At 45.1% G+C, this 260919-nt stretch overlaps 3 protein-coding genes across 6 annotated transcripts; 2 read left to right on the top strand and 1 right to left on the bottom strand.

The window, feature by feature from the left end:
• Positions 1–5340: 5340 nt before the first annotated feature.
• On the bottom strand, positions 5341–15958 carry IFT22 (intraflagellar transport 22). 4 transcript variants are annotated; one of them, XM_062506969.1, is made up of 5 exons: positions 15932–15958; positions 8278–8357; positions 8114–8203; positions 7256–7458; positions 5341–6336 (listed from the first exon to the last, which is right to left on the bottom strand). In XM_062506969.1, exons 1-5 carry the CDS (start codon positions 15956–15958, stop codon positions 6188–6190), a joined length of 549 nt encoding a protein of 182 aa, XP_062362953.1. In that variant the 3' UTR covers positions 5341–6187. The 4 variants fall into 4 exon arrangements, with proteins under 4 accessions (XP_062362953.1, XP_062362952.1, XP_062362954.1 ...); XM_062506968.1 differs by lacking the exon at positions 15932–15958 and adding an exon at positions 8557–8615; XM_062506970.1 differs by lacking the exons at positions 8114–8203; positions 15932–15958 and adding an exon at positions 8557–8615.
• Positions 15959–24535: 8577 nt separating this feature from the next.
• On the top strand, positions 24536–185526 carry COL26A1 (collagen type XXVI alpha 1 chain). Its single transcript, XM_062507127.1, has 17 exons — positions 24536–24687; positions 48886–49008; positions 59255–59358; positions 133754–133795; positions 148607–148668; positions 158804–158957; positions 161336–161380; positions 164410–164526; positions 165724–165876; positions 171396–171488; positions 172885–172946; positions 175264–175326; positions 178950–178994; positions 180316–180360; positions 180983–181067; positions 184236–184404; positions 185478–185526. Exons 1-17 carry the CDS (start codon positions 24536–24538, stop codon positions 185524–185526), a joined length of 1563 nt encoding a protein of 520 aa, XP_062363111.1.
• A 6740-nt stretch (positions 185527–192266) lies between these two features.
• Positions 192267–205616, top strand: LOC134052655 (3 beta-hydroxysteroid dehydrogenase type 7-like). The gene is made up of 6 exons (XM_062507207.1): positions 192267–192414; positions 196116–196271; positions 199053–199161; positions 203100–203199; positions 204092–204254; positions 205183–205616. Exons 1-6 carry the CDS (start codon positions 192267–192269, stop codon positions 205614–205616), a joined length of 1110 nt encoding a protein of 369 aa, XP_062363191.1.
• Positions 205617–260919: the final 55303 nt, after the last annotated feature.

Genomic DNA, 260919 nt, shown 5'->3' with positions numbered 1-260919 from the left:
CTGTTAGCATGTGACAGTGTCAGCCCTGTGTGCTGCAAAGCTTCATGGAGCCTTAGAGAATAAAAAAGAAAAAAGCCAAGTGTATGTTCAATGGAAAACAGATGGAGTTTTCATTAGATATTACTTTTAATGATCTGCTTTGAAAGTAAAGATACACCATTCTGAGCAGAAGGGCCTCATAATAGCTGTGTTTGGGTCCCAGGCTCATTAACTTAGCTACAGATAAGCAAGACTGCAAGATCTTTGTATCATTAGAGGTTCCAGTCAAGCTTGCCTACCATTATTAGAATTCCAAACACAGCAGAACTATTTTGGAGCCTTAACAATAATTTATCCTGAAGATGTATCTTTATTTAATGATTCAGAGTTGTTATTATGGGCCTGGCAGTCAGTTGCTCAGTTTCTGGAGTATTACCATTTAACCTAGGTCAGGATAAAAATCCTGGAAAATTCATTGCAGGGCAGACCTGAGGGGCTGTTCTTTACAGTCCAGTCGGGTGTGACTCTCCCAAATGGTGTCACTGGCTGTGAGAGGTGACCCCAGCAGTCTAGAAAACCTGAAGATCCCTCCAAAAAAGAGGAATCCTGCAATCTGTGCCTGTGGGTGCTAAATCAACTTTTGACTTGTAAAGAACAATGCAATCCCAGGGTTTTAGGAGTAGATGCTTGCTGCCAAACCACAAGAAATGCTTTTGTCTGGAACTCACGGAGCAGTAACATAGCAGTGGAGGGTGTACCCTTGTCTGTTATTCCCTCTGAGCAATTTCTCAGAGGCTTGTTACCAAGATTTGGATAGATTTCATGGAACTAGGAGAGAAATAGGCTTTAATTTCCTTACAAAAGGAGGGACAGACAATAGAACTCAGCAAAACATTTGGAATTTTTTTGTTTCTGTCTGAGAGTTATGCAAGAAAAACATAGTGCCCATCTTCAGGCAGTACTCTCTAAAGTGAGACTCACGTGAGAAAATTTGTGTTATCTTTCTTTTGGTGTGAGTTGATAAAACTGCTTTATTTCCTCTGCATATATGTAAATACAACCTATGTCTTCAGCTGATTTCTGGGTAGTACAAATCAGAATTCAGGTTTCTCAAAGTTCAAGGAAACTTGGAGTTGATGTTCTGGTTCACTGTCACCTCTGCAGAAAAATACCTGCATGAAAAAAAGAAATAAGCTTCTTGTTTTCATAAGAGACAGACTAGAAGGATCAAGTCCAGTGACAATCTATCACAAACTGCTAATTAAACACTGTTATGGCACCAGGTTTTTCCTGGTCTGTTAGAAACCTTCTTCAACTTCCAGACTAGAGTTATTGGTTGACTAATTTGTTCACATTTAGTATTGTGCCAAAGCTGCCTTTTAGTTTAGATTATTACACACAAACAGAATGTATTAGATTTCCCCTGCTTTTTGTGTCTTTCAGAAACGAACAAAAGTTATGTTCAAGGTCAAATTATTTCCACATACAATTTAAGGGCAGGGGGACAATAAGCAAAAGGAGCAGATGGTGAGTGTTTAGTTAGGTTTGTGTACCTTAGTTACAATGGTCCAACCCTTTTTCCGAGAACATATCTGCTCTTCTGATTGGTCCTGTTACCTTATGTCCAAGTAATTGCAGTCGATTTTCTTGCTTTGTGATTTATGTTGTTTTCTTGCTTTGTGATTTATTTACAGACATCAAGAATATCCCCTTGGTATGTTGCTAGAGTGAAAAAAACCCAACACTTCTTATACAATTGTTTCTTTCTTCTTTAGCCCTTCAGTGGCCTTTTCCTGATTCAGTGTGTCTTTCTGAGCAAGGGTGGCCAAACCTGAATGCCACTTGAACAAGCCAGTCCCATCACACTGGTGATTCCAGCACGGGGTGAGAGGTTCCCACCATAGTTTGTGAAGAATTTTCACAGGATGACTTATCAGCAAATTCTAAGCAGTTGCCTTTTCAAGGTATCTAGTTATGCAAAGTTCAGTCATCCAAAGGAAAACTTGTCCTAAGTAAATAACCCGTATGGATCAATGCAAAAATGCACACCTGAAGTGACTAAAGGCTTGCTTTGTACATGGGAAATAACCCCTGGACTGCTCAGAGTAGCAGCACATAGTGTCTGGTACTCCTTGGTGCCACGGTGTCCATGTGTGCAGGCAGGGCACTGACTGAAGTGTGGGAATTACTGCTGCAGTGTTTCCAGTGTCCATGGTGTCCATGTGTGCAGGCAGGGCACTGACTGAAGTGTGGGAATTACTGCTGCAGTGTTTCCAGTGTCTTGGGCAAGGCAACTTCTCAACAGAGTCAATTGGTAGTCAATTGGTATTTTGGCAGATCTTTGCTGCACCAAGTATTCCACCAGTGGAGAATTCTGAAGTGATGAGAGGAAATACAAGTGACCTCCAGAGCAGGGTAGTCCTGTTAAAAAGTTGAGTTGTTTAAGATGTGATTTTTAAGAGGTCCTGGATACCTTCTAGAAGTTGCTTCCTAAAGCATGTCAGCACCCTACATATTTTAAACTGTGCATGCAAAACCCCAGCATGGATGGGCACTCTCCAATGTGGGGGCCTGTGTGACTCCCTTTAGTCACTTGGCAGCACAATAATAGAAGTAGGAACGTGGGATTTCTTATGTCTATTGTGTCCATTAGAACAATACTGCTGAGAGCAACTGAGACCAAAGGCCTCGCCTTCAAAATATATGACTTGAAAAGAAAGCTACATTTTTTTGGTAAGGTCCAAATGTATTTCATTCAGCTTTGCTGCTACTCCCCAAATTTAGTTGTAAACAAGTCACACATCTGGGTAGCACTGTCTGTAACTGTCTTCATCCTCACCAGGAATTACTGGCTTTACAATGTTCTGTGTGTGCAGAAAACAGCTTGTAAGAGGTAACCTGAACAAACTCTTATAACTGAAGAGCTTAAATATCTTCAATGTAGCCACAAAAGTAGCCACAAAGTAGCTAGTCATTAACTTTATGGATATAACCCTGAAGTCTTGAAATTCTGCATTTTAGCCTGCAGAGTTCCTCTGATTCTCACTGCTCCCTATCAAATTTCCATGCTGACTCTTTGTCCAGACAGGTCAGCTGTCCAGAGTGATGATGTACTAACTGCTTTCATGAGTGTGAACTTGAGTAGAACTCACGTACAGCTATAAAGGGTTTTGTAGTTCTACAGCAATAAAACTTTGAAAACCATTTCTGTAACATCATAAATAAAATAAAGTAAGCTTTCGGGATTATCATTACTCAGTGCCAAGGGACAAAATAATGTTGCACCTGAAGAACTTCTGTTGAAGTGACAGGTTGTTTCCTCACTGCACAGTTGGCATATCCAGGAGACTTTGGATTCTGCACTGTGCAGGCTGAATTTATTTATAAATTAATATTTAAAATGTTCTATGCTTCTGATTCCAGCCTCAGTTCCCAAAACCACGACAGAAAAAATACCTACTGAATTCCAGTATGGACAGGGATCTACAGAAAGGGATAGGGAACTTGGAGGCTCCCAATTTGTGCCCAGCTGATACAAAACCAGGGGTTGGGGTTTGTGGCTGCTGACAGGATGAGAAGGGAACACGACCTGTTCACGCTAAGAGACTGAGGACACCTGGAGAAGGCTATATTTTGGAGGAGGTGACAGACTTCACTGGTTATCTGACTTTCTCTTCTTGGAACAGCCATTCCAAAAAGCCTTTACAAACTTCCCAGCATGGCGATGAGGTTGTCACCTTGGAAGAAGGAAATAAGAGCACTCTTGCTGCAAAGCTGCTGTTCTCCTGTGCTCCCAGACTGCTCGGACTCCCAGTCAAACCCACAGCTTGCCAGCTGATTTGTGGCTGATTGCCACGTGCTCCCAGTTTCCTTTACACTTGCCTGGCACTTCCTTGGCCTCCCAAGCAGGACAGAGCACACAACAGCCCCTTAGGAAGCACCTGGCTTCAGGCACAGAGACACAGGTGCTCCCCACAGTGAGTAACTCCAGCATGTGGCATGTCCTGGGGCTCTGCAGGCTCTAAGAGCTCAGAAAGGCACAGAGACCCAAGGTGTGTTCCTTGGCATTCCCACACCTCTCTCTCAGCTGGGTGTCCCTGACAGCCTCCTTCATAAATCATTAATGAAAGATACTTCTGAATAAATACTTTCTCTGTTATCTTCCCCAGTAGTAAAGATTAATTTTGCATGAGGCTATGCCTTTACTGTTCTTCAGCAGTGACAGAAGTTGATTTCTTGGCCAGATTTTATGAATGATATTCCATATTTATTGTGTATATGACCTTTTTGGATGATACAAAGTCAAGTCTAAGCATCTGTCTTTGGTTCTAACACTATTTTTCTTCTCTGATGAAGAGTGTGTTGCAGTCTATAGATACCTATAATTTACAACCTTTTTTTGAAAGATTATGATTAACATTTTATATGAAACAAGGTGATGAACAGGACAGTTCACTGACTTTTCAACCCTGGAATCACCCAAACAGTTTTACATTCCAAATAAAATATTTGTTAGGTTTCACACCAGTCTTTACCAGTGAATATCACAATGTTGCTGTTGGGAAAAACTGAATTTATTAAGGCAGTATATTTTAAAAATTGGCTCCAGCACCACACAGCTGGCAACAAGGATAAAGCAATCTAAGGCAGCATGTAAAAAACTGTTCTCTAGTTACACTGTGTATTTTTAATAACTGCCTCCAAAAGACCACCCTATGACAGTGATTGCAAGCACAGAAAGCCTGATTGTTCAAATGTCATCTAAATAAAACGTAGATGTTGAAATGCCAACCTCCCACTATTCACCTCCAATCTATTCTTTTCATGTTTTTCTGCTTATTTTGTTTCTTTCACTGTTTGCTTTCAGTACCACCCTCTTTGCCTCCAGAACCAACTGTAGCTTTTAGCTTTAATGGCAGAATAAGAACTGTTCAGAGATCTTATGAACTTTCACCTCACGTGCCACTTACACAAGGACAGGTCACTCACTACTCAAGAGAACTATGAAAATAGGAAAAATAGGAGATAAATTAAGTAGATAAATTAATGAGTATCACTGAAAAACCCAATAATCTCTTACTCCTGTTGTCTTGCACTAAAATACATGAAGTACTTCCTGGCTTCTAACATACTTTCTCTAAAGGATGTTCACTAAAAGACAGTGTTAATGTGGTGTCATTTCTTTGGCTCCTTGGGTCCAAGTTTTTGTAAATGTCTCTTCTTGTAGGCTGAAATGTATTACAACTTTATCACTCTTTTCCTTGCTAGAAATGAAACAAGTTGCTAAGAGTTCCATGAACCCATAATTAACTTTCCCTTTGAGAACAAAGAGGATGCATTTTTTGAATGTTTTTATTGCCTTAGTAATGTGTATTACAAAAAAAAAATCTTCTGCAGAAAAACACACAAAGAACAGGAATGAATGCAAAGCAAACAAATCAGAAAGTAAATTATCTATGAAACCACTTATTTCAATGCAACAGGGAACACTAAAGTTTTGAAACAGCTTTTCCTGCCCTGGAGAATGCAGAACTTATTTGAGCTCCTGACATAAGTCAAAATATTGCACTAAACCAAGATTTCAATTTCTTCCTCCCAGAGAGACCTACACATTGTCCTCACAACATGTTTATTTTGTTGGAATAGAAGAAAAACTTAGTCCTGACAAAGACTGCAACCTGCTCTGTGCTGCCAAGGCAATGGCTGAGCAATGTGCTCTCTTCAAGGGAAAGACAAGGACAATTTGGAAAATAAGAAAGTGGGTTCTAGACCATGACTTCTTCTCAGATCTCTATTCCAATCAATTTCTACCGACTTCCAAAGACAAGACTTCTCCAGCTAACATGAGAACTTGGCCCAGATGCTTCAGCAGTACTCCAGTGTCTTATGTTCTGTCAGGCTTTCTTCTCCAAGCACCTCTGCACAAAGGAATTCTGAAAACATGACCCATACCTTTATATTTTGGGCCACACTAACATAGTAACACCTTCCTGTGCCTCTGATACCAAAGTGCAGCTACAACGTTACTCAAAATCCTGGGTGTGCAGCCATCTCCTTGGCACCACAGTTCACTTGATGTCAGCACTTGTTCACAGACTAAAGTATTTGTAGCCTGGCAAATTCTCCTTGGGAGGTCTGTTCATAGGCTAGTATAGCTTACAAAGGGAAAATAGTACTTTCTCTTCCTTGTTCAGTACTTTTATTTATATTATGAGATAATTGACATTTCTTCCCTCTCTCTGCTCTCATTTATTATGGTGATAATGCTTTTGAAGTACTTGATAAATTCCATCCGAACATCTTCGGGATCTTCCTCTAAGTTGGAATGTATCAGTTTTAGCTTGTTCAGTGGATAGGCTTTGAAAAGAAATAACAAGAATTAGGTATATTCTTCTTATAAAAGAAATAGTCACAATCAAGGTCATGAGACATCTCATGCTGAAGTCAGCTGGAATTCAGTGGTATACAATGTTTGACACCCCAGATAACAGAGCAGGGCAAGGAGAAATGCAGCAGAGTTTGTCAGTATTGCAAACAAATACCAGCTTATTGCCAGATTAAGTTTTTCAAAGTTTACTATTACTGAAGTGTAAAGTCTGGTCTTGGTCTCACATTCAGTTAAGCAGAATTAAACTGAGCACTGAAGTGAAATTTTACTATTGAAGTGACATGATACTCTTTGATTACGTCAAAATTATGGAATGATATTCTTGTATTAAATATGTATTAATATACTAATACTATAACAAACACGTGCTTGTTTGAACACTGGAACAGGTTGCCCAGAAGGGAGTGTGTGTTTTCACAGCCATAAACAACCACAAATAATCTAAGGTACCTATTACTAATTTTAAGATGCAGCTCATTAGCCTTTTATTTCAAAGGGCTCCTGTTCTTTTGACTGGCAAAATACTGACTTAAATGCCCTCCAAAGTGTTTTTGTTACCAAAAAAACATACAATATAAGAACCAAACTACTACTGATGAGGAAGTATGGCAGGAGGTCAAATTTCTGGCTCAGCTGCATACACACTTGGAGAAGCCACTCAAACCTTGCCTTGCCTTCCCATTCCCATTGCATTTTTGCAAAACAGGAATATTCCTCACCTTCCAGATGATCTTTGAAATCCATTATTTCTGTTTTTGCAAAGCACTTTGGTGTTATTTAATCAACACATTTAAATGAAAAATGCAAGCCATAAGATATTAACAACTTTAAAGACACAAAGATCAATGAAAAACTCTGAGCTACAAAAGGAGTTTTCCATCTCCTTACCCAAGGACAGGTTTTCCATGTCCCCTGCACTGCCTGGCTTGTGATGTGCCACCAAGAGACACTGACTGTCAAGCAGTGGCTGCTGCTGCACAAAGCACGAGTACCACATCTCGATTTCCTTCAGGTGGCTGGGCAGCTCAGGGTTGAAGATTATTATTACACCATGAGAGTCCTTCATCAGAGCTGGCCAGCATGTTTCAAACCTTGAAAAAACACAGAAAATTGAAAGACTGACAGCTGTAGATAAGAAACATGCTCTGAAACTTCCTGAAGTTTTTTCCCCTTCTCAAGAACACATTAAGTAATTTTTAAACTATAACATAAGTAACCTTGCCAGTTATATCATATTCAAAGTATTTTGGCTTATCTATTATGATAGTTGATCCCATGGTTTTCTAAGTTGATGATTTGCTGACAACATAGAATTTGGTCAAATGCTCATATAAACTTAATTAAACATTGCCCTAAGAATGGATCGTTCTCAATTCCATCTTTTAGAAATTAAGGCCTCAATCATATGCATACATTGCTTGAAGTCCACTCACATACTTTAACAGAGATGAAGGCAATTACAGAGTGGACCTCTGTGTCCTGTATCTATCTGTAACTTCATTCCAGGAGTTGTGACTTTACTGTTTTAGCCAGTCCTTATCCAAAACAGAGTTCAGCTGTGATCATAGCAGAGAGGACCTAGTGTTGGATACTTTACAGCAGAAACTATAAAAATATATTGGGGTAAAGAGTCAGGAATACTCCTCACGTCAAGCAGATCATTGGGCTAAGCCTTAAGTATGAATATCTTGTAAACAGAGCTATCAGGAGTTCAGTAACCTGGAGGAAATAACAATGCTGGCTTACTTTTGATCACCGCTGCAATCCCACAGCTCGAATCGACACCCAGCTCCCTTGTTGTTCCCGCTGAGGTTTGGCCTCTCGTACTCCAGGATCCTGCGGAAATGATGGATACACGATGGGATACGATCCCGCACGGCACAGCGCGGGGCTCTCGGGGCTGTCCTCACCTGACCCCCTGAGTCGGGCTGTAGCTGCAGATCCCTTCCGTACTCTCGGACACGAAGTTTGCCAACACCGACTTTCCAGACTAGCAGAACGCGGAGGTGAAAGACACGCGAAGGAATTTAATGCACCAAAGCCACAACGTCGGAGCTCACCCAAGGCCCCCGCACCATCCTCCCCGTTCAGCCCCGGTGCGTGCAGGCCTGATCCCGCTCCCTCCCTCCCTCCCTCCCTCCCTCCCGCAGCAGTGCCCGCGGGGTTGCGGGGCCCCGGCCCGCGCTCACCTCACAGGGCCCCACCAGCAGCACCTTGGCCCTCAGCATGGCGGGCGGGCACGGCGCCCCCCCGCGGCCGCTGCCCGGCAACGCGCGGCGGGGGCGCGCAGCCATTGGTTGTGCCGCCGTCACGTGATGGGAGGGGCGGGGCGCGGCGTGAGGCGACGGCTCCGGCGGCCGGGGCTGTACCCTGTGCCCTCTGCCCTCTCCCCGTCCTAGCTGTGTCCGCTTCGTGTCTCCGCTCTGTTACTGCTCTTTTCTTTACTGCTCTGTCCCCTTCATGTCGCAGCTCCGTCCTCTCAGTGTCCCCGCTCCGTCCTCGTGTCCATCCGCTGTGCCCTCACTCCGTCCCGCTGTGTCCCCTTCGTGTCCTCAGCGTCCCTGCTGTTGCCTCTCTGTGTCCCTGCTCTGTCCCCGCAGTGTCCTTGCTTGACAGAATGAGAGGCCCACAGTCTTAAGCTGCGCCAAGGGAAATTTAATTTGGATGCTAGGAAAAAGTTTTTTTAGTGAAAGAATGATCAAGTATTGAAATGGTCTGCCTTGGAAATGGTGGAGTCACCATCCCTGGCTGTGTTTAAAAAAGATTGGATGTGGCACTTGGTGCCATGGTTTCCTTGAGGTGTTAGGGCATGGCTTGGACTTGATCTTAAAGTTCTTTTCCAGACTGGTGATTCTGTATGTGAATTTGTGTGCTTCGTCCTTGCTGTCCCCTCACTGTTCCCCTGCTCCGTCCCTGCTCTGCTTGCTGGCCTGCTGGAGCAAGTCTGCTGTCACAGCAAAAGGGCAAATGGATCCTTCCCAGTGTATGTGCTGGTGTGGCCCAGGGCAGCTTCGGGAAGGGGGAGATCCTCCTGGCACTTCCCAGCTGCTGCTTTCAGCAGGGAGCAGGATTTCAGCCACTGAGCTGTGTGACCCCTGAGCACTGACCAGAGTGGAAAGTCCCTCTCAGACCATTTTTCCACCCACAGATACCAATCTTTGAGCCATGAGAACATTAAGCCCACGACTCCTGTGCAACCTTTCACGGTGCAGAAGTCAATGAAAGATGGAACAGAGACCACCAAGCCCACTGCTGCACCCGTTGCTGGCCACATCCATGGAATGCTGGTCCTGCATTGGCCCCAGTGCCCTCCAGGCAGTCCTGGAGGGATGAAGCACACAGAGGTCAGTGCCCTCTTCCAGACCCCTCTGCCAAAGTGGTCTTCACACAATTCTGCACTGCTCTGGTGTCCCTCACTAGCTCGAGCAGTGTTCTCCTTCCTTGTTTCATTGTAATTTTAACTGCAGATTCTCCTTGGAAGGATGATGAAGCCAAACTCTTGAAGATTCTTTTTAAGGCTTGTTAGGGGAGGCAAGAGGTTTTTTGAAATGGCAGCTTCTAAGAAAATAAAACATCTGGCCGACAGATGTGCTGCTTCAGAGCTGTTTAGTGCCCAGGTACAATAGCACTTCTAGACAAGCTTTCAAATAGGGCCTCTAGGCGCTACCACAATGTAAATGTTTATTGCCAGTACTGCTAATAAATGTGAACCAGAAATGCTCTGCTCTCACTGAGGGGGTACAGTCTTCTCTGTCACACTGTAGACTCATTTGTTATTCACTCCTTGTGTAGGGATAGTTTACAGTGGTTCAGTGTGGCAGTGGCATCCTGATGTTCACACAGTACTTGAAACTTCAGAAAACCCTTTCTTTTCAGGTTCATACGACTAAGACAATGAAAAAGCAGCAGCTGCAACTACCCATGAATTTGATTTTGCTGTAGCAGACTGGATGTGTGCTTTCTGCTTGTGAAGATTTATGTGTGATTCAGGACCAAATTCACAATGAGCTGGGATAACTCATAGTTAATTCTTTCCTCAGCTTTGTTGTTTTCCACTTTTCAGACTGGTGGGTTCCAAAGGAAAGACAGAAAGGGTGGCCCAGAGAGAAGAACCAGGACAGCCTCAGCTGGCAAATGGTATTAGCTGACCCTAGCATATGAAGAGAAATGTGTTATAAAGGGTCCTATTGTGGACACCAGCACAGAAGAAGGGGAAATAAAGCATAAGAGGTAACTGAAACTGGGTAAAACTGGCTGTTTGTGCAGCTGCCCAGAAAGCAATTAGGATTAATTTTTAGATGGAGTGTCAGATAGGGTACTTTTGTTTATATTAGCCACTGAAGAGTAAGGTGAGCACAGCTGACTAAGGGTGCAATTTTTGGATTTATCCATGTGATTTAGGGATTGAAGTCACTTTAGAAAGTGGGAATTAAGCTTTCAAGGCACTCAGGGCGACTGTTTTCAAAGGCATCTAAGTCAAATACATTTGATGTTATCAGCATCTGCCTTAAGCATATAGGTAAAGCTATGTTAGTTCCTGGTGTTTTGTTCGCTGAGATCACAAGTGTGTGAATAATTTTCCTTCACTGATTTAAAACTCTTGGTCAGACTGCAGGTCTGATAATATTTTGGTAGCAATAATATTGCTATCAAAATATTTTGGTAGCAAGCAAAAATTATCAACTTCAGGTGGTTTTCCTTGTAAAAATCCTACTCCTTCTTTCAAAAGCCAAAAGCCATTGCAAGGTATCAATAATATTTCAATAAAGCTGTTCTTCACTCTAGAATTGCCAGTGAAAACTCGAGTGAAAGATGCAGTGATTGCTGTGTGAGGGCAAGTGATGCTTTTTGCCTGAATTGCAGATCAGAGAATATTGCCTCCAAGGTAGAGACCCACTGGTTTTACTGGAAGCAGCAGTAAAATGTAATGGCAGTCAGCTTTCAGATAGTACTTGAGAACTTGCAAACCGTTCAGTCTTTCAGTATTTTAAGTTTGCATTGTATTTTGTTTAATGTGGCACATAAAAGTTTTCCTATGAAAACAACCACAAAAAAAAAATTTCATAAGCTTTTGTGGCTTGGTATTGGTGCTTTGTTTAATGTACTGTAGCAATGCTTCCAAACTTTGGGAAACATGCCCTGGAGCACTCCAGTTGTGTGCGAGAATGCTGCCTGGGTTAGAAGTACAACCACATGGCACAGCTCACCATGAAGGGAAGGCTCAGCCTGGTTCCTGTGTGTTGCATGACATTTATCATGTGTGTGCAGAAACAGCTCTACAGCGGGTGCAGACAGGGACCTGCATTACATCGTCCATTTATTTATACTGGTTCACCTGGGGGCAATCTGAGAGGAAGGAACACCTCTTTTTGAGCACTGTAGCCCATTATTAAAAATTAAGGAGAAAATCAGTATTGTAATCTCAAGGCTTGTTGGTTAAGAAGCTCAGGGCAGGGATGTGTCTCTGGGGCTCAAAGCGTAGTTGATTCAGTAAATGATGGTTTGGATGAGGTGTGGCTGCTCTCTGGAAAAATCTTTGGGTGGAGCTATGGCAAGAGAGCAAAGGGGAACAGGACATTAAGGTGGATTGACAGGGGTGCAGTGCAGTCCTGCTCTTTGTCACAGATCTGCAGGGTAACACAGTCCAGTCTCTCTCAGGAAACCTATTCTGGAATCAACAGGAAAAACTCATGCAAAACCTTATTGCTTTGTTCATGCCAACAGATTGTCAAGTACTTCAACTCTTATTGATCTGTGGCCTCAAAGTCCTTCCCAGGGGAGATGAGGGTCTTTATTTCCATTTTATAGATGGAGAAACAAAGCAGAGATGTAAAAACAAACCCAAGGAACATCAGTCTGCGTCTATGGAAGCCCCAAGAAAAGACACCAAAGTGTTCTGATTTTTGAGTAGCAGTAGTGAATCCAGAAGTAGGAGTTTGTTTCTCTGGTTTAAATCTTCAGGTCCAGCTGCAGGTGATGCCTCTGTTAGAGTTTTTCCTTATTCTAAAGTCCGTGGAGCAACAGTAACACCTAGTGGCTGAATGTGCCAGTCTGTTCCTACTTTCTTTTCTTCCTTTCAAGAAGTAGAGTCAGAGGGCGCACAGTGTGATTGACAGCTTTGATTTGCAAGGCCAACACTTAGGATCTCCAGGGATTTGCCATTTTCCTTTCAACCTCCCACCACATTCTGTTTTCTATTAAAAGTGGTAGATGAAATATGAAACTCTTCCTCCCACCTCCCAACCCCCTTCACTTTTCTGGCTTATGGAGGAGGTTGTTCTAGTCCATCTTGATCAGTAGGTGGGTGGGCTGTGAGTGACCAAGCCTACTGCTTCCAGCTTGGAGCACTCAGATTTCTGTAAGGAATCCAAGCTTTTTAATTTTCTTGTTTTTGGCCTGAAAAGGATCAACCAGATCATCTGGTGGAGGTTGGTGACCTCAGTCCATTTGATAATGTGGTGTTAACTTGCTTGCATTAAGACAGACCAAACCAATCAGTTCCAAGAAGTACCATTTCCTAAAATGTGGTGTGTGGGATTGTTTGCCGAAGCCTACTGGGACTGCTAATTCATCAGAGAGGGACCCCTAGAAAAACAGCATTAGGGAGGAATGAACCCACAGATGTTTATTGTGTTAGCAGGAGAGCCTTTCAGAGGGTCTTCACTGCCCCTCACATGGAAAGGTTTCAATTTTTCCATGGAAAAAAAAAACATTAAGCAGAAGTATTTCTGCTTAAGCCCGGATCATTTGCATTTGTAAATAGAATTTCGGCTCTGTGGGAATTACAGTACTGAGACATTATGGGTTTGTCATGTTCATGCTGTTTAATTTTAGGCTTCTGGTTTAGGTATTCTGAATTACCATTGGAAGCATCTGTTTAGGAAAGTCTTCGCTGCCTGTTGACAGAGCTTGAACTCTAATTTACACTGTGGATATGTGCTCTTTTACATATGACATTAACTTGTATCACCATTCAAAGAATAGTATTTGCCTCCCTTCACATCTCCAGTTCTGCTTCCAGTTTCCTCCTAATTACCTGCTTTGATGAAGCAGATTAAATTGAAAACTAGCCTGATGCCTCTGAGATAAAAAAATAAAATAAAATAATCAGCTCCATGAACACATTTACTGCAAAACTGTACAAAAGCCTGGTGCTAACAGAAGGGAGGTGAGGAGGACCAGTGGGGACCTGGCCAAGTGAGACAAGGATGGGACCTTTTGGCTGCTGTAGAGATGTACATGGAATTAAAGCAAGCATGTATACATACCATTAGTCAGACCTGCTAAATCTGCTGTTCCCAATACCTGTTTATGAGGGAAGGCAAAGAGAAACACAGCCTGATGGTGAGAAATGAGGAATATTTGCTGGGATGTGTTGGGCAACCTTTACTCTTAGAAGAAGGAATGTGGAAGCCTTGTTGGGCTGGGTGAAAAATCTTCCTTAATGCTTGGTAAAAATGCTGTTAGAGGTGACAGACCTGAAAGTACTGAAAGAAGACAATCACAGGGTAATTGTTATTTGTGATTCACAAGGGCTCTTGGATCCTTTTCTATTAGACCCGTATGCTTTCTGGTTTGAATACAGAATTTCAAAGTCAGCTTTGTCTCTCAGTGGCAGCTGTGGTGTTTGCCACCCGTGTTGGTCTGGGAAGAGACAGCATTTATTAACGTTGTCTGATCTGGTTATTCACTCAGGGCCAGACCCTCAATGACTCCATAGAAAGGAAGCAAAGCAGTGTGTAGTGTCTTTAGAGGAATTGCCATGTACCCTGTAGGAGAGGAGAGCCTACTGACAGGAAGATTTTGTTTTCTCTCAATTTCCTTCTCTGGTTTGACTTATGTGTTACTTTGCAGTTTATGGCCAAACACGGGAGTTCCTTAACCCCACCATCCTTCCAGGCATTAGGTTTCTGCTAACAACCTGGGTCAAATCAGCTGTCTTTTCACATGTCTCACATTAATTTCCATTTAAGGCTCAATTACCTCTTGGCAATATGCCACTAGTGACAACATATTTATACCAGTAATTAGTATGTTTTGAGAAGTCAGGAATAAAATCTTTGCTCCTTTGCTTAGGTACTTGGATGCAGTGATGAATTCTAAACTCTACACCCAAAACTTTAAGAGATTTATTCTTGATAATTTTGCCTCAGTTCCCTTTAAAACCTAGTAAAAGTAGTGCATTAGTTTCCAATGCTTGGCTCACTTGCAAACTCCTAATTTGAAATTCCCTCCTTAATATCTCTGGGCTACAAAAACCGTGTGTGGGACTGGCCCTCTGAACGGGGACTGCCACTGCAGACCTGCTGCAACTGAACCTCCTTCCACTGCTGCAAGTAGGGTTTGAAGCACTGTGCTGTTCTCTGTATTTTAAACACCACGAGGAATGTCTTGGAAATCTAAAAAGCAAAGTAGACTGGGCACTGTAAAAGAGTTCATATTTAATACAGATTGCTGATCATTTAGTATTAAGTGGTTCATTATTTTATTGTCCTTCAATAATTTGAGAACTTAAATCTTCTACTTTTGGCTTGGCTAGTGATGCTGTCTTGAGCTGGGTTATAAAAATACTGTGCTTCACCTAAATGCAGATTGTTACAGTTTTCATCTTAATTAGCAAGCTGCAGATTTAGATGGATTAATACAATCACTCTTTCTTTCTTTTGCCATAGAAGTTCAGAAGTATAATCTGTCACTTGTGAGAACATAAAGAATTGGACTGGAAGCATTCCAAACTCTTTACTGTAAGTGTTCAAAGATTTAATGGAGTCCTCAGTCATAAAATCTTAAATTTGAACTAGACCTTTATATTCTCCATTCTTAAATTCACTATTTTTATGTCCAGGGGATTTCCTGTTATCCAAGTATGTATGGAGGCCCTTTATTTCCCTCTGTGTGTGTTTTTTAATTCAAATCAAATGTGTATGTCAGTGGCTGATTGCACTTAACCTCCTTAGGTTCATATTTCTTACTTAATTACATTACATTTTAAGGTTTAAGGCTATATATTTACTGCAGTTAATAGCACACCATAGTTTAATGAAGCTGTTATCTTCTGCAAATATATACAGAACAATGGAGATTGATTGTATGGGACCTTTTGAAGAAATTGTATCTCAAAGCCATTTAAAACGAATAAACACAGTGGAGGGTTTTTGTTAATGTAGTTCTTTACCTAACACAGCTTCAGAACTAAGGAAATTAGTGGCTGGGTTATCAGGGCTTTTGTTTTCCTGATCCCCAGCCAAGGGCTGCACCTCTGTAGCTCCCAGTCACAGCTGGAGTGTCCCAGTCCCAACAAACTGTAGTTGTTCCCAGAAGTGCTCCAGAACTGCAGCACCAAAGTCCACTCAGCTGCCATGTACCCTGGCCAGGATCCCCCTCTGCCCACCCTACAGCTCAGCTGTAAATCTACTGTCAGTTCATTCAGGGAAGGCTCAGTATATGAACAATTATCTGATTTTACTGAAACATCTGAAAACAAAAGCAAATATTAGCTAGAGATCATGTCCAGAAAATCTGGGACAAATCTCCTGTGCTTCACTAGAATGCAGCCAACTGAACACCTGTTTTCAATGCAGAACAGGGCATCACCCTACACTGGGACACTGCACCGGGTTTGTCACAACAATCTGAGAGTTAAACACTCCGAATTGAGCTAAAAAATGCTGGGAAACACTTCTTTCCAGGCACACAGCAAGGCTGATAGCATTGTCCTACGATTCCATCACATACCAAAAATCTCCTTAGTCTGGTCAAAAGCTTTTATTTCTTTTTTTGGGCAACAATCAGTTTAAACATTTCATAGTATCTTGCAGACTTTATAATTTCCTTTCTGCCAAAGAACAATTTATATCTCTCTTTAGATTACATCTCATCTTGCTTCTTTTATTTTTATTTCTCTTCTTTCATTGTTGTTACTATTTATACCATATCATTTTTATTCCACTCCTATTACCCTTACAATAGCCACGATACATAACAGAGCACTGAACCCTGTATTACAAAGGGAGGCACTAAGAGATTTCCTGATGGCTCTGGTAGGTCAGGGAGTTCAACCAGATTCTTTCTGGGTGTAGACTGACAGCCCATGTATCCTTCCTGCCTGAGACCCTGTGGCAAGAGGGGCTGTGAGCCAGTGTAATCCCCAGAGGATTATTTGGGGATTGGTTTTGCATTTGTAGAGAGATTGATCTCCCTTAGGCAGAAGATGGGATGAAGAGCATTTCTTGTAAAAGAGATTTGTGTTCTGTGTGTGGAGCTGGATATCTGTAAAGTACAATTTAGTAGCTTCAGCTTGGGTCATTTAAAAATGGAAGTGAGGCCCTGGAAGAGGGATGGATTTTGGAAACCAAACCCATTAGGTATGGAATCCATTGCTGACAACGGAGTAGACTGTGAGCACCTAAGCTAGCATTAGTGTACATGTGCTTAGCCAAGAAATACTTGGAATCTGTTGCTTTGCAGTGACTTTATCCTTTAATGCCTGCAATTTTTCGTATTTAGCACCTTAGCTGCCTTTTCATTGCTTCCATGGAGGAATCTGTTAGGTTCAAGAGAGGAGATTGGGTAGAGAGCCAGCTAAAGAGCAAGACAGTGCCACTGGACAGTGCTGAAGTTTGCTTGGATGATTGCTCCCCTTGGAATGAGGAGACCAAAATGTTCATAAAGGTAAATTGATAAATCTGTAAAATATTCTCATAATAATTCCTAGAGCTCCCAGCCTAGGGATTTTCTACACAACTGTAGAAAAAAAAAAAAAGACCCCACCAACTGAACAGGATGTTGGGCTGCATTACAGTAAGAACAGAATATATATCAAAAAGGTGTTATTGTTATTACCTAAACCACTGGTGAGTTCTTGTTGAGAGTGCTCTTTTCAGTACTGCTCACTCTACCTAAGGAGGATGTGATTAGGGATAAAGCAAGGAAAATGAAAGTAATACTGTGCCTTTCAGCTCTGAGTTGCAAAGCAAGACTGAAGAGCTTTAGTATTATCTTGTTTAAAAAGAGATCTTGCAGTTATTTAAAATGATTTTTAAATAATGAAGGAGATTAATCACGTTGGAACAGACAAAGTCTATGAAAACAAGAAGAGTTAAATTGGAAAACAGGATCTCAGGAAAAGAATGAAAACAGAGAAGGGAGAGGTTCATGTGAATGCTCCAATAAATATGTAATGTCAGTTATCAGAGGGGTCCTGTGAATCTGGATGTGCAGGGTAAAGTGAAGATAGAACTGTAAGGAAAATAGGAGAGTGACAGTGGCATTGTGACTGTTGGCCAGTAACACACCAGCAGTGGAAGCCATGCTGGAGCAGGCTCTGGGAAACACCTGCAGCAAGGAGGAGAAGGAAGGTCCTGCAGCCTGTGTGGTAGATGTAACATGGGCAAGGATGGTGCAGGGAGGCAAAAACAGAGGCTGACAGGTAAGCAGCTTGTGAAACAAGGCAGGGGAGAGAAGAGGGAGAAAGCACATGGCTGCTGTTAATCCACCTGAACTGCAGATACCTAAGGTGAAAATACTGGAAGCAATTTAGCTCTTGACTGGGCAGGATCCTGCTGTGGATGTGGAGGTCCATATACAATGGGACCAAGTGCAGTAAGTTTCAGCTTGCAGCCCACAAATTTTTGAAGGACCAAAGCCAACTTCTAGGGGCCCTGTGAAAGTCAGCTAAGAAAAGCAGACTATTGTGGTTAGTCCTTGTTGTCATGGCCCACAGAGAAAGTTCCTAGAAGATTAAATAAAAATCAACAAAAGCTGTAAAAATATGGCTAGAACATTCAGATTTGCTGGGTGGATAAAAGGGAACATGAGTCTCCCCACTTGCATCCTCACTGGTTGTTCTCCTTTGTTCCACAGGGCAGGTGGCAGTGCCTTGGGTGTGCAGGAGCTGGGATGAGGGTGCTTGTTTCCATAACTCCTTAGGTATGTGTTTTGTGTGCATCTACTCATGTGTTTTGTGAGGAAGGGAGTGAGCCCACTCTCTCTCATGTGACTTGCATAATACAGAAGGGGAATTGACTCCCACTCATACTGGGTTCCTCAAGTCAAGCAACCTGTGTCCATGGGGAAATTAAGAGAAGTAGGAGGATTTAAGGGCCAGACTACAAAACAGAGACATTCTTTGGTCGTGAAAGTCCTTCCTTCTCTGAGATTCAGACTCCATGACTCAGGACAGGTTTTCAAATTAGCTAAGCCTTGGGAAACCACCGAATCTGGATATCCTATAGTCAATGACTTCAATAAAAATTGAAGCTTAGTCTCTGGTAGCTGCTCCCACTGCATGGTATGAAGTACTTTATTTTATTGTAGAAGTTCAAGATTCTCCGTGGTCTGGAGAATTTATGATATCAGTGTTTATGTCCTGTACAACATCAAGCAAGCAGGCAGCCCTCAGTGACTGAATGATGTTTAATGAACAGTTAATGAACAGGATCATGGTTTGGGGATACAGACATGGAGACAGACCTCCCAATGTTTTCTTTAGTGACCTCAGCAATAGAAGAGAGAGCATTCTTGTTAAATCTGTAGATGAGGCAAAGCTGGAACTGAATGCAAGAGTACTGGAAGGCAGGATTAAAATTTCAAGTGATCTTGACAAATTGGTGATATAATCTGAATAAAATTAGATGAAACTCATTAAGGACAACTGCAGGGCACTATGCTTTGGCAGGAATAATTTTAACTAGCAAGCACAAGATGAGGGAAGGTCAGGCTAGCAGTCCTGTGGGAAAGGTAAAGAATCCCAAACTTAATATGAATTAACAATGATGTACAGATATCAAAAAGGCAAATCATCAGCAGTGATATTCCACAGAAATATAAATCATGGGTACCATAAAATAGATGTAGACCAGTTGAAAAAACCAAAGGAAAATACCAAAAAGAAGCAGAACTTTCTAACATGACCTGAAGAAACTGCTGTTTTTTCACTTCTAGAAGACAAAGAATGTTATTAAAACATTTATTAAAGTATGTTGAGGAATTAAAAGTCTCTTCAATGAGAGGAAGAATAGTTTTCTACATCCATGATGAAAAAAGTAAGCCATTAAGAGCTTAAATTGCAGTAAACAGGAATGAGGTTGGATGCTAAGAAAAACTACCAGAACAGAGCATAAACATTGACATTTGCTTTCAGATGACCATGGAGACTTTCTATCTTGAGGTCTTCCAGAGCAAGACAGAAAAATTTGTGTCAACATTAATCTGTGTATAACAGATCTTTCCTTCTCACTGGGAGAAGGAAGAAGGATTAGGTAACTCTCACAGTCCTTTCTGACTATTTCTGGATGTGTTTCTACTCTGGCAGGTCTGAGTGCAATAGCCTTGGTGCTATTTCTGCCTTGTCTTTATCACACCTGTGTGCACCCCTGCTCTGCTGCATTCCTGATGATTCTGATGGATCACGGGTGTGTCCTCAAACTCCCTGTGCCTGTGCAGATCAGTGCCCAACATCAAAGGTGACATAAATCATTTTTCCCAGGACACAATAATGCTCAGAGTATGCATAATTCCACCGGACATAGGCATTGTCTTGCTGATCAGTTGAGTCATCACATTTTCCATCAGCTGAATTATGCTTCAATCTGAGTTATTTTATCCCTTGTATTACTTTATAATACCCACACAAGTGCTTCACTCAGGCAAAGTTGTCATCTACGGTCAATGAATTTTGCCATTCATGACTTCTGACTCATTTCTCATGCTTTACAAAATAACACTGTCTATCATGTTTGCTGTATGCTAAACTACTTGTGCAAGTGAGACTTTTAAAAATTCTATTCCGTTTTTAGTTGTGATTGATTTATTCCTGGTCAAATGTAAGAAATGTCCAGACAATAGCTATCTACTAGCTTAAAAGAAAAACCTCCACAGTCCCATAAAATTTTCAGTCTGGCTCAGGTTTGGTTTGACTCCCCACTAATAGACGTGTTACAATAACCTTAGTAATCTTATAATTTAATTTATAATAGAGGTCTTGAACTCTTACTGTTACTAACCTCTTATCCATCTCTTCCAATTTTCCAAGGTTTCTTGAATGCTTTGTATATCACAATGATCTAGGCGTTTTGGGAAGCTAGAAGGGATTTATCTAAGTTATTTTTGGGTTTAGATGATCTTATCAATGACTTTGTTCCAGCTTCAAAAGGACACTTCATAATTCTAAAGCTCCTCAAGGTTTTATCAACCAGAACAAAGCTGCTTTTCCTTTGGTCTCTTCTTAGTATCCACATGAAAAAGTGCACTTGAAAAATCCAAGGGACTGGCCTTTCAAAATTTGTTTGCCATGATTCTAATAACATTGGGACTCTTCTTTTTCATCTAATGATTGACTTTTGTAATACTCTTAAGTGGTGCTGAAGAGTTGAGATGGCATTTTGGTTGTGGAGCTGCAGTCTGCTTACAGATATGACAGTGCTTTTCTACCTTTTCGTGCCACAGTTCCCTCTTTTTGCTGTATCATTCCAGTTTTTCCCTTTCAACTGAACAAAAATCAGACTGAACTTCGATTATTCCATTTAATGTCTGTATTTTCCACAACTTCATTTATTGGTTGGCTTGCAGGGTGTGATTGGATAAAGAAATTAGAGATATTTTTTCAGAACAGTTTCTGATGTCTGAAGTCTCAGGTTTGCCCAATGGACTGGAAAGCTGAAACACACTCCATGTGGCCACATGATTTATGTCCAATGGATTATCCTTCTGACATGACAGTGTAAGGCTGGCATTTGCATAGCAGGTGAGCAGAGTGCAGGAGGACAGCCCTCCAAGGATTTCTTCTTTATGACAGCAGAGTTCACAGAGTTGGTACATGAAAACCTGCCCTTTACCCCTTTACTTATTTCCCCCAGTGCTGCCCTGCACTGTGGCTTTCCAGTGTGCATCTACCCCTTCTATCTTGAACTGAATTGGTGAAATGCATCCAAATAATTTTTTAGCCCTGCTTGCTTGGGCAATTTTTTAATTAGCAGGCATACGAAGTGTAGCTTTCTATTTTAAATATATTATGTCTGGTTTATAAGAATAAGACTGTTCAGATTTCAAGGGTTTTCTTCTCAAAGCCAGTCTCTCTGATAAATTGAAGGGATTATGTTTTTGTTGGCTGTCTTCGTTACCTCCATCACTGTGTTTCCAATTTATCAACATAGTTTTGAGAAATTTTTAGAATATGTTGCACTGGTAAGCACCATGGGGAGAAAAAATATTCATTTATTACTGCTATTGTGTTTGATTATACTACGCATATCCAAAGGACTAAAATGAAATGTCATCTTTAATTCTCCCCTTACAGTAGACAATATCACCCTTTTCTCTTTCCAGAAACAGCTTGGAAGTCAATTCTTCATTTTCATTTTCAATCGGCCATACAGAATAGAAGCAAGTGTGCATTAGGGACATGGCAGAAGTAATGGAGGTCTGGAGATCTGAGCTCTGTTTCTGGCTCTGCCTTTAGCTCTTTGCAGTCTTGACCAAAGTCATTTGACCTCTGGTCTCCACTCTTTCAGTTCGTGAAATAGGAAGACCATTTGCTTCCTACAGATGTCTCTAATAATTTGCCAGAATCATGTCTTGTCTAATCACCTGTGTTTAATATCTCCTAGGGTCTTGCAAAATCAGTGAAGGCTGAAGCAGCGAATTTTCCATGCAGCTGAAAATAAAATGCTTTTGGAAAGTTAAGACTTGAAGACTATGAAGAGCTTCTGAAGGGTCTAACTCAGACCAGGAGAATGGGTCAGAAAGTCACTGGTGCTGTTCAGTGTTGTTAATTGTTGATAAATGATCTGAGCCAGTCAGGAGAGGGAGGTGTGATTGGGACAAAAGGCTGAACCCTGCCCTCAACACTCAATCTAGTGCTGCAACAAACTGCTGGGCTGGAGGTCCAGCTGCACCCACTTTGTGCACACGGATCTGAAGAAGAGCACCCAGATTGAGGGGAAGGGGCTTCTTAGAGAACTGCTCAGTGTTTTGCTGTTCCTGACTCCTTTCCCAGGTGAAGGCTGAATTTGGAGTGGTTTGTAGTCCATCTTAGAGGGAAGAGTAGAGAGTCTCTTGTTGCCCCATCAGGCTAAGTAGAGGTTTCCTGAGGACTGACTCTGAGCAGCATGCCTGAAAGTCTGAACATCCTAGGGTGAATTTCTGGGACCTGTGTACTTTCTTGGGGGTGAGAGAAGGCAAGGGAAAATGTTCCCCTTGCTGGAGGTGAGGGAAGTATAAAGGGAGGAGTGCCCAGACTGCCCTGAACCAGGGCTGGGGACAGAGGGCCCTCTTATGTCCCAGCTTAAGGCACGGAGGCCTTCTTGTAAATAAAAATGTCTGTTTCTAGTGGGCTTGGCAGCCCAGTGTTGCTGGAACAGAACTTTTAGGTCCTTTTGGGGTCAGAGAGTGCTGGTCCACTGCCTGCTCCAGCTCTGGGGCAGCCGGGGAGGCTGGGCTGAGCTGCAGTGCAAACTGCATCTCTGCCTCCTTGTGTGATTTGCTTCAGTGATTAATGACAGCTGGCTGTTTAAAAACCTGGTGCCTCATTTGCAGTCTAAACTTGTCTGGTTACAGGCTCCAGCCAGGGGCTATTTATCTCTGTGTGCAGGCTCTGGAGGTGGGCACTGTGGGGGAAGGGGTAGCTGCTCACCTGTGGCTGGGGGCAAATGCCAGATACAAGATACTGGATTTTCCCAGTGTCTTGTAGGAAACATTTTTCAGCTGCAGCATCTTGTGGGGATAGTATTGCCCTCGAGGGAAGAGGATCTCTGCCTTTGCAAAGCCCCACGGGGAGGCCCTGGGTCCCTAGAATACGCCAGCCAGAGATCTGCTTTCAGTGGTACATCAGGGCTATCTTTGGCTGACTGCACAAACAATGAAGGAGCAGAGGGGGTGTCGAGAGCTTGCAGCATCTGAGGGTAAAAAATTTAGAGTGACAATTGTGTCATCTTAAAAATTAAATCCCTCCTTGAGGTGTTTGGTGCAGAGAAGTTGCCTGCCCAGTCAGTGAGCTGCAACAGCCCAGGTTCCTCTGGAGCTGGGAAGGGGACGCTGAGTGAACAAATGGGGTCATGACACTGTTGCCAAATGGGGGACGTACAAAGGTTTTTAAGACAGACTCAGCTGCTGTACAGAGAGCAAACCTTGCTGCTGCCTTCCTTCTTGGGGTGTTACCATTGTGAAACATCCTTCTACAATCACAAAGATGTTCCTCCCACCTGGGGTTGATTGTGTAATTCTACAAGCTCAGGGCCATCCTGGTTGATAAACTAAGGGGATCTGTGGGAATTGGTGGCAAAGGGAGTGCTTCCGTGTGAATCACAAGATCACAAAGCTTGGAAAAGATCTCTAAGATCATCGAGTCCCACAGTCAACCACACACTGTCAAGTTCACCACTAACCCATGTCCCCATCTGAGTGATGCTGGAATGAGTGCACATGGTGAAAGCAGAGATCACTTCCTCACTGCTTACCTTGTGAATGAAGTGTCTTAAATTATTTATTTCCTATTTTATCTGTGTAACTTCTGCAGCAGAAGTTATCTGTGAACGTGCAGCAGGCGCCAGTTTTGGGGTATTTGGGCTGCACTGCTGAGCGGTTCTCCTTGACCTGGCCCTCGGTTCACTGGGGAGACAGACGGACTTCTGCTGCGTGTCGGTGGTGCCTTGGCTTGGGTGGGCACTGGGGCTCCCCGGGCGCTCCCTGCCCGCGGGGCGCTGTGCCCGGGCACGGCTCGGCCCCGCGCGTTCCGTGTCTGCCCCGGGCCGGGCGCCTGCCCCGCCGGAACCCCTCCGCAGCGGGGTCTGCCGCCAGGCCTGGCAAGGGTTAACGCCGAAGCCCCACGCCCCCTTTGACGGAGTCGGGCCAACCTCGCCAAATTTGAAAAGGCATCCGGGGCTGAGTGTGCGCCCTGGGAGCATCGAGCCGCGCTGGCCCCGGACCCCCTGCGCGGGCAGCAGCCGCCGCCGGGGCTCGGCTTGCCGAGGGTCGGGGCTCCCTTTTGGCAGCCGGAGCAGCCATCCCCGTGTGCCCGGCACTCCTGCCCTGTGCTCCGCGCTCCCGTGGCTCCTCCGTGCCGCGGGATCCCGCCGTGACCCCGGCCGGGGGAGCGCGGTGTGGCCCCGCGCCTGCCGTGCGGTGTAAGAGGGAAAGGGGGAGGCGGTAGGAAGAATCCCCGTTCTTGCAAAAATGCGGCTCGCTCTTTTCTTGTCCTGGTGCTGCTGCCTGCATGGATGCGCGCTGGGCACTGGCTTCCTCTATCAATTCCCAGCATCAACCCTACAGCACAACTACCCAGAGCAGAGCTCCGGCTCGCCGGGCAGCGGCTTCGCTAGTCGCCGGTGAGTAAGAGCGGGTCCGCCTCCGGGAGGAGCTGCGCCCCGCCGCTGGCTCCGCGGGGACAAAAGGGCACGGCAAAGCCGCGGGCAGCGGTCCCTCGGAGGGTGCAGGGCCGTGCTGGGCTGCTGCCCCTCGGCGAGCCGGGCTGGGTTGCCCGCATCCTCAGTGGGGTGCGGGACGCTCCCTACCTGCCCGCAGCAGTGTCCGCCTCCTAGGGCAGGGAGCGGCTGGGGAATCGAGGAGCTGAGCTTGGGTTAATGACACCCGCAAAGCCTCCCCTTGCCGCGCCCAGCCCGTCGGGGAGGGGAAGGCGCTTTGCCGGGGCTGCGCGTCCCTGCGCGGTGCGCGGCCGGAGGAGGAAAACCTCCAGAGCCGGGACACTGGGGATGCCGGCAGAGGGAACTGTTACAGCCCTCGGCTGCGAGGAGAAACTTGTTCAGCTCAACAAAGGAAAGCCCTTAATTACAGCTCTCTCTTCAAGAACTGCAGCTTCCAAGTCCCTGTTTAAAACTAAACCTCCCACTCTTCTTTCCCCCATCCCAACCCAATTTCTTATAAACTTAATGTAAATCAGGTTTGATTTACTGTATCTTACTGCTTCAGTAGAGCAAACAATTTAGGCTTCTCCCCCTCCCCTCTGTTTTCTCTGGGTATTTCTCTAGAGGTGAAACAGCTGTTCAGATGAATGAGCTGCACTGTATAAAGCGAGAGTGCGGCTTAACCTGATTCCAGTTGTTCTCAGTTGTTCTTGAATTTCACTTTTTTCCTTTTTTTTTTTTCCCCCCCCGTCATTCCCTTAAATGCGGACTTGAGATTTAACATTCGGGGCTCGTCCATCCTGTCTCTACCTCTTGTCCTCTTCCCTTGCTAATACCTACTCTGCGTGAGTTGTCCTGCTGTGGAGGGTGGCTTCTCTTAGCACTACTTCTTTGGGCTGGGGACTGGGAGCAGGCACGGACACCGTGGATTTCCGTGTCGGAGGTGCAGGGGCGGGCACCAGCCCTGTGCCTTGCACCGGGCTCGCGTATGGTGCGGATTTCCCCCTGGGGGGATGTGGCTTTGTCCGCTTCGCAGGACAGGCCTGGGGCTGCAGGGGGTGTGATGTTAAACTACAGCAACTGTCAAAGGGTTTGAAACGGCAGAAAATTACAGAAGAGTAATGGGATAAACCTATCCCAGCTGGATCTCTTCCAAGGTACCCCCTTCCCAAAGCATGTGCTGCAATGAGAACCACATGTCATTTGTCTTACATATCTATTACCTTGCAGATCTTTGTTCAGAGCTACCACGCTTACATGAGTGTGGACTCTGCTTACCAAAGACCTTCCCCAGTTCATACTCTTGCACAGTTTTCCCATGCCTCAGTGGTTTGGACAGCTGATGCTTTGTCAGGGGAACGTGTCTCTTTCCAAGTCTATAAAGTGTTGTGAAAAACCACATAAACCTGATTTAAACAATGATGTTGGGGAAAGCTGGTAGATTTTTAAAATTTATTTTTTTTTACGTACAATGGAACTTTGCCCTGGGAGAATCTCCCGTTCTAGTTTAATGCGGGGGGAAGTAAAAAATTGAAGGGAGGAAAAAATCACCAGTGGGTGTTGTGCAAGAAAAATTCAAGTGCTCAATCAAATATCACACGTTGAAGCAATTTATGTATATTTTAATTTCCCCTTGAGTGGTGAAGTTTTGTTGTTGGCAAGTGTCTAACAGCTTCACTTTCTGATGGGAAAATCTGTGTGGGAAAACTTTCCCCAGCCACAGTGTTGGACTTCTGAGGGAAGTCTCCTGCCAGGTGCAGCTTCAGGTTGGGATAGCTGGACTTTCCTGGATTTAATATGGTCCATGATAGGAGTGAGGCTTTTTGCTCCGAGTCTGACGTTGATCTATATGGGTGCAGAGCCTTTTTTCAAGGGCTGAATCAGACTGTTTTTATGTTGTTCAATGTCCCTTTTGCCATTGGAACAGGGAATCTTGGTAGCACCTGAATTATGTGAAGCAACAGCATCTCCATCACAGCAAAGCTTTCTGGCCTCTGCCCTGGAAAGGCTGTGGAGGAGACAAGATGGTGAGAAGGTGATTGCTATTAATGGCACTATATGGCCATTCTCACTTTCTCTTCTTCAACTTTACCAGTATGTGCTTGGTCCAGTGACTTCTGGCACTTTTCTGAGTCAAAAATAAGCAGGGACAGAGCCTTGGAAGTTCCTGCTGCAGCTCCAGGTATTGGTACATTGCAGCACATACTGATGTGATGCTGTACAGTTGATAGATTTCCTTGATACAGGACACAGCATATTTCTGCAGTTGTCTTTTCCTGTCCTTGTTCAAAAAGTGATTGAGCTGTTTGTGAATCTGCTATCGATTTTGTAAAAATTAACTTGTCATAAGAGTTGTATTTTTCCAAGGGGAGAAGTTTCTGGAGTCCTTTGTGCTGATACAGCCCTTGGTATCTAGGTTGCAGGCTGGCTCAGAGATGGGCTCCTGAGGCTCTGAGGATTGCTGACCATGTTTCCTGCCAGAAGAATAAGGCCCTGAGCACTGTAAAAAGCTTGGGGTGGTGGTGAAGGGAATTTTGGACGAAAAATGTGGTTATTCACATTCTTCAAAGTAAAGCCATGGAATACTTGTTCTGGAGGAATGATGTATTCTTGGTTTAATTTTTTATTTTTTTCAAATGAGTATTCTAGCTTCTGGTTGGCTTCAATTGACAGGTCTTGGTTACTAGACCAAAGACACTTGCAGTCTCTCTTTGCACGTGCTTGAATTGAACTTCTGATGTGCAAAGTGCTTGTGACTGAAGTCCAGGCAGCAGTGTCTGTTGGCATTGTATAGATTGCAACAGCCTCACAATTTAACTTGAAATTCCCATTCGGTGCGTGCTTTTTGAACTTGCTGCTCTGTTAAGGCAGTGAATGGGAAATGGGCCTTACTGGAAGCATAAGAATGGAGGGGCTGCCTGCCAAGGAGAAATGGTCCTCCAAGTTGTGAGAAGCTTTGCTAACTGAGTTAAAGGAAGTTTGTTCCCATGCTAGAAGTAGCTCAGTTGTCAAGGAATGCCTGCCTCTGTGTTAGTTGTCTTTGGGGTTGGTGTTCTCCCAGCTCATTCTATTTTCCTGTACTTTCTACTTAGTCATGCAGTGAGTCCTTGAGAACTTAATTGTGGGAGTCAGAAACTTCTGAGAGTAGATGCAGGGCTTAGACTGGAAACCTGTTTGGATGAGAAGTGGAGGTGGCTGATAGAAAATCCCAAAACATGAACCCAAAAAGCAATATAGGATGATAATTTTTTTTACTGGGATCATTACAGTACCATAACAAAAGCCCTCTGGGGTGGATGCAAGTCCAGCTGGGGCAGTTAGGTCTTCAAAACACTCTTCAGCCTAAAAAGTTCTTCCTGGTAATGAACATTAGAACCATGATGTTACAAATAACAGGACTGAATAAGTAGGCATTCTTATCCACATTCTACTGGTAACTGTGCATTTGGTCACAGTAATTCCCAGTGTTTCCTACAGCAGTGATGGTTCTTGAGGATGGATATGGAGAGGAAAGTAATATCTGACAGCTGTAAATGCAATATTTGGTTGCCAGAGGGGAGAGGCTTTGACATGGAAGGTCAGGTGGCCTTTAGCCATTTCTTGTTGTGACTCTGAGCACAGCCTAGGAGAGTAAGACCTGGGTTCCAGTTGCTCCTCTACCAATGGTTTACTCCATATCAGTGGGCAAATCACTTTGCCATGGAATAATTAAACCTGCTCTGTGAGCTGCTTTGACGTGGGAATAATACTAAACAGACACCAGATTTTCAGTACTGCAACTTGTCTTGCTTCCCTGAGAAACCCAAAGTGTTGGTGCTTGAAATATATTTTCAATTATTCCTTGAGACAACCAGTTTCCTAACAGGTCACTTGAATGTCTGGCACTCAAGATCAAGATGTCTGTGTGGATCTCTTGTAGGTAGATGTGTTCTGTCCAGAATAACTGCCCGTGTTGTGCCTGGCCCTACAGTTGCATCTGTGCTGGGCTGGAAATGACCCTCCCCAGCACAACTGCACTGTAATGTAACAACCTCCAGCCTCTTAGGTGAGGTTTTTGCTCCCTTAAGTAACTGTGGGTCTCTTTATTGTGATAGAAGCCTGTTCTTATTATTAAAAGGTCATCTATGAATAAGTATCCCTATTTATGCAGTCTGTCAAAATGCTTTCAGAATGTGTATCTGGAGTATTCCTGATGGATTTTTATTAATTCTCTCTCACTAGAGAAAGATATCTTGAACCTTATTTCAGCCTCCAGCTCTGAACCTCTCATGACTCTTAAGTGGGTGTGGAATATAAAACTATACATATTGGCCAAATGTGGTTCTTTCTCCTTTTAGTGACAGCATCTTGTTCTCTGAGTCATTCTCTCCATCACCTAATTGTCTGCTCATTGCCTGAGGTCCCTGGTTTGCTGTGGACTGTGAGGATGTCAAGCAAACAAGCTGGGATTTGTGTCATGCTGAGTCCTCTGATCTAATTCTGCTTTGAAGTGCCCGACCCAGGTAACCAAGAGGTCAGAAGGTCTTGAGCTCATCACCAGACCCTGGAACTATCTGGTGTTTGTTCCCTGGACTCTGCAGCCATATGATCTTCATCTGACTCGTGGGGTTCAGGCTGTAACTTTGCAATGCAATTAGCAGTGGAGCCAATGGTAGTCTAAGGGTCTGGTGACACTGGAATGGCTTTGAAATACCAGATGCTATTGTAGCTTTTGCAGTAAATTGTATTCCTGTAGGAAATCTATTGTCCTGCCTTTCCAGCTGCTGGTGAGAATAATTTCATCCTAGGTGGGTTTCATTTGCCAGTTTGAGGGGAAAATCAAAGGGAGCAGAACGGCAAAACAGTTGGTGCCAGTGAACTTGTGCTCCACTTGGACAAATTAACAGACGTTTCTTTCAATAATCTTTGTTTTTTAGTTTTCTCAAAGTTGAGCTTGTTTGGGTGCTAAAGTGCTGGTGGAAACAGGTCAGGTTGGAAGTGTCAAAGCTTTGCCTGGGGAGTGGTTCTGTGACAGTGGGATCATAGAATATTTACTCATCTCTGTTTTGTTGGGCTGTGTTTTGATAAAGGGGGAAAAAAGAAGAATGACTTTCAGATAACGTTTAAGAACTGAAAGCATAGAGCACTTTAGGTCTTCTACGTCAGGGTAATGTACCCTTCCCTGCATCAGACCTCCACTATGTCTGGAAATGTTACTGATTTTTAAATCATAGATGCCTTTCCTGTAGGATAATACAAAAATTCATCCAAATGCATTTCTGAAATAAGCACAAAGCTCTTGACTCACTTTTAATTAGGCAGATCTAGACAGTACTTAAATCTATTTCCACTGAGGCATAATGTTTATTTTGAATCTTTAAGCATACAGCCAGCCTGTGCCAACTTAGGTTCTGTTGAGGATAATAGCTGCAAATTAGAAAAAAAGGCCAATGCTACTAATTTGATTACTGTCCTACATTTTTCATCTTTTTTTACATAGCTGAATAATACACTATCTCTTGCCTAATATAAATATGCACAGTGTAGCACTCATCTGAATTAGAGTCCTTAATGCTGCAGAAGCCAACAAGAGTAGGAACTGTGGCATTGTTCCTTGTTGGTTTTGTTCATTACCTCCCCTTTTTTTTTTTTTTTTTTTTTTTTTTGAGAAATGGTTGGTTGTTGATGTGTAATTTATTACAATTTAGGTGCTTTGGCTGGTTTTAACAAGTAATGTTTTCCTCCTTTTGGAATTGAACAGATGTGTAAGTGAAGAGTATGTTTGGGTGGAAGTATTGCCTGTAATGTTTAGGCCTTGCTGTTTGAAAGTAGCTCAATCTTTTGGGGGGACCAACAAATAGGAAGCTATTTCAGATTTCAGACTTCTTTTCTGCTTCTAAAGCTGGGCAATCATATTTCTGGCACAGAAAGAAGCCTCTTTTCTCTGTCTAGAAATGGCTTTCACCCAGAGGCTCACACAGTGGATGCCTTTGAGACAAAAGCTAAAGGCAGCTTCACAATGTTTCATGTTTGGAACAAATCATCTCCTCTTCCATATTGATGTCGTTTGTCTGGAAAAGGGAATCTGCAACTCAAAATCGTAATAGTTGATTTTGAAACTGAGAAGAGACAATATCTCCGAGATGGTCTTATTTAGGATTCTTCCCTTTACCTCTGTGGTTTACTTTGTGTCTCCTGTCCATCCTCCCAGAGCTGAGTAAGGCTGTTCTTATCCAACCACCTGCCTTTGTGCTGAGCAAACAAACCATCTGTCAAAACATTAAAGCTAAAGTGAGGTACCACTGCATAGAAGGGACCAATTCATGTCCAATATTGACATCAGGTTATGTAGTCAGATGTCTTTTTAATCAATTCCACTTTTTCTGCCCCTAGGAACTGGGTGGAAGTGATATTCTTTGCAGCATTTGTGCTGCGTACAGGCATGTGTTTGCTCAGAGCATCTCAGAAATGCCAGTGCAGTGAAATCATGAGGCAGGGGAGTATTCCCTGGATGTGGTTGTGTAACCAAGTTATACAGAGTCTGTAGAGTTAAGAACAGGTCCAGTTGTTTCTCCTGGATGTCCCTTCCCCTTCTGTGTGTGTATGTGTGTTATGGAGAGGACATGTGTTTGTCTCTGTAGATGGACAAGACTCTTGATTCCTGATTTCCACTCTTTAATGGAATAGAAAGACCAAAGACATGGAAAGAGTGTGCCTTATAAAGGTAGCATAGGACAAAGTGTTTCATGAAAGATGCCTGTTTCATGCAAAGACAGTTTTGGGGGGGGACTGTGAGGAAGGGGACACAGCAAATTCGGTTGCAGGACCTGAATACTAACGTTCTTGGTCTTCTGTGTGAGAAAATGGGAACAGGATGCTCCTTACCCTGTGCATGTTGGATGTTAGAGCTGTTTAGGATTAAGAAAAGGCAGCTTCATAGGTGCTAAATGAGCTAAATGCTCCTTTTGCCCTGTTGGGATGACTTTGTGAGATGGAGCTGCTCAGTTAAGACACTACTCAAAAACTTCCCTTCTTGCCCTTGGCTTGTTTTGTGTCTGGGGTCAATCAACATCTGCTTTTTCCCTACAGGACTTTGCTTAGTTGTTCAGGAGTGTGGTGCTGGGAGCTCTCAGCTTGGTTTGAGCTGCTGTTCCTGGGGAAGGGCTGGGGGCAGATGGGCTGCTGGATGGATGACATAATGTCTCTGTGCTGGGCTCCTGTTGGCCCGGGGTGGCGGTGCTTGCTGGGGTGTGGTAGCCCTGAACGGAAGGGCAGACATTTCTTTTTTGCTGTGTGCTGCTTAGTCCTTATTAAACTCAGATGTTTCTAACCCCTTCCTCCGGGCTCTCATTATTGCTGTAAACACAGCAGAGCACAGGGAGCTTTTTCAAATCTTCATTTGAGGCAGCAATGGGTGACAGCTCTCCCCACATGAATTTAACACTTCAACCCAAGGGAGGTTCTGCCTGTTTTCCCTAAAGAAAGACTTTTTCATCAGATGCCACTTCTCTTGTTCCTGCCTCAGGTTGCTTGATTTCCTGGCTTTCATCTTGCCTGATTCTGTCTTGTGCTTCCCCAGAACCTGATTGGTTTCTTGTCTCATCACTGTATCTTGTTCAAATGTTGAGTTGTTTGCATTTTCAGTGGCAATGAAAGCAATACCAGCTAAAATAAGGTTTCTGTTGCTGTGCTACATGAGTCAAAAAGGCTCTCCTAGAAGAAGCACTTAGATCTGCCTGTCAGCAGGTCTGTATCTCAGCTGTACCTGTTCCAGATTTACTGTGTGCCTCTGACAGAAAATGATATTTCAGCTTTCCGTGGAGGGAAAAAGAGAGGGAGAGACTGCCATGGTAACTGGCTCTTAGGTACTTCCTACCTATGAACCACAACTTTACCCTGCATGAGCTACTGTACCCCTGCGGGGGAACTTAGGAATCCTTGGTATCTCTGAATATAACCCGCTACCTTTGAGGTAAACCCAGGCTATTTATAACCTCCGTGTATGCAGTTCTCCAAGGACTATATCCATTGCAAATCTACTTAGGAGTCTCAAATATCTGTCCATTTAATATAATTCTTCTTTGAGCTGAGAAATTCTTGGCCCACTTGAGGTATCAGAGCTGCTTTGTGCATAGCATAGCATAGCATTGGCTTAATAAAAGCTGTGTTCCTGCAAGATCTCTGAGGGTCTCAGTCAGATCATCTGTATGACTTGTTCTTGTGACGTGTCTTGCTTTGGTCTTGTGTTGTCCCTTGTTGTAAATTGAGCTAAAGAGCTCTTGACAGGGAGCTAGACAGAACCAGGCTATGGCAGATGTTAGGAATCATTGCCATTCTGATGCTGTATTTAGTCACTGGGGATGCTAAGTTTCCTTTTGGAAATTTAGCCTATCCTACAGCACTTAAAGATGAGCTACCTTGTTGCAAAGTTCTCAAAATCTGGTCCCTGGAGTCTCTGCCTTGGTTTAAATTGCCCTTCATAAGTTTCTGGCATTGTGAGGAGGTACAGAGCTTAGTTGTGATTCTACATCTCCAAGAAAACACTGATATAATTAGTGGTCACTGCAGATTTGAGGTGAGCTTTTTGTGCAGCTTTTAATAAACTTAGAGCTTAAAATGGCAGCACCCCTGAGAACCGAGCTGTCAGCTTGTGTCTGTCACTGGCACCAGCAGTACAGGACAGAGAAAATCTGATATGCTTAAGCTTCAGTATTTCAACATGGCAAACCCTGCTAACCTAAACACTGAGGGGGGAGCTGCATTCTTTGCTATGCCTAATCTCTGTATTTTGTTAAACATGCATTCCTGCCAGAACTTTATTGGACAGAACAATAGTGACCAGCTGGGCAAGTGACCCTGGCTTTTCTGGTCGGCAGAGGAATTCAGCATCTGAGAAGTTCAGATTCTCATGTGCAGCTTAAAGTGATCTGGATTTAGTTGCTTTTAATTATTAGCTGGCTGATTCATAAGGCTTTGTTTTCCACCCTCTTTCCGAAGACAAAGACTGTTTCCTTAAATGCTCAATATATATGCTATAGAGGTACACAGAGTCTGGGAACTGAGACTTGCAAGTTTTCTCTCTCTTTTCTTTCCCCTAAATAAAATGGGAATAGTAATATTTCCCTTCATGTAAAGGAAGGCTCTGGGGAGTATTTCACGAGGGTGTGGTTATATCTTAGAGGGAAAGCTACAAAATCCAAAATATTGTATATGAATTTATGCCGAAGTTTATAATAAATCTATGAATGATAATACTTGGCTCTTGTATAAACTTCCACTCTTACAGAATAGAGGTCATTGTGCTCCCTGTTTACTGCACCTCTCCGACTCTGAATGACTGGAATTGCTCTTTGGGAGCAAGTCTTTACCTGAGCTCTGCAGAGAAGGATCAGTTTGAAGGGGATGCTGAGGTGTAGGAGAGGGAGGTGCTGAGCAGGGCAGACTGGACTGACCAGTAGCAGAGGTTTGGGTGATGGCACAGGCTGAGGGGGTTTCCTGTCCCCAGGGTGGTTTTTGGGAGCATGGATGTGGGACATACCTTTAGAAGTAGCACTGACTGCTGCTTTGTGCTCAGGGCACAAATGCCTGGGGCAACGGGTATGACTCAAGAGCACCAGCCTTGGAGCAAAGGCAGCTCTGGGCTGTGATGCTGCAAACTTCTCCTGTTCCCATCTGAAGTACAGCAGAGAGCAAAAAGGCAAATTGGCTCTGTAGGATGTTACAGTGCTTGGCTTAATGCTGCTGTAAATCAGCATAACCTGCAGCAAAAGCTATAGCCTCCCTGCAGTGTATTTCAGGATACAGCACTGAGCCAAAGAGTTTAAACTATCACACAGTAAAATGCTGTCTCTGGGGCAGCTGTTACTGGAAGTCACTAATGTATATCACAAATGATACAAAAATTTTGGATTACAGAGTGGTAGGAATTCTTAGGCTGTCGGCCTGTGGATAAGCTTTGAATGAGTGTGCATTGCAAGCAGAAATAATAGGATCTCATATTGCCAAGCACTAGAAAAATACTTGAGGCCTGATACTGTAATTAAAACTCTGCTAAAACCCTTGCAAGACTGCTGCAATCAAACCCATTGTAAATTTATTTCAAGAACCGCAGCAACATACTAATTTTCTTGGGTAATGTCCTTTGAAACAATCAAGCTCTCTAATTATGTCTGTCAGGCCTTGCCAAGTGGTTCTTGGCATCTGAACTAGAAGGTTTTCAAAGTAGCTTCTGCAAATGACTGTGTAATTTTGCTGGAGGTAAACTTTCAGCTCCCAGGTACCATTTGGAGAAGTTGCTGCATAACTTTTAGGAAGGTTTGGATGAAGCTACACAGCTTCATCCACATCTGTACAGTGGCATGGAAGGAGGAGAAAAGTGGGAATGTGGAAATTATAGGAATCATCCCAGCGTGTCTCTTGAATTGAATGCAGTTAGAAACGGGGTTGATTTGTGTCAGACATTTGAGCTGGTGTCCTGGTTGAGCCTGGCAATCATCTTGTGTCTGCCTGTGTCTGGGTGATGGATTGGATTTCAACATCCCTGTGGAAGCAAGGTTGGCTTTGCAGGGCACCTCCAGGAGCTCTGATGTGTGGGGGTGGTTTAGGATTTGTTTTGTTGTTGTTGTTTGGTTAAATTTTTTTAACCAACCAGCCAAAAAACACCACTGCAAAGACCAACACCAAACCCCATACAAGCATTTGAGTGGAATCACACACACTTCCCATACGCATGTGGCTCAAATGTTGCCAGTAACAGCTGGATAGGTGAACAGGCTGTTCCCATGGACATACCTCCAGCAAGGAACAAGCAAGTTCAAGAGTTGTTCTGTCACTCCGTGCTCTGAGATTCTACCAAACTTTTTGTTTTGTGAATGAGAGTGGTTTCAAGTGAAACTCAAACCATTTTTTTCCTGCTGCGATGTGAGCCTGTCACAGCCGTTTAATGTGATGTTCAGCACTGCAGTGTTCATATATCCCTGTATACCTCCTTAGTAATGGCTCAAGTGAGTGCTGTGGCAATAGCAGCTGCTGGCTTTGCCTCCAGGGTGGCTCAATCTGGCACTGTTCTCTGCTGAGACAATGCATAGAAAAAATTCTCAAAACTGTAGTGAAAGTTGTACAGGAAAATTCTCATGTATGTTTGTATGAGGGGGGAAAAGCCATCACCAGGTTTGAGCTGCTGTGTATGAAGGCTGTTTGTGTACATACTTAGTGCAATAATAAACACAGTTTGTTGCTGTGTGTCATTCACAGGTCTGCTACCCTCAGCCAGTAAAGCAATAATAAGCTGTTTTTCCTAAACTATGGAAAAGGTACCAGAAATAGAGAATAACTGTCACCCATTGTTAAATTTCAGGTCATAATTGCTTATTTTAGTAAAACTTTTATCTTGCATGCTATTTGTGTTGCTCTTCATTCTCTGGTGCAAATGTGTATAAATAAAAGAAGAGGGGAAAAAAGTTAATCTCTCTTTAATGGTTTTGTCTTGATTTTGCCCCAAGCTTTTGTTAGTATTGTGTGTTTAATGTATTTACTGTCACCCACTCCTTTGCACACAAAGACTGATACCCTCTCACCAGTAACTCCAGACATTCCCATTCCCAGCAGAATGATGAGGGATGCCTGTGAAGCATTTGCTTTAGGAGTTTGATTCACCTGTGGGCATTAGTTGGCACTCTCACCAATTTGTGGTTAAAATGCTTTATGTTTTGGAGTTTTGCACTTTGCCGTGGTGGAGCAGTTAGGTTCCCCTGTCCTTTTGGATTGACAGGCAACTTTTAACTTAAACTACCACCAAAGAAACTCTGCAAACCCTCATCTAGTACAATTGCTGTACAATTCTGCACAGAACGGGGCAGGAATTTTTCTGACCAAATGCCTGTATCTCTCCTTCAGACCTCCTGCTGTCCCCTCTCTTGCTCAGTGCTGTTTTCTCCCCATCCGGTTTCCCACGTGTGTTCTCGGGAATGTTTCAAGGCAGTGTTATCATTCCTAAGGAATCTACTGTGCATGCACAGGCTATGGAGGGGTTTTTTTTTTCAGCTCTTATTACTTGGCCAAATCAAACCCATTTTCCACCTGGATACTGAAATGTAGATCTCCTCCCTTCCAAACAGAGGCTTCCAAAGCACTGAGGCACTGAAGCAGTTTTGTAGATTGCTCAAGAATTTTTTAATAATAGTGAAAGGTGTTAGTGTTTCCGTTCACAAGAGAAAGGCTTTCTTTTTTTAAGCTCTTTTTATTTCTAATGAACAAACTGGGTTTCAGCAGGGTTTAAAAGGAGAATACAAATAATTGTTCTTGGCTAGAAATGAGGTATGGTGACTGCTTCCAGAACCAGTGAAAGCTTAGGAAGTTGTGTTAAAAGCAGAGCAAACCTTTTACATTGAAAATAGTTAGGTACTTAGTTTGTTGCTGTCTCTTTACAGTCTGTCTGTAGACAGATATCAAAGTGCAGTGAGTTCTGTGTGATTAAAATACACCATCTGCTGAAGAGTGAGTTTAAAGCTTGGTGAGGCAACACCAGGTGTTCCCTAGCAGGGGTTTGGGACTACTGTGTGCAGAGAGCTACAGCAAACACTGTGGAGTTATTTTTTATGGCATTGGACAGGTGCAGTCAGGGGATTATAAGAGTTGGAGTGTGGAGAAAGGTGAAAAGGAGGCTGCCGGTACAGCAGATTGTTGTGCTGGAACTGCCTCATCCAAGCCATGCTGTTGTTGCAGGGAGGTTTCAATGAGGCCACTACTTAGTGCAGAGGAGGCTTTTTGGAAGGGCTGGTGATTGGCAACCAGGAAATGTTTTAGAGCAATTCATTGACATGGACACTGGGAAGGACTGGCTTGAGAGAGGCAAGGAAGAGAAAGATGTGATAAACTGACCACCCATGCATGTGGACGTTTGTAAAGGCTAGGGCTAGTTTGCTACACTAATGGTGATTCTGAAGAGTTTTAGCCTGTGCAAGTTGGAATTTATTAACTTTAAAGCTATTGATGCATCCTCCTGACTTAGCTCAGCTTCTGATCTTGCTCTCAATATGCCCTTGGATCAAAACTGGCTGTTGTAAAGGGCAAAATCAGCTCTCTGATGACAGAAGAGATCTCAGTTCTGATGTTCCTACTTCCCTACACATGAAACTCCCATGGGTGTGACTGGAACAATAGGATTATTTTCCAAATTATTTTTTATTGTAGTAACGCCCAGGACAGCCTTGTGCCAGACATGGCAGACATGGAATAAAAAGTTTTCAATTTAAATAGCAAATTAACACACAGGCTTTGGGGTTTGATTTTCAGGCTGATTAACACTTTGAATACCCAGGCAGAAAGGTTTTCCAAGGCTTTGTTTTCACTGCACTGGGTCCTATGTGGCTCATCCTGGGAACCTCTGAGGGTAACATCCTCATTTATCTACTGCACATAACACAGCCTGGTGTTCAGATGACCTGGCACATTGGCAGAGCAGTTACTGGAGGAAAGTGCTTTGCCCTTGAGGTGCTGACATGTTAGTGGGGTACAGCTGTCCCTGGAAGAATCTCCCTGGAGCACCAGCAGGAGTCTTGTCTAAGGCCTGGTGTAAATGCTGGGCTCATGAGTACCTGGGCTTCAGCTGCCTCACTGAACACATGTGGCTAATCTGAGAAATCTAAAAGGAGAAAGAGAAATCATTCATCTTGAAGTAAAATACGAAGATGGATTTGTCTAGACTGGCCTGTTGTTTCTAATGACCTCCTCCAGCACAGGAAACATTAGAAAATGGTAGGGTTTTCTTGCACTTGAGGAAGGGCTGTTTCCTTGGTGGTTTCAGTGGGGTTGTCACGTCTGGCTCTTTGGCATCACCTGAACCAGGAGAGATGTGCAGTACAGCTGAGCTTGCACAGCTGCTACAGCTTCACTCTGGGGAGAAGTGCTTTTGGATCATGAAATCCTGTTCCCAACAGTGATGGCAGCCACTTAGAAATGGCTGCTGTGTAGTTGCTTGTACAGCAGAGCCCATAAATTGCTTTACAAATTGCTGACCAAATTGAAGACCTAGACTGAAAAAATTGTAATGTGCCACAGGAAAAGTGGGCAGGTGGAAGAAGTGTTTCTGGAAAAATTGTGGACTCAGTTTACCTGACACAGCTGTTCGTACAGGTATTTCCAGTTGCATCCTAAGACCTGTGAATCTGAAGCTGATATTTAATCTGATACCTTTTTAATCTGATACCTTTTTTGGTTTTTGATGGCTTTTGAGGCTTGCTGCTCTGACGATTGAAAAACATAAGGAAAACACATCTGTATTGGACTAAAGGTAAAGCAATGTGCTGTCTGTGGGTTCTCTTTCAATACATTTTTTTTTTCTTTCTAGCTGTTAAAAGTATGTACCTATCTCCAGTGGTAGCAGTATCCCAACTGTTCAACTCCAAGAAAAACCCAAAACATGCACGTTATGTGAGCAGATTAACATCATGCAATAATAGGAAGCTTGATCGTGCCATCCTATTTATTTTTTTTTTATACACTCAACATTGTCCTTTTGACATTGCCTTTTGTTCTTGCTGTAGTTTGTGGTTTTTGGTGCCAGTATAATATTAATGAAAAACACTGCTTCTTTTAGGCCAAGTGCCTGTGTTCCTGTCATGCATGTGGCATTCATTGCTGCTGGTAAGTGCTGGGAGTTTGGCACCAGAGGGCTGAATGGGAGGCACAAAGATGCTCTGTTGTCTGTACAGAGCTCTATAAGCAAAAAAAAAGAAATAAATTTGGGAGCAGGCCCTGTCCAATCCCTGCAGATTGGCTGGTGCTGCAGATACAGGCTCTGTAGGGCAAAGGGTGGGAATTAAGGAGATGCTGAAACCAGCAGGAGCCTGATTTGTCCTTTTTGGAGGACTGAATTGTGCAAAATGTTTTGTTACAAGGGGAATTAAAGACAGCAATGGGCACTGCCTTTGGATGTTGGAGGAGCAGCTGTAGCCACAACAGGAGCAGTAGTAAAGCACAGGATGCTCTGACAGGGTCAGTGACTCCTTATACTGCTTTTCTTAATGTTTTCCTTTCTGCAAAGGTTTTGAGGACAAACACGTGTGTGTCAGTGCCCTGTTCTTCTACTTAAAATTCACACTCTATGTCTTGCTAAATAAAATTTAGAGTTTAATTTGGGATGCATTTTTGTAAACTCAGATACTGACTTTTATCAAAATTAGTCCAGTGCCATTAAATGGGGATCAGGGTCACTGTCCTCAGTGTAACCCATTCCAGATTAGACCATCAGAGGAGGACAAAGACAAGTGCCAAATGTAGACTTTGACCACAGGGATCTGTTTCAGACAAATAGTTAGTGTGCCAAATCCCAGCTCTCTACTTTCACTCAAGGTCTTAAGGATTTCTTTTTTTTTTTTTTCCTGTGATCCCATCCCTCTTTTCAAGTTCAGGCTCTTTAGGAATGAACAAACCAGTTCTATGGATGTATTCACAGTATGGAGGTGTTAGACCTATCTACAACCACACTATCCAGCTGTGCAAAAATGTTTAGACTCAGGTTCTTCTTTTGAAAGGCTCTAATTCAAGCAGCTTTTAATGTTGCAAAAATTACATACTCAGTTGTAATTGTGCATGATTTCCACGCTGCATGGATATCAAATGCCAAATTCTATCAAGTCATTCTAATTCAACAAAGACAGATTCCATGGATATTTTTTGTACATTTCCTCTTTCTTCCCTCTGTGAACACTGGAAACTACTGTCTTCTCCCTGACTGTGATAAGCTCATGGGAAGGAGCAGCAAAACGTTTCAGTGTGCAAAAGAATGTCTGTAAAAGCAAAGAACTTCAAAGGGGTGAAGCCCCCTTTTATTTCTGAACGTTCGGTCATGGACTAACTTCTTTCTTTTCCATGCTGAAGGTAATTAAGGTTCAGGTCAGCCATATTTATGGTTTGATTCAGTTGGAACATGTCACTGGCAAACTGAGAGGAGATGGATACTGGGTATAAATCAGAGGGATTTTATGCTGGAGGAATAGTCCTGTGTCTTCCTAGTCTTCCTCTGCCTTACACACACATGAAGAGTATGCAGGCACAGAGGGGCACATTTTGAATGTGATCAATCTGTTTGTGATACTACCTGCCTGGTCAGTGCTTAATCTTCATCTGCCTCTGTTCCATCCTTCATTAATATCAGGGCTGATGGTCTGCAGGTGGAACAAAAATGTGTAGTAGGTGAGTGTTCTTATCATCAGAGCCACTGCTGCAGTAGCTGCAGCAGCTGGCAGGTGCCTAGTGAATGAGTTTGAAAATTAGAGGAGGAATGTTCTCATGGCTGAAGCAGCTGAATGTGGCTCTGAGGAGCTGGATCCCCTCCTTGTCTCTGAAGAAGAGTTGTACGCATGTTCCATAACATTTAACTATGCTGCTTCTAGGTGTTTAATAATTCCTATAGGGAGAGGTTTTCCCTTAGCCCCTGTAACTTCAGTGGCTGCAGGAGGACAAGGTAAGCTGTTGTACGGTTTCCTACAAATTGAAGAAAGCTCAGCCCTCGAGGTAGTGCTTCTTGGAGGGTCATCCCTGCATAAAACAGAGCAAGGCAAGCACAGTTAAATGGGCTTGGCTGCAGAACTTGCTGGAGATTGAAGCTGTTGTGCAGACTGAACTGTGTTTTCCTCCTAAGGTAAAGATTCCTCTAGGACTAAACTCCTCCCAGCAGGCTCTGATAATCCATATTGTGTGGGAAGACTTAAGGCTGTTATTGGCAAGTGAGTATTTGAAGTGCACTAAGCACAGAACATATTGCCCCCCTGGGGAAGGGTTAAGCTATTGGGAGGTTCCTAGATAAATTGTCCCATCTTACTTTGCTAGCCAGAACTTATTTTTATGGCCACTTTGTTCAGACTCTTATTGTGGGGGTGGAGTGGTGATGTATGCAGAGAGATTGGAGTTCCTTCCAATCTTTGTCTGACCAACGTAGCGGAGTGGGAGACCTGGAACTTGTCTTATTCTTGTTCGTGCCTCTGGCTCTCTGCTGCTTCAAATGGCTGCTGCTGTCTGGCTTCAGAAACACCAGCAGCCTTCCAGTTTTATTCCTTTCCTAAAATGAATGGGCTGTTACAGAGGTTTTTCTCCCTTTTTTGCAAGAGTCAGGGTAACCTCCATTAGTGACTATGAAGTGCTCAGTGGGAGTAAGGCATGCGTAAAACATCAGTATTGACAACAAGATTACTGTGGCTTGTCATGGCTTCTGACTTGCTGGACTCTTAAAACTTTGTAATGGAGGAGCAGAATCTACTTTGAACTGAACCCTGCCATCATAAGCTTGTGTACAGCCAGCCCCTTGCCCCTGCCAGGTGGTCTTTCATGGATTCCTTAGCAATGGTCCATCTATCTCCAGGCAATCCTGAATCAATCCAACACAGAACATTCCAGTATTGTGGAGACTGTTGGTTACAATTGAATTTTGTAGCTGGCTCTTTGCTGAACAACGAGCTGGATGACAGCCTTGATCCTAAAACCTGGTTACCTGGGGAGAGCATGAATACAGCTAAGAACAGGGGAAGCATAAGCCCAGCTTGGCTTTTATCTGAGCTTTCCAGTAATATGTGATGGGATTGTTTCCTCTTTAGCCAGGTCACAGCAGTTAAGAGTAATCTGGTCACAGCCAACTGGATTAGCTGGTAAACTTGATCCTGATGAGAGTCAAAGCACATTCACAGAGGTGTGTATTTGTGAATAAGAAAGGAATAATGCAATTCTATAGAACTGGATGGTTCAGGAAGAGATACCCCAGAGCACCTGACAGCCTTTGATTCTGGATTTCTTGGCATGCAGGGGGTGAATTCTGCTCCTGGCCTCAAGGGAATATATAAATAACTAACCCCTCCTAATGCTGGGCTCCAGCACACAGTGTATGGATTGCTGTTCTGTTAGAGCAAATGGGATGCTGTACTATTTACACAGAGAAAAGGGCACAGTTTGCTTTCATTGAGTCAGAACGGCAACTTTTTCCCAGTGAAAGTCAGTGACCTTCTGATTTTATTGGAATTCCTTGCTAGGATTGCAGGGAAGTTGATAGCTCCAGTGAAAAATGTTATGAGGAAACTTGGGGAAATCTACCTAGCTATCAAAACACTCCTACTGTTTTCTGTGCCCTAAATGTTGATCTCTGCTAAGTATAACACACAGTGTGTTATCCTTATGGAAACAAAGAGATAATTCAGTGCAGTTGTTTACACAGGACAAAGCTTTAGGGCAAATCACAAGCATCAGAAATACCAACCTTACTGAGATACTTCTGTGATATTTATTGAGAGTGGGAAGGGTCAGTTTATGCCCAAACACATGGAACCGGTGCTGATGAAACTATCCTGCATGTTTAGTGTTCTCCAACTCTCAGAAAGAATTCTCTTCCTTCTGGCTTGTCCAGTTAACTCTACCAAACCCACACCAGATCTCCATTTTACTCAGCTCTACAATAGCACAAATGGCTTTGTGCAGAGCCCAGCTGGGAAGATTGTTGCTGTTGGGAGCATGGTGTGCTTGGAGGCCACGGATTTTGGGAGCTGGAGCCACATCCTTCAGTCCAGTGAGAGCATCAGCCCGCAGGTCCTGTGTGGGAAGTGATGCCTGCTGTCCATCTGTCCCTAGCAGCCCTGGGTTTGTGTGTGGTGCTGAACTGTCACCCCTCTGAAAGAGGTGATTAGGCAGGAATGCAGCCACCTTCATTTGTGAGCTGCACAATCCTGATTCACCCTGATCAGTTCAGCCTGGTGGTTCTGACACTGCTCAGTTTATGATCCCTTCTCCAGTGAAATGGAGCCAGCTAACAGCCTGGTGGCTTTTCTCTTGTGAACCACCTGGAACGTCCTCCAGGGACCCCCAGGATACAAAGGAGCTTGGAAAAAGGGAGCAGTTTGGACTGGAAAGAAGCAAACACTGCTTCTGGGGTTGGCTCTTTGTGTTGTGGTGTGAGTGTTTCTAAGCATTCACATGGATGGATGGATGGATGGATGATATGGATGGAGAGATCCCTTATGCACCCTGTGGGCTTAGGGAACAGTACTGTGCCAATCCCACTGGTGAGAAGGGAGGGAAGGTGGAGTTTCCTGTCAGTGCCTTTCCATCCATGAAATGATTGCTCTAACTATGCTGTCCAGGAATTAAGCTTTGATATGAGTGTGTGGCTCTTCTGGAACCTACAGTGTTTTAGCTTGGTTGTATGTTACCTTACACTTCTCCACCCTCTGCAGTCCCTTTTATCTCTCTCTCTGTTGGATTACAGGCTGTAAAAATGTCCAGAATCTCCAGGAGTGAACTGTGAGTCCAAATAAGCTTCTGTAAAGGTGCAGGAGGTTCAGAAAGTCAGTGGGATGCAGGCATGGCTTTGTCTCTGGTGCTTGCCTACAGAAGCAAACTGTACCTCCAGCTTTCTATGTAAGCCTGGGTGTCCTGTGAGATCCTCTCAGGCTGTTCCCCATGTGCTCTGGAAGGGGAGGATTTCTTGTGTCCTCCAGTGTCCAGATGCCTGAAGCCATCACTGCTTTTGCTGAGTCAGCAGAGAGCAGGAACCTCAGCATCTGCTGAGGGAGGGCTCTGCTTAACTTCCAAGTGGGAGTTTGGAGAATATCTCCAAATGGAAGATTTTGTTATTCCATTTAGCCTGAAGGGTCCACAGTAACGTCCTGAACCTACACAGTGAATATGATCAGATATCTGCTGGCATCAACACCCCCATTCCCTCTGGAAAAACACATTGTCAGCTGTGATCAAGACTGAGATCTCAAGTCTGTAGCCCCAGAAGGAGACTGTCTAAATCAGCAGCTTGCAGGCCATGATCTGCAGATCCTCTGTTGTCTGTGAAAGTCTTCCAAGGATTAAATAGGGTGTGAGAGGAGGGGGGTGTTTCTTTGGAAACAGCTGGAGGAAATGGACTAAGTGAAACTCCTCTCTCTGAGCAAGGACTAGTTCCATGGATGCTGCAGAACGTCATGTTAAATATGCTGGTGATGAGCATACATGAGATCCTAAAGGAGCTGCTGTTTGGATCATTCTGTTTGCTTGGTTGGAATATTCTTTTTGAATAAGTAACAATATATTCTCTGCCATCCTGGATGTGTGCCAGTTAAAGTCCTAAACCTTCCTTCCTAGCATCTGTATATAATATAAAGGGTCATTTATAATCTCAGTAAGCCATGATGGGGCCTTTCATCACGTTGTCTGAAGCCTGCTTGCATTCTGGAGGCTGTTCTTGCTGACTTTTGGCTTGCAAAGAGAAGTCTTGGGATGGTTTTGTCTGCCTTCTTTCTGTTGTAATCACTGTGCTATTTTATCTGCACTCAGTTCCAAGCTGTATGTCCTAATGCATCCTTGACTAGCTGTGTTCCTGTTTTTGTCTCACCTGCCTGCGTGCCACAGTAAAAAACCCTAAAAGTTGAATTTGTAGAAAAATTATGCTATTTATGGGAAGCCAAGTGTGTGATGTACCTTTCACTCCTGGCTGCAGGTACCTTTGTAACCAAACTCTTCTGTTGGTAAAGAGGGAAGTTAGAGAAATCTGTGTTTACATTTGATTAGCTGAGTATCTTTAGGGTCTGCCTTTTTTTTTTTTTTTCTTTTTTATGCTCACACTGGTGGGTTCTGCTTTAGAGATGAGAAGTGTGGTTCTTTACCACTGTCACTGTTCTCTCTGTGCTCCTGCTCGGGAAGCTGAAAGGTTGTCCCTGGATTTGTGTGAAGGATTTGTTACCCTGCCATGAGCAGTCAGTCCTGTTCAGCCTGGCAAACCTAGATGATGGCTTCAGGCAAGGAAAGCAATGCATGAAGAGCCTCGGAGAAGCTTCTCACTTCCTGTAGTGATTGATTCCTTTTATAACAGGTCCCTGAGCAGGTCATGTGAAGAAATGAACCTGGGAAGGTGTTGGGTTTGTCCCCACCCCAGTGTGCTGTAGAATGGGAGCAGCCTTTATTTTCAGCTGCTGCCCAAGGTGCTGTCAGGAGGTTGTAACAAGTTCTGTTCAGCACCTCTCTCCTCCATGAAAGGCTGTTCCCAGGCAGAAATTACAACCTGATTGCCAAATTCCTTGGACTTGCAAGGGGATGTGTGTGCCTGCTCTGCTTGGTCTTTAGAATAAGTTGTTAAAAATGTGAGATACTCACTGCTATTCAGATAACAGCAGTGTGGGGCTTGTTTGGAAAGAAAATCTATGCATTGCATTGAATAGGAGCCCTGGCAGATTCAGCCTTGTGTGTAGCTTAGAATAATCAACCTTTCTTGCAGTTTGATGTAGGCAGCCTGCACAATATTGCTTCCAGAGCCACACATGAAGTGCCAGGCTCCTAAACTGGTTGAAAATAATCCTTGAAGGAACAAGATGACGTTAAATTTGTGTCTATGCAAGGGAAGTCTAAAGAAGCTAATGATTGGTTTCCATTCTCTCCTTAGGAGTTGCAATTTTGAGATGCCATTGTCCATTAACCTGAGCAGATTGTCTGCCAGATTCCCTCTGGCAAGTCCAGAGTCTGCTCCTATCGCCTGCCTTTTTCTTCTGGGGTGTGTGGTGGTGTTTGCCTTCATTCACCTCATTTCCCTTCAGGAATATGAAGCTGTCTAATTTCAGCATCAGATATGAATGGTTGTGAGTGCAGTTGATGGGTTTTTTCCCATCTGACACACAAGTACCTTGTGTGTACCCAAGAAAGTGGGATGAGTTGTTTCCTAAGCCCAGAAAAATCAATAGTAGTGTGAAATGGTCAGTGTAGGATAATCCATGTACCCTGTAAACAGCACTTCTTCCCAGCTGCCTCTGGAAGAAGGCCAGAGGGACACACACACAAGCTATATAACATGTACAATTAAATATTTATTTGAATTTCTTTGACAAGCCAGAAAAAGTGATCTTAACATGAGGGGAGGCACACAAGTCCTTGATAATTATACTGTGATTTAAAATGTTCAGTAACTGTTCTGAATTTGTTTCCAGTATTTGTGCCCCTTTCGTACTCTGTTACATGTTGCTAGTGTGGATACTGCTGCTTCCTCCCTCCCCCGAACAATTCCTTCATTCCTCACATCTTAATGAGAAGTTTTGGTTTTCATGATTTCAGGACACATTATTCTGCTATTATGTTGGTAGGTTCTGTGCATGTGCAGGTTGTTTTACCTGACATGAAATACTTTTGTTCTGAGGCTCATGCACAACTGCTGTCCTTCCTATGGCTGGAAGTACTGGGCTAAAAGCATGTTCAGGATAAGTAAGGCAGGGCTGTGATTTTCCCAACCCTTCTCGTCCTCACCCTTTCTCCTGGCTGCTTTTCCTTCTGTGCTCAACTGGCAGTTCCCATGGCATGAGGAGATATTAGTCCTGTCTGCACAAACCCCATGACTAAGGCTTGGAGAGACCAAATGGCTGATTGCACCAAGTGCTCAAGTGAAATGTGAAGGAAAACTTTTCTTTGAATAATCACATTTTCAGCCTTTAGCTCCTGTTGTTTCTTCTGGTCTTGCTCCCTAAACTTCTTGTGGAAGTTGTGTTGAGCCTGTTAAAGGATCTGATGTCGTCATGTGATCTGAAACTTAATTAACTTTATATTTCCCCCCTTGTTTTGATGCTGCAAATGTCAGTAGAGACATTTGGGTCCTTGAGTGCCTGATCCCTATTTATAGAGCACAGATCCCTGACAAATCTGAGATACGTGGTTCTGTAAGAACTCCCTGCCCACCTGGGCTCACCTCAGGTGTACCCCCAGTCCACGCTCCCTGATGAGGAATCACAGGGGGGTTATGGCGAGCAGGAGCAGCAGTGTCTCAGGGAAAGCTGCACTGCTGATCCTTGTCACTGCTGCTGGGCTCGTGGCACTGGGCACAGAGCCACCCCTCCCTGGGTGTCCCAGCGTTCCCGGCCGGCTCTAGCCCAAGGGTCAGCGAGCAGCCCTCTGGCCCCGTGTGGTCCTGGCATGTGTGCCTCCTATTCATGGAAATGGGAGCTATCCAGAGAGCAGGCATTCCTGTGGAGATGGGAGGGGAATGCAAAAAGGGGGAAAAACCAACTAATGCTGTAAAATGGCATGTTCTGGGGAAATCAAAGTGACATAGAGGAGCTGGTTTAAGGAAAGAGAAGGAGATGTGCGGGTGCATTTCCACTTTGAGTTTTGATGTGCAAGGTTGAGGAGTCACTGTGGTGCTTGAAGGGATCAGCTCCATTGAGGGCTCTTGCATTAAGATAGATGAGGAGCTGGGACTCTGGCTCTGGTTCAGCAAGCAATGCTTACACAAGCACTGGGTGTGTTTTGGAGCACAAGCTGGTGTTTCCACGTCCCACAGTGACCCCAGTTCTGATCCCCAGTCAGTAGGAAAGTGACTCTCAAACCTGTTAACTACACTGATGTACAAAAAAGCATCACAAAACATTCCACACCAAAATATTCACAAAAATGTGAACCAGTATTTGGCAAAGATGAGCAGTGCTTGCAAGGGGAAATGAAAGTATCCTTTTTTGTACCCCCCTCAGGTGTACCAGTGGAACTTAAAACTTTTTTTTCAGAGAAGGTCCCTGAATGGTCTCTAGGTCCAAATTCCCTGTGCTGACACTGAAGTTCCTTCTGTCTCATACACCTTGAAGTGAGGGGTCTGTCTCTTTCTCTCTTGCCAGTGTGAGACACTTGTCCCTCCCACCCCTGCATTTTCCTTTGCCCATTTTTAGTCAGTAACTTCAGCAGGACAACAACAGGACTTGTTCAGCACCCATCTTGTTTGAGCCCTGCTGACAGAGAACTCTGCCACACCAAAAGGCAGAATTTTCCAACTCTGCTGTCGTTCAGAATGGTGGGAGGCTGGGGAATGATACCATAACAAGCAGGATGGAATTAAGACCAGTACAATGGGAGCTGACTATCAGGAGATTTGGAATACTTATTTTTATTTTTTCTCAAGTCCCATTGTTTCTGATAAGGCACAGAACTAAATTATGCACTGTAAAACTCTGGCCTCTGACAACCAAGCAAGAGGCATTGCTGGAGCTGTGGTACAGGTTGGCAGGAGCTGGGAATCTTTCTGCAGCTCTTGGAAGGAGAGGGTGGGGTGAGAAGTGAAGACTGCAAGTTAGCCTGGCCATGGCTGGCAGAAGAAACCACTCCACCCCCAGATTCTTGTTTTTTCTGCAGTCTGGTGTGTGTTGGCTCACTGGTTGTGGCTCTCTAATGTGTGTCCTTTCCTCTCTGCAGGCACTGGTGTCACTACACGGTCACAAGGACGGTCTCCTGCCAGGTGCAGAACGGGTCAGAAACGGTGATCCAGAGAGTTTATCAGAGCTGCCGCTGGCCAGGACCTTGTGCCAACTTAGTGAGGTAAAAATCTTCATGTGTCATGTTGCCCAAATCTTCCTGCCCTTCCCCTTTGGTTGGTTGGCTGGTGAGGGCTGCAGAGAGGGCTGAGATCAGAGGGTCAGGTGGGATGTCCTGCCTTGGGGTGCTGTGACTGAAGAGGACTGGTGATAACTGCATGATAATGACAGGTGAAGGTAAGTGTAGCATTGCTTCCAATTTTAGGAGCTCTCTAAACACAGACAGGGTCTAATTTAGAAAGGAGATTTTTCCATTGTTTATTCAACGCAAGGTGAAGGTTCCCACAAATCAAGCACACCGAGGGGTAAAATATTACATTTTTTATACAGGAAAGTTTACATGAACCCACTTGTCTAATATACAATCTCCAGCTACCTAATGCCTATTTATTTGGATGATTTAATCTTACACAAGATGCTTGAAACATAAAGTTCTTTTTTCATTAAGCAACTTCTAGTGTAGAAGTTATGTGACGACATCAGTTACATTTACAAAAGGGGAGAGAATTCAGCCTGGGGACAAATAGTTCAATTTAAAGACATCAGTATTAGGACAAGTTATGTGAAACAGTTTAGCTCAGGCTGTAGTGCCAGTTTGTGCTTCTCTACACAGGAGGTTGCTGCTGGTCAGGCATTAAAGCAGATAAATGTTCAGTGTGACTGGACAGAGTGAGCAGGGTTGCTGGATCAATGGTTCTGTGTGACTTGTTGGTATCAAGTCCCTGTATTCAAGGCTGTAGTGGTAATACTGATCACACACTGGAAAGTTGTGATCAAGTCTCTTATAGGCAATGAGGGACAAAGGTAATGTGCCCTGTATCTTTCAGGGTGGAATTCCTTTAGACTTCCTGGATTTCAGTACCCTTTAAAGACACATCAAAACAGAATGTCCTCTCCTCAGACAAGAAACAAAGCTTAAAGACAGCTAGGTGTCAAAATCTTGCCCTGAGCCTGCTTTGCCTTTCAGTCATTTATAGTCTTGGAACCTACATATAAGAAGGAAAAGAAAGTGTGAAATAGCTGTCCCCAGCTACCACCTTTCAGTAAAATGTCTTTGCGTTGCAAACTTTGCCTTCTCTGGAAGGCATTCTCAGAGCAAAATAGTATTACCATCCATCTGGGAATTGGGGCAAAAAAAGCCATTGTGCTCTAAATTTGCACCTAGCTTCTAAAACAATTTCCTAAGTAGACAAGCCATAACTTAGCTCACAGAGCTCAGTCATTTTGTTACCAATTCACCCACAGGGCACTGGCTGTGGTCCTCCTGTAGTTGATAACCTGGCCAGAAGGTGACTGCAGGCTGAGACCCACCTCCCTGTTCTTGTGACACTTCATCTAGAATTCACATCTTGCATGGGGCTGTTCCCATTGTTGGGTCTCCAGTTTCCACTTGGCCAGTGGTCAGTCTCAGTTTTTTCACTTGTAATACATCTGCTTTGGTGTCTCTTTGGTCTTTATGCAAGGCTGTGGTTGAAACACTTCATATTTTACACTGTCATGGCCAAACTTCTGTTGAAGCTTTTTAATTTCCCAGGCTTTTTAGGCACATAATTGTCATTAGAAACTTGTGAGCTTTCACCTTGTCTCCTAAACTTGCCAAAAATCTTACTTATTTTTCATTGTTAACATAACTGGAATTTCATAAGAACCAAACATTTGATCATGTTATTATTAAAATTCTTTTTGTGGGCCCCTGCAGTTGATTGATGCCATTGATTCTTACATTAACCCAGAGACTTTAGGAGCAGTGTGTGCTGTTGTGACATTGTTCATGGAACATTTTCAGTTTCAAATGTAGTTTTGTTTGTTTGCCCGATGAGTCCAGTTGTTTGGAGACAATGCAGAACAGCTGCAGACATCTCAATTTTTCTTTCTGTGTGCAAATATCATGGAAAGAAGCTGGGGTTATTAAATATTCAAGATCTCAGCTGGTGAAAGCTCAGCTAACAGGAGCTGCGTTTTTGGAAGATGATCACTATGGAGAAACCTTCCCGAAGAGATGGAAGGACATCAATGCTCTGTTCCCTTTGAGCTGGGAGGAAATGCAGGACAAGAGGATGGAACCCTTCCAGGGAGATGTTTATAATGTCTGCCTTCTAGCCACACATTGTATGACATTGTTGCATAAAGTAGAGAAAGACCCTGCACCCCTTTCCCAAGGACCTCTCAAGAAGCTGCTGACAAAATGCTGGAACTCATCCACTTATCAGTGGCAAAACAAGTCCTTGATAATTTCCTCTACTGCCACCAACTCAAATTTACCCCAAGAAAGAGTAACTACAAAGGTGGATCGTCTGAGGTCCTGAGAGCTAAATGGGCTGTTGGATAAATTATCCCCAGCCAAGACATCTTTTATTAGTGGTTGTTTGTTTTCAGCAATGCACCTGACTTTGATAAGAGAATGAAAAACAGCTGCTGAAAACAGTGGATCTTGTGGTATGTGACTGCTGTGGACAATGTTTGGTACCCCAAGCCAGGCTGTGTGGTTGAGGTGGTGTTTTCTGAGCACACAGCAGCCTAGCACTATTTTGTTGCCAGCCCATAGGGATGCTTGAAGTGGCTTTCTTTTTAATTGGAGTCTGGTTGAAGTTCTAAAACAACTTTCTTTAAAAAATACTTTGTCCTCCTCTCTCACCAAAATGAGCGTGGTCTTTTCAGGAAACACCAATCTCTGTCCTAATTCAGGTAAATACCATCTTGTGTTTTCAGATGAAAACTCCTTGTGTATAAAGGATAGAAATAAGAAAACCAGTTCCCAAAGTCAGGAGGCAGTGTAGTGCCTTTCCTGTTAAGAAATTGGCTTCAAAGGGGCTTATAAGTGTTTATCAGCCATCAAGCTGTACAACTTTCTTTGACAGGTCTCTGAAAATCCCTGCAGAAGATGAACCTTGTCTGTACCAGCCTCTCTTTTTGGGATTTCTGGAATAGGCTAGGTCAGGCTTGTTCCAGGTCTGGTAGTGGCTAAAAGTGTTCTTGGTCTCTATATCCCTGCAGTTGTTTAAGTAATATAAATATATATGCTTTTCTTTTGCTAAAAAAAAAGTAAATTTAAAGTGTCTTTTGGCCCTCTCCCATTCTCTAGAGAGATTTGTGTTGCCTGAGCTTGAATCGAAGGGCACATGGTGTTCTGTGTTACTGTAAGCAATGCAAAATGTCAGAAAGCCATTGGCACCATTTTGGCTTTATAGTGTTGCTCCCAGCTGTGATTTGAAACAAACTGTTTTCATCTCCTTGTTTACAGGGAGTCAGCCATATCTGGGAGAGCTTTCATTCTGCCAGCACCCGTTATCAGGCTGCTCACTAGCAAAAGGGATGTCAGCCAAGGAAAAAGGCATCTCTCAGACTCGTGGTGACAGCTGAGAGGGGCTCTCTGCTACAGAGACTCCGCTTACGAGCAGACATCGGTGGGGCCAGACGAGGATTTAATCCCTTTCCTGTCTCCCATTCACTCGTGTTGGGTTTCTTTCCCTTACTGCACAAATTGCAGCTCAGGGTCAAGCCTTTGCCAGAGGAGGATCTGTGAGATCCCAGCCTTGCAGCCCTGGCTATGATATGTCCTTGCTGTCCATTCACTTGCTCCTGGGAAGCTGCAGCAGAGCTGCTTTAGCAGGAATGTCATCATCTTGGCTGGGCTGGGATGAGCTGCTCCGGTCTTGCCCTCCACCCCAGGCTCTTTATTTAACTTGGGTGCTGAGTTACTCTGGAGCAGTCTTGGCTGGAGGATTTCCCTCAGCAGATCTGTTCTTGAACTCTCTTCATTTGCGCAGTGAGGCTTCGGCTCCTGTGTGTCACAGCTGTGCCTTTGCTGTGTCGTGCTCCGGGGAGCACAGGCAGCTCTCCAGCAGCCTGGCTGAAGCTTCTGGGCTACCTCAAACTCACGTGCCATTTGTCTGTCTGAAGGAAAGCACAAAGTCCCTACCTCAGGTTTCAATGGAAACCTAATCTCTGGTTCTTTACTGCCTGCATGGTTGTCCGCAGCTCCCAGTAAACCCAGGCATCCAAATTATAGCCCTTCTCCTCAGTCATCTTTTTGCTGCAGCAGCTGCAGGGTGATGCCCAGTCCTGCCCTGCTTGGGACACTGCACTCCTCAAGGCCCACTGAGAAGGGGGTCTTGAAGGCCACGCAAGGATTTGAGACCTACTTTCAGTTCTGGAGCTTTTGTGACATCCTGTGCCTTCAGACCAGCAATGCTACCTCATCTGTAAGAAGAGGACAGTGATGCTTTTATGACACAATAGGGCAGCTTCTTGCTATTCTTTAGTTGGCCAAAACCAGCCTACTTTTGATTAGAATACTTGTGTATGATTGTTATGGTCAGTTAAGTAGTGTCTTGGGAGGTAAATGGATGGGATGAATGACCTTGGCAGATCATGTGCTATTACAGCCTTCAGAAGACAGATACTTTCTGCTTCAAACTGTTGTTGCTGTGAAAATCGCCAGCTCATCTCTGGAAATGTTATTCATTTGTGGCAGGATATTCCAGCTTCTCTCCTGCTTTGTCCCATCCTTGAAAATGAATGTTCCCAGCAAGGCTGTGTGTGTTTTTATCCTGCTATGCTTTGCTGTACTCCATGGTCACAGAGCTGTCTCACTTCAGCTTTTGAGTCTCCTGTCTCTGCAACATTTTTTGCCTTCAGAGACTTTGAAGGTTTTCCAGGAAACCTGCAGCTGGGCTTGTCCATATACAGGGATGGTTTTACCTGGTCTCTTACTTTGATAAGAGTCATTGAAACTCCAAACATTAAGTTATTCATCTGTTGGCTTTAAACTTCACTCAGAGGTGGGAGAGATGGAAGGAAGAGTGTTCTTGCAACACAGCAAATCTGGGCTGTGATGCCCTTTCCAGGTGCCTGTCACTGCCTGTTTTATTTTTTTATTTTTTTATTTCAGTATTGTAGCTGGTTTGGCTTATCACAAATGCTCTGTGCATTTAATGTATGCAGGCTACACGTCTTGCATGGATCATTCTTGTTTGGTGTTCTTGAATGCTGTGTTTTCTTTTTTCTTGTTCTTTTCGTTTAAATTGAACACGTTACTGCTCCCAGAGGGATTTTACAAGCTAGTTTGTAGAATAACAAAGAAGGAATTCTGCAGGCTCATCCAGTTTGGTTTTCTGTGCTTTTGAAAACTCTGTTGCTACAGGGTCAGTAGGAGAAGTTGGGGATCTGTCACCCAGGAGATTGGCCTGTAGATGATGTTTCCCCTCAGTTTCAGAACTAGTAATGCCACAGGGAAATCCTTCTCTTTTTCTTGCTTTCCAGTCAATTGAATAATAAATCCCAGAGTTTATTCCAGTGCATTAGGATTGCTATTTGAAGTCCTGTTACACATAAACTCTTTTATGTGTTTAATTCCCTTACGACTCTGCATCTTGGAGGAAAATGTGCTTGGAAAAAGGCATCTGCTCTCCAAAGCACACATGGGATATAAATGCAGGATGAACAGTGCTCCTACAAGCAGGACAGACAGAGGCTCTGGGTGTCTAGGATTAGAGCTGCAGCACAAAGGGGCATTCTCAGCTTTGAACAATGGCTACGTGGTGCTGGCTGGGCACAGGTGGAGGATCACCTGTTTCAGGGGTTGTGCTCAGGCTGCTGATTGAAGCCTTTTGATCTTGCCCAGCTATTCTCTGAGCACTCCTCCCTGCTGCAGTGCTGCTCTGCAATAGCACTGACATCTGATTGTTAATAAAGACAGGAGCTGATGATTGCTCTGTGGTGGCATAGAAACATCTGTCTCTGTGTCCTTGGCCTTTTTTCTTTGGACTGAAACACTGTCAAGTATTGCTGTGGACATGCAGGGCATGGCAGGTTGATAAGTTTGTTTTCTGGGTTGAATCTTTGCTAAGTTGTTTTAACCAGATGTACTCAGAGCTAAACCAGAGTCTTCTTCCTCCCCATTGGCAAAGGCAGGAGACACAATAAGCTCCAACACTCCTGCTGCAGCAGGTTGGTTGTTTTTTAAAATCTGGTGATTGCAGGAGTATATTTGAAACTCCTCTGGTTATGTTGTTCCCTGGGGAGCTACTGTGTTTGTGGTAGGGAAGCTGGAAGAGCTGGGGCTGCAGAAAAAAAGAGCACAGGTCTGATTCCCAGTGATGATCTCTGCCATGCCTGTGAGTGAAAATATGATGGCAAAGGTGTTTCTTGTCCCTGCATCAGCTGTGGCACTGGTTTGAGGTGAAGTTGTCATGTCTGTGTCACACAGAGGAGCTGCCTGGCATAATCAGGTAGGCTTTGAGGGGATGGTTATGATGGTCTGTGTGGGTGTAGTGGTGTTGGGAAACAAATATATATTTGATAGCTTCTTGGATCTCTTAAACTTCCTTCTTTCCAAGTGCTTTGAGATATAGTTACCAAACCTGGCAGATTTGAAATCTGATTTCAGAACACTCTGATTTTCTGTGGGGAGTTGCAGGGATTTTGCATGTCTGTGAATCAGGGTGTTGGTACCAAGAGTTAGAGGAACTATCAAAAGATTTATTCTGAGTGCCTTTTGATGCACTTGTAATGAAGATGAGGTCCCTGGAAGACAAAATGGCAGTTATATGTATGGGGTTGGACCCACTGGGTTGCTGCCTGGCTTCAGTGCCATGAGAGAAGTAGGCAAAATGGAGCTTGCATTCCTTGGTTTCTGGATTGCCAGTCAAAAAGGCAAGTTCATTCATCTTGTGATCCTGAAACCCATCAGTAAGTGATGGTGAAACTTTCAACCTGGGGCTTGGATAAAAATGAATAGAAGCCTCTGGGGGTCACTGAGGTCTCCTTGGGCACAAACTGCAACAGCTGAATGAATCAAAGTAACAAAACCTTCTCTTGTGATGTGGAAACGAGTTTCACGCCTTCCCTCTCATGTGATCTTTGTGCACAAACAGCTTTGTTTGTGAGTGTCAAAGGGCAGGGAAAATACAGAAAGGGTGAAGGTATTTCCTGTGAGTGACAGGCTGTCCTGCTTGGGTCATTGCAGAGATCACTCCTGTCTCTTTTGACCTGATTTTTGAGGCTTTGATAGAGAAATGTCACACTCTTCCCCTTTCTTGTGTCATGTCTGCCTGTTGTGTTCAGTGACACTTCCTTGAAAGCAAGGGGGACACGTTCTTGTGTGCTGAGGAGTGAGACTTGGCTGCCACCCCTTGCCGTGTCCTGACCTCTCTAGTACTTATAGCTTTGTACCTCCAAATAGCTTTGTACCCCCAAACCAGTTCACCGGTCAGCTCATGCTCCTTCCCCAAGTTACCACTTCCTTAGCAGTCACTTAGAGCCACAAGCAAGGGATGCTATTTCCCAAATGATAGTTGTGTGTGGACAAACTCGTGTAGCTCATCCTGCAGGGATCAGGCAGCTCCAAGAACAGCCATGTGTTGGCTCTGGTCTAGGAACAGCACTGGCTGCTGGTTGAGCTTTCTTGGCTCTTCCCTGGGAGTTGCCCCACTCCCTGGAATATTGTTGTGAAGACTCAGCAAAATCCCTGGAAATTACTCCTGACTCTTGCAGTGGAGTGGCAGATCCTGGTGGTTTGCTTCTCCATTAAGTGCTTGGGGTTCTCCTGCTGAAGGGAGCTGTGTGTGCTGAGCACATCCTTTGGCTCCCTGGGGAGCAGAGCAGTGCAAGGCTGTGCCTCCTCCAAACCTCTTCCACACTGCCTTGGCAGATATTTGTGCCAGTGTTTGTGGCTTGAGTGCCATCCGAGGGAAAGCCTTCCCTATTCCTTTTTGCTGCCTCTTGTGCTCTCCACACGTTTTCATTCAGGAACTTCTGATCTTTAACAGGTATCATCCTTCCCTCTCCTTTTCCATATATTTTTTTCCATCTCCTTCAGTTGCAACACTGCAAGCGTCAGATGGTGGTGATGCTTTGCTAAAGGTGCTTTCTTTGCTCCCCTCCTGGAATAGCAGTCAGAGATCTGCATGATGTGATGCCATAGGTCACAGCAGACGTTGCCATGTCACAAAATTGAGGAAAAATGATGCTATGAAGAATGGGATAACTTTGAAACAAATTGGACTTGCAAGCTGGGCCCACTTAAGATACCTGAGTGCATGACGCTGAACAGAGCTGCACATGTCAGGACTCCTCCAGGGAATTCAGGGTGGGTGGTAGACTGTGACAGCTGAGCTCCATGCTTGTCATGCCCTGAGAAGTCCTCCCTCATTTGAGGATTAAACTAGAGCTACTTCCCTGACACAGAACTGCTGCCAAGATTCCAGTCTGGCTCAAGCCACTCTCCACACTTCATAATGAAGTTTGAAAGAGTTTTAACATCTTGGTGTTGGCAGAAACATGGTTTTAAAATCACGGTGTGGTTGGAGACACGCTGGCTCTGGACACTGGTAACAAGGCTGGAGACTTTCATCTGAGGGTCAAATCCAGCTGCTGTGTTAGTGACAAAGTCATGAACTTCTGACTGACGGTTCAGGGCTTACGTGTGGAAATGTGTCTGGAGTCCAACACCAGGGCTGGGAGCTGGGAGACCTGGCTTCAGTTCCTGGGCTTTGCCAGAGCTATTCTGAGAGACCCTCAGCAAGACACTTAAACTCTTTGTGCCTTAGGTCTTTTTTTTTTTGTGAAAAAGCACTGAAGGTCCACCTACATCAGCGTGCTCCAAGTCCTCAGACTCACGCGTGACTGTGGACTCCTGGACACCTCTGGATGCAGAAGAGCAAAGGAATAGGTGGGATGAGCTGGCTCTGTCCAGCCCATACCAGACAAGTGCCTGGATAACAGCTGTGGGTATTAGCAGTGACTGGTGAGCTTTTTGGCAGTTCCAAGGGCGAGGACATCATGTTCTCAGGAGACAGTGCTGCTCTGCTGTCTCTGGCTGAGGCTGTTCCCAGGGCAGGCAGCCCCGTGCTCAGGATCAAGCTTATGCAGCCCCACCTCTCCAGTGGCTATAGGAGAACTTAGTTTCTGTGTTTGGCAGCTGGCACAAGTCATCAACAAACAATTTCCTGAGAAACTCACTTCCCAAAGACTCTGCTAACCACAGATGAGCTGTGCCCTTATTTCCAAGACACCGTGGGTAGCTTCTCCTGACAATCTTTTGTTACTTCTCTTTGCAGTAGCTACCAGTCACTGCAGTGCTGTCCTGGGTGTACACCTGCCTCCCCTTGGAGTGGTCCTGGATGATATTCATGCAATCTCCACCTGTTTTCCCCCTGTGCCCAGCTGATCCCGGGGCAGTGTTCTGTCTCCTGCTGGCTCTCGGCAGGAGGAGCCTCTTCCCCAGGGACAGGGTGCTCAGGGCTTGTGTCTGCCTGCCTTGGAGAGACAAGCATAAACTGCAGCCTGCAACACTGTAATCCCACAGCTTCAGACTCTCCCTGTGTGTGCCAAATTCTTTTGGCTGTTAAACAAGGGTAGGAATTTCGAGGGGAGCTTGTAGAGTACAAACTTCTGTGTTTGCTTTTAAAAAGCTTCATGAGTAGCAGCAGTGACTTGTTTGGCTGTATACTGGGAAAACTCTGAGTTGCCAGCTTTGACGTGCTGCTGTTTTAAAGGAAAAGTCCCTTATGCAACTGTCTGTTTTGTGTTGACTTCAGAATCACTGAGGCCTTGCACAGCCCTGCTGTGTCTGCAGGTCATCCTCCAGTTCCCAGAGGGGCATGGCAGTGCTCGTGCTGTAACTGGGACCCTGGGGATGCTGTGCTGCTCATGGAGCTCACAAACCTGTCCTGCAGAACCTTGCCTGTGGTCCAGAAGAGTGTGACCCTATTTCAGATGAGAGGAGAATTGAGACACAGGTCAGACAGCTGGGAAAAAAGGCTCCATGACGGTCACTGATGTTGTCATGTTGATGTGTTGGTACATCCCAGGTCTGAATGGTGGGGAAAGGGAAGGCACCTGGGAGATGGGAAACTATTACTGCGGAGTGAGGAAAGGCTATTGCCAGCCTCTGTTCAATGTCACAGAAGTCGACATGAAGGGAGAGTGTGGGAAACAAGTCATCATCTCTGCTACATGCAGGACTTGGTAGTGGTGAGATCTCCACAAAGCTGCTGGTGGTGCCTGTGGGAGGAGAGGTGTGGGGAAGAGCCAGTAGAGCATGAGGGCTTAAGGAGGAAAATAAAAGCTGTTGAATCAGATCCATGCTCTAATAAATCCTTGCTGATATTTTGTGTGACTCTTTTTTCTGTAGCTGGGGTTGGCTGGGTGCTCCGGGGTATGTCCAGGTGGGAAGATGTGCTATGAATTAGTAACAGCACTGTCCTCGAGCAGGTGGCTGTATTGTGCTGACTCCTTGTTTGTGTTAGTTACAGGACTCTCATCAGGCCCACCTACAAAATGTCCTACAGAACTGTGACCACGCTGGAGTGGAGGTGCTGTCCTGGCTTCACGGGGAGCAACTGTGAGGAGGGTGAGTTTTCCAGCAATGCCTCTATCCTTATGGAACAGCAAGGATGGACTGGCTGCCTTGAGCTTGGGTTTGTTCCTTGATATGTCCTACACCTCCTAAACATAGGAACAAATCACCTGTTCCCTTCATTCCCCGTTGTTATCTGAATGTCACACGCAAGCTCTGAAAGCTGGTTTTGATAAATGGATAATTTTAAATGCCTGCAAACAGGCCTGAACAGGGAGGGGCAAAGAAATAAAGAAAAGGGAATCAGACATGGACTGTTTAGAGATGTGCTCATGCTTGGCATCCCTGTCGTGTTCAGAAAATGTGCTTTCTCCTTTTCATGTGTTATCTTCTCTCTGTCCCTGTTATCACTATCAGTTGCTGTGTCCAATAAAAGCTGGTCCCTGGATGGCTGCTTCTGAACATTTAATGGCCATAACATATGCACATAAATAATGTGTGCTCCCAGGGAGCTTTGAATCAATACCTTTGGTTCCCCTTTCTACCTGCTCCTTGACTTATTGGTGCAACATTCATGTTGCACAGTGCACGTGAAAGCACAGTTCTCTCCACACAGAGGAAAACACAGGGCTCCTTCCAGAGCAGGATGAAAAAGTATTTTACTTTTTAAATCACAATAATGAACATGTTTTACATTTTCTTTTCTAACACTTTCTACTTTAACTGTCACTTCTGGGGGTTTGAAACAAACAAACTGCTTCTTCACCAAGTTTCAGGTTTAGGCATTAAGGCATCTGCTGAACCTGACTTGAGAGTTCACAGCTTATGAATGGGAGAAGCTAAGCCTGGAGTTTTCTATTCATTTGCATCAGGTCAACACAGCCTGTCTCTGGCTGCTGAAGGGTCACTGGGGGTGGCCAACATCTCTGAGTCTGCTGTTTGTATTCGTTTTCTTTGTGCTGTGATATCTTAATACCAATCACACAATTCAGGCAAATCTCTGACTAGGAAATTGTCTTGTTACAGTCCCAAAGAGTGATGGCTGCAGACAGCAGCTGGCTCCAGGCTGCTGAGGAAACAATAGCTTCCCAGAGGCTCCAGAAAAGCCTTACAAAGTGGCAAAGCTACCCAAAGTTGCAGTCTGCAGGACAGAGCTTTACATTTTAACATAATGCTAAAAGAAATGAGCCTGAGAGAAGCTGCTGCGTGCAGCTTGAGTTTTCACCTGTCCCTGCAAGGAAAGGGGAGCTGAGGGTGGTGGCAGAGCTGTTGTTCCCAGTGTAGCTGGGTGAGGATGTGCCTGCTGACCTGAGGAGCCCGTGTGCAGCCTGTTCGTGCCTGTAGGTTTGGGCAGGTGTGAGTTACTGCAGCTCAGTGGTGCTGCTGGTGCAAAGGAGAGATTCCAGCTCCCTCCCGCAGTGCCAGATCTGTCTCAGCAGAGTTCAGTGGAAATAAAAAGCCAACATAAGCTTGAGAAAGCCGGCAGCGATCTCGCAGGAGCAGGTCTGTGGAACGAGGTGACAATTTTATACAGTTACTTTTGAAGGTGGAACTGTTCTTTTGGGCTTGGATATGGTCTGTGGAGTGTGAGAAGAAAGCCAGTAGTAAGCCCTTACTTTCATGTGTGAGATTCTTTTTACCTTTTTTCCTCTCCTTAAAACATCTGGTGCTACTGACAGTCCCATATCCTTGAATGAAAGAGGGAAATAAAGAAAGATTCCTTTCTAGTGCAGTAGGGTTATGCCACTTAGTTTTTAGTGTAAATACTGGTGCTAGCAGTCTGCATGCCCTTCAAGCTGCCAATTTAAAAATGGAAATATTTACTTACTCCTTATGTTAACTCTTAATGTTAGCATCACTTGGAAATGAAAGTAAAAAGGCTAAGAAGAGGGGTTTTTAGGGCTTTTGGCAACCCATTATAAGGCCTTTTGTACTCTTTCCTTTCTGTGCTCTCCCCTATTGCAAGTCTGGTTCCTCTAAGAGGGTGGGAAGCTTATCTGTGTGAGTTCTTCCTGGAAACAGCAGACAAAAGGAAACAGAAAACTAAACTGAAGCAAAACAAAAACAGTGCAGTGATGAAGCCACAGTGAATTAGCAGGGCAGAACCTCAAAATACTTTAATCTCTCATTGTTAGTTAGGCTGCTCCTCAATATTTCATTTCACTTGTATGTGCAGCTGTGCTTTAGAAGTTGATGTGAGGTAGGTATGACTAGAGGCAGCCTGGACCTGCACTATTTTTAATTTGCTTTCTTGCTGTGTTGCAAATCCTCCCATTCTCTGACAGCCACTGTTGCCAAAGGAATGGCAGCTGCAGTGGCTCTGAGCTTCCACTGCAACATCTCCTGGTTCCAGAGACTGAAGGGAAACTTCTTTTCCCAATGGGTCTTGGAACAGTAAGGTTGTGTTTCCCTCGGCAGGATGGATTAAGCCTGCAGATAATGGATTGATTAGGCACACAGAAGAGTTCTGGGAGCTGTGTGTGCATGGGCATGGCTGATGGTGGTCTTTGCATCCTGATGATATAAATCTGTCTGTAAGATCTCTTGGTTCCTTCTTTAACCCCAAGTGAGGAGAGTTAATATTTGCTCCTTTTTTGTGCTGTTCTGGAACAGTGTATTTGGGGGAAGAACTGTAGCATATCTGGAGGGTAGATTATTTTTATTAGCTGCCCTTATATCAAGCCTTCCTTGCCCTTTTAAAATTTATTTCTTTTAGCATTTTATGAGGGAAGACAGGACAGGGAGATAGGAACCAAGGAAAGAAGTCAAAGGATTTGAAGCCATTCAGAGGCTGCAGCTGTTTCTGATATCATAACTTGTTGTGATCTCCCAAATGGCAGGTTAGCTTTTCTTTTGCAAAAGCAGCAGTTCAGTGTGAGTGTCTAGCCCCAAAGTATGACAGACTTGTGATGAGACTGGCTTGCTGTAACACACCTTCAATGGGAAAACTCCCCTCTGCTAGAGCAAGCTGTTAAATGCAATTCAGTCATTGAAGTGTCTCCATCCTCAGCTGATAAGTTTAGCTTGAGACAGGAACCAATTAACTGTCACCAGCTGACAGGCACCTACATTAATGCTGAAAGCTGCATATTTTTAGATTTAAATTATCCTGGGCCTCTAAATTCTGCATTGAAGCTGATAAAGAGCAGCATTGTCTGGAGGAAGCCCAGCTCTAGAGGTGGATGGAGATTTTGCTCTCAGTGGGCCATTAATTTACTGAGGTAAATTAACCTGTTTCCATCCTGTTTCCCTTTTCAAGCTGACATTGCCTGAGGCTCTCTCCCCTTCCTTTCCTTGCTTTCTACTCAGTCCAAGGTACATCAGTATATGAAAGATGTCCAGTTCCTTTTCTGGTTTTGTAGAACTGTGACCTGCTCATTGAGTTGATAGTCAATGATCCAAGGTATAACAGTATTTGAAAGATGTCCAATTCCTTTACTGGTTTTGTAGAACTGTGACCTGCTCATTGACTTGATAGTCAAAAATCACCAGTTGTACCAGGTCTTCCCAAAGGGTTTCTTACCACTTCCTTGGATGGAGAAAACGACTTGATGCAAACCAGTCTGGTGAATATAACTGTCACTAGATACTTGCTTTTATTTTCCAGTTTCAGGGGGTTTTTGTTTTGTTTAAAGTGGAGCCTGAGCCTAGGACAGGAAATGAATGCAGTGAGCCACCCAGTCTGCTGACTGCTGATATAAAGAACATATGGATGAGGGCAGTGCAGGGGTGAAGTGGTTTAGCCGTTGCAATCATGCATCAAGCTGATTGATTTGAATCCAAGATGATGCTGATGTTTCAACTCGGCCTTTTTTTTTTTTTCTGTATGGCTGAAAGTTCAAAGGCAAGTGCAACCTCTTGGGAGAGGAAAAGTGTCCCCAGCAGGTTCAGGGGCTCAGTGCTGCCCTGGAGCTCTCCAGCCAGGCGAGGTCTTATTTTGCTTTACAAATATAGCATAGCTTTCTTCCTTGTTTGTTTGTACTGCTTGAGTTTGGGACAGTAGCCAGTATCTTACTTACCCCAGAAGCAGATTGATGGTAGACATCTTAGCTGTTTGGGCAAGAAGCAGCTCCCAGAGTAACCTCAGCACCTCTAAAGTGATGCTATTGTGATTCCAAGCTTACTTTTTTTTTTTCTTTCCTAAGAAAGCAAGTAAGATATGAAATTTGAGGAGCCTTGTTCAAGTAATGGCTTAATTGGAGAAATTTTTTTTTTTTTTTTTTTTTTTTACATCTCCCCCTCCTCATTTCAGTTCTTGGACTAATATCTTTCTTGTCATCCTGATATTTTTCAAACCCTTTATTTTCCCATATGTTTACAGCTTTTAAGGCAGCATAAGAAAATGAGGACTTTCCTCTTGGTATGATAGAATGCAAAAACCCTTTTCATTTTTACTGCTGATTTACAAAATTTCTTGGTCCCAGGAGGAGAGGTGCAGAACAACACTTCCAGGAAAATCTTAAATGAGCAAATGCAATTATGAGACAAAATTTGATGAAACTGTGAGAAAGGACATCAAAACAAGAGACCTGAAAGTTTGAAAACATATTGAAGTGCTCTGGAGGGAAGGGAATTCAAAGTGGTGTTAATGGGACCTCACTTCTCCAAGCCTTGTCCTTCTTCCCCATGAACCACTAAAACAAGAACTGTCCATGACGTAAAAATGCAACACAGACTGTGAAATAACATTTCCTGTAGTATCACAGCAGTTCTCTCCAGGAGCTGAGCTTGTGTGTTCTCCTTTTCTCAAGTCCCTGAGTTCCTTTCTCAGCAGAGCTTTTTGCTGCCACTGAGCTTTTTCATCTTCCCTTAGAAACTGAGGAAGTGTAAGAGAAAACAGTGGGAGTCAGAGCCATTGTGGTGCCTGCTCCTGTTCCTGCTGAATCCTGGTTCAGTGATGTTTGCCCACTGCAGCTCAGTCTAGCTCCTGTCACAAAACAAAAGCTTGCATGTGAACAGTGAAATTCTCCCCAAGGTGGTTTCTTCAGTGCCCTGAAAACTGCCCTGGGCAGTTCTGTGCTGCAAACATGGCACACTGAGGTTCTTTTAAGTCTTCATTTAACAGGGATGTAGTTCTCTACTAGAAACTGGTTCAGTAATTCCTTTAGGGAAATGTGACTTAGCTCTCATTTCAGAGAGAGCTAAAAAAAAACCAAGTACAACATTTGATTCCACGCAGCAATTTTTTTTTCTAAAAAGATCTCATTCCAAAGTTTGTTTGTTAGATACAGTAAATGAATTATGTGAATACCTGTTATAGACTATTAAGTGCAATGTGAATTTACTAATAGTTTTCCAGTTAGTAAGTAGTTGGTAAAATGTGGTAACTATCTATGTAAATCTACCTTCAAAAATATTTTATGAACAAATACCAAAACATGTGAATCACCTGTGATGGAATTGCTGACATGTGGAAGTGGCTTCCTGAGTAGTGATGTTTGTGGTGCAGGTCACTAGTGTTGCACAATACTTACCCCAATATTTTCTTCCATAGCATTCACCTCCTGCTTGTGCTTCTGGTGGCCTCTTCCATATAAGATCCACCAGAAATTGCCCGAACTTATGATGTGTCACCCACTTGTTGTCTGCTCCCATCGCTGTGCTGACCACTCAGCAACCTCTCCCTTCCTGATGTGTGTCAGCCCTAATCAAACTGATCACATTTTCTGAGGAGTTCCTGGAGTGTGTGGTCACTGCTGGAAGTATCCACAGCCTTGTGACTACTTGAACAATTTCTAAATGTTCATCTTCCTTTTCAATACATAGTAAAAATGAAAAAAAAAAAAATCCCTGTAGATTTCCAAATATTTTGACACTGCATTCCAGCATCTGAGTAGTTTCATTTTTTGGACATTTCTAATCTGAACAGTGAGAATTTTATTGAGCACCTAATGTCAAAATATCTGAAGTGCTAAATATATGCAGATGTTATCTTAACATTAGTGGGAAAGCTGTATTCTGTACCATTACACTATCCCAATTCTTTTTTCTCCCATCACATTATTGTGGTATGTAGAGAATCTTTTGTATTTTCATAAACTGTTGGCTTTCCCAAACACATTGGATGCTTTCTACTGTGTATGTCTTAATTCACAAGTGAAGGACCCACCTGTTTATAGTGAATGACTTTCCAATGAATTTGTGTTACTTCTAATCAGGAGTGAGCATAATCTTCCCTTGGGTAGGGCTGGACAGGGCTTGGAGCAGCCTGGGCTGGTGGAGGATGTCCCTGTCCATGGCAGGGGTGGAATGAGATGAACTTTAAGGTCTTTTCATATCCTACCCATTCTGTGCTTGTTTTAGCCTTGTATAAGCTCAGAGACATCTCTAATGGTTGATTAGTTAGATATTGAAAGTTTTGCACCCAAGGAAGCTCCTGAGTTACTTTAGAATAGAACTTGGGAGATGTGAGTTCTGAAGATCCCATCCAACCTTTCATAATCCTTACTGCCTCCTTCAGTCCTGAGTTTTAACATGCTGCTTCTCATGTAGCTGTTCCTGCAGAGCTCCTGTTTCCCCCCAAATTATCATTTGTTTCCCATTCATCCTCACAATGATGAAGTTTTATTTGCTTGAGGCTCTTAGAAGGGAGTTGTATTTTTTTCTCTGTGTGAGTCTCACATTGTTAGAGCCTTTGGGAGTTGCTGACAGTGTAGTGTCCTCTGGAAAAAAGGACATGTGACATGTTGTGCTGTGAATCCTCCAAATGTAGTTTGTTTTTCCTAACTTTGGTACTTTCTCCCAAAAAATTACACCCTATCTCTCTTCCATGCACATTCCTTTGGAGGTGGTGGGGAAAGGGTGGAGCTCTGTTTATACCAGAAATTAGTGCTTCGTGGAGTGTACACTTCCATTTGCATAGGGAAGAGCTAAATGAGAATTTCTAATTGGTGTCCACTGATCAGTTTGATGCCTTTCAAATGAATTACAGATAATAATGGAAAAAGAATTAAACCCACCTGCTGATATTGTTTCCAAGTTTCCGTGCTGTTGCACTGACTATTTTTTATAATCAGGAATAGAAAATGATGCTTAGGCCTTTGATATGAAATGCCTACAGTTAGAAGGGATGGCAATGAGGAGTCTCTTTCTTTCACTCACTTTGCAAGGCTATTACTCACTTTACCAGCTGGTTTGTGTTTAATTTTTGAGCACTTACGAAATTACAGCTCCCTCCCCATTGCTTTTCAAGGGCTTAGTTATGAAATATGTGGATTTAATGTTGCTGTCAAACAGTGCTGAATGGGATGGTTCCTTGAGGAAGAACTTACTGAATTTCTTGCTGGAGAATACTTGAGTGGCCTGGTTTGCAAAGTGCTGTTTCCTTTTAGTGCAGTAATTTATTTACCTGTAGTTATCCTTGATATCTGACTCTAGAAGCAGTGGAGACTTGTGCTATGTTAGTGAGGATAAGGGAAAGATGAGGGACAAGGTTCCAGGTTATCAGGACTTTCACCTCTAGGTGTGACTCTGTGTTCAGAATCCTGCTGCCACCTCTTATTTCTGTCTTGTCAAATACTGGGGGAGAGACAAGAACATACTTTATACCACACAAGTTCCAAGAGACCTGTGCAAGACTGATCTAATAATGAGTTGTCACTTTGAGTGAGTGATGGAGAACTATCTTGTACTCCTGAGATTTAAAGACATGAGAATAAAGGAATATTCTTAAGATGGGAGACTTCATCACCAGCTTTCCACAGAGAGAAGATGGACAGGCCAAGGTACTCTTGCAAAGAGTTTTTTAATCAGTTTAAGCCAAGCTATTGACAGTGCAAGCTTTTTGCACATGTGAGGGGATATGAGATGAAGGGGAGAGGTTGAAGGAGGCCACAGAGTACATGGTACAGTTGATAGCAAGCTGAACTGGAGCTGAGATTTGGGGGTGAAGCAGATGCACGCATTCCTATTTATACCTTAGGGACTCTTGCCTTTCCCCCCTTTTTTAAAGTAGGTTTTTCATTAAACAAGTTAACGTAATTGGTGCAGCAAACACTTGTGTTTTCTGTGGCAGCTAATTCCAGTTGTGGGCTGCTCAAAAACATCAACACAAGGAGGGTTTATGCAGGGGCAGGATGTGAGCAGAGTAAGCCTCATCCACACAAGTTTTCTTCAGGAAGAAGAGATTTGCTAGGTATTTAAATACCCTGGGATGCTTTGTCATCTGGAAAGGGGGCTGCAAGGAATTGTTGGGATCCAGGTAGCACTGGGACTGCAAGCCCAGGAGCAGGAAAAAAAGGTGGATTTTCCAGAGAAGTTTGGTTTCATGTTTTGTACACTTCAAGGTGAAAGCAAGAGGTAAGCATTGAATTCCCATGTTGCTGAATTCTAGACTTTGTTCTTACTCCATTCCTTGTTATTAAATGGGAAACTATAAGTGTTCCTTCAAATAATAATTTCTGGTGGACTTTAGTTTCAATTTAACATGAAGTGCTAGGTAAAAGACAACAATTTCAATGTTCTCTTCTCTATGTGAGTTTGTTAGAAGGATAAAGGCAGCAAAGTTAGTACAGCTCCATTTGGGAAGCTACAGAAACATAGCAGTTCCCTCAAAAGAAACTCTGCTGTCATTAGTGAGGGTTCAGACTGTGCCTATTTGGGCAGAGGTGGCACATGGAGTTGTACCAGCGACTGTGCTCAGCACAGCATGGCTTTTATTCCATTTCCAAGTTAGTGTAAGGAGTGGAGAGCCCTCCCTAATCACATCTGTGTGTGTCAGAGGCTGAGCAGTACTGGGAATATGTGGTAGACTAGGATTAAAATGCTGTTAAATTTTGATTGAATTGTAGAGTTGGGCAAGAATCCATGAAGTGAGATTCAATCAAGGACAGGCAGGAATAATTAAATGAACAGATTTAAATAAGAGATTCTGAAGGTAGTGGGATTCAAGGGGTAGGAATGGAGTTTGTGGAAGATGTCAGAATTAAGTATTGCTCTAAAGTCAGAAGAAATGCCATGTTGGTGTTTGTTGCTACAGATACTCTGACCAGATTACTGCTAAATTTACTACTAAATAATCCATGGCACTGCCTGACACACAAGTAAAACTTTCATGGACTATGGTACCTGCATGTATTTGTGTTGGTGGTTCTCAGAGAGGTCAAATTTCAGCATTTATTGAAACTTCAGCCTTTTAAGTGCTAAAATCATGTAGAAGCCAGTCCTAATTGTGCTGCACATCTGAGCTCCAGGACCTTAAATAATGTAAAGGGATGTGTTGCATCTGTGAAGGAAAGTGTTTGGCTCAGAAAGGAATGTGCCTTTCATGGTAGATGGTGTACGAGTATGTTGTACAATTAAATAAATAGACTGCTTATCTTTGGAGGAGACAGAAGGTGTGTGTTATACACAGCTGAAAATAGCATCATCACAAACAAGCTGTTCTAAATATACCATGACTGGTGGTCATTTAGGCTAACTCATGTTTTTCAGAAATGGGACAAGAAGTAGGTATAGACTCATTCTAATGTTGACATACACATGGTTACAGAAAGTCCAGGAACTGATTAAATGTTTCCTGTGAGTGTAGCACTGCAAGATATCCTGACTGTCACTGCAGTGTCAAGAAATCTTGTTGGATGGTTCTTTAGCAACTTTACCATTCCTAAGTAAATGAAGGCTGGGAAAAACTTACTGGAGAAATAAGCTTTTTATATGCCATTAGATTTCGAAGAACATTTAATAAAAGACTTCATCAACATGAGTCAGTGAAACATCACCCTTTAACCAAGTGGTACTAGGTCCCTCAACCACCAAAGCAAGAAAGACACGAGGAATGGCTCTGTGAAAATCCCCTATCACAAAGTTCATTAAGGACTGATAAACTTTTTTCTGGACTCATAACATATGCTTCTTACTCGGGCTCCTGATTTGTCTTTCCTTGGATAGTGCATCCAAATCCACAAGTAACATGCAAGTTTGCATTTCATTTTGAGCCCAGCAGGCATACAGCAGTGAGGTTACAAGACCTTTCCAAGTGAGCCTGGAGGGACTTGTTGGCTAGAGTTTGGATCTCTGGCAAGCAGCTCCCTCCAACTCTCTTCTGTAATAAAGTCAGGGTTCAGTCCCCGGCCTCGCACAGATACCGAGCTCTGTTGCGTGTCTCTGGGTAATCAGTCACTGGGAAGGCACAGATGTTTCAAGATGCACAGCAATGGGTGCAGCATAAAAGAGAGGCAACAGCGGGGTCATGCTACAGATGCAACCACATCTCACATGTGTTCGTTCTTGACAGGAGAATTCTTGTAGCATTTGCGGTTTTCTGGTTGCTAATCCCATCAAACAAGGACTCAAAGGCTAATAATGCTCAGACTTCTATTGCTGCTCCTCTAGCCATGCAATGCCAGGTATGGCTGATGCCTCCACTGCAGGCAAATCCAAGAGAAGAGCATTAAAGTAACAGAGAGGGATGCAGGATTGCCCCAGGCAGTAGCTGAAATTAATTTGGGCAGTAATTCTAATAAAGTCAGAAGCATTAAAGAAATCTGGGGCTAGAAGATGTCCTAGCCTGTACCTGATGGTGGAGGTAAGAGATGAAAAAACTCCTGCATTTGTTTTTTCTTTTTCTATAAATGAAATGCACTCAAGCCTAAAAGAGAGGAAGCCAGACCAAGTCAGGATTCAGTCTGATGTTTCATTTGTGTGTACAAAATGACTTTTGTAGCAGTAATGCTAAAGAAGTTTTGGCGTGCATCCACTGTGGGAAGTACAGGGCCTGTGCTCATTGTTAGGTGGTCCTTCATTCTAAAAACCTTGAGGGACACCCATGGCAGATGGACTTTAATTAGACTGAGTCCTGCTGCCAGTGACTGTCAAATGTGACTCCCCAGATCAAGCACTAGAGCTTTTTGTTGAAAGTGTCAGGTCTTGCTCTCAAGTCAAGGGAGTTTCCTGCAGCATGAGCTGTAGAAAGTGCTGCAGGTACCCCTGGGACACCTAAGGAAACTGTGAAGTATCTTGGTTAATTAGTTCTTCAGTGGCCAATTTGGATGGAGATACAAACCTGTAGCTGTTGTCAGCCAGTGTTTTAGCCTCAATGGCAGAGGCCTGTGCTAAGTAACAAAGGTTCTGGTTTTCTCTTTACTGGTGTGGAGTCTTGTTAAACCCATATGGCTCAGAGTACTTGTGTAGGGATGGCTCTGCTGTGTAGCTGCAGGGCTCTGCTCTGTAAAAAGTTACAGCCCATTCAAGGAGGGGAACAAGCTACTCTTAAACTTGGCTTGTTTGATCTTTTCTAACTTAGCCTCAAGTGATTAAGCAAACAGTGTCTTTTCAAGCATTCTCCAGTTGTGTGACCTGCTAAACACATCTCACAGTCTGATCTGCCAGAGATGCCTTAAAGACTGTCCTTGTGCTGTGCATTCAGTGGTCCTTGTGGGAACATAAATAAGCAGTTATTTCTATTGCATCTGGTCTGTCTGGGTGGGATGCAGAGGATGGATATGGTTTATGTTTAGGTTAAACTTGAAAAATCTTGCTTTTGTCTTGATATTAGCACTCACAGCAAGGAGGCAGCTCTTTATTAGCTACCCAGGAAAACAGTCCATTCTCCTTCCAATGAGCTCCTCCATCTGCAGTGTGATGTGTCTGTACAAAGGGGTCATTCTTGCCCTGCCCTTGTTTTAGGGAAGTAGAACATCTACCAGCCATAAAACTGTAAGCTCCTTACAGACCTGTGTAACCAGATCCTTCACACCCTTCATGGAGAAAGTGAATGAGCATTTACATGGCTCCATTAATGCCTAGTGGGCACTTTTTTTTTTCCTGCAGTGGCTGTCCTTTGACACTCAGCTCTGGTCTCCTATACCTGCACAAACGTGAATGTTGCACACACTGGAATATTAATCTTCACCCTGGAATCTGTATTCTGCTACAGGTTCAGCTGTTAAACTTTGGTCTTTTTTTGCTGATTGATGCAGAAGAGACAGTAAATTTGATGCCTCAAATACAATTGAAGTGGTCAGGAATAAGAGAGGATGGTTTTCCTGAAGTATATCAAAAGCTGTTTGAGTCTTTTCTCCTTGAAATTGTGATGATTCCAGAGTAAATGGGTATCCTTTTTCCTATGCACATAGTTTTGTACCTTATTTGTATCTCGAATCAGCAGAAACTCTGATCTTCACCTGGCTTTTTATGGCAGCTTGTCAAACTGTAAATGTGAATATGCTGTGACAGCAAATCCTAAATCAACCCTTGGTCACTGCAAGCTGGAACGATTTGAAAACCTGTGTAACCTTTTGACCAAACCTGGGCTGATGTTCAACATCTTTAACAAGAACTGAAGCCAGAACAGCCCTGATGATTCAGACTTTCATTATGAGCCAGCTAATGTACACCCAGGTTGGGACAGAGGATGTAGTGGGTCAGCTGCACCATTTGAGCAGCAATGTGCTTCCTCCCAGGGGATCCATTGAGAAATGCTGTTCTCAGGGCTGCTTTTAGCTTTGGCACTGAAAAGCAGTGGGTACTTCTCCTTTTCACCACTGCTCCTGGGCACCAGCCATCTTGGGGCAGTCCTTGCCAGCATCTGTCATGGTTTTCCTTTGCTCTCCAGCTCTCCCCATGGCCCTGAACAGTCACACTGAGCAGCTCCCTGGGACCCATCCTGTGGCTCTGCACAAACCCTGCACTACTGCAGTGTGCCAGGTTTGCTGGTCCAGGTGTGCAGCTGATTTGAAATGTGTGTTAAATCCCTTGTTCTGGCACAGATCCCTGTGCAGCTTGATGTTCCATCCATGTGGATTGGAGCAGGCAGGGTTGAGCTAGCTCTGGGTCTGCATTAACCAGCTGAATAGAAGCTAACTTCAGTTTGGGTACACTAATCAGCCTCTGCTGGTGCAGTATTATGGGCTCTCTCCCATTTGCTGTTAGCTGAAATGGTTCCCCGTTTTTGAGAGAGTGTTGGAAGAGCTAAGAAGTAATCATCAAGATTTTTCTGATTTACTACAGATGACAGAGGAGAATTGGACCACTGATGTTTATGTAACAAAACTCTGTGGAACCTGTATAGAAAGGGAAGGTGATTTTATTTCAAAACACATCAATATGTTGATTCTATCCACTCGCATTCTAGTAACTGCGAGCACTTGTGTGGTCTGGATTGGATCACTTGGGACATGGACAAAAAGGGACAGTGGTTGTCATATACTGTCTTTTGAGTCTTTCCAGGCTGTTGCAGAAAGATGGATTTTGGAGAGTCTTTCGTGCCTTCTAGATGTCAACAATAGTTATGATGTTACCTTTTGACTTAGGAGTTTGCTTACTTCACTGTCAGTAAGTACTACTTAGGGCTCCTGCCTGTTGTCTCTGACCTTAATTTGGCTGCTGTTTGTCTGCCCATTGAGGTAAGAGGAAGGAGCACAGTGTGTGTAACCTGCATGTGTGTTTCCTTCTCAGCAACATTAATGTTCCTGTCAAAAAAAGCAGTTGGCACTTGGACTAGGTGATTGTTGTAGACCCCTTCCAACAGGGGTATTCTAGAAAACAATTTCCCTGTGAGTGACATACCTGTGCCTTTTGAGATGCATGCTGTGGGCCGAGTTCCATCCAATGCACCTGTAGATCCATGTTTCTAGATCCAGGTTTCTCTCTGGGATCTTGGAAGTGCTTTGGATCTGACAGCATGGGGACTTCTGTGGATTTGCTGCCATAAAGACAATTTTGATGTGCCCTGAAGCATCTTCCTGAGTGCTCTGCTCCCAGCTGCTGCTCCTGGGGTATCCAGCCTACCTGTGCAAACAGACCCCAAACCCCCCAAACATAATTTAGTGTTCAAATTGTGCAGCCTTCTCCCTCACTCCAGTGACTAAATTCCACTTCATTGATGAAATAGGATGCTTCAGGCCATGTTCTCCAGGGCAGTGATTGCAACTCCTTATGTGATTAAAGTCACTTGGCCAGCAGCCCTTATCATGGTAGGCTTCATTCCTCCAGTAAGAATGGCTGGTGTGCATTAACTACACTGGGGTTCCAGATTTCATAGCCTTGGGACTTCTGCCTTAATAGTGAGAATATGCTGGGATTTGTTGTGATCCTACCTGAGCCCCACAGGATATTTGGATAATGGGTATACAGCAGGATCTGGGTGCCTGTAGCCATCAATCTCCATAGGCACAGTAGATGTTTTTATTGCCCTTGCTTATCTGGCTGTCCCTCACTCTTTTCATATGAACTATACCAAATAAAGCTGACTGAAGATGGAAGATTATCTGTGGTATTCATCACTTGTGGGAAGGGGAGCTGGTTCAGTGTTGGCTTTTAGCATTTGCTAGGCCTTGTCTCCTTGACAGAAAACAACAGACTAAAGTGATTACCAAGAACAGCTGCTTAGAAGGGGCTTGGAATATTTTTTCCGCCTTTGCTGACCTGAACCACAGCAATTATAAGTTCTGGTTATTGTAAACTTACCACAGAACACAAGGCATACCTTAAAATGATGTCATGTCTAGACACACAATTCAGGTATAAATTATGGAGAGAAAGTAGCTTGTTCAGTGGTTAAACTGTAAAAATTTAACAAGATATTTCTGTGTCTCTAGCCTTCACTCTTGCATACGTATTTCTTTACCTCTTACCAGGAGAATTCTGTGACTGCCTCTTAATTTTTTTGTGTTGGGAGATGGAATTTCCTCCCTGTTCTACATTTCATTTCCTATTTCTGCCTCACTGGGTCTCAAGGGAAGTAGTGTAGCCATCTACTCAGAGTCTAGAGCTGGAGAAGAAGACTCTTGGGTCCAGTCATGACTCAGGCAAGGTCACACAAGGGGTGATGTATGGCAACCTTTCCAAAATTTGGCTTGCTATTTTGGGTAGCTTTGTTTTATGGAGTGGTAGGGGAAAGAGAACTCTGCTGTAGTGCCCAGATGCCTGATTTTCCAAATACTCAGAATCTGGAGTCTCACCAACATCCCAGTGAGGGTGCGTGGGCCTTACATTTCAGGGGAAGTTGGAGCATTTAGAGCAGGCTCATCTCTGTGGTTGTGTGAGCTGGATTTCTGTCTGGAGTCACTGTAGCAGCCTGCAGGGGGATGGTGGGCACAGCTGATGGGAAGTCTCACCTGGGGGCTTGAGTCTTGCAGGCTCAGAGGAGGGGTGGCTGCCACAGGTGCTGGGAAGAGCAAGTGCAGATCAGTGAGCAGCATGTGCAAATTGGTGTCCTGCCCACCACCAGGGATGTGGGAAGAACTGCACTGCTGCATGGGGAGGGTTCCTCTGCTGACAGGGCCTGGCTACTCTGACTTGTGTCAAAATACAGCTCCCCACACCTGGCCTGGGCTGAATTTCACCATGAGGTCGGAATGGTTGGCTTACCACCTGGTGTAATCTATACCTCCAGGTAGCTGCAACAAAATACAGACTTTGGAGATGGAGGAGTTCTGTTGGGTTAGCAAGCCAGTGCAGGGCTGTTCTCCATAGTGTATTCTGTTGTGCTTTTCCTGGCCTAATTACACAGTCCTCAAGTGAAGGAATTTGGCAAGAACATTCTTCCGTTTTTACTGGTGCTTGGTCTCAATTTCTCTTAGTAAGCTTTTTCTCAGTCATCTCCATTAGAGCAAACTGCCATCTAGAATTTCTCTGTGTAGAAGCCTATTGTGGATTTTGCTGCCAGTTCCAAATGCGGCACCTCTTCTTACCTGAGAAGCACCTTGCTGTCCCCAGATACCTGGTCTGCCATCTGTGTGTCCCCTTGAGAGCAAGGATCTAACTCTTGTCATTTCTGGGCATCCCATGGTCTTTTTAAACCTATAATCACATCAGTTGGTTTCCTGGAAGCTGTCTACAGGTCTCTGGAGACAGCTATTACTGCTCGGCAAGCAGAGATGGCAATTGATTCTAGAGAAGTTGTTCTGCTCTTGTTGCCATGGGGACAGTTTTGGAATACACTGAAGAACAGTTTCACTCTATTTTCAGCATATGCAGCAATGTTCTCAATTCCAAAGGGGCACATGTTTCTGCACTCTCATGAACTTGAAGAGTCCACACTGGCAACTGGTGTGGAAGACTTTTCTTTGGTATCCATGAACTTATGGAGAGAAACCCTAAGCCTTGGTTCACTCTCAGCACTTGTTTTTTGGTAGAACAGCAATCAGGTCAACTCTACCTGTGCCATATAGGTGTCAGATCTGTTCTGGAACTGTGACTTTCTTATCCTGACCAAGTGTTTGTACAAAGGTCCCCAGCTCCTTTTTGTTGTCCTGCTTTTCAGGGTCACAGCACGACCCATTTACATTTGGATGCATTTTTATCCATTGTTTCTCCTGGCCTCTTTGTCCCCTGTCAACCAGGAATGACCGTTTTGCTGCCTTGTTTCTCTGCTCTGCTGCTCTCTGCAGTGTGTAGAAGGTGAACATTGTGCATCCTGTCAGGTGCCCAGTGTCCTCTGAGGGATTAATGCTCTGTGTAGGGGGCGCAAACCTTGAGGTATTTATGAAGGCACCACAAATTGCTATAACATCTACAGAGATCCACAAATAAAGTGATTGTTGAAGCAAGGCCACGGAGTAGATACTGCCACTGGAATTCTTTGTTGTTTTAAGAACACTGAAGAAATTAAAACTCCCACTTCACCCTTCCAATGTCTTGCACAAGCTGAGGTGGCCTTAGGGCCCCTTTTCAGCTTTTGATTGAGTGATTGTTTTTGTACATGGATATTTTTTTTTTCTTTAATGGGTATTAAACATAGGAGGAGAGTGTTATTACAGCTCTAAGCACTGTCAGCCAAAGTTTGTCCTCACTTCTGCTTCTAGGATATCCACTTGCAGTTGTCCCAGTTTTCCCTATTCATGGCTTTTAAGAGGTTCTTTTTCTTTCATGAGACTCTTGATCAGCTCAAGTACAAACAGATGGAAAGCAGCAGAGATCCAGCTCCATAGCAGCACCCAGGCCAGGGTCTTAACTCATCTGAAGTGTTTGGTGCTCAGGGACAGGGCTACAGCCAGGAATTGAATAACCTGGGGCAGGATGCTGTAGGTTCCTGCATGTGTTGTCCTTCACTGTTCTTCCATCTTTACCTCTCCCTCACTTGCCCTTTCATCATGTTTTTCCAAGGCTCTTGTTTGCCCAGGTGGAGCTGGCTTCCTTTCCCAGAATACTGAGGTGTCCCTCTCCTGGCCAAGTCCAAGGACAGGAAGGTACAGGCTCAGCTGGCACCTGTCCCCTCCCTGAGCACAGGGGGACAGGGACTGATGGCTGATGGTCTGTGGGAGCTGAAAGTGGTGGAGAAGCAATTGGTGTTTCATGGAAGACTTGTCTTGGCACCCTGTTCTGTTTTATGGTGTTTAGGAAGTGCTCTGGAATGGAGGAACAGTTTCTTTGGGTAAAGGATTCTGGTCCTGCTGCTGAGTGTGTGTTGTGAATGCCAGCTTCTGCTGTTCCTGGAGCCTTTACTTCAAATGCCCACAAAACAGAAGCCCTAGTTAGCAAAGAAATTGTCACTAATGGGCCACCTTGCCTCGGGGTGCGTGTGTGTGGTGTGTGTGTGTGGTTTTGATCCCCTGGTCACTGCATTACCTCAGTTGTAAGGAGGCTTGGCCATGTCCTGACTTTGTGCCAGCAAAGGGAATTCTCCAGTGGACCACTGTGTGTGTTTCATCCTGTGAGTGATCACCATGTAACTTTGCCAGGGTCAATGTGAGCCATCTTTCAAACAAATGTCATATGGAAGTTTGCAAATCCTATTGTCCCAGGAAAAATTAACTTTCTCTAAAGTGTTGAAGTGTTGCAGGAAGCAAAACTTCAGACTCTACTGGAATATTGAACTACATGGAAGTTGGAGAATTTTCCCACTTCCATGTGGAGTAACTTAGCTTTTTCAGCACCTTAAGGGCATTGACATATATCCAGAGAAGGGAAAGGAGCAGAAATGCAAGAAATGAAAATGTGAACCAGAGCTGCTTAGGCAGAAACCATGGCCTGGATATGAGATTCCCTTTTGCTTCAGATTTTATAGGATTTTTATGGGAAAGGGAAGAGAGATGATCTCTGGGAAGAACACACCTGTTCTGCAGCTTTCTACTCAGACATGGCCTTTAGCAAGTGTGTGTGGATAGATAAGCTCTTAATATGAAGCAGAGCTTTTTTAAGTTCTTAACAACATCTCTCTAAGTATCACCACTAGGAACTGCCAGGAGAGGTTTTGTTTAATTTTAATAGAAATTTTTAATTTTAATAGGAATTTTAACTAGTAGGAAGTTAAATTTTGGTTAACAGTGGGATTAGCTTTTCATACATTGTAGTTGGGTCAATGCTGTTGGGAACTGAACGTGCCTGTTGGAAGTGAAGCAGTGGATGGAATGTAGTGTGAAACCTACTGTGATGCTGATTCTGAATAGATACGTTGTTTAGCACAAAATAATAATTATTTCCCTTTCTATAAGTTCTAAATATACATAGAAAAAAATGTATGTGGCATCTGTGGATATGCTGAAAAGAAGCATCTTTGCTCACAGATTTCCATGCTCCTCTGGCTGGCAACTCACTCTGGCATTTTGTGTCATGTAATTGCAGGACTCTCAGTCTATCCATTTTCCAAGCAGTACTCTTGGCCACACCAGTAAGCCAGGCTGTGAACATTGTGAGGACAGACTCTATCACATTTTTCTATAATCTCAGCTAGATCCTGAAGTGGAGCTTTGAGTGACTGGTGACAGATCTACTCTAAGTTTGGAAGCAAATGCAAATTATTTCAGAGAAAATCTTTTTCACAGAGCAAGCCTCTGCTGGCTGGGGAGGAAGGATCAGATATATTCACCTAGGCTTTCTCATCTAGCCAGCTTCACATTCCTTTCCCTCCTCCTCCCAGGCTTCTGTTTCTTTTGTTTCCCCCCAAGACCCATTGTTCTTGTTCTTTTCCAGTGGTTAAGGCACAGCTGGAGTCAGGAACAGGCAGAGAGCAGTTTTGGGGTGTTGGGCTGAGGTGGGCTCTTGATTCCCAGCCCCAGCTGCTCTTCTGTGCCAGTCCTTGGTGGTTCACAGCAGCTCCCACCAGTGCCATCATCCGCAACTTCTGCTGGGTCCACAGGGCCAGGTATTCCAAATTCCTCTGCTTGTACTCTACAAGTGCAAGCCCCCTTCTTCTGCACTGTTACTGGGGAAAAATCACATCAGTCCCTAGTGAAGCTACGGGTGTGGGAAAAGGAACAGGAGGCAATTGTTTCCTCATGTTGTGGACAGGAATTTGTTCTGTGTGTACCATAGGAGTGCAGCAGTGCCTGGGGAAGCCTCTCTGCAACTGGTACTAAGCTGAATTTCACTCTTGGGCCAAGAGGGTTGGTAAAGGATTGTCTCCACCTTGTCTCCACCTTCACCTTGTCTCCACCTTGCTGTGGTTTTCAGAAATTCAGAAATTTCACGTTTCAGGCTGCTCTCCTGTGCTTGGCTCCTCAGGTGGAAGAAGGTGAGTGAAATGTCATAGCTCTCAAACTGGGACTGCACAGGGATATGGAGGCCCTGCCTCTAACTCATCTACAGCTGCTCCTTGTGGAAAGGAACCAGAGGGTGAATCCAGCAGGACCTTCTCTCCTATTCCTCAGCTACCTGGGGAAGGTATCTCCTGTGCCTGCTTTCTGCAACTGCCTTCCCTGGAGGGCTTGATGTAAATGCAGGAGGCCTGTTGGCTTGTGAGAAGGAAAGTGATACTTTGGAAATTGCCAGGCTCCAGGATTTAACTCTTTAGTCTCTGGAGTTCCCAAGCACGGACTGCTTCAATGTGCTGGGTCAGCCCCTACTTCCCAAGTGCCCTGCAACTGAGTTGAGCCTTCTGGGATGTGCAAGGCAGCCTGTTTTCTTCTCTGCATCCATAGGATCCCAGCAGTGCAGGCAAGAAATCACCAGGGAACAACCCAGCAAGAAAAGGAGGTGAGAGCAAATGCCTGAACTCTGAAAAGCAAAACTCTGGGAGTGGCTCACCTCCCTCCCCACCTTTCCTAAAGCTCAGCAGCACTCATGGAGCTGGAATAGGGGCTGCATTTATCAAATTCCTGTCTGCAACAGCAATGCAGTTGTTTTAGATTAGTGTACAAATAGACATTAGTGTAATACATCTGTTGTTAATCCACATCTTGGTAGAAAAGAGATGCCAACACATCATTTATTAGCCACATCGATCCTATAATGTCCTTTCTTTTGTCTTTTGAGTATGTAATGGGTTCCAGGATGTCTTTTATTTCATTGTATACCACATTTCCTCTTGTCTAACATAGCAGGACATAATGTGTTCCAGGATATAATTTATGCCATTTTGGAACTGGACACCACACAATGTATCCTGAACTTTTCTGAAAACCTTCAGTGTGTTGTGTTCTGCTCACAGGTCTTTGCACAACTGATGGGTAGAAAGAGCTGGAAAACCAGTAGGAAGGAAAGCAATTTATTCTTAGTCCAAGGAGAGCTGAAGGACCATGAGGAACTCTGGATGCTGGCATGGCAGGCTATCAATTTTACACCCTTGATTTGTTTAGCAAGTTGGAAACAGCAGTGGTAGTCCAGCTTAAAAGCCTACCCATGAGTGCTTGTGGAAGATCCTCATAGTTTCAGTGGGACTCCACCAGTTAAAGGGTAGCTGTTTATCTCCTTTTTTTGTGAAAACTGAGAGCTAGTGTTTACCTGACTATATAAAAACACTGTGCCAACCATAGGTGAAAAAATGAAAAGCACGTCGCTGTCTTTTTCCCTGTTTGGTGATGTTAATGGCATTTGAGAAGCAGATGACATTCACAGGTGATGAGGGAAGCAGGGACTCAAGACCTGCTGAAAGTTGGGGAGTTTGGTGGTAATTTACTTGTGGAATGACCATCTGGGGAGGAATTGACAGTGGCCACTTGCCTGATAGCTTCTGCAGGAGTCTGTTCCTTTTGCTTGTCTTTGTCATGAATTAAAATCCCACCCAGAATGATGAAATCCCAGTTCTGCCTCCCTTCCCCACTGCAATATCCCACTGTCAGCTTTGGCCTGTGCCAGATGTTCACTTTGTGGTGGAGTTGGACACTGGAGCAAGAGACTGATCCAAAGGGACAGCACAGGATTTCAAATTGGCTTCTGCACAGAGGCAGGATCATCATGACCAGAACCTTTGAATTTTAGGTCAGACCAAAAGTTGTTGTCAACTTGTGGAAAGGTTTTAAAATATAAAATATTTTGGTGTGATAAAATAGATTCTTCTTTTTTGGTTGCTTATTTGTTTTTGTTTTGTTTGTTAGTTTGTTTTATTGTTTGCTTTCTTTCATCAAAGGATCTCAGAGGAGACAATTTGTCCTGCACTATCCCAGTTTCCCTGCTGTGGACCCCATTCTGTCTGTGTGTGTCTGCCCTCTGATGCCTCAGTCCTGAGGCTGGTGGGCTGGAAGGTACTAATGGCCCTGCTAACTGCAGCACTGACTTCTTGTTCTCTCAGACCCTTTTTCTTTATTTTCTGCTGCTTTTAAGCACAGGGATAGTACAGGGAGTTTGGGGAAGGGTTGCTAGGGTAACAGAGACGTAAGACCAGAGGGAATAATGTTAATAAAATAAATTGCTGACTCGGAGCAGTCTGATAACTCAGACGGGTGAGTTCTCAGGTTTGACATCATGTTTTTCTCCTTTCCTCCCTCTCTGCCCTGCATCAGCTGCCTCTCACTTGCAGTCACTGTCATTCACAGGCCTGGAGTTTAGCTAAATCCAGTACGGTGTCATGCCTTTAGCACACTGGGCTCCTGTGCCAGGATCTCATTTCCAGGTCTCCAGAGAACCAAATGTTCAATCTTTTTAAAAGGCAAACTGTTGTAGAAATAGGAAACTCTTATTCCTCCCCACATGGCTCATCCCCATTCCTGTGAAAGGGGAGGTAGGACAGAATATGAAATAACAAACAGCACAGACAGCAGTCAAGTGATTAGTTCTCCTGCCAAGGCATAAGAATACCAGAGGATAGGAAAGAGTGGAGAAGGTGGTGTTATTTATGTTGTGAATAACAGCTGTAGGTCTGTTTTGTGGTATAAACACTGAAAAGAGTCTCAAACTGAAAGCTCTTCCTGTCTACACTGTCTGCTTTAGTTAAAAGATCACAAAATTAAGGCAGTTGTGAAATTGTGTGTTTTCATATGAATGGTCTCCAAATCTCAGTGTCACAGGACATGAACACAGCTGAAATTTCTGTGTGGTTCAGAACTTTTTACTGCTTTTGAGATCTCTTCTGGTTTTGTCAAGACAGATAAACCTCCCAGAGCACAGTCCCGCTAGAAAATTGTGGTTCTTGAGAAGAACTTTAAGGAAGAATAAGTTTTTCTGTTAACTGTCTGATGTATGGTCCTTTATGCTTTCCTTGATGCCAGCCCTTTTCATAAACTTGTTCTTCCTGGCACTTCCTATTGGCATTTACCTTGTTGGTACCTCAGGCAGGTAGCTGCTGTTGAGGCCCTAGATGGCATTATGTCCTACCACCATGAGTTTAAGAGCTCCTTAGGAGGAATGGTGCTTGCTTGTACACACAGGAGGAACTAACAGCACACACAGGTGCTGTGCAGGCTGGGGCACTGAAGGAAACCTCCAGTGACTTTCCCGTGGTTAACCAACAGCGCTCTGTAGATGTTGGTGCTTCTCAGCTCTGTGCCTCAATCCAGTTTGCATTTCCTCTCCCTGGAACAGAAATGACAGATATTTAAGCTGCCTTGATCATGTAAAATTCTGCCCCTTTTTCTCCTAGACCAAGGCCACTTCATGTAGCACTGCTGAGAGTCTGGTGAAACCCCCCTGTTCTGCACCTGACCCCCAATATGGGCTCTTGGAGGATGTGGTGCCCCAAACACTTGACCTATGAGAAAATTTGCTTTCCTGGGGTCCAGGTAAAACGGACTTGTGGTTCTCATCCAGTCCTTGGTCCATTAGCTACTCTAAAATCATCTTTACAGACACACTCTGGTTTAGTGGCTTATAATGGCCAAGGGAGCCACTCCCAGGCCATGTGTGCTCCTGCCTGAGACCTGCAGCCAGAAGGTTGCAATTATTTCCTTGCTCTTTTAGACTTCATTATGTTGCTCCACATGCCTTCATATGGTAAAGGACACTGCAGTTCTAACAAGCTTGGCTGGAATAATCATTCATTCTTGGCAAATACATCCCCTGGCTTGAAGCTGTGCAGTGAGACCAAGGAATCTTCTTTATCTTTGGCAGTGGGGTGGTGATGCTGCTCACTCAGCCCTGTCCCTGCTGAGGCAGGTGTCCATTCCTGTGGGAAAGGGAAGGAAGTATTTCTATCCTGGCTCTTGAGCCAGTGTCTGCAGTTCACCAAGCACTAGGAATGTGCTGTTGCTGTGGTGATGCAGGCTGGTCAGTGCCATGTGCTGCTGACTTGACTTCCCAGACCACTGGGGGAATGGGTTAAGAAACGTGTGCCCAATTGAGCACAACAAGCACCAGCCTCCAGAGCTGTACAGGCAAATGTGCAATGAGGGATGAGGGTGGCTCTGTGGGAACTGTAGGCAAAGCAACACTGAGGATGCTTAAAATACCTTGGAGGTGGTTGATTTTCCTCATGCACTTTCAGGTACTCTTTTACTTGCATAACACGTGGTCCAGCAGGTTAAATTTGATTCCTTCCTGTCCCTGAAAGCCCTGGAACTGCTCTAAATTTACCCCAGCAGAGCTGAGGTTGGGATTAAAGCAGATGGGAAACTTGGCGAGCAGTGCAGGCAGGATGGCCTTTGCAGGGGCCAGGCATGAGTGCACATCTATGTGCTTCTGCCATTCTGTGAATCTATGAGAGAGGGGGCTTAAAGGGGGTCAGAAAAAAAGGAGAAATTATGGTGTGATGCAGTGCTTTGGCACGACTGGGTTATTTTGCTTAATAGTTTGGAGATGATTTAATCTTTGAGATAATTAAATTGAAGGTGTCATTTCGAAAGATAACAATGTCTGTATGAGTTCTGTTAGGTTTGGCATAAGTTTCAGCTTGTTTTGTGGGGATTGAGGGGTTTTCTTGAGTGGAACATGGGGGAGGAAAGTGGAACATAAGGGAGGAAAGGCAAGGTTAGTTTGACGATATTTATTTCCACCCTTTCTTGCTATAAAATAATCTGACATAATGCAGAGCAAGAAAGCAGGCCCTGTGACTTCAAGGGGGTGAGAGCAAAATACTCCCCGGGACTGCACTGTAGCTTCTGACAAAGAAACATCTTAGATCAATCCCATCTTCATGTGTCTGCTCCCTTGACCTGCTCGGGGAGAGAAGCTGGTCTGTGAAACAGTGCTGGGGTCAGGAAGCACTGTGAGCTCTGCAGGGACCCTTCTTAGGGGTGGGAGGTCCCAGGGTCCTTCTGGGCTCCCAAAATGCCACTCTCTTCTCCACTGTCACTTATTTCATCTGGAAAGACCCTGTATGTGTAGCTGACGTGGTTTGTGACCTGCTCTGTGCCTTTCTTGCAGGACACCTGTGCCTGGCAGCCACCTCTCCTTCAACCCCAGCAGGGGAAGTTCTCTGCCCTGTGCTGGGCATGACTCAGTTTGTGGTCCCTACGGGGACATGCTAATCCTTATACTTTGGGTACAGGTCTCCTCCAGAGCTGTATGTGGTGTGGCGGGACTTACCCAGCCAAAATTTAACATTTAGCCTTCTGCTATGTGACCTACAGGTGACTGGAACACGTGTTCCAGAACTGAGGTGCCAGCCTGCTCCTGTAGACCCTCTTGCATGGTTGGATGGAGCCAGCCTGCAGTTTTCCCAGCCAGAATGCCTGTGAGTTGGCAGGGAGCCCTGAGTCCCACGTGTCCGTGCTCTGCCCCATCCCTGCCGTGCCCCGGGCCCTGCCTGTGACACAGGGGTGACCAGGGCAGCTGGGCTGCTGGGGAGCAGCTCCCTCCCTGCTCGGGACACCTGCTTTGGTGAGCTCTCCCCTGGCTGTCCTTACAGATGCTCTTTCAGCCCAGCCCTACTCAGCAATGGTTTTGTGCAGCAAGAGGTTGGTAGCAGTTTTCCTTCTCTTTGAGCACTGCATTTTTAGTGATATTTTGCCTTGTTCCTAAATGCTGCATTTATTTCTCTGGGTCTCAGAGCTCTGCTGCCACCAGTTTAACACCAGCTGTGTGACCCTCAGAGAAGAAAGGCTCTATGTGATAATGTTTGTGTGTCTGTATTTTTTTTTCACTTTAGCTCTGATGTGAAAAGCCCTGTCTGGTGTGGTTTGTGATATACACCAATTTATGTAGAGGTTGGCAGGGTGTTTTTCCTTGCCAGCAGGAGAAGGAAGGGGACCTGGGACCTCCTTCTGGTGAATTACTTAGAAAAATAGCCAACATTTAAAATTACAGGTTTGGAATTGAACTATAAATTCCAGTGAAGTAAAAGATCCATGAATAATATGTCATTAGGCTGAAATATAATTTGTTTGTATGTTTTAAGCAGTAGAAAGGAAACAGGATATAATTCCTACTAGCAACATATATATTTTCCCCAAGCAAGAACCAGCTGCCTGATGGAAAGTTTATGTTTGCTCCAAAAATGTTTTTAACTGTTTGGTTGTATTGGTTTCTTTTTCCAGTGGTACCCAGAGCTTTAATCTCTCCTGGTTCAGCTAGGTTGATGTGCTGCTCTCAGTCTGGGATTGCGTGCCCTCTGTTCAGTGTGAGCATGTCATGGGTTGCCACAGATTTAATACAAGATCCAGAAATCGAGAGTAAGTTTGTCTGTCTGCTCTGATGGGCATCTTGAGAATTACAAGTCAGACTCACAGAAGATCTTCTCACATCTTTGCTCAGATCTGACCAACTCTTCTGTGATCTGGAAGATTCTGGTGAAAGGGGAAGAGATATTTTTACAAGGGATTTTTTGCATTTCTCACATAATGTTGGACCCAGTGTAATCGTAGAGCACTTTTGGTGTTTTTATTGGGGACCATGTGATTTTGTTTATGCCACTAGATGTCTGGGTGAACTGAATCAAAGCTGTTGGATTTGCTTCTGTTTGAGACAGAAATTGCCAGATTCTTCCACAAAAAGGTTTTAAGGCACTCGTGGTGCCCTTCAGTGTTTGCCATTTCAGTGAGCAGAGGTGCATGCCAGCTGAAGACTCTGGGGCTGGTCTCATTTTCCTTTATCATTCTGTGTCTGTTCACTGGGATGATGGTGACATTGTGGCTGTACCTGGCGGTAGCTGTGGGAGGCAGAGGCTTACAGAAAACTATTTTTGTTCTTTTAGTGATTCCAGTTTAACATTTTTGGGTCCCATCTTGTGTTTAAAATCATTTTGGGTTTAGGTTGAGAGGCTGGAGTATGGAACTTGGTTTGGAAAGTTATGCTGGCTCCAAAGTGGTGCATCCCAGGGGTGCATTTGGGCTCACAAAGTGCTTTTGGGTGGGTTCTGAAAAGGTTCTGAGCTTCCTGCAAATCTGAATGACCCTGATAAAGGCTTGCTGTGAATTCGGCTTCGGAGAGATTGAGAAATAAAAAGAGGACAAATTGTTCAAACATGCTCTATGTTGACACCTGGCCCTGCAGGAGGCTGAAGGGCAGTATCTGCCCAGCAGCACTTGGGTACAGTAAATGTGTAACTCTGGAGGTCCTGGGCCATTCTTACTGCTTGGAATTGAAAACAACTCAGCCAAAGGCAGTGGAAGAGCATTTCGATGAGGATGCCATAACCATGTGATAATTGATAAAAGATTCGTGTTAATCATAAAAGTATTGGGGTTTGTATAAACCAGAATACTTAGGTCTGAAGTGAAGCATGGACACTAGATAGAGGAAAATATATTATTAAATCATTCTATTTTAAATCCCCCTGTTATGAATATTGTGTTTTTTAAATAGGTTGTATCTACCACCAGTTTGCAAAATCAGACTTTCCCATAGTCTGATAGATTTTGCAAAATCAGACTTCCTGCCTTTGTTTGATCAATGCTGCCTATCTACAAAGACCAGACTTCCCGATTTTTGCCGGTTTTTATCTACCAAGACCAGATGGTTATCTATGAGACTGACTGTCACCCAGAGACTTTATGGATGTTTATTTGACCACCACTGCTTACCTGGCAAAGTTAAAAATTACAACAAGAGACCATGGTATAGGAAGAGGCTTCAAACCAAGGTTTGATGGAGCGTGGAGTGGGCACTGACCCCTCACGTTGCCCAGCACTGCTTGCTCCATCCATATCAAATAAAGCAATCTAAATTTTGCTGAATATTGAGACTTTTTGTTTCTCATTTATAACACTCCAGAAATATGGTAGAGACCTGTCACACCCCTGTGAATCCCTGAGGCAGAAAAATTTAAAGAGCTCCTGTCCAGGGAGTAATGGCAGGAGCTGCCCTTTGGTGCTGACAGACAGGGAGTCACTTGCTGCCTGCAGCTCCTATCAATTTCCACTCCGTTGTCAGCAGGTTGTAAATAAAACCTCAGCTGGGCTGCTCTTTGTGCTGGCTCTGGGACTGTGGCTGCCTGCGGGCGAGCTCTGGTGGATGTGGAGCCTTCTGGACGTGCAGGAACCTCTGGCCATGGCTCGGGGCAGGGACACAGCCCAGCACCCCCACATCCTGCTGGCATTCCTAGGCAGCAGCAGGCCTGGGGCACTGCGTGTTTCTGAGGGTTCACCCCAAGGAAATAAACTGCTGTCTGATGTGAACTGGGCTTGATTTTTTTGGCAGCTTCGAGAGAGAGAAATAGGATTAAAAGTAAATGGAGGAATTCCTCTTTTCAAAAAGAAAAATGGAAGAGGAGGGAAAGGGTCCAGCTTGAAATCGAGCTTAATGTTGCTGCTCACTCTTGGAGCTGCTCACTCGGCATCCAAGAACTGACTTGTGTGTTTTTGGAAGCACCCTGGCCCAGCACGGCGAGCTGTGAAACAGGGGCCCCGAGCTGTGCTTTGCGGCTCCACAACTCCTGCGTGTGATGGGGACCAAAGTACCCAGGCCAGCTTTTCAGAGGCAGTCAATAATTTTTGGGCTGTCTGGTTTGGGAGTTTCCAAATCCAAGCAGCTTCCACTGGCTTCTCTTGGTGGTTCTGGGTAGGCAGAGCCTTAAACAAACAAACAGCCACCACCCCCTGCTGCTGCTGCTCAGACATCTCATCTTAGGACACCCAAAGTCTCCAGTTCCCAAGTCCTCTTTCCACACCAGAAATTGTTGACTTTCATCTTCATCTGTTGCTTCATCTGTAGAACAACAATTTTACAACCAATTGCTTATACCTGATAGTTGATGTAAGGATAAAAAAAAAAAAAAAAAGGTTAAGCTTACTCAAAGGAAACAGTTGTGAAGCAAACTTTATAAATGTGGTGCCAAGGCTTTCATGACGGCCCTGTCTCTATGGGAGGCTCAGATGCTGCGTAACTCTGTTTTGAACTAATTTAGAGCATTTCTTTTCAGGCTCCTGCAAGTCTTGTCCTTTCTGAACATGGGTGTTCCCATTCTCCAGTTTGTTTTTCACATCCATGTGGTCATCTGGAACAGCCCATTCCCAAGGCAGGCTGTATGGAGAGCATTGGATTTGAGCAGGATGCTGTTCGTCCCCAGAAAATGGTGATTTGAGATCACTCCAAAGTAACAGTCCCAGGAGGACACTGGCAAAGCTGCAGCTTTGGGGGTTTGGATGGTGGCTGTGGGCCCCAGGTCTCTGAAATGAGGCTGAAAGCTTTTAGATTCTATTAAATGGGCATTTTTATTTGCATTTGCTGCTGTGGCAAAGGCAGGGGCTGTTCGTGTCTCCTCCTGCCCGAGGGCAGTGTTTGGTGCTGTAATTTTAGCTGTTCAGCATCTGCTCTGTTACACCCCTGCTCGAGAAGGGGACTCAGCATTAAACTTTCCAGGTCTGTCTGAAGTTGATCTGCTTCAGCCCTACTGGCATTTTTGATGGGAATTTTATGACTTCTTTCTTGCAAGTTTGGTACACATTTTGTTTTCTTTGGAGCCAGTATTGGCTCCTTGTGCCTTTCTTTTGGAAGCTCCAGTGATCAATGCCTTTGGTTGTGGGAACTCTTGCAGAGAAGAGTTCTGTCATCGTTTATGGGGGTACGGGAAAAACAGATGAAGAAGTGTAATATATGCCAAATATTATCCTCAGAACTGCTCTTATCTGATATCTACAGCTGTACTTGTTTAATGTTAATATTATTTTGCTTAGTTGGACCTTTCTGTAGAGAATTTTTTGTTAAAACAGTGGAGTTCTCTAAAATCAGACATCTTTGTTCAGCAACTGGACTTATCTGTGTTGCTATCTATGTGTATGATTCACTATTACTGCACAGGGATTGGTTTCTAATACTCTGTTTTCTAAGGTCACATTCTGGTGGAAGCCATCAGCAGGAAAGGAGCTGTTGTGGTTTCAGAAGTTGGATGCTCTCCACTGGTTGGCTGGATAAGATACAACACCTTATTTTTAATCTGGCACTGCTCTGCCACACAGATTGGCACCTTGGGTACGTTCTTAAAAAAAATAGGAATTCTTGGGTAGCACAGGCCAACAGGACAGATTCTCCACTTGTGTCATTGTCACATATGATGTTTGTGCTGCCTTATGGTCACCATCTGCTCCTGAGCCTGTTAAGTCATCTGAGCAATTAGTCCAAGGCTCATTCATCAACCATGGACTATTCATGCTTATTTTTGGATCTCCTTCATCACATGCCTGGACCTAATGAAGGGAGTGTGATACAGATGCCAAGGCAGGTAAATGAAGTAAGTAAAACTAAAAGTTCTCGTATCCCCCCAGTAACTTTTGTAACCAAACAAACTGGTTTTGGAGACAGAGCACTTGGCCTTTTAAGGGAAATCTGTTGTTCAGTCTGTTAATTCAGACTAACACCTAATCTTTAACTCCTGCATCACTGTTATGACCCAAGGCAAGGCATCCATTCCTTTTGCAAAAGAAATGTATTCCAAGCCCTGACCATTCAGGACAGTGATGATAAAACAGGAGCTATTAAAGCACTCACTGCATGAAGCCAACAGTTAGAACAACATTTTTAATAGGTGTAAAAGTGCCTAAAAATATTACCTGCCTACACAAATAAGTTTAAATCGGAATAAGAAGTAGAGTCTCTTAAACACATCAGCCTAAGATTGAAAAAACTTTTTTTTTTTTAAGTGAAAAGCTTAAATAATTTCCCCAGAAAGCCAGTTTGTAACTTAAGCCTTCCCAGGGAATGATCCAACGTCCAGTCTAATCGTTTTATGTGACTATTTAATCTACTGTTTAACAAACAAAAATACTTGCAGTACCATAGCAACTACTGCACAGACTGGTACCCTTGGGACAGAGATCAGCTTCCTGATCCAAAGCAAACCTGCCTACTCTGTACTCTAAGATATACTTTAGGGCAACCTTGTGGAATCATAAGGAAGACTTTCAAATGCAGGCTAAAATGGACTAATTTTTTGGATGTGGATGTTTCATTTACTTGCCCAGAGATGCATAAATATGCTCCTTGCTTTGGGATAAATATGCAGCCATATTCTGTGAGGCTTCAAGGCCATGAAGATGTCCAGCCTTTTTCCTGTATGTTGGCATTTTAGCTAGAAATCACTTGATTATTTGTGAATAGAACCTGTGTGTCTTGAGTTTCAGAGGAATGCCCAGCTAATGGTTTTATATCTAAGGTAACAAAGAACCTCTCCTACTCTTGACTGTGGCTGGAAAGCTTTAGAAAACTTTGCAGAAGCACTGATTTTGATAAAAAGCTCTGTTGTGGGTTTACACCCCAATACTCCTGATTCCTTTCCTCTTGACTGGATGTTTATTCCACAACTTCACTGCTGCAGCTGAGGGTTTTCTGTCCCAGCCTTTCATATGCTTTGCTCTGATGCTGTTGGATTTGCAGCATATTGAGGAAACTACCCCGGACCACAGCACAGCTCAAAAATACAAATTAATTGTGATCCTATTTCAATCAACTATGGTTGTGTCCCATGATGAGCATGCCCTGGACCTATGGCTGTCCTGGCACAAAACAACTGGGCTTTATTTTGGGCAGCATGGATTTATCCTTAGGCCAGAAATACTTCCAAGCCTTCCATAATTTGTGCTGCATCTGGAGCTGGTCAGGATTTGCCCAATAGAACTGATTTGTGTCAGAAAACACTTCCTCTTTGAGATCTTGTTGTTGTGAGAGGGGTGTCAAAACTGCTGGCAGGGCCCAGAGAGGCAGCCAGGAGTGATGCTGGTGCCAGCTCCAGGTCTCCTGGTGGGCTCTGTGGCTGCCTGGGAAGGGTGGGAAGGGACCAAACCAGTGGGAGCTGGGACACTGGAAGGTGCTCATCACCTGAATGCTCCCCTCATCAGCTGCCCCCAGGCTGGAGGACGTGCCAGTGGATGCATCCTTGTCTTGGAAATTTTGCAGAGTGGTGTTTCCTTTTCTCCTCTTACACAGCCAGCCAAATATTGGCAATTTGGAACTGCCTTTAAAGCACAAATCCCTCTCTGGTCTTGTTTGCAAGGGAGGTCTGACTGGGACAGAAGAGCTAGTTACTGTCCCTGTGTGGCAAGGACACCTTCCACTAGCCCAGGGTGCCTCAGGTACCTCTAAATATTCTCTTTTTTCATTTCCCATCCAGACCCTCAGTCAATTCTTGGCCAGAATTGCAATGGGGGCATATACAGAGTCTGCATCCTCACTGTCCACGCACCTGCTTTAAATTTTGGTGAGTACCAACGTTTTTAGAGATAATCCCAGCACTGACATAGCTGGATGCTGCCCTGCTGGAAAGGTGCCCGTGGGATTTGGCAGTGACATCTGGAAAAAAAGCTGCGTGTTCTGCCCTTGCAGCACCATGAAGAAAAAGCTCTGCAGGGGTGGTGTTGCAGTGATGCAGTTTTGTGCTTTCCAGGTGAATCAATCGTGGAAACACTAAAAGCAGTCTCATTTTTAAAATAGTTTGCTGGCATAGGCCCTTGTTACTGGGAGTTATCCTGTACCTTGACATGGGGTAGCATTTTCTTAATTGTTCTTGGCGTGGTGCAGGACAGATACAGCCTTTCAGGCTTTGGGTGGGAGGAGTGAGAACCTCTGGGAAGCACAGGGGTGTTTTTCTGTTGTCTGGCTGCTTGGTTAAATTGCTGGGAGTTCAGCTGCCTGAGCAGCTGAGTTTTAGTGCATGATTTGTGTTCTGAGGGTTGTCAGGAGGCCTTGAACCAGCATGCTTTTTGCTTTTTTCTTTTTCATCTCAATTTTGAATGAATAAAATTAAATTATGGTGATAATTCCTGGAATTTTATTGCTCTCAAAGCTTCTCCAAACACTGGGCCTGCTCAGATCCCAGGCAGCCAGGTAAGGAACATCTGTCTATCACATAACATCTGTCCATGAGTAAGATAAATTAAGAGGCTTTCTTATTGGTCTGCCAAAGTTATTGGTCTTAGAGTTGGGAATGGAAACTGAGACCTTTGCTGTGCTCCTCAGACCACCCTTCCAACCACATGCTTATGTTTCAGGGCTCAGGCTCCTCTCAAACACGTGCAGTTAGTGATCTGTGCTGGTCATGCTATCAGGCATCTCCATTAAATTTATTATCCTGTAAAAGATCTAAGCTTTTGCAGAGTTATACCCTGGCTTTGTTCCTTTGTGAATTATTTACGGTAGTATTTTTGGTCTTCAGTCATCCAGTTTTGGCTAAAACTCTTCTTCCTCCAGTTTCCTGCCATTTATCCTTCATGCTTGAAGCCAAACTTTTAGATTGTGTGATTACTGCATTTCAGGTGTTGTTGTTCACCTCTACCTTAGAAGGAGCAGCTTTATCCAGCAGACATTACTGAAGCTGTAGGTAGCAGATGAACACTTTTTTCTTCTTGAGAGATGGTGTCAGAAGCTTTGTATTGAAAACAGGGAATTAGAAGTCTCTGCTTTTAATAAGTCAAGGTTATTTTGTAACATAGGGAGGGGTCTTGGTTTTTAACAATTGTGTTTTCTCCATCAATTTTGTTTGCTGCCATTTGAGTTTCTCAGCTGGACAATGAAAAATATTTCTATTTTAGCCAGATCTTACAGTAAGCACTGCTTTTCCCTTCCAATGAGAGAAGTTACATGTGGGAAGGCTACAAGAAATCATATATTTTCTTTGTTTATGTTGTTTTTCTTTCACTTTTTATGCTCCAGGAGAGTCCTGTGATCTTTGCTTTGTCAAGCAAATATTGCTGACTTTTTTAAACCCAGCCTAATGTGTCACCTGAAGTTACAGCTTTGGAATTTCAGAACAACAGTAAAAGCTCACCTGTGGAAAAGTTGTGATTGAAGACAGACTTTACTGTCTTCCCTCTAATTATAACAGTGACTGCAAAGGTGCTGGAGACATAAGAGATTAATGCATTATCTGTAGTGGCTTTATAGCCAATGTAACTGCAGAAAATAACCTGGTTTCTTACTGAAGGTGAAGAGGGAGAAAATTAACTCTTCTGATACCTCAGAGATGCCATGTGAGTGTGAAAGCTGGTCCTTGCTAATGGAGATTTTCTCAGTATGTTTTACTTTAAATGTAGATGTTATGTAGGCAGGATAAGAGTAAGTGGGTGATGTGTTTCAGTAAGAAAAAAGGAATTACTCTGAGGGTCTGTGGCAGAAGGGCAGCAGCAGAAAATATCCATGTGTATCTGGGTGCCTGTGTCTCCCTTCACTCTTGCCCAGTCGCATACAAATAAAACCTATTTAATCTTCCTTGCTCCATTTTACAAGCTGTGCACATATTAACCCTAGTTTGTCTTAGCTGTAACAGCACTGCAGATGATGGATGGACTGTCGTGCATGTCCTTGTTCATTTAATGGAGATGGGAACATTCTTCCTGCAGGCAGGTTCTCATTTCTCTTTTTGCTTTCTCCATTGCTGTCTGGTTGACAAGAAGATCTTTGTTCTGTAGTTTATCTGCTCCTGCTGTTTGTTCTGCACCTGGAGTCAAGATACTGATTGTGGCATTTTGGAATCCCATCCTTAGCAACCCACTGGGACAGCTTGAGCCACGTGGGGATGCTCCAAGTGGGAAGGACACAAAAGGGGGAGGATCTCTGAAAACTGGAGAATCCTCTCCTGCAAATATCCTGCAAAACAGAAATGTCAGGACAGGCCCATGGCATCAGTCCTGTGGGTTTGAGTCCTGAGATTTTCTTCAGCAGTGCCTATAATAATAGTAAAGGGTCTGTTCTGGGAGAAGTTTTGACAATCTCTAAATGCCCAGTGTGGTTTAGAGTTTCTCTTTGAAGCATGGCTTTGCCTTGAGCTATCTTTTTGGGGATAGCCCTCCTTCCCCTCCCCACCTGCTTATCTCCTTATCTCTTTCATGCTAAACTGTAGGTTAAAATAACAGTGGAGTTTTTAGGGGAACCAGAACAACTACAACAACAAAATCTCTTCAGTGAAGTGACTACAGGTCCTTAATTGTTTCCATCCCATTTTGTCTTGGGGCTGTTATTTTTGCTTTCTTGAGTTAGATGCTTTTATGGATATTAGCATCCCCTTTTCATCTTGAAGACTTGAATATTTTGGTACCAAATTGTGCTAAACTTGCCTTCATATGAAAAGAAATTTTGCTAGGCCAATGACCAAGGAAATCTGGCTCAGTTGTCTTTTGTAATATTTGCTGATTAACTTCTAGTTTGCTTTATCTTCCTCAGTTTTATTGCTGTAGGTGTCAGCAGCAAACTTGTTCATGGTTGAGTTTATGCCAATGATACAATCAAAAAAGGAAGAGGCTTTTTCAACCTTGACCTGCAATATTCCAGCTAACTAAATGTGTGGAGAGGAGTTCAACCCTTAAAACACTCAAAGCTTTCAAGATTAGAGGAATAAAAACTATTGTGCATTTTTTGCTGCTTTAGCAGAAACAGCTCTGTGGACCTCTAGTGGTCTAAGGATCAGACTTTTAGCCACAGCTTTTATCTGGAACGCAACTTTAACACATTTCAGTAGTTGTTCTAAGTTTGTAAACCTGGTCTCTATATGTCGAACTGCTTTACTGAAGAAATGCTGGATTCTTGGGCACTTGAATGTCAAAAACTGAGCAACATTTGAAAATCTAACTAAAAAAGCCCTTGCCCAGCAAAAGGGAGAAAATAGTCCACCCAGTCAAAAGAAAATGCAGACATAAAGGAAGAATCTAAGGTCAGATTTTACCCCAAATTTAGGGCCTGTGTTCTCAAAAAAACCATCATGAACATTCCCCTCAGACTGGGACTTCACAGAACATTTTTTTTCTCTGATAAATGTTCTAGCAAGAGAAATGTTTTTCCTCCACCACCATGTGTGTGTGTAATACAGAACGTGGTATCCTTTCCATCCCCTGCACTCCCTTGTTTTCCCAGCACATCAAGAACCAGTTCAGTGAGACAGGCTGGGAGCTGTCACCCAGAACCCACGAGGGAAGCAGGTTCTGAAACCATACAGTGTGAAAAACGTGCAAAGAGGAAAGTTTCTCAAATTCCTCATTTCAATAATGTGAGCGGATCCAAATCATTGCTTGAAGTGCTGATTTCAGTTGTCAAACTGATGTTCTCTCTGCTGGGAGGCAGTTTGTGTGCCCTGCTGTGATGTGCAGGAAGCAGAGGCTGCACATCCAACCTGGCCCCCTGCTCTAATACAGCCCTGATGCTGTGGAGACACCAGGGGAAAGGGGAACCAATCCCAGTTTATGGTGCACTGTCCCAGGCAGTTCATAAAACAGTGCTGTTTTCTTTCAATTGCAAGTTAGTCCTCACCAAAAGAGCACTGCATGGCCACTCAGTTGTATGCATTCTGCCCTGCATTTGATTATCTGCTTCTCTAAAATGAGATTTTATTGCAGCAGTGACTACAGAATACTCAGAGCATCAGAAATTAGATACTTGAAAGGACAGTTCTGGGGTTTTCATATGTGATTAGGCTGTGACAATCTGGTGGGCACAACAAAATGGAAGGGGGAAAATTCAGGTCATCCTGTGCTTATCCAGCTGCAGCAGATAGAGAAAATGCAGTAGAAAGACAGACTGGCTGCCCCATCCCTAATGTGCAGTCATGGCAGAGGAGAGGACTGTGAAACTGGTCCGAGACCATCATTTCATTTGGGAATGTGTTCATAATAGTTACTGTAATTCTCATGGATCCGATCACAAATTTTCCAGCAGTTCTCTACAATGAAGCTGCTGTTGGAAATACAGATGCAAGTTGTTCAGTGTCAAGTCCTGCTTCAGAGGATTTGGAAGCAGCAGTTTTATTCAGCTTGCCAGTGTTGTTTCTTACGGGTAGCAGTCACTTCACAGGAAATCTTAGTTGAATGGAAATCGGCTAGCAAGGCTAAAGGCACAGCATCAGGTTTTCTTGCACCTTTGTTAACATTGTAGAAGTGTTAGTGGGTGGTTTGTTTTCCTTTCTAATTTCAAATTTTCTGCTGGAATGGACAGGTTACTTTTTTTAATCACTTGGAGTTGATGGGAGGTGTTTGAAACAAAGATGATGAACCAGGTTCCCTGGTGTCCATGGCATGGCTGTGTGTGCAGTTCTTACCTTGCAGAGCTCTTTGGGCTCAGCTCTTGGGATGAGGGCAGTGAAGCAAAGTGATGCTGCCTGAGGAGCATTTCAAGCAATCACAGAGCCCCAGATTTCAGATTTCTCTGATGTTTATTATCATTTGTCTTGCTCTTGAAAGTTGCACTGCCATTAGAAGAGTTCACCTTCACCTTTAGAGGCATTGGCCTGGTTCTTTTCATCCTGAAGTGGCTGAGTTCCCTGTGTAGCCATGGTCACTGCTTTTGGAGATGGAGTTTGGATCTTGGCCCATTTCTGCTGGCTAATTCAGTGTTTGTGATGTGAGGAGGCCACAATTAGATGAGAGATTGATGTTGGCACATAGAAGATGAGAGAAGGCAGTGGAAGGATAGGATGCCCCTCAACAATGTCTGAAATGGAAGACAAAGATCTGGTGTGCAAGTTGGGGTCCCTTCCAGCAGGAAAGTGGGCCTTTGTCTTGTGGGACAATGTTAGGGCACAAAGCCATCCTACATGCTCAGAGTGGGGAGCTTAACAAATGAGCTCATTCCTACTGAAACTCTAGCACTCTGAGCATATTACTGCTATGGATTAATGCAATTTATTTCTGTCACTGACTGATTCATAGGGTGTTCTCCTGCAATTTGCAAAAGCACCTCGTGAATCATTTAAGTAGGAATTATAAAATTAAATGCTTCTTTCCTCTTCTGACGCTAGTCCTTGGAGCCAGGCTATCTGGGGGAGGTGTGAGGGAAGGGTGTGTGGCTGTGCACAAAGAGTCATGTCAGCAGTTTCTCCTGTGCTTCTCTCAGATCAGAGCTTGGAGGACATTAAAATGTCAGGGAATCCTCTTGCTCTGCTTCACATGCTCACCTTGGAGAGAGGGTTGGCTCTCCACAGCTTTGCATGGGTTTGGTGGATCAAGTACTGCATCCATTTATGTGACCACCTCTGTTTTGTGTTTAAGACCCACTTACACTGCTCTCCTGGCAGATTTCAGGCTGCCTGCAGCCAAATTTCCCAGACAGGCACCAGTTTTGTGCTCTGGGTTTGGGTGTCTGGCTTTAGCAGATAACCCTGAGCACAACCACCTCCTTTGGCAGACCATGGACACAGGCTGTGGCCATCTCAGCCTGCCCAGAGCACCCAACCTGCAGATGGACAGGTGTTACCTGCTCCTCCTGTGTACCTCCCAACATCACACTGTGCTGATAAGATCAGCTAACTGCTCCTCCAGGAGCTGTTCTCCTTCCTTCACCTCTGGAGTCAGTATTTTAGGAATTACTGGCTTATTCTTCCTTCCTACCCCTCCATCCTGCCTACTCTTGATTCTGTCTGTGCCCCAAAGTACTTCAGTCATTTGATGTTTTTCCCTTTGTTACCACCTTGACGCTTTGGAGTGGGGTTCTGGGGCTGGGTTCGGTGATTTTTGGAGTATTTCCCACTCCTGTTGGGATCATCTCAACCCTAATGGGCACTTCTACACTCTGTGTATACAAAAAGCAATGAGTTGGATATTTAATTGAATAAACTGAGACCTAAAAGGGTGGCACTTTCTAGCAGGTGGACCAGTGAACATTGCAAACTGTGGGAGAGCCAGAATACTTCTACAATAAGATGTCAAAAATAGTGTCTGAGATAATTTGATTCATTAGCCAGAAACACTGAATCTGTTTTACCTATAGTGTACCTTTTCCAAAGGGGCTTAGCAAGTGAAAAGATCAGGTGTTGTTTCATTAGAGTATTCCTCAATTTGCAGCATTTTCTCTTTTTTTTTTTTTTATTTTAATGACTATGCTGTAGCTTTAAACCCCCAGAATATTGTAAACATATTGCAAGCATATGCTTTCCATGCAGAAAACCACAAAACAATAAACCTAATGTTGAAAACCACATTAAAACAAGGGAAAATCACTTCACTAATGTTTTGTTTCATACAATTTTTTAAGACTTGGAATGGCATTTGAGTCCATTCTCTTGGCTGCTAATCAAAGAGTCAGCATGCTTCACATACGAAAAATGTAAACTTTAGAGGGCCAAGGATTTTACTTTCAATGCCCCTTTCAGACAGTGGTTTTTATGGGTTAACACATGTTAGCCAATACTTCTCTGACAGAGACAATCAGTACTTGGGTATCTGAGAGTAGCTGAGTTCCCACTGGGGGACCTGGAATCACTTAATTCTTCTTAGCCCAGTGATTAGAGTTGTTGAGTTTTCAGTGTGTCACCATTTTTGTAACCTGTTAAGGAAATAAGCAATATTTACAAAGGGAAATAAATTAATGTGGATTCCTCAGTTAATTGCATTCATGTCTTCCTAAATTGAGATGCTTTATTTGAATTTGCTGGAGGGCTACAATTCTTGTCAAAGGCTGATTGATTTGGACTTTTCTGAGCCTTCATCTGGATCTGATTCCCTCTTGTACAGTCGACTAACAACAGAAACATCTGATAAAAGGGCTTTTCACTTGGAGCCCTTTACAACTGTAATTGCAAATTATCAGCCTGAATTAAGATAGGGGAAAATTATTAGTAAAAAGGTATTTGGCTCAGTGAATTCCATACATCGTAATTTTAGCTAAGAGTCTTCTGGCTGCTTTCACATCACATCCCCTGATTATTCAGAAGCATGCCTGTTAGTCTCAAACTCAATTAGATGATCTTTGTCCACGAGATCACCTCTGGTTGTAGCACTTATAAAATTTTTTGGATATTTAGAGGATTTGATGAGGGCAGGGTGCAGTGCCAGCCACAGGGGCCATGCACTGCTCTGCCTTCCCTGGCTGGACCGTGTGCCCTGGGGAGAACTCAGGTGGTAGCACAGGGACTTGGAAAGGCCACAGGGGAGCTTTGCACTCCTTAGTGCAATAGGAGGATATCACAAATGGGAGCAAAGCAGTGCTCTTTGGCATTTCTCAGTGCCTGAGGGAGAATGGTTTGGGAATCCAGAAATGAGGGAATGTGGAGGTTCAGAGTATTGGGTGCAGTCACTAATCAGGAGGCCACTTCCCTCTTGCCTGGGAGTAGAATAAGAAAATCAAAGCAAGTCAGGGCCACTCCTGCCACTGAAACTGCTACTGAAGGGTGCTCTGGTGCCACGGATGAGTGCAGTGTGAGGGCAGAGGCTGGTTTAGCTCTTTAGTGTTTCCTTTAAGAGTTTTCATGGGGGTGAGGCACCTGATTCTCCCTGCACTGCTGGATTTCTGTATCAAACATCCTTCCTTGAAGGTGTCAAGTGATTTGCTCTGTATGGGGTGTGATCCAGAGCCTGTGAGAACCTTGAACTGAGCAGTCAGTAGATGTCAGTAGAAACTGAGCCATTTCTCACCCTGTGGGGCTGGGCTCTCCCCTCAGTCCACCACAGCTGGAAGGGTCTTGGTTGTGTTTCAGTTCTTGGTCATTCTTCTCCTGGTCACTGCTCTCTGTCCACACTCCCAAGCAAACCATGTAAGCACAGATTCTTCATTTCCTTGGGTTTATTTCCCAGGCACCAAACTTCTGCCTGGCCCTGCAGCTGATCTCTGCCTCTGTTGCTGACTGGCTTCCCTTGTAGAAATGTTAAGGTTGGAAAAGACCTCTGAGATCAAGGATCCAACCAAACAGACCCTCCAGAGGCTCTGCTGCTGCAGGACCAGTGTTCAGTGCTCAGGGCTGGAGTTTTGTTCTTGGCTATTGCCTTCCTTCCCTCAGAACTCCCATTTGCTCCTGTGATAAGCCTGGCTGTCGATACCTTCAGTAAGGTGGACATGTGTAATTTGTACAAACATGCACTGTTCCTCTGCATCCATTTAGTCTGGTGGAGTTCTGCCATCATTTTGACTCCTAAACCTGCCTGGCTTTCAGTTTTAATTGCTCTAGCTGTTCCTTAAGTATGTCCCCTTTTTTTTTGGTGATTAATTTCCAAGACATGCTATAGAGTCCTCACTGATGTTCTCCAGGCTATTTTCAATCTACTGCTCAAAGGGAGAAAAGTTTGTACATTCCTTTCTCGAGCCCTTAAGATCTCCTCCAGAGCTCCTCAGATCTGCTGATAAGATCAGAATGCTCCTAAACATCTGATGGATGTAATTATGGCCAGCATGATTCTGAATTGTGAAGATTAGGAACACCACAGTGCTCAACAGTGTTGGCTGCTCAGCAAATCACACTGGGGAGTTCTTCCCCTCCTGACACATTTTCACCCCTGCCTTGCTGTGCCTTAGTGTCATCTCAACCAGTGTCTGAGTCATTGGAATTTTGGAGTGATTGGACTCCTGGCTTCTGCCTCAGGGTTTGGTTTTTTCCCTTTTTTTAAAAGATGTGTAGCAACATCCCTAATCCATAGCCCAAATTTAGTATCCTGAATCTCTGCCCAAAAAAAAAAAAAAATCGGCAGATGAAAAGTTTTAAAGCTGTTTCCTTTCCTCTCTGGGTTCTGTTTTCCCATCTGTCTTTCCAGCAAGAGCCATTTGCTCTCCTTCCTCCTCCAGGGAGTCTCTGCAATGCTAAGGTGGGACTGAGGAGGGAATGCTGCCTTGTTGCCACCTCTTTACAGGATGGGGACTGGCGCCTGGCAGGGCAGTGCTTCTCATCTGACATCTCAGGCTGCAAACATTTCTTTTTTGTTAAAAATTCCACAAGACATTTAGTTGCTTTGATTGAAAGTGCTGTCAAGGAGTGAATGAAGTGTAACCAGTGCAGAAGAATGCTCTTGTCTCTGCAGGGAACTGGGAGCAGGTGCTTGGGTGGGAGGACAGGCTGCTCTGTGCTGCTGAGCACAGTCCAGGGAAGCTGCTGAACCACAAACCACTGGAGTCTGGGAGGGTTTCCAGGTCAAGTATTGCTTTGTGCTTGTCCTGTACACTTCCACACACAGCAGCTATTTGCTGCTATGGAAGTTGGGATCCCAGGGACCTTGGGACATGAGTCTGAATTCTTAAAGTGGCATTTTATGTGTTAAGCTCTTTGTGTGGAAGAGAGAAGAGGTTCTGTTATTTACTGTGACTGGCATCTCGTGTAGCAGGTGACAGCCTGAGCTGTCACCTCTTCCCTCCCATCCTCTCAGTCCATCTAAGCAGCCTTAGCACAGTTCCTGGGCTTTGTCTGAACCCCTGCTTCTTCCTTCATGAGGTAAACCAGACCAATCTAAGGGGGGTGCTGGCCCTCAGTGCCTTCCCCAGTACAGATTTTAAAAACTTTACAGGCAGGACTTCTTTGTGTGTGATACTTTGACAGTGTTTGCCTCCTCTATCACATTTTAACTCTTTCTCTTCCCTGTGAACCGGTTCCTTTAGCGTGTTACAACAAGATTGTAATATTTTTATGCAGAAGGAAATTTGTGTAACCTTAGGTAACCCAAAGTCCTACATTTTGGGCCTTACCAAGTGTTACTTACATATTTTTGAGCAAAACAGTGCTGGCTTAGGTGTTGTATGACAAAAAGGAGCAACTGTGTGCTGGGGGAGCCAATGGGTGGCAGCTGCTTGATGGAAATGTCACAATTCATTGAGTGTCCTCATTGTGATTTGAGGCAGACCCAGATCAAGTACTTTTACTTTGAGTCACAAGGATATTCAAAGCTTAATCCAGGAGATGTAGTTCAGGTATATGTTGTGCACCAGACATAGAGCAGGGTGGATTTTTTCCATGCCATGATTTTCCATTCCTATCACACTGGATTGGACTGGTGGCCCTTTTTTTTGAGCGCTTTTGTTTTCAATCTGTCCTTGCTTGCCCTGTGTCTAAATGTACATCCCACAAGCCCACATGCCTGAAGCAAATACAGCCCATGTGGAAGCTGGTCAGGAGGGCTGTTCTGCCACTTCCCTCTGCTTGCCCAAGGACAAAGAAATCAAGTGCAAGTCTGGCCCTTCTATCACTCCTTTCTCTTATTCCACTTTGACTCAGCAGGTTTCAGAAGAAGCTTAGATTTTCATCTGGCATGGAAGGAAAAACAGTTACCTTCCCATCACAGCTCTCTGTAGAAAAGCTCTAAATTACCATCACAGCTGTGTGTAATGTCTGCAGAAGAACAGGATCCATCCTGCCCCGTGCCAGCTGCCCTCATTCCAGTGCAGATGGATCGGAAGCCAGCTGGGAAGTGACAGCCTGGTGAGCAGCTGGAAGTGCAGCACACCATGGAACTGCCTTGCATGGAACAACAACCATCACTTATTCCCTCCTGGATCATCTGCCTGGGTCTCTCTTGGATGTGCAGTTCCTCTTTTATCTGAGACTTGGCAGGCAGTGCTTTCCTGCTTCATTGAGCTCTTTTTCAGAGAGAGACAAAGATTTTACTTTTTTTTTTTTCTTTAAGGGGTTGTGGAGGAGAAGTAATTTGTAATCCATAATTTGGTCCCAAATTGAGAGCAGCAAAACTTTCCAGGAAAGGATGAGTCCCCCTTTGGCATGAAATTCAGTGGTTTTCGTTGTTTCTGGTTCATTGCCTGACTTTTCAGAGATTGCTGAGCATATGCAGCTCTGCCCAAATTCACTGGATACGGAGATGGAGGACTCCTGGAAGTCACACCTTCCTTGTTTAACTTAAGCTCATCTTACTGGATCACTGGAGGAACTAAACTTTAATAAGTGGCAGATTTATGTCATCCTTTAAATGACTTGCACCTCACACTGCATTTTCTTTTGATTAATATCAGGCAATGATTTAATCAACACTTTTAGTTACAAGCACATTTCATTCCTGGCTGGAAGTTATAAATCAGCAAACTCTACGAAAGGATGTAAATAGAAACCTACAGAAATCATTTGTCAGCCAAGAAGTTCTAGTTTGTCACAACTGTTACTCTTACCATGAGAACGTGTTTTTGCAATTAGAAAGAAATGTTCACTTCAAATGGTATATTGCATTAAATAGAAAAAATATGCTGTCAGATTGGAACTCGAGCTGGGGTTATGGTGGAAGCAACTGAGTAAACCAATGAGGAGAAATTGAAATAGGATTTTTCTCTGTAAACCCGTTCAGTGAGTTACCCAAAATATACTGAGTGTGTAATTGAATATAATCCAAATACAAGGTAAACCAAATTAAAGCAAAACAAAACTGTAATCAAGGTGGTAAGGAATAACACTAAAGAAAATTGCCAAATATATTGAGAATTTGGGGGAAAAAAACCCCAACTGGTGAAAAGTACTTTCCACAGGGTGTTTAGAACTTCTGACATGGTGGGTCTGGAAGTGCTTCCCATTATTCCAGTTGCTGTGTTTGTTTTAATGATATCCTCTGTATGTTTTGACAAAATACATGAAACAACAAAAATTATAAGCTTCAAAGGAAATAGATTGAATTTGATTACACTTTGACAGAAGGAAAGAGTTTCAGTTAGATAGAAACAGCAGCTAATAATAAATAACTGGGAGAAAAATGGCTAAACCCATATACTAGTGTAGCTCTCTGTAAAGAAATGAGAGCTTTAGCAGCTCCAGCCTGAGGTGGGATGGTCCAGAATCAACAAGGCTGTCTGGAGATGGAAATGGAGAGGTGCTGATCCACAGGGACTGAACCACAGCGATCAAAAGAAAACTGCAAGAAGTAAAGGGAGTCATTGCCTTGTCAGTGATCTGATTGATAACTGGGAATCCTGGAAAACCAACTGATGAACCATGCAGATAAAGGAATTACATGTTGAAGGAACTGGTTCAATGGATGTATGAATCCCAGTGCAAAGCAAGCAGATGGAATATTCTCAAGATCCCAGCTCAAACTGCAGGCTGTAATTTATGTTCCTAGTGTGGTAAAAATGTGAACATTTCTGTGGAATGAGATAAAACCTTCAGGGAAGGTTGGTACTCCCCTAAATGTGGCGGTCCCCGATGCCGTAGCCTCCTCAGCAGAGGGGAAATTGCTGTGTAATTATGGCTTTGGATGCTTAAACCTCTGAATGGCTTCTAATCACTAACCTAAAGGTGCTTTCCATAACTCTGTGTATCTGCCTGCTCTGCAAACTTCTCAGGGTGCTTGGACTCCTTGGTTTGCAGCAGTGGGTGCAAGTGCTTGTGCATTCCTGGGACGTGCTGGGAATGCTGCTGGGACAGCGGCGTAGGGATGGGCACTCGTGGCCATGTGCTCTCCAATCTTTCCACATAAGCATGCATGTTTCAAATGGTTTTTTTTGGACATAAGTGAGCAAAATTAAATGTAGCATTCAATTTGAGATGAGCCGCTGATTTATATAAAACACACACAAGATTGCTTGAAGTGGTTGTGGAGCCTCCAGTGTTGGAAATCTTTAAGAACCACTTAGGCAAACATGTCAGGAATGATAAGAGCTGAGCTGATCCTGCTTTGGGATGAGAGGCTGGGCAGATGGCCTCCCGAGGTCTTGGCCCCACGGCTGGAGGTCAGAGAAGCATTTCAGAACGAAATAAAGAACAAAAATCAGACCTCTGCAGGTCAGCTCTGGCCAAGAAACACGCCCATTGTTAGCAAGTACAAAAGGAGAATTTGAGCCACTTGCACTTCATGAGCCTTTAAAAAAAACCCCTCCTGAAATAGCATCCAGTTGTTTAAGTGACTCAGATTTTTTTGCTTTGACAGCGTGCTTGGTAAGCTACATTGTTTTGAATGATTTGCTGCTCAGTTCTGTGACATTTATTGCTTTTTGGATGAAAAGGAGAAAACTCCCCTAGGCCTGTTTAGAATTTGTTCATCTGTAATTTCCACGTATGTTTCCTTATTTAGCGGTTGGAGTTGGAAGTGTGTGTTGGCATTCCCTCCCTTCAAATTTATTGAGTTACACTCAGAAGAGCCTCTATTCCTCTCTGTTGGGCAATGTGTACAGAACAGCTTATTCAGCAGTTGCTAAATAGGTGATAGGTATGTGTGGTTTCTTTCCCTTTACTCCTCTGCCTTGTTCCCAGCCTTGCCTACAGTCACATTTTGGGTTGGGAGTGGGGAGCTTGCTCTGAGAGCTGCCCCAGCAGGATGTGTCTGGTGCCCAGGTGCAGTCCACTCGTGTTGTCCCAGCCACACGTGTCCCAAATGTGTCCCAAACGTGTCCCAAATGCGGTGGCAGTGGCTGGTGGGGCTGTGGGACTGGCAGTGGGGTGTGCTGGGAGGGAGCTGCTGGCCAGCCCAGCTCCCAGTTCCAGCTGCAGGGAACGGGGCCAGCAGGGGCTGGGGAAGAAGTTGATGTCATTGTGTTGACCTGGGAGCCACCCACACACGTGCCCAGCCCCACCATGGACACGAGGGAGATGACTGTCGTGTCCCACTGAGCACCCTGGAGCACCTCCTCCCTTCTGCTCTCACTGGGGCTGTGGCTGCTGACCTGCTGCTTCCAGCCATGGGAAGGGGCTGGGATGGGGTATGTAGCTTCAGGAAGGTCACTGTCTTCTGGTGGAGTGATCCCAGACTGTTACTCTTTTTCCTCAGTATTTTTTTGTCTAGACAGTCATTCTTCTCTCTAGCATTTGTCTCATATGTGTCCCATGGCACCTGGACTGCAGGTAGGACAAACTGCACTTCTGGTCTGGATGCTGGGAGTGTTGGGAGTGACCTCCTTTGCTGTAGGGCTGTGCTGCAGGTATTTTCAGTCCATCCTGAGTTATAGCTCTGGCTATGGACACCCTGCACTGCTGTTATGCTGCAAAAGGGAGGCTACATGTGGCTTCTCAGACATGGAGGTTGAATATACTTCTTAATAGAAAATATTTTTTTCTTCCTACCTAAAAACCCTTGAAGAGTTCAGAAGTCAGATCAACATTAGCACAGGAGGGAAGCTGGTTAGACCTTAGTTCAGTGTTGCTGAAGTGCCTGTCCTATTGATAAGGAATGAGAGCAGCGGGAGCTGTACAAATCTCTCTAACGTGACTTGCTCTTGCAGAGAGAGAAAATTAGGCAAATATTTCACCAGTAAGGTAAAGTCACTTCAGATTAAGAGTGTGGGTGGATGTGCCCACCTTCCAGCTGGCTTGCTGACTGAGGAAACGTCACACGACAGAAGCAATAAGCTCCAGATAGAGCCCATGGGCTCCAGAAACATCTACCAGAATCATGAACAGAGGTAGACAAGTGCCAACATTCAAGTAATTCTTTCCAAAAGGCTGCCGGAAATGATTTAATAATGTTCCACTCCTAGCAGTTCTTCCCCATTGCCTTTCATTTGTGGAGGAAGTCCTAGTGGCACTTTCTGGACTAGACGTACCCCGATTGAGATCAGGCTTGAATTTCATCTCTTCCCCCGTGTTGTTCCAGTCTGTTGTGAATCCTCATTCCCCACCCTCTGCAGGCTCATGAAAATTTCCGTTGTGGCCACAGTGGTGTGAGTAACCTGGGGGTTGGTTACTCATTTAAGCTCTTTTAATTTCCTCTGACCACTGTCTGGCAGAGCTGAAGGCTGCAGCACAGACTGTGGCCCTTTATCCATGCTATATGCAGTGTTTTTTCTCCTAGGTGAGGCCACTGAATGGGTCAGCCATGAGAATTCAGTATTGCTGGAGGTTGTGTGAGATTTTAAGCTGTGGGTTTGTAGTGCTTGTTTGTAGGTCATCACTTCTGACTCTACAGAGGTCGCTTGAACAAATCCGCTGTATGGTTCAACCTTTTGGGTTAAGCTGTTAGATAGTGACTCAGGAGGGCCAGTGGTTGGTCTCAGACTGTGCCTTGTTCCTCCTAAAAGATCCTCTGCAACATTTGCTGGTCTGTGATGATGAAGATGGGAGAGATCCCTCATCTCACATTGTTGTGGGAAATCTCTGCTCTGTTTAGACACACAGCTCCCAGTTGTGTGTCTGACTTTATTTAGCCATTTTCACATGGCAAGGTTAGAACCAGCAGTTGAGTGAGCGGCAGACACAATAACGTAGCAGAAAAATAAGTAAGTAAAAAAACATACTTGATGCATGGGAGTTCAGTTTCTCTGCCATGGTTTGAAGACACTAATTCAATTATCCTTGAGATCCTCCACAGATCATGGTAGGCTACCTGCAAGCTTTGGAAGAGAAGTTTGTTCCAGTATTTGTGTTTGGGGACAATCCCAGTGTTTACACGTAGGTTTAGGTTCCTCACTTTCCTTTTAGGGTAGCTGATAAAAAGAGAGAAACAGTGGTTTTACTTTACAGGAATTCACACCCTAAAAACCTACTGCAAACAAGAAAGAAATGCTTTGAATTCCCAATGTGAAGTTCACAGGATGTTGTAGGAGATCCAGGAATGATCGTTGTCTGCGGGTTAACAGCAGGGATCTGTGTTTTCAGGGGAGTGTTGCCCTTGTGGAAGGATCAAGGGGCTCAGATCTGAGCAGTCTCTGGTGCTGAACCCTAGAAAAGATGGATGTTGGTGCTGAGCAAGCACTGCCATTGCCACTGCTGTGGCAGTGATTGCCACCTTGGAGCTGCCCTTGCTGCCCCTCTGGGCTCCTCAGACTGGAGAGGGAGCTCAGACCCCAGCAGCTCGAACTCTTGTATGTCACTGCTGCCCTGTGGAAGCTGTGGGGTGGCTGCCCCAGCTTTTCATCCTCTGCAGGGGCACTCCTGACCCCTGTCCCCAGGATTCCTGAGAGCCCAGCCTTGTCTAGCAAGGCTCCCCTTCTAATCAGAGCTGGAGGAAAGGAGTCCTCAAGGGTCTGTTCAGAACAGGAGCTGATAAAGATCCAGAAGGTGATTTCACTCCTCTGTCCATTGATCACAGGCAACCCAGGGAGACCAGACCAAACACAGACATGTCGGCTGTGTCCCAAGGTTATGTGATACAAATGCTCTTGCTTGAGAGGTGGGGTTTTTTAAACTCCTTGATTATGTGGTCAGTGTGTTTAATTCCTTTCTCTGCTACATTATGAAGTGGGATAAAATCTCAGTCTCTCTTGCTTTCAAGAGTATTTCCTGCATCTCCCTTCCTCCCAAATGCCCATTTCTTCCTGCATAATGGCTGGAATCTGTTGGAATAGGATGGGGGCAGTGTGTGAAACCACTAATACACAGCAGCCTTTAGGAGGATCAGGGATCCGTGGTCCTGAATGCAAATACATGCTTTAAAAGCGTTCCACTGAGCAGGAAAGGAGGGAGGATTAAAGTTTCACTTCCTTTTCATTTTTATGGGCTGAAGTTATTTGTCAGTTGGAAACATGATAAATTAGGCAAACATTATCCTTTCCCTCCTCCAGGTTGGATATTCTGCTTTGCATTTCACAGTGCAATGAATAACTAAGCTTCATTATCACCAGGCTGTCAGCACTGAAAAGCTATTGCAGAGCTCTTTGCCTTTAATTGAATAGAGTGTGCTGTGCATTTGTCATTCAGAGTGTGAATGGCAACTAAAGATGACTTTGATTGGAGCATTGCTGCTGCCTGGTGTTCACAGACCACTTTTCAAAACTCCACCAGCATCAGGTATTTGCATTGTGCAGTCACAATAATGGTATCATGAAATAAGTACAGCAGGGACCATTTTATCATTTCAATTATGTGATTGAAAGATGTGGGGAGCTGCAAAGCCACTGAGGTTAAGAATGCCATGATGTATAAATAGCCTTGGATAAGTGTAAGCATCAAATTGGATGCAGATGGGTTTGTGGACTTTGCAAGTAGCTTGGTTAAGAATGTCTGCACCACACACCCAACCATGCATCCATCATGGTAAAAGTGCAGTCTTTGTCAGCAGGTCTGAATTATGCGAAAAAATACCTCATTTGTACCTAACATTTCGTGTGAAGTGCTTTACTGCAAAGGATGTCCTTGTTCTTCCTGTCCTGTATTTACAAAAATGGTGGCACAGAAGGCCCTGGTGTTGGAGCAGGGAGATGGGAGCTGTGGAGAGGACCTGCTTTTGAGGCAGCCCTGTTCCTGTGCTTGGGCAGGAAGGATGGTGTTCAGGAGAAAATGTAGAGTGGAGCTTTCCTTGTGGAGCTTCTTCCTACAGCAGCCAGCACTAGAAAGTGAGCTTTGAACAGAAGCAGTGAGACCTGCTCAAGGACTTTCCTCTTCTTGGGCACTGATGAAAGGTCCTTTCCCACTCTGAAGTGGCATTCCTGCACTGGACAGCACTGGGTTCTCTGGGATTTGGCTCTGCCAGTGAGAGATTTGGGTCTGAAGGCACAGCAGAACCTGGGCCCCTGCCTAGCACATGCAGCATTCCCAGCCCCATGACAGGGAAATGTTCCTGTCAGCCACACCAGGCATGGAGACAACTTCTCCTCCTGTGTCTGGATCACTGACTGGTGCCGTGCAGAGGTTTCATTTCTCACCTCAAGGTTAAATCTCAGATTTAATCTTTATTTTTGCAGTGACTTAGTCTTCCCAGTGCTTTTGGCAAAATGGTCAGGCTTTGAAGTTGGTCTTAGCCAGACTCTCTCATGACATGAAATGCTGCCCATCCCAGAATTCCCCCACAGTTCCATTTAGCAAAGGAATTTTTGACAAGGGTCTTTGAGTTGGCACTTTCAAGTGCTGAGTGCAACCCTGAATTTATAAAGCTTTTAAGTTGCCACCAGTCACAAGTTCTTTTTGTGTGTGACCTCCTGTTCCCAGTCTGGAGACACAAAACAGGGCAGGATGGAGCCCGAATTTGAAATCTTTATAAAAAGGCCATGGCCACCTCCAGCTTAGATTTGGGAGAGGGTCAGAGCTGTAGAGGGGTGGGTTTGGGTTAGACTGTACTGAGAGATGACACTTTGAGACTAAATCCTGCTAAGATGTTTTCTTTCTGCAGTCTTGTTTTCAAAGATGTTGTGGCAGCACAGCAAGAGGAAGGTCTTTTCACAAGGCTTAACCATCTGACCAGCATCAAAATTGCTCTTGCTGGGGTTTTAATTTGGCTTGTGAAGAAAGGGATGTTCTCCAGCAGCTGATGTCGAATATGGAAGCAGCTGGATTTTAGGGTTGCCACTTTGAAGTAATAGTTTTGATGCTTCTCTCAAATGTGCTATTTTTAAGTGTCAGTACAGAGAAATGATCTGTGCAAAAGGAACTTGGTGATGTACAGGCAGTACAGGCTGCAGAGCCAGGACATGTTACGTGAAAGGTGAGTGGGGGAGAAATAAAATTGAAAAAAGGAATTATAGGGAACCAGTATAGGAGCACTTGGTGAGCAGGTCTTTAATAATTTAGGGAAGGTTATACCTGGCCTAACTCAGCATTAAAATAAAAACCATGGGGTAAGATTTGAGCTGTAACATTCCCCTGTGGTTAGTAGCAAAGTTTATTCCAACAAGCTAATGGGTTTTTTTAGAGTTATCTTTGGTCTCCTAAAGTCAAACTTGTGGCTAGTTCAAAGTTTTTATGGCTGTCTGAGGTACCAATTTTCATTTTCTGTATGTTTCCATACTGTGCAGTTTTTATGGCTACGCTAGAATTACTGATGTTTGTGCATACTTACGAAGTTATTTAAATATCCTGGTGACTCTTAGCCCAAAACACACACTCAGGCTCTCCAGGGAAATTCCTGCTACTCTGCACAGTTGACTCATGTGGTATACATTGCTGAACAGATTTGAAGTACAAGCTGAGAACAGAGGCCCTATGCTGAGTGACTAAGATAAATTACAAAAATTGTGTTATTTTCAGCCTACATGCAGGAAACTCTGAAGTCAATGAACCTTAGGAAAGATCAACAAATGCAAGATGCTCTTTGTAATTTTTTTGGGTATTGTCCTCAGTATTTTGTTTATTTATTTCTTACAGTTTTGGCTTTTCTGCTTTGTGTCCTCACTCTGTCCTCACCCCAGGCCACTGCTGAGCTACCTTGGTGAGGGGCAGTGGGAGAAGATAAAAGCTTAGGACACTTCTTTTCCTTCATCTTTGTCTCAGTGTTTGGGTGCAGGAGAGCTCCCTCTAAACCCAGTGAAGAGCCACCTATGATGGAGGAGGAAGAGTGAAACTGTCAGCCGTGGACATCACAGTAGGATGTAAGGGAGAAGCTTTTCCACTTGGAAATGGGCTGCAGGTGTGGGACATGGGTGTCCCACAGAGCCAGCTCTCAACTGGAGAGCTGGGATGGGGCTCTGGATCCAGGGATGGGGCTGTGGATCCTCCTGCAAAGAGAGGCTTCCTGAGATGATTGCTGAGCTCCAGGTCTGGAGTACTGATGGGTATTTAAGTGTTTCTGTCAAATAGATCATAACAGTGTGTGTGGCATGGGAATCCTTGTTCTATGGATTGTCATGTTAAAATCACCCATAACTCCAAATTAGTCTGTCTTGCAATGCTAATTCAAAACCAGGATAAATTTGCATGCTGGCTTTCATGAAAAAAAAAAAAAGTGTCTCCTGTACAAATTTCTCAATCTGGAGCTTTCCAAAAAAATACAGCTATTAATATCTCAAAGAAATGAGCTGAGGTCTAACTAATGATCTTTCAATGCTGCTGGGAACATGGTTTATATTTTTAATTTTATATGATGTCAGCAACCACTTCTGGGGGCTGGCACGTACTGTGGGCGAGTCCAGAACATTTCAGAGACCAGCCAGGATTTTCAAAGCAGCTGTAAGAGTTTTGACTCCTGGGCACTAAGGAAAAAAATGTTCTTCATGAGCTAAGCCCATCCACAGTGCTTGTTTCCCAGGCTCCCTCGTTTATTCAATAATTTGAGACAGTGTTGGATTAAATTTCATCTTCCAAGCCCTGTCTGCTGAAGCTGCTCACCAGCTCTGTCATTTATCAAGGACACTACATGCAATCCTTGATTTGATTGCTGCTTCTCTGGAAACCACTAACAGAGGGGAAGAGCATAAAGAAACAGAAAGGAAGGGAAAAAAAAATCTGCATTTCTTGGAGGCAAGGAGTCCCTGGCTAATCTGCTGAGCCCTGCAGTCCCCAGAAGCCAGCTCCTAAACCAGAGTCCTGTCAAAAATGAGTTCTTCCCTAATGTAATACTGAAGGAAGAGTAAATTTACAGCTTGCTCAGGGAGGACAAGAAGCCTTTCTGAGACGTCTGTGCTGGACTCACCCTATCTGGTTCTGATTTTTTTGTTTTGAATGCATCTCCAAACAATCACTGAAGATAAACAACACGAGTAGGGAAGCCTAGCCAAGTGGCTGAAATTACTGAACCTTTGAAGACTAAACACATGCAGGCTCAATCTTCCCTGTAGCCTTTCCTACTGGAACTGGATCATTTATTACTGCTACACGAAAATTTGCCTGGAAATCCCACAAGGCCTCCCAGAAAGACTGGTAATCCCTTACCTGCAGCAAACTCTAATGTGTTTTCTCTCCAACAAACTTTCAAGCCTTCCTTGCTGGGCTGCATTTCTTTTTCTTACCAGTTTAGGAAAGAGTATGGATTAGCCTAATAACCCATGGGGTCATCCAGAAGTTGTTAAAGCTACTGATGTCTTTGAAAGCCTTGTTCTCTGTAGCAGCCAGAGCTTGTGCTTGGCTTAAGGTTGGCTCCACTGTTACTACCCATAACTTTAGTAATTGAACAAGGAACCTTCCTGTAGTGACCTTCATCTGCATTTGCCCAGATCATTTTCAAATTCATAAAGAGACTGTTTTTAACCAGGTCACAGAGATTTTTGCCAGTGTGTGTGTGTGCAGATTTGGGCAGTGCTGCTGCTGTACAATGTAGTTACAGTGCTGGCATGGGGAGAGCTGAGCGTTTGTTTCCAGTGCTGGCTTTGTACAGAGGAATTGCTGCCATGCTCTGCAGTGTCTCCTGAGATACCATTCAGTCAAACTCCTCAATCAATGTGTCACTAAAGACTGGAACCCAGCTGAGCTGGATGCTGCTACTGCCTGCTGAGAGCAGAGCTGGAGCAGGGAAAACAGACCTGGGAGGTGGGAGCAGCGAGCGTGAGCAACCTGTGTCAGATCCTTCCGCTTCACTTTCCCTCGTGGCCTGTTCGAAGTGGAAGGTGCTACCAGTGTCCAAAATAATCATGATTGCAACTGCTGTCAGCAGTCCTTGGCCGTGTCTCATTGGCAATGCTGAGATGCATTCAGTTTCCTTTCCTGAGGCAATCTGGGAAGCAGCAAGGCTCCACAGCAGTGCTGTGGTGCATCCCAGGAACTGCCAGAGGCTTGTTAGTGGTGTGTTCCTTTAAGTGCCACATGTGTTCAAACTCATATTAAAAACCATACTTACATATTAAGTGAACCAATATGTCTTGGTTCATCCCAGTTCTGGAGTTGGTGATGTACCCCTTCTGTATTAGGAGTTATTGCAGCAGTTGTATATTTATTTTTGGGCACTTTTGCCATCTACAAACTGTTTCATCCAGCTGATCTGCAGTTTCCTTACACAGCACTGCTTAGAATTACAGTGCCTGAGCCTGACTCTGTGCAGCAGCTAAAAGATTCTAGCAGCAGTGTCTGACCTACACTGCTCAGACAGGGCTTGGTCTGACTTTTCTCCCTGCAGCTGTCCTCCCTTTGCTCAGGAGAAACTGTCCTTGTTCACTGAGTGCAACCATCACCTCTCCAGGCACCGTTCTTCCTTCAGAAACTCATGTCTGCAGTGATTCCACATTTCCTTCCTGAGCAGGTTCATCCCTCAATCTTAAAGCAAGTTTTGTTGGTTTATTTTTTTCTGGATGCTAAACCCTGGGAGTCTCCCCCTCAACTGCAGGATGTGTGTATAAATTCTGGGATTGGGTCACTTTGTGCATAGGCAGAGAGATGTCTGCTCCAGCATCATCTGCTGTCTAGAAAGCACTGTCTAAACACATCAAAGGGAGCACTGTGATGTTAAAGGCTTGGCCACAGTCCCTCACCCTTATGGTCTTCAAGCCCATCCTCCTGGAGCAGCTGCTTGTGGAGCTTCCACCAGGTGCCTACAATGAGGATTTGACATGGTGCCACTTGGCACTCAGCCCCCAGCATTAGGGACTAGAAAAAGCAGCAGAGGCTTAGTCTTGCTAGAGCAGACACTTTCCAGGTACTCTTGTCTTAATCCCCCTGTCTGTCTTCTTTATCCCAAAGAGCTGGGAAAATCATAATAGAATTAAAATGGGATTTTCTTGCTGCAAAATCCTGAGCAGCTGTCACCTCAAAAGCTGCATATTTTGGCAACTCTTCTGTGATGGTCCAAGAGGTTGGTGGTGAGATGCAAATGTTCCTTTTGGTAAGGACCCATCATATCTATCTCTCTTTGTGCTGTCAACTTCCAGGCTCCGATTTCCATAAGAGAGAATCCTAGGTGGGTTAAACAAAAACCATGTCAAAGATTTCTGTTCTTCAGAAGTTTGAGACATAGAGCAGAAATTCCTTATCAGCTACCCTTATCTTCAAAGCTAAGGAAAGCAGATGGAGAATGAAGGCACAGGAATCATATTGGTCACATTGGATCAGATCAAATATCCATCTAGTCCTTGGTCTTGTCTCTGTCAGTGGCCAGGAGCTGATGGCTGTGGAAATGTGTGAGTAAAAAGGCAAGTGTGTAGTAATACTTCTGACTACTCTGCAGGCCTGAATCCAGCAAGCTATGGCTTAGGCATGTCCTTAGCTGTGAGCTGATTTTATTCCTCTTTTTAACCCTCAGTGGATTTTTCTGAAGCTTGCTCCAGTCCTTTTGTGAAGCTGTGAAAAATTTGGTCAAGGGCAATGTCCTTGGGATGACGTTACAGTGCAGTGTTTGTGGCAAACACTTATACAGCTTCACTGCCTATAGTGTGGAAGAGCAATTTTCTGCCACAAATTCTGTGATCCTTTGTTTCCCTCTATGTAAAATGAGGTTATATGTATTCCTGTTTCACAGGGAATTGGGAGGATAATATTTAGAGGTTGTTCAGATACTAGGGCTAAATGATTTATGGAAACAAACATATTAAATTAGGCAATTTGGTATTAATCTGATTCCTTTCTGACTTCTAACAGCCCAAGCCATAAAACCAGGCTGCCTTTCTTTTAATTCCTTTTAATTTGGTTTCTCTCTGTCTTAAAGAAAAAAAAAAAAACACAAGCATATCTCTGCTGTTTTTATTATGCCTAATATTTGTGCTGGGTTTATGTGGGTTTCCAGTGTTCAACTCCAAGATACAGGATGCTATTGTACCTTGACTGGGATGTCATTAAAAAGCACTGCAAAGTTAAAGATTTCCCAGGTTCAGCAGGAATTCACAGTCCTTGTTACATTCAAACATGAGACTCCTCCATGGCAGAGTTTAAGAGGAGTCTGGTGTTTTCCTGATTAAAGAGTCTGAACGTCTCCTTGCTGTGGCTGGCTCAGGCTGAAATGCTTGTCTCCAGAAAGGAGGGAAGAAAGAGGAGAGGAATAAATTCCCCTTGGTGTCAGGTCTGTCCTGGGAGGTGGAATGCTCTTCAGGGTGGGTGACACCTGTGAAATGGTTGAATTGAGTGTGTTTCATGCTATGAAACATGAAACTGTTGCCTTGTCTGCTCTATTCATGCAGAGCAGAAACTCTGAAAAGGCGGATTTATCCATGTCTTCTGTTCTCTAAAAATGAGAAATCATTCCTGCACCTTTTCATTTGTAACTTCATGGAACTCCATGTGTGACAGAAATTAGATCACCTAATTGATTTATAGTCATTCAGTGACTGTAAAGCCCTTGCATTCCTCATGAGCAATTTATAGAGGTCTGAAAGTTCACCTCCTGAGCTGCAGTGGAGGCTTTAGCCTGGCTGCAATATGGGTTTAGAACTGTTAAAAATCCCTGGACTTGCGATCCTCTAGTGTTTGAGATTGCTTTAGAAGGTGTTGGCTCTACGGTGGGAAAGGGGGTGATGAGAGAACAGGAGTGAGTGCCTGCAGCCTGTGAGCTCCAGCCTGCAGAGCTCTGACACTGCAGGGCATGGAGCAGCTCTGGCCAGGGCTGGAGCTGCAGCACGGGGGGCATCACTCTGTAAGGGACAGGAAGGCTTCAGTTCATCTCTGGGTTCATCTAGCCCAAACTACTGCCCCAGCAGGATGGGGAGGTTCCTTCCTTCCTTCCAACAGGAGCCCACCCTGGCTCTTGCTCCTGTTTCAGATGAGGATTTGGGAATACGGAAACAAAGGTGATGTGGATCGTCTGTGTTTTTCTTTATTGCTGTTAGTGCATATCATTGTATTATTGGAAGCTTTTGCTATTGCTTCAGTTTTGATCACTTAAACAATTAACTTTTCATGTAGAATCGGGAGTAGTCTCTGCATCTTCCCAGATCTGCTGTTGGAAAATACTGGAAGAAGCAGTTACACCCCCAACCCCCAAACAACCTCAAAATCATCTATTTCTGGAAAAAGAAACAGAGAAAAGGAATATCTATATACACGGGTGTAGCAGCAAGGATCAGTTTTGGCTCCAGCCACACAGACGGGTTTGGTTGCTTGGTGTTCATCCCCTGTTGCCAATTATATCTTGTGAATTTCCCGTTATCATCATCCACACACAAAACCCCACCACCCTTAGTTATTAATTCCCCCTTCCCACTGACTTGGCTCTCCATAAATCTTAGGCCTGGAATCTTTCTTCCTTTCTTCTCCTCCTGCTCCCACCTCTTTCCCTCTTTTTTCTCTTTTAAATTAAACACATTCCAGAGAAAGGCTGGGAGCTGTTAGGAAGCTCTGCATTGATGGAGTTTCCTTTGGGATGTGCAAGCTGGTGAGATTCCTGCCCTGTTTCTCCAGCTTGCAGCAATAAGTAAGGGGAGGCATCAGCCTGTGGCATCCAGCACTCCCTGTTCTGCTCCAGAACCACTTTGGCATTCTGAGTTCACCAGGAGAAAGGCACTAAAAAATAAGAATAAACCTATACCAAAATCAAGATATGTGCAAACTACTACTTTCCTCAAAGGGCCTGGTATTTCATCACAGAAGGAAATTAGATTAGTTTGGCATTATTTGTTCTGGACTGATGTGTGTTGACTGTAAAGTGATTTGATTGTTATCTTCCAGGTGCTTATAAATAGTCTGGTTTATTTACTGCTTCATTTTTTCTGGGTATTTATGTAAAAGCGGCTGCCTTCTGTTCTCCATTTTTAATGATAGGCATCATTCTGCCCTTCTACCTAGAGGATCACAGGATGGCCTCCAGAAATTCTTGAACATGTTCACCAGTCACTCACCAGAACACTCTCTAAGTGCTCTCAAGATGCTGTGGCTCACATAATCAGAAACTTCAGAATTGCCTTGATAAATCAATAACTCAATAATTAGCAAGACTTTTTTCTTTGGATGCTATATTTATGAGAGACACATTGTAAAACTTTTCATTTTTAAACTCTGTGCACTACCTTGGTCATGCCCAGAAACTCAACATCCCAACTGGGTGAGTCTGAATGTGGATTCCCCCCACACCCAGAGAAGAAAGTATAAAAGAAGCTGGGAAACTGGAAAAAGGATCTTAAGGACTGATTGAAGTCAACCCAAGTATGGCAAGAGAAAGCCCTGGGGTTTTATGTAGTGCAGGCCCAACTGAGAAATAAAGCAGGGAAGCAGCGGATATCCCACCTATTAATTTTGCACTTTGTGTTTGAGTTTACCAGATTCTTTTAGCTGCAGTGCTTTAACACAATAAGTGGTGTAAAATGCTTTAACTTTCTCAAAGAAGCCCAAATACTTTTAGCAGATGACTTGATCTCTGGTGCCAGTGAGTGTGTGCTTCAGTCTCTGTGCAATTTCCCTTTGACAGAGTGCCCAGTCCAGGAGAGCAGCTGAAGGCACAAAGTAATTTGATCGAAATTTTAAGACATCTTGAGGGTTCTAAGGTTTGTCCCATCAAGAAGAACCACTTTTCACCTTTCCCTCACTTCTGCCTCTTAAAAATCCATAAGGAAGAAGAAAAAAAAATTCCCCAACCCTTAATTTATATTTAGAAGCTGACTGTTTTCCTTGAATCCCTTTCTGGCTCAGCCAAACTCAGAGCCCAGGCTGACAGCTGTGAGTTTGTACCATCAATTTCCATGTACATGTTCCTCAGATAATTACCTGAGGGAGCAGGTTTCAAACCACAGCGTGTGGCCCACGGCCAAGGCGATAGGGATCTGGCACTGTGTGGGAAGAAGGGTCAGTGCAAATCAAATATGAGCCCCATTCCCACATGAAAAGGAAATAAAAGCTCCACGTGCAGGCATGTGGAGAAGCTTCTCCTTAGTCCCTCAACTTAAATATAACCAGGCAGGAAAAATAATGCTGGCAAGGAAATACAACTGTGTTTATTGGCCATTCGGTGCCCAGCAGGTCTCAAACTCTTCCGTGCTGGTTTTTCATTAAACCTGCACTGGAAACCCCAGCTGCCTGCTTGTTTTAGGAGCTGAAAATCTTCTGTATGCTGGAGGTGGGAATAAAAGTTTGCAGCAAAGAACATGAAAGGGAAAAGATGACGTGGATGTGAGCAACTTGGGTGGAAAGCTGAATGCTCCCCACTCAGACAGTGCAGAAACAGGCTCCTCCAGGCTGCATGAACTGTCTTGGAGGTTGTCTTGGATGTGAGTCACCCACCCTTTGCCTCTGAGCACGAAGAGAGGGCGGGGTGACCACCTTGGGCTTCAAGCTCTCTGTTTCAGGTGCCTAGATTAGGGCAGGTAAATCCCACCCTTGCAGGGTGGGCAGGGAGCACTACCTTGCAGGTAGTGCTGCTTCAGGGGGAGCAGGTCAGGCTGAGGGATGGGTGGCAGGGTATGCCATCATGTCCTGCCGTGCTGGTGAAACTCAGACTGTCAGGGATGGACCTGACAGTCCAGGGCATGGACCCCATTGTCTGGTTCCTCTTCTACAAACAAGAACAACCCAGCTTCCATGACCAAATTGTTTCAGTAGCTTGTTCAACAAGCAGCTCTCATGCTGTAACCATCCCCAGTGTCACTCTGCCAGTAATTGCTGGATTTTCATGTGTGTGGGATGGCCCTGTGCTAGCAGGGGGACCTGCAGGTGTGGTCATCAAGGTGTCCTTGTGTCCCATGGGCTGCAGGACAGAGGAGCTCAAGCAGCACAGTCACCTGAGCCAGCTGCTGGGTTTGTTCCCCACGCTGTGTCACTTGTCCCACCCTGCAAAGTCACAGACCCCAGCCTTGCTGAGGTGGCCTGTGAGTCAGCTGTGGATGCTCTTGGGAAGTCAGGAATTCTTCCCATGCAAAAAATTCCAGGGGGTGTAATCCAAATGGCTATATTTAGGCATTTGAACCACAACTCACTGAGTGCCCCCAGTGCAACAGAGCAGAAGGAGTGTGAGGAAGTAGCAAAGTATTTGTCCCACATAAAGACTAAATATCCATTATCAACAGTCTCTTTGGCCTGCTGCTCTGTTGTTTCTTTCCCTCTGGAGATTTGGCAATTGGATTGATTTGCTGCCTGACTCACTGTCTTAGATTGAGATACTGAGAATTGCTGACAGTATTAATAAAATTAGCATTAGGGAGGATGTTTGAACATTTGCCTTTGACGTTTTTAGGGGAGAGAGCTGACATTTAGTCTAAGTTAAAAAGTTACTTAATTACCTTTGTTTTTTCCCCTGACCAAAGTCTTTGTAGTTTTCATACAAAAACTTAGTGCAGAACTAAGAATTTCAGATTGCAGGTTTTGGTCTTTCTTTTTGCTGAGAACCCCTGATTAGTTAAGAAAACACAAGATATTTAACAGTGTTCTTGGGGGAAATAGTTTCATAAACCATAAAATACATGTGCAAGTATCTCCTCCAGTATTGTTTTATGATAGTGAGGATTATTTTGTTCTATCTTAGGTGACATAAAGGGCAAACTGAAATAATAGTTTTAATGTCAAAATCTAAGGACAGGCAAATAATTTTCAAGAACCGTTTGCATCATTACTTTTAAATGCAGTTGCCTGGTCCTTAGGATTTGTGGTTAACTTTTGCTCCCTGTGGGAAATGACTGAATTGAGGAGACATTTGTTTCATGTCATAACTGCTCTTTATCTACACACTCTGCACTGTTTTCACGTGGTACAGTTAATCCCCAGGCAGCAGCAGCAGGCTGAGCTTGGGTTTGCTCTGGTCAGCAAAATGATCATTTTCCAACAGTCATTATAGGAAATTATCAGTAGCCCCTAAAGGTTTTAATTGGGGTGGTTGTTATTTTGTGCTCTTTGCCTGACAAGTGGAGCTGCCTGATGTCACTGAGAGTCTTCTTCAATATTCCCTTTCCATAACCCTTGGAGCAGTGTCGGAGCTGCTGCCACTGATCAGTGTCAATGAACAGTGTGAAAGATCTTCCAGGTGTTAACACTCATTTGTAGGTAGGATCCTTTTAGAGGATGGTGCAAATAACTGCAGTTGAAGAAAGTTCAGCTCTGCTGCAGAGTCAGGGTGCTGCTGGTCACCTCCCTGCCCTGTCTGTCTCCTGCTGGCCTCATCCCTTGGCTGGTGGGAATACAAGTTTTTGGGGCTGGAACTGGCATTACTTTGTGCCTGTGTCATTTTGAGGCCATACATGCTGACTGTGTGCTGCTATCAGCAGAACCACTTTCTCTTCAGGGGAGTTTTCTGTGGGGGAATCCAGCAGAAAGCCTGTGCCAGTCACAGCTGTACATGTGTGCGGTCGAATTCCCACTGCCTTTACTGAACAGCAAGTGCCAGAATCTAAAACAACTTTTCCTGCTCTCCTATAGACAGCATTGCTTGTTCCATCCCACAAAAAGTTGCTATTCTCTTATCCATTTTTCCCTTTCTCTGACTGCAAAAACTATAAATTATTTTAGTGCAAAAATTTTGGAAGGTTTTCTCCCTCTTCCCCATTTCCTGAAAAGCTTGCATACAGAGTGAGACACTCATAAGCTTTTCCGAGATAAGAATTTAATTTATTTATGCTTCATTCTTCCAGGCATGGCTACAGACTGGTTTGGAAATTTGCTCTTCCAACTTTAACAGGTCACTGCATGGAAAGGAGCAGCTGGATTTTCCTCCAGAGCAGCCGTCAGCTGTTGGAAATCTCTTGATACTTCCCTGGCTTCTCCAGATTCAGCATTAAGTTCTCCTTCCTGTAACAGGAATTATGCTACGTGCTGTAGACTCTTTAGCTAGAAAAAGGAAGAAAGCACAGGAGGGGAATACAGCAGATGCTGGTGGGGCTGGCAGAGGCCACACCATTGCTCTGACTCCTTTTCACCTTCATAAGGTCAAAGTGTAGGAGAAAAGCCCTGTTTAAATCCAGCTTGTCACAATCTGTTTGAAGTAACTCCTATAGCTCAAGTAACTTCTGTAGCTCAGGCAAGTGGACAATGAGTCCAAACTCCAGAAATGTGAACTACTCCATGCTTTTACACTGCTTTTCCCTCTCACCTCTTCCCCTCTTAGGAAGTGCCTCCTCCATGACTTATTTCAGTGTTCCAGGACAGCTGAGGGATGGAGGCAGCAGCCCCATTTCTCATCCCACATGGCTGCATGGCAGCAGAATTCTGCTGACTCCGCTGAAGTTGGTCCCGAATTGTGCAGATAGAATGACCCAGATGTGAAATCTGTGTGATGACATCTGCAGGAGATGTAATGCAGCCAAGTAACTTTGCCATGAGAACAATTTCAGTGTTGCTTGACTTTCTTTTAGAATACAATGATGAAAACATCATATTGCATTAAGTAGTACTTAATTAATGCAAGCCATGAGAGAGAAATTCAAGCAACTTGCTCCTTTGAGCTAGATGTTTTACTGAGAACTGAGCCAGAGTGACATAACTGGTGACTTTTTTCAGAAGTTGAGCTGTTGGTTGCCTCTTGTCTCAACTTCACTGAAATTTGTCCTTCATCACCAGCTAAAAAAAATTGAGAGCAGCTTGATCTTTCCCATTCTTTGTATCGGAGCCCTCATCAGAGTGCTCCTTGCTCTGAACTTAGTGCTGTAATTTGTCAGTCCTGAATGTCTCAAAAGGTTGTGGGCAAAGCTGTGGGACAGAAACTGCACATGCAGGAGTGTCCCAGGGCAAACAGAGCTGCAGGCACTGGGGCAGCTTACGGTATTTAACCTCTGCAGGGAGTTGACTGATGGACATTTTACATACAATCACAATCAATAGAACTTTTTCATGTAATTAAAAGTGATTATGGGAAGAGAATAAAGTGAGAAGGGGAAAGAACAGGGGAAAATGCCACACAGTTGCCACTGCTGGTTATCAGAACTTGTAATTTATGTCCTGTGAAAAACACAGGGAAATAACTGAAAGTCAGAAGGGAAGAGTTACTGGCCATGGCATCATTAACTCAGTTAATATAAAACATTGTATGCTCACAGTGGGAGACTTGTTTGTTGAGCTGCTGGTAAAAGGAGTGGATTCTGCATAGTATAAAATGACATGGCTCCACTTTGATATGCCAAAACATTCACTGGCCTTTAGTGTGGTTTCATCCAGACCAGGAGATCCTCAGTTCTCTGAGATTAGTGTGACCTTTTCCCCTTAGCCTTTCTGGTTAAGATACAAGAGAGAGGATGTAAATTTGCTTGTGGGATGCAAGGAGCCTGAAAACACTCAAGATGAAGTTTCCAGATCCTTTTGATGCACTGTTGGCCATTTTCAGGCACTTTTTCTCTTCCCTACGTTCTGAACTCTGAGCTATTCTTTAAAAGGGAAGAAAGAAAAAGCAGTTCCCTCTAGCTGAGGCACTTAATCATGTTTGGAAGATCCACAGATGCAGCCCCTGAATGGCTGTGGAGTCTGAGGCTGGCCTCTCTCTGGAGGATATTAGCTGCTCATCGTTCACACATCAAGCTTCCGTAATGACAGTGGGATTATCAGAGAAAATCCCCCTGTGCTCCAAATCTGAACTCGTGGCTCTCTTGCCTATGCAGTTAGACTCCAATTCACAAAATAAAACAGCTGGATTAGCACAGGCAAGGCCAAGTTATCTGGGGGAGGTACATCACGTCCTGTGAGCAGAGAAGGCATGGCCCGAGCAGCATTGCGGGGTTTGTCTGACTCTTGGTTTGTGTGGCAGAAGGTTTTCACAAAAACCTCCTGAATAATGGCTGTTTCTAGAGTTCCTGTCAACAGTCTGGTATGACTTGTGACTTTATGGTAGGACTCTCCTTCTGAAATTCGATATGCTCGCAACCACCCGTGTGCTGGCCAGTGTTAATCATAATCACTCGTTAATTGGAAAATGGTGAGGGAAATTGGTAACCTGCGCTATAGAATGAAATATTCCATGGACATCTGGAGTTAGATGCATATATCCAAGGGGTGTGAAATAAGAAAGCAGTTGTCTGTGTCCCCAGGGAGCTGTAACCTGTCAGTAATATTATTTTTTGTCCAGACAATGCAGCAGGAAGGATGCCTTCTCCTTGGAAAAGAATGGACAGCGTTGGTATTGAGGTAAAGGATCCTTCTACCTGCCCCGTGAGGGGGTGAGAGCCAAGGACACAGAGTCTTCCTCAAGGCTGATGTGAGTGGAGCCCATCAAACGTGGGCAGGTATTTCACTACCTGAAATATCAACCAAACTTCAGAGTTTAAAAACATATCATCTACCCTCCACAATGAGAATTCCAGATGCATTTCCATCCCATGATTTTCAGTTAATCTTCCACTGGCTTGTGATTTCTGAGGAGATATAGTTTGAACCTAGGCATGCTAGCTAAGCTGAATTTCTGAGCGGTAGGGTTTTTTAATGTTTGTTTATTTGTTTTGAAATAATTTTTCCTTTGAAATTCCTTCAATACCAAAGGGTAAATGGATTCTCGGGCACTAATTTAAGATATTGCTACTAATAATAACCTAATGTTTGCTGTTTGTTAAAAGCTGAGAATCAGCAGTGATGAAAGATAAAACTGCCCCAAGTTTCTTGGCAAAAGTGATGGAGGCAAATATTTCAGAGGTCATTTCAATTTTGAAATTTGCTTCCTCAGTGATTGTGCTGTGGTAACGTTTGCCTTTTAGATGTTATCAGAGAAGCACTGGAATTTCATAGTAACTGAAATGAAAGAATTTTAGGATGTAGAGTTTGGCTGTTGGAGATATCTCTGTCCTGCTGGCCACATTAACCTTACTGGTCTTACAGGCAGTCACTGTGCAGCCTAGGTCCTGCCTTTCCCAATCAATATCTTACATCTCAAGCTCAAAATCACTTGGTTGTCCCCATTCACTAATAACACGCTTGACTCTTGCCCCATTTGTTATCTGTTGGCTCTTCAATAAGCTTATGTGGTATTTTTCTTCTCTTTTTTTTTTAAAGCAAACATAAACCCAGACTTGCTTGTGCATTAATTGACTTTGCAAGTTAAATAGTGCTCTCTGATTTAACAGCAATGCTGCAGGAACACCAAGAGACCACTCAGAGCAGAGCCCTCTGTGGAACAAACTCACAGTGCAGCAGGAGCAGGTGGCATCTTCTGCAGCCCTAAACATTCCTTTTTTTTTTTTTTTTTTTGTCATGGGAATAATGGAGACTCTGAAGAAAGGCTGCATTGGTAGATGCTACAACTCGAGGGCAGCAATGAAGGAAAACAATTACCTTTTAGGTTTTCTGTGCACCTTTTGATACTATCCTAATTTTGATATTGTGTAATTCTTGCACAGCATAAAACTCCTGTTGCTTTTGGTTCTTAGATGACTTCAGCTGTTTCAAATTTATCCCCTGTTCCTAGTCTGGAATTCTGACCTGTATCTCACTGGGTGGAGCAGGAAGGCTGTACCCAGGCACTGGTAGGAAATTTATTTGTGCTTTTATTTTCAGCTAAGCTGAATCTGGCACCATCTTGAGGACAGCTATTTATGTGTTGTGCTCCTGCAATTGGTGCCTCTCCTTGGGGTATCTTGGACCTCAGGGAAAAGGGATCAAAATATCTTTTCTTTGGTAAAACAGGGCTTGTGTGGAAGCTTGAACTGGGAGAACGTCCTTTTGTAGAGGCTGTGAAAGCAGGTGGCCTGTTCTCCTAGAAGTCATTAAGTGGCTGTTCTGATCTCAGATCAGAAATGAAGTGCCTGTTTCTGTGAGGAGGTGAAAATACCCCAGGATATGGTCAGATTTCTAAGTTTCAACACCTACTTACTCTGTTTCTTTCCTTATCTCCCTCCAGCAGCCATAAGTCATGTGGAACACTTTTTTTCATGGAATTGAGCTGCAGGTTGAAAACCCCTCTGCAGTAGATTGTGAGCAGGTTGCTGCTTTGACTTTTCAATTTATATCACTAAAGACAAATTTTATTAGTAAAATCTTGGGCAACTCAGCAGTGGATTTTTAGGCTGTGACTGGGTGCCTGGAGCTGCATTTCTTTGAACTGTCTTCTAGAGGAACTGCAGCTGTATAAATGGATGAAGACTGTGGAAAGAAACTATAAATAGGGCTTTATTAAGGTGGGTTTTTAAATCAAAGTGACTTTTTGAAATATTTTAATGAACCCTAAAAGCTATTTTGCAGCTCTTTCCAATAGTTCTGTTACTTTCCAGCAATGGAAGAGGAGGGGGACGTTAGTGAGGGAACTGTGGCCATTGCATCTGTGGCAGTGGATGGGGCAATTCCTTTTCCGTGGACTTGGCTGGACAGAAAATTTAAAATGTCCAGGGGCTAGAATGCTTCTTCTGCTACTAATTTTCATGGTGTAAATTGTAGCCAGGTTTCACAGGGATAGAGAGATGCCACTGGGTTGGTTTTGGGGAGTGAGGAATTTGGGAGCATTTGAGACATTTCCTGTTGCCCTGCAGCTTTTTTAATGGGCAGTGGTGGATTATGCTTTACCAGGAATGCGACAAACCTACTCGGTGTATGTTTTCCTTGCTGGAAGTAAATTGAAAACAATGATTTAGCACATAAAAAATGTGCAAGCATTGCTTGGTGATGGTTTAGTGCCTTCTATTCCCCTCGTGTTCTTGTCCTGGAGAGTTTAGGATCTGTGCTTAAGCTCTCATGAAAGGTTTCAGAATTCCACAAGCCAGCTGGTCCTTGGTGTTGGCTGTCCTGGGAGTTAGTGGTGGGCTCAGTAAGCACCACTGAACTGTGCTTCCTCAGCAGCTGGAAGCTGTGAAACTACATGTTGGGGCTTTACATCAGGAAAGACACGTCCATTCCAGCTTAAACACACATCTCCACATCTCAGTGACTCCAAACCTGGCTTCAGTGAACTCCAAAGGGACTTGGACGGAAACAGGGAGAGAGTGGAGCAAGGGGTAGGTGGAGGGATATGGGTGGTCATTGGAAGGTCAGGGCTAAACCTCTGGCAGTTCTGCTCTTGCTTATTCTCCACCATAACACCGTGGCTTTGAGGAGAACACTGGGCAAGGTTCCTCACTGAAGGCCAAGGCCATAGCATGAAGGAAATCATTCAGAAAGCTGCTCAGTATTCCAGAGTGTAGAAATGGCTGTGATGGAAGCAGTTTTCCTCTGGGTGTGTGCACATGTACACGTCTGTGTAAATGAATGCGTATGAGGAAAGGCACTGGAGTGCATCATCCAGAGGTGGTCTGAGCTGGGATTTCCACTCAGCAGAGCCTGGCGTGAGGAGGCTTTGTAGCAACTACAGTGTTCTGTTTGGGGAGGCAGAGGTGTTCCAGATACACGGAACCATCATGGCAAAAATGTTTTTGGCACAGAGGTAACCACCTCTCCTTCAATTCAAGTGTCACATTTTACCCGCTTGCAGTTTCCTGCTTGTATGTTTTGGCTTTTGCCCAGCACCTCCGGGCTATGTGTGCTCATCTGGTTTTGATAAAACATTGAACTTAGACAATACATCTTCTTGGACATTTCTTCCTGTTAGATTCAAGTGTGATACAAAGCAACCAGTACTTGATCAGTAGCAGACACTGTTTTTATCAAGCATTGTTGGATGTTCATTAGCCATGAAAGGACAGGAGAGAAAACTTGCCACAGGACAGGTTGGTGCTTCTCCTTCCCCAGCCACCTCAGTGGCTGTCCATTGGGTGCTCTTTTGAAGCCCATGTTCACATACCAGGCTACAATACCCAAATTATTTGGCTGGTGTTTGTCTTGCCTCTTTTATTGTCTTGTTAGAGTGATAAGAGAGATAAAAATGCCCATGGGATTTTGAACAGTGGCAGACGAATGGGAGTAGTAAACTAATTAAAAATCATCTCCTCATCGTGACATTTAGGTAGCATTTGAGAATGCAGTGCAGTAAAATATTGGGTGCAAAGATGAATAAAAATAGCATTTCTCATGGTGTACCCAAGGAGCACGTGTGACCTCTGATATGACTGTGAGTCACTCACCCTCTGTACCACACTTCATATGCCTGATATATGCAAGGCAATGATGTGCCACATCCATGCTTATTAGACAGTGATCTAAAATGTGAAGAAAGGCATTTATCTCGCTGAAGTCCATCTGTCTGCCTGTCTCCTTTTCACCAGTCACCTGGGCTGCCCTTAGAGGAGGGAGAAGGATGTCTGGATGTCTCCAGAGGCTGAGCTTCCCTGCCTGATTTGTATGCCTGGCAAGCAGACCAGAGGTTGCTGTGTCACCACATGGTGTTAGTGGTGCTCAGTGAACATGGGATGGCTGCTGTGTCCCTGTGTTAGCACCATCCCTCATGGAGAAATCGCCTAAATTCCAGTCCCAGGGGAGTTCTGCCTTCCAGCAGGGCAGTGCCCCTGGCCTGTCCTGCTGGGCTGGGCACAGGAGCTGCTGTTGGGGATCCTGGTGTTGTGCCAGGACAGCAGCTCCCACAGCCCTTCCTGTGGTGCTGATTGTCAGTGCTGGCACCCAGTGTCCAGCTCACAGCTCTTCCAGCAGGAGGGAAATGGGTGACACTCCATGAAAACCTTCTGGATAAATTGCTCCTCATGCTGTTGGGAAGCCTGATTTGCCCAGGTGGATAAAAGACGCTCAGAGGCTTTAGCCTGACCCCAGGCTCTGACAGATGTGTTTATCCAGCATGAGGGAGGCTGGAGGCACTGCAAGGACCTCTTTGTTCTCAGTTTTTTTATCTCTTCATGTCTCATCTCCCTTCCTTCCCCTGGTGGACTGAGATGAAAGTTGTGTGCACCCCTCTGCAAGCTGCCTCAGAGATCCAATTTAAATACCTCATCCTTGGAGCATATGGGAGGGTTGAGCCATTGAACCTATTCCATGGAGGTTACAGTCCCAGAGCTTTTTTTGTCTTGTTTCTGGGATTATGGATATTCAAATCTGAGATTGGACACTTAAATTTTATGGGAAAGGCTGGTAGAACTTAATGTGCACTTTGGTTTTCAGCAGATTTTGCTCAATGTGGAACTGAGTTTTGCCGTCTTGATGCAATACTATAGTCCAATAAATAAATGCAGTAGAATCCCATTTAATTTGTATGAGTTGCACCCCTTAAATTCCTCAAGGCTATTTGAACAGATTACAAGCCAAACCCCGGAGTTTTTCCCCAGTTTTCCAGATGTGCAAATCCATCCTTGGATATTAAAAAAACCACTAAGTCTCATTATGTATTTTCTGTCTCTTGTATCATGACCAATTTGCTAGAAAAATCAAAGATCTGCTTCTTAGAATGTTGTTACTAACAAGTGTTTTCTTAATCGTATCTTAATCCTCAAAGACAGGAGGTAACTCTCAGAATAAGAGCTGCCTGCAGGTTTCTCAGTGACACTGAAATACCTGATAGACCTTCATTAAATCTATCTCCAGGTCCAGGGATTAGAAGTCAGCTGATAATTTTCATTAATGATACGAAGGATGAGAGGGAAATCCAACTTACACTCCCTGTATTGGTTGTTGTGATGATTGAAATGTGGTTTTATTTTAGCCTTTATCACATGGAAAAGAAGAAATACATAGCAGAGGTTCCATTTTTTTTGAAACGTCACTCATCTGAGCCATCTCTGGTGTAAAAAATGAAGTTGCTTTTACAGAAACCATACAAAACCATTGTCAGGGCTTATATGAAATACTGTTGTGTCCTAATAATAACTTCTAGCTGAAAAATTTTGGCATCCTGCAGCTTAGGAAAGGGTTTTAAAATTCACCTTCGGTTTTTGGGCAACAGGCAAAACATGTGGCTCTGTTTAGGAGCTATTTTCGTTAAAGCTTGACAATACAGGATGATAAAATACAGCTGCATTGTTTAAACTTTCAATTTAATTTCTGGTTTAGGTCCAAGCTGTTTCATCAATATGGCGCCATTCATTTCAAAACAAAGCCCTTGGAAGGGTCTCCATTACCCCACCATTGATCAAGAGGGTGTTAAAATGTAGAGCCTAATTATATTCCTGGACTGTTTGGAATTCCAAAATTGGATTTTTATAACTGTCAAATTTGCAATCAGGGTAACTTTCCATGACAATTAGTCAGAATTATTAGTGCTTTTCTTTGCCAGGGAGTTATAACTAATGGTGGTGGCTCACTTTTCAAGGCTCAGTAAGTGTCAAAGGCAACATATATCTTACAGGAGAACCATTTGACTGCAAAATTGTCTTCACTGAACTGCACCCGAGCCTCTACTACTGTTACAGTCATTTTTATCAGTCCTCTAGGGCTGAGTTGTGGCTACAACCTCTACTGCAAACTCTGCACATAGAATTAACCACTGGCTTCTGCCTTGCTGCAAGATGGGACTCAAGAAATTGTGACGTGAGGAAGTTCATCCTTGAGTATTTCACTCAAGCTTACCTTGGTGAGGGCTGGTACTCAAAAGGCTGCTGATTTTGGTCAATTATTGCCTTGAATATTTAAAATGAGCCAAGCAGAAGCATCTTTGCAACCTGTCTGAGGAAGGCTAAATCCTCTCAGCCTGATACATGACTGGCAGATACTGTGTGTAAGGTTGAGTTTGTGCTAAACTTGAGATGTTTGCCCAGGTGGGAATTCCTTCTTGGTACAGCTCTATGAATGTGATACAAAATATTCAAGGGAAAAAAATAAAGGAGAACACAGGTACAAAAACAAGCAAAGCCAAACCCAAAGGGATTAAAGCTGAGGTATCCACCCCATGTGCAGATGTGGTTCTTCAGCCCAAATGCTGGTGCATGAGGGCATTTTCTCACAGGAGAGCAAACACTGGCAGAAAAGAGCCAGCACTGACTTTTGCCTCCTGTGCAACATCAATTTTGGAGGCATCTGTTCAAGATGCTGATGACCTTCTGCTGGTATCAACAAATTTTTGTCATCAGCTTCAAGCTTTAGATGGAGCAGTAACTGTGAGAGCTGCCTCAGCATGGCAGGCAATGACCACATCTCCATCCTTGCATGAGTTAAACGAGCCCCACATCACCCCTCCACGTGCCTGCTCCTCCTCCCAGCCTGCTCTGCCCTTTCTGTCCCACTGCCACAAGTGGAACAGCCATGTGGTTTAAGGAATTGATCTCCTTGAAAAATAATCAATTACTATTTACCAGACTGGGTTATTTTTCATCTTTCTCCTTCTTGTCTGGCAGTGTCCCTCCATGAGGTGCAGACACTCATTCTAAAAACAAAGGTGCCAACTCAAACCAGTTAAACTTAAGCACAAATGCTGTGCCAAACTGGTGCCAAACGATCGCCTCTGGTTTTCCCCAGGCAACCAGAGCCTGCCTTTTCTCTGAGGACATCACTTTTTCTCTTAGAACTTTTCTGTTTCTTCTTAGAACAACTCTTGTTCTCTTAGAACACCTGGAACATCTCTGTGTCCACTGACATATATTTACCTGGACAGTCATGTGATTGTTTTTGACAAAAAGATCTGGAATTTAGCTTTATTGATACAGGTTCCAAGTTGCTCATACCCCTAATCCTGCAGAATGTTTGCTCTGGAAGAAACAGGGATTGTACTCAATTTTGCTTAATTAAATCAACCTAAACTAATTGTCAGCTAATAAAACAGTGTTGGTCAGCTCATAAAACAGAAATGAAGATTAAAAGAGCAGTTGCCATGAACAGGTGGTAACTCTGTTTCCAAGTTAGACCACATTACTCTCTGGCACAGAATCTCTGAGAATGCCTCATATTCCAGGTTTTTTTTAAAAAAAATGTTTATGAAACTTATAAAATATAGAGCTCATTTTATAACCAGTTTTCTGTCTCACCTGCCAAGAGCAGTGGGGGTTGAGCCAGCATAAGGCAGATGCAGAGTTTTAGGCAGATGTCCAGAAATGGATTCTCTGCACAGGGCTGTGGAATAGATTTCTACCTTTGACTGGCCTTTCTGTTGCAATTCTGAAGATTTAGTTTTTTTCTTTCTTGTTGCTTTTACAGGAAAGACCTAGTAAACATTTTTTTAATGTCATTGATCTTGACCTGACACTGTTGTGCAAAGGGAGAAACTTTCTGTTCTCATTGTGGATGCTGTTTCACTCAAGATGGATCTTGAGTTAGTTAACAGGATCCCTCTGGATTTGGCCTTTAGTATTTTTGTTGACTCTGCAAATCTTGCAGAAGGCATTAAACATTTATCTAATTTCATCTGGAAAGGACTAAACTGGAATCTTTCTCTGCTTCTCAAAGTAGAAGCAGAACTCGGTGGTTTGAACTTGCTGTTAATGGTTGAATGATGAAAGAAAATTCATTGCATAGTGATTATTCCATTATTTGGATAAGAGTGAAAACCATGTGGTTTTGAGCATTTTGTTATGGTAATGTGGATGCTCTGTAGTGGTGCAGGGCTTCCAGCACCAAAGAGACTTCCCATTTTCTGTGAAACCCATTCCCAAAATCTCTTGCAGGATGTGCTTGGTTGATCTTATGTTAAGTCTTCAAATGTGAAAGACAAGAATAATTTTCTTTGCCTTCACTCAGGATCAACGTGCTGCCTTGATGCAGCTCCTCAGGCTGCACTGACAGTCTCAGAGCAAAGGGGAGCCTTCTGCCAGGCCTGGGGCTAAAATGGGAAGCTTGATTCTTGTTTCTCTGCACTCCTCTTGCAACTGATGTGTCCTTCCCTGGCATGGAGGGCAGCTGTTGTGGCCAAGGGTAACCAGATTTTAGGCTCTTTTAGACCTGGCTGTGCTGGTACCTGACCTGGATAAGAGAGAAGGATGTGAGAAGGATGCAAGGCTGCCCTGCTGACTGTGCTGGGAGGTGGAGAAGGTGCTGGAGCTGCATCCCAGTCCTCAGCTGCAATCCTGTGGCTGCTGTAGCCAAGGCAATGAGCAGGTTGGGTGGGACTGGTTTTCTGTGAAGCAGGGCATTACTGTGGCTTGCTGCAGTCTTAAGGCAGACCTATAAAAAGAGGAAAGAGATTTTGACACCCATCACATCTGACATGATTGGGAGCTGGAGTATCTGGAGGGAGGTTTCTGTGGAAGGCTGGGACTGCCCTGCATGGTTCCTGCTGCAAAACTGGTCCTGGCCCTGCAAGAGGAAGGGCTCACTCCATCAAAGCCATGGTTTCTATGCTTGCACTTGAGTGGCCCTGAGATCCAGCCAGGCTGGCCTGCCTTAGGCTGTGTCTCAGAGCCCTCCTGCCCACTCTCTCCTGGACATCCAGAGATGGGCTTGCATCATGAGCTGGCACAGCTTGGAGTCCCCTGGCAGGGGGGATGCAGGAAAGGCTGCAGCATGGCCATCACCTTGTCCCTCCAGGATTTCCTAGAGGCAAACACTGCTGCCTGGCTCCCACTGCTTGGGTTGGTGGGAGGAGAAGTGCTGTGAGCAGCGCAGCACAGCCTTTGGTTGCTCATCTCAGAAAAACCATGGTAGGGATTTATGGCAACATGCCCTCAGGGGTCTGATTTACCATGTCCTTGCTGAATCAGCATCACTGAATCCCAAATCTTGGATTAAAGTAGCTGAAAAGGTTCCCCACACTGGCAATCCTGTCTTGGGGTCAGGTTCTGCTGAGACAGGATTTCTTTAAGGGAAAGGGAAAAAGATGGTGCTGGAGTTCATTCTGGGCACTTTTCTGTTCATCCACATGTCCCAGATTTGTCCAGCATTATGAAAACATCTGCTGGGAGTCATACCAGTAGTCAAGTCTCTATTTATTTTCCTCAAAGAATAGGTTTAGGGGGAATGTCTCACTGGCTGTAGGACTGGCCTTGGCCCATTATCACTGCTTGTGTGCTTTAAAGCTTGAGTGACACAGCAGAGCTGGAGGAAAGTTAAAGCATCATCCTCCAAAGAAATGTGTGTGGGCTTCAGTGACTCTGTGAGGGTCCAAAGGGACTCCATACATTGTCCAGACTTGCACTGGTGTAAATGCACCAGCATCTCCTGTTCCTCCCTGTGGGGATGAGTAGGAGGACTGTGAGCAAGTTGGCTGCTCAGCTTCCCAGACCTTCGCACAAAACCATCCAGGACCCCAAAATAACAAAAACCACGTTCAAAGCAATTATGTGATCTTATTTGATTGGTTTTAATGTGATGTTTCTAGACACTGGTACAACATACACACTCTTGTAAATTCTTGTAACAGTTGTTTGCAGTTAGTATCTTCAAGAAGGTTTAGATGGTTTTATGTGTGCTGATCATGACTAATATCCATTACTTCAGTGGGACCGTCACCCTCTGCTGCTGAGGGAAGTTCTTCCTACTAAGACAATTATTTTCTCAGCTTGTTTAGCATTTTTCTTTTCCCTTTTATTACCCTTTTATTCACAAAACACAGATACTGATTTGCTCATATATTTCCAGATGAAATTGCTTTGTGGTTCACAGACTTAAATAATTAGGTCTTCACAGACCTCAGACTGGTTATAAAGGCAGTTGGAATCATCATCTCTGGCTTTACACTTGGAAACAGAAAATGTCTGTAGAGGGAAGGTGACCAAACCAGCTGGAGTCTGTCTTTGGCAGAGCTGGGGGAGGACACTCCCTCTGAAGTGTACTCTGATTTTCTGAGCATTAGGAGATGTTTCTGTGCCCATACTGCTGAAGGCCTTCCCCCCACCTTTATTCCATCTCTTCTTGTCACAAACATCATTTTTAGCACATGCACCAGCTGCTGGAAAGGTGCTGGATTCTTCTCCCATGGCTCAGCCAACACAACAGCAGCTGCTCTCCCTCCTTGCACCTGGGACCATTTTTCCCCCGTTGTGCGTGATGGAAGCAGCCACTGCCGTTATCCCAAAAAACCAGCCCAGATCCAAACACTGCCCCTTTTTCATTGAGCTAGAGTGGATGCTGCAGCCTGTGTCCTTCACGAGGTTTGTCTGAGGTTGTGTTTCTTGGAAGCATCATCTGCAGAGGAGTCAGGGGCTGTTTCAGGGCTGTCCCAGCCCTTGGGAGGGTGGTGTGTGCTGTGCATGCCAGGGGTAGCTGCTGGCACAGGGGCAATGGAGCCACTTCCATTCCAGCTGAGTGAAGTTTTCCTCTGCTGAGCCAGAGCAGCACAGGGTGAGGGTTTGCCACGAGCTCAGTGACAACTCCTTGTCTCCCCTGCAGGTTCCTCTGGCCGCCAGCTCGGCTCCTTTCCCAGCCAGGACCGTAAGTGGTACCCGGAGAGGCAGAGCCCAGAGCTGGGCTGTGCTCTGTGGGAGGGGGGCTGTGCCAGCCAGGGCTGTCCTTTGCTTCTGGGGAGAAGCTTGTGGGAGGGGGGGGGGGGTGGGTCTGTGAGTCTCTATCTGCTCTTTGCCTCAGTTTCCTTCAAGAATCTGGAAAAGGGAGCTGGGAATGGCCTGCTTCTCTCTGGGAACTGCCCAGGTGCTACCTGATGAGCACTTGGGAAGGGCCCTCCTGTTTCCACTTTCCTCCTTTTTGCTTGGGTCACTGCCTGAGAGAGGACACCAGGCTCCTGGGGCTGTCCTTGCCATTAAAACTCATGCCTCTCCCCAGCCTGCTTATGCTTCTCATCAATCTTTTGGGGTGGCATGCTGAGAAGAGCCAGGAGGGGGTTACTTGATGAAGTGAGTACTCAGAGGGAGGGTGGCTGTGGTTTTATCTGCAGTTGCAGGCTCTTCCATGAGGAGAAAGGTTCCTGAGCCACTGGCATCCAGCAGCCTGGTGTCTCCTCGTGTCTTGTGTTGGAAGAGCCTCCCCTGAGAAAACCAAACTGGTTTTAAAGGTTGAAAGTGAATGAAAGCTGATTTGTTGCTTGCTGGTGCATGAGCTGTGTGTCTCCAAACTGATGTTAAAACATCACTTGAAAGTTCTCTGGTGCAGATGCAAAAGCTCAGCCAAGGTTTTAAATTCTAAAATGTTTCTCCAGTGATGGTTAATCAATGAAAAGCAGGAATTTACATGGGAGTCTTTGTGCCTGATGCCACATGCAGGTTTTGTGGAAGGTGAAAATCGTGGCAGCTCTGAAGCAGCACATGCTGAGTTATCCCAAGTGCTGGGTTGTGAAGGCAGTGGTGTTACAGGGCATGAAGTGCTCTCACTGCTCTGCCTCTCTGCTCTCCTTGCTGAACACACACTCAGCAGAAAAATCCATGTCCCACTGCCCAGAAGCTCCTATGAATCCTCAGATTAGGACAAGCCCCAGCCTTCTGCCCCACCCTCTATGAAGTTGTGCTTCTTGCTGTAGCCACAGTTCACGTCTGTGTGCTCTGCCCAGGGGTGTCACAGAACATGCTGCTGATTCCTCATGGAATGGCTGTCCAGGCTGGAATTGGCCCTGGGTCCCAGGCACAGCTGGAAGAGTGGGATGCAGTCAAGCAGGGCAGAGAGGGTGGCCTGGGAAGGATCTGTGTTAAATCTGCAGTGCTGCATCCCTTGGATGGGACCCTGAAGATGCCTAACACTATTCCCAGTGCTCACTATGGAGACCAGAGGACATTTGGAGTGTGTAACAGCTTCCTTAAAATTCTTACTGTATCAGGGAAAAAAAAAATCAATGTCTGAATAGAGAAACCAGCTCAATCCTTCTGGGAGGGAAGGATCCTTCAGTTCTTGTTTCTATCCTTATTCCCTTTCCTACTCTCTGCCATGGTTTGGGATGCTATTGCATCTGTTATTGTTCTGTTAACTTGGCCATGTCCTGGATCACAAATGCACTTCATATCACCGTGATCCTCATGTTGGAATTGCCATGTGGAGGAACCAATGACGTGTCCAAGGGAAAGTACTCTGTCAGCAGAAGTTATATCTACATTTTCTGCAGTCCTTATTATTGGTCCTGCCACAGACCACTCTTAGTTCTGGATTTTTAAAGTGGTGAAACTTTGTGCTTCAGTTTCTCCCTTGGTGGCTGTGCCCTTTTCAACATCTGTCCTGTTGGGTATTCAGAGAGAGCACGAAGAGTCCTACCCTTGCACACCACAGCCCTTGGAAGGGCAAGATATTAAATAATTTTTTAAAATGAGGTTTACACCACTGTGCACTTTCACACCCTTTTAAGGCTTCAATCCAGGCAAAATCTAGTGATGCTGTTATTCTGCTAATGTGACAGCAGGTTAGAGAATATGGGCTGGGTGCTCTTGATGGTTGTGATGGGTGTTTAGGATGCTCTGAACACCTTTCCTACAAACACAGGGTGAGAGAGCTGGGGTTGTTCAGCCTGGAGAAGACTCCAATGAGACCTTGGAGCCCTTTCCAGTGCTTAAACAGGGCTTATAAAAAGGAAGGAGTGAGACTTTTTATTCAGGCAGATAGTGACAGAACAAGGGGCAATGGTTTCCCCTCAAAGAGGGAAGGTTTAGATTAGATAGGTAGGAAGAAATCGTTCCCAGTGAGGGTGGGCAGGCCCTGGCACAAGGTGCCCAGAGCAGCTGTGGCTGCCCCTGGATCCCTGGGATAGTGGAAGGTATCCCTGCCCATGGCAGGTGAGTGGAACTGGATAATCTTTAAGTTCCCTTCCAACACAAACCATTCTATCCTTCTATGATTTATAGGCTGGTTGGATTGTCAGGGTTGTTTTGATTGTGGAGGGAATCCTCCTTCTTGACAATCTGGCCTGGGATTCCTCTTGTTGCCCAGTGTTTGAAGGTTTCATTCCATGGCTTGATTTTAGTCATTCAGCTTCCAAATGATACCCTGATTTTAGGATGTGGGCTAAACCCTTTGGAAATGTAGGGCCAGGCAGGAAGGCAGAGGCAGAATTGCTTGGACATGGTTATGGGCTTTTTCTACACCTTGGTGATCAGCATCCCAATACTTTGGGATTGTCCCTTCAGGCAAGGTGGACAGGTAATAACAGTGTTACGTTTACCACTGGGAGGCTTACAGAAGTGTGAGCTGCTGCTGTATTTCTCAAAGGTACAGGAAAGTCTCTGTGTTTTCTTTCACACTGCAGCATTCCTTGTGGGCTCCTAAGCACTGCAGTACAGAGAAATCTGCAGATGCTTCTGGCTGCACTCAGGCACTTCCAGCCCTTCCCAAGGTGGGTGTCTCTGCCTGGCCTTTGCTATTGGCTGTTTCTGAGGCTTCAGCCCATTAGAAACTTTAGTTTCAGGGAGTGAAGTGGAATTTAAACTATCTGAATATAGTCCTTTGTGTCAAATCAAATGATTTGTTAAAGTGAGGCCAGATTTGTAGGGAGAATCAATCTTTTTTATTGGATCAACCGATGTGGAAAAAGCAGACAACTTTCAGGCATATTAACCCTTCTGCTTGCCTGTGTTTGTATTCCAAGAATGAAGAGACCTATGTGCCAGGCCAGGCTGTGCTTTAGGCTGTGCATTCACTCTGACTGTTCCTCAACAGTCTTGGTCTGAATACAGGCATGGGTGGTATTTTGGGTGTCCTTGTACACTTTTTGTGGAGAAAGACTCGTCTCCCTCTGTGTTTGGACACTAGATGTTACTACAGAACAGATAATGTGCTCTGCTCTGCAGCCGACTCATTGTGCAAGTCTGGGGCTAATTACTGAATCCCTGTGTGCCTCGATTTCCATCTGTAAAATGTCACAGATGCCCACCATTCATAAATCGCTTTCAGATTTCCAGATGAGGTGCTGTGTAAGTGTAGAACAGCATTAGTTTATGCATATTGTGCTGGAGGATAATACAAACCACATGCAGCAGAGGAGCCTCACAGATGTGTCTCCTTCCACTGCAAAAGGCAAGGCCCGGGCTGATGATTTAGCACAGCATTAATTGGATTGAAATAGGAGATTGCTTTTGTACTGATGCAATTGTCACCGTTAAAGTCCTCATTTACCAATGGTTCTTGGAGGTAGCCCAGAGCTTCCCTGTTGAGGAGAGCTGCAGTGCCTTGCCATTGGAAGCACAGCAGTTCACAGCACCCGTCATTCCACACCTCTGGAAAGGGACTGGGCCATGGCTTGGTGGGAATGTGCATCTCCCTTGGCCTCCAGCTGCACTTAGCACGTTTTTTGCTGGCATTTCCTGATCTCCAAGCAGAAGCATTTCCAGTGCCATTCCTGGGTGTTGCACACACAAGAATCCCCATTTATTGATAAGAAAAGCTGTTCCCATGGCTGCGGGCGAGCGAGAGCCTGGCAGCTGTTCAGCATTAAGTCAATTCTCAAAGTTTAAAGGATTTGTGGGCTGTGATGGTTTGGGTTCAGGCAATTAACTCTGGTGAAGTGCCTGAGAGTGTCTTGCAGACACATTTCATGGAGAAAGATGAACTTAAACAGTTAAGAGCTTTGATTTGATTAAGTGCCCTCAAGTTTCTGTGTTGTGCTGTTGGAGCTAAACTCTCAGTGGGTACAAAACCTAGGAGCTCTCTAAATGCAGGAGAATTATGGTCGTTGCTTCCCACTGTAATCTGGCCCTGTGCTTGTTTTAAAGTGCCAAAATCACCCCTGTTGCCAGCAGCATCACGTGGCAGCAGGCACCAGTGACTGTACATCGGCTTCTAAAGCTCGAGCTGTGTTGTTTTAAAGCTCTGCTTGAAGCTTACTTGCCAGTGTATTATTGCCTGGTGCTCAGAAGTGACTATTGATGGTGTGGGGTTGGAGGGATGGAGGTGTCTCTGGAGGTATCCAGTTCCTTCTTGGTGTATTGCAGGCAAATTGCACCATTCTGAGTTTGTCCATTTTGGACTCGTTGGCTCTTCTCCCCGTTCCTCATCAGTGCTCAGAGGGAGGGTCAAAATTCATTGTCAAAACCTCCACAGCTGTAAGAGTAACGTGATATTGAGGCAGAGTGCGTGGGGTGACAGGGTGGGAGGGAAGATTGGCTGACACCCAGCCTTACCCAGGGCTTGCCATGTTCCAGGAGAAATCTCCCCAGATGCTTGGCCTTCATTCATGGGTCTAGACTTGGCATTTAAGGCATTTTTAGGGAGAGTTTCAGGGTGGAATCATTTAGAATCTCCAAATGAAGCTACTCAAACTGCCACCAACATGAGGTCTCTTAGGGGACACGCTGTGCTGCTCGTTGTTGGGCCCCTGTCGCAGGTCAGAGAAAGTGCAAATAGGCAAATGGTGATTAAAGGTTTGGTCCCATCAGAAAGTGAATAGAATCCCACATTTGGGAAGTATTTTGTGAGTTTTGGATTAAAACAACAGAATGAAGAAATCCTGGAAAACATTTAGATTTTGAATATCCTTTGATTTTTCAATCTAAAATGAGCTGGAGGTGTAGCTTCTTTAGAAGAGTTAAAAACCTGAAGCTGAAATTGAAATGTGCCTGGGCTAAGCCCAAGCAGGTATTTCCTTTACTAATTTTTCTGCACCCAGAAATTAACAAAGCAACAACAGAAAACAAACCCAAACAAAAAGTTCTTTGCACAGCTCCGTGCTCACTGCTAATGGGATGCAAGTGTTACCTTGTTCTTCACACTATGGAGACCAGAGGATGTGAGGGATTTGCTGGGTCCCCTGAAACCCCAGCATCCCTGGATGTCCTGGAGAGCAAAATCACAGCTGCAGAGAAATGTGGAAAGGATTCCTCTTCCTGCTGCTTGGATCTGTAAGGACCACTGCAGAGCTCAGGGGGATTTAGATAAAGGCCAGCAAGGGGTAATGAGCAGCATTAGCAGAGTGAGGGTCCTGGAGGGATGTCCTGTACCTGTATTTCAGCTCCCAAGGGCTCAGGGGTGGGCACTGGCCTTGTGCAGGGCAGGGGTGTTGGGTGAGGGCTGTGGGGGCTGTTCAGAGCCCCAGGGAGGGAGGGAGTGGGGGAGAATGGACAAACCATGGTGGGCTGAACCTGAGGCTGAAATGCTGACATGGGAAATCAAACCTTTGCAAAAGTGCCCGTGCCAATAGTAATAATAACAATCATCATCATCATTGTGCATGTGCTGGAGAAAGAATATGTAAACACATTCACAAAACTATTTTGATGTTCGGGGAGCCAAATTCTTCTGAATTCTGACCATCCTTTTCAGTAGCAGTAGTAAAGAGTTGTTTTCCTTATTGGTCTTTCAGCTGATTTTTTGTCTTGGCTAAAGGAACCCCGTGCTAAATGTTCTGGATGAGGAACAACTAGAGCTTGACTGAGCATCCTGAATGTCACAGGTTTGTGGGTTACAGGGACCTTGTACAGAGAAGAGGTGTCCAACCCTAGAGCTGCCCTACAGCTTTGCAGGCCCAAGTAATAAAACTGAAAGCAGGGGTAGAATTTGAGGTCAGAAATCCCAACTGGAAACAAGATGCGTATTTCCTATCCAGTGGTTAACTTTGGATGCAGTTCACTAAGAAAACCTTGGTTGTCTGGCTCTGGAGTGTCTTTATGAAACACAAACCCCAGCTCAGCACACGTTGTTTGGCTCAAGACTGTGAGAGATTCCCTGACCTGTGTTACACAGGTGCAGAACCAATATTGTGAGAGTCCCTGCAGACTTCACGGTGAGCCTGATTCAAATGTTTCCTTTTGTCCTGTCTGCTTCCTTATTTCATGTTACACTGCACTGTATTTTGACTGCATTTTCCCCCTGATTGCTTCTCCCAGCAGGGAAAAGCAGTCTGGTTTGTAAGGGATGTGAAGCCATCTCAATGTGAGATGAAGTTTTGAGTGTAATGGAATTTCTGTGCGTTCTGCACTGGGGTCAGGTCCTATGAAGTTTCTCTCCATGTCACAGAGCAGGGATTGAGGGAGAAATGAGTTTAGTTCAACGATGGTGGTATCAGACATGGGATTTAGGCACAGTGAGGACTGGCCCAGCTGTAGGAGGAGTGTTATCCCCTGGGAAGGAGCCCCAGACCCTGTGAACATCACACCCTCAGCTTCCTTGGCTGGAAAGTGTGTGGAATCCCTCTTTTAATTTGGGGACTTTTAATCTAGTTTAGATTTGCCCTGTCTTGCTGTGAGAGGTTTCTAGATACATATTGTTCATCCACCTGTGTGTCTTTATTTTCTGTCCTTTTATTTGCTTTGTCTGCTTTGCTGCCATGCCCTGTTACCCCTGGGAACCAGGGGAGGGTTTGTTTGGTGCAATGTCAAAATTATTGAGTAGCCCCAGTGCCACCAGCATCACTTAGAGCTCCAGGATCAGCAGCTCCAGTCAGCAAGGCTTTAGCAATCTCACACTGGACAGGTAAAATCTTTGTTTTCAGGGTAAATTCAGTTGGGCTGCATTAGTGAAATGTCCTTGGTGCTTGTAACAATCAAGATGATGCATTTCTATCCAAACATGTTGCATCAAAACCCAGCCATTCCCTGTTAAACCTTCCTCTGGCAGATAGAGATAGACTGAACACGGATCTCACAGCTGATGGTTGCCTGTGAGTAAATGATCTTGATCAAATTGCAAATGCTGATGGAGCACCAGCCTCACCAGCAGGATAGGGAAGAGCACAAACCCCCCAGGATGAGAGGAATTATGGATAAAATTAATGACTGGGGTGGGAGTGTGAAGGTGTGAAATCTTAAATAAAACAACATGAGTGATGTGAGCTGTTTAAGAATAGACCTGGGTAAATAATGGAGGGATATTGGCTTGATTTGCCAATTAAAAAAAAAAAAAAATTGCAAAGCAAAATTATTTGGGAGAATCTGAAATGGAAAATTTTAAGGTTTTGACACAGTGTAATAACCAAAATATGAGTTTGGGTCAACCAGAATAGTTTCTTTTGACCCAGACTAGACCATTTGCTTTCACTTAAGACTATTTAATTTGTTAATTAATTTTTAATTTGAGGGAGATTTGAAAAAAAATACCATTTGAAACTTAAGGCTGAAACATTTAATTCAGAAGGTATGAAAAATCATTTAAGAAAAAGACCTCTAGAGATAATACTGCAAAACTTTTAAAAAATGCACCCTTTTTTTTTACTTGAAACAAGGTACCAAATTTTGTGTAGCTTCTTGAATAGTAGTTGTTACTCCAACAACTTAGAGTAACTTGCACTTTGTGGTAAACTTTCTTTTCACTCATTTCACTCAGTTTTGCTAAGGTTTTTCTTACAGACATTTCAAAAGCACCAAATATCATGATAATGAAAAAACAGTTATTGTTTGTTTATGCAAAAAAACCCCCACTTTTCCTCTTTAAGAAGGAAAAGAAGAAAGTAGACACGAAAATGAAGTATGAGCACTTTACAAGCGGAAAAGGATCAGATAGCAGTTCTCATAAGAAAGGAAATCTGAGCTGCTTTTTAAAGATAGCCAGTAAAGTTAAGGGTAAGGGTTGTTATAATAGAGATATGAGAGACATTACAAATGGGGGAATTTTGGCAGGGATTGGGGTCTCATAGCAGAGATGGTGAATTATCTGGAATGAAGGTAAAAAGGCAAAAATATTCTGGAGGTGTTCTGTTTCATATTGATAGGCAACCTAATAACTCACAATTTCCAGGTGAAGATAAAACGTTCCAGCCTGCAAAATCCTGATGTGAAAACTGTGGGAAAGAACAAACCCCCTTTGGTCAAAGAGACCATCTCTAAGTTTCTCTGAGCTCCAGGTTCCTGATGTGTGAGATGTTTTAATTGTGCTAATGACCAGGCTCAGCAAGATGTCATGGGGCTCTGCCAGTCCCAGTCTGGAACCTGGATCTCAGAATGGTCTGAGCTGGAGGAGACCCACTCTAGAGTGACCAGAAGGGCACAGGTGTGCAAATGCCAGGTGAAAGGTGAGGCTGTGGCCAGGTTGGAGCATGCAAAGTTTGCAGGTCAGCCAGAACACAGATTTCACAGTGCAGCTGGACATGAGAAACGTTGAGAAGAAGAGGCACCGAGTGCACAGCTCTTCTCTGGGTTGGGTGACTTTGCCTTTCTGTCCCAGCATCATGGCTCTGACAGCCCCTGCCCATGGGGCCCTTCCCTTGCCACTGTCTTTGCCAGAAGGGGAAGGGGAGAGGCAGGCACTGGTCTCTCCTCTCTGGTGATCAGTGACAGGATCTGAGGGAATGGCCTGGAGCTGTGTCAGGGAGATCAGGAAAAGGTTCTTCCCCCAGAGGGTGCTGGCACTGCCCAGGCTCCCCAGGGAATGGGCACACCCTGAGGCTGCCAGAGCTCCAGGAGTGTTTGGACACTGCTCCAGGGATGCTCAGGGTGGGATTGTTGGGGTGTCTGTGCAGGGCCAGGGGCTGGACTGGATGATCTTTGCATCCCTTCCAACTCAGGATATTCTGTGGTTTACAATGCACACAGCAAGTAAATATCAGGGCAGTAAACAGAGCAGTGGAGTCTTAATGATCCTACACTAAACAAAAGTCAGTGATCTTCCCCTTGCAGAAACAGCTCCTGCTCTGGCTTTTCTGGGACTGGAGCTGTGGCCAGGGTCTGAGCCCTTCCCTTCCAGAGCTCTCCAGACCTTTGATTCCTGAGCCTTTTCTCCTCCATCCCTCCTGCCTGCTGTCAGCCCTCTGCCCTTCAGGGGCTCAAACCCCAGTGCAGAGCTGCACACACGGCCCCTTCTAAACAAGCACAATTAATAAAGCCTATCTAGCCAACATCTGACTCTCATTAGAGGAAATGTGTTGAAAAAACAGATCCCAGGTTGGCTGTGATTTATGGCTAGGGCCTGCTATCCTTCACAAGCACTGGCGAAAGCTTTTGCAAAGGGCCAGAACATAAACTACTTAAGGAAACTCAGTAACCATGTAAAAAGGCTGGAAGGGTCAAATCAGACAAATTAAAGAGAGGTGGAGATGCGAGCTCAGGCTGGCTGTCCCCCAGCTGAGGGCCACCTAGGTAGGCACACAAGATCTGTGCTCATATTTCTGCTGTGGAATTTGACTTGAAATTGCTCCTGTGCCAGTGTCAGAGAGTGTCACTGTTCTTTTTCTGGCTAAAGTGTGTGTATGTGTGTGCAGTAAGGGGGTGGAGGGGTCAGTGGTCTGGTGGTTTCTCTCAAGAGTATCAAATAAAACATCAGTGCATGAGATGCTGGGTGCTCACTGAGTTAATGGTGCTTCCCATTTTCCTTGGGAGTTTTGAGTTCATCCTTTTCTCTTTGCAAAGAAACATGGTTGACTGGGTGAATTTAGCCGAGTTCTTCCAGATTTGTTCTGAGACTGTTCTGAACTTGCTCTGAACACCTTGCAGGTGTCTGCTGAGAAAAGCTGGTCTCCTGATTACTTTGACAGACAAAATGTTCTTCCAACTGGACCTTCTCGAGCTGTGTGTCACTGATTTGTCAGGGCAGTGCAGCCCGAGCCGTGGCTCTGGTGGTGCAGGAGCTGCTCCAAGCAGTGCTGATGCTGCAGTTGCTGATGCTGCAGTTGCTGCACAGTCAGAGCTGTTGTGTTGAGTTTCATGGAGCTCCTGTTGCCTTCCCAGTGCTCCAACATGGGCTGTTGGCAGCTGTGGTTTGCTCCCCTGCCCTGGGGATAACCCAACCTGTCCTCTTTGTGCATGGCCATGCAATGGAAGTGATGGACTGGATCAGATGGAGAGCGAAGAGCTGCCAGGCAAGTTGTGTCACAAAAATCAAGTATTTCATTTGTGTCTCTGTGTTTGTGTTACATTTGGTCCTTTTTCATCCTTTGACCCTGGATCCTTTACAGGTCCTTTACAATAAGCTAACAATGGATGAAAGGAAAATGAGCCTAGGAGGGAAGTGTGTTGTTTGGAGTCTGAGCAGGTTGAAGCATGAGGTGCAGATGTGATTCTCATGTCCCCAAATCTGCCTGCTTGCTACGCCCCATTGCATTGCAAGGTTGAAGTTTCTTGTAATAGCAAAATATGGTCTTGAAAAAAACTGGCTGCAAAGACTTTATTTGTTTAAACAAAGGCTTTGTGATTCCAGAATTCTCTCCCCTTTCATATGCTATAAACCACCTCCTCCGCCTCCCCTCTGAAACACAAATTTTGGAGCAATCCATCAAGAAAAAGAGAGACAGAACCTTGATCCCTTGACTTCAGTTGAGCAGTGCGATTTATATCTACTGAGCATCTGGCTGTAGGGAAACCAAAAGCTCTTTTAATATTCTGCCGAGACTCAGGGTGTACAAATGAGCATGGGCTGTCAGAGCAGAGAAATTGGGCAGAGGTGCCAAGAGGTTTCTTTGCCTTTTCACACAAAACTGACCTGTGGCCCCATGGTGAAAGTTGGGCTGATTCTACTTTTACTGCCCTCAGTGCCACTGTGATAACTGTGCTGAAATAATTTGAGCCCTGTTGGTATCAGGTTATCACACTGCTCTTGTTAGGATTTCAATGAGGAGTTTGAAGACTTGTGGGCTTTCAGGCTTGAGAAGCTGAGGTGTGCAAGTATTTAATAATGAAATTACGCAAAGCAGGAGTGCCAGGTTAACAAGGTACCTGAAGCCATCATTCACTGCTTTGGGTCACTCACAGGGGTGTATCCAGCCTGGAAGCTCAGGCACAGGTCTGATGCCTGTTGGCAAAGGTGCTGCACTGGAGGCTCATCTTTAATCAAAGATGGGTTGAACGTGTCAAGCTTTGTGTCAGGGTTAAGGGGGTCACAGCTGGTACACAGTACCTGGGTTGTTATTTTCCAGCATGTGAAGTCTTCCATGTCTCCTCTGCATTAAAATTTTCCATCCCTCCAGTTACATTCCAGTTGAAAGGAGGGAATGGGAAGGGAGAGATGTGCTGGGACAGTAACTGTGAGACATGGTGGAGACAGACTGGCTGTCACAGGATATGCTGGTACTGTCTCATGTTCATTATCTCAATTATTTATCCTCCCTGCTGGAATATTTCTAAAACAAATCCTACCATGTGTTTTGAGGTTGGGATTCATAGAGTGAAATCACAACTCCTTTCTCAGAGTTTAGCTGGAAAAATACAAATCTGCCAACTAGGAATAGAAGGGAAATAAACTGTGGTTCTGTGTAGCAACAAGTGATGGATTTGTGCAGATATGGAAAGCGTCTGCTCTGCAGTCCCAGGTCAGAGAGTGTGTGCATTTGCCCCAGTGTTGTATTTGTTCCATGAGAAATAATGATGTGAGATTCTCAAGCTCTTTTTAATAACACAGATTGCTTTCACCCTGATCAGAAGATTCAGCTTCACAGTCCCAGGCCTTGGAATCACCAGCCATCAAGATTAGACACTAAATGCTTCAATGCATCGTGGTTAGGGAAGATATTTATTAGCTTGATTTGTCACCACCATTCTCAGCTTTCTGCAAGGACAGCTGTGGACCCCAGCCCCTGAACAGTCTGGTCCCTGGTGTGTTGTGAGGGAGCTTTGAATGGAGTGTCTGACACTGCAGCCCTGAGCATTCATCTCTGCTTTTGAAAGCCTTGTCTGCCTGTTGGTCAGATAAATAAATGTCACATGGATTTGTTGGCAGGACTCTTGCCTTAGTAAGATCTTTTGCATTAGGTTATCCACTTTCTGGATTATTTAACTGTCTTTTGGGCCCAGTCTAAGTACCTTGGGTGTGGATCTGGGTTTCCAGGCATTTCACAACAGAAAGGATCAGAGATCAAATCCAGCTTGAACTTAAGCAGTTCTCTTTCTGACCCAGGCTGTGTTTTCTGCCTGTTTCAACATCATGGACATGAAGATCATATTAGTACAAATATCACATGCAGTGACACTGCTGGTTTCTTTCTCTTCTGTCACTTTGTGCATTTAAATAAAACTTTTTCTGTTTCAAATGCGCCTGAGAGGGCTCCTTGAGACACTCTTCAAGAGCAGAGAGAGCTGCTAGACTGCTGCTGTCCCTGAACCTTGTCCTTCCCTTGGGGAGCTGGTTGATTCACCCCTGTGCACAGGGGTGGTACAAACACTTTTTTATGAGCTGAGCTCTCCAGAGGGACCTTAAGTGGTCAGTCCATCTCAGAGATGCAGAGATGGTTTTCAGACAGTTCAAGTCAGTCTGTCTAAACCTGTGGGAGTTACTAATATGTGCAAGCCAGAAGGAGGGAGAATAGGACTCTGTATTTTATTTGCTCTGTAACACATCTGGTGTGTCTTTGGCTCCTGGGAGCACTGGATTTATTCAGTCTTATCTTTCTGTGGGGATGAGCAAGATCAAAAGCCTGAAGCCAGTTACATACAGAAACCAATTCCCTGTTTCACACACCACAAGCAGATCCAGACCAAACAAGCCTCACCCATTTCCTCCCCCATAGGACAGTGCACCTATGGCACTTGCATGTTCATGGGTCAATTCAAGCCAAAAAATATTGCCCAAGATCTGTTGCAGAAAATAAAAATAAGCAAATGATATTTGCTGTTGGGTAAAAGAAAGTCCATGTCAGTATTGACCTGTGAGGAAATCCCTCCATCTGAGTGTTCCTGAAGCATCAGATGCTTTGTCTGCAAAATGTTGTGTATTATGAGGTGGAAGATCTGTGTCTGGATCCTTTGGGAAGATACACAGCTCCTCATAGACGGCCAGTGTGAGAATTCCTTTGGAAAGTGGATGCAGTGGGTTGCTGTTAGCACTCAAACAATCTTTTCAGCCTGTAAATCACCAGGGTGGAACAGCCCATCTTCCTGATCTTCCAAGCCATGCACTCAAATATTTGCATGGCTGAGAGCCACCAGGGCATGCAATGTGCTCCATAAAGAGACTGGAGAGGTCCCTTGGGGGGCCTTGTGCAACAGGGGACAAAGCTTGTTAGGGGGGACCAGTGGCCCCTGGAACAAGAGAAACTGAGTGCTCTCAAAAAATTATTGAAGGCACGATTGCAGAAAAGTCACGTCAAGCCAACAAATAGTCCCTGGAATTCTCCAGTGTTTGTTATCCACAAAAAAAACTTCCAATTAATGGAGATTGCTCCATGACCTCAGGAAAATCAATGAAATGGGTGTTCACTCAGGCCAAAATCCATGTCCACCCATTCCTTGCCATAGGGAATTTTTGGGCTCCCCCGGCATGCTCTGCATCATTGCAGCCTCAGCTGCACCTGAGCAGTCTGTTAGGGGCTCCAGGGCTACAGATGAACATTCCCAGCCCTGTGGAAACACCAGAGTTAAATACTTCCATGGCCAATCAATGAAACCAGGCTCTGGCCCCTCACACAGAGATGTATTTCTGCTCTATGGGACATGAGCTGTGATTCATCACCTGAATATGGATGGTTTATCCTCTGAAATGCTTCATGATGCAAATAATTTTCCCTTTTTGAGAACTGCTGGGCTTCAGGAGTCATGAGAGGTGAGAGGTCCAGTGTGGAAATCTTCTCTGAGAGCTGGGAGTGGGCAGCTCCACTTTGCTGCAAAGCACTGGGAAAGTGCCTTGTTGATGAAATTTCTGTTCAGGGCTTTTTCCTCCTTCACTCACTTTAAAATTGCTGAGATGAAACCAGAGGCAAAGCAGCAGGCCTTCTGTTTAGATAAGGAATGTCCTTTGGAGGGAGCAACCACTTCAACCTGCACTCAGAGCTCGTTCTGGCAATGTTTGTTCTCACTGAGCCTCCTGTCAGGACTCCTTTGGTGGCTGCTGACTGTCTGCTGCTCCTCTGCAGCAAAGTGAGATGGAAACCACTTCATGCTGCAGCTCTGGGCTGTGTCAGCCCTTGGATCTGCCTTGGATTTTCTGTCTGTAACTGGGATGGATGTTTTGTCTCATTTGTCTGGGAGTGGTAACACAGCCTGGAGCCCAGGGATGGAGCAGGACTCCACAGACATGGGCATTTTGTCTATGCATTGCTTTCCTTGGTATTTTACCAGGAAAACAGTAGAGGAGAGAGTATTAAATGGAGTAGAGTTTGTGCAGCCTGGTGTCCTGTGATGTAGGAGCAGGTGCCACACCAGTGGCAGGACAAGTATCTCTGCCTATAACAGCAGGTCATGCTGGTTGGCAGCATGAAAAGTCTTAAAACGGATTATTATTTCATCTGCCTTCTGCATCTTGGGAACTTAATTTCACACTCTGCCCCCCTAAACATCCCCAAACAAAGTTCATGTAAGGTGGCTGTGGCTGGTGACCTGTGCAGTGGATTTGAATATTTATTGTCCCCCATAACTAATCTTGACTCACTTTTCCATGTGCCTTGGATGAAAGGGATCAGCCTGACCGTGGGTGAACATGCACAGCCCCTGGCAGTGTGACATTACTGTGTTTTGTTCTCTCTAGAATGCATGAACTGCACAAGGCTCGCTGATATGACCGAGAGGCTGAACACGCTGGAGGCCAAGGTAAGGAGCTGCCTTTATTCTCCTGTTTGACCAAAATTTCCAGGAGCTGCTGGTGAAAAATACATCGAGTTGGCAGGCCTGGAGAGATCAGGTGCCTCTTCCTCTGTCCATGGCAGTGGCTCTGCCCTAGAAAATGAGACATTGTTTGCTTCTAGCCCTGCTCCTTCCCTTTCCCATGTGACTGCATCCCTGCCTCAGCCCAGCTCCTCCAAAATAATGCTCAGACCTCAGAAATCTGTGCCATGTGTTGCCATCATGTTTGTTTGTCACTGTTTGCCTGTCACACCTGCCCTTCCTCTGCTCTGCTGTGTTTCTTCAATCCAGTCCTGCTTTTTTATCCCTTTTCTGAAGGATGGGAGGCTCTCATGCACAGTTTAGTGGAGACAAATATTTAGAGGGAGACCTTCACATTTTGGAGGGGGATTTTTTATTTCCTACAAATAGTTTTAATTTTTACCTACTGGGATTCAGATAAATTGTTCCAGTCTAGCAACAAAGCAGCTGAGTCAGCATTCCCCTTTGATCTGTGGTCCCTCCTGTGACAGCCCACTCTTGGCTGTTACTTATCCTGCTTTGGTCTTTTTAAGGCATTTACTGCTGTTATTATTCATTAACTGATGCTTATCAATGACATAAAAGAATTTAGGGAGAAACCTTTGTGGAGGGAGGTGGTGGTTGTGTGGTGTTTTTGAGGCCAGTACATGATATTATGGTAATTTGGGAATTGTTTGTGCTGAGATGAATTCTGGAGCCTCCTCAAAGCCTTCACAGTTATATTTCACTACAGGAAAATGAAGGGGTGGGGGGAATGAAATTCTGGGGAACAGGATTGTTGGAGTGGAAACAACTGGTACAATGCAAAGGACAAAAGGGAGCTGGGTTGTTTGTCTGAGCTGCAGGGGCTGGCAGGTGGGGCAGGAGAGAGGGGCTGGTGAGTGAGCCCTGCGTGTGCAGTCCTGAATCCAAGTGGCCTCAGAGAGATGTGAACCAGCCCTTCCCTCCCAGGCTGTGGCCAGCTGTACCTGTCTTCGCTTCCCAGGATTTCCTCTGCCTCACTGGACAAGGACAGCCAGAGACTGTCCTGACATCAGTCCCCACTCTGCTGGCTGGTGCTGCTCAGCACTTGTGGGTAACGTGTAAAGACTGATGGCAACCTCAGCTGGGGCCTGGCAGGACTTTGAGGAGGGGAAGGAGGTTCTACCTGCCCAAATCCCTTTGGGAAGTCAGGCAGAGCGTGTCGTGCCTCTGATTTAGTGCTGCAGTCAGGCAGTTCGTGTTGTTGCTGTGATGGTTTTCCTTCTGACTTCCCTCTGCTCCCACACAGACCCAAGCTGGGAGCAAGGCTCATCAAAGGGGTTTACTTTTACAGAGGAAAATGAGTTATTGCCTTTGTTTTTTAAAGTACTAAAGACCATGTCTCTGCAAGGAGACCTTCTGCAGCACAGCCCAGCAAGGTCCTTATCAATCTTTTGGCTTCCACTTTGTTTGAAAAGCTGTGGATGCTTTGCAAAAATTGACTGTAGCAATGAAACAGAGAGTGAAGCAACAGTACATGACTGTACACAAGAGAAATATGCTGATTCCCCCTTTTTTCAAGGTTAATTTCAGTTCAGTTTGATCCCTGTAGCAATCTAATTAATTCAGTTGTTATTATTCAACAATAGCCAGCATCATTTAAAAGGTGCTTACGTTTGTTTGGTGTCGTCTGCATTCCTGCTCTGGATTTTGGAGGAAGATCCTTGTTTTGCTGGATGATCTGGATGTGATGTTGTCTCTCAGCTGTCCAAACTGTCTTTTTGTAATGTCCCATTTCACCACAGCAACCTGAAGCAGTTTTGAGGAGCACAGGAGGGATGGGATGGGATGGGCACACTCATCTCTGCCAGTGGCAGAGGCTGTTTCCCACTGGATTTTTGCAGGTTTGTTCTGCAAAGGCAGATATGGAATTTCATCCTCCCTGTGAGCAGAGCTGGATTTTCCTGCTACAGTCCTGCTCCCTCTGGAGGGAGCTGAAGTTGAGGCACTTTGCTGCTTTTGCTCTTTTGAATTTCAGTCCAGAATGACCAAGGTGAGCTCAGGGGATGGCAACAGGAAAGACCAGCCTGAGGTTTCTTCTTTTCCCACTTCTCTTCAGCTTTTATAGCAGCCCCCCTAAAAATGAGGATATAACCAGTAATGGTCTCATCTTTCTTATTACAAGGGTGAGCTGCTTCATCCAAACTGTAAGATCAGTGCCCAAATGAGGTAATAAAAGTAACCCTCTGATTTTAGTAATATCAGAGTTGGATCAGAAGGTGAAAAGGGAAAATAAACACAGAGCAAATGGAATGAAAAATGACTCATTAGGGACCAGTGCTTTTATTGCCCCTGGGGAGAAGGGAGGCTGAGCCATGGCTCAACTGCAGCAGAACCAACTCTTCACATGCCTCACACCTTCCTCAGTGCTGCTCTAGGATGTTCTTGTGCCTGGAGGTGTTTCTGCTGGGAGGGAGGAGGTGAAGGCAGATGGAATCAGGTTCCACCCTCATCTCCTGTTTCCAGCTCCCACATTGTCTCCCCAGGATGGAGTTCATGTGCTCAACACCAGACCCACGGAGTGCCAAAGTTCTGAAAGCTTGGCTGATGGTGCTGAGCTCAAAATCTGCAGAACACAGGATCTAGGTCAGGGAGGATGGTGACCATCCTGGGGTCCAGGACAAGAAATGGTGTGGACTGGAAGAAAACTACCCCATCCCCAAGCCCCAACATGCCAACTCTTTTTTCTCTCCTATGACATCTTAGTTTACACCCCCACAACACCCCCTGACCCCACAGGAACCTCCTTGGTGGGAGGGCAGAGCAAACCCTGCTTTTATTTCACAGCAAAGGTTTCACTTAAGCCAGCACAGCCCCTCAGTGGGAAGTGTGTTCAGCCCTTCCTGAATTTCCTGAGCCTGGTGCTGCCCTCCTGTGTCACAGGACTGAGTCCAGACAAACCTCGGGAGTGACAGCACTGCCAAGGGCAGAAAGGGCAGGCAGGGATGCAGGCAGGGATGCAGGTGGGGATGGAAAGGGAGCAGGACTGGCAGATTTGTAGGCAGGGCTGCAGGCAGCTGCACACAAATTTCTGCTCATTTTGCTCGCCCAGTTTCTCTAAGTAATCACTACCACAGAGCTCTGGGCAGCACACTATTAATTCCAGGTTTGGGCTGGAGTTGGAGTGCAGCACTTGATCTGAGCTGATCTAACCCAGCCTTATCTCCTGACACCACTCTTTTGAAGCTCGTGGCATTTCACTTCCAGCTTTAATGCCTGGAGATAGCATTACATATCCAGTGTCTGATTGATTCATTGTGTGATTGATAAATGACATGCATAGTTTTTGCATTAAAACAGTCTCTGTAATGTGATTCTCCACACAGAAGATTCTGAAAGGTTTTAAAGAAAATCTTTGTACGGTGCACAGAATTTGATCGATTCATTGCTATTTTTCTGAAATCACCCCATTTATTTAGGAGAGATTACCAACAGCACCTTCACTACCCATGTCTTTGGATGGTAAAGCATCATTACTTGGAGTCTTAATGTGATCATAGTATGAAATGTTTCTGTATTTCCCTCTTCTCCCAGGCAGTTACATGAGATACTGGCAGCTGTCTGGAATGTTTTATGGGGTTTCCTTTCTCTGATAGACAATAAAACAATTCCCTGCTGCAGGGGAGAAATATTTGGAAGATAGCAAATGTTTCACGGTGCTGTGACGTGGCTGAGAGACTGGGAGGGGAACAAGAATTGCTTGGCCATAAGGCTGCTGCTGGCTCTGCAGGGTGGACATGAGCAGTTGCTTGATACTTCAAGGACTTCCAGTGATTTTCCATATTCTCTATGTGATAGCCATGAGCAGGTATTTCCTTTCCTTTCTGAACAGGAAGGTGTCTTACTTATTGAACCCTAAGGTTTCCTAATGGCTCTGTGCAGAATCAGTTTCTCCAGCTCCAGCAGTACAATGAATTCAAGGAGAATTTGGGATGTTTCACAGGTAGGTATATAATAGCTGGCTGGTTTCTGGTAGCAGTAACAACCTGGAATCAATCCCTGTAAAACTTCTAATTTGATGCTGAGTTTCTGTAGGTTAATATCTCAAATATCCCTAAGAATAAAATGCAACTGCCTAACTGATACTTACAAGGAGGAACCATTATTTTTGTGTAACTTTGCATTCACCTCTTGTTTTTTTTTGCTGATCTGCAATAATCCTGATGATGAGGCAGTTTGGGTACTGGCCCTTCTCTCATTTGGGCATCCTGCTGTCTTTCCTAGAATGATGGTTAAAATCCTTTCCTTCTAAAGTCTAGTAATTTTTGGACCTTATTTCTTATCACTGTTGGATTGAAGGAGCAGTCTGTCCCCTAAGACTGTTCCATGTGTTTGGCCAATGCTGTAAATCGTTTGCCAGAACAACAAAAAGGCTGCAAAGGCCTCCTCATCCACCATTCCCTCCCACAAAGTCTTTTAGTTACAAGTTTGGCATTTTTAGTCAAATGGATTTAATATTTTCATAGAATAACTTTGCTAAATTCTCTTTTCCTGACACACAATTTAAGTTTGCCAAGCAAATCCTCCGTCTGCATTTAACACACTTTTGGTGTGTTAAATACCTGGGAACACTGTTTACAAGCTTTGATTTTTTTAAGAGAAATACATTTGTGGGCAAACAATAGGTTTTGTCAAGGGAGGTGTATGAGGAGCCCAAGGGATGTACTCAGATCCTTTTGTAATCTGGTGTCCAAACATTGGAATTTCCACTTGATTCTAATCAGAAATTCTATGGGAGCTTCGTAAGTAAAGTACCACTGTAAGATAAAAACGTCTTTGGGTCCTTTTCCTTTCAATTTGCACCAAGGTGAGCCTGGAAAGGCTCAGTTTCATCTTTTCACTTGTGCTGCTCTCTCCCAGCAGCTTTTAGAGCTCTGTGGATGAGAAGAGCACACGAGGCACCTGAACCAGAGGTGAATCCCTGAGCCGAGGGCTCCTCACCTGCGGGCAAGCAGAGCTCATCCCAAAGGCATTGCTGGCCACAGGGGGCACTTGGTCAAGACTAAATTCACCTCAGGCTGCTCTGGATTCACATCCCTGGCACTCCTACATCCCCAGCAGGCCTCAGCAATACCCGATTTTGAGGGTGGAGGGTTATAGCTGCCGTGTGTATTTATCCGGTGTTTTAAAGGCACAATGGTGAATCTGATTTCACTCTGGGCTCCCCTGTGTGCTTTGTGTACGGGGTATTGAAGGATTGCTGGATCCTCTCCACATCTGGCTCCTTGGGGTGCCAGCTGTGACAGGCTGGGGGCCTCAGCAGCAAAGTAAATCCCACTGGGGAGCACATTCAGAGGAGCTCCCTGGGTGCCTCTCAGGACCACAGCCAATCCTTCCTTTCCAGCTGTTCTCTCAAGCAAATCCTTTAGGGTCTGAGGAGCTGCTGAATAGTGCCTGTGTTTCATCTGACCTGGGAGGGCAGCCTGTGCTTTTGAGTCTTCTCTGCCCTGATTTCCCTCCAGAAGGTATCTGCTGAAGAAAGAGTTGCATTTTCCATCCTGGTTTTGGAAATCTTGTAGCACTCTTTGCAGAAAGAACAAGAACTGTGCCACCTGACAGAAGCCTTTGGCCCTTGTTTCTGTCTTCCATGCACTACCTGATGACATAAATCTCACCTTTTGCTCTCACTGAGTCACTACAATGTCATCAACTGCTGCTCCCCCCATAATTTATCAATGCAACAAGAACTCTTCCATGCACTAATTATCTTGTCCCTTTAGCCAAAGCCTCAAAGATGTTGTAAGGATGAAGTCACCCAGGTTCTCTTTGGGCACCTGTTTCCTCAGATGTTGGTAGGCACTTAGTGGATGTCTTTTGGCTTTTGAAACCAAGCACTTGTGTCTGTGCTGGAGCCTTGTGCTCACAGGTCCCTCACTGCAATGAGAGAGAGACCATTCCCCATCACATTTTGTAAAACTCCCTGTTTAGATCTGTCTTGATGAACGATTAAAGAACTCTTATATTGCCAAATAATTTGCTATGAAGAAAGGTATGTCCAATAAGTTATGCAATTACCATTATTAATCAGTTTGTGTCTCTACAAGATCAAGGGAATCTTACTTTACACTGGAATTTTTAGCTGATGAGCTGGATTCATGCAGTTTCTTTTTATCCTCTTTAGAGAGGGATGGAAGGGAGTTAATTCCACGGATGCTTCAAGAGACCAAATATCCCCTGTTTATTAATTAATAATATCTATCTGAATTTTTATCCAAAGAAAAAGCATTCTGAGCTCTGTCATATCAACTTTTAAATCTTTGGAAGCCTGGCTGCTCTCCCCTTGTTTCTGACACCTACCTAGTTACAGGACATCAGGAATGTGAGCAGAGGACAGATGATGGGAGGAGGCCTCCTTTGTGAAATCTTTTTTTGATGAGTGGGAACAACAAAAATAGGGTTCTGGAAAGCCACTACAAGCCAAAAACGTCCTCTGACACCGAACATCTCAAGAAGATGAAAACCGTCCTCCCATTTCCATTGTCCCTGGCCCGAGCTTTTGATCTGATGCAAGAAATGTGGTATTTGTCTGAAGCTGAGAAAGTTTATTTGGCAAATGGAACAGGAGGAGGTGGGTCGAGTAAGCTGGGACTGAGCTCCAGGCACACCACGCTCGTGTCCCCGGGATCCACAGCCAGGCTTCGAGCCCTGGGAGTGCAGCAGGAGCCAGAGCCTGCCCTGAGAGCCTGGTGGGGCTGGGAGCCCCGGGGTGATCCTGCAGGCAGCAGCCTCTGCAGATGGCCTGAGCCCTGGCCAGGGCAGGCTGGTCCCCGTGTTCTGAGCTCTCCCGTGGCTCCCACACGCTGTTGGCAGCAGAGGTGGCCTCGTTTCAGTCCCTTGCAGCCTCCTGACCCAGCTCAGCTGTGTCTGAGCCGTGGGGTCTGGAGCCAGACACAAACCCTCGTGCTGCTGGGACCTCTCTTGCCTCTCAGGCCATTTAGGCTGATTTGAGTTTTTCCTTCCGTACGTGCAGAAAGACAAAAGTTTTGAGTGTTTTGCTGAGTTGAGGCCATCCTTCAACTCAGACTGCACATTGCAAGGTGGGGTGGAAAGGGTTTTTGTGTCCTGAAGGGATCTGCTGTCCTGGCACCGCAGGCAGCAACCACTGTCCTCCTCTCTGCCTTCCCTGGTTGGCTGGTGAGTGCCATCACCCATGGCTGCAAGACATATTTCATTTACCTGGTGGCATGAGGATATTTTCCTGCTTCATTCTCCATGGAGGCAGAACTTTTGTGTTGGAAGTTGTAGCAGCAACACAGGTGAGCACTGCTTGCAATGAGGATTCCCTGTGCAAACCACGCGTTCTTCCCTTGATGTTATCCCTCTCTCTACCTCAACCCTATTGACTAGAAAATACCAAGGTTTTAGTACTGAGACTTTAATACACTGCACATTTTGCTAATTTTCTTTCTGGCTGTGAGCCTCTGTGGTATCATTTTCCAGCAGTTTGCTCAGAGGGCTCGAAACTTTCTTTTTTTATGTTTAATGAAAGTGGGAATTCTCTTTGAGTCCCCTGACTACAGCAATGGCAGCCTTAAGAAAAACAGAACGTGACAGAAAATGGATGAATGTCTCCAGTGCTATTGCAGTGCAGTGTAAGGAGCCCATTTGTGCTCTGTGCTGTGTGAGCTGTGAGAGGACACTCCTTGCTGAAGGAGCTGTGTGTAGTTTGAGGTTTTTGAATGTGACTAAATCCCTTGTGCTTCCCCTTCTTTAGTTTGGCTCTGTGGATCTCATGGATGTGAGAGTTCTCCTCTTTCTGCTTTATTTCTTTTGGGCATTTCTTCAGTCCTAATCATAAAAACTAGAATTTCTCAGCAATTTAAAGTCTGGAGACTTCCTGACCTCTATCATTTCGTGCCCAGGGAAAATAAACTTGTTACTATGGTTTGAGCCTTAATGACTGCAAAGTACATATAGTCAATTTATAGCAGTGCATGCTGGATTATCCTGTGCATGGCTTTACAGCTTTTACAGCATTTATCAGCAGAGTGCTCATTTAAAACATGTTGTTTTAATGAAAAGGATACCCTTGCCACTGTTTTGTGTTGATTATGTGGTAACACATTTTTATTATCACCCATAAAAATGATTTGGAGCCGTTCCACTCCAGATGTGACCTTGGGCAGAGCCGTGCTCACGCTGCCCACGAGGGCCACAAGCCCCTGTGGTTTGCTGGGCCCTGACCATGGCTGCAGTGATTTAATATCCCTGTTCCCACAGCTCTGCAGAACACTGTCCAAGACAGCCCCTGTGTGCCCCTTCTTCACAGCAGGAGCATCCCACCCCTGCCCTGGCTGCAGCCCCTCTAATTTGCCACCTCCAGGGTTTACTCTGCCTCTCTACCCGAGCACCTTTTGGCAACATGCAGGTGTTTGCTGGGGAAGTAAAAGGATGATATAATAAATAATGTGAAGTGATTCAGAAAAAGTCTTCAGCTCACACTTGAGTCCCATGGCAATGGGAGTTAAGCACAGTTATGGTAAGGACATGCTTAAGTGTTTGTTGAACTGATAACACGTTTCCTGGAAAGTCTGATGAATAAATCATTGGGTAGGGGCACAGAGTGCAAAAAGGCAGATGGAACTGATTCCTTCCTGCCCGGCATCAATCAAACCTGGTGAAGAAAAGCATTGTGACTTTACTCCTTTTTGCTGTACTCAGAAAGCAGGACTCTGGATCTGTAAATAAAGATCCTTGCAATAAAGGAAGAATTTTGCTTGTTTGCAAGAGTGAGGTTCAGTTCCCTTGCACTTAACCCAGCTCCCAGTTTAATTAGTTTCTGATTCACCCCTGTCAGGCCAGTACATTCTGCAGGAAGTTCATCATTTCTGGCGCTGCTGCAGTACTGGCTCTCACCAGGCCTTGCAATAAAGAAGCGATAAACCTTGTAATAATTGCAAGTTAAAAACAAACAAGTGGAGCCAAGTCACTCTCATTCATAATTGCAGTGTGACTTCATTATGTAAAGACAACACAGTGTGTAAAGGCTGAAACTTCTAGGGATTTAGTGGAAAGTTTGAGCCATATTTCCTTTTATTTCCCATATCCCTAAATTAGTATTGCTTAGGTGGTTTTCAAACAGGAAAAGATGATGCTGTAACAAACCTCAGTATTGCATGCCTAGAAAAATGTTCCTGTATTAGAGAGCAGCTCTCGGTTTCATGGAGGCTCCCAGTGGGCAGGGAGCACAGCCTGATGGACAGCCTGGATCACATGGGGAATGTGGGGTCACTCTGCCAAGGAGAGAAGGTTGTAAATGGCCCACACACCAGAGATGCCTGTTGGGTTTATTTGAAGGTTGTGTGTTTGCAAGGCCTAGAAACAGCTGTGAGTTTTAATAACATCCTATTGCTTCTAAGCAGAGCTCCTTGAGTAAATAGCCTGCTTTTTTTTCTCTTTTTTAAATTTTATTTTTATTTTAAATTTGCTTGAAAGTTAAAGCACTTCAACTCTTTAAAAGCTTCATCTTCTCCATCATCTTTAATTTGGTTGGTATTTGTGCTTTTCCAACCAGTACTTGTCCTCAGTTTGCTACCCTGGGCCTGCAGTTATAGCCCTTCACCTTGTCCCAGCTCTCAGTAATTTCTGATCTTCTGGCTCTGGGTTTGAACAGCAGGGAAATGCTGTGTCCCCAACAGCACCTTCTGTCCTTGGTGTCATGTTTGTCACCAGGGGCACAATTTCACTTGAGGCCAAGTTCCTCGGGAGGCAGTGAAGTCCTCCCCAAGGAGGGTGTGTGTGTGACACACTCACAATTAACACAGCAGCTTCCTAGTTAATTGGTGCTGATTTCCTAAAACCAATAACGTTTTTATGCCAGAATCCTGTGGTCTGTGAGCAGAGTTATTCCCAGCCCTGTCTGGCAAGAAGAGGAGGTTCAATTCCTCAGGAACTGAGACCACATCTGAAACCTTCCAGGTCACAGATCATGGAATATTCTGAGTTGGAAAGCACCCACAAGGACCATCCAGTCCAGCTCTTAAGTGAAGGGGGGCTGAACCCACAGCTCTGAGCACCTTGCTGTGAGCCCCAGCTGACCTTGTGTGTGTTCCCTGTGCAGATCCTGCTGCTGGAGGCTGCAGAGAGGAGCCCAGCCCTGGAGAACAACCTGCCCATCACTGGCACCACGGCCACCTGGTACGAGGAGCTGCTGCCAGATGCCTTTCCCCTGCTCAACCCCGGCACTGTCCTCAGGAAAACCGTGGGGTCTGTGGGTAAGCCTTCACCAAATCACCCTTCCTTCACACGGTGCCTTTGGGGTAGCTGAAAAGGAGTCTGGGTCTGCTCTATCCTTGGAGCAGGGATGTCCTTGGAAGAAATCCATTGAAGCTGTGTTTTGCCAGCTGTGGTGGGCTGTGGCAGCCACGATTTCTGTTGGCACAAACATCTGCTGGGAGCTGCATTTGGGTTTGTTGGAGTTTTGTTAACCCCAGCAGGGCCACTATGCCTGCCTGTGTGCTTCAGTGGACTTGTTTTAAGTCCAAAGGATTTTGAGGCTTGTGCACATCAAAACATTCTTGAGGAAACTCCAGAGAACCACCAGGATCGCAGTGGGACAGCTCCTGCTCACCTACTGCACCAAATGCAGCATTTCCCCATCTGGGAGCAGTGCTGGGGGTAGAGGAATGGCTGCATGGGTTATTCTTGGTCTTATTAGGACAAAAAAACTTCCATGAATAGTGGCATCAGTTGCAGTCTGCTTTATATTTCCTAAATTTGCCATAAACACAATGGGCTGTTTTATGATCCCTCTTGTGGCATGAAAAAAAAATACACTTACAAGAAAGTCTCCCTCTGAGCCCACTTGGCCAGACAGAACCCCATGCATTGAATTTTCTTGACCTTGGCATCTTTTTTCAGGATCCCTGCTCTCTGTTTCCAAAGCCCTGTCTGTCTGTTGCTTTGCTTGCTCCCAGAGCAGTTCTTTATTCTTTAGGGCCTACTTTGCTTTTTTCTTCTAATTTTTTTTTCTTTCCATCTTTTTTAACCCAAGCAGTTTATTATGGCAGCCCCTCCTGACTGCAGCAGACTTGGAGCAACCAGAACAGTCCAGATGTTGTCCCTGTTTATGATTTGACATGATGCCACAACATGGAGGGAGGTTCACTAACAATATGTCCTGCACAGTATTCTCAGAACCACAGCCATGGCTGCCAGGAACTGAATTTGAGCAGTTTCCCCCAGTGTCCATCATATGCTCGTTCTGCCTTTTCCATGTCATTTATTTTTGCTGTGGCAGTGTCTCTGCACCTGTACTTTGCTGCACCAAAGTCAGCCCAGCAAAATGCCAAGTCCTGTCCCCGTGGAGGCTCCTTACCCGTGGTCATGTCCTGCTGGGCACAGGGCAGTGGCTGCCTCTCCCCCAGGCTTCCCTGTAGCACTTTGATCAGGCTCAGCCCATGGTGCAGGGTCAGCACCTCCCACCCCTGCAGCAAAGCCTGGTGGTCACCTCCTAAAGCAGGTGGTGATGTCTGAGCTGTGTGTGAGCCAGATTGCAGGCTGTGTGTGTGCTACCAGGTGTAGTCCTTGCTCACTCTTACCCTTTGTTTTTCTGGCCTTGATTTATTTAACCTGGTGTGGAATAATAACTGTGGTGTAATAAAGGAATCAGGAATGCGCTGGAGCGTTTTGAGCCAGGACAGTGTCTTTCAGCAATGAGGAATAATCACTTCAGTTACTCATTGACACGTGGTTGCCTGCTGGAGCCCCTACCCAGCCCCTGTGGGTTTCAAATCCTTGCTTTTCTGAAGAACTGGGGGGATATTTCATGGATCTGAGTCTCTATTTGGCCTCCTTCCCTCCCCACACCAGTCTGTGTCCATGATTCAAAGCCAGCCAAACAAACTCAGCATGGATTTTGGTGGAGTGAAGGGAACTCTACACAATTTAGGATGGAGGGGAACTGCCCATTCTGCATGATTTCAACACCGTGCTGTGACTTGCTGCTGGAAGCTGCCCCCAGGTTCTCCTGCAGAAATCTCAGATCTTTCATCGTGTGGGATATTGGAGTAGGTGGAAGTCAAGCCTGAGTGTCCTGGGTGATTTGGGGCTGTGGAAAGCTAAGCTTCTGTCCCTCCCACCCCTTTCCCTGAGCCTTCTGTGAAACATTCCCTACTTTGCCCTGCTTCTGGGTGCTCAGCCAAAATAAATCCCAGCCTTACCTTGCATGCCACCAAGCAGGATGGACCAAGGGCAGGATGCTGGGGCCTGACACAAAGGTGGGTGATATGGACAGGATGCTGTGAGTTCTGCAAGTGTTTCTGGATGACCCCATAGCTCTGGGCTGGCTGCTGCCTCTCCAGGCTGAGGTCCAGGAAAACTTGCTACTGTTTATGAGGGTGGTTATTTGTTCTGTGAGTGACGGGGCTGAGAATAGACAATAATTTAAAAGCAATCAGTGCTGTTGAGACAGCTGCACCACTGGCCTTTCTGATCAGATTGTTAATCAGCAAAATACATTTCTCTGAGTATTAAGAAAATATATATATACTCTGGCTGAGCCAGTTGGCAGCAAGAGACCTAATTTTTCATATCTATTTTTCTCCTATTCTTCTTTTATTTATTTTTTTTTTACCCTGTCCTTCTTAAACAGAACCTAAAGGACACAGAGGTGCAGAGGAGCAGCTGATACCACAGGGTAAGTTCATTAGTTTCTGCTATTTCTCTTTCAAAGCACAAACTGTTGTTATGCCCAGTCCTGTCCTTATGTCCCAAAAGCAGAAGGGTCCTGTGGCCAGGAACTCCTTGGAGCCTCACAGATGGAGAGGCTGGGTTTGTTCTTTGCATTTTATCTGATCATGGCCTGCTTTGCTTGGAGAGGCCAAATTCCAGTTTTATCACCTCTGAGACATTAATTCCTGAGCACACAAGGGATGGACAGCACTGTCTGATGGAGAGGAAGCACATGTGGCCAGAGCCAGCAGGGCATGTCCTGAGTGATGGGAGAAAACTCTTCTCTAACTGGTATTGTCTGTCAGGGGCACCAGGAGCCTCTGGGGATGCTCAGGGTATCCCTCTCCTAAGCTCCATGTCAACAGAGCAGCTCCTGTGCAGGGAAAACCCTGGGCAAGGAGGGGAGCAGATGGTATGTTGCAGGTTAATGACAGAGCCAGGAAGAAAATCCAGGTCTCTGCACATCTGGGTTGGTTTCCAGCGGTTGATTACTCACCCTCTGCCTTTTAAAAAGTTTTTTTCCTGTGGTCTTTTGCTTCATATTGTTTGGAGGATAAATGCTTACTACGGGCTTCAGCTCTTTGGAAGCAATGCCATTGCAGCAGAGTTGATTTATGCCAGCTGAAGATTTGGCCTCCCTCCTTTTCCCCTGAATCCTTCCCTCTTTCTTCCCCCTGTTGCACTTGTCTCCTTTAAGCTGGTAACACCATTTGTCACCAGTATGAGCCCTTGCCTGACACATTACCCAGTGCTGCTTCTCCCAGCCTTTCCTTCAGCACTTCCCCCTCCAGGGAAGGAAGTGCCAGTTTCTCTAAAGCTCTGCTGCAGCACTGGCATTGAAGATGCTGCAGGAAATGATTGCTCCTGGTCTGTAAGACTTCATAGGATTGAGTTATAAGGTTGGACTGAAGGATTGAGAGTGATTTACACAAGTAAGGGAATGTTCTGACCCACACTCAGCAGCACAGCCTGTCGTGCTTGCAAAACAGTTTCTGCTGTTCTTCCCTCTGTGCTGGAATTTTCTTTTTTTTTTTTTTTCTTTTTTTTTTTTTTTTTTTTTTTAGGGGTAGAAGCCTTTTCTAATGCTCTCTAATGAACAAATGCTCTTGCTTTCCTAAAAGGGCTCCTGATCACCTGCTTGGGCTTCCCATGACAGCATCCCCTACAAGGGGAGATCCATAGAAAAGGCTGCAGTTTGTGTCCTGTGGATAAGCAAATTGATCCAAATTAAAACCTGGCCTTAATTATTTGCTCAATACTCAAATTAAATCAGATCTTTCTTGATGACTGAATGCAACAAATGTACAGGCTCACACTCCCACTCAAAGCCATTGAGAAAATGCCATTTCCTCAGTCTGCCCAGTTTCATTATGGATTCAAGGCAGAGAGATTTCATTTTTGTAAGAAAAAAACAGTTCGGACATCTCTCCAAAATGGAAAAAAGAAGAGAGGAAGGGGAATCTTTCCAGGGGGCCTAATACTGGGGGATTATTGCTTTGTTCTGAGAAATGAGGTGTTTGGATGAATGTCTGGGGTGACAAGGTTTAGTACCCCTGGCAATCTATCCCACATGTAGAGTGGGAACTGGATCCAAATGTGGGAGCTGCAAATCCTGTGAGCCTTGGTGTGATTGTGCAGCCTTGTGCCCTGGTACCATCTGGGAAGGTGCTGTCCAGCTTCTTTCCTTTTCTCCTTCTCTCAGACCTCCATTCCCATGCTCTCCACCCCCATAATGCAGCATATTCTGCTGGAACTGCTTCTGTGGGGACCAGTACCTCTCCTGATACCTGGAAAGGAAAAAGACACTCCTTAAGAGTTGACCAAACCTTAAATTGTTCTGCTGTGTTGTGGTCATATGTAATACATGGTCTAAAATCTGAAAATCTAAGTGCACTGAACTTTGGACTCATCCTGATCTCCCTCTGGCTTTGGAGCTTGCATCTGCCACTGCTTTCAAACACTCTGAGCCCTTTGGTAGCCCAGGAACCTCTGACTCTTATGGCTCTGACAGTTAATGCCTTTATTGTAACCATTAACCACTTAATCTGAGCAGACAGACCCACTCGCTCACATCTCCAGGGCATTAAAGCTTCAGTGCTGTTTGCACAGTGTTTAAATGTCTCTCCATGTGAGCCCAAGATGAGCAGTGTTCTTCTGAACAATATTATAGAATGGCCAAGTGTTATTATTTTGATAGTCTGGGGAAAATAATGTTAAGATTTTATTTAGTGTCACCAGAAGTAGTGATTTGGAGATCACTAATGCTGCCTTTGCACCTTCCATGGGCTTACCGAGTGTCTGAGTGGGCTTTCCCAGAAACATCCCACTGGGCTGCAATCACTGCTCCTGGTGTTTCCAGGCACCCTGGAGCCCTGCTCAGTGATATACATAACTGACACCCAGTTCCTGCAGAAATGGGAGGGCATTAATGTCACTTTGGGATGAAAAAACCTGTGCACAGCATGGAGCCCTTGCAAGATGAATGAACACAGGAGAAACCAGGGAGACATCATTGATACAGAACCTCTGGGTGATGTGTATAGAGAAAGTGGGAGATGTGATTTGATTTTCTTTGGCAAATCTATTTTGTGTATTTTGGTACATTGGGATGGCTCTGGAGTTTATGTGTGTCAGGATGAACCCAGCAGGACACATCCAGACCCTGCCCAGAGCCTTGGGAAGGGGCCAGTGTGGGCTCAGTGTAGCTCTGCCCAGCACATCCCAGCTGGAGCTGCACATCCTGCTGACTTTTTGGGGAGGGTCTTGTGCATGGGGCCATGCTTTTTCCTTACAGGATTGAAGGAAGAAGATGAGAAGCAAAGTCCAGTCTGGCTTGTCTGGTCTACCTGTCAGACAGCTCCTGCCACCAGTGCCACCCTGTCTGTGCACTGCTGCATCACTGAGTCCCTCTCCTCTGCTTTCAAGGTTGCTGAAGCCTTTCTGACCTCAGCAGCGTCCTAACTTCCAGCTAATTTCCTTTCTGAACATTTCCAGGGATTCCAGGACAGGTTGGTCCCCCGGGCCCGGTTGGACCCACTGGGCTGCCAGGACCACCAGGGCCAAAAGGAGAGAAGGGACAACCCGGTGAGAGGGGCCCAGCAGGGCCACCAGGTGAGTCCTGCAGAAGGGCAGTGCTGCTGTGACAGGAGATGTTTCATTTCATACAAAGTGTCTCAGAGAGGGGCAGACATGCAAGATTTGAGCATCTTCAGTTGGTATCAAATCCATTCCAGGGAGTCCCCTGGGAGCTGGAATCAGCCAGGAGCTTCCAGGGCAGGCAACCACCTGCACGAGCAATGACAGACCCTGGGATTTCCTGTGGAGCTGGAGACAGTCTGTCCCAGAAAGCTGCAGAGCAGGATCATGTTTCCCCATCCTGCTCAGGAGCTGGAAGAAAGAGCCTGTGACCTGTCAGCCTTTGGAGCAGAGCATTCCCTGTTTAACCCTCACACTGGGTGCCTGTTTTAACTCCCTTTTTTCTCCACCATTGTGTCAAGCTGTCAGATGCCAGGATGTCAAACTAATGATGTTTTTGTATGTTAAGGGAAAAGGTTATGAGGCCGTTCTTTCAGAGAACACTCCATTCCTGTGCTAGGAGTCTTTCTTCATTCCCTAAACGTTCCTGAATGTTTTGATGAAGGCAATACTGCACAATAGGTGCCAGACCTCAGGCTCTGTGCCCTCTGTGTCTAAAAGGCTGTGCTTTGTGAGCCTGAGCTCGGGTAAGATTTAAAACTATGAGTATGCCTTAAATGTGAGAGCAGCCCTGAACACTTTTTGGCACTTTCTGGCAAGCTGTCAGTGGCCAAAGTCTGGCCAAGGATTTGTCTGCTTTTTTTGGTTTCTGTTTGCAACGAGAGCCTTCCAGCCCCACAGGACATGTGATCTGTCTGCTCCCAGACTGACTCTGCTTCCCTCCTTCTTCCTGAGCTTTCCTGGCAGGGAGGTGACACAGGTGTACCTGGGGGGAAAGAGGATTTGATTTCACACTTTGCTGCCTGTAGTTTCTCACTCAGCCTCAGGGAGAGGGGAGATTTCACTCTTTCAGCAACTGGGCTGCTCAAAGGCAGCACCTCTGAGCCAAGTCAAGCTCAGTCCTTTGCAGAGGAAGATGCTAAACAAAAAATAAAAAAGGAAAATTGGGAAGCTTCAATTGGAAAATTGGAAGTTTCTATTCTCCCCACCCCTCTGATTCCCTTAGCTGCAGTTCAGGATAGGAATCCTTTGTCTTCTTGCTGCCTTTTTACATGATAGCATCCTTAGCACATCCCCAAAGGCATTAACACATCCTCTCCTGCCTCTGCACAGGGATGTTGGGACCTCAAGGACCAAGAGGACTTCCAGGAGAAACCGGGATCCCAGGTCCCCCAGGTCCTCCAGGGCCACCAGCCACCCCAAGCCTCCCCCTCACCTTCCAGCAAGGGGTCCTCTACTCACTCCAGCCCACAGCTGAAAAGGAAAGTAAGTTCCCTCCTCAATTCCCATGTTCTCCTGTGGCATCAGCAAAGGGGGCAGGCACAGAGCAGCTCCCACCTCCTTGTCAGGCTCTGCCAGGTCCTGGGAGCAGCTGGACAATCTGCCTGCATTGTGTGGGTCTCTTGGAAGTTCCTGTTCAAGAAGGAACATCTTGGAAGCTACGGGGGTTCACTTATCCAAAATGAAGAACGAAGTCCCTGCTCTCCTAAACTGTCAGTGAGAGCAGGGTTTGGAGGATTTTGTTCTCTGTGCCTGTTTTTTTTAGGTTCATCACAGCCTTGAGGAGGCAATCTGGTGTCCTGTAAGCTTCTATCAGGAGTGGCTGCTGGGAAGAGGGTATCTGGTGAAATGGCTGAGCTCAGGGAGCATCACCTGAGAGGCAAGGGCAGAGGAATACAGAGTGGCAGATTAGGTGCTGGTGCACCAAAGCTGTGGGGTTGGACCCCTCTCGGTGCCACTGTTGTGGTGTTGGAATGTCAGGGTTGCTCAGGAATCAGAGATTTGTAGCTCTGGAATTAGAATAAGGACATCTGTTAAATGTGTCTCTTTCCCTGCCCCTGCAGATGCTTCTTCCACCTCTGTTTCTGGTGAATCCACATTATCCCACATCCACACAAAACACAGAATTATGGACTGGAAAGTCCACACTGACAACATGATTTATCCCTTCCCTGAAACAGGAGGGCCAGGGTTTCTTTGTGCTTATGCTGATTTTAAAAAATATGTTTATTTGATTTGTGCTGTGCAGGGCAAGAAAAGGCTTTCTAAGAAAGGCACATCCTGCACTTGAATTGGAATGCTGTCAGGTTTGGACTTGATTCTCCTGGTCCAGCCCTGTGTAGCTGGCAGGTAACAATGAGGAAACAGAGCTCAGCTGTGTCTCCCCTTGGTCTGTAAACTCTTCTGGGTCTCCCATCTCTACTCCCCCAGGCTTCAGCTGTGCCTCTTCCCCAGCTCTGCTGCTCCTGTCCAGCTTCAAAGCTCACTTGTCTTAGTTACAGCCAAGGATTACTAAGTCTCCCCATGTCTGACAGTTATCTCGAGCTCTCTCTTCCCTTCCACCCACTCTGCTCTCCTGACTCCTTTTCCCAAAAGTGAACAGATGTATTTTTAATTTAGGGAGAATTTTAACAGCTCAATTCTGTATTCAGTTACTTAAGGTGTATGGGTGGGATGAAGAACTGAGGTTCACTACTAAGATTTTCACAAAATACACATCAACATGCTGCATTCATCAGCCTGAGAGCAAGAAAGGTTTGCATTATTCACCTCACTTCTCTCAGGGTCACACCAAATGGGGCCATTCTGCCTTTTATTCCAAGTGATCCCTAAGGATGGTTTGGGTGCTGCTGCTGCCCCCTCCCTCCAAACATCCTTTGAATTAAACTCTTTCTTGGGGAGCAGTGGATAAATTGGGATAAAAAGTGGACAAAAAGTAAATAATTCTTCCCAGTTGATGTGTGAGAAGGGTGAACTCAGTATTGTGCCCAAATGGGAAGAGGATAAAGGGTGGATAATTATTTCTATTACCTCTGCCAGCACTGGGCAGCCACATGGACTTGAGAACAGGGAGGAGATGGTGACTGTTCCATTTACATCCCTGAGATCCCTAGGCATTCCTCCCTCCATGCCTGTGGGTTTCTTGGTTTGCAGAAGGAGTAGCCCAAAACTTTATGACACTTTTTCTTACTCCAAATCCAGCTGCACGTGTAAGTTATCTATGTGGCCATGACAATGTTCTGGCAATATCAAGTCTATTTTCTTACCATTTTGCCTCTGTGTTGGCTGATTTTGCCTCCCACAGGCTGGATGGACTCTGCCATCAGTAAAACTTAGCCTTGTAAATTCTGTCTATATTTTTAAAATGTATTTACTTGTTTTGAAAGGAGCACATCTGAAAACTATAAACACAGAATTCCAGCTGCTGACAGCAGAGGGAAGCATATTCCTAGTAATGAGATGTGAGAGCTGTATCAGGTTATTGTTATTATACAGAGTTTGGTTCTGCCTGAACATGGTTAATGCCTGTGCCTTTATTAATTGCAACAAGTTCCTGTTGGCAATATTTATCTACAGGCAGAAGCCAGAAATGGGGAGACAAATATTTTCTCACAGTTTCCTGAGCTGTGGTAAAAGAAATGGTCCCATTTTTCTCCCTCCAGATCAGGTAGCAGAAAAAAATTAAGACAGGATTACTTCATTTCCATCCTGTCTCAACAAATCAAGGCTATAATGGGGGAATTTATCCCTTAGTCAGAAACCTTAGCCCTCGGCCAGAAGCTGAGCTGCTGTTCCCCACTGCTGGGGCTGCTGCTACTGGGATCTCTCACTTTCCCTGCCACTTAAAAAATGAGTGATCAGGTACATGGTCTAGAGCCAGCTCAGACCTATTCCTTGTGCTGATACTGATGATTTCTAGGGAATAGTTAGAGCAAAGAATGCAACTCTCACTCTTGAGGGCTGTTTCCTTACGTCTTGCAGATCTGCAAAGGACACATGAAATAAAATTAACCTGTTTTCATAGAATCATCACTTTTGGAAAAGTCCTCCAAGATCAAGTCCAGCCATCAACCCAGCATCACTAAACCGTGTCCTCAAGTACCACAGCCACACATTTTTCAGCAGGGATGGTGACTCCACCACTCCCCTGGACAGCAAGAGTGGCTGATGGTGTGCCCAGCATGTCAGTGGTGATAAGGGACAGGGATTTGTGCAGCAGTATCCCAGTGCCTGCTGCCAGGAAGGCCCTTCTTGAGGAAGGAGAGCAGAGCAGAGGAAGTGAAGGGGAAAGAGAGGAGGAAAGGAATTGAGAAAACTGAGTCCTTTCAAAGTGTGCCCTGAGCTGCTCTGGCTGGGCAGCTCTCACCCTGTCCTTCAGGGCATTTCTGTGCTGTTGCAGGGTGTCTCTGTCCCCTTCCTGAGAACATAGGTGCTCCTACCTGACCAGGCCCTACTGGTTTCACTTTTTCTCTTGGCTTGGATAGGGGTTGGAAAGCTCCTGGAGCAAATTCAGTATCCAAGTTTTCTCCAATGAAGCACTGTCTGCTGCTTTGGGGTATCCAGGAGCACTGAAACAGAATCCAGCCCTTGAGCCCAGCAGAGCCTGGCTCAGTGCAGGAGATGGCTGAGAAGGGAAGATTCCTGCAACCATTTGATGCTATTTTGTGGCTGCTCTGACAGCCTCCAGCTGCAGAGAGCCCCAGAATGTCCCCCTGTTTATGAGGGAGTTTATAAGGAGATACAAGTTCTTCCTGCTGCTTTATGAGAATATGGAGGCAAACCCTTAAAAAAATATGAAGTTTGTGTTTTAACACACTTCAGTCTCATTTCATTCACAGTATTTTTCATTCAGAGCTGATCCTGGAAGGAAACCTGGGTCTGAGTGAGTCCTGCCTGGCCAGGCAGTGCCACAGTCCTGTGCTGCCCAGGCCAAGCAGGAGCTGCTGAGCCCAAGGGCTGTTGATCTGAGCTCTCTTCTGTGTCACAACTGTGGAATCACCTTTCATAAATAACGTTGAGTCGAATGTCAGGATGGCTGGATTTGTGGGAGTAATTCTGTCATTGTAATAATGTGCCATTTAGCTGGACTGTTTTGTAACCCAAATCTTTATCCCCAGCTTACCTCCAGCAGAAATTAAACCCTGGTTGTTTGTAGTCCATCCTCTGCCTCTCTCAGTGGATGTGCAGTTGATTTTGTTGATCACTTTAAAAACAAAAGGCTCTGCAATGTTAATGCCTTCAGTGCTGTTTGATGTTCATTTCCCAATTTCATCTTACTCCCAAGCTGTGATGGATTTTGACATAGTCAAATAAAACTCAAATTAATTGGATTACACACTTCACTGGGGTACCTTTCCTCCTGAACATGAGAAGAGTCTCAGTTGTTTTGTTTCAGGGCTGTGATGAGGGGGAAGATGAATGGGTTTAGAAACAGCAGTCCAATAAATACCTGTTTGTATTCAGGCTTTAGGCACAAAATGTGGTTCTTAGAGGGATCTGGGTTGGATCTTGTGCTGTCCTGCTACCAGAAAGGCATTGCAGAGGTATCCTGTCATCCTTGGCAGTCAAAGCCATTGCACAGTTTTCCCTGGGAGCTGCTTTCAAACAACTGGCCTGGAAGTTCTCTCTATCCTTGCCAATGCTCCAGAAGCTGGGAAGGATTTGCAAGGTGTCTGCTAAAATTTCTGGAGAGTTCATTCACCTTCTGACCTTTGAGCTGGACTCTGCAGAGTAAACAAACACCCTTCTGACCTCCCTGGTGTCACTTGACATTTGCAGTGAGACATTCCCAGTCTTTTCCTGCCCAGGGTTCCCCTGAATTTTACTGTGATGAGTTACAGGGATGGGTGGAAGGAAACATGAGCAAGCTTGAGGTCATGGGCAGGAGGAGGTGGACATTTTTCCTGCATGGCATACTCCAGCTGTGGAAAATGTGGGATTTTCAGAAGGTTTGCCATCCTGGTGACCAGGAGCCAGCACCTTCATCCAGGTTAAACAATAAATTTATTGTTGGTCCTACAGCAAAGGGTCAGGATAGGAAGCCTTGGGAGCACTAGGATGTGGGGTTCCCTTCCTTGCTTTGTGGCATCCTTGTTTTAGTTGTTAATTGAATTTTTGCCCAGGTTCCCACAAGTGTCCCAAAGTGTTGTGGGGTGCTCAGATAAAAGGTGCTGGTTACAGGTGTGCCACAGCACAGATCCATAGGGAACAGGGTTGTTGAATATCATTTTGGCATCACAATAAATACTGAGGGCTGCTTTTTTATTTATGATTATGGATTTTCTATTCAGATGCCAACTGAATAAAAACCTGCTGGCTCCAGGCTGAGAGAAGATATGGACAGGCCGCTGGGTTTTATTCTTGACTGGAGAGAACTGAAAAGATGTGCAAAAACTCCTGCAATTCCTGCTGCTGGCTTTCCCTTCCCTGCTCCACTCCCATTTCTTTCAATTTCCCAGAGCTCAGTGAACCTGCCCAATTGAACACCTGAAATAATCCTAAATGGCAGGAAAGTTTCCTGAGCACATGGAGGGGCAGAGCACACCCATCCCTGGGCTTTCCTGCATCCTTAGACCTCAGGGCATCTCCCAGCAGCACCTGCCCAGGTGAGCTGGCTGGGCTGGGGGGCTGTGCTGCCGGAGGCTCAGCAGGTCCCTGGTGCCAGGAGGGAGCCCCACACCCTTGCTTCATTTGCCAGGTAGCCACAGGTCAGGTGTGTGGTAGAAGTGGTGAATTTGTGGACAGTTATTCCAAGGCAGGATTCTACAGGTGTATAAAACACCAAGGTTGGGAGAGAAAGGACAGCTTGTCTGGGGTTCTCAGGGGTGGGATGAGCAGCTCTGCAGGACCAGGGGTCACAGCCCCTTTGAGAGCAAAGGGCAAGTGCTCCAGGAGCCCGAATCCAGCATCCTGCAGCACTGCCGGCCCTTGGCCAGCAACAGGCGCCAGAGGATTCTGGAGAGAGGTCCCGGCTGGGCTCGCACTAACTCTGCTCTGTGCCACAGATGGAGAACCCCAGCTGGCCTCCACCGTCATCGACACCATCATGGCTGGACTGCCCGGACCACGGGGAGCCCCCGGGCCCGTGGGGCCACCAGGTGACAGCCAGGGCTGGCTGCAGGGCTGGCAGGGTGGGCACACGCTTCTGATGGAGAGAGCGTGGTCCCTGGGTAACTGCAGGGAGGGAAGTGCTCCCTGCTGGAAGGGTGGTGAGAAGTAACTGGGGGTTTTATCTGTTAATAGTGGCTGATTGCTTTACCTTTGGCAGGACACATCTTGAGAATGGGGCTGATTAAAAGCTGTCTTTAAGAGTGGGATGTCCAGTGATTCCTTCCTGAGAGCAGGGCTGTCCTCTTCCCTGCTGCAAACCTGTCCTGTCACTGCAGAGCTCTACCAAGCAGGGTCTGCCAGATGCCCTGGGATGTCTCTAAAGAGTTTGGAGGCAGCTTGAGATATTCCAGATTTTCACCAGTACAACAGAAATCAGAATCTGAGATGAAAATTCAGTGACAAGCCTTCTTTTTCTCTGTGCTGATGGGTGGCTTAAATGATAATATTCCTGCAAATGTCAGCATTTCCCTGTATGATGCATATTTAGGAGTCAACTCCCATTAGCTGCAGAAAAGGCTTCTCCTTTCATTATGAGGGCCTTTCATTTATCCTTCAATTCCTTTATTCTTTGACTTAAGCATTTGTATGGTGCATTAATGATCGAGGCTGATTCAGCTGTACTTGGTGAATAATGTCCACATTGTTTCATCTCAAGGGTTGTGACAACTAAAGCAGAGAGGAGTATTGCTAAGTTCAGGCTAAGCAAATATCCTGTCTCCCATCTGCAGGTATAATTTAACAGCTACTGTTGAGATATAATTATTTTTTTCAAAAGGAACGAATCTGTTAAGTGACTGGTGAGACAAGTTGACCTGTTTAGATGGTGCTTAACTCATCCTAGAAGCAGCTCTCCCGTGGTACATATTTCAAATTAATTTATTGCCAATGCAATGAGTGAAGACCAAGAGAGAGCTTTGATTTCCCCTTCTCAGCCTCTCCTGTCTCTGGCCAAACTCCATCTCCTTCACATTCATCATCAGCTTTCTGACACCCCAGAGGGCCCAAGTGCAGCAGCCCTGGGGCTTCCCTTGCCACCTGAGGTTGCTTCAGGACCAGCCCTGCAGTGTCTCACTCTCATGTAGCTGTTCCATGGATCTAGTTGAAGTTTTCTCAAAAGTTGCATTTTAAGGAATGGAAATGGGGATGTTACTGACATCCTTCCTGCTTCTTTTTGCTACTTTTTCCTCCTAGAGCTCTAACATGTCCCCTAGGGCCTGGGGATGTATTCTGTCAGGATGTGGTGTCCAGTAATCCAGTGTTTGATGAAGGGTTCTCACTCACTGAGAGACTCAGCAGAACATGAAAGGATGTGCATGCCTTTGGAATTTAGGGTTTTTCCTTCTAAGTCTCCTTAAAATTGTCTTCAATTATGATTCCCACCAGGTCCACCAGGTGCTTCAGGACCCAAAGGGCCCCCAGGACCCATTGGAGCCCCTGGATCACAAGTAAGGTGCTTTGGTGCTTTGGGGTGAAGGGCAGAGGGGGGGTAAGGGGTGAAACATCACCTCATTACACAAGGAGGGAGAGTAATCCTAAATCTGCTGTTTTGTTCCCCATGAAATTCTGTGATGAAATTCCTTTTTCTCATTCTGGGTTGTGCTGAGAGGTTGAAATGGTTGTGCTTCCCAGAATTTCCCTTAATCATAATAATGCACTGTGCTGCTGCTGTGTCAAAACATTTCACTGTGGCCTGAGTTGTTGCAAAGGATCTGACATGGGCTTTACTAACACAGTGATAGGAAAATACTGTATTTCCTGTGGAACACATAAAAAGAACAAAAATGCATCAATGGGAATTCACTAATTCACCAGAGTGAACATGTCAAGCCTACTTTTCCAGACATAGCACTTTCTAGTCAAGAAAAATATCACAGATTCCCATCAGTTTGATTATTTATTGATACAAACGTTATGGAGGAGGGAGATAATAATGGAGTGGGAAAAACTCACTCCAAAGAGTTTGTGGTAGAAGAAGGGCACAGTACTCACATGGATGGAAAAAGCTGGTTAAATGGAAAGAAGTGAAGTCATGAATAGGAAACTGCCAAACAACTCCAAATTGTGGTTGGCTGATACAAAGGGACTCAGTTTTGAGAAGAATGTTGCTTAATGTGGAGGTGAAGCAGCAGCATCAAATTTTTCAAAGGAATCCCACAAGACTGGAGAGCACAGAGAAAGGTTAAGTAACTTTTCAGAGGGATGTAATTCAGATCTGATAAGAGGGGATTTGGAACTGAAAATAGAGAGAGAAGATTTCTCCTCTGTGTTTATTAACCACTTTGAAGAAGCAATGGACAACAGATTAAGGAAAGTTTGCCAGGGTAGCAGAATCCTTTCAATTAGGGAATGCTCTGGAGAACAATGAGAAACTCCAGATAGATATGAACACAGTGAGAGATTTGGCAGCCAAATGGCAGATGCAGTTTAACATCATTAAAAATAAGGTTATTCACAATTCATAAGTAGATTCTGCAGCAGAGTCTGGCTTTTTGACACGCAGCACACACTGCAAATCTTTCATTTTTGCCATGTGGAATTCAGTGCTCTTGAGCATCCCTGTGTCACTGTTGAGAGCTGTCAGGAGCAAAGGATGCTTGTGGACACTTGGGCTTTGTTCATGCTGCATGTTTGACATAGGGCCAAGCCTGGTCTGTGTCCTACCTTGTTTGGCAGCCCCAGAGAACCTCCTAAACCAGGCCTGAGTCTCTGAATCCCTGGTGGGGAGCTCAGCTGAGCTGTGGGGCTGGCTGCAGGCAGGGATCAATGTGCTGCTGGTGAGCACTGCTGGCTCCCAGCTGAAAGTGGGAGAGGGCTCCTCCTCTGCACCCTAAAATCACACGTGTGCACCCTCCTTGCACTGACCTCCTCACAGCAATGCTCCTTTCTCTGGCCCAGAAAACCCATTTCTCTGGGGGCTGATGTGGGAATCTGGGGGGTTGTTCCCAACCAGGCTGGCTTAAATCCCCAGTGGCCTGGATGGGAGCTCCAGACTCACTTCTGCAGCCTCCAAGACAACGTGCAAGTCACTTGAGGTGGAAAAAAAGCATCCTGTACCTGGCTGTAGGGAGAAGGAGAGCTGACAGGCTGAATATAAACAAACAATATTTTTCTCTCTTGGTCTGGTTAATAACTGTGGCTTCTCTGGGTGGATAAGTCAAGAATTTGGATCGATTTCTGCATAGCAGTTCAATTAGTAGAAATCTGGAGACTGTGCCCTTCTTAGCCATTGGTGACTGCTTTATAGATTTGTTCAACCCAGGGAGTAAAATTATTACCAGAGATTGGGTTTAATTTGAAAATTGTTTATTAGGGTGAGTGAATAGCTTCAAAATAATTTCCACTACATAATCCAATTAATTTTCAGGTATGTGTGCTTGCTCCTGCCACCCACTGAGGCAATTAAGAAGTGGGGGGAAGCAGTGGGGATTTTTAAGCTAAACATACTACCTGTGTATTAATTTCTTCTTGGTAACTGAGAACAAGAACTGTCCTGTCATAGTGATCCCAAAAAAATGTTACATCAGGGCCCTGCAGTGCATTAAAAGACCCAAATAGAGGGATCTGCCGAAAGTGCAGGATTTGGGATATCTGCAAACAGAGCTCCTGTTGTATTTGCTTGAGGGAAAAAGAGAACCCAGCCCAACTGCTTAATGGGTGTATGAGGTTTTCAGGAGCTGAGGATCACTGGGAAATGTATTCACTACACCTACACAAAGGTTGCACAGTAGAAATTAATTCCTTCTCATTCTGCATCTCTTCTAGGGCTTGCCAGGATCTCCAGGACAGCCTGGACCAAAAGGATCCAAAGGAGACCGAGGAGAGAGAGTAAGATTTTACATGCACAGAGAGATTCCCACAGCATTTGGGGGGTGAGGCCTCAGGATTTATACACAGCACAGGGCTCACAGATGCAGTGGGACCACAGCCACCACCAGCTTTAAATGCAGAATTTCTGGGGTTTCTGCAAGAACCGAGAGGAGGGTTTCCTGTACAGAGAGAGTTGAATTCCTTGCGAAGGCAGGTATTTCCCAAAGATACTCAGGTAGCAAAGACATGGTGTGTAAATGCCTGTAGAGATCAACTTTCTTCCACCAGCCAAAGCTGTTTAGTGTGGAGTGGTTTGAGAGGGCTAACAGAACTCCTCCTTCTGTGGCACTAAAGCTTTAAAAACTCACCAGACTTCCTGAGCAAAAAAGTCTTTCCTCAGGTCAAATGATGTTCTTAACATATCTGGAATACTCAAGTCATGTTCTTGATGTTTATGTGCCTCAGTTCTTAGTGGGCTCTCCAGTGCTGATAACTAAACATAGAACAAAAAGGCTGTTTGAATATTATTTCCAAACTGGTGAAGTTTAGGAACTACCAGAGAACATCTAACAAGGGTATAAATGTGTCAGATTCCCAGTCCAGCATTCAAGCATTGGGAAGAGTTTGAAAGTGGCCTTTGGGCCTCTGGCTGCTTCTGTTCAGCTTAATTGCCAAAAAGTCATGGTCTTTGTAATCTCTGGGTGAGTCTAGGAGCACAAAATCACTTGGGAGTGGAGTAGGTGGAAGAGGATCATTCAGCCCTTAGGTCTGTGAAATGAGCACCATGGACTGTGGAGGATCACTGAGATCCCAGCAAGGAGAGAGTCAAAGGAGGGGAGAAGGACAAGGAGGAAAACATTGGTCGGTACCTCTGAAGTGATGGATGTCTGCAGTGGTGGCTGCACTGCCACAGCTGTGGGAAACAAGTTCCCATCTCTTCCAAGTGCCATTTTCCTGTCCCACAGGTGGAGGTGAATGTGGGGGCTGTAGGTGATGTGATTCCCCCATGACAGAACCTCCTCTGCATTCCTGCTCCCCCTTCCAATCCAGCAGACAAGAAGGATGCCTGAAAGAGCCAAGACAGACAAATGCAGATCAGTAAACTCCAATGTGGTGACTTCTCCAATTCGTGGGAATAACCAGCAACAGACAAAGTGCTCCTCTGTCCAGACTGTGCAAGGGGAGCAGACCCAGGTGCTGGTTCCACCCCTCCTGAGGGGTCAGGAGCAGCAGATATCTGAGGGTGGGGCACATCTGCCTTTTGAAATCTCTGTTACATTTTAGTTTTCGGTGCTTGGTCTTGCTTTTACATAAGAAATCACTTGCACTTCCCTGAAAGACAGAGTGACTGTTGGTCAGTTTTTGTAACACTTTCCTGTGCAGCTCAGCTAGTTTGGGCATGGCTTGGCTTTTCAAATAGATTGCAGACTGATGGAGTTCTGGGACTAGAATTCAAGATTCTGATAGAGAGCAAAACCTTAACTGGTGAGATGGATGCACAGATTACCAACTACATCTCATTGGCAATTCAATCTTTACTTTCAGCTAAAAAATTGAAGGGCATGGTGTGTGGCAAAGTGTCACATTTGCATCCATGAAACAGATAAAACTCTTCTTCAATGATTCATTTAACAGTTTGTAGTTTGTGGTCAACCATATTACTAATATTACTACTAATATACCATATTACTACTACACTTGTTTTGAAACAAAACCTTGTTGCATTGTGTCCATTCACTCCAGACAGATCCCTTAGAATTTGGTTTTGTTCCCTCCTTGCTAGGAATTTAGAATTGTAACTCTCCTCTTAAGTTTGGGACAAATAACATTTTCAAATATCAAAATGTCTTGATAAATAGGAAAAAGCCCCCATATTTCCTTTCCATTCTCTGTTAGTGTGGAAAGGGAAGCTGACAGCTTTGTCTGACAGAATTTCTGTAGGATGCTCTGTGTGCTTTCTGTCTTTTGTGAGTGTGGCTTTGAATGCTGGTTTTGACAACTACATGCTGCAATTTTGGGTTTGGTGGGTACAAATGAGGGCTCCAGCAGAGGAGCTGTGCAGCTGCAGAGAAAAGCGGAGGGGGGGTTTACAACATCTACTGAGATTTGAGAAAATGTTATTTTACATTCTTCCTGCTTAATCTCGGCAAGAACAGATGTGGGAGAGACCTGAAGCAGTCAGAGCACAGCCCCTGGATGGCTCAGCTCTGTGTGCTGCTCACGCTCTGCCTCTGCTCATCCCAAGCACTGCCAGGGAGGGAGGCTCCTCTGCATCTCCAGGCAGTCTTCAGAGGAACAGCCAGGGAGGCCTGGGATAAAAGATATTGCCAACATCCAGCCTAAATATCCTTTGATCCCCTTTAAGCTGATAACACCCTTTCTGTTCCTCCTGGACATGGAGCACAGCCTGTTTATGTATTTTCAGTGTGTTGTTGTGCTCCTCTCTGTGATTTTTCCTCTTGCCTGTGCTTTTTCACCAGCTTTGCTCCCTCCAGTGCACAATCCAAGTATTTCCCTTTGAAGATACTGGAAGCACCCGACAGACTGGGCTTTTCTCTCAAAGCTCTACCTGTCTCTAGGGGCCTTTTCCTGGTGCTGGCAAGGCATTCCATAGGAATTCAGTGCTCCATGGGAGTGTTCTGTAGGTGCCCCTTGGTTTTATACAGATTTGATGGACACAAACCCAGCAGCTCTCCCCTTCTACTACAGAAATCTTCCACCATATATGTAGTTTTCTGGAGGGGAAAAGGATGGGTTTGTTGCTCTGTGTGTGTCTACAGGAGAAGAACCAGGGAAAATACGTGGCTGTTTCTTTAATGGATTTCTATTAATGCTTTTACATTTTGCCTCTTCTTCCCAAGCTTCTCCCTTCCCACTAAATAACCTATAACTGCTCTCCTGGTCAGGGATTCTGCCCTGCCCCAGCTGCTCCAGGGTGGTAAACCAGCACTGTGGAGGAAAACAGGGGAAAAAAAAGATGTTCAGCTCAATGGCATTTCATTCTGCCCCAAACCAACACATACTAGTTCAAACTGTTTCTGTAAAAAAAAATAAAATAATAAAAATAAAGGAACAAAAACCCCTCACTGAGAACAATGTGAAAATTAGCACAGCAGGAGAAAGAAACAAACCAACCAAAATATTGTACCTGTGTTTTGATCAGTAGCTGTGGGGTGTGTGTGGAGCAGGAGCAGATTAAATCAGTGCTCGGTGGGAGTCCTGGGCTCTGTTCTGGCTGGGGCAGCAGCAGCCCATCACTTCTACCAGAGAGAAGAATGCAGTGTCTTTGTAAGGAACAAACCTCCAGCCAAATTCCTTCCTGGTATAATGTAACTGACTGCTGGAAAGTTCAAAAAACCTGCTAATCATCTTACAGAGAGGGCACTGAGCTCAGGAGCTCTGTATCCAACCCAGCTCCTCCAGAGTCTGATGGGATTTGGAGCTGATACTTGACAGAAAACCAAAACCCCCTTTTGCTGTCTCTAAGTGATAATGTCAAGAGAGAGGAATTATTTTTTTTCACATTATCCCAAGTGTAAGGTTTTTTCATTAAGCCATCTTAATTCCAGTAGTAAAAATTACACTGTGTTCTTGTCAAGTGGCAAAGTATCACCTAATGACACTGCCTTTATTTCCAACAGGGGCAAGCAGGTCTGCCTGGAGAGAGGGGCATTAAGGGATTTCCTGTAAGTGCTGCACTCGGGGGTGGGTGCCAGGCTCAGGTGAGCTTGGTGCCTGGCACTGTAGGTGCCACTGGCTGGCCTGGAGCTGCTCCAGTGCTGAGCTCTGCTGGCTCCAGCTCAGACGTTTGTTCCACAGACACCCTCAATTAACAAATCCCTGTGCAAATGAAACATCCCCTGGAGGGCATCACCCCAGCACAGGAGTTGTGCTTTGCCTGCAGATCCTCTGGCCAGAGCTGGGCACACACAGCTCTCCCTGGGTCCCAGGAGTTCCTGGCACTACCAGAGCCCAAAGGTGGCCACACTTAAACAGCTCAAGGTCCATCAGCTGCTCTCAAAACCCTCCTGCACTTCAGCTGGCCAAAGCTGAGCTGGAAACCCTGTAATGAGATTAAGAGATGTCTCCAAATGATTTTTTGGTAATACCTGAACAGATGCACAGAGATGTCTGCACTGGCACATGTGGCCAGTGCAAACAAATCACTGGTGTTGAAGGTTGGCTGACAGAGATCTAGAGGAGAAAATTGGGGTTTTTTTGGCTGGCAGCTTCCAGAGAAGCCCCTGAGCCTCTGGGAGGGTTCTCATCTCTCTTCCTTGGTTCCACCTCATCATTTAGTACAATTCACACAACCTTTTCTTCAGTCCTTCCTCCCATGTTCACCTCTGCTTTGCAAATATCTCAGGGATGTCCAACAAGTTTGAGGAGCCCAAGCCTTTCCACTCTATTTTAGGTTGTTTTTTTGCTCCATGTCTAGCTTAGAGTGGTTTAATCTCTCCCTGTCATCTGTTCTTCAGAATGTGCATGAACTTCCTGGCTGGGGGGAAGCATGAGAGCAATGTTCACAGCACAGAGAGATCTTTGTTCAAGAAAAGCTTAATGAGCATCTTCAGAGGCAAAAAGTGATGTGTCTAATTAATGAAAGCAGAATGGAGGACTTCTCTGTTCTAAATCAAGATGAAAATGTGCATGTTTGGGGGAAAGGAGCAATTTGTCTGTGGTTTAGCATACAGTGTTGTTCATTGAGAGCCCAGTGAGATGTCTATGGCCTTGCTGGGGCCCAGGCCATGGCAGGTGGTTCCTCCTGCAGCTTGGCCACTCCTGGACAAGTTCATTTGTGTTAGAAGTGGTGGTGACCTCCTGTTAAGCTGACAGGAGCCAAGGCAAAGCTCAGGAGAGCACTTTGGCCCTTGGCATGAAGTGCCAGTCCATGTGTTTTCTGCTGGTGAAATGTTCTTTAATTTGCTCCTTTGGTGGGGAGGGATCCAAGGGGTGCAGGAAGGGTCCCCAGCCACTTGTAAACAAGTTTTCCTTCCTTTGTTTTAGGGTGAACCAGGCAAGAAGGGTGAGGAAGGTGACAAAGGCACTGATGTAAGAATTGTTTCTACTGTTTCGTTTTCGTTTTTGTCACTTTGCCGTTTTGACAGGTGGGTTTGGGGGGGGGGGGGGGGGGGGGAGGGGTCAGAGGTTGAATCCACAGTTAAATGTGCACAGCAAGTGGGGATGTGAGCCTTGGGTTTGAATTTAATGCATGCCAGAAATCCTGGTCTGTGAGGTTTCCTTGGCCAGGTTGTCACCATGTTCTTGAAAACCTCTGTCCCCAGAGGTTGTTCTGTCAGATGGAGCTGATTGGGAATTCCTTCCTATTGTCCTTCCCACCTGCTGAAGGACAAACTCCCAGAAGAGATCAAACTACATGTGCAGAGCTTTGGAGTTCTCAAATCTCTCAATCCCTGAAATACTTCCCAACATCTCTTTGGCCCTTCAAGCTCACATCTAAGGTGACAAGGACAACAAACTACAGCCTGAGTGTACATGAGGAGCTCTTGGAACAGGGATTTCTCCTGCACTCCTACTTAGGTTATCTCCTCTTCTGCATCTTTTCATTTTTAAGCATCCACACTACAGAGTTTGGTGCTATGAAAGTGACATGATGGACAAGAAGGCTGTTCTGCTACACATTCCAATTTTAGTTTTGTTTTCTTTCTTCCAGGGGGAAGGTGTCCAACAGCTTCGAGAGGCTCTGAAGATTCTAGCTGAGAGGGTATTAATCCTTGAGCACATGATAGGAATTCATGGTAAGCACTGCTAAAGTTTTCTTCTCTAGGGAACCAGGGGCTCTGTTCAGGTCTGATGGTTAAACACCCTCCCATTCTCCTGAGCTTTCTGCTGTCTGTTCAAGCCACATTTTCAAAACTAGGTACCATGACTTAGGGGTGCTTAGAACTGTTGTTCCACCAGCTGTACTACTTCCTCTGGCTTTCCAGTAGCAGGTGAAATGACCCTTATAGTGATTTTTGTTACAGCTCAGGCAGCCAAGTCATGAGCAGCAGCTCAAGCCATGTGGCACAGATCATCCAGCAGCTTCCCACAGAGCTGCTTGTTCAAGTCTTTAGGCCAGATCATTTAATCCTGTTAACAGCATCTTCCAAGTGACTTGAACACCACTGAGGCCCTTGCCTTGTACAGTACCACGTTTTGCAGAGAAAGCCCAGACAGTGCTGCCACATCACCCTGAAAATCAGTGATCCCTGAACATTTTGTGATCATAACTTACATGAAATCTATTTTCACAGTACATTCAGATAGATTTTTGTGATCTCTTGAGGTGGTTGGTTCTTCCATCCCTGGTGCAGTGTGTACATCATCCCTTAAAGAATGCTCTCTTCCCTAACCACAGTATGGTGTTGATTATTGTCAGATTGCTCCTTTTGGGGTAGCTGAGGATGAACTCTCTCACAGCTGCCAAAACCTGCTGTGACAGTTTCTCCCCTTTCAGAAACAAAGTTAGAGGCAAAATATTTGGTTCTGCTATCCCAGCCTGTGAGCAACAAACCTGTTCCTTGGCACTGACCAAGTCCCAGAGCACTTTTCTGTCCTTGACACATGGACCCTCATTCCTGGCCTTGCTTGTGAGCCCACCTCACACATCCCTCAGATCAGCATCCACTTCTACTGGGATGTGGCCTTTGGATATTGATTTAAGCTATGGAAATGCTAAACAGCTAAAATGCCCAGCAGTCCTAACAATGCCTCACTACACAGGAATAATGCACTTCGGGCAGCCCCTTGGGATCCCAGCCCTGTCTGGAGCCAGCAGTGCTGGGATGGAATTGCTGCTGGACCCTTCCAGTGCCAGGGCATGGCTGTCCTGGAGCCTGCTCTGCTCTGCTCTGCTCTTCTGTGCTCTGCTCAGTGGCCTCGTGCTCTTGGAGGCCTCAAGTGCTATTTCCAAAAGCAACAGGCAGCAACAGCATAAGATTTTTGGGAAACCCTGAATCACAACCCAGTGATTCAACCACACTCACCCTGACCTTACTAAACACTAATCCTGCTTCGCTTCACATTTTCGTTCCAAGGGTAGAAAAATAGATGTTTATGCTGTTTTGCTTTGAGCTGGTGGAGGTACCAGGGAGATGCCCACTCAATTTCCAAGGCAGCAATGGTGCCAGCTGGGATGATCTCCAGGAAGGAGGGAAAGGGGGGTTCCCTGGATGAGTCCCAGGGTATTTACAGGACCCAGGACCTGGGCCTCCTTTGGCTTTTGCTTTGTACCTTCATTTATAGTGGTATAAAGCAAGAAATCACCTCTTAAGAAATCTTCTGTAGACCCTGGGACTGGGGTTCACAGAGCCTTGCCCCAGTAGAACTGCCTGGTTTAGCTATTTTTCACATTGTGTTTGGAAATACAGCAGACATAAGGCATGTGTTGCTGTTATTTTGAAACAGTCATTTCAGCAAACCATTGTATTGATCTGTTACTGCTTGGAATGGAGATGAGTTATTTACACCCATGTGTACTTCTATACCAGTGTAACTGCATCAGCAAAAATGGATGGTTTTTAATTGTGCACCGTGGTTAGGTCATATTTAAACACCTATATTGTATGACTTTAGGGGGAGGTTTTGTCCCATAAGTATTGATAATTGTATTCCTACTCTGTGCTTTCAAAATAGTTCAATTCTTTAACTTCACACATATTTTAGGCCCTACAAAAATACTGTTTAGAAAGGGAACTTGGAAAGTAAGGAATATTTTCCTTGTGCAATTATGTTAATCTTTGTGCATATGGTTAAAAAAGCCCCAACAAACAAAGAGAAAAAGACATTAAATAACAAAAAATATTTTCCTTGAGCACAAACCTCCCTGGGCTGAAAAGCACCACAGAGGTTTAAGTCACCTAGCGCCAACTGTCTGGTCATGTTCCCAGTGTAGGTGTTAAGGATTTGATCACAGGTCCTGGGGCAGCCCAGCTTTAAAACCCCACTCAGAAATGCCAATCCCATGCTCTCATTTTCCCAAGAAATGTCCCATTGAGAGTGGTTTCCAAAACCACAGCCACCCAAGCAACAAGGCAAAACATCCCAGCAAACAAACCTCTCCTCTGCACTGGGAGGGCAGCTGGAGCTGACCTGGCCTGGAAGCTGCAGAGAGCAGCCTAGCAGGACACAGCAAAGCCCAAATTGTTTGGCAGGGTTCAGTGCCAGCAGACAGAGCCCAAATCCTCTGGCAGCCAAAAGCTCACTGGAAACAGAAACGCTGCCTCGTGGGATCAAACCAAGGCTGGCACGTTGGGCTCCTGGCAGGGAAACACAAACATCCAGCTCTGGAGGCAGAAGGAAGAAGAAACTGGGGCATTGGAAATGATGAGGCAGATCAAGCCACCAGCATCTGTTGCTGAAGAGTGGCCCAGAGCAGTGTATATTTAATTTGTTTAGCTGAGGGAAGAGCAGGAGGTTGTTACCTGGAGGCACTCGGGAGCAGGGACAGCCACCATCCATTCCCAGCATTATTGCTGATTTGGCTGCAGCCCAGGGTGGGTCAATCCTTCCATTCAATCTTTTCAGTGCCTCCAGATGTCCTTTCCTAGGAGTGAAATGGTGCTTACACCACCAGCTCATCCTCCAACACCAGGAGTCTGTGGGCAGTTCTAAGGAGCTGCTGCAGCCCAAGTAAATTCATAATTGATAAAAGAGCAGCACTTTAGAAATGAAACTACAAAGGAGAGCAGGCCCTGCTGTAGGAACACTTACCCCAAAGAGTTCAGGAAGAGCAGAGGAGAAACACGTAATGCAGGAATAGTGTGATGGCAGCAAACCTGTATCTCCAAAGCTGCTTCCTGCACAGAGAGCAAACAGGAGGGAGGACACTGCTCCTGGAAGAGGAACCACTCAGAAAGGCCCATGAGTGTCTCCTCAGCCTCCCCTGTTAAATAGAGCTCTCCCGTGACTTTCTCTCCTTACAGACTCTTTGTCTTCCATTGAGCCAGGCTCTGGACAGGATGTGATCCCGGGCTCCCCCCTGAGAACCAGCATCAAGATCAAGCGAGGAGGACCCCGGCAGCCCCAGGCCCACCAGATCCTCTCTTCACTGCTGGATGAGGGTGAAGCCAGAAGGAGAAGCCACCGGATGAAGTAGGAGCATCTCCCTGCCCTCCCTGCCTGCTCTCCAGTTAATGATACAGTACCCAGTGCTCAGCTGCACCCTGCAGATGGAGTGGGTGGGAGGCTGCAGTGTTGGTGGCTGGGTTTCCTTCCCTGGCCAATTCTGAGCCCTGATTGCAGAGAATGACTTATCCATAGCTCAGAGAGGGTTTTGAGAACGTTTTCCTTGATTTTGTTGTTTTTGCCTTTGGAATAGCAGTTGTCAGGTGTCTCAGAAGCTGCCTACAGAAGTGACACCTCCTGGCTGTGCCTCAAGGGTTTAACCCTGCCCTTGTTCCCTCACTGCCCTTGACAGTCACTCAGTAAAGCTCTGCTTAACTGGCCCAGCCCACCCATCTCACCCAGACCCAGAGCCGAGCCTCAGCCTTGTCCACTGCTGCAGTTGGAGACATCTGCTTTTATTTCCTGTGCTGGTGTCACACTGACTTCCAGGTGTGACTTCCACAGGCCATGGAAGCATGGCCTGCAAGGATTTAATTTTAAACAAAGAACAAACTAGAATATAAAGTACATTTAAAAGTATTACTCTGAAAATTCAGGTGGCTCTCTGGACTTTAGCAACAAAATCCTGGCTTTTCATGTTGCTAATTGCATGTGAGTGACATTATTTCTATTTGTGGTTGTCTAAACAAGGACTCTTGATGCAAATGCTCATGGCAACATTGGCTTTCTATCTTCAGAGAGTTTAGACTGTTTCTGTGAAAACATAGGACGGTTTGCATGAGATAGGATGGAATTGTGCAAGAATTTTCCCATACTGTGTTCAGCTTGTGCATACATCCAGAGATAATTAATTTAAGTGATGGCAGTAACTATTCACAGAAAAGGACATTTTGCAATAGTTTCTTAATCCTACAGCAATCAGGAAAAATGTTTTCACAGTGTTTTGTTTTAATCTGGTGAGTAAATCCTTGCCATTTGGATCTAGAGACAGTGTAGTAGTAAACCACAGCCTAGGGAATTAGAGTCTTGTCAAGAGCTTATCTTGCACTGGGAGTTAAATACAGAGGCATTTTACTTTTTGCAATAACTCATTATTTTAGGGGAAGTACCAGCTTCCAGGTTTCAGAAGTTGAACCTGCCCTTCAGTGACAAATGAATCACTCCACCTGCTGTGCTAACCAGGTTGGACAAGCTGATGTCATTCATGTAGACAGTGATTTTTGTTAGAAGGAGGAGATTAATCAACAAAACTGACTGGACTATTTTTTACTTTTTAGTTCCCACACTCTGACAGTTTTCAAATTCAGCCCAGGACAAAACTGAGCAAATAGAGTTGTGTTATTGCCCCTCTGTCTCTGGTTCCTGTGCAGGATACAGCTGTGTGAGCCAGCTGGGCTGCACTGCTGCAGTGGTTCTGCCAGAGGCTTTCCAAAGAAAACACTCTACAGTCCCTGTGTTCAGCACCCCAAGTGATCTTCCCAAGGCAAAGCCCACTGGAAATGAGGCTAAAAATGGAGGAGCTCTGCCAGCCCAGCATTAGGCACACATTAAATTGACTGGCCATATACACTGTAAACATGGCAGTGCTACCAAAACAGACATCCAGTCCCAATCCTTCCTCTGAAGAGCCTGGCATTTTCACAGGTGAGCAGGTTACAGGCTCCTTCAGCATGGCTGAATCCACCATGCCTTCACTTGGCCCTGCTCTTTAGCAATCCAGCCATCCCCAGCCAGGTGAAATGGCATAAGCTGATGCTGAGCAAACACCAGAACCTTGCATTTACTGCTGTCCAGCTGCATAACAACCAGCTGTGCTGGAGGCAGTAGGGATCCCTGCCCTGCTTTTGCATCCTCACCCTGCTTGGCCAGTGTTGGGGCTCGTTCAGCACCAGCCCACCTGGTTCAGGTTGGGTTTCTGAATGATTGAGTTTTCCATGGGACATTTCCAAGAAATAAGCCCAGAGCTTTGCAGGAGTCTGGGGAGTTGCCTGGCTGCACTCTGAGTTGCAGCTGGAGTGTGGTGTGGGGAGACAAGAAAATGAGTAAAACTCAAATCCACCAGGTTCCTGAGCTCAAGGAGCCATCCTGTATTTGCAATCCCTTTGGGAGAAGGAAATAAAGCCTCTGAGAATGCATCTGAGCTTCACACCCAGCACTAACTCTAAACCCAGCATTAACTCTAAGGATGTCTATGGTGCTGTAAGAGCCCATGTCTCTCCTTCCACTACTGGCAGGGCAAGAGCTCTGTTTGTGGCCAGCCAAGCAAGGTGCAGCCATGGGAAAATTCTTGGAATAATCATTCCATCTAAGAATTAAATATCCAAAAAAAGGATGTTTCCTCATTTTACAGGCTGATTCCTGTGCAGGAATTGAGAAGTATTTGATTACCTCTGTGTTGAATTGGGACCATCTTGGTCTGGATCATATGGACACTCCAAGACCTCACTGGTGGCTTCCAGGAGATAAATCAGCCAGTTGGTGTTGGAAAATCAGGCCTGAGGAGTGAGGAGAAATCTCAGTTCAGTCGGAACTCGTGCACTGGGCAGGCTGGTGCCAGCTGTAGACGAGGCCAAAGGCACAATCTGTCCTCATGGCAGCTTCAGGAACCAAAGCCAGCCAAAGCCATCTTTGGAAATGGGGAAATTCAGTTTCACTGGTCCTGTAGCCACAGGGTTGAATTTGGGGAAGAGGGAATACAATAAGGCCATTTTTACTTCCCTGACACTTCAGAGGCTTCACACTGAACTGAAAGAGAAATCCTTCTCCAAGTTTGTCTTCTGAATTCAAAGCTATTGCATGAGCTTGGTGAGTGCTAATGCTTTATTCACTCACATTGCTGAGGCATTCATACTGACAAGGATTTGGAATTTTATATTATTTAAAACAAATTGCTGACAAGATGAAAGGAAAATTTAATGGAAGTTGTTTTCAATTAAACCTGCCAAGTCAATTGTCAAAAGGCTGTTCAGGTTTGGGTTGAGACCACTTTAATTATTGATAGTATGAGCTATGTAATTTTTTTCTCCTAGCTTTGTTTAGCTCCATCTCTCTGATGAGGTACTGTAACTTTAATTGGGGGACACCAGGATTATACTAGATGGACTTTCTCTCTCTGCTGGGATTTCATTCCTCTTCACTCACATGAGAGCTGTACCACACTGTGGTGCCACCCCAGTTTAATTACATTTAAAGGTGAGCATAGCCTCACATACTGACATTAATGACATTGATGACCAAGCAAACCACTCCAACCACATTCTCCATCATAGGCAGGATCCTGAGGTTAATTTCAGCCAGGGCATATAATGCTTCTTGCCATGTCTATGTAACTTAGGGGATTTATTTTGAATGCGTGCTCATTTAGAAATATATTTTAATTGAAATGTTTAGTGCTTTATCTTACATACATACTGTGCAATACCATAGTGTGTTCTTTTTCTTTATTTTTTTTTCCTAAGACTTTTTTGAAATTCTTGATGTTTGTTTGAGCTCCAGTGTGTTTTTGACTTGGATCAGCTCTGGTAGTAGTAGTGTTTTCCTTGCCCTGAGCTAACCAGAAGCAGCACATTGCACAACCAAAACCCTTTGCAAGTCATGCACCCTCACATTCACCAGCATTCTGGAACTCCTGGGAGGCAGGGAATGCTCCTCTCCAGAGGGTCTAATTTGCACTTACTCTAAGGAATTGATAGCAACCCAGGGAAATAGGAATAAACTAGAGAGAAGAGCCCTCACCTGCTCCCACCAAACTCCACGGTCATTTTGTCATCAACTTCCAAAGGAACAGCCATTAAAAATCAGATCAGCCCTGGAGCAGCACATGCAGGTGCTGTGTGTCTGCCATGAGCTGCTGTCATGTGGGACCCTGAGCACTGTGACAAAGGTGTCTAAAGACAATCAGCTTCTGGAATTCCCTCGTGATCCAGTGATTGGAAACCCATCCTCCTCCACGTTTACAGCTTCTGTCTGACTCAAGATGACATTCCACTGGGGGTGTATGGGTTCAGCTACCCAGAGCCTCTGTGATTTCTTGATTTCCTGTGAAACCAACGGATTGAAAGGTGCTATAATTGTTCGCACAGCACATTCCCAGCCACAGAAGGAAATGGTAACTTGTTCACCAGTTATTTTACACAGTACCTTTGTTATTTATATCACTGTGTTTCGTATGTGTGCTGATGGCCCTGGCTTCTCTCCTGGGGATCAGCTTTACAACATTTGGTCTTTCCTAGGACAGCCATAGGCAGTATCTTGCAATCATGTGTAATTTCTTAACTTAGAGCAAGAATAAATCTCATCTGACAGGATAACTCATTTATGGCAGGCTTTACTGTTTGTTGTAAACACAAACTGTTTGTTCCACCTCTTGCATGGTTACTTATCTGTTTTCATATTGCTATGTTATTGTTCAAAATATCTATTTCTCTTTATTTGCTATGGGGTTTGTTACTGTATATGGAATGTTTTGTATTCAGCATTTTCTTACGGAGCAGAGTGGGAACAATATTCAAGGACCCACAAATACCAAAGACCTTTCATGTAATGCACTGAGAAATAAACTTACTGTAAATGAATATCAGGTCAGGTGTACTCTATTTACAAAGTTCAGAGCGAGTTCAAGCAAACTGCAGCCTGAAATCAGGGCAGCTGCTTTTCCTTCCTGACATCTCAGCCTCCTCCTTGCAAGGCTCTTAAAAACAAGATATGCACAAAGGCCCTGTTTCTGGGCACCTGCTGTGGGTGAGGAGCAAAAAGGGCCTTTCTTGCCTAAAACCAGAGCTCAGTTTCCCTGCCCTCGGTGGGACTGACTCCTCTGCAGATGTTGGACAGAGAGACCTGTCTCCAGGACACACAGAGTCACCTCTGCATTCCCAGCCACCAGCCACAAACACAGGCACATCCCAAACCCAGGGACACATCCCAAACCCAGGGACACATCCCAAACCCAGGAGATCACCCCAAACCCAGGGACACATCCCAAACCCAGGAGATCACCCCAGACCCAGGGACACATCCCAAACCCAGGAGATCGCCCCAAATACAGGAACACATCCCAAACCCAGGGACACATCCCAGACCCAGGGACACATCCCAAACCCAGGGACACATCCCAAACCCAGGAGATCACCCCAAACCCAGGGACACATCCCAAACCCAGGAGACCACACCCCAAACCCAGGGACACATCCCAAACCCAGGAGATCACCCCAAACCCAGGAGCTCATCCCAAACCCAGGGACACATCCCAAACCCAGGAGCTCATCCCAAACCCAGGGACACATCCCAAACCCAGGAGATCAGGAGATCACCCCAAACCCAGGAGCTCATCCCAAACCCAGGGACACATCCTGCCCTCATGGGGAGGTGTTTTAGCTCCTCAGGCAGCCTCTCAGGTGAGGTCACCTTTGAGCACCTTGCTGTGCATTGCAGAGTGAGGCTCTCCCCAGGGATCTCAGCTCTGCCTGGGCTCAGTGAGGGCACTCAGACGATGGCTGCAGCTGACTGTGAGGGGAGAATGAGACAGAGAGAGAACTGTGCTCTGCCCAGCAGTGTAAATTAAAATCTGCTGATATTCGCTGTGTTCCTCACTTCCCCAGAAGTTTTCTCACAGTACAAGGAAGTTGAGTTGGCTCAGCTAAGACAGCAAGGGCTGCCCAGACCCCTCCCTGACATCCCCTGGTACGTCCTGGGCATCTGCCTCCTCTAGCAGCCTTTGGGTGTTCTCCGAGAGCACCTCTGGGCTTATGGAGACCCCCAGAGTTGTCATCTCTTGAGGCAATTCAAAGTACCAGAAGAGGATGAGGGTAAGGACCTTCTTTTAACCTTCCCACTCTGGGAACAGCTGCCCCTCGAGGTGCAGCACCTCTGTGCTGGCAAAGGGAGGCTCTAGGGAGGACCTGGGCTGTTTCTGTGACAGATGTCACAGCTCTGGGCTCTGAACTTGTTTTTCATATCCCAAAGAAAACAAAAGATATGTAAATCCCAGCCAGTGTTTTTTCCCCTCCTGATCAGATTGCACTGCAGAGATGCAGATACCAAAAGTGCAGCAAAGGCTGAGCCTTGTAAATGCTGAGAAATGTCCACAGAGTCGAGGCCTCTGCTTCACAGGGTGTTTTGCATCACTGATGAGGACATGCTCAAGGTTACCTCATACCAGACATTCCCATGCAGCACTTCTCTGAGTCTCTCAGGGTGTATTTATCTCACTTTTTGAGTCCTAACAGCTCTAACTCCGATGTATTTATCCTTGCAAAAAGTCCTCTGAGGGAAGGCAGCTGCGTTAATCACCACTGTACAGATTGGGAGTTGCTGGATAAAAGGCTAAATTAATTTCTTGGGACATTTGTGGCTGTGCTGGTCTGCCAGGCACCAAATTAGCATCAGGCCCATGTTGGTCTCTGGGCCATTATGGCCACTGATTGTAATCACAGCAAAGGGAACTGACTTCTCCTGAGCTTAACACAGCCCAGGAAAATCAATGGCAGAGGGGAACACATTGAACTAGTAGCAGGAGCTGATTAAAATAAAACTATTTATTCACAAACAAAGCACAGCTTCTCTTGGAGTTCACCGCCTTAACTCTTCATTAACCTCATGCTCAGCACCAAGTGTCTCTTTAGCCAGCCAGGCACTGGCACTGTGGTAAGAATGGCTCTGGCCATGAATGTAGTTGGAATTGTCTCCACATTCCAGCCTGGGGATGGGGAAAGCAGTGAACCTGAAAAAGGAACAAACTCACCCTAAACTTCCCAAGCAACACTATAGGAAAACAGCTACAACACTGTAAAAAGGAAAAATAAGCAGGGAGACTACATGACCCTATTTACCCTCTAAGAACAGTTCACCAAAAACAGTGACAAGTTGCTTCAAGGATGGATTGGGAAAATGTGACTATTCCAGGCTGAAGGATGCTGTTTGTTTGGCATCAAGGAGAGCCTGGGAGCTGCTCAGGCCTCACTTTGTTAACTCTCAGCCTTTTTGGGAGAGGCAGAGAGAAACAGGAGAGGTCTTTCCCCTGCCACATTCCACTTCTAGCACAGGATCAAGCACTCTGTGGCAAAGCTGATCCCATTTTTGGGCTCCAGTGGGAAACAAAACAGCACACACTCTCTACAGCATAGCAAGGAAAGGTGTGTCAGCTATGGGCTGGCAGATGAAACTTTTATCAGTGATGAGAACTGATTGTTGGAACACTTTGCCAAAGGATGTGGTAGAGTTTGCACTCTAACATGGTTTTCAAATGACAAGAGGTCTTTCTTCTCCTAAATATGTATATATACATATATATATATATATACACACACACACACATCTCAGGGGTGGGGGGTGTGTGTGATGTATTCAACTCAAGGCACATCCAGCTAGCAGAGCCATGCCAGATGCTCAGACTGGTGGAACTGGTGACCACAAAACCCCAGATGCCCATTCCTGACACAGCTCAGCACTGGATTTGGTGCTCTAAAACCTCTCTACAAACCACCAGCCCATGGAAACAGGGTCCTTGAGCATCCCACTGGCAGCAGCTGCTCTGAGCCCAGAGCTCCAACAACTGATAAACCTGCCTGTGGGAAGGGACTGTCCAGGGTGGAAAACTTCTGGTATCCAAATTTTGCCCTGAGACTGGATGCACACCAAGGCAAGCCAGAGTTCCCCCCTGACCATGGGCATAGGGAAAGGCTGGGTCAGAGCCCAGAAGGGGCCAGTGGCAGCACTGTGGGACTGTGCCAAGGAAAATCTGATTTATGTGTAACCAGCTGGAGTTAATGCTCACCCAGCAGCATTCTGACAGCTAAACTTTAGACTTAGCTCAGAAAACACTGGCTGAGTGCATGATAAGATCCTGGCAGCCTCCTTCTCTCTGCTTCTCAACCACAATGACATCTTCAGAAATGGATGGAGCCAGGGTCTACCTGGTGACAGGAGGATGTGGGTTTGTGGGGGAGAGGATCGTAGAGCTCCTGTCTCAACAAGACTACATCAAAGAAGTCAGAGTTTTTGATTCAGTAGCAAGAGAAGAAGTAGAAAAACTCAGCACAGGTAAGAAAAGGACATCAGCATCTATTTAGTGGCCATAACCCTCCCTTTCCTGGCAACTGGGATAACACTGGGGGTGCCACAGTTACAGGTGTGGGGCAGGAACCTGGGTTAAACAGACTGGGTGAGGAACAACTTCCAGCTCAGAAGTTTTACAGCACAGGACTCAGCCACAGGAAAAAAGACCCCTAGGGATGGATCACCCAAGAGATGTCTCCCAGTGAGGCTCTGAGTCCCCAGGCAGGGAGCAGTTGTGAGGAGCCACATGGACACAGAGGCTGTGACATGGGAACTTGGCTGCCCAGCTGCTCGTGCTCAGCCAGTCTGACACTAAAGGGCTAAACCAACATCCTCCTGAGCTGCTCCAACCAGCCACTGCTTCTGAGGACAATAACTAAAATTCCTGACAGCAACAGAATCAAACTCAGTGCCTACTGCAGGCATTGTTAAATAAACCATGGAAATAATTGAGAGAAACTGATAGCAGCCTTAAAAAATGAGGATGTGAGTCTCAGTAAACACACAGAGATACTGAATTAATCCATTTGATCATATTCTGAGAGCTGCCTTCTTGCAGGGCTGAGTACAGTGAAATTTGCTGGGGAAAAACAACTTGTTTTACTGGATTCAGGGATACCCATGCAAAACAAGCCACGGCAGCTCAGGGTGCTCTGCTCAGCTAATGCTGGGCTAGGTCCCCTGTCTCTGACTGCCCAAACCTTCAGCCTGCTTTGAGAGAGGCAAAAAATGCTGAGGGAGATCCTGTTGGGAGATAGGGACAGGAAGGGGATGCACCCACAGCAAGTCCAGACTCCCAGGGAAGTATCACAATCAAAACCCTCCCTGGCAGATGAACTCAGCAGACTGGTTTCCCCAGGTTTCAGGGAGCCAATTACCTTAAAAGCACCCATAATTGAAGGAAAAGCTGCTTAAACCTTAGGGAGGTGCCAAAATCCATGCTCCAGGAGAGGTCTGTGGCCTGACACCCCAGCAAACCACAGATGATGAGGCAGGAGCAGCCTGAGGGGCCATCCCAACCCCATCCCTCTGCCCAAGGCAGAGTCAGCTCTGCCACAGCATCCCCCACAGGTGTTGCTGTCCCCAGGCCACCCCGGGCAGCTCATTTATTTCTGCCCACCAGGCAGAAGGTACAGTTTGGCTCCTTGGTTTCCCATCTCAATTTACAGGTAGAAGAGGTATTACAGGATTACTGTGATTTTCTTTTATTTTTTTTTTTTTTTAACAAGTCTTCGCCGTCTGCAAACCACATCCTTCCACTCCACACTGCTTTCTGCTTTAGGTTAAAGCAGCTCTCACACACTCTTTCCTCCTCCTCTGCTCCATCCAGCACTGCAGGGCACTGGCATTGTTCCTGTCTGCAAGGGGGGCATTAAATTTTGGGCTGTGGCCTTCCCATTGCTGCAAAAAGCTGATGGGTTTGTGATCCTGCAATTTATCCTCCTGTTTTACCTGTGACTGCAACTGTGCCTTTTTCACTTGATAACAAGCAACAGCTCCTGAGCTGCCCTGGCCCAATTTAATTCCTTCATTAAGATCAGCTGCCTCTTCCCTACTAAACCCAGAACCTTCTCTTTGTTCCTATCAAATTTCAATTTTTTTTTCCTTTTCCCCTCCAGACTGTTAATTCTGTTCAGCTCATACTCAAATCCTCCAACATGGTCCCTCCCAGTCTGATGTTATCTGCTGATTTAATGAACAAATCTGCCAGATTCTTGATGAAAACAATCAAAAAGACTCAAATACAGCAATAAGCCCTAGAGAGCCCCAGGGCAGCCACCTACCACAGCTGGCAATTCCCTGGGAACTGTAATTCTGCCAGCTTTGTGCTCTCCTTAATGGGGCTTATTTAGCCCATGTTCTACTGACTCCTTGTGAGAATGAGGCTGAGTTTCCAAAGCCCTGCAAAAATCAAGATAGATGACATCAACCTGTTCCACAATATCCCTCCAGCCTGTTACCTTGTCATAAGAACAAAGGAGGTTTATCTGGCTTGATTTGCTCTTGACAAATCCATGTCAGCTGCTTCCATTCTGCCCATTACACAGGTGCTCACACACCCTTGGTTTGAGTGCCTGCTCCTGAACTTCCTGGGGTTAAAACCAAAATGTTCTGTAATTTCCTGCCTCTTCTTTACCTCCCTTCTAAGCACAAGTGTTTCATTTGCTCTGCTGAGCTCTCCCAGTGTCTTCAGAAGTTCTCCAAAGTAGCTGATAACACACTAAAGCTGCAGTTACACCCCTCACTTCTGGGAAGAACTCATCAGGCCTTGTCAATTTGAAAATTCCTCACGGTTGCTTTACACCAGCTGCCTTAACACAGGTTGTGTGAAAAAGACTATTTAACACTTCAGCCTGATGGGTTCCAGACTTTTCCTAAACCACAGAGTAGCAGAAAAATTCCCCTTAAGAATGTCTGCTGACACCCTGCTCTACCTCTCAGCAGGAGCATCCTCCTGTGCACTCTGAGCCTCCAGGCAAGGGTTTTACCTCTGCTGCATGGACAGCTCCTTTCTTGTCACCCTCTATTCTCACTGAATCAACTTTGTGCTTCACTACTGAATTCATATTTATACTCACTGTTAATTGATTTAATATTAAAACTCCTCAGAGTGAGTCCACTGATTGTTGGCTGTGCTAATTAAGAAAGCAGCCTGACCCTTTAGCAAAATTCCTGTCTCCTCCTCCATCCCAGGCTGCTCAGAGAACACTGATCTGATCTGCTGGCTGGGATTCTGTCCCTCCTTTTGCACTGTGAGGAACAATCCTCTTCCCCCCTTGCCCTGCTGGATCTCCTGTGAGGGGTTCCACACCATAACACAGCTGGAGCCACAGACCCTTCCCTGAGCTACTCATTGGTGTGATCCTCCAGAAATCCCCACCCTGGTCTGGGATGTGTGGGGCTGTGCAGGCAGCTGCCAGCCCAGGGCAGAGGGGATCTCCTTCCCAAAGCAACCCCGTGCCTGGCTCACTGTAAATCCCTGAGGAGCACAGGCTCCTCACCCCAGCCTCTCCCTGGCCTATTCCCAACTAGGGAAAGGAAAAAGGGAGAAATCCCACTGAAATGTTACAACACTGTCTCAAAGCAAGAAAATGGACTGTAGTTGCCAAGAGGAGCCATGTATGGAACAGCTACTCTGAGGAAGATGAAGGAGGAGGTAAAAGGGAATAGGGGGAAAAGTCCTAGTGGCTCTAAGGAGGAATTTCCTATGAAATTTTTTAACCTGTTGCATTATTTTCCTCTTAATCTACAGTATTTGCAATTTAAACAAAGCTCTGTGCAATGTCTCTTGAAATCTCCAGGTGTTATTCCCAGCAAGCCCTGACATTTTCTGCCTGAAGGAAGGAGTCCAGCACAGCTTCCCTGATCCACAGGGGCTGGAGCAGCCACAGCCCTGGGCCAGGTGTGCTCCTAGGGCTACCTGGGGATTTGCAGTGATTCTGCCCCATGTTTGATGCAGAGCATCATGTTGAACTAAAACTAGATGAAAACCTGGCTTCTTGAAGTGCAAAAAAAGAAAAAGGAATTTTGCCCTGGTGTGCTGAACTCAGTCACTATCAGAGAGTGCTTTGTCTTGCCCTGCAGAAAGGGCATTCCAAGCTTTGCAGGAAGGTGAGGATGCTGATTTGTACTCTCTTTTTTTTTTTTTTTTTCCTCCCCTGCATCTCTGTATTGTTTTTCTGCAGCTACCACTCGTGTGACAGTGACAAGAGGAGACATCCGAGACCCCGCTGCACTCCTGGCTGCCATGCAGGGAGTGCACATGGTCCTTCACACAGCTGCTCTGGTGGACTACAGGGGCACGGTGCCCTTCTGGCAACTGAGAGCTGTCAACGTCGGGGGTGAGCCCGGAGCACACAGCCCTGCTCTCACACACACCCTGCACTCACAGGAGGCTCCAGCAGACACAGCCACTGCTCCCTCCTCCCAAACCCCACACACCCTGAGATGGGAAAGGTGCCCAGGACCTTTCCAGCAGGGAAGTTTCTCCCTTTGCCCCTCTGTCCTTGCTCAGGGCTGCCCATGCTGCTCCTCTCCAGCGCTCCTCAAATCTGGGCTCAGTTTGGGCACGGCTGTTCTGGTCCAGGGCAGAACTTATCCTGATGGCACTGACGTGGTTCAGGACACATACAGTGGTCAGAAACTGTTTGGTGGGTGACAAGGACAACAATAAAAATTAAGCCCTGCTCTAGATAGCTCATAGCTTTCCCATGGATTTTGCCCTGTCTATACCAGCACAAGGCTGTACCCCATTGAGCTGCACCCACCAGAAGGGAGTGATGCTCTTTTAATTAGCAGAGTGATACTGTTTAATTGTCAGAGCTCCCAGCTATCAGGTATGGATAGGCCACGTGTAACTGAGAGCTCCACAACCCTGTCCTCCTACCACCAGGAGCAAGTTCATGTTTGGTGCAGGATCTGCTTAGAGAAAATTTGTTCATAAATCTAGGAAATAAGCACAGGCCATAAAAATAATGAAATCCCTATTACAACAGCAATTCTAGTGGTACCTCAGGCTGTTAGCTACTAAAATAGTCGTTAACCCAAAGGAAGGTTTTTGGTTTTTTAAAAAATATATATACACATCTCCAACTCAATTACTGCTTAGGGCTTCTACTATTTGCTGATACATTCAAGGGTAACATTTAAATTCCAGCCTTCTTTTCATTGCTGTAGTTGTTTTCAAAACTCTGTGCTTTTAAGAGCCCGTATTGTGCTCTCTGTGTTCTGAGAATATTCAGAGCCCGAGGGCTCCTGCTGCATTTTAGTGGCTTTGTGAGCTCTTCCCCTATGCTGTTGCTGTGAGCTCTGTGTTTCAGCACAGGGAGGATTTACAGAGAGCACTGAACACCAGGCAAGTCCTTTCCTCAGCAAACCAAACCTCTTGCAGATGTTGGTGACATTCCCAGAAAACCACCCATGCAAGGATTGTCCAGTGTGACCGAGTGACTCCTTGAGGAGCACGGTCTGGGATGGCTGAACAGGAGCCTGTCCTGCATTTCTGCCTCTCCTTGGATGGCTCCGCGTGGAACTCCCCAAAATGGGGCTGCTGCCCTCACTAGGGCTCCTCAAAATCCTGAACTGAGAGATTAGTCTGAAATTCTCTGTTAAAATCATGGCAGATAAAAGAATAAAAATAGTATTTGATACCTGCTGTAGACTTCATGGAAAAAAGTAGGGTCAGGAGAGGTCAAGTGTATAATCCTCTAGCTGGCTCCTCTGTGCAACTCAGGCCACAGACATTCATCCAATTACTGCCCTAAGCCCAACAATTTGTGGCTAAATTGGACCATTCCTTTTCAAAAGACTTGTTGCCTCGAATTAAGGATGCAAGTTAATGGGCTATCTATCATGGCTTTCAGCAAGCCATAACAATGCTGAGGAGTGGTGGTGTGGCTATGGTTAATTATCATTTCTGGCCAAAATTTACATCTTCTGCTTTGATTCCCTCCTCTGTTTCAACCACTGGCTGCTGAATCCTGTTACAGCCTTGTTGACTGAATTGAAGAGTTCTCTTCTACAAGAATTATTTTTTCCATCTAGTCACTTAAAGACTTTTTAATCTGCTTTTTGTTAAGCTGAATGGATTTTAACTCAGCTGTTTCCAGTGATGTTTCTCACCAGGGGGTCTCAGTTAACTTTACATATTGTGATAGGCTCATGGAGAATCACATTGATTCTTTTCCACCAGGACTTCAGAGGGATTCGTGTGCTTGCAAATTATCCTAAACTCAGGATTTCCTTGGTAATTTCAGATTATGCCCTTAATAGCAAAGAGAAGAGAAATCACAAGCCCTCCCAGACAAGATCTGCAGACAGGCTCAGGGCAGAGCTTGCTTTGTACCACCAGGTACAAATGGTGTGGAGGTTTCTGGAAGCCAGAAATTCAGATTCCGTTCAGATCTGCCTTATCAGCTCTGCAGGCCCTCAGTCCTTGTCACTGAGGTTCCCAGGTTCATCTTGGATCAAAACCCCAATGAATGCAAAAACCACCTCTGCAAGAGTCATAAATGGTTTGAACCCACCAAAATACTTCAAAATAACCACACTAGACCACAAACACTGACCAACGAGTTCAACCAGAACAACCTTCCTTAAAGCAAACCATGTTTTGGATTTGTCTGGATTTCACGTGGACTTGTAAGCTGCCCTATTATTTTATTTAAAGTTCTGCACCTATCAGGAGTCTGATGGAGTGATTTCACCCTCTAGCACCCTGCAGAGCTTCTACAGAGCAACACATGCAACTAAATCACCAATCCTTTGCCAGAAGGCTGCAGTTCACCAACAATCTGCCCACAAATGAAAAAAGATGGAGTTTTGCTCTGCCAAGCCCTCAGCTTCCCTTTGTTAACAGCTCTGAAGTCCAGGTTTAGTTGCCACTGGCCATGGAGGTTCAGCCACATCAGAGCTATGGATGTGAGTGCTACCCATGTTATAAACCATCCCCTCCTGAGGAAATGCAGCCTTGACCTGGGGTTTTACACATTTTCAGCCATTTAAAAAAAGAAAAAAAAATGGATTAGTTCCAAGTCAGAAAAAGCCTGGTAATCTGGTTTGATTTGCACAACAGGAATCAAGGCAAGGTGGTTGATGTTTGTCATTCCCATCCTGCCCCACAGGTACTGAAAATGTGTTAAGGGGCTGCTGTGTCCTGAGCATCCCATACCTGCTCTACACCAGCTCCATCGCTGCCGTGGGACCCAACACCTCCTGTGAGCCCCTGCTCAGGTGAGGCTCACCAAATCTTCTCCATGGCTCTGTTTGTCCAGTCAAACAGCAATGGAACTGCAGCCAGATGGAGATTTGAGCTGTGGCTACCAAGGAGAAGATTTGTGTTCCCCTTCCTGTCTGTTCCTCTTCTCTTTCCTGAAAACCCTTCCTTGCTGCTCTGCCTGTTTATCAACCATGGCTCTTCCCAACCTGAGCCTGGCCAGTGATAGCCCAAGGTGAGAGCTGTGTGGCCCAGGCTGTCCCTGGATCTACAGCCCTGCTCCTCTGAGTCCTAAAATCATTTTCAGATAAGGTTTCAGGTGCTCAGGGTTTGGGATGTGGCCAAACTCCCTCCCAGTGAGTCAGCCCGAGGGGCAGCTGATGTCCCACTGCTAGCAGCACACTGCCCCTCCTGCTCCCAGCTCCACAGGGAACTGCTGGCAAGCCTGTACCCAGCTTCTGTTATCAAATGTGGGCAAATCTCATGTAGCATTATCCCAGAAAAAAAGGGAATTGGCCATGAAGTCTTAGGGGACAGATGCACTGGTGTGAACCTGCCCTGCATGATTCAGGTGTAGTCACATCCTTTGTTACCTGCTTCTGACCTGAGAATTGTACCCTTCTACCCCTCAAAATCCTTCCTCCTGGCAATATGCCCATAGGGGCTATCTCCTGGGCTCTTGGATGTCACCACTTCAGGTCATTAGGCTCAACCCTTCTCCGCTCTTTGTGGCTCCCACGAGATTGACCCCCAGACCCAGAAGCAGCAGCAGAGCTATTTGGAAACCTTCTGTGGAAAAGGTGGCATTTGGATCAATACAATGGTCAAAATGACAGTTTTGAGGGTTTTTTTTTTCTTTGATCTCCAGAAGTGACTTTGACAATCAGCTGACACCCCTGCTCAGGGCTCAGCATCAGGATACCTTTTGTATTCCTGGGGCAACAGGAATTCCTGCACCTTGAGAGCAGGGCTGATATTTCTGAAGACCAGAGACTGAAGCTTTAGGTTAAATTTGAGCTCAGTCTGATGTGTACTGTTGGAAGGCTTCTTGCTGATTTCGAGCCTGGTTGTAGCCACACAAACTGCTCAGCCCCTGGAAATCTGTGTGCCACGGGAACTGGCTCCAAGTCAAGTGGTGTCTCCACAGGCAGCCAGCCTGGACACAGCTGCCTGCAGTCACTTGGCTCTAGAAATTTGAGCCCAGCTAGAAAAGACATAACTTAAAATTACCTACAAGCCTAAATTTCATGCTCACAAGTGAGTCAAAGTACAAGCCAGTTGTTTTGAAAAGCATGTAAGCACTCAAATCTGTAGAATAAATGTCTGGCTTATGAAAAAATCCATGAGAGCAACTCAATCCACTTGGGACCACAAGCACTGGAGACTGTGTCACTGCAAAGCTGTGGGATTTGATCACACAAATACAAATACTGAGAATTCATGCAGATATAGACACATCCTTGTCAGTATCTTAGTCCTGTGACTTAGAGAGAGATGTGAACACATGTCTTGGAAAAATCAGCCCCAGATCTTGCTTGATCACAGATCTTAGGCTTGTAATGGTGGCACCAAAAGGGGCAAGTAAAAGCCACGCAGGCTGATGCTCATGGGCTATGAACAGGCTTCCCCACCACAGAGACAAACAAAACCACACCTGGAGCCTTTCACCCATTTTGCAGAACACACTCAGATTCTCCCATTATCCTGAGGGGAAACCTTAGAGAGGGGTCTTCATCCTCCAATTATTTTGATTTTAAATGAAGGGAATTAGATAATGGGAGGAGTATCAGCCCCCCCCAGTCAAAACTTAGCCCACCTGTCTGAACAGGGAGCAGCGTAACACGGCTCTGTTTCCCACGCTGAAAGTACAGGTGATGCCTTTCTCTTCCTCCTCTTCTCATCTCCCCATCCCCACCCCATCTGTTCTGTCCTCTCCCTCACAGCCCATGATCCTGCCTGCCTTTTCCTTTTCCTTTTCCTCTGTCCCCCTTCTCCATCATTCCTCGTAGAATTTATTTAACTCCCTTTTCCGTGCTGGGGAATTGGCACAGACAAAGCAGGAGGAGTCTCTGGCCGGGGTGATGGGCACAGGGATAATGCTCACACCTCAGCATCCGACAATAATAGAAAATGCCTCTGTCAGTCTCAATCCCTGGGAGACAGGCACTGCTGAGATACCTTCTGACAATGCTGCTCCAGTCTGATTAGCGTTCACTTATCTGGGATCGTTTTGAAAAGCAAGAGCATTATGCTGAGCTCTTTGTTACTAGCAAGCTTCAGAGGGGTGGGGGAAAGCACACACAGCAGAGGCCAGGAGGAGCAGGCAGGTTTGTCCCTTTGTGAAGCTGCTGCTTTTTTAAAGCTTTGCAGGGGGAAAAAATAAAAAAGAAAAAAAAAAAAAAAGAGTGAGAGAGAAAGCAATTAAAACTAAAACTTCTAGATAACCTCTAACTAATTGTCTTGGGCCTCTCCTGGGCTTGCAACAAGCCTTGCACAATCAATCTTTTGTCTTGCTTGTTTTTTGGTTTGTCTTGTTCATGCTCCTTAAACATGGGGACGGGAGGAGGGTCTTGTGATAGAAGCCCAGGGTGTGTGAGGAGTCTGCATTTCTGATGCTCCTAATTTATTTCTGTTGCTGTAGCACAAGGAGAGCCTGATCTCAGCTGGGATATCTGACACACAACATGCCAGACTGCTGAACAGGCAAGAGCCAGGCGACAGCACCAGCCACATTTTATACAGGGAGATCTGAGCACAGGGAAGAGAAAACAACCTGTCAAGGTCAGAGAGCTGAGTCAGAGCTGGCTCTCCCAAGTGTTTGACAGAAACACCTCTGGGTTTCTTTCACCCTTCCAGGGGATGTATCTGAGCCCATCTGCCACAGGAGGGTGAGGGTTCCTCCTTGCCCTGCATGGGGTATCCCTTGCCTGGCAGATCCTGGTTTGCCAGGGTGGATTTCTCTCAGAGGGCAGAATATAGAGTAAATTAATTTTAAAATGGGGAGAAAGTCTCCAGCTCTCTCATGGAGGGAGAGAGAACTGATCTAAGCTACTCAGGGGAGCACAGGAGCAAGTGGATGCTCCTTCCCAGTGCTGCAAGCCAGGTTTTTCTCTCCAGAGCCCACTGGAGATGTTTAATCAAATCCCATGATGGTCGCAGGCTGATTTAAAACCTCTGGGATGAAACACTGACACCCTATGGGGAACAGAGCTGCTTGCTGCTTTCTCCTTGGAATTATTCCAGGCCCTGTGAAGCCATTCCATGAGATCCCACAGGCTTTCCCCCTGGCAGCTGTAAGGTGGCAGCCTGATGAGCAGGTTGTCTTCCACAGTCACAACCCAGGGCTCCCTGCTCATCCTTGGCCTTGGGCCCTCTGCTTCTCAAAGGTAATTTGGGAGGGGAGATGAAGGAGCAATCCCAGCACAGCCCTGCTCATTGCAAGGCTTCCAGGAGATCTCCAGCAGTTCCACCACAAACACCTCCCAACTTTAATCAACTCTGTGAGAAAATTAAGTAGCAGTTTCTCATGGCTCATGAGAGGCTTTTCTTTCTGCCTCTAATGAAAAAGTGAAGTAGAATTGCTCTCATTTTCCTGCCCTCCATCTTCTTGTGCTCTGTCTACCTTGCTCAGCTTCTGTGAGTTGCTTAAAAATGTATCTCTGCTGCCTTCTAATTGTCCTGATGGAATGTTACTACAATCATGGTATTAGACAAAACTAAATCCAGCTCTGAGAAACCAGCCCCTGTGCAAACGTGAGTGTGAAGCACCTGGTATTCCTGGAGGAACAATCACAAAATAAACTCCAAAGCGCAACGAGGAGCTCAGATCCCCACAGCTCCCAGGCAGCAGAAATCCCTGGGGAGCAGGGAATGCAGAGCAAACCAGGCTGGGACAGATGTCCCCAAGACCTGTGCTCTGCTCCATGCTCACTCCCTGTCTCCCACTATGTTCCAGAGGCAATGAGGACACTGAGTACAGCGGGGATGTGGAGCTGCCCTACGGGAAGACAAAAGCCATGGCAGAAAAAATTGTGCTTGAAGCCAACGGAAAAAAGGTACAAAATCCAATGGTAGCACCCCTGGAATTACAGCACAGGACAGGGGAAAGAGGGATGGTTGGAAAAACCCCACAGCTCCTGTCTAAGTGTGTATCCAACCTCTGCCTGGATTTGATGCATAAACCACATTGTCCTAAGCCTGATATTCCCACCTCAGCAGGGAGCTGCCAGACTCTCCCAGGATCAAAGGGTGCTTCCCTTTGAGCCTGTGCTTCAGCTCCAGCAGGAGTGTGGCTTTGGAAAGGGCTGTGCTAAATCAGGGCCAAAGGAACTAAGTTCACCTAGTTCATACTGAAAAAAAGTGTCATTTCACGTTTTCCCGAGTGACTCCAGAATTAAAAATATTGGTGTACCCACAGCCAGCCCCCCACCCAAGGTAGCTGTTCAGTGTTTTAGACTGGCAGTGCAGTCAGCACATATGAGTTCTTCTAGACAATGCAGGAGAACATAAAAATGAGATTTGTGCTCTACACCACTGCCTGGAGCATCTGTCCCCCAGTCCCAGTTTGAGGTCCCAGTTGGGCTGGCTTGCTGTGGTACCCGGTTTTGGTTGTTGCAAATCCTCTTTTACACACCACAGCTGCAGAAGAGTTCATGATATCAGCACTCTCCACCCAGCACCTCTCAAGGAGAACCACGTGGGTGCAGGTGTGCTGTGGAAAAAAAAAAAAAAAAAAAAAGTAAAATTCAAATTGGGCACCTCATTGTGGTTTTAGGGACCCAAAGCAGACGCCAAGCATGCAGAGCATCTCTGCAAATGTTGACTCCTCTAGGCCAGTATTCCCAGGGTTTGGGTTTATCTGGAAATCCCGGTGTCACTGTGGAAGATTCCATCCCTGAATCCATGCACACTGGATCCATCCACTGGCGTCCATCACTGATTTTACAGCTGAGCAATGGTGGTACACTCAGAACCTGCATCATCCGTCCCAACACCGTGTACGGGGAGAAGGCAGCCTTCCTCCAGGAGCTGTATCTGCTTGCCAGAGCCAGGAATGGTGTTCTGAACTACCTGGAGCCTGAAAACACCGAGCGTAATCACACCTATGTGGGTGAGTGAAGGGCTCAGCTCCTTGCGTGGGGTGCTTCCAGCTTTAGTCACAGGGGATTTTACACGTCAGCTTAGCCATAATCTCCCCAGACAGAGAGATGAGTATGGTGAATGAGCACAAATGGGCTTGGAACCACAAAACTTAGACGGGCTAAAGGATTTAAAAAGTAGTTTCTTATTGCCGCTGTTTTACTGGGAAGGGTTTTCTTTTCCTCCCTTTGAGAAGTATTTCAGGGATATATGGGGGTCAGAGAGAAATTCCAGCTGTGTTTTTAAAGTGCTTTTGCTAGGAAAAGACACTTCATTAGAAAAAAAGATTAAACAGCCACTACTCGTACCCCTACTTGTCAAGTTCTTTATAGAAAAGGCTGCACTACATAACCAGTTTTAGCAAGCACAAGAAATTACTCACAAAACCTATAGGAAGAATTTGTTTTGGTGCCTTTTAGGGGGTGTAATTCAGCATTAGATCATGCAGGCATTCAGTGATTTCTGTGCAGCACACTTATATGTCTTTTTCCAAAAGTGCAGATTTTGAAGATGCTGTTAAGAGAAGAATCAGGCCCAGATAAATCAAGTGACTCCTTCAAAGGCTCACAGCAGAGGCAGGGATCAAACCCTGGAGCACTGCCTCCTATTCATCCTGCTCTCACTACAAAACACTGCCCTTTTGCTTCACATGAACCAGGATCACAAGGCACATTAATTGTCCAGCTCAAAGGGGAGACCAAAGGTTGAAAGAATCTTGGAGGCCTGGATTAACTGCTCAGCCTCTCTGCAGCACAGCTGAGCACACGATGAGTGCCTCTCTGCTTCCCAGCACTGAAGCTGGCAGATCCAATTCACTCATTCTCCAGTAAACAGGGAAACCGAGCTCCTCCTGAATGCCTGTTTCTCTCTCTCTCTCTCTCTCTCTCTTACTTCTCCAGGGAACGTGGCATGGATGCATGTCCTTGCAGCAAGGAACCTGCAGCTGAAGCCAGACTTGCTGGCAGGACAGGTGTATTACTGCTATGATGACACTCCAAGCAGGAAGGGTTTCCAGGTCAGGCTCCAGCTGCTGTCCAGCGCAGACCCCTCGGTGAGGCTGGGCTCACACATCCCCTACTGGAAGATGTGGTTGATGATACAGCTGCACAGGATCATCAGGGCCGTCCTGTCCCCTTTCTGGAGGCCACAGCCTTTCCTCAACGTGCCCCTGCTGAACACCATAGTCACCAGCTTCTCCTTTGAGACAGACAAGGCTTCCAGGCATTTTGAGTACAAACCCCTCTTCACATGGCAGGAGAGCAGGCTCAGGACTGCACAGTGGCTGAAGGCAGCTGCAGGGAGCCTGGTACCCCTGCATGAGAAGAAGAGCTAAACAGCACTTCTGGGGTAAGGAGGTTGCTTATCACAGCAGCAGGTTTTACCTGAGCTTCACAACCTTCACGGGTCTTTGGCAGGAGCTTTGCAAACACAGAAATACTGGTATAGAAGCAGAGAGGGAGAAGAACTCACAGGTTGCAGGTCATACCCTTGCCATGCCAAAATCTCAGCTGTTTTGGGCATTCCCTGCACACACGGGGCTTGCTGGCCTCCCTCATTCCCATGGTGCCACTGAGTGGGTGACTTGTGGGAACAAGAAAGAACAAGCTCAGTTGGGAGATGGTGGCCAGCAAACACCTTTGTGGTAAAATCAGTGAGCCAGTTTTGTTCCACAGCCTGGGGAGCCATGGTCCCAGCTGTACCTGGCTCAGACTCTGAAGGGCTCTTCAGTGATAGTTTTGGGGAGGACAAGTAAAACCCAGCAAAATCTTTCTCTAATTTAGGGTTTAATAAAAAGAAAAAAAACATATTCCCTTTTCCAAAACTGCCTTTTGCAAGATGCTTCCTATTACTCTTTACATGTGGAATACTGAATATCTATTTTGAAATATTATCCCCATAAAAGAAAAATCCTTGATCTTTTGTCCAAAAAAGGCATAGGCTGATTTACCTTTCAATTGTATGGATGGAGAACTGATGTCTACAAGCTTGAAGGTGGGACTCACATAGTTTGTAACTCCAAATCTCTTACCACAGAGCGCTCCAGTGGCAAAGCAAAGCAGATTAAAGCCCATGTTCAGCTGCTGTGCTGGCAGAAAGCAACTTCAAGTGAAGGCCTTAGGGGCTGCATTTGTGCTAAATAATGTCTGAACTCCAGGAAGAAGAGGTCATTTCAACTCCTTCCACGGCACTGGAGCTGCACAGCCCATCTGGGAGCAGCATTTCACAGATGAGATTTTCCTCACACAGATGGGGCGGGTGCTTCAGGAGATTCACAGCAAAACTGGGGTTTCTATCAGTTTATCGGCTTCTCTATTTTTAAGACTTGCAGAGAGGCTGGTAAATCTACGTTATGCACAACTGAGATTTCAGTTTTCACTTGAGCTTGGAGGAATGGGATATTTTTCCATTACTGGCTCAAATCGAAAATTAACTCTGTTAATATCACCCTTGTGTGTTCTGTGGATCTGTACCCATCTCTTGAGCGTTCCTGGAGTAAAAGTGTGCACATACACAAACAGAAGCTTATTTTAATTACAAGTGCTCTGATACTCCTGGAAAAGCAAGTTTCAGCATGACATCCTTGATGGAAATGATGAAAATTTGCTTCCTGTTAGTCCTGGTAATTACACAGGAAATAAAGTGGAGCAATACAGTGAGAGCTGCCAAGTTAACTTTGCCAAAATTCACACTCACAAGAGAATTCTTCTTCAAAAATGAGTTTACAGATTAGAAATCAGTTGCTCTTCTAATTCATTACTAAGCTCATATAACAAATAAATTTGCCCCAAACTGTTGCATTTTGCTCGTAGAGAATTTGAAAAGGTGGAGTGTGCAAATTACCAGTTCCCTACTATTTTTCCCCTTCCAGTTGTGCTGGGGCTGGGGGAGGTGGGGGGGTGGTTAAGAAAGGGGATAATAAGATTTATGATTTTTCTGCATTCACTTAAAGTCTCCTTGCAGATTTTTGGGTTTTTTTGCCATTATCCAAATGGTAGCTGGCAACTCTAAGAATGTGACAAACAAATACACCCTAAATTCCTCATGCACAACCCAGAGCATCCCCACAGTGCATCAGCGTTGGTCCCAACAGGTTTTGATGGCTCTGAAAATATGGATTTATCCTGCCAAAAAAGAGCCACTGGGTGGAGCTGCGAGGCTGGGAACAGGTCCCTCCTGGTAGAGCCTCCCCGGGATTTAGCTGCATTCTGCAAGGACTGAAATCCCTGCCCAGGCAGCGAGGTTGAAGGGTCTGTCCTCAACCTGTGCCACTGGGAATTTTGGCCTTCCCTCCTCTGGCTGGAAGCAGTCACCATTTTATCTGCATGTAGCCCTATAATCAAAGACACTGAAGAAATTATTTTTTTCCACACAGATCTCATTAGAAAAGAATAAAAGTCTGCTTTTTGTTTTTAAAAATAGAATGAATTTTTGTTGCTCTGACCTCTGAGAAGCCTTGCACAAGCACAACAGGCTGATGCCTTCAGTCCCAGTCTCTCAGGAATTCCTTTGTGGGATTTGGAGCTGCTGCAGATATCAGATGGGAGAGTTGTCAAGCCCCAGTACTATCCCAGAGATTAATGCCTTACAAGCTTGCTTGCTTTCATAAACCTTGCTGGGAACCTCATCATGCTTTTGTTCCTGTCCTGCTCATCATCACCTATGATTCTGATGCTTATCAGGGTGCAGATGACATGCAGGATAAGGAGAAGGGATTTTCAAAGGTGGTTAAGTGCTGGATTTTCCAAAAGTATCTGAATTAGCTGGCTGCTCAGCTTTTTAAATACATACCTCCCAAGCTTTGCAAAAGCAACCAGAGGATTCCCTTTCCCTGGTCATGGTAGAAATAGGGGGGAAAGTTAGACAGCAAAGCCTCGTGCTATTTTCCAAAAAGATGAGTAAGCTTCCTTTGGCTGCCCTGCCTTTTGGCTCCTCCAAGCTAATGCTGCTGCAGACTTCCTGTTAGATCCTTGATTTTATCAGATTATAACTTGTTTTCCCCTGGCAATGCTTTAATTCTTTCTACTGCATTGGGTTGTCATTGGCTTTTCTTTTCAGGGTCTCAGCCTTATTATGTAACAGCAGCAGCAAAAAAAGAGAAAAGAAAAATATTTCAGATCTGTTTCTACTTCAGGAGAGGAGCCTTTGTGCACAATTACTCATCCAAGAGATTCAGCAGGTATAACTGCTTCCCCCAGGGGCTCCATTATATAATTGGATTTCAGCCATACAAATTAAATCCTATCTTACCCCTTAGTTAAGCCAGGCAGTAAGTATTTAATGCTAATATCCCTGACAACTATTGCAGGGAGAAGCAGAGCTGAAGCACAGAGGAGACAGATGCAGGCAATCTCTGCTGCAGGAGCAGGGAGGATGAGCAAGGACTGACACTTGCTTGTATTTTCAACAGGCTTAACTTCCCCAGGACGGGCCATGGTTCAGCTGGGGTGGCTGTGTGGCTGGAACAGGGTTCTCCCTTGTTTTTCCATGCTCCAGGAGGGTTCCCGTGTGCGCGCTGAGCGCTCACCCCCCAACACGCACACTTCAAAGAGCCGCATGCCTAACCCTGTTTGAGCTTCTCTGAAAGTCTCTGTTCTTGTGCAACGTCTGAAGGAAGCAAATTTAGCAATATTAAAACTCAAGCCAAACACAAAACCAAGCAAAGAATCCCCAAATTAAAAAGAAAATCTCGACTGAGTTACTCATTCATCTGCATTTTCTGCCGCGCTCGGTCTTCTGCCGGCGCGTTCCTGTGAGACAAAGCCCTCTGGGCAGAGCCCATCTCTTCTGGTGTCTGCTACATCAGTCACAGAGTCAGGGCATGGTAATAAAGCAAAATAGATTCATGGTAGGAGTTGAACCAGTCGGTCTGGTCCTGTAATTGGAACATAATCTCATATTGACAATGTTTAACTCAGGATGTGCAGGGAGCAGATGGCACCAGGCCAGGCCCCATTGGAAAGATATTTTCCAAGTCCAGCTCCTGAACCTCAAGCGAGATGTCAGAAGCTTTGCCTCCCCAAAAGGGCCTTGAGCTCCTCACTAATGCTGGTTAAAGCCTCACATGCTGCTCTGCCCCCAGGCTGGCTGGCAGGAGCTGCTGGGGGAGCCCTGGCACAGAATGGGAACAGCTTCCAAAGGGCAAAGCGCTCCCGCGTCTGCTGGCCGAGCAGTCCCAGAGCTCTCCATCCTCCTGGGAGCCAGCAAGGACCTGCCTGTCACACCAGGCACAAGCCCAGGGGTGCTCTCAGTGCCAGGGACACCCGCATTTCTGCTCCTTTTTTCACCCCTAGAAGCTCCAGCGGCACAGTGAACTCCGCACTGGCAACGGTGACTAATTCCTTTCTCCAAAATGCTGAGCTAAAGCAGGTGAGAGGAGAGGAAGCACATTTATTCCAAGACTCATCCCATGGTAGAGTCCAAGTGCAGACACAGACTCAGCTTTCCAAGGGTGTGGGAGAAGAATACCGAGCTTCTTATAGCTGCTACAGGAAGTTTAAATTGATTTTTCTCCATTTCAGCAATTAATTCCCATTAATCAACTTACTGTACAATGCTGCACAATAATTCACAGGTTTTATGTATTATATGAATAAAACTGCACATATATTTTTATGTGATTTTCATTTAATTGAATTCCAAGGAGATTTATCTGCTGGGTTATTAATAAATCTTAATATGGCCTATAACACTCAATTGATATTTAATTAACCTGCGATAACTGCCTTGTAAAATGTAAATTAAATGCTTTATTTTTTCCAGGCATATAACGCTAAATCAAATTCTTCATTCTACCAGCAAAGCAAAAAGAAGAAGGGAAAAAACAACGTTTCAGGCAAGCAAACCTTACACCTGAAAATATTTGATGTTTAAAGAGGTTCAAACTGGAAATTAGATCCACGCTGTGTAATCACTTCTTCTCTTGAGGAGGTACTTTTCCACTCTTCCCACTTTTAAAGGATCACAGAATTTGGGTGGATGTAGATGAAACAACAAAATCTCAGAAGGCTTGAAGAGAAGTGAGAGACACCCATTACTAATAAAAAGGTTGTAAATTCCCATAGGTATTGTGTTATTTGGCATTTTTCTGAAAGTCTTGGCTCCTAGAGTCACATTATTAAATGAGAATGTCAATTTTCATTTAAAAATAAAAAAAAATATGTTAAAGCCCTTTGATAGGGGAAGTTTGCAAAGCTGAATGTCAAAGGCATGAGAACTAAGAGACAAAAATACATAAAATTTGATCCTTATCTTTAAAAGTATCTGAACTTTTTGAGACGGAGATGTTTGAAAACTGGGAGGTGGCAACAAATCATCAAAACAGCCTTTACAAGAAAAGATGAGAACAATCCAAATTATATTTTAAGATCAAACCCCTCTCCTCCCCTTCCCGAGCAATTTACATAGATCTACATTAAATACTGCAAACTGAAAAAACAACTGGTTCTGATTTCCAAACCAGGAGAGCTGGCTGCCTTTGCAAGGTGATTTGAAAACTTCAGGAGAACGTGACTGTCCAGAATTGATATGTCTATAAAGTTTTACTGCCACAGCATCTAAACGTAGTATATCTTTCTTTTTTAATGCATGGAGGGGCCAGTCTGTCTCTCAGTATTTTATTAAAGAGAGTATTTCCACCAAAGGACAGTAACCTTCACTGTCTGTAATCTGTCTGCATTAGATCACTTTAAAAGGTATTAAATTGAAATAAAAAGCTAAATGTACCACGGATTTTAAGGGTGTCACAGCATGGAAGAATGAAAATGAAGAGAATGGATTCTGACTTGCAGTGAATGAACAGAAATAAATCCAGAGCTGCTGCAATGGGAAGTTTGTCCCCACTCAGTGTTTATCCTCTCCAGTCACTCATCCTCCTCCTCCAGCCTAGGGCAGGGATTCCATGGGGAGCTCTGAGGTGCTGCCAGGTCCTGTGGCAGCAGGAGGGGATGTGATCCTGCCAGGACCTGCACTGCTCACAGCCCCAGCCTGGCCACTCTCACACTTGGCTGCCCCAGCACAGGAGCACCTAGAGCAGGGGTCAGCACATGCAAGTGGCCTCATGTCACAGGAACTGATGGGAGTTTTGGAGACTTGGGTTTAACCCCCAGCTCCAGCATGCACTCACTGGATTTTTGTAATGGTTCCTTCCTCTCTCTGCATTTTATGATTTCGGCATGATCAGGAATAATTTTTTCTCCTTCTTTTACCTTTCATCTTTCTAAAGGAGGAGAATGCATCCCACAAATGTGGTGTGTGGGATTTGCTGTCAGCTTGTGGACCACAGCCCCTTCCCAGGACACTTGTGTTTAACTCCACTGGATAGACAAGGACATGGGAGAGGTTTTTTTCCCCCAAGAGTGGGTTTCTAGGTGAGCTGAATCCAGCACTCCTTAAGGCCTGACCATGACTGACAGCTCACATTATCTTGGGCAGCACTTTTGATCAGGCAGAGTCACCTGGGAGCTGCACAGGGAGCAGCCACAGGAGCCCCATGCACTCACAGGCTGCTCCTAACAACACTGCTGGGAATGAAATCACAGCGTGGGGAGCAATTGGAATTGGTCACAACATGTTTAGGACTTGAGACCCAAGAACCTCCTCACAGAGGTTTTTCCACGGAGTTTTCATGAGCCCAGGGCAGGACTGCTGGGCCCCCTGTGAACACCCTGCTTTTTGGGAATGCAGGAGCAGACTCTCCATCACCTGCATTACTTCTCTGCTCTGCCCCGTAGACAACAACCACCATGGCTGCCCCATAGTCACACCCATGCCTAGTCCCAGTCCTAAGCTCCTTTCTGACCACACTACCCTCATCTTAAATCCCAGCTCCAACATCTTTCCCTTTGAGAAGCACACCAGGCTAAGTATTCCTGACATTTCCACGGTGCTCAGTGTCACCTTTTGTACAGGACTCTCACAGCAACAGCCTCCCTGGGAACAGAGGGAATGCCCCCGACAGCAAACCTGTTACACAGCTGGTGACCAAAAAATCAAAGCATCCACAGGCCTGCTGCTGCTGATCCCATTGGGAGCAATCCCAGTTACTTACACAGAGATAGGGACTCACTGTGGGGGGATCCCTAACAGAAGACAGCACTGGTGAGTTCTGCCTCTCTCAAAATTCACATCTGGAAATGAGCAACTGAGCAAGAACCAGCCCCACGAGACACATCTAAACCAGCCCATCTTAGCACTGGGGACATGCCCTTAACTCACACATCCAAATGGTCTGTGGTTCCACACAAACCTCTCACACTCTGGATGGTGCTGCTGCATCCTGTCCCTAAATCCATACCCACGCCCTCCCCTGGGACACGAACGAGGGGTTTGACACCAAAGAGAAAGAGGTGCCCAATTTGTGTTCAATTTCAAAGGGATTTAGAAGCTCTGCTCCCTCTCAGAAACCTGCCCAGCCTCCCTCAGAGGCTGTGCACAGGCTTGACATGACACCAGATAATATTTGTGGGCTTTGGCATAACTGGGGATTACTGCTCTGAAAAGGAGGACTTGCTGAAGTGGCTGTGGTTTAAGGAAGGATTTGAAACGGGAGAGAAGTACAGAGGGAAGCTGTTCTAGACACTAAGTCACATAAGAGAAGGCTTAAAAACTGAGAGCAGGAGGAAATGAAGGGATCTGAAAAGGAAGGGATTTGGGAAAAATGAGTGGAGGAGGAGGAGAAATGTCAGCTAGCAGTGAGATTACATGGGACAACGTGTGAGCTCCTTCAACCCTTCTTCTTGGAGTGACTAGAGTGATAGGAAAGGGGAGATCACCAGTGAGCTCTGGCCTGGCTGCAGGAGGAAAATGGGCAACCCCACACTCCTGGTGGGAATTGAGGGAATTCAGAAGAATGACAGCACATCTTGCTCAGATCACAGAGTAACTGATGGTGAGAACCTCTTACAGGCAGCTCGAGCTGAAACAAGGACCAAAGTACAGCCAGTGGGTTTCCAAGAACCACGACAGAGGTCAGGAGAGGTGTGGGGAGCAGCAGGAAGCTGAGAGATGCTGGTGGAGGGTCATGGTGTAATGTTCACTCACCAGGCTGAATTAAACAGGGCTGGCTCTAGTCACAGATTTTTCTGCACTAGTTTGCACTGGTTATCACAGATAAGCCCCATTAATGCAACTCTCTTATGATGTTGGGAAACCTCAATAATGGAAATTAAGTGCTCTGCATGGACAGATGAATGGAAGTTACACAACCGCTGCCCTATTTCCGAGAAGCATAGCAATGTTGAGTGGGTGCAGCCAAATTTAATAGCTGTTATCAAAACTAGGGAAAGGACTTCCATTCAAGAGGTAGCCAGGAGAAAAGCAAGGACTTGGGAGTGTTGCACAACCACAGCAGCTCTGGACTCACACCAACAGCAGCAACTCCAGTGCTGGAACAATGCACCAGCTTCGGAGCTTTGACAGGAGGCCAAAGACCTTACAAAACACCTCAAATAGTTAATGCAAATCCATTATTACCAGGCCTATTAATGGCCTGTCATTGCCTGTCTGCAGATCACTATTTTGTGCCAGTAAGCTCTAGATTTCCTCAATCAGTTATCCTTAGCCAACATTCCTAGCACTGGTGGGATTCCATAAGGTCCTAAAATCTGAAGGACCAACCTCTTCTCTCCCCATTGAATCACCATTCCTTCATTTCTGGCCTCAGTTTCCCCTTCCATTTAATGGGGACAACGTCTTGTACCTTCTTGTAGCCATGGGACATTCGTGTCCAACTGTTTTCAGAGCTGAATAACCCAAGCAAATGTTATTTTGAATTTCTTATTGTCTCAATTTAGGTTTTAAACCGATCCTTAAAATCTTTCACACACATGACAAAATGATCAAAAACCATTTTCAGCTGTTTTTAAATCTGCACCAGACTTTACTGAAACCTGCTGTTTCTGCCCCATTTGCAGAGGACTTGGCAGGGAGGACAGGAGAAAAACTGCATTTCCCCTGTCTCTGCTCCCTTGTCTGTTAACGTGAAACCTAAAATACTCCCCTCCATTTTGGATCAATGTCACATAACCTCATTTCCTCAGCTTAAGAAAAAGCCTTAGATTTTATATGTTGCACTAAAATATGTCAGCACTGCTCAGTTAATAAACAGTGCTAAATCAAAACCAGGCCCCAGTTCGTAGATCATGTGAGCAGTGTCAAACACGGGGAGTGATACCACAGCAGAGATGTAATGGGCAGGCTCCTTAGCCTGGGTTTATGGCTGTGAAAGAGAAAAACCTGGTGTTCAGTCACTTCTTATTCACCAGAGGCTGTCACACAGTCTCTCACAGCATTTTGGGTTATGTTTATTTTTCCTGGGGTTCCCAAGGGCTCTACCTTCTGATCCCCCTGCAAAGCCTCCTCTGTGACTACCCAAAGGACTAACCCCTGACTTACAGCTAGAACGTGAAGCTTTTACTGCACGTTAGAGCAGATTCTTACCTGATAAATCAGAATATCCCCCATCCATTTACACCCACAGAGGAAACAATTTTCACAATTCAGAGGAACAAGGGCTTTATTTTCTTCTCCATGTTGACTTTTCCTGTATGGTGACTGTTGAAGCCAAGAAACTTCTCTCACTTGTCAGCAGGACACCCCAGCAGCTTTCAGGACTGGGATTCAGCACCTATGGCCACCCTGGCCTGGCAGCATCACTCCCTACCACAACCAGGCCACACTACAGTTCCTACAGGCTCCTGGAGAAATTAAAGAAATGAATCCCATCAAACTGTCCTTGCCAGTGCCACCTCCTAACCAGCATCCTGAATTTGGGGGAAAACAATGAGGAACATGTCCTAGAGGCTGTCACACGTGGCCATTCATTATTCCCATGTTTCTGAAGACCACCATGAGCAGCCCCACAGAGACCCCATTTACTGCCCCTCACACCTGAAGCACGACCAATTACTGTGTACCTTTGGAGATTAATAGTGAAAAAGCTCCTCTCACTCACTTCTGGAAAGAAAATGTTTTTGGAAAGCTGTTCCTGTCATTTGATATTGTCCAGTCTTTCCACTGAGGAAAGCCAAATGTGAAACCTACGGGCTGGTTCAGTTTTTCCCTTGGCAATACCCAGCTAAAGGCTGTTCAGTGTATCCATACACCTTCTCCTGCTGCTCCTGAAAACTGCCATGGATGAACACAGGGGTGCCAGCATGTAGCCAGACCCAGGCACTGTCCAAGGCCACCTGGGTGTCGTGCCCAGGGGAATACCTGAGGCACGGATCTCACACAAGAGTCGATCCAGCTATAAATACTTGCAGCCTGGCAGAAGGGAACACCCCAACTCTGGGGGAGAGGAAGGACTCCAACAATGCAAGGACCCATCCTTGCCACTTTCAACAGAAAAACAGCCACCTAAAAGTTAGCTGGAGTTTGAACTTTCTGCTGTGGTGAATGGAGAGGGAAACTGGCCCTTCTGGAGGGACATTCATCCCTTCCCAAGATATCTGTCTGAGACAGGGAGGGTGGATTGATGCTGGAGGTGCCAGTGTCTTTCGACAGGGACTGTAGAAGGAGCCTTGATGATTATCTTGGACTTTTAGGCAGAGTCAGTTAAGGTGAACCTTTGTTGGACTGAAATCAGTGGTGGTTTCGTCTTTGCCTTCCGTGGGGCTGGGTTTTCACCACGGTGATCTGAACAGATTAGAAAAGAAAAACAGAATAGGGAAACACATCTATAAGGGAATGAAATATTTATTTCCCCCGATTCACAGAGAGCAATTAAGATATAAAGAGATTATGGGAACTCTTCACAGTCACTGAGTGGGCTTATATTGAACAAGAAAGGAGGCTTTGGAGCCTGCAAGCACAACTTGAGCTCTCAGCCACCCTGCCTTCCTCCCAGGAAAAGTATCATGCAAATGTGAGGAGGAAGGAATCGCGGCAGACATGCCATCTGGGAGGATGATGGACAACAAGCTGACTAGGAATAAATAGCAAAATATAATAAATTCCAAACCATGCCAACAGCAACTGTTGTGCTATGAATTAACAGTGCTATTAAATGTTTACGCACACACTTCTGTCAGCACCTGTCAGCATTTATGCAATACATACGTTGGCAAATCTGTATTACGTTATTTCTTGCAACTGATCTGCATTAATACTGCCTGTGCACATGTTCAAGCAAATTGCTACACTTCTTTTTGACCTATCCCTGTGCAAAAGGTGCAGCAGTTCACAGGATTTTATGCCTATGCAGCAAATTCGAGGTTTATGTGCCAGGCAGCAGAGCAAGGCTGGGGGATAGAGGGCAGCAAAGGAAAGAGAAAGAGGAGCAGGGAGGAACAAGGGACTTGGAAAGCCCCTGCCAGAAGGATGCCTGAGGAGATGCTGGTGGGCTTAGGGCAAAGCTGGGTTCACCCCAAACCAGGCCAGAGAAGGGGAGTCACACTGTAAACCTCCTTGAGCAGGAAGAAAAGGACAGAGGTGGGGGAAGCCCCAAAATCCAGCCCTAAGGTGCAGCCCCAGTAGAAAACGCTTGGCCAGGGCTCCTGCTGCACTCGTGCTGCAGGGAACAGATATGCTATAGCCAGCAGGATGGACCACAGTGCTCTTCATGGAATTTTCCCCCTCTGATTCCTTTTCTTTGCTCTCCCCTCCCTTCCCCCAGCCCCGGGTGCAGTAGCTGGGGTGGAGGAGAGAAAAATGTGTAATTAAGGGAGTTGCCACTTGCTAAAGCTGGAGCAAAAGAGAGGGTTTGTGGTGACAGGGCTAAATCTGGGATCCACCAGTGGCTGCTAATGATGAGACCTGTGGTTGCTGAGCCACCCAGGCAGGAGCAGAGGCAGGAACACTGGTGGTTGCAAAAGGGGCTGTTGTGCCCCACCTCTGCTCCACGTGAGCAGATTTTGGAGGCTTGGGGACACGGGATGCACACAGGGACTTGGGACAGCCCAGCAGACACAGGCAGGGCAGTGAGAATGGAAACAAGGTCACACGTGATGCTTGATCTGGACATCCCAGCTCCCTGGCCAGGTTTAACCTGAGGGTTTAGGGCAGGGAACCCTGGCTTTAGTTCTGGAACTGGTGCTGCAGAGGAGGGCAAACATGCAGTGCCTTACAGGGCTGCTGCAGGACCTGGGAACTGCTCCCATTCTCCCTCTCCTGTTCGTGCACAGACACCACAAATTTTTGTCTTTTTACCCTCGATATATTTGAAGTACCAAGAGCAGGTATTTAAATGAGCAAGCTTTTCGAGTTGCTCCTCCTGGTCTCATCAGGAGAGATTTTTCTTGAACCTGAAGCCACAGCAGAATCCCAGCCCTTCTGTGAGCTGTGGCAGGATGCTGGACAGGCAGAGATGGCTGATACCAGCTGAGTGCCACACAACACCCCATGAAGCTCAGCTCAAACTCTTGATTTGCAAAGGACATTTGTGCTCAGCACAACCCACCGAAATCCAGAATGTGTATGGGCATTTTGCTGTGTTAATTAAACAAGATTCAAAGAGAGCAGGGAGTTAAGAGACCTACCCTGGCCATATTTATCCTCAGTCAACCACATTAATTCATCAACTATATTCCTGTGTCTTTAAACACATGATTTTGACTCAAACTAAAGCAGGGCTTTTATACTTTACATTGGAATTAACATGACAAGTGATTAGCAGAACATCAAGAATAAGACTGCTCTTAATAGTGCTAATAAAAAGGGAGATATTTTTAATTCAGTTCCTAGGATTAATAATTGCCATTCTGATAGAGTCAGAATTTCCAGCATGAGCCAATCCCTCCATAGCCACAGGTGCAGGTGGATGAAGCAGTTCAGAGGAGCTGAAGTTGATCACATTTTCCATGTAAAAGGGCACAGTAATTACAACTGATGAGGGTGCTGAAGCCAAAACACTGGGTCTTGGTGGGGGAAAAAACCCAGATTTGTAATCAACAGAGGCAACCACAGGAGAAGTTTTAAAATCCTAATTTAAAAGCACTTAGCAGTAGCATGCTATGCTCCTCCAGGTACTGAGTATGAGGGTGTTAAAGGAGAGGTAGGAAGTGTCCCTGGAAAGTGCTGCTATACAGGGGACTCTTCAGTGGAATTCACTGGTATCTTCAGTGCTCACACACCTGAAACTCATGGGGTTTTTTCTTCTGTTTAAGGAAGGCACAGAATATTTTAATGCATCTCCAAGATTAAGTGGAGCAGTGAAGAGGTTGTTGTTTAAGATTCAGTTTAGAGGACTGAAGTCAGCCTGAAGGGGTAACAGCTCTACATCCCCATCCTGGAGCTCGAATATCCTTGCAAAACAGAAGCATTAAATTTAATAATATAAGTGAGGATTTGTGTCTTTAAATAGCATTTGCTTTGCTGAAAAGGATGCAGAGATCTTGTCTTGATGATTAGTAAATCAATGGCACCTAAAAGCTGAATTTCCAAAGGAGTTCAGCCCCCCAGTTTGCAGAGCAGCTTCGTAGCATGGAGTGATTTCTGTCTAAATGAGTATTAAGATCCTTGGAAGTCTCTACCCTGGTTGTGGGTTCTGCATACTTTAAAATACGCCCCTGATCTCTTCTAACACACTGAACCCCGAGGAGAAATACCAGCAGGGTTAGAAACCACCACCAGATATATTTTGAGCTTGATTGCCTGTATTATCTTAACACCCTGTTGCTCCAAACCCTCTGAAAACGACATATCTCATCTTTCTATTGTTATTACACCCAAAGGATATGTCTACACCGCAGTGCCGGGCTGCCCATGCCAGAGCTCTCTGGAACTGGAAGCAGCCTCACTCCAGCACATTTCCTCAGCAGGAGAATTTGGGCTGCTCCTGCCCTGCTGAAGGTGGCTGTGAAAAAGCAACGGGAGCTTGGCTTGACTCTTCTGGCAACACACAAATGCAGCAGGGCAACCACTCCTGATTAGCTCGCTCCCACACCATCTGTTTTCCAAGACTACATGGACTTTCTGGCACAGAGACTCCTGTTTGAGGATAGGAGCTTGTGTACAACAGTTTACCATAACCAGCAAAGCCGAGCTGACACTCCCTCCCTCAGAGACAGCAACAGTTTTGCTTGGTTTTTTGTTTTTTTTTTTTTTTTTTTTTTTTTTGGTGTGTTTTTGTTTTGTTTTTTTGGTTTTGGTAACCCTTTGCCTATTTTGCATAGCTGGTATCACACTGCAGGGGGGCAGCTGCAGAGATTTCTGAGCTCAGGGCAGGTTTGCTGGCACAGAGTAGAGCATCTCGTGGGTATGAGATGTCAAGGCCAAGCTGATGGAGGAAGGGAAAAGCTGATCCCCCAAAAACTGAACAGGTTTCAGGCCTCTCTACATCAGCTCTGGGGTGCGTGGCAGGGCTGGAGCCTCCCCAGGCTGCAGGACGAGGGGGGTGAGGAGCTGCAGATCCCCCAGTGGTGCCCAGGAAGGCTCAGCCCAAGGCAGGAGCCTGCAGAGCCCCTCTCCTCACACTCCTCCCTCCGTCTGGCAGTGCTGGAGCAGCCTGAACACAATGCAGAACCCAGGCCAAAACCCAAAGCCACTCTGTCTGTCTAACCCTGTCTGGCAGTGGAGCAGTACATTATTACCTTCTGTAATTCCCCCAAGTTATTTAGGGCTGTCTCCTTATTATCTCGATATCTTGGCTCCCATAATAATTACAGACCCAGTTTTACAAGGGCAATTTTTTTTTTCTTGATTAGTTTCCAGGATTCTGTTGTTGCATCAAAGCTGTGCTCATTTTTGTGTATTCCTGACAGATGTCTACTGGGGGAATTACAGCATGGGCATGCAGAGAGGAAGCCATCCACGGTGAGATTAAGGAAACAAAAAGCAGTTCTGTGAATTTAAAGGAAAAAAAAAGAGGAATTTCTCACGCACGTGATGCACACCCAGCTGGTCAGATGAGCACACACACACACTTTGGCACTTGATCTTCTGTGATTTCTCCCAGCTTTTGCCCACCCACAGCAAAACATGTTACAGAAGTGCTGTAAGAACATCCTCTGCTCTGTGCAAGAGCAAGGAACAATTAAACTGAGTTTGCCATGTCTAATTTCTTACTCTTTCTGCTCTAGCCAAATGTCTAACAGACCTTCACAAAACATTTGGTCCTTAATTATACTTTTCATAGCAAGGAAACCTTGGTGAGAAGTAATGAAGTGGACAGTTAAAAGTAACTTGAGAAGCAGCTGAGCTGGGAGTAAAGCAGAGGTCTGCAGAGCCCTTCCATCTTCACCACAAGCTCATGTGTCTGCTCTTCTCTAAACTCAGCCTGTCCACAGCCCTCTGTGATCTGCTGCCTTCACCAGGCCTTGGCCAAGAATAAATAAATAACAACAACAAAACACCCTGGTTATTTGTACTACAGTGGTGCCTAAAAAAAAATACTAATTATCCTCAGCAGCGTGGTGCCTGCAGGCCTAAGGTGAGACTGGCACCCCATTGTTGTGTGTTAGGTGTTACACAAAACAGGTTATAAAAAGATGGTCCCTGCCCTGGAGAGCTTATAGACTAATTATGCAAGAGAAGGAGTGGGTGGAAACAAGTTCAGAGAGAGAGAGAGAGTGATTCAATATCTCCCACAGCAGAGCTCGCCAAGTTTCCCTGCCTCTGAACTGGTGCCTAACCCACACAGGTTCCTCACACAGGAGGGTCCTGGGGCTCCAACAGCTCCTGGCTCTGAAGCAGCCTTGGAATGTGCCTCTGGTCTCTGTCTCACAGAGGTCAGGCCCCAAGAGGGTGTCTGAACAGTGGGAAGAGCCACGGGGCCATCAGGAGCCATCCCTGCCACCACCACTTCCAGCAGCAGCCAAGCCCTTTGCCATGCAAGAGTGTTTGAAGCCACTGCTAAAGGCAGGGGATGGGACTTGTTGGACAAAGAGCTCAATCTGGAATGGCAAACCCTGTATGTTAAGGGCTGGTGATGAGTAGATCAAATGGTGTGTCAAATAAATCACCCACTCAGTCCAGAGCCATACATGAAAATACAATTAGAGATTAGCCCATGGAGTGCATAACTGGCAATACATCAGCTACAAATCATTTTAAAAGCATGTAGCTGATCTAGCCTCCTTAATTCCTTGAGTTGTTGATTCCAATTATCAGCAGCCAAGTAGCAAAAGGTTTTTTATCCCAGAAGATTTCTTACTTTTGGATACAATAAAAGTCAATTTATTCGATGATTACTAGGACATGGGCAGTTAATAGGTTGCGTCTGTTCTTTCTCCCCTCAGATACTTCAGAGTGGATCCATTAACACATTTACGGAGTAGACTTAAACAATAATAGTGCTGCTCCTTCTCTGGGGGTACCCAAACCAACCCACTTTTTGTAGAGGGCTCTGGGATGTTTTTTTACCATTACAGCTCCAGAGGAATTTACATAATTGGTTATGAATAATTTGTAAGTTCTCTAAGAGTCTCCATGTAGCTATCTGATTTACTACATCTTCCCACTCTAGAACCAGCAGAAGATTTTAATACCGTTTTTAATTTCAAGATCATAATTTAAGCATATCAGTGGTGCCTAATGCAGATGGGACGTGAGACCAGCTCCTCTCCACAGCCTCCCCCTGTACCTGGCATCCAGCTCCAGGAGAGCCCTGGGAGTGCTGCAGGACAGGCAGCAAACAGCCCTGCCCTAAGCACAGACCTCTCTTCCCTCCTTTGTGTGTTTGACTCTGAATTATCTGCTTTTTTTCAGGGAGGAAGGAAGAAAAACCTTCGTGGTTTAAGTGTAACCTCCTGCTGGGGGTGTCTGTATCCCTCTGTGCACCTTTGGTCACTCCTTTAGTCTGACCACAGGAACAATAATGCATCCTTCCCTTGGCTGAGGCTGCTGGAATGCAGGTAAGGAACACTCCAGGGCTGGATGGATACTCTAGGACAAGGTTTATAGGAAATACTAATTACCTTCATTAGGGCTGGGGAATGGACAATGCAGTAACAAAGATTTGGGATTTGGACAGGAATCTGCATTTAAACTGCTCCTAAGCACTCTCAGGAATCTGCCCCTGTTATGCAGGCAGGGATAGAGAAAATAATCTGATTTTGTGTAGGTACAGGTAAATCTCTTGCCTGTACAGAAATGAGAGATCAAGCCAGAAGCTGAGGCAGCCTGAAACCAGTGAAATGAACTGGGAGAGCCCCTGCACAAAGGGGGTGTGCCATGGCTTCAGTGCTCCTCCCCAGCAGGGCTTCACCCTGGGCCAGGTGTCCCCTGCTCTGTGCCCCAGGAATGCTCTGCTGTCTCAGAGCTGACATTTCCACGGCAGACCTTGACCTGGAGCTGGGAATTCTCCTTTCCCCAGGCACCACATCCCACAGGAACCAGCTTTCTCCATCTTCCAAACCTCCACCCAGTTAGGAAGAAATCAGCCATCAGATCCAGAGTCACTGAGCACCACAGGCTGACTGCACTGGCTCTGTTTCCTAAGAAAATGGCACCAGGAAAAAGATTCCACATTTTCAGTCAGTTGGAAGGAAGTCTAAAGGACAAGACTCACAAGTCTGCAACAAACTTTCTCTCATTTTTTTCCCTTTAAGATTTTTTGTTTCAGCAAATGGAATTTAGGACTGGGTCACTGCATCAAATCACTTGCTCCCACAGGAAGCCTCTTCATGTAGCCCATTTAATTATTAATATTTCTGCCCCCCAGTTCAACAAAATCACAGGAACATTGCTAAGTTCATTTAACTTGAGGCAACTGCTAATCTTCAGCTGCCTCCATGTGGCATTTCCAAAGACAGAGGGCATGCTGGTGTGTCTTAGAAAACACTGATTTAATAAAAGATGTTACATCTCTTTCTCCAAATTTCACTATGCGAAGGGTAAATAATAGCTTAAACTCAGTGTTTAGTCAAGAGAGCATAAGCTTCATTGAGGCAAGTCCCCAGTGAGACTTAAGGATATGCCTAAATACTTCCTCTGATTTAGGGCCTGAACAACTAATTGGCCTTTGCTATGATAGGGCTGTCACTGAATTTTTCTCCTCCAGCTACACTTTCTTTTAAAAAAATTAATCCCATCAAACTACTGAAAGAACCACCTCACTTCCTTCAAGTTTCTTCCCAACATGTATAAAAAAGATGGTTTATTGTCCTGAAACCAAACCCATTCCAGCCTGTCAAAACCTTTCTGTAAGGCAGCAGCGAGCTGAATAATACATTTCACATTAAATTACACAACTGTGTCATCGGGCTAACATTAAAGGTAAGTCATTAATAAAAAGAGAAAATAAAGTGGTCCTTAATTATACAAGACATTAAAAGGCTGAGTGTTTTGCTTCTGCAGCACCCTCACTTTGTGAGAATAAACGTTTTAAGAGCAGTGTGAACTTTTCTGGGTGGCTCCGGGGTAATCCCTGCACTGCTAATGCAGCTCCAGCTGCAGCCGTGTCCTCCTGCCCCTCCCGGCTCCTCGGGGTTTGCAAACCCCCAGCTCACTCACACACAGGCTTTTGCTTTTGTTTTGTTATTGATGGGGGACATTTTCAAAAGACTCAGGTGAAAGCACTTCATAGCTAAACCCCATTGATTTTCTGTAAAAATAGCACATCTTGGTTCTTCTGTCAAACATCTGAATACACTTTGGAAACTGGAGCCTAACAGGAGAAAGCCAAAGGAGCACAAAGGGGATCCAGGCATGGAAGGCTCAGTGTTAGGGCCAGGGAACAAGGATGGTGGCAGGGACAGAGGGGCACTGGCAGGCTCGTGGCCACTTGTGCATCAGCAGAGGATGAGGGACATGCTATGCCTCCTGCTGCCCAGCTCCCAGGTAAATCCACACCTGGGAACGCCCACAGCCCTTCTTCAGCCACCAAACCCCCCCTGGGGACAGGGTGCCTTCTGCACATCTCCACACACAGTACTTTCTGTACCCTTCAAGGGACAGCAGAAACTCCTCTGAGCTGGAACTCCTCCAAGAAAACCACAGATTTAAAGCTTTTGGGGGCTGCCATAATTTTTTTTTTAAATTTTTTTTTGCCTGCAGAACACCTTTTCCCAGCAGAAGAGCAATCCTCTCTGCATTCCTTCCTGGCTCCTCCTTTCCCCTCCGGCTTGCAGAAATGCAAAGCTCTTGCGTTGAGACCCTGTTGCCCCTCAGGGTCAGAGCCAGCATTTGCCCTGGAGCAGAGAACTGAGAGAAGCACCACTCCGGGAGGCTCCCAGAGAATTCCTGGGGTTCCCCTCCAAGCTAAGGAGAGAGCACCCAAGCAGGAGCCCCAGTGCTCCTGCAAGCCCTGCACAGCTCCCATGGGATGCCCATAGTCACCATCAGCGCAGAGATAAGCGGGAGGGTGCCACAGCAAAGGTTTGGGAAAAGAAGGGTTAAGGACACCCAGGAATATCCGTGGCTTGTGCCAAAGATAACCCTGCTCTGCCCACAGAGCTCAGCTAAGTGGAGGAACTTTGCATTAACCTGCTTTTGAGGACTCCAGTCAGGTAGGCTGTGGATCCTTCCCCGGGGGCGGGTGGAGCCCGACTTCTCTAACAAAAACAAATTGGAAGGAAAATTTCCAAGGAAACATGAAAGGTTGTGAAAAGTGTTGGTTTGTGTGGAAAATTTTTGTCCTATTTTTCCTGAAAAACCAAATGCCTAAAAACAAAAATATTTTTTGGCCAAACCCCTGAGTTTTTTAGCTTTTGAATTTCTGAACCATAAAAGAAACACTTTTCTTGGGAACAGCAGATCAAAAAAAATCCCCCTTAAATTAATTTCCTTTTAGTTTGCATTTAAATTGTCTGCTTTATTATGGCACTAATTCTAGCTTTTTTTATTTCCTTTTTTTTTTTTTCAAGAAACAAACTCTTCAGCATTGCTCTTACACCAAGATTCAGAAGATCTCTGTGTTGTGGATGCAGCCTTTCATCAAGGAGACTAAAATTTTCCACAAAGTTTCAATGCTGGGGAGCCATTTAAGGCTTTGACTCATGTAGCCAAATTGGCCAGGAATTAGTTTGTAAAGAAAACATCAGGGATTTAACCATGTGCACATCCTAAATCATGCCTCTACAATCTAATCAAGTGGGTTTCTTTCTGTAAATGCCAATAGAATATTTGGTACATATTAAAGGATGCTAATAAAATTTACAAGATGAAATGAGATTCCTGCCACGGACAGAGTGTGTGCCCCTCCTCTGCACCTTCCAGGTTTCAGCAGCATGCACAAGGTGCATGGGGTGTATTGAAATTAGTTTGAAAACTGGAGGGGTGTCTGGGTGATTTCTTTGTTTGGTGGCACCTTCCCTCTGCTGCCTGCTAAATCATCCTTGCCAAACATTATTTACCCCTGGAGCTAATGAAAATGCTTTGAAGAGCAAGTCTCAGCATACCAAGTGTTAAATATTTCACATGTGCAGGGGTAGCCTTCACATTAAAAGATGTCTCCTTTACCTTGGAGTAATTAACACATTTGAACTATCCTGAGGTTAAAGGGGGAAAGAAAAGTATAAAACAAAAACAAAACAGAAAAAACCCCTCCACACCAGGTAAAGACCAGACACCTGAAGTTCATCATGCAGTACATCCAGCAGTGCTAACCCCAGGAGATCATGGGATGGGTTTGCTGGGTGCCCCTCACAGGGAGAACCCAATGCCTGTTAGGGCTTCCCTTTGTTGCAGAGAAGCTTTGCTGAACTCAGAAATGGCCAGTCTGATGTAAAGAAAATAAATAAATAAATAAATAAACAAACAAACCTTAAAAAAGGTGGCCTGCATCCCCTTCATAAAACCAGCAAGAGACAGCCCAAGATGGCCAGCCAGGAGAGGTGGGACTGGCTACCATGGGATACAACACAGCAACACCTCCATCAATTCTTTACCAGTGGCACATTGGAAAAAACAGCTCGCACCAAACCTTCTCCCATGCTCACTCCTGCCTGGCTCTGCCAGCAGCACACTTCCTGCCCCTCAGGAGCCCTCAGCCCCGAGAAAGGAGCACATTTTTTAGAGAGTCCTCAGTTAAAATACCAACAGAGTGTTCTGGCTCCATTTCAGATCAACTTCCTTTCCACCTCTCACCCCAGCCTTGGAAACAGTAAGTTGTGATTCATGTGCAGACACTGCTGTTTTTCCATTATTATTAAATACTTATTCCTGCCTGTCCATGGGGTGGTACAGGAATTACTGCAAGTACAGATCCCCAAAACATCCACACAATTCTGTGAGAGCCTTTCCTAGGGCTGCATGGGAAAGCAGGGGGCTGGGGATGGTGGGAATTACTCAGAATAACAGACAGAGCTTTGGGCTTTCATGTGGAATGATTTTGCACCAATGCAGCATTTTACATCATGGCCAAGATGGAAATCAGGAAACCAAATAAATCATGGAGACCTTGTCCATACAGCCTTGGGACAGGACTCCCACAGGTGGATGAGGATTTCCTGGAGTTTCCTGAGCAGCTCTGGAGCCCACAGTGATGGGCAGAGCAGCTCTGGAGCCTTGGGATGAGCAGCTGATCAATGGAGCAGCACCACTGCTGTGCTGCTGCCAGGCCCTTCCCAGAGCTGTGCCCAGCAGGATTCCTGGAGGCTGCTCCATGGAGTGGTGCTGGCATTGGTGTTCTGCCATTTCATCAGCCAGGTGGCACTGAGTCTGTGTCCCTGACAGTTCATCAGTGAGGAGGAATATAATACCCACAATGTGGTGTTTTAAAGGATATGGGCCTTTAACCCAAGCACCTCAAGTCCTTTTTCAGATGTTCATTATGCCACAGATTCCACATGGGTGGAGATGTTCACAAGTATCCAGATCAGCACAACACTGTAAACTCATCTCTGCTCTCATTGTCTAGACAGCATCTAAGATGTCACGGTCAGGTTAAGTGTCCTGCTTTGATTCCCAGGGGTGATAAGAGTAGGCTGAAAGTAGGTCCTCAATATGGAAAGGCTAAACCAGGATGGGTTCTCCAAAAAGCTTTCCAGAAAACCTGGCTGGAAATACCACAATGAAAGCTACAATGTGCTGAAAATAAAAACACACCTGATGCCAGGCCTGAAGGTCACCCTTTTAAATCCTGAAAAGCCAATGAAAGACTCCAGTACAAAACCAGGAATGCGGAGTGCCTTAGTGAAAGCCAGCACCACCAAACCTCATCATGGTGAAAACCTCACCTTTTTTCAGTTCCCTCACCACAAAAGTATCCTGTAACTTCCAAAGTGGAATGAAATTCAGGTGCCTAAACTCCCCCTGCTCTCTCATCTGTCCCTGCACTCAAATCTCACACATGGATTCAGGGTCAGCCTCAGTACATGGAGACAGAACTTCACCCTCCAAATCTTTCATGGTGCTTTTTCCAGCAAGTCTGTCAAAGAGCTCAGATAAGGAATTATTTCCCTGAGCTCCCAATTCAGTATCACCGTGCCTGAGCAAGCTGCTCAACTCAACAATTCTTGTTTCAGAGTTATAGAGGCCAAGCATAGCTAATCTTTCTTTATAATTCATTCCCCAAATCCCTGAATAACTTTGGTTGCCCTGCACTGCCCCTTCCGCGCGCTCCAACGTGCGCCATGCTCCCCGTAATGAGGGAACTAAACCCTCACACAATGGCCTACGTGTTTTATTTCATGTTCCCCACTGATTAATGCTGAATGCTTCCATACAGAATATCCACACGCTTTGCACTTAATGCTTCTATATCTATATAGATATATATGTACATATATACTGCAATAACCTTGCTGCTTTACTTTACAGCTGCCAATTTGTGCAGATGGTCGCAGAGTATTAGTCACCCCAACATTCCCCTCCTCCTCCTCCTCCTCCCAACTGCCTTGTTCTCAGTCAGCATTTCACATGGCATTTCCTTTCAAGGTATCCATGGCTATTTTTGGCCTGAGAGTTCCTGGTATATGATATGCAATGAGCCACATCCTTGGCTGGTGTAAATGTGCACAGCCCTAATTCAGTCAGTGGAGCTGGGCCAACTCACAGGAGTGGAAACAGTCCCATAAATCTGTTATCAGACCAATACATTAAGGCAGCTTGTTTAAACTACTTCTGCTCTGGTTGTATTTATTTACAGATAACCCACAGCAGGTAAGGCTGATGGTCCTGCACCACAACAGGGACTGACTGGCGATAAGGACAGACACAGGTCAGTCAAGCACTGCTCTGGTATTACTGAAAAACCTCCTCTCTCTGGTCTCCTTTTGCCTCAACAGCAATTTGTTTCAATCCCCAAAATGGGTGAAGACCATTTTAATGGAAAAGGGAAACAAAAGTGCAGCTAAAAGCGAACCTTGCCACACCTCCCCATCCTGAACTGTTTCCTGGTTGTGACATCCTCTATTTTTTGTCCAAAAGCCAATTTTTTTACCAGTCTCTAGGCTGGCCTTGTAGAGCAACCTGCTTAATACAGTCTTCCCAAACTCTTGGTAATCCAGCTCGGCAGCAGCTCCATGTACCATGCCTACAGCCTGGAGACACTGGAGAGGAGCAGGGCACAAGGGAAAAACCCCAACCCATTAGACTTTTGCCTGAGTTCCTTAATGCTTTGAGGTGAATGATTTAGGCTGTAAGAAAAAGCCTCCCGACAACAAGATCTATTAGTGTATGGAATAATCTTCCAAGGGAAGTGATGGAAACATTGCTGCTTGGCACACAGCTAGTGTTTGTCCAGACTAGTTTTTAAATATACAATCCTGAATTGGCAGAGGAAAAGTCTAGTCGAGGTAGTTGCTCTTATCTATCTCCATATTCCAGGATAAATCAGGTCATCTCCTTTGTTCTAGTCTAAAAACTGAGGAATGCACTTAAAACAATTCATGCAGTTTTAATCAGCTATGATCTCCCTTTTATGATCCACATGGGTTATATCTTATTAAATTAGATATATCTAGCTGTTTCTTTTTAATCATCAAGTTTTTCTAATATAAGGCAACAGCACTGTCTAGCACAGCTGGCACAACCAGGGCTGTGAACACCTTCGGGCCTCTCCCTGGCTATGCCTCAGGCTCCCAGGTAAGTAAATAAACCTCTACTTAAAAATAAAATCAAATCGCTCCCTAATTTGTTTTTTGTCACTCAGAAAGCCTGGGACTGACTTTGAAAGGTCATGAGTGTTCATGGTTCTGGATAAAGTCTCCAGCTGAGGGGAGCTGGGGTAAATTTCTGAAAGAGAAAGACTCAAAGGCATGGAGATAGCACAGCATTTTTGCAGTTAAAAAAAAAAAAACACGGGAAAAAGATCCATACTGCAGGCTGAATAAAGATGGAGAAGCACTGCATCCTGAGAGTGGGGATTTCAGCCACAGTGTTATTTTGAAAGATTAAATGATAGCTATAATGTTCAAAACTGGGAAGGAATGTGAATCCTTCAGAGACATTTTGCTTTGGGAAAGACTGGTAGCTGCCCATCCTGGGAAGAAAAAAAAAAAACTAAAAAAAGAAAAGAGGTGCTATTAGCACATTCCTATCTACTGGAATGTGAGGTCTTCTTCCCAGTGCTCCCAGTCCAGCAGCCCTCCCTCCCCAGCAAAGAGGTCACACACAGGATGCCAATGATGATCCTTCAGGGCTGCTCGTGCATCATCCAGCTGGGTAGGACACGGAAGCAGCTCTGGAAAATGGCAAATTCCTGCCCTTTGCCTTCCCGAGGGCTTTGTGTGTGATCCCAGGCATGACACAAGAGCACACGACCCCTGTGAATTCTGAAGGGCTCCTGGATATGATTCTCTTTTTTTTTGTACAAGCCCAAATCCCGAGCAAAGCCCCTCAAGGGATGGATTTGTAGTCACCACCCTCCAGTGCAAAGAAACCTCAATATCTCAGGTCAGCAACTTAAAGCATCTGCTCTCAAGAGATAAAACCTCAGGAAGGAGGTTCTATGAGATTCTGCCCATTTCTTATAATATTTGAAAACCTTGAATTCACTGGAAAGAACTTTTTTTAGTGGCACAAGATTGTTAGAGAAACAATAAATATACATTGGGATAAACACAAAAAAAACCAAAAAAAAAGATAAATAAGACACAGAGCATCAATTCCAGCAAACATAAATTTAGCCGTATTTGCTTTCCAAGGTCTCTATATCTGATCTTATCTCCTATAGGAGAGTGGTTTTCTTTCTCTCAACTCCCAAACACTCATCTATTGTTTTGAAAATGAAAAGCCTGACAGCAGAACAGGACGTCTTAAGAAGAACATGTCTGATATGAGAAAGTCACAGTAACTCTGGTATTGCTTAAGATTCCAACCACTGTTGCTTAGTTTAGAGTCTGCACCATTATTCAGTGTCAAATTTGGTCAAATTGTGATTAAAGAGTGTGCAATGGGTCAGAATACAGGCAAGATGCAATGAATTTAATAGAGGGCACAGTCATATTTGGGGGCACTGAACAGTTTCTTGAGCAGGAACGCAGAATTATAAACAATAAATATTTCCTTGAGTAGTTATTTTGTTATTTTGGTAGGGGTTTGTGAGCTTATTCCAAATAAGACGGTGAGGATAATTCATGAAACATATTAAAGCAGATGAAAATATTTTGGTTATTTTGGTCTGTAGCTGGTTTTTTTTGTGCAAAATAACTTAATTTCTAACTTGATATTCAAAGGGACAGATGTACTTCTCCCCACAGTGAGGAGGTGCTCACTCACTGGTGTCTGCAAGCAGTCTGCTCTTATTTTTGTGTCTGGAGCACCACTGCATTTGGTGGAGGAGCCCTAAAGGTACACATATGGATCTTCGAGTTCTCTGGAAAGCCAAAGCTATTGGGGGCTTCCTGAACTCTTTGTTATCGCTTTGCAGCATCTGGCTCGTGGTCAGCTGTTTCATGTTACTGACTTCTACATTTGTTTCTGAAGAAATTAGCACAGCTTCCTTCAAATGCTACATTCTGCAGCGGTTTTGGTTTTGATTGGAACATCTCGTTGTTCATCTTGAAATCAAAGTCATTTATGGAAGCTGCAGAATTTTAATGTTCCTCAGACTCAAAAGCATTTGTTTAACCGCCACCAGACAAGAAGATGAATAAGAGAGACTGTCTGCTCTTGATTTAGCAGAACCAGATTTTTTAGAAGAGCTCAGCAGCCAGTGTCTGTCTTCAACACACTTAAAACTCCTTTGGACAGCCTGGGTATTTATTAGTGCTTAAATGAGAATGACTCTCATGAAAACCACGACCTTAGTGAACTGGACAGTTAATACACACTGTATACTTCTGTATTTCCATCTGAAGGAGGGGATTTATTCATAACTTCAACCTGCAATTTAAAAGCAGCTTTTGAGTCTCATTATTTCTGCCCTGGCTTTATTGTTCACCCAGAAGGCCCATCTGCACCACTGCTAAGCTGTGAGCTGTGCTCAGGATTGCTGCCTCCTACAAAATGATATGCAGGACAAAAACAAAGAGACAGGATCTTCTTAGGTAACTTTTGTTTAAGCCCTACACAGAGAACAGAATAGATTAAAGCAGTGGGAAAAGAAGAGATCAAGTCTTGTGATGTGGCATAGGGTGCTCCTTCCAGCCAACCACACTTCATTTCTCTCCACTGCTGCTTCCAAGTGGTTTTCTAGGATACCCCTGAGCAGAACTCATTGTAATAACTGGAGGAAATAAATTAACGGAGAATTACCGCAAGGTTCATCTAAGAGAAATTTTGATAAACAACACTTCCAGGCTGAGATATTCAGCACAGCCCGAGGAATGTGGACTTTCCCACTCCCGTCAAACAGAGCGGGTGTCAGTGCCTCTGAGTCAAGCTGGGAAGTGGCTGCCACAACCACCAAAAGCAATCCTGCACTTCAGGTGCAGTCAGAGATCGAGAAGTGCCCTTAGACTGAACATTTCTGACAAGGCAAGAGGTGAAAGAAAAAGCATCTGACCCACCCAGGCGGCAGCGGTGCTGGGCTCAGCCTCAGCAAGCAAACTCTGAGGGGAGATGCAACCTCTGCACTCCCAGTCTCTGTCAAGAAAATCGTGCCATCTTCAGATGGAGGAGACAGAAAAAGGGACAACAGGGGAATCACAGCCCACATGCCACCCTAGATACAGAAAGATGGCCCACACATGTGAAAACCAGAACAAAAGATTATAAAATCTGGGCAAATTAAATATTTTCATATTGGTTCTATCTGGATTCTCCCCAGGCAGAGTCCCCTCTTGGCAAAGGGATAGCTCATCCCTGAAAATTACATTATTTAAGTCTTTTCCAGACCAAGATTTAGTCAGACCTTAATTGGTGCTGGTCTTTAGGCTGGTTGTCTGTATGGACAAAATATTTCCCACTTGAAATTATTTTGAAACCACCATGACACCTTTTCAGCCACAGGTACACCTGGTTCTTCTGTATTTAAAGAAAGCAACACACACAACCCCTGGCACTCTAAACCCAGATTCTACCTCATTTGTACCCATAGAATGCTGGTGAAGTCATCATGATTGCATGGGATAAACGAAGGTTGACGTTGACCAGTTTAAATTAGGATTTTTTTAAAAAACCTGTATATTCTTCCCATTGCTAAATCTTTTACAGAGGCTACTAAAGCAGAGAGCTGCTGAGCTAATCCTCTTTGACTCCCTGCCATCCTGGCAGGTACAGCAAAGCCTAAGGTAAAGTGGAGCATCAAAAGGAAAATTAATGTCTTCTAACAGCAATTAGAGGAAATTATTTAGATATAAATCTTGTTTTATATCTTCTCATACTTGTTTTTCAATCTTTCCCCTTTGATTTTTTTTTCCTTTCAGGCTTTTCAGAAAGAAACATTTAAAATCCATCCTGTAAACCAGTGGCATAATTAGCTGCATGTTACACCTGGTATTTTACTCTTCTACAGAGTAATTCCTTTGAGTTTTCTTTTTTACTAAGCCCCGAGGTCTCCTGAAACTGAATCTACTTGTTCTCTCATCTGCTGGCTGACAGGAACTCAAACCTGGGCAGAGACTGCAGGGTGCCCTCTTGCTACCCCTTCTGCAACCCCCAGCCATGGCAGAGGGTGACCAGAGGTGCCAGCTGTGCCCAGGCCTCCAAGGGCAGGCAAATTCACCTCCTGCTTGCCAGCACTTGGCCTGTGCCACGGAGCAAAGCATGTAACCTAATTGTGCTCTGATAACATCAAACAAAGTCTCTCTGATCCAGCTCCTGGCACGAAGCCACCCTATCTGGGGTCTGATCTGACAAGGCTGCCGATTGATCAAATCATTATCTGCTGGTGTAGGTGTATCATCCAACACGAGCCAAATTCCTCCAGCTGCTGCTTCTCTTTTCCAGGGAGGATGCAGGGCTGGGGCCGGCACCTTCCCCGTGGTGCTCGGCTCGCGCTCACCCAGGGCAGGCCCTGCTTTCTGCTTCCCCAAAAGCCTTGCTGTGCCCACAGTGTTGTCACGGAAAGCCTGCCAATAGAAGAGAGAAGAACAGTTCTCTCCATTTCCAGAGACTGCCCAGCACGGCTAAACCTGCCGACCCTTCCAGCTTTGCCACGTCTTCCAAGCCTGGCCCATGTTTTGCAGAAAATGGCGCTGAACATTTTGGGCCCTGTCTCCACTTCCCTGTTACACTCACAGGACGGTAAAACTCTCAGCTTTGCACCTCAGCAAACCTGATCTCCACATGAGCCTCTCTCTGGAAATGCCTTTCCCTGGAAATGCATCCCCATTACTGCCCACAAAAGACAAGGCCTCGCTTTTACGATTCCCTCATAAAGCACCAGGCTTCTTAAATTCTGCACAGCCTGAGCACAAGGTTTCCCTCTGAGCACCAACACACAATTACTCCTGCTTTTGAGAAGGCTGAATTGGACATTTGTGACCCAGCCTGGAGGGCTGGAGGTAACCAAGGCCCCCACAGACTGCAGATCCGACCATCATGAGCTTTGCTTTTGTTCCCATCAAGAGGGTGAGCAGAGCAAGGCAGGGTTTAAGGTCTCGGGCGGCCCCTTCTCAGAGAATAAAAGGGCGCAGCCCCAGAATCACAGAATGTCCTGAGTTGGAAGGGACCCACAAGGACCACTGCAGTCCAATTCCAGTCAACCACACTGCAGAACTATGCAGACAGCTCTGGGCACCAAGCTCCCGGTGGAGCTATTCCATTTGTGACATATCCCATCCCATCAGTCCCCAAGGAATGAGGACAACACAGGTGGATATTTTGCCCAAGAACAAGCATTCTTCTTTTGTAACCTTCAGTCTCAGAGTTACAGAAAGGGCTGGGCAGGGCCAGGGGATGCTGGACCCATTTTAGCACCACTGATTCAGGTCAGCATTTTATCTGGCCACTTTGTGGCACTTCCCAGGGTTCTATTTCAAAGTAAGCTATCCAAGGTAATTTATGTGGTTTATATGCTTTATTTTATCCTTATAAATCATGAAGCAAAGTCCATAGGGAACAGGCACTCTATACTTATCATAATATGTAACTTAGTTCCCCAGAGACTGAGTATGTACAGAACAGCTAATAAATGGTTTAAAAAAACCCTAGGTCATTAAATCTTGTTTTATATCTTCTTGTTTCCATCAAAGTATGCAGGAGTGGAAATTCTCTTTCTAAGACAGGCTCCTACTTTTCAGCCAACTGGGAATAGAGCCAGCTGAAAAGAGAGAACCCCACATACAGCACTGACAGCTGTGCACAAATTCATGAGCTCAAGAGACAGACTGCTGCAGAGACAGGTGTCCGAGATCTAAGTTTAGCTTGGAAGATTAAAACAGTATCTACTAAGAATGCATTTATTCTAATCCTCTCTGTGCTAGAAACTACACATGCATCACTGATGTACGCATCCTGGAAACATCCGAGATATGTCTTTCTTGTGTAGGATTTTATCCCATTGTGTTCAGGGATAAAACAGGTTCGTGCTATGACCACAGAAATGCACAAGCCCAGCAGAGGGATGTTCCTGCTGTCTGAGGAAGGGCTGGGAGCAGTCAGGATCCATGGGCACAGAGAGGTGGGGTCCAGCCTCTGCCCACCCTGGCAGAGAGCAGCCCCACCCCAGATGTTCCCAACACAGTGAGGATGTCTTATGTAAATAAGAGCTAGGAGGCAGATCAGGTGTGGCTCTTGCAAGACAAATGTGCTTGGGAATTATGTATGATTCCATGTTTAGCTACCCTGGTACAAATCCAGAGTAATTCTTTTGATCTTAAGGCAGTGCTGCTCTAAATACACATTAAATTGAAGAATGTAACCACTGTCCTCACAAGAGCCAAAGGTACAGGAAGACTTGGCTGTGACACCTTCCCAGTGGAGCTACAGGTTGGACGGAGGCTCTTCCCCTCAGTGGGCTGACTGGGTGAAAAATCCACTTCCTTCTGACAATAACAGATAGAGCAGAGCAGATTTTGATGACTTAAGCTTGTAGTCCCTAAATCAGAGACAGCCTGGGAAGGCAGGAGATCCAGGTTTTAGATTCACAAGAAATAAAAGATGAATCACATATTTAGCATCATGTGATACAGTGCAGTTGCATTTATAATTGTCTATCAATACAGGTAGAAATTATCATATGTTAATACAAACTTGATCATTTGGGTGACATCAAAGTCATAAAGTCAACAACAAGACAGGCTTAATAAAACTCACCTCCTTCACTCAGTAAAACACAGGGCAAGTGCTCACCTTTGGGACGCTACAGAGCAAAATTCCTCTGTTCATAACAAAAGATTTACAGATTCTCCCCCTCAGAACATATTGAACCATAATGCTGGAATTTTTAGAACTATTATCTCTCACAGAGAAACAGAGGTAACAGAGGGCAGGGTATTTTAGAAGGGCAAACTCTTTAACCACAGGATTTCTCCACATCTGTCATTTCCACAGATTCAAGAAAGTTCCCCAGTTTTGTTCAGGGCGGAGGGAATGGAATTTCCCATTCAGGAAAATTTGCAAATACTTGTTTAATTCAGCACTTTCACGGGGAGACAACACATCACTCCTAAGATCTCACGGCAAAGCTGCTCCTAAGGCTATCAGAGAGATTACAGTGTTGGCGCCGACCAGCACAAAATTATAATACATGGCTGGAGCTGCCATGCAATTCCTGCAAACTGGAGTAATCCCTATCCTTGCATCATCAGCCCCAGCCAACAAAAGGTCATGTGATGGGTGCTCCAGACGACGTGGGGGAGGACAGGAGCAGGGAGGATGTTTTTAATTTATGTATTTAACATATCTGTAATGGGCACCTGAGAACTGAAGCTGCAGAGTAACTTTTCTGCAGCCTCTGGGAAAACCTCTGTGGGGAATTGGCCGGGCAGCGAGAGGATGTGGAGGTGAGGAATAGGGCACAGCTTCAGCAGGAGCTAAACCAGCCTAGGGGTGGCCACAGGCACACAGCTGCAGAGTTTGTAATTCTGAACACCCCCGCAGCAGGCACAGAAACCTCTGGGCAAGAACTCCCCATACCCACAGTACCGTAACTCAAGGCTGGGTCAGGTTCTCCCACCACTCCAGCATCCCAAACACCTAGGAAATAATAATAATGATAAAAATGATAATGGGAATAACCCCTACAAACCCCTCATGTGGAAGGGAAGCAGTGGCTGTCTCCACAGTGCAGAGGGACATGAGGGCACAGACTGAGCATTTTTCCTCAGAATTCCCCATAAAATGTGGCAGAATTCCAACATGTGGTGCTTTCACAGCAGGATCAGCTTTCCATGCCGAAGACTGGTTAGGAGGGGGAGCAGTGGGAACTCCACGGGCTGTCCTCAAAGCCTCCTCCTTGGGCTTTCCCACAAGCACATGGCAAAGTGATTCCAGTTCACAACTCATCACAAAATGCAAAGCATCTTCCCCTCCCCTCTGCTTTCAGGGCAGCTCATGTGTGAGCTGTTTAACTTTGTCTGCTGGCTCCTCAGGGATGAGCCTTTGGGGTTTTCTTTGTGGATTCCTGCCCTAATGCAATAGGAGGCACCAAGAAAAAAGAATAAAAAAACCCCACCATTCCAGCACTGATATTCATGAACATCCCTTGGGTTTCTGACAACCCAAGTGTTTTGGCCTTGTTGAGATTCTGTGTTAATTCACAGCTCTTCCTACCCTTTCCCTGGATCAGCCCTGGAACCCAGACCCTCCCAAACCCACCACAGCCTCAGGACACCACAGGAGGAGTCCCAAACCTCACAGCAACTTCAAGGAAGGGTTTGCTCAGGCCTGTGAGGTTAAAGTTTCAGGGGAAGAAGAACTAATATGCATTTGAAATGGAGAAAACAGCCTGGGTGGTGAACCCAGCAACTCAGTCCCAGAGTTAAACCCCAAGGGTCTCCTTTCCAGGGCTTGGGGACACCCTCACCATCCTGCTCCACCCACCCCATGTCAGCTGAGGAAACAAGACCCCAGTGAGCCACCAGGCTCATTCTTTTCTCCTCCTAACATATTACAAGACCGCTAAATGAAAAGGAATGCTCTTTATTTCTTCAGCTTTCAACCCTTCCCAAGCACTGCTTCTTTATAGATTTTAAACCAGTTTGATAATACACGGTTCTTTTTGTGTACATGTGAGTTTTGGAGCAACATTTAACAACTAAATTAGATGTGTGCATAAAACACACACAAGGCTGCCTAGATTTTAGGTGGGGTCTTGTTATATAAAGGCAAGAACAAAGACCTTTATATTGCAGCAGGCAGGAGAAGCCCAGGTTTGTGCCCAGGTTCACTGATGGGAAGTGAACTAATAGCTAGGTGTTTTAGGCACCATTATTCATGGCTTTTGCATTAAGCCATCCACATTCTTTTAAATTCCATTTTAGGCTGTCCCTATTATTTTTAATCCCTGCCATTTCCGAGGCCCCTGTGGCAGAGATCTGCAGTGCTGGTGTGGTAGAGGCTCCACGCCCAGGATCACCATCCCTCACCACAGCACAGAAGCATCAGCTCAGTGTCCTGTGCTCCCTGCAAGGGAGAAGGAGCTCCCTGGCCAGAGGCCAGTGCCCTTTAAACCAATCTGCACATGGCCTAATCAGAGCTGTGGTCGGCTCTGTATCCTCAATTTGTTGAGTCACATCAATTTGCTGAGTTTCCTCTCCGTTTAGAAAAACACTCAAGTGCCTTTTTCTAAACATATTAACTCTCTTCAGGCTATTTTGTTGTGTAAACAGAAAGACAAGTGACTGGGCATTGCAGGCGAGAAACTGATGCTCACTGTAGCCTGGATTCTTTGCGAGGTCACCAGCCTTGTTACACCACTTTAATGTATCTTTTGTTTCATGATGCCATTTTGAGAATTATGCTGCACCCTTTTTCTTAGACAACTCCAGCTTAATTACAGCTGGGGAAAAAAAAAAAAACCATTACACTGCCAGGGAAGGACACCCTCCAGTTAAACAGAGTGCTGTACATCTTCATCCACTCGAAGATCCTCCCCAGTGTCCAGAATGCCAATGGGATTAACCCCAAGGTTACCAAAGGCACAAATTGCCACCAATATCTTAGAACCTTTGCTCAGTCACAGGTCAGAGATGTCCCCTCTGCTGCCAGTCCTGCAGCCTGGTGTTCTCCTGAACCATGTCTGGAGCCAGCACAGGCATGAGGCACAGCAGCCAACCCACAACGATCCCGCCATTCCTGCTCCTCATCACTCCTCCCCAGCTCTGCTGCTCCCTCCTGCCCACAGGAATGGCAGGCTAGCCTCAAAACAAGTCCCAGGAGGGCCCAACTTGAAAATGAGGAGGGCAACACAACTGGCTTTGCTGCAGGCTGCAAGAAACAACAGACAGACTGCTTAAGGTGACTTCAAGGCCAACTTCAAATTGCTGTTGACATTCCCTTTCTCTTGGATTTTTTGCTGGTATCTTCCATCAGCTTTCCCCATCACTTCTGGGAAGTGCAATCATCTTGGTGGCTGCTGTCCATCCCAGAACTGCTTTTGGAGAGGGCTCTGCACACTGTTAGTGAAGCACACCATAAAACAGGATTATTCCAAGGCTGCCTCTTTGCAGGATGTTTTCCATGCCACCATGCACAGCTTGTACCAAGGTAAAGATTTTCAGCTTTCTTCCCTTTGTACAGTAAAAACTAAAGCCCAGTATTTGTTCCCTTTTGTGTTAGAAGATCACAGCCAAGCTGCCAATCATCTGGCCAAGGGGGTTATGCAAGAGTCAAGTTTACTGTAAAGTTGTACAAATTTTATAGGACCACAAGCACTTTAACTACCATGATGCTTAAAACTCAAGAGCATTTGGAGAACAAGGAGAGTTATTCAAGCTCCACACCATTTTGGCTGCATGTTTTCCAGGTGTATGATTTCACCACATGGAAAAACATAGCCATTGCCAAAGTGAACTCATAAAAACCTTTGATGAGTAAAGTTTGGATAAGCACAAATCATTTGAACCGACAGTTGGTCCAATTCTCAAAGGGGTTTGGCAGACATAATATAATTCGTGGTTTCACACACAGACCATTTTTCCCTTCCCTCCTCCCCCCCCCACCAGTCTTCACAAATTCGGAAGATGTTGTTCTAGAAGGTGTACTGGGTTGGGTTTGCTCTGTTTTTCTTTTCCCCCGAAGGGTTAGGCACCACACTCTTGCAACTCAAAGCCATTTGGGGCTGTGAGTAAGCCAGCAAACAGGTTTTCCAGAACTGTGTTTAGATAGTTGCATGATCTGCCTAACAGATATTTAAAAAAAAAATAAGAAAAGAAAAATTAAACTCTGGGTCTCTCACCACCCATTTGCTAGCAGGCACGTAATATAAGACAAAGGCTTTAACAATCTCTTCCTCTGACACATTGGAACATGTTATTTCAAGATGTGTGGCGTCATTTAAGGCTGTGCCATGAGATAACCAGAGTATTTACATCTTGGGGCTGGGAGCAGGGTTGCTACAGCTTCTAGACATTATTGACATAATATTTTCTTTGATAAACAATCTATCAGGAAATTGTTATATTCATAACTGAGATAATGCCAGGGACTGAGCAATCCTACACAGTGCAGGAGGCAGCTAGAAATAACATTAGAGAGCACAAACACAAAGGAGATGAAAATCCTGCTCCAAAAGGATTTTGCTTGGCCTGCTAGGGAGAAAAGAGTTCATTTATCACTCCCACTATCCTTCTCTATCCACATGGATAGATCCATCAGGCAGCAGAACTTCTGTCTCTGTAAACACAAGCAAAACCTGCTTGTTCCTCCAGAACTGGAGTGAAACACTCATCCTGTAAACAGAAAAGTAGAAAATGACCATTAATTAGGAAGCTTGGGATGTCTGAGCTGTAAAATCCTATGTTTTTCACTTTGTCATGCAAATGAAAAATGGAGAGAGATCAGATGTTTAATTTCTATAGCATGAATTATAATTCTCAGTAGACTTCACACACCTCCTCTTCAAAGAAGTGAGCACGTTATCTTCCCCTTGGGTCAATGGACTTCCAGCAAATCAGTAGGGCTTTTATCCCCACCTTTCATTTGAGGAATTTTTCCAAAGTTCAGAAAGAATTTGTAAACTGAGGTTTGCTATTTGCAACTTCCCAATGTCCAAACAAAACCTAAAATATTCTAATTGCCAAAGTAGAAACTTTGGGAGGTCATGTGATGTGTCTCTGTCCCTTGCTCAGGTGTATAAAAGAGAATCAGCAACACACAGAGCTTCTTGAAATTAATTCACTCCCCATGCAAGCTTTGCCATATTTCCTTATAAGCCTTTCCAACAAATACTCCTGAAAATTCATGCCTACAAATTCACTGGATGGAATAATCAGGGTAAGCACATGCAAAGCAAGAAGCAAAATGAATCACCTTTTTGTTTGTTTTTTTGAAATTTTTAGTATTTGCACTATTTGTTCCAATCCTCCCTCTTTTCACCCTCATAAATAAATCATGTTTCCTCCTATAGGAATTCCAGTATAGGACAGAAGTCACCCTCATGCAAATCAAAGGCAAACCCAAACCAGAGGTGTGGACAACAATCTCAAATCACCATCTTCCACAGCAAGGTCCAGTTTTCCCAAGAACCACAGCTGTGCTGCTGTGACAATTGTCCTTCAAAACATCCGTGTGCTTTTGGGGATCTCAGGCGTGTTCCCACAAGGTGTGCATGCACCGGGGAGGTTGGAAATGAGCTGAGCCTTCCCTCTATCCATAGGATTGAATCCCAACAAACTCCCCTCGACTTCAGTCGAGGCTCTAAGTCGTGACTTGCTGCCGTGTTCAGCTTCCTGGGCTGCTCTTAAGAGCTCAAGCTCACACAAGCCTAACAATCCCCTCACTTTTACAAGCATATTCATGTTTGCTGTCAAACGCATGAGTTACTTTTCTGCAGGCTATTGCCAGAGAGCAACCAGTAATTACTGCAACTGCACAAAATGCTTTTTTATTTAGAAATGTATTTCAAAATGGGTTTGGTGATTATACCAATGCTCTCCCAAACTAGGCAGTCGTTGGCAAACTGTTCTTCTCTGGATTTGTAGAAGGTTAGTGCATTTTGATTTCCTACAGAATAATATTTCCTCTGCCCTTCCCTTTCCATCCTGCATGAACTGATTTTTTACCTTCTTTTTTATTCTGTGCCTTTAGGGGCATAGTGGAAGATTTCCAGACAGGAGGAAGTGTCTTAAAGTGCAGCAGAAATGCACATTCAGTCATTAGTGAGGCTATACAGCACAATTTCTTAGTGAAGAGAGGCTCCAAACCACGGCTTGCATGAAGAACCCTTGGGAAAGGCGTTTCCCTGTGCAGACTCAGGATGGCACCAGAGCTGGAGCTCTGGAGTTGGGTTTGCAGTTGGACACCCCCACCAGCAGCTTCCAGAAAAGTCTCAGCCTTATTAAATACTAGACACGACACACGCTTTTGATAATCCAACTTTTATTTGGTTATCTATGTTTGAGTTCTGAGCACATTCCAGAAAAATATTCTGCCTCTCTCAGAAGGGACCCCAAAGCCTCCAGATTTCTAGCAGAGAAAAAGTAGTTCAGGAAGCAGGAATTCAAGTTTCAGCTCATTCGTTTAGTTTATGAAATGAAATTAATAAAGAGGTAATATATATTTATAGACTTGTTTATATAGCAACTTACAAATATGATGTATTAATACACCATACTTGTTATATAAAATTTTAATATGTATTAGAGAGAAATTCTACAGGCCCCCAGTGAGTTATCCTTTCCACAGAGTCCCATGTTTACACTGACCCCAGCTGTTTCTTTGGACATCAGTGAGGACTGTCAATAGGACTTTTCCCACACATGGTATATAATGACAAGCTCAATCCTTGAGTGACACCAGATTTCACAGATTTAGAAACTACATAAAATCATACTTCTCTAACTAGCTTTTAATCAAGCACCAGCAAGTAAATATTTAAACAGCTGAGCCTAGACACCCCTTTTTAGAAAACTGCTTCCACTGACAATTAGTGTTGTAAACTTTTCCTATTGTCCTTTTGCAAGAAGAAAATCTTGTTATTGACAACTAAAGAATATTTCACCTTTTCATCCCTGGTTCTAGCAAGGTAAAAAAGGAACCTTTACTTTAGCCAAAACAAAACATAAAACAAACAAACAAACAAAACTAAAAAAACAACAACAAAAGAAATGCAGGCTGTGCACTATTTTTGGGATTGAAGGCTCGTTCATAAGCAACTGGGACCTCATTCCCTCCAGTGGTTAGAATGTGAAGGATAAAGATGGCCTGGAAAAGGTGGTTTGGAGGGGTCAGGTCTCCTACTCCTCTGTTGCCCCGCATTTTTCTAAATACACATTATTATTTTTGCAGATCACCAGCTCGGGTAACTTACACAAGCTCACCACTGTTGCAGACACTTCAGGTTGCAGGACCATCACAGAAATTGTAACACCACCTTACACAGACAAAACTCTGCTCAACATAGCTGAACTGCCCATTTCTTTCAATTTTTCTTTCTTTGTGTGAAATCCTCAGCCCTCACAGAGCATCTGCTGCTTCCCTGGGCTTTGCTTCCCCTTATTTATCCCTTTATTAATGAATGAAAGCATCCTTAGGCAGAAGGTGTTGTCCAGATCAGAAGCAGGCAGAGTTTCTCGGCTCAAACTTTGATCCCAGCCCAAAGAAAACAGGCATATTTGGGTCAATAAAAACATGGCAAATTTATGTTGGATTTGTCACTTCAGCTGAAAAAATAAAAGTCATCAGCCTGAAAGTGCTTACACATTTTCAAACCAAAATTAATACATTAATTTCAATTAACAAGAAAATATTGCAGGCACTTTAATGAAAGGAAGCATTATGTATTGAGTCAAACAGCATTTGATTCAACCTGAACCAATGCCCCTTTTTGGTCCCTTCACTACTATCACCATCCCTCCAGAATCCAAGGAGTTTTACAAGAAACATTTTCCTTGAAGCTTTTTGGAGCCTGTTTATTCCCTGCAGCATTTCAACTCCTTACTGCCTCTTCCAGGAAAATTTCTGCCTACCAGTATCAAGACCACTGTAATTAAGAAACCGGAGGAATTCTTGCTGGAGACAAAACTGTCCCATTTGCTGGTAAGATCAGGGACAATCTGACAGATTTTGTTGTATTCTGGGAAATACAAAGCTGCTGTGAAAGGCAGATTTTGCTCATGTCCAGCCTGCTTGAACAGGAGCTTGTGAACATGGACCCTCCTTAGTCAAAAACTTTTTTACTCATTCCATCCAAGAAAATGTTCCTTAAATTATTTTTTTTAAATATCAGATCCCCCTCAGCCACTGTCACCCAGGGATCAGAAACTACTTAAAATATATAGATGGATCTGAAGGAGTTTAATGGTCTGTAATGACAGATACAGAGCCCCTCCAGCTGGATGTCACAAAAATTAGAGTAGTCACTTTACGAGGAGATGTGGCAAGAGGGATCCCTTCGCTGATTCTTCCACCAGAGATCCAGCTAATTACCTGCCAGATGGACACAGATGTGCTCAGAGGGCTTGGCTGCAGTGAGAGGGGGTGTTTAACATCCCCTGGACTGCTTTGCTGCTGTCTCCTGCCAGTCCTTCACCTCTGATTTCACATGAATGCTCAGGCTGAAATGCCCAGCTCTGCTAGGACATGGATATGGATCCATTGGCCATTTTGGCAATGCTCAAGGACATTTCTGCTCACTGATTTGCTCTCTTAGCAGCTGGGACTGCCCAGTCTGCTCAGCCAGGCTCTCAACTGCAGCCCTTGAATACTGAACCTTCCCTTCGTGCTCTCATCCTGCTGCAGAGCCATAAAATGCAGCCTGTCCTAGTGGGAACAGGCACCAGATTTGGACACACAACAGAATGAGACAGTTTTAGGAGATTTTGATCCCAGTGAGTGGAGAAGGGGAAGGATTCATTGCTAATGTCCATTCACAAGTGTTTTGGCTTGAAATCATGGGGAAAACATGAGCCGTTACTTGTGCCTCTCCACCTGGCTGCTGCCTCTCCAGCAGAACAGGCTGGGATTGCTTCCTAGGAAAGAGCTGGGAGATGCCTGTCTCCTTTCTGCATCCTGCAGAGCCACCTCTGAAAGAAAAGGATCCCCATTTCTGAAACATCCAATGCAGGGAGAGATGTTCTATACCACATGAATGGTTTCTTTCAGGTTTGCAACCCTATGGCAGAATTCCCAAAAAATGGGCGCAGCACAGGGACTGTGCAGTACTGTGGGTGTGATCTGTCCAGTCACGGTGTAAAAGCCACACACAGCACAGGGAACACCTGCATTCCAGCACAGTTTGGGACAAGATTACTTGCAAAGCCCAAACGTGTAGTCCTAGTCAAGAGAAACTCTTCATCAGGGAGAACAGATGAGGCAGAAACATCTCTGGGGCTCATTCCCCCCACTTCCTCCTGTCCTCCTGATCAACCAGCCCATTCCCTCCCAGCCTGTGCCCGTGCAAAGCTCCATCACTCCCCAGCTTGTGGGATTAGCAAAGACCCGCGTGAATGGGAAAAACCCTCCTGGATGCAATAGGCACCTCACCCTCTCACCAAGGCTTGGACTGGCAAATGTGGTCCTGTTAAACTGAGCAGCACCACAAATTACAGCGTGCAAACACTAATGGGACCACACCCTGGAGGAGGAGAGGGAATTGATGTGCAGCAGCGTGACAGGGCCGGACAGAAGCAGCAAGACAACAATTTCCATCACACGAAATCTGCTAATTGGAGTTTAACTTGTCTAACCAGCCCCTTTGCAGCACATCAAGGACAAATTTGCTACCACCCTGGAATTTGTACTCTCAGGTCTGCATTCCTGGTTTGCCAACATTTAACGTGTGTATCAGGTGGAGCCAGGAAGGGCTCTCATAAAATTGATCTTTAATTGTGACCGCAGACCTAAGGTGGAAATTCAGCTGGATAATTTATAAATGGGAGGTTTGAGAATTGGTGTGGTGGCGTGAAATTTGTTTCATCAGAATCCACAGCTGATCAAATTGAGATCCCTGTACACAGACTTCTCAGACCCAAAGAAGTCAGGGGAATCACTGAGTCTTTGGGACAGAATTTGATTAAGGACACTAAATATTATTTTTGGAATTAGTGAGCTTCCCCAGCATTCTACACAAACCCTAACCTTGCAAACAGGTGTTGTGAGATGCAGAAGACACAGGCAAAGCAGCACATGTCATCTCTCCTAGGGAGGCAGTATCACAGATGGAAAGGCAGGAATGGGCGATGACCCTGCTACAAAACAAAAGAAACTCTTGCAGCCACACCTCAACACCCACACCAGGGACCCTCCTTCAGCCAGGCACTGCTGGCTGAACAGAGATCTTCAAACAGCAGCAGCTCAGACAGAGACCCAGCCTGGCTCCGGAGGTACTGTTGACCCAGAGCTAAACTAATTAGCCCGTTTCTTCTTCAAGTGTTCTCAAATGCCACTTGGCCATGTCACTCTGCACCGGAGAGCTCTGAAGCAGACTAATTACACTGGCAAATGTTTGATTGAAAATTACACTCAAATGGCATGGACTGCAGGAGGTTACCTCCCCATCCACACAAGAGGCCTGATTCAAGGCTCTAGGGCAGTCCCCCTTTAAAGTCGGTGTAATTCTGCAAGTCCAGGAAGCATGGAATAGAGAAAAAATAAACTTATTTTTGGCATGCAGGCCAGATTCATTTTACCAGCAGTGCCCCTCTGATGCCGATGCAGCCCAAACATGGCTGGTGAGCCCATTACAGCCTTGACTGGCTCAGATGTGGGCAGGAGGAAGCAAACACCACCTTGTTCTCCGCTGAAAACAGCCCAGAGGCACAGCTCAGCCAGAATTTTAAGCAGCTAAAATGCTAAGCATCGAAGTGAGACTGTCCCAAAACATCCTGTGGGTTACATTTGCACCTCAGTTTCTCTACCTGTAAAATAATAATTACCCAACACACCAGTTCTTGTAGGACTTAATTAGCACTTGTCAACCTCTTAGAGCTCCTCAAGGGAAGAGGAGCTGTGCACCACAAAGTACTAATTAATGGACGGAGCCTTTGGAACAAAGTATACGATTCTGTTGTTGTCAGATCTAATAGAGTCATGAAAAAACAGGGCTGGAAGGGATATCAAGAAGTAACCTAGGCTGTCCCCTTGCCCTGAGGCATGATCAAGTATATCTAAATCACTCTTGATAGATGAATACCCCTAAATCTTGGGATGCTGGAGCTGCGGATTAAAATAGATAAAGATGGGCTCGTGCTACACGTGCTCCGGGCTCCGTGGCTCTGCTGAGCACAGGCAAACACTCCCTCACCTGGGGCCTCTCCAGGGCTCTGCACTGGCCTGGAGGAGGCTTTGCTGCACCCACAGTGAAGGGACTGAGCCTTCTGACTCCTCATTACTCCAGCTCAGGAAAGGAAAAGCCCCACTGCAGCATGCGAGCCCCAGATCCCAAAACTGGAATTGATGGGACTCTCAGAATGGGAGAAACTGGGAGCAGAACACAGAGGTGTTAAAGGATCTGTGCCTGATTGTGAAGGAGCTTCAGCCAGAACCAGAAAATGAGTGCAGGTCACCCAAGCCTCACACATGGCTGGGTTACAAAACTCCCATTCCATAATACCTTCTGATCATTTCTGTTGTGTTTTCCCCACTTTTCTCCCCTTTTGCAGTCCCAAGAGTCCATCTAAAATACCATTTGGCCTAAGGTATCACTCAGATGTGTCTTCTGAAGCATTGCACGGCCTTAAGTGCAAAATTCCCTTTTCTTAAGCTACACAAAGATTTTTGGAGGGTTTTGTTAAATGCTTTAATTGTAAAAATGTGTCAATTCAGGCCATCTTTCCAAAACATACATGCAAAGTACAGTAGGAGATACCTTTCATTCGATTAACTTCATACAGGAAAGCTTTTGAAACTTATACTTTCTTCATCAGCCTGGTGGATAAAAGCTAAGTCAGGCAACTGATACAGCACTGAAGAAGTTTATTAAATTAACCAATTAAACTGAGGCAATATACAATTTACAGAGGCCAAGGCAAACAATAGAAGGTGGAACACACTCCCGGGGCTGAGGCGATCGAGTCGTGTCAGCAGTTCCATTATGAAGCTACTTCAGAATTATTGTGGGAGGTGTGTAATAAAAAAAAAAAAAAAAAAAGTTTAAACCACTGAATTCAGTCATTTTTAGGGATTCCCAGACATGCCCAGGCGGATGGAAGAGCAAGACACAAACCAGTTTTTCCCTAATTTTGTCACTCAAATTAGAAAGGAGGTGTGGCCTGGGGAAACAGGTTGGCAGTTCCAGGGGAAACAAAGGGAGGCTGGTTCTGCACAGTGCCCTGCTCCTGGCTGGGTGAGAAGATGACCATAATGAAGGGGATTAATCAAGTGCAGCACGATGCGTGGGCTGAGACAGAGCCTGCCCAGTAACAGAGCCCTTTATGGGGATGCAGCAGCATCCTGCCCTCATCCCAGCCACCCCACACCAAGACAAACCACAAACACAGCAAAGCTCTTTGTGTCCCCAGCACTGAACCACACAGGTGTACCTGACCCATGGACTGTCACCTCTCCAGTGCTGAAAGACAAGCAAAGGGAATACCTTTCACAACAGGGAGAATCGTGTGAGCTGAACTCCCCCAGATATTTGGGTGGCTGGCGTCAGGTTCAAATCCCAGTTTTAAAGGCTGCTCCTTCCCTGTATACACAGCACAGATTCTTTGGGTAACAAAGATCAGGTTCTTTGGGTAACAAAGATCCAGTGGTTTCACACAGCACATGAAAACCTTTTCATGAGGTGCAAACCTTTTCACACAGGGGAAAAAGAATGGAAAAAAAAAAAGGAAGGAAAAAAAAAAAAAAGAGAGACCAATATGGAAACACTGACACCACATTTACCGTAACAGCCTGATCAGCAGCAACTATAATTCTCCTTCAAAAGGTTACACCCACAATGCTTTCTTTGGCCTGTGTACCTTGTATATTGCCTTGGTCTAACTGGTTAATTTAATAAGCTTCAGAAGTATTTAGTTGCCTGGCTCAAGCAGCTGAACACCATTTAAAACCAGGTAGCCTGGCATGTGACCACAAGTTATTCTTGGGATGGCATCTCCGTGGTTCAGTGCAGCATCCCAGCTCTGCTCCATCTCCTCTCTGGAAACCAAACAAGCCCAGCTCAGTTCCCAGCAGCACAGAGCAGCCACAGGGCTCTGGGGAGGGAAGCAGATTGACAAACAAGGGGTAAATTGAATTAGCTGAACCCCCTCAGTGCTGCAGCTCTGCAACAGAGTTTAAAGGAGCACTGGGAAAGCACAGGGATGGTTGGGAAGAGACAGGATGCCCTGGTAGATGAGGACCAGCCTGGAACTCAGGAGACCCACTGCTATTCCTGCCTTTGCCAGTGGCTCACCACACAACCCTGAAGAAGCAACTCCTTGTGGTTTACTTCTTTCCCCTGTTGCTCTTTTTCTGCTTTGATTATGAAGTTTTCCATGTGATTTCATCATCCTGTTTGTACAAAAATATGCATTTACATAACATTTTACACAACAAGGCCCTGATCACAGCTGGGGCTTCTAATAGTTATGAAGAGACACGTTAGCAAATTCAGTTGTTTCAGTGCCCATTATGAGTATTTTGTAACCAATACTGGAGATTCTACTGTGTTGTTTTGCCGAATGACACAGGAGAGGAAGGTCCTGCATGGAGAATATTAGCTGATCCTACCCCTTGCAGGCAGGACCTGAGAGGCCTCTTGGAGATGGAGAAGGTATTAATTATTTTTTAGGCTAACAGCAAAATCCCAGAAGAGCTGCACAGCTCCAACAACCCAATAAAGATATTTTTCTACCCCAACCTGCAATGTCACCAAATCTTCTCATGGGATGTTGGTGCCTTCAAACCCAAATTCATTGGTTTGGCCTCACATGGACACACTATTCAGTCCCAATCTAACCAAAGGCTATGACTGAAAGGAAATTACGCTTGTGGATCATTCCCAAAATAAACATTATTTCTGCAGCGTGTCTCCCTTTACACTCATCTCCAAAATTATGAACAGTGAACGAAGAGAAGAAAAGAAATTAAGACAAGTAGTCCCCAATCTCCCATGCCCCAGCTTTGCAGAGAACAACTGTGTGACCAGAGAACTGCAAAAAAATGCATCTGAGCCAGCAACAGCACCAGCAGGGGCTGAGCTGGAGCCTCAAGTCCTGGCAGTAGCAGTGGCAGTGCCCCAAGAACAATACTTAGAAGGAGTAAGGCAGTGGCAGCAGCCCCTGGGGCTGTCCAAGACCTAGAAATCCCATCCTTCTCCCTGGGAAAGGTGTGAGATTCCTGGTAGCACCCAGGTCTTGCAACCTAGAGGAGGGAGAAAAAAACAGCTGTAACCTTTATCCCTTTCCACAGCCCCACAGATCTCCCCAAAACAGAGGCAGAACAACAACACTGGCAGCAAATGCTGTTGAACAGCAGGAAAGAAGCAGCATTTTCAGCTTGAATTTTTGACATTTGTCCTGTGAACTTCAGTGCAGATTGGATTTAGATAAGGCAATTCAACACAGGCCAGGAAAACAATGGATATGCAAGTTATTATCATCTACCTGACAGTTCCTGGGGGTCTTGATGGCTCCTGTAAAGCACCCCCCTGCACAGTGCCAGGAATCCTAACAAAGCTCCCCAGTTATTCCAAAGACAATCAGATGGGCAAGTGCAAAAGCAACTTGTTAAGAGTTTATTGAGTCAGTGACAGAATCTGGGATGCTTAATCTTCACCTGGTGTCCTGCATCCCTAGTTCCCCAGTACATCCCACAGTACCAAAGAGTTCGATCCAACCGAGCCTGTGCTCACCTGCTCCTGCTGAGCTCAGTGGAAATTCGCCACAATTTCTGCAAAATTTGCAGTTTAGGTTCTTGCCAGACAAAACTGTGGCATTCCCTGCACAGATGCAGTTGAACACTCACAGTTTGGGAGCTGGGATGGCAACACCCAGTGATGTGCAGCACAAGGTGCTGCAGCCATTCAGAATAAACCCTCTCACCCTGAACATTTCTTCCCTGCGTGCTCCAGCTGAAGCTCAATGTTCTTTTCCTCATCTCAATACCTGAGGGGTTGGTTGTTGTTTTTCTTTTCCTCTTTTGAAACTCCTTGAATTAAAATTGCCCTTTTAAAGGGGAAGATAGGCTGGATTCAGTCAAATCCCTGTTCCTTTGGTGATTAGCTGCACAGGCAGCTGGGACAAAGCTGGCTGGGATGGCAGATTCCTGGTGCTTTAACACTACAGGGCCATTTCCCCCCAAGTATTTCTCCAAGAACTCAAAGATTCCCTTCTCCAGCCAACACCTGAGCAGAAATGACTCACCCACCGTGTTGGCAACTGGCACAGACCTCTCAGCCCTGGTGCCAAGCCTACACTCAGATTGTTGAAATACTGGAAAGGGGAATTTTCCTTCTGTGGCTTCCAAAAAGGCTTGTCCATCTCAATTTCATAGAAACATTGAATATCCTGAGCTGGAAGGGACCCACAGGCACCATCCAGACCAGCCCCTGGCCCTGCACAGACCCCCCCAACAATCCCACCCTGAGCATCCCTGAGAGCATTTTCCAAACACTCCTGGAGCTCTGGCAGCCTCGGGGCTGTGCCCATTCCCTGGGGAGCCTGGGCAGTGCCCAGCACCCTCTGGGGGAAGAAGCTTTCCCTAGTACTTTGCATTAGTAATAGCCTTATGCCTGTTTTTCTTAAGAAGGGTAAGAGATAAGTTGGGGTAAAGCATATTTGTAAGACCAGCCATACAGAAAAGTAATTTTTTTTCAAGCTCATGAAATGTTATAACGCATCTATCCCTAATCAAATCACTTTTTATTTTTCCTGCCTGACTTCCTTCAAAAATACTGCATATATATGATCATGGTGTGCATGAGCATGCATCTCTAATGACTTTTGAATGAGTTGGTTGCTTTCAGCCCAATTTGAGAACAAGACAGGAGTTTCAGAGCTGTCACGTTGCCACAACTTCCATTAAAATGGGCAACTGGATGGAAAAGAGAGATCCAGAGGCTGGAAACGTACAGAATGAGCTCAGCCAGTGTCAGACACCAAAAAAAAATAGTATTGTAAAGGCACTGACACTCGGACAAGCCTCCATGGAAAGTTACAAGCAGCCAAGAGATAGAAAGTCACAGTACACCAAGTCTTACCTGAATATTTATTCTGAAGGTCATCATAACAAAAGTAAAGTTTAAAAAAAAAAAAAAAAAAAAAAAAACCCAAAAAACTGGCCTTGAAGATACAGCAGTCAAAGGAGCAGACAGGACAGCTAAATACTTCAAAGGAAACCTACAAGCAAAAGTCTTATTAATTTTAACTAAACCCTGGGCTGGACACTCCTCTTACACCCATGTAATCATTAATTTCAGAAGAGTGACTTCTGATATACCCCATGGTAAGCCCCAGATAGATCATAGAAATCCACTCTTTATTGCCTGAGCAGTGCCATTGAAAATCAATAGGATTATTCATAATGGTAAAGTTAAGCACCTGTGAAAGTGTCTGCAAGACTGAGGCCTAAGGCCTGGTCTAGGCACAGCTTTTGTACTTGGAAACCTGGTTCACTTAAAGGTTTGTTTTGTTTTTGGTTTTATTTTTAAAGAAAACAACAGAATAATTAAAGCCATACAACCACTTTAAAATGGACACGTTTTTATTGCCATAATGGGAACTTCCAACAGCACAGCCATTCCCAGGTCAGTTGTGCTGCTCCAAATGCACTCCTGGTGCAGGGAATTGTGCCAACCCTGTTAACAGCAGCCACAGCTTCTACACCTTGAGCAGCTCAAGGAGCAGTGTCAGCTCACTCAGTCTACTCAAAGCTCTCCAGGTAATTCATGGAAAGCACCTGAAGGAACAAGCAAGACCCATGTTTGAAGGACATTTGGTCTGGAGCCTGTCATAAAGTATGATTTTTTTATTTTCTCTCTCCATAATTTTCTTGCTCTCCTCTGCGTGTGCATCCATAGGGGGAAAAAAGCAACACTGAACACACCTAAGAAACTTTTGAGTCAGACTTTCATGTGTGCAGAATTAAGGAAGGTGGAAAAGATCAAGATTGCCCCACAAGAAGACAACAAAAAAAGGAGTGTGCATTCTGTGGAAAGCACCACAAACTTCAGGAGATGCCAGGAGGAAGAGGGGGTGGAACAGTGAACTAACATGTCTGGATTGCTAAGAGGTTAAAAAAAAATGTCACACTTTCAAAGAAGAAAAAGACAAAAGACGTTAAGAGTAAACAGGAAATTTGGGAAATCTATTTCACTCAAAGTAGCAAACATCTGGAATAAATTGTCAAGAACTTAAGACCATCAAAGCAAAGTATTAATGAGGTTAAGAGGCAGCTAGGCTGGAGGAGGAGACTGAAGAATACAGGGACAAAGGAAAGAGGTGGAGCTGAGAGAAACCTGGAGGCAACACTCTCTAGCCAAAGGGCTTTGTTTCTCCCTCTGCCCAATATTTCCTTATCTTCTCATTGTTCCAGGGGTAAAATATGAGGGATTTCTACTGGTTTTTTTTTTTTTGCTTTATGGAAAAGAAACAATTTTTTTCCCCTCCTAAGAATTCCATGCTGGAATCCATGACATGGTATGTCATTGTTGAACCTCCCAATGTTTAACTGAGAAAAGCACAAGAAAACCAAACACACACTATCCCTTCCACCAAGCAGAGCTTCCTGAAATCTGAAGTCCTCATCCCTCCCTTTCACACTTCAAATTAAGAATAATTCTTATTTTTTTTCCAAATGTTGCTTAAAGATGAAAAACACCATCCCTTTAATCAAAGGATTTAGCAAACATCTCCATAGACTCAAGAGCTGTCTTTTAAAACTTTTTGTTTTAAAGTAATTCAAACCAGGCTAAACAACACCTTGAAAGATGACAAAAACAAGTAGGCATAAATGAATTAAGGAGACTAAGAAGGAAATACTTAGCATGACTTATCCTTTAATATCCAGATCCCTCTCTAGTAGGGATAATCAGAAAGCCATGTTGGCCCTTACTCAAAAGAAGGGAACAGTATTCCATCTCTGCCTGGACTGTTATTAACTGTATTGGTTACATTCATGGTCATTAACATCCTTTAAAAGATGATCTTGGGATTTCATTTTCCACCTCCCGTTATTGAGCAATGGAATATTCATAAAACAGTAGACGGAAACAACTCAGAAGAAAAAGAACAGAAAGCCTCCAAGTTCCCAACCCTGCCAGTTAAATTACACTAAAGCAAGGATTCAACAGCAAATTGATTCGGGAGCGGCAGGATATATGCACACACATGAAAAAGCACACTGGGGGGGATGGAGAACAATAAAACATGCACTTGCCTGTCCTCTGCTCTAATAACCACATGCAAACTTCAGCCAAGGCTGACAGAGTGGGAGAGGTTTCAAAGGTATGAAGTTCCTGTGGGTTTCACAGTGCAGGCAGCTGGGAAAAGGACAAAGATGCACTTGAGGGCTCCACCAAACTCAAGTGTTTATGAGACACAAGAGAATCCACCCCAGCCTTCATTGTGGTCTAATAGCACAGAGCTCTCCTGCTGTTTGTTATCAGCCAGGCACCCACATCTGAGGAGTCAATGTTTTATTGGGAACATCTGCTCTTGTCTTGGTGAGAGCAGCTGAAGCTGTTCCTGGCCTCAGCTGCTTCTCCATCAGCTGTTCCCAAATCCAGAGCTGCCCCTTCCTGCCCACATGGAGCCAGCAGAGCTGCTGGGAGGTCACAGGGAATGCTGAGGGGCCCTTCCTCAGAGCCCCCCATGCTCCCACGCAGCACTGGGACTTTATTTTTAACCCGAAGCTCAAGAAACGTGCCTTGGTACTTGCAAGGAGCACTGAATAAGACCACAGGAGTTTTGAATGACTGGACGCCTTCAGCGTACCCGAGTTATTTGTGAATTTAGCCACCATCATAGTGGTCACGAGAGGAGGGGTGACCTCTTCAAGGAAGAAGTTCAGACCCAGCACATCACTTCAGAGGTCTGATGTGGCCTCTGCTCTGTCCCTCACTACACTGAATTTAACAAAATCACCAAAAACCCTACTCCTCACATCAGCCTGTCCACAAAAGGCCACCAGTACCCACAGCAGTTAAACTGGCCCAGCCCTAGCATGGAAAACCAATGACAGCAGGGCTTTGAAGATCTCAGCTCCATTTTCTGCACTGCTTTTACCTGGAGAATAAACATAACTAGAGGGATTCATCTGGAATTAAAGTGAGGGTGTATTTTTTTTTTTTTCCTCCTTGAGCCTGGAAAGGACCTGCCCTAAGGACACACTGCCCATTGCAGCAGGCACAAAACACTGGGGATCTTGAACAGCAAAAGCAGGTGGTTGTTTTTCCAGGGACTTTAATGAGTGTTGTAGTGGCTGGAAAAGGTGATAAGCTTCCTATGTTATATGAAAAGCCAGGGGGTTACTTTATATAATCAGCCACAGCTGAATAAACAGGGCACTCAAAGTCACTCCCAGCCAAGGGAAGACAAAACAACAAAACCCCCACAACCTTCCCGTCCCTCCTCCCTGAAGAACCTGTTCCCCAGGCACAATCCCAGGGCTGTTCCAAGGCCTCCAACCCCCTAATTAAAATTCTCCTTGGAAAAAACCACCAGGCATTACCTTACCTTGGCATGCCGAGGCCTCAGCCCCACCTTGGCCGTGCAGGAGCAGGGACAGCAGAGCCAGGGCTGCGTGTGGCCATGGAGGATGAGAATCCCTCCTCATCCTCTCTGGCAGCTTTCCTGGGCCAGGGGAACATGAACAGCCCCTGCTAATGAACCTGTGGGGCTGGAGGAGCCGGTGTGGGACAGCTCCTGGTGCCAGCTGTGCTCCAGTGGCTTTTCTCCGAAGGTTCAGAACCACTGAGCTGAGAAGGAGGATTCAAACACATCGCATTAAATCCTTGTCTCCAGCAGCAGCTGGAAGGCATTCCAATATTTAACAAATCGGGATTTGAATTTAGCAATTTCACCCATGAGCCTGCAGTTTAATGTGGAAATGCAGGTGGAAAAGCTCACACTCAACACAGGGAGAGGGGCCCTGGCCAGAGCCCTCAGCTGGTGGCTGGGGAGGTAAAACCTGGTGGCATTTGGTGGCATTTGGTGCCACAGCAGAGAGGACACTGGGGGTCACAGCCAGTCTGTGTCAGCCTCAGGGCTCTGCCCACGCTGCCACATCTGTGCTTCACCTTGGAACAAAACTGGGCTTTTCCACCTTTTCCAGGGCAGTAACACACAGTATTTCAGCATTACCTGTTTGTACAAACCTGAGGGAACCGCAACACCAATTTAAAAAGAAATCACTGGTATTTCCATGAGGCTTTTTGCAATTCCAGACAAAATACGGATACTTGTACTGCTTCAGCACTTGGTTCACACCAGTATTATTTTTCCAAGCATTAAGTTCTGTCACAGCCTTTGCACTCAGCCTGGTTGTGGAGGGGCACAATCCTTGCTGAAACTGGCAAATGCCTATTCTACAAAAAAACAAAAAATACCAAAAAACATCCTTTTTACACTGATATCTTGAAGGCACTGGCTTACCAGGAAATTCATGGAGATTTATCTCTTTCTGGCCTGTTAGAAGAAAAAACCCTGCCCATTCCTCCCTACAGTCTGGTCATGAACTTTCTACTCATCACAGCTGTGATGGTACCTGCAGATTCCAAACCTTGAAGGGACAAGGCTGTTTGGATCTCACCTCAGTTTTACATGTCATTTTACCCCAGGAAAGGGCAGCTGCTGTCTTTTAATCAATTATTTAAAAAAAATATTCCTGCCTGGCCTGGCTTTTGAGCTCTGTATTCCTGCTGAAGCAGCTGACCAAACATGAGCTTGCTCATATATTTTACCAAAAAAATTATGTTTCTCAGGTCAACAAGCACATTAAGCAATCATTTAAACTGAAAGGGACAGTAACAAATGGCAACAGTTCACCAGACAAGGACTCAAGGAGGTATTGCCATGCTTGACCTTAAATACCTGAGGTAGCATTCCTGGGCTCCTGCTTTACAACCAGTGGGGTTGGACAGATGCTTTCAGGGGCTCAATCAGAGGACAAAGAGGAGCTTAAGTGCCACAAAATGCCTGTTCAGGGAGCTCTTTCCCTTAAGCCTCCGAAGAGAAGTCCTGCAGAGAGGCTTTCCTGTACTGCAGCATGTCCATTGCTTCACATCCTGTGCATGGACACTGCTGGGAAGAAGCACGGATTTGTTGTACTCAGTCCCACCACCCAGGTAATTGATGAAAAAGTTAAACGCTTTTGGCATTGTTTTCAAATAGCAAAAAGAGTCTCCAGACAATCTACACCTCGTTAACATTCGTGAAAAATTCAAGGTGTGTCCTCAGATAACCCCTGCTGGAACATTACCAAGGTAACAGAGGCAGAGGGAACCAGATCTGAGGAACTCTCTGGGATAGACAGAAGAAGCTGCAGGGGGATCAGAAACAAGCAGTTATTGAGGAAGAGAGGTCTGCAATAAACTTCTACCCACATTGCCTAGAAACATTCATAACCTTCAGTGCTGCTGAATCACGGACAGGGGGGATTGGTTTGTTTGGCTTTCTACAGACAACCAATCTCTGAAATAATTATTCCAATCTTGCTGGTACTGGGATTTTGTGTCCAAGTTGGCATACACTGTTTAAAAACAAAATATGCACAAATTTAAGGTAATCCCATAGAGAGCAAGAAAAATTAGGAGTGGAGAAAAGATTACTGGGAGGAAAAGTTGGAAAAAGAATATTGAAAAAAGAAAACTAAACAGGCTTCCACTGTGCTAACGTCATTACAGAGAGGATGCAAAGGATGAAATTGGCTTAATTTGCAGACAGAAAGATTTAGGTTAGGGGGAAAAAATGCATAAATCTAAGGCTGGCTTTGGACTTGAGGCTACCTACAAAGTTTAGACAGGTCAGACAAACATTTGTAACAGCAATCCTGCCTCTAAGCAGAACAACAAACTGGGGGAACTCATGAGAACCTTTCTCTGCAGTCTATTTCAAAGGCTGCTCTATCCTTTCACAAGGTTTCAGAAAGGTTTATAGGATTAAACTTTCAAGAGTTAATAAAATACATTATCAATTCTACCCTGCTTCTTTGTTTTTTCCCATCCAAATAGTAATTGTTTGTGAAAGGGCTGACACTGAAGAGCAACTGCCAGGGTTCATGCAAGTTCAGTTCCCATCTGATCATTTTAATGATGCTTGGTGAAAATCGGTTTTGTGGAATTAATCAGAGCTCTTTGTTCCTTTTGGTTATTTGAATCTGCACCCAAACCCCATGAGCACAGTCCTGTGTCCCCCTGTGAAAATGGAGGTTGAAATGAAATTGGGGTTGATACAGGCTTGTTTTGACTCTTGAATATTTTCATGATGTTTATCTGAACATTTGTCCTTTGCCTTTATAGAGGGGGAAGCATGACAACCCCAAATTGTGTTGCATGATGGTCCAAGGGTCCAAGGTGCAACCAGATTGGTGGCATAGCCCAATCCAAAGATCTCAAGAAATCTGCAAAAGGCTCCTCAGCTGCACTGCCCTTGAAGTGCCATAACTCTGGGGTAACAGACAGAAATAAAAAAAAGTAAGAAATGGATTTTGAACTACGATAAAAGTGCAACAACAAGGAAGGAGCAGAACTGCAAAAAGCCTGAAGGCACACAGGGTCAGATGGAACCCGGGGCTTTGTACAGCCACAAACCACTTCAGAGGAGCTCTGGTGGTTGGGAGCACCCTGGTGGTGCTTCACTCTTTGGTGCTGTAGGGCATCACAGCTGCACCCCTCTTTGGTCCCACCAGGAACCAAAGGTAATTTGGACTGAATTCCAAGCAGAGCCTCTGGTTTAGCTTCCTCCAAAAATGTTACCCAGGTAGCTCTAGGTAAATAAAGGCAATCAAGCGATTTGCTTCAAAACTGCAATGCTCCAAACTAAACCTCTCCTCATGATAAAGCCTGGCTCAACCTAATCCATGCTCAGGTGGTCCTGCTTTCCATCCTCCCCACAGCTCCTCACATCTGTAGGTGTGAGGGAGCCTGCAGCAGGACAAGGTAAAGTGACCTCAGCGATATCCAAACAAGGCAGAACTAAAGAGAGACGTCAGCTGCCAGAGTCCAGAAAGGAAATTTAGGGAGCAAGGAGGTTTCTTCTCATTGGCGACTGCTGTGTGTGTTTGAGCCCCAGTGCTGACTGGAGGGAGGGAGGGGGTACAGCCAGGGGAAGGGGAGAACGTGGAACTGCTTGGACCAGACTCCCACCAGCCTGAGAAGTCACAGAGCTGCCCTGGAAGAAGTCATGCAACAGTTCCAGATGAAAAAGGACTCATCAAAAACTGTGCTTTGATGGAAAAGTGTGACCTCATCTTTCAAGAGCATTATCCTTCAAGGTTTTGCCTACCAGCTTTGCATGAGAAAAGCAAATCTCTCTAGATTGAAGGCCAAAGGTAAGCCTGTGTGCTGTTTCATCTCATCTTCAGCCTCTGCTGAAATCCTTACACAATGTAAAAACCATAAGCACTGTCTGATGCCTGAATGACTTCAGCTCAGTACTAATTGGTGGGGAGCGTGATTTTGTGGGGCTTGTACAAAGTAACATTACACTTTGTACATGTGTTTGTGCCACACCAGCATTTTACAGACCCACCTCTCAAGAAATTTCCAAATTAAATCTGCAAATGAAACATCCATTTTGCAGCCCTCCCCTATGAGCAGCTCAGTTCCTTGCTGAGAGGAACTGTCATTTGCTTGGGTCTGCAGAAGAGCCTAAAGCAGAAGCTCATACATAAATCACCTTTTTGAATGTGCCAACAGAAAATCCTCAGCCTCCATGACTTCTCACTACCAGTCCCATGGGCAGTGGTCATGGACCCGTGAGGAAAAACATTCTGGGGAGAAAAACCCCATTGTGGGAAACAGTGATAAAAGCTGGGCTTGTCCAGGAAAGCTCAGCTGGTGAGTGAGCCAGGAGGTGGAAGGACAGGTCCTGTGGACTCTTGCACTGCAAGAAGATTTCTGAGCCACCAAAGCCCAGTGAGGCTGCTCATTGTGTTGGGAGGGACAGCTCTGGGTGTTGCTTCAATTGTTACAGGAACAGGTGACAAGAAGTGCTAAAGCCTTGTCCACGTCTTCAGCAAGAAAGGAGCGGATTTTGCCCCATCTGTGTCCACTGATGTTTTTAAAAGAGATAATTCCTACTAAATACAATTGGGAATCGCCTTGTTATATTGGAAAAACAGTGCTGGTACAGGAACGTTCACACAGCTTCTGCAGGGTGAAGGGGAGCAAGGGGGAGGTTTATTTCATGAATTTTCTGTGAGCTAAGAAAGAACCTTCCCACTCCAGTTGTTCTCTTATTGTTGAAGTGCATGGAGTGCGGGATTTTGGTGGAACGAAAGAAAATGCAGGTAGGGGTGAATGTCACATCCCTGAGTCATGCAGATGTTAGAGCTTTCTCATGGAATTTCTGCCCCTCTTAATGAGGGCAGAATTCAACGCATTGCCCTCAAGTTCTCTTCCTACAAACCCTAAGAAGATGGAAACAGAAAATAACTGGCTTGTTGCTTCCTCTCAGTGTCTGTGGGACTGTGGCTCCAGCAGCACTGATGCACAAGGAAAGCATTTTCATGAGCTGTTAAAACAGCAGAAGCTTGTTTTTCCCTTGGCTGCAGCATCCTTCTGCCTCCCACACAGGAAGTGTTCATGCAATATTCCACATAGGCAGAATATGTCCCGTTCCTAGAAGTCTAAATACAAGAAACTGTAGCCCAGTTAAAAACCGGGCTGCTCTTGGATTAGAAAAGTGAGAGGTAACCTGCTTTCACAGGCTACAGCTCTCAAATTGTCCTCTTTGTTCCTAGACTTGATGATCTGTGGCCAAACACATCCTTGCTGTGCGTGTTTCACCTGAAACCCAAGGATGATAGCCAAGGGTGATGCCTTGGGTTTTAGCTTTTATAGTTTTCAGATTCTCTGCTGCCTCATATGTAACTATGAAACTTCATTTTAGGTGTTGGTAGACCAGGTGTTACTGTTACGTCATAGACAACCTCCTCCACATAAAGAATTTCCTCCTTCAGAGACATCTTTATTATTCCTGCATTCTAAGTGTACCTAGGTAAACTTTACTCTGAAAGAAACAGCCAGTATTCCACTATTTCTCCTCTTTTGCACCAAAGCAAATGAGTCAAGTGGTTTCAGGAACTGGCCCCATCACTGAGATGGAGAGGGCATATTGCATATTCACAAGAGCTAAAGATTGTTTTATTTACACTTCTATTGCTAGGGGCTGTGGAATGGAACATAATTCTATTTGCCAGACACTCTTCCTGGTGCAATAAGTTAGAGGAATTCTCAATTT

The sequence above is a fragment of the Cinclus cinclus genome, chromosome 22, assembly GCF_963662255.1.
Source record: "Cinclus cinclus chromosome 22, bCinCin1.1, whole genome shotgun sequence".
In the NCBI taxonomy this organism is placed as follows: domain Eukaryota; kingdom Metazoa; phylum Chordata; class Aves; order Passeriformes; family Cinclidae; genus Cinclus; species Cinclus cinclus.
This window is presented reverse-complemented; position numbering and strand designations above follow the sequence as displayed.

Excerpts from the sequence above, each read along its gene's own strand:
- COL26A1 (XM_062507127.1), top strand. The coding sequence starts at position 24,536 with ATGCGGCTCGCTCTTTTCTTGTCCTGGTGCTGCTGCCTGCATGGATGC. Across the intron at positions 59,359-133,753 it reads GGGGAGCAACTGTGAGGAGG|GTTCCTCTGGCCGCCAGCTC; the intron begins GTGAGTTTTCCA and ends TCTCCCCTGCAG. Across the intron at positions 148,669-158,803 it reads TGAACACGCTGGAGGCCAAG|ATCCTGCTGCTGGAGGCTGC; the intron begins GTAAGGAGCTGC and ends TTCCCTGTGCAG.
- IFT22 (XM_062506968.1), bottom strand. The coding sequence starts at position 8,595 with ATGCTGAGGGCCAAGGTGCTGCTGGTGGGGCCCTGTGAG. Across the intron at positions 8,358-8,556 it reads TGCTGGTGGGGCCCTGTGAG|TCTGGAAAGTCGGTGTTGGC; the intron begins GTGAGCGCGGGC and ends GCGTTCTGCTAG. Across the intron at positions 6,337-7,255 it reads CATGGAAAACCTGTCCTTGG|CCTATCCACTGAACAAGCTA; the intron begins GTAAGGAGATGG and ends TTCTTTTCAAAG.
- LOC134052655 (XM_062507207.1), top strand. The coding sequence starts at position 192,267 with ATGGATGGAGCCAGGGTCTACCTGGTGACAGGAGGATGTGGGTTTGTG. Across the intron at positions 199,162-203,099 it reads TCCTGTGAGCCCCTGCTCAG|AGGCAATGAGGACACTGAGT; the intron begins GTGAGGCTCACC and ends ACTATGTTCCAG. Across the intron at positions 203,200-204,091 it reads TTGAAGCCAACGGAAAAAAG|CTGAGCAATGGTGGTACACT; the intron begins GTACAAAATCCA and ends CTGATTTTACAG.